The 288,358-nt window shown below is 41.3% G+C and overlaps 1 protein-coding gene and 1 pseudogene across 1 annotated transcript; both read left to right on the top strand.

The window, feature by feature from the left end:
- Positions 1–96,744: 96,744 nt before the first annotated feature.
- On the top strand, positions 96,745–227,672 carry LOC124716681. Its single transcript, XM_047243220.1, has 6 exons — positions 96,745–96,957; positions 102,227–102,316; positions 123,972–124,066; positions 152,154–152,197; positions 192,942–193,107; positions 227,549–227,672. The coding sequence occupies exons 1-6, from the start codon at positions 96,745–96,747 to the stop codon at positions 227,670–227,672; spliced, it is 732 nt and encodes a 243-aa protein (XP_047099176.1).
- Positions 195,719–195,836, top strand: LOC124717397 (annotated as a pseudogene).
- Positions 227,673–288,358: the final 60,686 nt, after the last annotated feature.

Below are 288,358 nucleotides of genomic sequence, written 5' to 3'. Positions count from 1 at the left end.
ACGCCGGAGAAAGGAGCATTAAAGTATTATGGTCTGGGAAACGTTTGTGTGGCATTTCCTAAGTGATCTCGTCATTCTGAATGGCACAATGGACCAACACAGGCATCCATGTGTCTTTGGGGACCACGTCCACTTCTGCATCTAGATTGTTTTTCCTTGTCACTATGGCTTCTACCAACAGGGCAATTTTATTTTATTTTGATTTACACGTCAAGTTCCGTAGGACCAAATTGAGGAGCAAATCTTCCAAGGTCATGGAACGTGTCAGTACATGAAGTTACAACATAAAAATAATGTTGTTGTTGTGGTCTTCAGCCCTGAGACTGGTTTGATGCAGCTCTCCATGCTACTCTATCCCGTACAAGCTTCTTCATCTCCCAGTACTTACTGCAACCTACATCCTTCTGAATCTGCTTAGTGTATTCATCTCTTGGTCTCCCTCTACGATATTTACCCTTAACGCTGCCCTCCAATGCTAAATTTGTGATCCCTTGATGCCTCAGAACATGTCCTACCAGACGGTCCCTTCTTCTTGTCAAGTTGTGCCACAAACTCCTCTTCTTCCCAATTCTATTCAGTACCTCCTCATTAGTTATGTGATGTACCCATCTAATCTTCAGCATTCTTCTGTAGCACCACATTTCGAAAGCTTCTATTCTCTTCTTGTCCAAACTATTTATCGTCCATGTTTCACTTCCATACATGGCTACACTTCATACAAATACTTTCAGAAACGACTTCCTGACACTTAAATCTATACTCGATGTTAACAAATTTCTCTTCTTCAGAAACATTTTCCTTGCCATTGCCAGTCTACATTTTATATCCTCTCTACTTCGACCATCATCAGTTATTTTGCTCCCCAAATAGCAAAACTCCTTTACTACTTTAAGTGCCTCATTTCCTAATCTAATTCCCTCAGCATCACTCGACTTAATTCGACTACATTCCATTATCCTCGTTTTGCTTTTGTTGATGTTCATCTTATATCCTTCCTTCACGACACTCCATTCCATTCAGCTGCTCTTCCAAGTCCTTTGCTGTCTGACAGAATTACTGTGTCATCGGCGAACCTCAAAGTTTTTATTTCTTCTCCATGGATTTTAATACCTACTCCGAAATTTTTTTTTGTATCCTTTACTGTTTGCTCAATATACAGATTGAATAACATCGGGGAGAGGCTACAACCCTGTCTCACTCCCTTCCTAACCAGATAACAGATAAAAATAAATGTTTATGAACCTGAAAAATGACAGTCCATACGTTGAAGTAGACGCAATCAACGATACAAAAGAATCAGCTTAATTTTTCAAGGGACTCTTCGACAGAATAGAAGGAGTGACCTATGAGGAAACTCTTCAGTTTCGATTACTGTTAAGATTTTCGAATTCGAGTGGTAGCTTATTGAAAATGGATGCAGCAGCAAACTGCACACCTTTTTGCACAAGAGTTAAGGAAGTCCGATCCAAATGCAGGTTTGATTTATGCCGAGTATTAACCGAGTGAAAGCTGCTTATTCTTGGGAATAATCTGATATTGATAACAAGAAACAACAGTAAGGAATATATGTATAGAAAGGCCAACATGGACTAGTGAACAGGGGCCAACAACGGGTTCGCGAACTTACACCACTTACTGCCTGAGCTGCCCATTTCTGGGCCAAAAATATCCTTTTTGAATGGGAAGAGTTCCCCCAAAATATAATCCCTTACAACATAATCGAATGAAAATAAGCAAATAGACCAAGTTCGTGTCGAACGATCACTCACTTTTGATACCGTTCGAATAGTAAAAATGGCAGTTTAAGTCTTTGAACAATATCCTGAACGTGGGCTTTCCACGACAGCTTACTACCAATCTGAACACCTAGAAATTTGAACTGTTCAGTTTCACTAATCATATGCCTTTTCTGTGAAATTAGAAGGTCAGGTTTTGTTGAAGTGTGTGTTAGAAACTGTAGGTTAAAAACTGAGTCTTACTGTGATTTAGCGTTAATTTATTTTCTAAAGCCATGAACTTAAGTCATGTACTGCACTATTAGAATCCGAGCCAGTGTTGCACACAACTTCCTTTACTACCAAACTAGTGTAATCAGCAAACAGAAATATTTTAGAGTTACCAGTAATAGTAGAGGGCATATCATTCATATAAATAAGGAACAGGAGCGGCCCCAACACTGATCCCTGGGGCACCCCCCACTTGACAGTACCCCACTCAGACCACACATCACAGCCGTTATCAACATTATGAATAATGACCTTTTGCTGCCTGTTGCTAAAGTAGGAGGTGAACCACTTGCGAGCTACTCCCCGTATTCCCTAATGGTCCAACTTCTGGAGCAATATTTTGTGATCAACACAGTCAAATGCCTTAGTTAAATCAAAAAATATGCCAAGCGTTCGAAATCTTTTGTTTAGCCAGCCAGTACCTCACAGAGAAAAGAGAATATAGAATTTTCAGTTGTTCAACGACTTCCGAAGCCGAACTGTACATTCGATAGCAAATCGTGCGATATAAAATGATGAATTATACTTACATACACAGCCTTTTCAATAACTTTCGCAAATACCGATGCCATAGAAATAGGTCTAAAGGTATCTACATTATCCCTTTCTCCCTTTTTATAAATGGGCTTTACTGCTGAGTACTTTAATCGCTCAGGAAGCTGACCATTCCTAAAGTAAAAATTACAAACATGGCAAGTACAAGGCTACCATGTGTAGCACAGTACTTTAATATTCTGCTAGACACTCCATCATAAGCATGAGAGTCCTTAGTCTTCAATGATTTAATTACTGACTCAATCTCCCTCTTTCCTGTATCACACAGGAGTATTTCAGACATCAATCTCGGAAAGGCATTTGCCAGGAAAGTTATGATTTCCTGTAGAAACTAATTTTTTATTTAATTAACCAGCAATGCTCAGAAAATTATTGTTAAATACTGTACATATAACTGATCTATCAGTAACAGAAATATTTTTACTGCGAACGTGCCCCACAGCTTGCAGTGCACGCATTTGGTTTGAAGAGCAGCCGGCCGTTGTGGCCGAGCGGTTCTAGTCGCTTCAGTCCGGAACCGCGCTGCTGCTACGGTAGCAGGTTCGAATCCTGCCTCGGGCATGGATGTGTGTTATGTCCTTAGGTTAGTTACGTTTAAGTAGTTCTAAGTCTAGGGGACTGATGACCTCAAATGTTGAGTCCCATAGTGCTCAGAGCCATTTGAACCACTTCTTTGAAGAGCACCCGGGTGATTTTACCGTACTTCCACGGTCACCAGACTCACAGGATTTAAAGCCAGTCGAGAATCTGTGAACCACCTCGATCGGGCTGTTCGCATCATGGAACCTTAACCGCGAAACCTAGCGCAGTTGGCAACGATGCTGGGGCCGACACGGCTCCATCAAGTCCCTGTCGGCACTTTCCAGAACCTCACTGACTGTCTTCCTGCACGTTTTGCAGATGTCCGGGCAAAATGTGGCTATTCAGGTTTTTGACAGGTGGTCACGTCAATGTAACTGGACAGTGTAATAATAATCTGTAAAACTGTCCTGACTTGTCTGTTTGTCCGTCTGAAGACGCTTCTCGAATGCTATTAGACGAATTTTCGCGGCACTTTTGCAGGGAACTTGAGTATAGCTTAGGAGAGCGTACAGGCTTTATTTCATCGACATCGGGTCACAGGAAAAGAGAAATCGTGATTTAAAATTTTGTTCAAAGGTGTCGAATCTATCTCTAATTTGAATATGCTAATTTCCAAAACTTGTAGACGAATTTTCATGGGGTTTTCACTGGTAATTTGAACATAGCTTTGGGCACAGTATCTATCTGTATCCCTGTTTGAACACGCTAATCTCTTTCATGGAGTTTTCACAGGTAACTTGTTCACTGCTTGGGGCACCATACTGGCTTTATTTCATCAAAATCGGATCACAGAGAAAAAAAAAATATCGTAATTTAATTTTATCCGCACTAATATTATAAATGCGGAAGTAACTCTGTCCTTTACGTTTTCACGACTAACCTGCCGAACCGAACAACGCCTGTGAGGCCAATAGAGAATTTTCTTGATTGGGAAGTAGCGGCAAGTGTCACGAAAACTCACGACGGCCGGGAGAGCAGTGTGCTGACCATACGCCCCTCAGTATCCGCACCTGGTGATGACTGGGGTCTGAGGATGACACGGCGGCCAGTCGGTATCTTTTTCGTAGCGATGGACTCAAGATTCATCGGTTGTCCCAAACTGGAGCAAAAAGTATTGTTGGTTACTTTGAATACGGGTTAAACGTTAGTCGGACATTTCCATTCTGATGCATTGCTGATCCTGCGTTAAGAGTCTCTAATATACAAAAATATTTATTGTTTATCTAATTCTTTGGAATTTAACTGGCGTCATTTATTTAATGTTATCTGGAATTTAATGACAATATCAACAGTAACGTCCAAAGTGCCTAGGTAATGTTTTTATAGTCATGAGTTCGCTTCGTAAGTGCCCCAAACGTTGTTCTCTGAAACTCGGTGAAATCGTTCTTCTGCTGCCCGACGTCCCGCAAGCTATAGCTCCAAAGCAAATTACATTCCTCGCAGTAGAATGTTTGGAATTTGTCTACGTAGTAACACCACTTGATATTTGAATCTGGTAGTATAATCTGTCCAAGGACACCCTCAAAAAGAAGGAAAACTCTTTTGCAGGTTTGTGAATTTTCTACCAAAGCCCACCCGTCCGAACGTCTATTTCGATATGCAACACGTCGGGATACGCAGTATCTCTTGAAAAAAAAATACCGTAATTATCTTTTTAAATTAAACAATGATGTATTTTTTTCGTACTCTTTTTACACAATAGTAACAGGCTTTCATATTTAACTTATTCGGCTATCTCCTTTCGTTAACTTTCAGAATTTCAAAATTTCTCAAAATGGCTGACTTCCAGCAATAGTTTCCACTAGCATCATACAGAATTCAGTAAACGGACACCTAGTTGAATAATCAACGCCAGAGTGAGTTATTGGCTCTGAGCACTATGGGACTTAACATCTAAGGTCATCAGTCCCCTAGAACTTCGAACTACTTAAACCTAACTAAGGACATCACACACAGCCATGCCCGAGGCAGGATTCGAACCTGCGACCGTAGCGGTCACACGGTTTCAGACTGTAGCGCCTAGAACCGCTCGGCCAGAGTAAGTTATTCTACTTCTTTATATCTTATTTGCGAAGTTCAGAGAGAAGGGCTGCACGCCACAGAGCTCATATCTTTTCTCTCGCATTCATGAATTAAAAATTGTCCTTTACATAAAAATGCTTGTCGCATTGCTGCTTTGGACAACCATCACAGTGCTTCATTTCACTGTTAGGAGTAAACAATCAGCAATATTCTGCGATTCTTAAGTGCACCATTGGAATAGTTTGTAGACAAGTGACTAATTTTCGCTGACCGTTACGCAGATCATGAATCAAGCTGTCCTAACCAAACTAACATCCCATTGTCTACTTCGAAACTGTTGAGTTTGCAGATCATCATCCATGGGGATGAAACTCGATTGTCCACTTCGAAACCCTTGAGTATCCTTCGTTTTCATACATTAATTTACGAAGTACGCAATCACTGCTTGAATCTCGATTTTTCCAATTTTCACAAACCACTACAAGGGGACAACTGAGGCTCCGCACTATATATTTCTACCCAGAGCACTGACACGTCACGTTTTACTCTTAAAGGATGACCTATCAATATACGGGAACTTTTCAGACTACTCTCGTATTTTCAACTGACACCATTTCACTCGCTGTAATATCAGTTTAAATTAGTGCCGTCACCATGTCCAGCGCTGAAAAAAAAAGCGTGAACACGATGGAAGAGAATAATTAATTATATTTATGACATCAATAAAATGAGTAAAATCCCAAGAAAGGCAACTAATGTATCAGGACGATTCCCGGGGGGGGGGGGGGGGGGGGGGGGGGGGGGGGGGGGCAGCAAATGGTATAGTGCTTGCGAGAAAAAAATGTTCCCGACGTGTCTCTGACGTAAAATTGCACAGATTCGGGAGACCTGAATGTTAACCTCTATTCTCGAAGTAGTGCGGGGAACGGGATGTGCGGGCGAGAAGCATAAAATTTGGTTGTTTTGAAAATCAGTCTTACGCAAACACAGTTTGTTTATCTTTGTATTTACCCAGACATGTTTCGACATCTGTGTGTCACCTTCTGTGGGTCAAATTTTTATTTCTTAGAATTACATCGCTAAATGAACTGCACTATTATACACCAGTTTTTATGCTCGTTTTCGGCGGTTTTCGTTTTTTGTTTTTTTGACAGTATATCATCCGCAAATTTTTTTTTGTCCTATTGCGTGTCTGTTTGGTGTCTCGATCAATGGCTATTCAGTGTGCTGCTTCCTCACAATTTTTCACACAATTTTTGCTCACTAGTTCACTTCACATGCACTTACACAAAATGTGGCGATACGTGATCTGAGCAGACACTTCTGACTCCATTCTCACTGAGAATCACGTATCGCCACATTTTGTGTGAGTGCATGTGAAGTGAACTAGTGAGCAAAATTGTGTGAAGAACTGTGTGGAAACAGCATACTGAATAGCCATTGATCTAGACACCGACCAAACACGCAACAAGAAAAAAATTTTGCAGATGACATGCTGTCAAAAAAAAGGCGAAAAACGGCATAAAAACGGGTGTATAATAATGCAGACCATTTAGCGATGTAATTCTAAGAAATAAAAATTTGACCCACAGAAGTTAACACATAGGTGTCGAAATATGTCTGGGTAAATACAAAAACAAAGAAATTGTGTTTGCATTAGGCTGATTTTCAAAACAACCGTATTTTAAATCGCAAACACGGAAGAACATCAAGAGGAGCTTCAAACTTTAGTAAAAATGAGGAGTATAAACTCTGTTAGCTAAAAGTAAATTAACCGCAGATTTTGGGCTGGGTTAAGGTTATCGTGAAAATAAATTTTACGAGTAATCAGAAGTAACAACGGACTCGGACAAAAATCTACACCTGTTGTCTCACTGCATAATTGTGTTGTTTACTGTATCTGCGGTATGTGGTATTAACTGAGCCACGCGTTTTTCCTCGCCAGTATTTCAAAATTCCATGCCATTACTTCGTTTGAGAATTAAGGGAACAACATATGTTTTATTTACTAAACTGAACGCAACCCTTCCCTGCTGAAAGAACCTCAAATATATCTCCTGTTGAACATTTCGTGTTCCATGCTTCCACTGTTACATTATTTCCGCAATTCCTCCTTTCATTTAGCAAAAATAATGGTAAATATGCCTACCATAACTGAAAAACGCCGTCTCTCAACTTTTGTAATTGGATAGAACATGCCAACAATTTTTCTTCCCTGTCTGATGCGACAGTGCTTTTATAACAGATTGTATTATTCCACCCTCTCCCTTTATAGATCGTGTTCTATGTAAACAGGCCAACATTCACATACTAACTGGAAATACTGAAACGACAGTCTTATTAATGCTGAAAAGAAATAAACTTGTCTCGCGCCTAGAATCATTTCTATTGCTTTTAGTGTTAGGTATAGGTTTTTTTTAACCATCCAGATAGCAATTTTACCCCTGTTATGAAGAAAGTATCCCCCCGTTTCAGTCAGAATCAATATTATGGTGGAATTGCCTACAGGCTGTATGACTGATATTGAGTTTTAGGTACTAAAAAACAGACCAGTTTTCACGTAACTTTACCTTCAGAGATGACTATTCCACCAATGTATCATATGACTCTGGGCCCGCCCGGTTGGCCGTGCGGTCTATCGCACGGCTTTCCGGGAGGGAAGGAGCGCCGGTCCCTGGCACGAATCCGCCAGAAGGATTTGTGTCGAGGTCCGGTGAGCGGGCCAGTCTGTGGATGGTTTTCGGCGGTTTTCCATCTGCCTCGGCAAATGCGGACTGGTTCCCCTTATTCTGCCTCAGCTACACTATGTCGGCGATTGCTGGGCAAACTAGTTCTCCACGTACGCGTACACCACCATTATTCTACCACGCAAACATAGGGGTTACACTCGTCTGGTGTGGGACGTTCCCTGGGGGTCCACCGAGGGCCGAACAGCAAAATAACAGTGGGTTCGGTGTGGGACGGCGGAGGGGTGAAGTGGACTGCGGTAGTCGCCGTGGGGTTGCGGACCATTGCGGCTGCGGCGGGGACGGAGCCTCTCCGTCGTTTCTAGGTCCCCGCTAACTTAACATCATATGAGTCTGACTGTGAGATGTTTTTCTTCAGCAGATTTTCTTGTCTGTTGGAGAAAAAAATTGTTCAAATGGCTCTGAGCACTATGGGACTTAACATCTGAGGTCATTAGTCCCCTAGAGCTTAGAACTACTTAAACCTAACTAACCTAAGGACATCGCACACATCCATGCCTAGGGCAGGATTCGAACCTGCGACCGTAGCGGTCGCGCAGTTCCAGACTGAAGCGTCTAGAACCGCTCGGCTACACCGGCCGGCTCTGTTGGAGACTTCAGTGGTATTGACAAGGGGACAGGCAGACTACAAGCATCAAGGCGGAGCTAAGTGAATTCGAAAGTGGGCAAATTGTTAGTGCTCATATGGTTCGTGCTTCTGTAACCAAGAGAGCCGAAGTGTTTTGGAGTTTCAAGGGGCACCGTACCAAAGATCTATACAACATACAGAGAAAGGGCAAAAACAAAATCCGCAAAGCCACAACGCGGACGGTAGTGTGTGTTGCGTGATCATAAGAGAATTGTGACGAAAAATAAGAGGAAACAGCTGCGAAAGTCACTGTAGAACTGGATATAGCACTCGCGAACCGTGTATACATCTACATCTGCGTGATTACTCTGCTATTCACAATAAAGTGCCTGGCAGAGGGTTCAATGAACCACCATCAAGCTGTCTCTACCATTCCACTCTCGAACGGCACGCGGGAAAAACGAGCACTTAAATTTTTCTGTGCGAGCCCTGATTTCTCTTATTTTATCGTGATGATAATTTCTCCCTCTGTAGGTGAGTGCCAACAGAATGTTTTCGCAATCGGAGGAGAAAACTGGTGATTGAAATTTCATGAGAAGACCCTGTCGCAACGAAAAACGCCTTTGTTTTAATTCACGTATGATGTCTCTGACACTATCTCCCCTATTTCGCAATAATACAAAACGAGCTGCCCTTCTTTGTACTTTTTCGATGTCATCCGTCAGTCCAACCTGATGCGGATCCCACACCGCACAGCAGTACTCCAGAATAGGGCGGACAAGCGTGGTGTAAGCAATCTCTTTAGTAGACCTGTTGCACGCTCCAAGTGTTCTGCCAATGAATCGCAGTCTTTGGTTTGCTCTACCCACAATATTATCTACGTGATCGTTCCAATTTAGGTTATTTGTAATTGTAATCCCTAAGTATTTAGTTGAATTTACAGCCTTCAGATTTGTGTGACTTATCGCGTAATCGAAATTGACCTGATTTCTTTTAGTACTCATGTAAATAACTTTTCCTTATTCAGGGTCAATTGCCACTTTTCGCAACTTACAGATATCTTATCTAAATCATTTTGCAAGTCGTTTTGATCATCTGATGACTTCACAAGACGGAAAATGACTGAATCATCTGCAAACAATCTAAGACGGCTACTCAGATTGGCGCTGAAGACCTTGCTGTCGTGCGCCCACACACCCCTCTACTACTACTACTACTACTCAGATTGTCTCTTATGTCGTTAATGTAGATCAGGAACAATAGAGGGCCTATAACACTTCCTTGGGGAACGCTGGATATTACTTCTGTTTTACTCGATGACTTTTCGTCTATTACTACGAACTGTGCCCTTTCTGACAGGAAATCACGAATCCAGTCGCACTACTGAGGCGATATTCCGTAGGCACGAAGTTTGGTTAGAAGTACCAAAACAAAACAAAGGAGCTCCAGAAGTGAGGATTCCAGATAACAGAAATTCTAAAACCGCTCATCTCTGATGTAAATGCTCGTAAAGAGGAAACGCGGTGACAAAACCATTAAGCCTGGACTACGGAGTAATGACAGAAAGTCATTTGGTCGATTGAGTCTCGTTTCACACTGATTCGGACCTCTGACCGAGTTTATATCCTAGAAGTGAAACAGGGAGGGCGTTCGGTAACGGTATGGGCAGCCATGTCGTGGTATTATGGATACTCTGCAACGTTGTATGGATTATGTGACCATTTTGCGTTATCAGGTCTGTCCCAAACTACAATTTTCATTCTCCGATGGCGATGCTGTGTGCCAAGACGAGACTGCCGCTTGTTAATACAGCTTGCATCGTCCAGGAATGGCGCTGTGAGCATGAGGATAGATCGTCGCTTCCCTCCTGCACACCACATTCATCACATCTCAGTACTATCGAGTCTTTGTGGTCTGCTTTGGACAGAATGGTGCTCAATCGCTACCCACCAGCGTCAACATTACCTAAACTTGCCATTATTGTGCAGTAAGAATGGTACAAGATTCCCTTGAAAACTATACAGGGCCTGTATTTACCAATTCTGAGGCGAATGGGTGATGTTTTGACTGCCAACGGTATTTTTACGCCGTATTAGGCGTGATAATGCGTTGTGCCCGTGGTGTTTCCGAATTTTTTCCATGCCCTCACCCCTTGTATGCTCTCTCTCTCCTTTTTTTTTTTTACCAATATCTCTAATTTGCCAAACAGCATATTTCTGACTTTAAAATAAGAATATTGTGATACATGTACATTCCTTTCAAGCTTTATAAAATGTTTTTTTTTTAATAATGGAAATCTGCGTTTGGCGTCATTGACCGGAAGGCCCCTTGCGGGGCAGGGCCGGCCATATAATATAGCCATTAGATATGGCGATATCAAGTCTCTTGTTTTCCACTAAGTGCATGTCTGCGTACTCAAGAGCATAATTCTCAAATTTCAAATGTTTGACGTTTCCTCAGACGCTGGGAAATCGTTTAAATGTTGTAACTTTCGCGTGCAAAATACTACGGAGACTCAATTCGCGTTGACAACCAAACTCAATGGAAAAACTATTCCAGGAATAACTAACGGGGAAAGAAAATGCCGTCGTATAACGCACACTCGCAGTTACACTCCTGGAAAATGAAAAACGAACGCCACGAATTAGTCTACGCACCAGAGGGAAAATTTATTGACACACTCTTGGGGGCGTATACAACACACTATCACAAAGACAGAGCCATACCCATGTGAGTAAAGTCAACAGAGCGAGACCCTACGGTCGCAGGTTCGAATCCTGCCTCTGGCTTGGATGTGTGTGATGTCCTTAGGTTAGTTAGAACTAGTTAAGTTCTAAGTTCTAGGGGACTAATGACCTCAGAAGTTGAGTCCCATAGTGCTCAGAGCCATTTGAACCATTTTTTTCAACAGAGCGTGCGCAATTTCGGCAATAGTATTGTGTATACCCTCCTTTTGCAGCAATGCAGGCTGCAATTCTCCCACGAAGAAGATCGTCGAGGTGCCGAATGTAGTCCTGAGGAATGGCCTACCATGCAGTGTCCACATGGTGCCTCAGGGGGGGGGGGGGGGGGGGGGGGGAAGATTCCGTGCAGGTCGTGCAGACCCCACAACATGACGTTTCATCCGGTCCCAAACATGCTCAATGGGGGACAGATCTGGGGATCGTGCTGGCCAGGGAAGTTGGCGTACAGCTTGAAGAGCACGTTGGGTGGCACGGGAAACATGTGGACGTGCATTGTCCTGTTGGAAAAGCATGTCGTCTTGTTGGTGCACGAACGGCAGCAAGATCAGTTGAATAATGGTTTCAGTGTACTGTTCAACGTTCCCTCTACTGTCAACAGAGGAGAACAGCCAGTATAGGATATGATTTCGGGTGTTGCTCCTGTGTGTCTCTGTCGACTCCAGACGCCACAAACGCGTTCGACCGTCATTGGCACTAAGGCAGAAGCGACTCTCATCACTGAAGACGCCACGTCACCATTCGTCCTTCCATAAACGCCTATCGTGACATCATTGGAGGTGGGCTGAGCGATGTTGGGTCGTGAGCGGAAGACGCCCTAACAACACGCGGCATCGTAGCCCTGCTCTCCCGGAGCAACAGTGTCCCTAATTTGTTATGAAGTGACGATGCGGTCCTGTACGGCACTTCGTACGATTCGACAGTCTTGGCGTGCATCGCCACTGTCCGGACCGAGGTCGACGGGCATGTGCACCTTCTGCTGGTCACTGGAGACAACATCGATGCACTGTGGAGACCTCTCACCCCACGTGTTGCGCTGTTTTGCGGTATGTCCATCCGGCCTCCCGCAGGCCCACTATACGCCCCCCTCAGACTCCGTCAGTTGCACAAAAGGATTACGTACATGCTGTCGCGGCATGCTGACAATGTTGAAGACACACAAGGAGCTCCTCACACCACGGCTAACTGGCTGCCACTGGCTCTAGCGGTGATCAACCGCTGAGCAACATTCCACGGCTGATAACGCAGTTCCTGGTGTGTCCGCAGTGTGGCGCGTTTGATCATCGCATGCACTGCCCTCTCATAGTGCCCCGTGAAAGTATAACAGATCTTATTCACTTGCGTCAATGTGTTCTTTTTTTCATTTTCCAGGAGTTATAGTGCTCGAACAGCAATTCCTGTTTTTATCCCGTGATGGTACAACTGTAACGGAAATACTATATTACTAAATCATCGGGAAATACACGTGTTGTTACGTCTTGCAACTATCGATTAATATTTGAAATCTTTGGCACTACATCTCTGGAACCCGCGCTCATCAAACGGCACGTATAAAAGCAATTCGAACGTCGAAGCGCCGTCAGTGTTGACGCTGTCACGGGAGGTACAGGTGTTATGTCTGGTAAGCGCCGTATATTTCTATGTCTGCATTATATCCAGAGTGGGGCACTCTTGACGCTTTCTTAAATTTTATTTTGTATAAAATTGCTTCTCGTGTATCAATGATATTTGAAGTAATGAAACACGGAATTTTTTTCACATAAGTTTAGCGAAATAGTTTGAATGAAATAACAGAAACCAGCATGAAGCTCTTATTTTGCGATCCGTAGCTGTGGGATATTCTGTTAAAATCTCGCTTGTAGAGCGTAGCAAATTTTATACCTGCTAAACCTTTCTTTATGCGTAAAAACCGTGTTGAACTATAATCTCGTGAAGTATCTCAGTTTCGTTTAGGATGCGTGCTACACGTGGAGGCTAAGCACGTAATAAATCTCGCTCGTGACGCTGTGTTTTTGGAGCATGTGTTTTTTTTATCTCTGACTATTCTTACTTCCTTTAAGCGGAAGAATCAGGTTGAGCCGTGATCTTGAGAAGAACCGTATTTGAATACAATACTGTAGGTGACCATAAAGATATTATTTTGCGAAATATTATTTTCGATGGTCACATTTTGTTAGGGGTGTTAGCTGAATCACAAATGTTCTGAATTCGTAAAAGTCACATACAATGTGGTTAAGATAGCGCGTTAAATTTAGGTCCTTATATAACTAATTGGTTGACTCAGTATTTGAGTCAGAAGTAAGCGAGAAGGAATCCCTTCCACCTGGAGTACTGTCTAAAGTAGATAATTGTACCTCTTCCAGAAGCCTTTTTCAGGTTCTGGGTACTTTTACACTCACCTCCCAGTGCTGATTCGTTTACTACTTAACGGTTTTTGTTGATGACAATAAAAATAATTTTCATCCACTCTGTGATGTAGACAGTCGCAATACAAGACTCAAACATATTTTAATGTAGCTTCCCCTCCTTGTCTAGGATTCAGTGTGGAATCATTGTATTCGCTTCAGGCAAATCCCGGGATGGTTCCTTTGAAACGGCACGGCCAACTTCCCTCCAAACCCTTTCCCTTGCTGTTTGGTCCCCTTCCCCAAATCAACCATGCAACCAACTATTACAGTTCAACTTGGATTCACTTTATGCATTCCTTACAAATTACATCAAAGAGGAAATATTCTAGTGCATGCCTGTAAATGTATTGGTAAGTTTAAATTAGCTTTTGTGTATTGTTTAGTTATTGACGTGTACAATACAATTTCCAGAGTTAATATTTTATTGCTGCATGTCGCCTAGGAAATGCCCTCCAGCAAGTAGTCAAAATTTACAGAATGTGCAATACTGTTTAACTGTAGGTAAACGCAATAAAAGGTATACTAGCAGGAAATGGAAAAATGGACACACTGAGACTTAGCTATCATGTGAATAAAGTTCTTGTAACATACTATACATATTAAATACTACATGCAATTCCAAAATTAAGAAAATTATACATTCTCTCAAAAATAAAAGGTCATATTATTTTGATGATGCTTCCAGTAAGGTACTAAAGATCTGTTCCCATATAATAAGCCCTGTCTTAAATGAAATATGTAATGCATCACTAACACATCACATTTTTCTGGAGAGACTGAAATGCTTCATTGACTGACCACACTATAAGAAAGATAATAGGAGAGTTGCCAATAGCTACCAACCTGTTTCACTTTAGCCTTCATTTTCCAAAACTTTTGAGAAAGTGATGAATTATAGAACAGTATGTGACCTGAGCAACAATAACATCTTTAGCAAATCACAGTTTGATTTTACAAGTTTACTCACCATATTTTACAAGCATTAAAATAGTGAGAAAGTAGTGCCGGCTGGTATTCTCTGCGACCTAACTAAGGCTTTTGACTTTGCAGATCACAGCATCCTCCTAGATAAATTAAAGTTTTATGGGATTGATTGTACATCCAAGCAGTGGATAATGTAATGTCTAACCAGAACAGTGCAGAAAGTTGTACCTAGTAATTTAACCAATGTAGTCTGGGAATATTACTCTAACTAGGAAGAAATTCCATGTTATATTCCCCAAGGCTCAATTTTAGGTCTGCTATTGTTCTTCATAAATGTAAATGATCTTCCACCTAGTATACAGTAAGCAGGATTTGTTCCTTCTGCAGATGAAACTAGTACTGTATTCAGTCCAAGCATTCAAAAACAGAAGAAATAGTAAACAGTATTCTTAAAAGTATCATTGGTTTTCTGTTTGTGAATGGCCTCACCCTCAAGTTTAAAAAGACACAACATATACAGTTCTGCACATCTGCACTAATGATAAGTCTAACACATGGTGAGGAAATAATAATAATAATTTCTTAGGTGTTCATGTTGATGAGAATTTAAACTGGAAAGAGAACATTTTGGAACTCCCAAAACAACTTTGTTCAGACACACTTGCCCTTAGCCCATTGCAAATATTGAGGAAAGAGAAATCAGTTAGTTGACAATTTTGCATATTTTAATTCAATAATGATGTAACTCATCTTTAAGAAAGAAAGTTTTAATTTCTCAAAACATGTAGTTCATTCCTTTTTAAAGAGTTCTGACTGCTGCTTCACAGAATATTCATTCCCATATGATGTTTGTTGCGAATAATCCACTGCTGTTCAAAAGGAACAATGATGTACATAATTATAATAACAGAAGGAAAAATGAGACTCATTACCCACATTAAGGTTGTCTTTAGCACCAAAATGGATGCATAATGCTGCAATTTTTTTAAAAAATAATTTACCAAGTCATATAAAATGTCTGACAGACAGCAAAGGAAAATTTGGAAACAAATTTAAAAAAAATTCTCCTTAACAACTCCTTCTGTTCTGTAGAATAATTTCTGTTACTGTAATGTGTAAAAGGTGGTGGGTAGCGATCACTAACACACGTAAGAAAACTTCGTAAATGTTCATCACACAGGTATGTTTAAAAATTAAATTGCAATGTGAATCTAAAAGGACTCGTTCCACATCATTAAGATTTATTGTGCAAGTAACCTATGGAACATGAAACTAACTAACGAACTCATAATCACAGAGTCGCACATCCATGGACAGACTGTTTTGCTAAGAAATATTTGTAGCTGGTATAGCATTATCTATCTACAGTGCTGCCCTACACGCAGATATAAGACATGGACAATTGTAGAGGTGTAGGTCAGTACCTCAGCCACTAGTATTCCACATGTTTCAACCTATTGTCGCAGTTGGCCAAAGGTTGTTGCAGGTAATTCAACCTGGGCCAGAACTCTCTTATGTATCACACACCATCAGTAGAAAACATGTCTACTGATCATACTGATTGAACAAGCATATAAATGTTTTGAGATAGTGTTGCATAAAGGCACTGCCCTGTTGGAGGAGCACGTATCCCTTACGTGGTAACAGCCTAGAATGGGCTAGATCAAGGGTAGTCAACCTTTTTTACCTATCTCCCATTTTTGTACTTGTTAGCAGGAAATTTTCTAACCACCCACTAATTCGACAGTAAAGGGGATTTAGAAAGTAGGGAAGTAACTTTACATTATAAAATTTATAAATCAGAGTTGCAGCAAGTTAAAGCAAAAATGAAAATATCTGTAATCTCCAACGCCTGCCACACACCATCGAAGCTGGAAGGAATGCCCACTAATCAGTGGTACTGACCAGGTTGACTACCACTGGGCTATATGATGTTCTTGGATGTATTTCACATTTTTCAGTGTTCCTTAAAAAAAAGATGCATACAATCATCTACATTACTCCATGGTCCTAGTTGCATGTTGTCTACTGCATGGTTTGCAGGGAAAACAAAAATTTGATTTTCAATATTTCATATAATTATTCACAGAATTTAAAATGCTGGTGTAATCTCGTAATTAAGATGTATAATCGTATGTTCAAGATGTGTTGTTGTTGTGGTGGTCTTCAGTCCTGAGACTGGTTAGATGCAGCTCTCCATGCTACTCTATCCTGTGCAACCTTCTTCATCTCCCAGTATCTACTGCAGCCTACATCCTTCTGAATCTATTTAGTGTAATCATCTCTTGGTCTCCCTCTACGATTTTTACCCTCCATGCTGCCCTCCAGTACTAAATTGGTGATCCCTTGACCCCTCAAAACATGCCCTACCACCCAATCCCTTCTTCTAGTCAAGTTGTGTCACAAACTCCTCTTCTCCCCAATTCTATTCACTACCTCCTCATTAGTTAAGTGATCTATCCATCTAATCTTCAGCATTCTTCTGTAGCACCACATTTCGAAAGCTTCTATTCTCTTCTTGTCCAAACTAGTTACCGCCCATGTTTCACTTCCATACATGGCTACACTCCATACAAATATTTTCAGAAACGACTTCCTGACACTTAAACCTATACTCGATGTTAACAAATTTCTCTTCTTCAGAAACGCTTTCCTTGCCATTGCCAGTCTACATTTGATATCCTCGCTACTTCGACATTCATCAGTTATTTTGCTCCCCAAATGGCAAAACTGCTTTACTACTTTAAGTGTCTCATTTCCCAATCTAATTCCCTCAGCATCACCCGACTTAATTCGACTACATTCCACTATCCTCATTTTGCTTTTGTTGATGTTATACCATCCTTTCATGACACTGTCCATTCCGTTCAACTGCTCTTGCAAATCCTTTGCTGTCTCTGACAGAATTACAGTGTCATCGGCGAACCTCAAAGTTTTTATTTCTTCTCCATGGATTTTAATACCTACTCCATATTTTTCTTTTGTTTCCTTTAGTGCTTGCTCAATATACAGATTGAATAACATCGGGGATAGGCTACAACCCTGTCTCACTCACTTCCCAACCACTGCTTCTCTTTCATGCCCCTTGACCCTTATAACTGCCATATGGTTTCTGTACAAATTGTAAATAGTCTTTCGCTCCCTGTATTTTACTCCTGCCACCTTCAGAATCTGAAAGAGAGTATTCCAATCAACATTGTCAAAAGCTTTCTCTAAGTCTACAAATGCTAGAAACATAGGTTTGCCTTTCCTTAATCTACCTTCTAAGATAAGTCGTAGGGTCAGTAGTGCCTCACGAGTTCCAACATTTCTATGGAATCCAAACTGATCTTCCCCGAGGTCGGCTTCTACCAGTTTTTCCATTTGTCTGTAAAGAATTTGCGTTAGTATTTTGCAGCTGTGACTTATTAAACTGATAGTTCGGTAATTTACACATCTGTCTACACCTGCTTTCTTTGGGATTGGAATTATTATATTCTTCTTGAAGTCTGAGGGTATTTCACCTGTCTCATACATCTTGCTCACCAGATGGTAGAGTTTTGTCAGGACTGGCTCTCCCAAGGCCGTCAGTAGTTCTAATGGAATGTTGTCTACTCAGGGGGCCTTGTTTCGACTCAGGTCTTTCAGTGCTCTGTCAAACTCTTCACACAGTATCGTATCTCCCATTTCATCTTCATCTACATCCTCTTCCAGTTCCATAATATAGTCCTCAAGTACATTGCCCTTGTATAGACCCTCTATATATTCCTTCCACCTTTCTGCTTTCCCTTCTTTGCTTAGAACTGGGTTTCCATCTGAACTCTTGATATTCATATAAGTGGTTCTCTTTTCTCCAAAGGTCTCTTTAATTTTCCCGTAGGCAGTATCTATCTTACCTCTAGTGAGATAAGCCTCTATATCCTTACAATTGTCCTCTAGCCATCCCTGCTTAGCCATTTTGCACTTTCTGTTAATCTCACTTTTCAGACATTTGTATTCGTTTTTGCCTGCGCTCATTTACTGCATTTTTATATTTGCTCCTTTCATCAATCAAATTCAATATTTCTTCTGTTACCCAAGGATTTCTACTAGCCCTCGTCTTTTTACCTACTTGATCCTCTGCTGCCTTCGCTACTTCATCCCTCAGAGCTACCCATTCTTCTGCTACTGTATTTCTTTCCCCCATTCCTGTCAATTGTTCCCATATGCTCTTCCTGAAACTCTGTACAACCTCTGGTTTAGTCAGTGTATCCAGGTCCCATCTCCTGAAATTCCCACCTTTTTGCAGTTTCTTCAGTTTTAATCTACAGTTCATAACCAATAGATTGTGGTCAGAGTCCACATCTGCCCCTGGAAATGTCTTACAATTCAAAACCTGGTTCCTAAATCTTTGTCTTACCATTATATAATCTATCTGAAACCTGTCAGTATCTCCAGGCTTCTTCCATGTATACAACCTTCTTTTATGATTCTTGAACCAAGTGTTAGCTATGATTAAGTTGTGCTCTGTGCAAAATTCTATCAGGCGGCTTCCTCTTTCATTTCTTAGCCCCAATCCAAATTCATCTACTACGTTACCTTCTGTCCCTTTTCCTACTACCGAATTCCAGTCACCCATGACTATTAAGTTTTCGTCTCCCTTCACTATCTGAATAATTTCTTTTATCTCATCATACATTTCTTCAATTTCTTCGTCATCTGCAGAGCTAGTTGGCATATAAACTTTTGCTACTGTAGTAGGTGTAGGCTTCGTATCTGTCTTGGCCACAATAATGCGTTCACTATGGACAAGAAGAGAATAGAAGCTTTCGAAATGTGGTGCTACAGAAGAATGCTGAAGATTAGATGGGTAGATCACATAACTAATGAGGAGGTATTGAATAGAATTGGGGAGAAGAGAAGCTTGTGGCACAACTTGACTAGAAGAAGGGATCAGTTGGTAGGACATGTTCTGAGACATCGAGGGATCACCAATTTAGCATTGGAGGGGAGCGTGGAGGGTAAAAATCGTAGAGGGAGACCAAGAGATGAATACACTAAGCAGATTCAGAAGGATGTAGGCTGCAGTAAGTACTGGGAGATGAAGAAGCTTGCACAGGATAGAGTAGCATGGAGAGCTATATCAAACCAGACTCTGGACTGAAGACCACAACAACAACAATGCTGTTTGTAGTAGCTTACCCGCACTCCTATTTTTTTATTCATTATTAAACTGACTCCTGCATTACCCCTATTTGATTTTGTATTTATAACCCTGTATTCGCCAGACCAAAAGTCTTTTTCCTCCTGCCACCGAACTTCACTAATTCCTACTATATCTAACTTTAATCTGTCCATTCCCCTTTTTAATTTTTCCAACCTACCTGCTCGATTAAGGGATCTGACATTACATGCTCCGATCCGTAGAACACCAGCTTTCTTTCTCCTGATAATGACGTCCTCCTGAGTAGTCCCCGCCTGGAGATCTGAATGGGGGATTATTTTACCTCCAGAATATTTTATCCAAGAGGACGCCATCATCATTTAACCATACAGTAAAGCTGCATGCCCTCGGGAAAAATTACGGCTGTAGTTTCCCTTTGCTTTCAGCCGTTTGCAGTACCAGCACAGCAAGGCCGTTTTGGTTAGTGTTACAAGGCCAGATCAGTCAATCATCCAGACTGTTGCCCCTGGAACTACTGAAAAGGCTGCTGCCCCTCTTCAGGAACCGCACGTTTGTCTGGCCTCTCAACAGATACCCCTCCGCTTTGGTTGCACCTACGGTACGGCTATCTGTATCGCTGAGGCACGCAAGCCTCCCCACCAACGGCAAGGTCCATGGTTCTGGGGGGGATGTTCAAGATATAATACAATAAAACAAGTATTACAGCTAGAAACTGTGTATATGTCATGAGGCAGTGCAACTAATGGCAAACAAATTACTCAGACTTATATTCATTCAATATTTGAGAATGAGAAAGCATTTAGCAACTCAGAACAAACTTTACACATTCATGTATTTACAAAACAATTTAACTGACATATGGAAGGAAAAAAGTTCATCACTTCCTACATTTATGCTGTTCATTCAGTAAAACTTCACAGTCAAGCATGAGATTTTAATTCATAATTTCTTTACTACTAACTCAGTTCACAAGTTTTGCAGACCGTATCCATTTGTATCATTAGATGTATTTGGAAAATTATATCAATATATGACACCTAGTTCACAAATCAAACAATGGAAAGTCCAGGATGGAATGTAACACAGAGGAGCATTCCCCTCGTAACTCAGTACCATCCGGGGCTGGAGCAACTGAATTACATTCTCCACGAGGGTTTTGATTACCTCTTGTCTTGCCCTGAAATGAGAAATGTCTTGCCCACTATACTTCCCACTCTTCCTACCATAGTATTCCACCGTCCACTGAACCTACCCAATATACTCGTCCATCCTTACACAACTCCTGCCCCCAGTCCCTTACCTCAGGTCTCATACCCCTGTAATAGACCTAAATGCAAGACCTGTCCCATACATCCTCCTACCGCCACCTACTCCAGTTCAGTCACTAACATCACCCATCCCATCAAAGGCAGGGCTACCTGTGAAACCAGTCGTGTGATTTGCAAGCTAAGCTGCAACCACTGTTCTACATTCTATGTAGGCGTGACAACCGACAAGCTGTCTGTCCGCATGAATGGCGACCGACAAACTGTGACCAAAAAACAAGTGGACCACCCTGTTGCTGAACACGCTGCCAAACTTGATATCCCTCATCTCAATGACTGCTTCACAGCCTGTGCCATATGGATCCTTCCCACCAACACCAACTTTTCTGAATTGCGTAGGTGGGAACTTTCCCTGCAGTACAGCCTACGTTCCCATAACCCTTCTGGCCTCAACCTTTGTTAGTCACTGTCGTCAACCATCCAGCCCCCTCCCTGTTCCCATTCCAGCACTACACAGCCGTCATTTTACCACCACACCACATCTTTTAATTTCTTTTTATTTCTCTCCTTTCCACTGCTTACCACCTCCCCCCTCTGCACCTTCACTCCTGCCCTTTGTCTAAACTGCAACACTCTACTGCCTGCCACTCCCACCATACTATCCCTCCCCCTCCCCGCCCCAGCCTCCTCCTTACCACCACCCATTCACTACTCCCATCATGCACTGGTGCTGCTGCTCGCAGTGTGGTTTCAGTTCTCTGAGACTGCAGACGTGTGTGAAAGTTGCATTTGCGTGAGTGCGCATGTGTGTATGTGTGTGTCTACTGCTGACAAAGGCCTTAATGACCGAAAGCTATAATTGTGTGAATCTTTTTGTTGTGCCTATCGTGACTCAGCATCTCCGCTAACTAGTTCAGGAAATATGCCATAAACATTAATATGTGAGAAAAACTACCTTTTGCTTAAAACAGGCAAACTAAACAGGCTATACTCTTCCAGTGTTTTATAATGACAGCTCCTTATGAATTTCAGTAAATTTTAAACATAATTTCAAACTTTTTCAAAATTTTTTCTTGCTTACATCTGAATGTGAAATACTTGACACATTAATTCATTTGTAAAGTAAACCAAAGTCCAAAGCTAATTTGTAGCTGGGAATTTGATTCTTTAAATAATTGGGGTGCGATTCCCAGAAATGTTCCTGTAAGCCGCTGTAAGAACTGATCACATAACTGGTGCTCTGAATAAAATCTTCTCAGTTTTCAAACCACATCATTTTGAATAGAGTCCTCAAGATGTGGCAGCTGTCTCTGCCATCATCACCAGGAGTAATACTTCAGATCATTAAGCCATCCAGCCATGACTACCACTACATATTAAGAGGTGGTCTGCATTTGCATTTTGGTGATGAGTGAGAGGAAGCCTTGGGAGCAGTATTCTTACTACAACCCAGTTTCCAACTTCTAGTTTCCTAATGGTCTCTTTTATGTTTTTGTTTTGTTTTTAATGGGTGGCTGAGGAGGCAACCAGTCTTCTGATTGGTTTCATGCAGCCTGCCATGATTTAATTTCCCATACCAATCACACCTACACCTATTACGACCATCTCCTCCATTATCATGAAAAACAGCTAAATGTTCAAAGCTGAGAAATCATTGTAGATGTTGTTTAAGATGAGTGCACTTTTTAGTTATTGCTATGCTAATAGAAACAGTGGGAAGGGGAAGTAAGATCAAATAATAAACATTGTTTCAGTCGTACACTTCTTGTAGCTCCTTGTCAGAAACATGTCCAACTGAAGAACATGCCTTTCTGAAACAGCAGTTTCCATCTAGGAAGCTTGATCGAGGTAATAGCTTAAATCAAAACACTGTGTGTGTCAATTTTAGCTTTCTGTCTCTTTATTATGTTTTTTTCTCATATAGTAATTTGTAACATTTCATATTGTCCTCCTTTCCCCTCAGTTGATAAAACCACAACTTACTTCCAACAAGTATGAAGATAATAAAAGAATGACCAAAGATGCAAATCCTAGAGTTCAAAGATAATAATGTTTAAATATTGATTGTTCACATTCACAGGAATTTATAAATGATTAGTAATTAGCATTAACAAATGTTTTTTATCTTTCAAAACAATAACAGAAACATTGTATTAGTCATAAGTTATGTCATGACTAAATTTTTAAATAAGTGCAACTTATACATCAAATGTGAAATTACCACTTATGCTTTACTAGAACATTTTGTGAATTTCTTGTATGTATCAGATACCCCATACATCTCAAAAGAAGGTCCATTGACCAGTTCAATTACACACCCAATGTTGTAGATTATTAGTTTTGTTTATACAGGGTGATCCATTGATAAGTGACCAAGCCAAATATCTCGCAAAATAAGCATCAAACGAAAAAACTACAAAGAACGAAACTTGTCTAGGAGGAAACCAGATGGCGCTCTGGTTGGCCCACTAGATGGCGCTGCCATAGGTCAAACGGATATCAACTGCGTTTTTTAATATAGGAACTCCCATTTTTTATTACATATTCATGTAGTACATAAAGAAATATCAATGTTTTAGCTGGACCACTTTTTTCAATTTATGATAGATGGAGCTGTAATAGTCAAAAATGTATAAGTGTGTGGTATCATGTAACATTCTACCAGTGCGGGCGGTATTTGCTTCATGATACATTACCCGTGTTGAAATGGACCTTTTACCAATTGTGGAAAAGGTCGATATTATGTTGATGTATGGCTATTGTGATCAAAATGCCCAACAGGCATGTGCTATGTATACTACTCGGTATCCTGGATGACATCATCAAAGTGTCTGGACCGTTCGCCAGATAGTTACATTATTTAAGGAAGCAGAAAGTGTTCAGCCACATGTGAAACGTCAACCACGACCTGCAACAAACAATGATGCCCAAGTAGGTGTTTTAGCTGCTTTCGTGGCTAATCCGCACATCAGTAGCAAACAAACTGCGCTAGAATCGGGAATCTCCAAAACGATGGCGTTGAGAATGCTACATCAACATTGATTGCACCCATACCATATTTCTATGCACCAGCAATTGCATGGCAACGAGATTGAACCTCGTGTACAGTTCTGCCACTAGGCACAAGAGAAATTACGGGACAATGCACGCGTTCTATTTAGCGACGAAGCGTCATACACCAACAGCAGTAACCTGAATTGGCATAATATGCACTATTGCGCAACAGAAAATCCACGATGGCAGTGACAAGTGGAACATCAGCGACCTTGGCAGCTTAATGTATGGTGCGGCAGTATGGGAGGAAGGATAATTGACCCCCATTTTATCGATGGCAATCTAAATGGTGCAATGTATGCTGATTTCCTACATAATGTTCTACCGATGTTTCATTGCATGACAGAATGGCGATGTACTTCCAACATGATGGATGTCAGGCACATAGCTCACGTGCGGTTGAAGCGGTATTGAATAGCATATTTCATGACAGGTGGATTGGTCATTGAAGCACGTTCACCGGATCTGACGTCCCCGGATTTCTACCTGTGGGGAAAGCTGAAGGATATTTGCTATCGTGATGCACCGACAACGCTTGACAACATGCGTCAGCGCATTGTCAATGCATATGCGAACATTACAGAAGGCAAACTACTTGCTGTTGAGAGGAATGTCGTTACATGTATTGCCAAATGCATTGAGTTGATGGACATCAGTTTGAGCATTTATTGCATTAATGTGGTATTTACAGGTAAACACTGTAACAGCAGGCGTTCTCAGAAATGATAAGTTCACGAAGGTACTTGTATCACATTGGAACGACTGAAATAAAATGTTCAAACGTACCTACATTCTGTATTTTAATTTAAAAACACCTACCTGTTACCAACTGTTCGTCTAAAATTCTGAGCCATATGTTTGTGACTATTACAGTGCCATCTATCACAAACCAAAAAATGTGGTCCAACTAAAACATTCATATTTCTTTACTTACCACATGAATATGTAATAAAAAATGGGGGTTCCTATTTTAAAAAATGCAGTAGATATCCGTTTGACCTATGGCACCGCCATCTAGCGGACCAACCATAGCGCCATCTGGTTTATACCTTCAAGCTAGACAAGTTTTGTTCTTCGTAGTTTTTTCATTTGACGCTTATTCCGTGAGATATTTAGCCCAGTCACAATCAGTGGACCACCCTTTATTCCAGTCATCCTGTCCAGTTTTTATTCTTTTCAGCTCCCTCTAATATCTTAATACACGTCATATCAGACTGTCCTTTCTTCTAGGCAATGTCACCCACATTTTCTTGTTTTTACTTATTCTGTGGAAAACCTTCTCATTTATTATCAGACAAAATAGACCAAAACATACAACATGCTATTCATGTACTACAGCATCAAGGGTGGGAATGTCATTCTGCTGAGAATCATAACAAATAAGAATCGTGGGAAAGGAGCAAGCTGACTCAGCAACAAGAGACACACTCGAAGAAAGTAACTTTGCCATTTCCTGGAATGCTGTTATCTCATTGTTGGGGAGATGAGTTATATATGTGCAGGAGAATGTGTTGCTAGATGTACAAATTAAAAAATTAAAACCAGTGAAGCCCACAGTTTTGGCATGGTAAACGTAGTTCCAAACACGCAGAGGGAAGAAGTGGCCTTAACACAGCTGAGAATCGGGCACTCTCCTCTGATACGCAGGCACTTCCTCACATGTCTTTGCAGAGATCGTGGTGCACCAGTTTCAGTGTGCCACATCGTACGTGATTGCATTTTAGATTCTGACAAGGACACTTAAATTTTTTTTATAGTAATTTGCTCCGTGTGTTTGGTAACAGTGATTGTGAAAAAGGTCTGAAGATTTATGTATTGTCAAGAATCCCATCCAGATTATTGGGATGGTATTTTAATGTGTTTCAGAGTGACTTGTTCATTCACTTTTGGTCAATGGATCAAGCCAGCCACAACTATCTGAATCATAATTTTACAGTTCTGCTTGAATATTCATTTCTCGGTTAATACCTATTTTTAAACTCAGACTTGGCTTTTTATTTGAGTATTTTTAATACCCATGTATATTACTGTTCACTAAAATTTACTTGTTCTCACAGTGGTTGGCTCTTTGTGTATTCTCATTAGTGGTCATCCAGCAACTAGAGAATACTTTCAGAACTTTTTTCAGACAATTCTCACTTTATTTAGTATCCTGTAACTGCACTATTGTTTTATTTAAATGTGATCAAAAGGAATGAAGATGCATGTAGATGTGCATACTCTCATGTGTGATTCTGAATGCATTTTAGTACATCAAAAGGGAACCATTGCCTGTGTTTTCATTGCCAGACTGTCTCTGAAGTCTCTGATATGTGTCCATGGGTCATTTTTGCCAAGAAGATTGCTTATGGGAAAAGACTTTGCTTTCCCTAAATATTTAGTTCATATGCTGTGAGGATACTGAGAACCACATCATTCAGCATCTTGTGATTTTTATTTTCATCATTGTCACTATTGACTTATCGGCCCAGTCCAATATGTAAGCACAAACTCTATCACCTCTATGACTGCTTACTAAAACTCGACTCTGCCTGCTGTAATGCAAGTTTCTAAATTGTTGATGTTATTAAAATGGATGTTCCATTCTTACACTCAGTTTTTCTTTTGAAGCCTTATATAAATAATCTTTCAACGTTTCTTTTACTGCTACATAATTATGAATTATTATAAAAAATTCATTCTGATTTATTGGCTAGGACTGCAGACTATCTTTGGATTACAATTCCCCCTTATTATGTGGAAACATAATGAAAATTGCTTTGGGGAAAACTATCTGTTGATTTTACCCGTGAAGAAGATTAGTTTCAAAAGCAATCAAACACAGCTATTAAAATTGTGCTGCTGCTGGTGCTGCTGATGATCAGCAATTTTATATAAATATTTTTGAATTCATCTTTCCCAGGACCTGGGATAGAATGTAGGCCTAAATATTATTTCATACATATCTAAGACATTTATTTGTTTTAAACAATGGAAAACCCAGGATGGAATGCAACAATATTACGAAAAGGATAGTTGCTACTAACCATATAGCCCGCCTCCAGTAGATGAGTGGTCAGCATGACAATGTCAATCCTAAGGGCCCGGGTTCGATTCCTGGCTGGGTCTGACATTTTTTCCACTCAGGGACTGGGTGTTTTGTTGTCCTAACTATCATCATTTCATCCCCATTGATGCACAAGACACCGAAGTGGCGTCAAATCGAAAGACTTGCACCTGGAGAATGGTCTACCTGCTGGGAGGCCCTAGTCGCATGGCATTTACATTTTATTCACTAACCATATGGCGGAGATACTGAGTTGCAAATAGACACAGCAAAAAGACTGTCACAAAATGAGCTCTCCTCCGAGAAGGCCTCTGTCCAAAAAAAAAAAAAAAAAAAAAAAAAAAATTATATTAGTAAGTGCTGCTCATGGGAGCCTAGAGGGGTGAGATGGAGAGAGGGGTGTGAAGAAAGGTGCTGTTGGGAGGTTAGACAGAAGGGGGGAGCAGGGGATAGTGGTAAAGGAGAGTAGTGGAAAGACTGGGTGTGTTGGTAGAACAGAGGGCTGTGCTGTTCCGGAATGGGAACAGGAAATCGGTAAGGAGGTTGAAGGTGGGAGGTTATGGGAACATAGGATATATCTTAGGGAGAGTTCCCACCTGTGCAGTTCAGAAAAGCTGGTATTGGTGGGGAGGATCCAGATATCCAGATAGCACAGGCTATGAAGCAGTCACTGAGATGAAGAATGTTGTTGGGCGGCATGCTCAGCAACAGGGTGGTCACTTGTTTCTTGGCCACAGTTTGTCAGTGGCCATTCTTGTGGTGAGACAGCTTGTTGGTTGTTATGCCCGTGTAGAATGCAGCACAGTGGTTGCAGCTTAGCTTGTAGATCACATGACTGGTTTCATATGTAGCCTTGCCTTTGATGGGACAGGCGATTTTTGTGACTGGATTAGATGGTGGTGGGAGGACGTATGGGACAGGTCTTGCATCTAGGTCTATTACAGGGATACGAGCCTTGAGGCAAGGAAGGTGGAAGCAGAGGTTCTGTCAGAATGGATAAGGATATTGTGTAGGTTTGGTTGGAAGTGGGAAATGGTGCGTAGGACATTTCTCATTTTGGGCATGACAAGAAGTAGTTGAAATCCTGACAGAGAATGTAATTCATTGACTCAGTCCTGGGTGGTACTGAGTCATGAGGAAATACTCCTCTCTCTCTCTCTCTCTCTCTCTCTCTCTCTCTCTCTCTCTCTCTCTCTCTCTCTCTCTCTGTGTGTGTGTGTGTGTGTGTGTGTGTGTGTGTGTGTGTGTGTGTGTGTGTGTGTGTGTGTGTGTGTGTGTGTGTGTGTGTGTGTGTGTGTGATGCCTCATTTCTTCAAGAACTTAGTTTGATACTTTCATCAAAATGAAATGAAGAGAAGCAATAAGTAAAGTGTTACTGAATGTTTCAGGCACAAATCCTGAACATACGTATAGTATGGACTGGTCACAAGAACACCCTTCTCAACAGGAAACAAGATGCATCTATGACTGTGGAACCTACAACTACAATCAAGAACAGTGGAGGTGAGCTAACAGCCATATTTCTCAAGAGATAACACACAACTCCAGTTAGGATTTCACCCAAATCGGAAAACATTTTTGTGCTATTTCACAATATCATGCTCGACCAGAATCTTTGAACTGCTGTGCAAAGAATATTACATTTTGAAGTCACACAATGAAATAAGGATGACACAGTCAAAAATACATCTTAAAATTCCAGGAAAACTTCAATCATTCACTGAAATGCAATAATTAATATATTAACCATACAAAACCATTGTACTTTGTGAACGTATCTATTATAAAAACTCCCATTTGCATTGTTTGTGCAAATGCTACAGTAACATGGTAATTAAGAATATGACAAACCATGTGTTCATCAAGTAGTCCGAAAGTTTAATCAAGCTTTTGAAATTGGTATGACCACTATAACCGCAAATTACTACAGGCAAACACACCACACTAACAAAGTGCAATATACGATTGCCAGGACAGCTATGCAACACACAAGTTCCAATAGAGATCCTGCTAATTCTTTCAGAAGTTGTCTATTTTAGATCCTAATATCAATTTTTCTGAACTCTGGAAACAACAACTAGCATGACAATTTTATCTTGCCCTTCATCTGATTATGTGTCATAGTGCTTATGTTTCTAGTGCCTCCACTCCCCCAATCTATCCACAGAATTCTCTTGTTTTTGTCTTTCCTCTTTCATCTTAATGCTCATATGATTTGTAGCAATTTGACCTGTATGTGTCTATAGCTCTCGACTGCAATTAGTCATTTAAGCCATCATAAATTTGATCATTATATGTACAACTTGTACATATACAGTAAATTAGTTATGAGGAAGTATCCCATAATTGTGGAAAACTAAATAACTTACAGAAATGTTTGATACAGCACTGAATGCAGTATGTCTTCAAGTTTTATTTACAAATGTTCATTGTGGTTAACTTTTGTAACCTGATAAATGTCCCATATGTACTCACTTTCCCACCAAATCCTATGAAGCAAATCCTGATGTGTGGTGAGAACTCCTCATGTTATCCATTGTCGCAATTATCGATGTTCCCAGAAGCGGAGGCATGAAAATTCTGTCTTTAATATAGCCCCATGCACCAAGTGGGGTTAAATCAGGTTATCATGGTGGCCAGAATATTGTTCCACCAAGTCCAGTCCAAGTCGGCTCATTACTATAGACACATGTCACAGCTTGGTGATGATAATGTGGGGGCACACTATCTTCCAGAAAATAAAATCCTGCTGTAATTGAGGCATTAGATAATGTTCAAGCATGTCCAGGTGTGATATTCTAGAAAAGTTTACTCGGAAAAAACCATAAATTATATTCCATCATACTGCACAAGAAAAAATTTACCTTAAGTGAGTCCTGTACATGTTCCATTACATTCTGCTCAGCCCATATCCGAACATTATGCTGCTTCCCTGCAGTAACGGAAGCTGGCATTGCCACTGAACACAATTTTATTAAGAAAATCATCTTCAGTGTGCATTTTGTTAAACATTTCTACACAAAACTAATCTTGTCTTTCTTTGTAGTTTGCCTTAAAGCTTGCAACATTTCCAGTTTGTAGGATCTGAATGACAAGAATTCCCATAATACCTACTGCATTGTAAAACTAGGCATATTCAATTCTAAACTGGCATGCCTCTTTGATTTCCCCAGGCATTTAATGTAAGACTGCCAAACTTATTCAGTTGTTGTCAGGGACTGCTGGCTGACCCTGACATGGTATCCTGTGTGATGTAAAACCAGTTTCAGTAAAACAGTTTTACCAGTTAATAACAGTTTGCCATTGAAGTTGTGACTCATCACTACATAGTCCTCATTGATTCTGAACTATAATAGCAGATTTGGTTTCATAAAACCATAAACAACACTATCTGTGCTCTACTCCATTATACAACTCTATGATGACTGTTTGAATAACTCATGCATGCACGCCACCTTGGAGGAACATCAGAAACTACCAGTGTTGGGTAGAAATAAAACTTGAATATATGCTGCATTCAGTGCTGTTTCAAACATTTCTGTAAGTTGTTGACACTTTTCATAATTAAAGGTTACTTTTGTATAACTAATTTATAATCACTCTGTACTTCACCAGGGCTTCAGACTACTTTCATTCATGGGCTCAAAAAGAATTAACATCCTACCCACACTTCTTCCCATCTATCCCAAAGTGGTATACCCGTGCCCATCAAATCCTAACCCCTTGCCACATGGGTCATACCCCTGTGGGAGTCCTGTCTGATGCACCCACACAGCACATCCAACTTGAGTCCCATCACAGGTGTATCCTATCCTGTCAGAAGCAGGGCCACATGTGAAAGCTGTCATATCATATACTTGTTCTGCTGTAGCTTCACTATAGCAATATATGTGGGCACAACTATGAACAGGCAGACTACCTGTATGAATTACCATTGCCAAACTGCGACAGAGACCAGAGCTGACCAATCAGTGGTGAAAACACTGCCGTACACAACATGCTTGATTTCAGTGGCTATTTTCCAATCTTGCCATCTGGATCCTTATGGTCAACATCAGCTTTTCTAATGGGAATTGTCCTTCCAACACATCATTCAGTCCCTTAATCCTCCTGGGCCAGTTGCCTTTAGTCCCTACCCAATGCCCACCACTGTCTCTCCCCCAAGATCATAATCTCACTCATCTTGCACACAGCCTCTCTCATCCTCTGTTCTACCTCATCTCCTAAGCTCCTTTTCCAAGTTATTATGTGCTGAACACAACTTTCCTTGCCTTGGACCAGACAAACTCATCGATTCCGCATTCGTATCCCATGCCCTTATTGACACTCCCATCAGTCAAGCATCTTCCCCTAATCCCTCTCTCTTCTCCTGGACCCCTTGCCCAATCAACCTGACACAAGGCTTCAGCCCTGTCAGTCTGCAGTGCTGGCACAATTAGTCAGGCAGGACAATGTTGACAAGCACATGCATGCTTGTGCATGTACTTACGTGTATGTGTATTCTGTTGGTTCTGTAGATGTTCTTTGTGATTGAATGTGTATACTACACTGATGCTGCAAAACATTTTGAACCCTGCCAGCAACAAGAATGAATACTGCCTGCTGGTGTTGGAGCTGCCTGATTCAGAAAGGAAAGAAGCCATGTACAAGAAAGCGAGAAAACATTGTTGTAAGATTGATATGGGCTGTAAAAGGGGAAATCCACTGATATAAGTGAATTTGGACATCATTAATACAAACAGAAATGTCTGTATGTAAGGTCAACTCACTCAAAACACTGGTAGCAGCTGTCCAGCAGGACCTGATAAATATGAGAATATAATTAGAACATAATCGAATGTGCAGCAGTGTGCATGTAGAGACTTTAGGTTACATAGCACAGCAGTTTAATAAATTTTTAGTGTAATTTCCTTTGATAAACTAGATGGTTAGCTATATAATGAGTGACTTTACCGCTTTCTCTACCTCATTCCCGTGTTTATCAACAATTTTTACAGTCTCTGCCACTCCTTTCTTCCTAGTTGTGACAATTTCTCTTCTTCACAATACTAGAGTAGCAATCTATCTTTTCTGTATTTGTTAATATTCCAACCTGTGTTTTCCATTGCTCTGTTAAAGTAACTGTTAGCTTTGTGAACATTCTATCATCACTTTGATGACAGAAAGTTAATTTAAGAGCAGCTAAAACACATGCCTGTCAGTGTAGGGATGAGTCTTGATTCCACAAACAACCCAAATGTTGCACCAGGATCACTCTTAAATTACACAAAAGAGAGAGCAACCAAATGATATGATGCTCTTATCCATGTGTAAAGTACATTGAGTGAAACTGACTCCTGCCAAAATTAGTATGCTGCAGTTATCACCAGCTGGTGAATCCTATCTGTTAAAGCTGTAGCAGTCGGTCATGGGGCAGAGCACTGATCTTTAATTAACTTTCTGTCATCTAAGTGCTGATGGGATCTTCACAAACCTAACCATTAGTTTATTGAAACAATGGAAAATACAGGTTGGAATATTAACAATTACAGAAAAGATTGCTACTCTCTGTAAAGACAAATTGTTGAGTTGCAGATAGGTGCGACTAAAAGACTGCTACACATCAACAGTTCAATGGCAGCAGGTTCATTGCCCAGTAGGCTGAAGGTCTCACAAAGGCCTTCACAGACAGGGATTACCCGGACGTAGACAGCAAACAGATTTCCTGTGCCATATCTCTACACACACCATATCTTTCCACCGCTCCCAAGAACCTGCTAAAAAGAAGTGCCCCTTCCATCACTCAGTATCATCCTGGACTAAAACAATTGAACCACATCCCTCTTCAAGGCTTTGATAATCGACCATTGTTCTCTGATATGAGGGACACCCTACCCGAGATCCTTCCCACCCCTCCTAAAGTGGTGTTCCGTCTATGCCACTCCCAATCCCAATCCCTTGCTGCAGTGATCATATCTCTGTGGAGGACCTACATGCCCAATCAACCCACCCTGCACATCGTATTCCAGTCTTGTCACAGGCTTATCCTGCCCCATCAGAGGCTGGAACTCCTGTGAAAGCATCCATGTTTTGTGCTCAGCTCTTTGTATTGGTATGACTACCAACCAGCTATCAACCTGGATGAATGGCCAAACTGTGACCAAGAGCAAAGTGGACCACCCTGCAGCACAACATGCAGCTGAACACAAAACGCTTAATTTCAGTGGCTGCTTCACAATCTGAGCCATGTGGATTCTTCTCTCTTCCACCAGCTTTTCTGAACTGTGCAGATGGGAATTATTTTCATGAAATCATCCCAGCCTCAACCTATTGTAACATACTGTCCCGCCCCCAGGGGCTCAGCATTCAGGTGCCGGGTACGGGCTTGGCAACCCCAGGGTTCCTGAGCTGGGGACTGGTAAGCGCCACCAGTCCCCTGTCACTGTAAGCTCTGGGTATACTTCAGCGACCACCGTGTGGCACGGCGGTGGAATGTTGTGTGTTTCAGAGGATGGGGATCTTGGCTTGACCGCCCGGATCGCGAGGATGGAATAAACCTCTATAAACAACCCTTCAATCTCGAGGTGTGCTGCCCGCTGATGAGATGAATGGCTGTTGAGGTGGAACAGTCATTAGCGGGCAACCTCTGGGGAACCTGCCGCACCTCAGTTGTATAAGGCTTACCTAGGCACGCGGGGCTCTGTCTAGGTGGACTTCTAGTTCCCTAGGTGCTCGTGGGACCGAGATGGATCCTTCGAAATCCTCTTTTCTTCCTCCCAGCGGAAAGGGTGGGCCGCTGGAAGGTTCTAACACCCAGTCTCTCAAGAGGGCTCGTGCAGTCAGTCCCACTGACTTCGGCACTTCTTTGACAAGTCCAGTCTTAAGTAGCAGAATGCGTTCTGGTAACCCAAATGTGTTTCTCATTGTGAAACGGAAGGAGGGTGGTTTTGAGAAGGTTTTGCCCTTCTATATACAAAAGGGTTTGGAGGGAATCTGTGGCTCCTTAAAATCAGTGAAGCGCTTACCTTGCTAGTGGAAACTTCCACTTCCCAGCAAGCAACTAACCTCCAATCTGCTAAATGCCTTGGAGAGTATGCCATAGACACTGAACTGCACAGCACCTTGAACTACAGCAAAGGGTTGTGACATGCCGGGATCTAGTTGACATTCCCAAGGAAGGACTGCAACATGAGTGGGCTCCGGAAGGCATCGTTGATGTTCAACATATCATGAGGAGGGTTGATGCTAATCTTGTCAAATCCGACTCCTTTATTCTAACCTTCAGTAGCACGAAACTTCCTGAACATGTTAAAGCTGGCTTCCTTCGCCTTAGTGTGAGGCCTTATTTCCCGACCCCAATGCGCTGTTTCAAATGCCAGCGTTTTGGGCATACCACCTTAGGATGCAAAGGCAAAGTGACTTGTGGCAACTGTGGTAAGGCTGCTCATGAAGGAGTTGGTTGCTCCTCTCCAGCCAAATGTATCAATTGCTCTGGGAACCACCCTGTTTGGAATAGGGACTGCCGAATATTTTTAGAGGAACGCAAAGTCCAGGAAATAAAAACGACCAAGCGTATCCCCTGTGCCGAGGCCAAGAAGATCTATAAGTCAATACAACCTCCCACTTTTTCTACATCTTTTGCATCCCTGGTTAGAAGCCTACTCCAAAAGTCGATGCCTCAACACAGACAGAGGTGCTGAGTGTTGGCACTAATACCTGCAGCTGTCAGTGCACTTGCAACGCAGCCAGTGTTTCAGAGCCAGTAGCCCCTACTTGAATGGCAGACAAAGGTACAGTGGCAAACTTAGGCCAGCCCCTGGCGACTCCAACAGCTGAGGATGTTCTGAAGCCCAGTACAGCCATTACCACTCCCACATCGGCTTCCCCAAAGCCCACCAAACCGCAGAAAGCTCACCTACAGCAGCAACAGTGGGTCAAATCCCGTGGTAAACCGTCTGACCGTGCAGATGTTTTACGTGAGGCTTAATCTGACTCTTCCCCAGAGTTGATGGAATACGATGTATGTGTGGGGCAATCATCTCGCCCCACGCCTGCCCCTCCACCTGCTGTGGTCTCCCCGCCCCGTCAGAGAGACAGGATGAAGGTGCTACCCCTATCATAGATGGCTCCCATACTTCAGTGGAACTTGCAAGGGTTCAGGACGCATGTGGAGGAACTTCATCTACTATCTCTGGGTAGACCACTGTATCTATGTCTCCAGGAGACTTATTTCCATCCCTCTTACTCCCCTGAGCTACGAGGCTATACACTCCACAAAAAGGACGACCTGCGTGGAGAGAGAGCTAGAGGAGGCGTAGGTATTTTCGTCAGGACGGACTGCCACTCCTCGCCTTTCTCACTTATGATGACTTTACAGGCTGTCGCTGTGTCCATGCACGTGTGTCATCCATTGACTGTATGTTCGCTTTACTTGCCCCCACATGATGCACTTGAAGCGGCCCTCGCCGACCTTCTTACACAGCTCCCCCAGCCATTCATTATTTGTGGTGATTTTACTGCCACAATGTGCTTTGGGGCTCTGCAATTACCTGTCTTAGGGGTAGAGCAATTGAGAGGCTTCTCCTGTCATCCTGTGCCTACTTGCTCAATGGAGGACAGAGCACTCATTTCTGCTCAGTGACTGGGTCGTTCTCTGCGATTGATCTCTTGCTTTGCTCTCCAGCTCTTGCTGCTTGTGCTCATTGGGAAGTGGTCGCTGACTTGCATGGCAATGATCATTTCCCAATCTGGATTCACCTGCCAGATCGCAAGGGTCCCGAAAGGAGACCACCACGATGGGTGCTCCATGGAGCCGACTGGACATTTTATAGACAGTTGGCCCAGTTCGAACACTGTGCGAATGTTGAGGCGTGGGTTGATCATATTACCAAAACGGTCCACCACGCCGCTGCAGCATCCATTCCACAGTCCACAGTCCACAGGCCACCGGAAAAGGCCACCTGTCCCTTGGTGGAGTGCCAAATGCCGCTCTGCAATCAGGACCAGGCGTGCGGCTCTGCGTCGGTTCCAGTGTCGGCCGACTGCTGATAATCTTGCAGCCTTTCGGGTGGCGAGGGCAAGATGTCGCTGCATTATTCATGAGAGCAAGAAGAGGTCATGGCAAAAGTTCCTGAACACCATTAATCGTTCCACCAAAAGTTCCATTGTCTGAGAGACCACCAGGAGAATTTCTGGCAAAGGAGGGAGGTGCCCCATAGCTGCTGTAATGAATAATGGCACTCTCCACATGGATCCGTGAGACATTGCCCAGACTATGGCAGCGCATTTTGCCACACTTACTGCAACAACCAGTCAGGATCCACGTTTCCAGCGCCATAGAGCGGTTGCTGAGAGATGTAGTCTGGACTTCCAGTCCACCTCCCATGAAGTTTACAACTACCTATTTTCTATGTGGGAGCTGGATTCTGCGTTGTCTGGAGATCGTGACACATCCCCTGGTCACGACAGGATCCATTACAGTATGCTATGCGCAACAAAGAAATCCTCCTCGCACTTCTTAATGCCATTTGGGCATCGGGTGACTTTCCTGCCGCGTGGCGTGAGGCAGTTTTAATTCCTTTTTTAAAACCTGGGAAAGACCGCACGCACCCGAGTAGCTACCGTAGTGTTGCCCTCACTAGTTGCATGGGGAAGACCTTGGAGTGGATGGTCAACCGCCGCCTTGTCTGGATGTTAGAATCCTGGCAACTCCTTAGTCGCTTTCAGTGTGGGTTCAGGAGGTTTTGTTCCACCTTCAATAACCTTGCCCTCCTGGAGGCGGCTATACAACAAGCTTTCCTACACCATCATCACCTTCTAGGTGTATTTTTTGACATCGAGAAGGCCTACGATACCACTTGGAGATGTCTCATCCTGGAGCAGCTTCACAAATGGGGTTTTCGTGGTTGTCTTCCTCTTTTTATTCAGTTTTTCCTCTCGCCACGATATTTTAGATACCGAATTGGTGACGTCCTGTCTGATCGCTTTGAGCAGGAGAACGGTGTCCCTCAGGGTAGCGTTTTAAGTGTGACTCTCTTTGCCATCACTATTAATAGCATTACGTCCATAGTGAAAATTCCTGTCCAGTGTTCCTTGTTTGTGGATGATTTCTCTTTGTTTTGCTCTTCTTCAAGCCTTGCAACGACAACGCATCAGTTGCAACTTACTATTAGACATTTGGATGACTGGGCGCAGAAGAGTGGTTTTAAGTTTTCCACCGAGAAGTTTGTATGTGTTCTTTTTCACCGTTCTCGTTTGATTTTAACTTTTCCTGAGTTGAGGATGAGGGACACTATTCTTACTTTTAAAGACACGGTGAGATTTCTGGGGCTCATTTTTGACTCGAAGCTTATGTGGTTACCTCATCTTAAAGACCTGAAACGGTGGTCGCTTCAGGCATTAAGTATTTTAAAATGTCTTAGCCACAGTACATGGGGAGCTGACAGGACTTGTCTGCTCCAGTTTTACAGGGCATTTGTGCAATCTCGGCTCGATTATGGGTGCACGGTGTATGGGTCTGTGAGGCCTTCTTACTTAAAGATGTTGGACATTGTGCACCATAAAGGGCTTCGGTTGGCCACTGGGGCATTCCGAACTAGCCCCATACCAAGCCTCTGTGCAGAGGATGGTGAACCGCTGCTTCATATGCGGCAGCGGCTACTTACAGTGCGCCAGGCGTATAAAACTTTGTCCACACCATACACACCTGCATACCATACCATTGCTCAGCCTCCTCTGGCATGGTTATTTCATAACTAGCAACGTGCGACGCAGCCCTATGGGATTCACGCACAGGATTGCCTCGCTGCGATGTCTACGGCTGGTCTTCGTGTTTTACATCACGGTTGGAGCAGATCTCCACCTTGGCTCCTCCAGAGACCCAAACTTATTTTAGATTTGACTAATTTTAAGAAAGATGGCACACCAGATTTTACATTCCAGTCTCTGTTTTTTAACATTTTAGATGTGCATCACGGTTTCACTGTCGTTTACACTGATGGCTCCAAACAGGAGAATTTCCTTGGCTGTTCTGTGGTGTTCCCTGATCATGTTACCCAGATTTACCTCCCTGCTGAGTATACCGTTTTCGCAGCGGAGCTCCACGCGATCCTGAAGGCACTGGAGCAGATGACTCGTGTTCGGGGCGATCGATTTCTTCTCTGCTCCGATTCTCTTAGTGCTTTACAATCACTGCAGCACCTGTACCCAACTGAGGAGACGGTCCAGCTGATATACGACCAACTGTACTTGCTCCAACGGCGGGGTAAAGAGGTATCCTTCTCCTGGGTGCCTGGTTGTGTAGGAATATGGGGCAATGAACAGGTCGATCGGGCTGCCAAGGAGGCTTGCAGAGAGCAGGATGTGGTCCAGTGTCCTATCCCCTTGCAGTCTGTCATCTCTGCACTCCACAGGAAGTACATGGAGTTGTGGGAGGACGAATGGCTGGCGGTGACTGCCAATAAACTGCGGTCGGTAAAGTCAACCACTCGGCCATGGCGTTCCTCCTGCCGGTTGCTCAGGTGGGAAGAGGTGGCCCTCACACGTCTTTGGATTGGGCACTGTCCTCTCACACATAGCTTTTTATTATGGCGGGAGGATCCTCCATTTTGTGGTTGGTTGGTTGGTGGTTAGTGTTTAACGCCCCATCGACAACGAGATCATTAGAGACGGAGCGCAAGCTCGGGTTAGGGAAGGATTGGGAAGGAAATCGGCCGTGCCCTTTCAAAGGAACCATCCCGGCATTTGCCTGAAACGATTTAGGGAAATCACGGAAAACCTAAATCAGGATGGCCGGAGACGGGATTGAACCGTCGTCCTCCCGAATGCGAGTCCAGTGTGCTAACCACTGCGCCACCTCGCTCGGTCCTCCATTTTGTGATGCTTGTGGTGTGCACATCTCTGTCCGGCACATTTTAACAGACTGCATTTTATATCGTGATGCAAGGGCAGAAGCACAAGTTGATTGGGATCTGCCTCATGTTTTAGCTAACGATGAGATGTGTGTGTCTAGGGTTTTTAAGTTTTATGATGTGTCTGCACTCTGGCCTAAACTTTTAGGCTGGAGGTTTTAGTGTATTGCAGAGTGGCTGACTCCTCCATTTTTTCCTTGCGGTCAGCCAGCCACTTCCATCTGCTACATTGTTTTAGCTCCCTCTACCATTTTCTTTCTGTGTTGTCCATGTTTTACTGCTGACGCCCTGCTTCTTCCCACGCTTCGGTGTGGGTGAGCACATATTTTTCAACGATTGTTCCCCATGTTTTATGTTCCGTTTTATTTTACTGTTCTGAGTTTTTTTCTTGTCACCCGTCTCACTGTTACTAAACGGGCGCTGAAGACCTTGCTGTTGTGCGCCCAAAACCCCCTCTACTACTACTACTACTACTACTACTACATACCATCCCCACACCCTCCACCCAACAATTTCCAATAGAAGAGGGAAAGGGGGGGGGGGAAGTAAAGAGCCTCAGAGTTTGTCAGCAGAATACAGGGCTGTGAAGTGCGAGAATGGGCAGAGGAACTATCCTTTACATAATATTATTACATTCCATTCTGGATTTTCCATTGGGTTCTGGGAACATAGGATATATTGCAGGGAGAGTTCCCACCTGTGCAACTCAGAAAAGCTGGTGTTGTTGGGATGTATCCAGATGGCATAGGCTGTGAAGCAGTCACTGAAATGAAGAACTCTATTTTTGATAAAGGCCTTATTGGCAGAAAGTTCACTTCCTGACAGTCTTTTGTTGTGCCTATCTGTGACTCATCATCTCCTCTGTGTGATAAGTAGCAACTATCCTTCTCATACTGTTGCATCCCATTCTGGATTTTCTGTTGTTTAAATACTAGTGATTAAAGATTTCTGACATCATGAAACTTCTACATTTAGATCAACTATCAAAGCATGTGATGAACTGATTAGTGCTCTCAGATTCAGAGGAATAGGGTTCAAATCCCCATCCACCTATCCAGATTTATGTTTTATGTTGTTTTCTTAATTCATTTAAGATGACTACTGTGATGCTCCCTTTTTATTTTGTCTCCAGTCCAAGTCTGTACTTTATCTCTAATGAACTTCGGTTTCATTAAGTGCTAATCGTCCTTCCTTCAGGGTCACCAACACCATGCTTTAGTTTCAGAGTAAATATATAATGGAAGGAAAAGGCATAACTCACTGTACAGCTGAGATGCTGAGTTGTTGAGTCACATAAAGAAGTTGATAGTTTTATGATGAACTCTTCAGAGCCTAATAAACTGAACATTATGACAAATTGCCTAAGATCATGTTGTACCATCTTTTCAGTGCAATACTGTGGCAATTATGTATGGTTTGCAGTCAGCCAAGTCCACAGTAGGTTTCTGGTGGTATTGGCACCTGATGTCTATCCACAGGTCATGTAATTTCTATACACTATGGACTGGTGGTTAGTGGGTTTGGAGCTTGTACCTAATAGCATCCCAGCTGCGATTCATTGTGTTCTGAGAGACAAATTTGGTGACAGGGCCTTCAAGGTGAGATTACTATCTTGCTCTACGTAGCTTCACAAAGCTGCAACAAAGCTTCACAAAGAAGAATTGAAAGAAGTTGACATTACTAATAATATGCACTCACAGACTTCTGAAAATGTGTCTTACGATCAGAACTGTGTTTCCCATGCTGAAACTGACAGCAGAGAATTGTTCGGTAGCTCAGGTGGTGTTGTCACCAAAGTTGAATTAAGTGCAAGCCTTGAGGAATATGCTTTGTACAAGAAAAAGCAATGCATGCTGTGACTGTCAAACCTAAGCTCCAAACCAGGTATGAACAAAGTGGATGATGATGTTGGAAAAAATCAGATAGCCCTTTTTGGTAAAACTGTTTCAAGATATATTGTTGCTAGCATGCTGATTTAGGCACAGGGATGACTGTTGCTGCGAGAGAGGCACTCCCTGTTCCTGTTCCTTTAGCATTTAACAGTAGTTAAAGATGGGGAAGCTGCTGATGAAGTACAAGTAATTCTGTTGTAGGAGGAACTGGAAGTGAGGTTAGCGGAAGGAACATTTCCTGTTGCTTCTGAGGATAGCCTATCAGTGGACTAGCTGTGTGCTTACAAAGATGAACCCAACTATGGTAGCAGTAACAATGAAACAGGAGGAGCTGAATAAATCTGTGCAGTCACAGTATGGTATCCAACAAGTTGAGATGTCAAGCTTGAAGTACAATTGACATTGACACCAGAGGCTGTTACAACTACAGAACCTATGGTGACAAGCAGTGTATGTGTTTTGCCCAGAATGCATTTGTAGCTTTACCTGCTCCCACAGTGTCAAAGATTAACATCACAACTGTTTCACCACTGACTACAATTCTATGCCTTCCATCTGTGGTATCGGCATCAAATCTGATGCACCAGTGTACAAGCCAGCTGACTGGTTGTGTAAGTGTCCCATCAAATGGAATTATCATTTCTTACCTACCAAAGCCTGCTGCTGCGACAAGCTCAAGTGCTGTGCTGTGCCTCCCCTTCAGCAGCAGTACTCCTTCGTGAGCTCTGCCGATAGTTATACCAAAAAGCCAAATCGAAAGCAAACCAGTCTTAGAAACTTTTCAGGTATCTTTCAAGGTACGGTGGTGGAGGACAAAATTTTCAAGACTGTTCAAATGAGGCATCTCCTGCTGCAGTTAACCTAGAATAAAGTTACCAAACATCTCAAGCTATCATACAGAACAGCCCAAATCAGGACCAGTTATATTGTCAGTCAGCCACCTACATCTTTTGTAGCTGCTATCTCAAACACTACAGGTGTTCTCAAAAAAAGAAAAACCCTGGTAGTGCTTGAGCTGCTGCCCAGTATGGTGTGGTTACTTCTTCACAAACTGGAAATGAAACTACTAGTACCTCCACTAACACCAAGGCATTTACCATCAACTCCATGCCCCCCCCCCCCCCCGCCCCCCTCCCTCCGTACCCACAAACACCACCACCACCATGTTCTATCCTCTGGATATACTACTGTTGGTGGGGATATAGGCAGAGACTGCCCTACCAGTGTTGATGTGTACCAGCAGAACAGACCATCAGTGTATTTGGCTATCAATTACAGTGAACAACAATTTATGGTTAACTGTCTAAATCCAGTTACGCAACCAGTTACCAGAAGGGAGAGGATGCAAGATAATCCTAATTAGCTAATGGTAATGTAGCACCAGATGCTACATTACAGAGCTATAGTATCCAGCAATGGGGAAAATATGACATCATGTAGTTGGAGAATCTCAGATTTTGTTATGAAATGTGCACAACTTATTTGTTTTTATGAGGGGTGTGTTTTTTGTGATGGAGAAAAATTGCTATAGCCTACTGGCTTACTCCTGTGACCCACATATGAGAATGGGTTGAACATTTTTTTACAATTGATTTAAGTGTAAAGTTCTTAAGCCTTGTGAAGGAGTGAATATACACATTTGTATTGTTAATTCAGGGAAATAGCATTGTACTTTGTGTTTGGCTTCCATTTCTGTATTTCACTGTCATTCTCTGGTTGTCTATGATATCATTTTGTCTCACTTGCCAAATGGCTTTTAATGGCTAACTCTACATCTACATAGATACTCTGCAAGCCACCTTTCCTGTTCCACTCACAAATAGAGTGAGGGAAAGACCACTGTCCTTACGCCTCCATATGAGCTCTAATTTCTTGTATCTTCATGGTCCTTATGCACAAAATATATTGGCAGCAGTAGAATCATTTGTCGTTTAGCTTCAAATGCTGGTTCTCCAAATTTTCTTAAAATTGTTTCTTGAAAAGAATGTCGCCTTCCCTCTGGGGGATCCTCAGTTGAGTTCCCAAAGCAACTCCATAGCACTTACATGTTGTTCATGCCTACCTGCAACAAATCTAGCAGCCTGTCTATGGATATCATTCTTCGATCCAACCTGGTACAGATCCCAAACACTTGAGCAGTACTCAAGAATAGGTTGCACCAGTGTCCCATGTGCAAGCTCATGTACAGGTACCATCACTTCCTAAAATTCTCCCAATAAAATGAAGTCACCCATTCGCCTCCACTACAACAGTTCTCACATTAATGCTTTGCGACTTTATACCCGTAAATTTAAATGATGTGACTCTCAAGCAGGACACTACTGATGCTGTATCCAAAAACAAGTTTGTTCTTCCTACTCATCTGCATCAACTTATATTTTTCCACATTTAGAGCTAGCTGCCATTCATCACACCAACTGGAAAATTTGTTGTCTTTTCTTATTGTCTTGTATCTTCCTTCAGTCTCTCAACTTTGACATGCTTCTGGAGACCATAGCAGCATCAGCAAAGAACTACAGAATGCTGCCCAGTCTGTCTACCAAATCATTTATGTACACAGAGAATAACTGGTCCTATCACACTTCCCTGGGGGCACTCCTGACAATACCCTTGTCTCTGAACACTCACCGTCAAGAACAACATATTGGGTTCTATTATTTAAGAAGTGTTTCAGCCACTCGCATATCTGTGAACTTATTTCATATGCTTGTACCTTCACTAACAACCTGAAATGAGGCACCACATCAAATGCTTCTGAGAAATCTAGAACCTGCCTTTTGCCCTTCATCCATTGTTTGCAGTATATCATGTGAGAACAGGGCAAGCTGAGTTTTGTACGAGTGATGCTTTCTAAAACCTTGCTGATTCGTGGACATAAGCTTCTGTCTCAAGAAAGTTTATTATCTTGGAGCTGAGAATTTGTTCAAGGACTCTGCTGTAAACTGAAGTTAGCAATATTGGTCTGTAATTTTGCAGGTCCATTCTTTTACCCTTCTGATATACTGGAGTCACCTGCACTTTTTCCCAGTCACTTGGGACTTTGCACTGGGTGCCAGATACAAGATAAATGCAGGCTAGGTAAGGGGTACTGCCATAGAGTACTCTTTGTAAAATCAAACTGGGATCTGGTGATTTATTTGCTTTCAAATCTCTCAGTTGTTTCTCTACACCAGGGGTGATTTTTTACCATGTTGTCCATAAAGGAGTTCCTCCGGTGGTTAAATGACAGATTTTTGAATGATTATCCTGTGTGAATAATTTCTTGAACATGAAATTTAAAATTTTTGATTTCGTTTTGCTATGTTCAGCTGCCACACCAAATTGGTCAGCAAGGGGCTAAATGGAAGGCTTAGATCTGCTTTGCAATTCTATGTAAGAGCTTTAATGATGCTAAGATGGTAAATAAATTTTTATAATTTTTATAGTTAAACTGTTTTGTGTGTTTCATATTTGCATGCTGTGCTGCCAGCTAAAATAAAATTTTGATTGTAATTTAATTTTCTTTCTGAAATTGTAGCTGTTCACAGAAATTGATCTGTTTTAGCATTATATACTATTTTTATTTACCTCTCTGATCATTAATTCTTTTGCTAGGTTTATTGTAATATTTCCATTATACAGGGTGTTTCAAAAATGACCGGTATATTTGAAACGGCAATAAAAACTAAACGAGCAGCGATAGAAATACAGCGTTTGTTGCAATATGCTTGGGACAACAGTATATTTTCAGGCAGACAAACTTTCGAAATTACAGTAGTTACAATTTTCAACAACAGATGGCGCTGCAAGTGATGTGAAAGATATAGAAGACAACGCAGTCTGTGGGTGCGCCATTCTGTACGTCGTCTTTCTGCTGTAAGCGTGTGCTGTTCACAATGTGCAAGTGTGCTGTAGACAACATGGTTTATTCCTTAGAACAGAGGATTTTTCTGGTGTTGGAATTCCACCGCCTAGAACACAGTGTTGTTGCAACAAGACGAAGTTTTCAACGGAGGTTTAATGTAACCAAAGGACCGAAAAGCGATACAATAAAGGATCTGTTTGAAAAATTTCAACGGACTGGGAATGTGACGGATGAATGTGCTGGAAAGGTAGGGCGACCGCGTACGGCAACCACAGAGGGCAACGCGCAGCTAGTGCAGCAGGTGATCCAACAGCGGCCTCGGGTTTCTGTTCGCCGTGTTGCAGCTGCGGTCCAAATGACGCCAACGTCCACGTATCGTCTCGTGCGCCAGAGTTTACACCTCTATCCATACAAAATTCAAACGCGGCAACCCCTCAGCGCCGCTACCATTGCTGCACGAGAGACATTCGCTAACGATATAGTGCACAGGATTGATGACGGCGATATGCATGTGGGCAGCATTTGGTTTACTGACAAAGCTTATTTTTACCTGGACGGCTTCGTCAATAAACAGAACTGGCGCATATGGGGAACCGAAAAGCCCTATGTTGCAGTCCCATCGTCTCTGCATACTCAAAAAGTACTGGTCTGGGCCGCCATTTCTTCCAAAGGAATCATTGGCCCATTTTTCAGATCCGAAACGATTACTGCATCTCGCTATCTGGACATTCTTCGTGAATTTGTGGCGGTACAAACTGCCTTAGACGACACTGCGAACACCTCGTGGTTTATGCAAGATGGTGCCCGGCCACATCGCACGGCCGACGTCTTTAATTTCCTGAATGAATATTTCGATGATCGTGTGATTGCTTTGGGCTATCCGAAACATACAGGAGGCGGCGTGGATTGGCCTCCCTATTCGCCAGACATGAACCCCTGTGACTTCTTTCTGTGGGGACACTTGAAAGACCAGGTGTACCGCCAGAATCCAGAAACAATTGAACAGCTGAAGCAGTACATCTCATCTGCATGTGAAGCCATTCCGCCAGACACGTTGTCAAAGGTTTCGGGTAATTTCATTCAGAGACTACGCCATATTATTGCTACGCGTGGTGGATATGTGGAAAATATCCTACTATAGCGTTTCCCAGACCGCAGCGCCATCTGTTGTTGAAAATTGTAACTACTGTAATTTCGAAAGTTTGTCTGCCTGAAAATGTACTGTTGTCCCAAGCATATTGCAACAAACGGTGTATTTCTATCGCTGCTCGTTTAGTTTTTATTGCCGTTTCAAATATACCGGTCATTTTTGAAACACCCTGTATTTGCTGTCTGTTTGCATGATGGTGGCCTTGTGACACAGACAGTTATTCTAGTTGAAGATATTGTCCCCAGTGGAGAACACATTAACCATGAATGGATGCAGACAGTCCACAATAATGTTCACGTAGTCCACAGTGTTCGTGATACTTTCAGTTGCCATCGTAGGTCCCATGTAAGTTGAGGACAGTCTATCATATAGTGTAACACTGCCCCACTGGTCTGCATTCATGATGTGGTGGATGTTTTGTGCAGCCATTCACCTGGATGACAGCATATCCTGATACGACCATCAACCTGGTATAACAAGGAAAGTGGTTCATCCAGACAGATGAGATTTTCATTGATCCGTGACCAATAGTCCAATCTTGATAATAACATGCCCACTGCAATCTTAATTGACAATAACCTGGGATCAATATTGTCTGGTTGTCTGTTGCAGAACCCCATGTTCAGTAATGTTTGCTGAACAGTGCACTCCAAAATGCTTTTGGTGCAACAGCATTGTAGTCAGCCATCAGATCTGGCACAAATCGCACCTATCCTGCTTTACAGAGCAGGCAAGTCTCTGACTTCCACATTCTGTTCTGAGGTGCAGACACCTGACACCTTATGGATTACGCAAGCTTACACTAACCTTCACACTCTCTCCATAAATGGTTACAACAGTAGCATGCAATCAGCCAACCAGCTTTGTCATTTTTTTCAGGCACCATGCTGTAACAATATGCCCTTTGTCAAATTCACTTATGCTAGCAGATTTCTCCACTTCTGACTTGCATTGTTGCTAAATTGAAAATCACTCGTGGAAAGGTGTAGTGATTGTGGAAGTTGCAGAAAACATTTATATGTGTAATTCTTACAACTGGCACAGGCAATATAAGGTAAATCATATTTCAAAAAGACATCTGGCAGTAGCAACCCATGTTGGTTTCATTTGACTGCAGTCTGAAGATGACTTTTTATGCAGTCTGATTCATTTATTTATTCACACATGATCTTCCATAAATACCATCATTAAAGAGACCTTTTGGTGATATGGAACAAGCCAAGTCGTATGAAATATGATTTGCACACTTGCAATGCAAGAAACAAAAATAAAAATTAATTTTATTGGTGGAATGATGCACTTTGGTGCAAACTTACTCAAGTTTCAATCTAACATGAAGCAAGAAATTGGGAGTACCTACCAACTCAAAAGAAAATCATGAACATACCACACTAGCCACCCTTTCTACAAATTGTATGATTATTTAGGTTCATAGCAAGTAGAAATGTTACTTATAAACTTGCTTGATAAGTGGTAGATACTGTAAACAGTACTTTCTTTTTACCAATGGAGACATTTGAAAAGTGCCAATATCATCAAGTAAAAAATGAAACTACCATTAGAAAGTAAATAAGTGTCCAAGGAATAGAAAAGCAACTGGAATCACTCAATAGAGGAAAGTCCACTGGACCTGACGGGATACCAATTCGATTCTACACAGAGTACGCGAAAGAACTTGCCCCCCTTCTAACAGCCGTGTACCGCAAGTCTCTAGAGGAACGGAGGGTTCCAAATGATTGGAAAAGAGCACAGATAGTCCCAGTCTTCAAGAAGGGTCGTCGAGCAGATGCGCAAAACTATAGGCCTATATCTCTTACGTCGATCTCTTGTAGAATTTTAGAACATGTTTTTTGCTCGCGTATCATGTCATTTCTGGAAACCCAGAATCTACTATGTAGGAATCAACATGGATTCCGGAAACAGCGATCGTGTGAGACCCAACTCGCCTTATTTGTTCATGAGACCCAGAAAATATTAGATACAGGCTCCCAGGTAGATGCTATTTTTCTTGACTTCCGGAAGGCGTTCGATACAGTTCCGCACTGTCGCCTGATAAACAAAGTAAGAGCCTACGGAATATCAGACCAGCTGTGTGGCTGGATTGAAGAGTTTTTAGCAAACAGAACACAGCATGTTGTTATCAATGGAGAGACGTCTACAGACGTTAAAGTAACCTCTGGCGTGCCACAGGGGAGTGTTATGGGACCATTGCTTTTCACAATATATATAAATGACTTAGTAGATAGTGTCGGAAGTTCCATGCGGCTTTTCGCGGATGATGCTGTAGTATACAGAGAAGTTGCTGCATTAGAAAATTGTAGCGAAATACAGGAAGATCTGCAGCGGATAGGCACTTGGTGCAGGGAGTGGCAACTGACCCTTAACATAGACAAATGTAATGTATTGCGAATACATAGAAAGAAGGATCCTTTATTGTATGATTATATGATAGCGGAACAAACACTGGTAGCAGTTACTTCTGTAAAATATCTGGGAGTATGCGTACGGAACGATTTGAAGTGGAATGATCATATAAAACTAATTGTTGGTAAGGCGGGTACCAGGTTGAGATTCATTGGGAGAGTGCTTAGAAAATGTAGTCCATCAACAAAGGAGGTGGCTTACAAAACACTCGTTCGACCTATACTTGAGTATTGCTCGTCAGTGTGGGATCCGTACCAGGTCGGGTTGACGGAGGAGATAGAGAAGATCCAAAGAAGAGCGCCGCGTTTCGTCACTGGGTTATTTGGTAACCGTGATAGCGTTACGGAGATGTTTAATAAACTCAAGTGGCAGACTCTGCAAGAGAGGCGCTCTGCATCGCGGTGTAGCTTGCTCGCCAGGTTTCGAGAGGGTGCGTTTCTGGATGAGGTATCGAATATATTGCTTCCCCCTACTTATACTTCCCGAGGAGATCACGAATGTAAAATTAGAGAGATTAGAGCGCGCACGGAGGCTTTCAGACAGTCGTTCTTCCCGCGAACCATACGCGACTGGAACAGGAAAGGGAGGTAATGACAGTGGCACGTAAAGTGCCCTCCGCCACACACCGTTGGGTGGCTTGCGGAGTATCAATGTAGATGTAGATGTAGATGTAGATGTATTTCACATAACAGAGGTAGCAGCTACTTTTTCAAAGTACTGACTTTCCATCTAATTTACTAAACTATGTTTGGCTGTTATTAACACAAATGATATTAAGCACAGAACAACAGTTTTTTTATTAATATAGCAAACAAATTAAGCATCTGTACTTTGCTTAGTTTTTGTTGAAATACATCACGATTCTTTCAACATCCCTGATGGTTCTCCTTCTATCATGATCCATAAAACTAAATTCCATCCAAATAGGCCATGAAGGCCCAACAGTGCCGACCAGTTGCCGTGTCATCCTCAGCCGACAGGCGTCACTGGATGCGGATATGGAGGGGCGCAGCACACTTCTCTCCCAGCAGTATGTCAGTTTATGAAACCGGAGCCACTAGTTCTCAATCAAGTAGCTCTTCAGTTTGCCTCACAAGGACTGAATGCACCACGCTTGCCAACAGTGCTCGGCAGACCAGATGGTCACCCATCCGAGTGCTAGCTCAGCCCAGCAGCACTTAACTTCGACGATCTGACGGGAACCGGTGTTACCGCTGCAGCGAGGCTGTTCGTATGATCCATGGAAAATGAATAAGTGAAATAGCAAGCAGAAATGGTCACTGCATGCGCTTTCCCTGCTTCTGTGATGTACACTCTGAGACTAAAAAAAAAAAAAAAGAAATGGAAGCTCATTGGTTGGAGTTGAATTGTCTCCAGTGATGAATCCCACTTTGAACTGAGCATAATGACCAGTGAAGACATGTCTGGAGATTACCTGGACAGCAGTGGGATACCAGCCTGACTTTCATCTTCCATATGGTCTGACAACCAGGAATGATGGCCTGTGGTGCCATTTCTTTTCATAGAAGGACCCCTTTAGTTGTCATTCATGGTGCCCTTACTGCACAGAGGTACATCGATGATGTTCTATGCCCCATTTTATTGCCCATCGTGGCTGGCCATCCTGGGATTACACTTCAGCGAGATAATGCCCGTGTGCATGTGGTGACGGTTTCTACTACTTGACTTTCTTGCGAAGCCCTACCTTGGCCAGCAAGGTCACCAGATCTCTCACAAGGCACTCCAACCAGCTTGGGATTTTGACAATCTAACATGCTGATTGGATAGAATCTGGCACCACATCCCTCAGGAGGACATCAAACAGCTCTGTCAATCAGTGCCAGCCGGAAGAACTATGCGCGTAAGGGCCAGAGGTGGACCAACATGTTATTGTCTTGCTCAATTTTTGAAGCTCTTTTGCTTGAATAAATCATCCGTTTTTCTTGCTTGTCTTTACACATACATCACATTACATCTACCAATTTCCATCCCATTCAGATAATTCCCATTGTAGTGTGTCTTTTTTTCTGAGTTTATATCAACCACTAATTCCTGTAAGTTCTACTCACATCAGTAACCATGAGAATTACTTCTAGATTTCTTTATATCACAAAGAGAGATCAATAAAGAAACTCCTAGACTTTTTGTCCACCAATGTGATGCAATACTGATACATGTTCCTCGTGACACAGTGCTACAAATATAACAGGTTTTGTTGTAACAGAGGGTCAGCATAGACTGCATTGCTGTGGCTGAGTGTGTAACTACTTTCAGTTTCATTTATAAATAATTTAGAACTAAAGGAGACTACTCTCTGAGTATCAGAAGTGTTGAATCAATAACAGGCACATGACAAAAAGAAAACTTGCTTGCATTCAGATGAAATCCTTTGTCATGCTAGAGTACTGTTGCACAGAAAATTCAGTTCCTGGGTGTGGATATAAATTTTTAGAGTAAATATTTGGTGCAGACAGAATCAGGTCTGGGTCATATCATGTCACAGCTAATATTTGGGGATACAAAGAGTGCTGTGTGGCAGAAGGCAGATTGCCACTTATAATACATTGCTACAATGAGTTGAGCCATTATGCCAAAGCACAAACAACACAGTGTGGCAGCACCTAATGTATCATTTGGCGAGCCATGCACTACAGAGCCATAACATGTAACCACAATGCTCATCTGCTCCTTGATGCCCTAGCATGGGCGGAAGGTGTGAATGCAATGGGAATGGGCAATAATTGAGGTACCACTGTGGGGACAAGTTCACTGATACCTCTGGATAATGGGGGCAAATGATCACATCGCCAGCCATGATGATGTTGTCTCCAGCTTAATTACAACTGTTTCTGAAGCTTTAGTCTCAGTGTCTGGTCATCCTGTCTGTATCCATGATTCCAACAGAATGACAGTCTTGCTGATTGCAGAATAACCTGAACGGCAAATTGGGGATGTGCTGCCTACAGCTGAAAGGAGACTTGCCTCCAACACCACATCCAGTCAGCTGTAGTTTAACTTAGCTGCTGCGAACTGCCATTGCCATTTGATCACCATTCTGACTGAAGAAAATGTATGTGAGTCTGAGCCTGTTGAAGGGCCATAGCAAGTAAATGCTAACTTCCACTGACAACCTGGTAGGCATGAGATCTGAGTACTGGCTCCCTGGCTGCAGTACTATCTCTCAGGCTAAAGTTGTTGCCAGTCTGGGTCCTGGGCTTCTGTCTCAGTGACAACTGCCACCCATGATATGCTGTCAACACTTACTTAAGTGCATGCCCCTCTTTGAGAGCACTAGGGCAAGCTATACTATAGCTCAATTCTTTTATCTTGGCGGTTCGCGCGTGCCTGCCCAGACGCCGGAGATTGCTGCATTGCCAGTTGTACGCGCCAAGAGAAGCAGCGCCATAGTATAGTTCATAAACTTACGTTTAGGGGGGAGCGTGCAGTTTATGAAGTAAAGCCACCACGGCCGCATTAACCCTTTCGCTGCTACAGAGACGTGCTCCCCACATTCCGCGATGTGCGCCATTTTGTCATCATTGCACTGCTCACCTGTGCAGACACATGGTGTTTAGACTGCTTTGACACACTTTATCATTCGATTTCACAAAAACTATTTGGCCCAAAAGTTTGATTTTTACACATCTTCTTGACTGATACCTTCCCCCCATAAATGACTTAATTTTGTTTCGAATTTCAACGCAGTTATTGTGCAGCATTAGATGTAGTAAACCATTGCACGAAATTTTGAAGAGTTTGCAGAGGTAAAAGTCCATAGCATATACTTTCCGTATGGTCGACTTTAGTTGCCACTAGAAATTTCAAAAAATTACATTCAAACGAATAAAATTCATGAAGTAAGGCACTTCGATTTTGTTTTTAAATAAAGAAAATATTAAGTGTTGAACAAGGCCTGAACTCAGAACCTTTTGCTTAGCAGCCATACACTTTAACCATTACGCTAACGTAGCTCGTCATTCAATACATCTCCCGGAGGACTTTAAAATATCACGCAAAATACTGACAAACACTGTTGGTATGACTATGAATTAATCACGTTTTGTCGAAGTACAATAGGAAATAAACAATTACCGCTGTTCTTTATTGCAAAAAAGGGGTTAGTGAGAATGATACAAACACCTTTCCTTGCTATCGCCTGAATTAGGAGGCTTATTGCTTGTTTTGTTTAATTAATTAATAGAATATGTGTTGGTCAGACAGAAAACTCCAGGACTGCATTTTAACCGGTGAACTAGGGTGAAGTGAGGCTGTTGGGTGGGATGGGTAGAGGGGAAGAGAGGCAGGATGCAGGAAGAGAGGTTGAGAATGGGTAGCTAGCCCCGAGGGAGGCAGCAGGTTTACTGGCTGTGAATGATGAATGCTGAAGGAAGGGGTGATATGTGCAGCAGCTACTTATCTGATTAACAGATGTTGGAGCCAGTGGGGAGCAGTGCACTATGAAGGTGATGTAGTGCCATGAAGGGAATCAAAAGATGTAGGGAGGCAAACTGTTAATGGAGTGTGTGGGGACAGTAGGTTAATGGAGACTGAGGTCAGGATGGTTTTGGGAGTGAAGCATATGTTGCAGGCATAACTCCCATCTGCATAGTTCACCAAATCTGGTGGTGGGGATATGATCCTTGTGGAAAACCCAATGTGCCCACCCAGCACTTCCTATTCCAGTCCTATCACAGACTTATCCTACAGGTCTATCAGATGCAAGACCACCTGTGAAAGCAGCCATGTCATGTATCAGCTCTGCAGATATCATTGCACAGCCTTTTGTGTCATTGTGACAACCAACCAGCTGTCCACCAGAATGCAGGGCCACTTCCAAACTGTGACCAAGAATGAAGTAGTGAACATGCAGTTGAGGGCAGCATGCTTGATTTCAATGGCTGCTTCACGACCTGGACCATCTGGATCCTTCCCTGCACTTGCTTTGTTTATAAACTACACAGATGGGAATTAGCCTTGTAACACATCCTTCACTCCTGTAACCCTTATGGCCTCAGTCTCCAGTACCCCACAGTCCCTACACTATACACCCGATGGCTTCCACTTCCTCTGTCCCTTCACTGCTCCACACCTCCACATCACCTTCATCATGCACTGAATCCCACCAGCTCTGGTCCCTGTGCATCACGAGTCTAGTCCATGCACTGCCACCCCTCTCTCCTACTCAGTTAACCTACCTGCTGCCCTCTGAGACACTAGCTACCCATCACCAGTGCCACTTCATGCCTCCCACCACAATCTCACTCTACCTGCTCCACCTGGCATAACCCCATCCTATCTTAGTCCATCTGCCGAAATGCAATCCTGAAGTTTTCTTTCCATTCAACTCTCTCTCTCTCTCTCTCTCTCTCTCTCTCTCTCTCTCTCTCTCTCTCTCTCTCTCTCTCTCTCGTGTGTGTGTGTGTGTGTGTGTGTGTGTGTGTGTGTGTGTGTGTGTGTGTGTGTGTGTGTGTGTGTGTGTGTGTGTGTGTGTGTGTGTGTGTGTGTGTGTGTCTATATATATATATATATATATTTGTATTAGAGTCCAAGTCCTGAATGCATATCAATATTGGTGTTGATTTCATTGGCGCCAAATAGCCACCCCCCCCCTCCTGCGTGTAAAGAGTACTCCTGAGACACTGGGGGGGGGGGGGGGGGGTGACTATGGCGCCGGCAGGGTTGGTCCGGTCCGCGGGAGCTGAACCACGGTCAGCTCGACAGCATCGTCGGGGAGCTGTGTGGGTAGATGTCATGATGGAGGTTCGGCCACCGAACCTGGAAGTCGTTGAAGTGAGCCGGGTGTCATACTGGGCGTGCTGGTCAAGCGGCGACAGGTAGGCCGGCAGTTTGCAGGTGGAACGGAGCGACAATGATGATGTCTCCAGTGAGCGTGGTGAACACAGGAACCTTGTCCAGGTCGACGTCGGGCGGGAGGGGAACACATTTCACCAGGTGGCAGGGAATGGCGGAGGTTGTGTCATGAGCACTGGATGAAGAGAAACACACAACGAATAGTGTATAATCACGCAGTATTATTGAGATGTAATGGATTATGTCCAGGGGGACAGGCACAAACACCTCGAGCAAGGGTACATTCAAGATGGAGGGCGTGAGAAACATCGACAGGGTGAGGCAGGCGACAGTGGAGAGGTTGAGGGGACTGGTGAAGGGCCCGGCGGCGAGGGCATGATCGTAGGTAAGCTCGGCGTGGGGGGGGCATGTGGTCACTCGATGGAGTGCATGAGACCGGAGTAGAGGGCGAGGTCAGAGGAGAGCTTGACAATTGGAGCTGGAAGTCACTCGATCGAGTGTGTAAGTACGACGTGGAGGGAGTGGTCGGAGCATCGTGAGCCACGACAGTGAGTGGCGTGGTCGTGGCCTAAGGGGGGGGGGGGGGGGGGTAGAATAAGGCTTGACATGAGCAGGCTTAAGTCTGTTGAGAGAGACTGTAACCGGCTGAATATTTCATCTGGATGTCATAGGTGTTGGCTGAGCACCGGAGAACTTGGTACGGGCCGATATGTGGAGGTTGGAGGGGAGCACGGGCAGTGTCATCTCGGAGCATGACATACTCGCAATTGCCCAGAGATTTTGGGACGTGAACCTTAGGGTGAGAATGGCTGGCGGGCAGAGGGATATGGAGGTTGATGAAGTGGCATCTGACGTGGTCCACGAAGGAAGGTAAGTCAGACTGGGGGAGAGAAGCGGAAGGGCTCACAAGTTCGCCAGGGAGAACAATGTTCTGACCGTATACGAACTCGGCTATTGTGCCTTTGAGGTCTTCCTTATAGATCACATGAATGCCGAGTAGCACAAAGGGAAGGGCCTCCGTCCATAGAGAGTCGTGGCATCAAAGAGCCGCCTTGAAAGTGCAGTGCCAACACTCGACTAGCCCGTTACGCACGAACACCAGGGTGGGCTAAATTATGCAATGCGTTGAAGACAGCTCGACAGAGCGTGATTGGGATGAGGGGGCATAACGTGCCCGTACTGTCGTCGCACCAGATCTCACCAGAAATGCGAGGGAAGGTGGTGCAGATGAAGTGTAGTGAAGAAGTAGAGTCTGAAATCAGGTTTTGTGTTTCCTCGTCGGCGGGTTGGAGGTTAGGCAGTTCAGAGAGGTCTAACAGCAAATGGACGGCGTCGACTCGTGAAAGGAAATCAGCAACTATATTGTTAACACCCTTTATGTGTCTGACATCGCTGGTAAACTGAGATATGAAGTCCATATATCTGAAGCGGCGAGGAGGCGGGTCAGCTGGCGGGTTTGTAATGGACGCAGCCAGAGGTTTTTGGTCCATTAAAACATAGAAAGGACACCCCTCAATGTCAGTCTTAAAATGCTTGATCACTTCGTAGACCGCGAGCACCTCCCTGTCAAATACGGAATGTTTCCATTGTGCATTGGTGAGCTTGCGCGAGAAGAACTGCAGAGGCGAAGTTTGGCCATCGACTGTCTGGCTAAGGACAGCGCCAATGGCAGTATCGCTCACGTCTGTGGTGATGAAAAGCTGCGCATTGGGATGAGGATGCGCGATGGTGCAGGCCTCGGCAAGAAGATTTTTGAGGGCAGTGAAAGAGTCAGTTGTAGCAGGTGTCCATGGAATGGATCAAGATCCTCAAGTGTAGGTGCCTGCCAAGGTGCCCGTCAGTGGAGCCTGAATTTCCGCAGCCCAAGGTAGATGTCGGTGATAATAATTAACCATCGCCAGAAAGCACCGGACCTCTTTGAATGACGAAGGTCTGGGTATATTTAGTATTGTTTGTACTTTCTCATGAGGTGGTGAAATGCTGTCGGCAGAGACCTGAAAACCAAGAAAAGTGACGGCTGGTTGATGTAGCTTCAATTTGTCCTGGTTGGTCTCGGTGCCTGCTGCCGCGAGACTGTTCAAAACAGTTTGCATATGTCGAATGTTGTCCTCGATGGAGGAGCTGAACATAAGAATGTCATCAAGATATGCAAAGCAGAATTTTAGGTCGAATACCACTTCCTTGATGAAGCGTTGACAGGTCTGGGTTGCGTTTTTCAGACCAAAGGGCACGAATCTAACCCGATCAGGGTGGTGATTGCTGTCTTCTCAATGTCTTCAGGTGCCATGGGGATCTGGGGGTAGGCCCGTTTGCAATCGATGACAGAGAAAGTGGTTGCACCTGCGAGGGAACTGGTAAAGTCAGCAATGTTGGGTATGGGGTAGGTGTCCATAATTGTTCGTGCATTTAGTCAACGGTAGTCTCTGCACATGCGCCAGGACCCGTCTTTCTTGGGTGTCATATGTATGGTTGTAGACCAGCTACCGGCAGAGGGTTCAATGACGCCAGACCTTAGTAGTTCAGAAATCTGATTTTTAAGGTCAGAGAGGCGCTCAGGACAAAGTTGACGTGGTTTCCTGGAGATAGGGGGACCTGGCGTGAAGCGAAGCTTCTGAACTGTGCCATTGGTGACGATGGAAATGTTGCTGGCGCCACGGGAGGCAGTTTGTTTACAATGTGTGGCGGGCAGGGCAGGGGAGGCATGGTCGTGGTGTTCGGAGCCATTTGGCGAATCCGACGGGAGCCGAGGTGGCAAAGTGTCCCAGGAGTCAATGCGACAAGATGGCCGCTGGCCCGAAGCAGTGGCACCGTGATCGTGTGAGCTCGGTATAGCCTGTGAGCCGTTAGTGAGTCCATTGCGGCCTGCGGCAGCACAGCCACAGGTGAAACGCTTGGCATGAGTGCACTGATTGTGTTGTCAGTGGCGGTTGCACGGCGGCGTGCAGGAGCTGAAGTTGTATAGTTTGAGGAGCGGTCCACGAGGGGCGGGGTAGGAGCCGTCAGTTCGGGAACACGTGACGCTCATCGCTCATGCGCACTCGTGTCCGGCTGAGTGTTAAACGCTGCCGTGTTAGGAGGGTGTAGCCCTGCGGAACTGCCAGTACTTGTTATGGCAGTCTGGATAGCGCAGTTGCGATGGGTAGCGGGAGGTTAACACATAGAGGCTCAATTGCTAGGACTGCAAGCAGATTCAGAGCGCTTACTGACCTTGCTTTGTTGTTGCTGTAGTGTCTGTAATTCCTTTGCTGCATCGGAGAGCTGGAGCTGTGTTTCATGGAGCCAGAGGGAGAGCTCAAAGTTTTCCTTGCGTAGGCGAGCGACGTGTTCAAGCTTGACAAGGCACTTGTGCATGGTTTCTTGTAACGTTGTTGACAGAGATGAGGATGTACAGATGAGATGAGCCCAGACCGATGTGTCATGGGGGGGGGGGGGGGGGGGGGTTTGCTCGACGGAGCACTGGGGAAGTGAGTCTTGGACGGATGATGAAACACGGTGTTTTGCACTAGGTCCGGTGAAAGTTTGTGGTGTCGCAAGAAGTCAATGCCTAGTATAGGTTCGTCAATTTCACACACTAAAAAAGTCCACTTGATCTTGCAGTTTGCGATGTGGTAAGTTGAACCCAAGCATTGTAGTTTAGTTGAATTCATGGCTTGCAGTGAAGTATGATAAGCGCAGATGTTCGACGACGCTAAGGACGTAGGCAGCAGCAAAACATCGGCGCCTGTGTCCACAAGGAAAAGGTATCCTAACGAAATGTCTTTAATGTAACGTCGTCCGCAATTATCCGGTTGTTCCCGGACAGAATGGAGCACTGGGGGGGTCCCTGTCATGTTGTGTGCAGGAGGCGGCATCCGGACCTACCTGCGATTGGCATTTGGGAAGTAGCAGGGTGGTCTGCAGTTATGTGCCGCCTCACCAAACCATGTATGGAAGTAACAGTATGGGTAGTGTGGTTGCATTTCCTGCAGAACGTTTGTTGCCCGTGGCGGTGGCCGAGGTTCGGTGGCCACAGCAGGTTTGGTTGCAGGAGGGTGCGTGACCGTGGGCGGAGCCGATGACATCCCAGTTGCTTGTTTACTGCTTCCCGGAGTGAGCGGAACGGTCGGCACAGTACGTCCCCGACCACGTCCGGCCACAGGACGATGAGCCTTAACCTGAGACTTGTCAGGTAGGCAGTGGCTGGCGAAATAGAGCAGGGATGCATCGTGTAGCTTGTCAGCAATTGTCATCCTTTGCTTGACAGGTTCGGGAGATCTTTGAGCCAGAGCAAAGCGGATGTGAGGGGAGAGTTTATCTGACCAGATGGCAAGGAGAGCTGTGTCAGAGAGCAGATCGGCGCTGACCAGGGCACGTAGCCATCTACAGAGCTGGGAAGGTTTTTCGTTGCCTAGTTGCTTGATGTGGTGCACTTGCCGTATTGCTGCCTCAGTTGAGCGTGCAAGCCAACATAGAACTGTCTTTTTGGCTAGAGAGTACCGGGTAGATGAGTCCGGGCCATCGACCAGGTCAGCAATCAAGGCTACTGGTCGTGCAGGTGGGTAATGAGGCACAGAAACCTGGTTGACTTGTCGAGTTTGTAATGGTTGAACACTTCATCCACAATTTTGAACCATGTTGTAGCTCTGTTGGGATTAAACAGCGGCAGCGTTGGTAAGCATTGTAGAATGTTCAGAAGAACAGGTTGAGTTGAGTTCGTCGGGGCACTGCCCAAATTGAGCTGTTGTTTCTGTAGTATTCCAGGAGAGTGTGCCTCCAGGGGATGTGCCATTGACAGCTGTTCAGGTGGCAGCGTGAAAGTGACACGTTGTGATTGAGCGCGATCCGTCGCAATGCGGAAGGCCGACGCAGGTGAGACACCATAATGTGTCGATTGTGGTTGTGGAAGCTCAACACATTGCAGGTGTGTTCCGATTGACACGTCGCAGAAGACCGACGTGGGTGAGGCACCGAGATGTTCCGAGAACGGCAGCAGAAGCTTGATTGGAGCCAGCACGGGGGCGACACGTGAGAAAAAGTTCAAAGTTTGAGAACGCGTGTTAGTCCGCGGAGAGCTCGACGTATGATCAGAGCCGGGCCCACCTGTGTTGCGGGGAGGCTGCAGAGGTGTGGGCTGTCCAGAAGCACAGTGTGGGAAATGATGTCGAACGTGGGACGGAATGTGTGAATGTTCACTGTTCATAGTCACTCCACTCAAAACGGTGTGCGGATAAGGTGAATGTCGTGGCACAAAACACTGAGGCATAGCAGTGGGACAGAGGTGGAGGTCAGTCACAGATAACAAGTTATTGTTCCTGTTGCAGGCCGAGATATCGAAGTAGGAAGGCATGTGCAGATGCTGAACCAAAGCAGGCACGGGCATGGTCAGATGCTGAGGGGGTTGACCTGTGAACAAAGCAGTTCTGGCCACGTGGCAGGTATCCGCATGGTACTGCACAGATTTCGGCGTGGCAAATCATTGTCCTGGCGGTAGTAGGTTGTCCGACGAAGCATTTGCAGAAATCAGCATTGGTCCCGCCCTGCATGGAGATCCGTAAGAGGTAACTGCACAGTCGATGAGGGAGGGCACATGTGGCAGGAGCAAAGGCATTTGATAGCCGGAGTCATGCGCACTCCTAACCTCACTTATTGTTGCAGGCTCAAAAACGTCTGGCGAAATCGGCGGAATCATCGAGTGAGAGGCATTATGTTGCAGTCCTGGCGGGTGTACATCGCCCGCAACACAATGCATGTCGATCACAATATCCGGCATTAGGCACTGGGTCGAAGTCATTGTTCGAATGCGGTGTCGATGTAATACACGCGAAAATAACCGATGTGGAGGTCGCGGACACAGTGAAATGGCGAAAATGGAAGACATTACAACTCGGGGTCACCAGTGAGGAGGGTGTTCGGGTTGGTTGCACCATTAATCACACCCATTTAGCAGTAGTTCATTTATTAAAGTTAACACATACAAGGATCACAAAGAACTGACTGAACATGGCAGAACAGAGAAAGATAAGGCTTAGAGTCCAAAGATGAATGCATATCGATGTTGGTGTCGATTTCATCGGCACCACACTACCAAGTGCCTGTCGGCATCCCAGTGCTTCTGCTATTCAGCGAGTGGTCTCCTTTACTCCTAAATTATTTACATTCCACTGTATTTGGTTTTGCTCAGATGAAAAAGAATAGTTACATTCCATACTATTGTTTAAATTTCATATTATTTATTAATTCATGTATCTTCCAAAATTTACGTAACTAGAGGTTATCATGAATATTCTAAAACCTGTGAGACAGTAGGTATTGAAATGTTTGAAAAATGTAGATACATATTTCATTCCTGGTTGGTGTTGTGGGACCCTGAGGAAAATTATTGCATCACCTTTTCAGTTCTTTGACACACAAATGTTTTTCAATTCATGGTTTGCTTGCCAGATCTCAGGCACAATTTAGTAAATTGGAGTACATCATACAGTCTGATTTACTGAAGCTTGACTAGTGTTTCCAGGTGTTGAAATGTTGTCCACTGTTACTTGTAAGGTCCCCATTATGACAACATTTATATCTACGTACATACTTTGCGAACAACTGTGAAGTTTATGGCAGAGCATACATAATATGGTACCACTGGTTGATGTTTCTCCCTGTGCCAATTTCATGCAGTGCTCATGAAGAATGAAGAATGACTGCTTTAGTGCTTCCATGTGTGATGTAATTAGTCTAATCTTGTCTTCATGATCACTATGGGGGCAATAGACAGGGGCTGAAAAATTAACTGGATTCTACAAAATATAGTGTAGTTGGATAGATAAAAATCTACTTCGGCAAACAAATCTACTCACGAGGCAGCAGCAGCAGGAGAACAAACGTTCTGTGAAGGTTTTTGGATAGAGGGGCTTTCTTCTGTGTCAGAACAGTTGAAGAGGAAGGAAGAGAAATGTAGGAAAAGGTGTTGCCCAGAATCCTGGGTCAGGGGAGAGTTAGCGGACAGTATGAGAAGGAAAGATTGATTGGTGAGGACAGCACCAGATGAGATTTGAAAACTTGAGAGGTTAGTGATGAAAGATAGGGCAATAAGCAGTACAAAGATTACCAACAAAAAATTGTGCAGTAATTAACAAGAGCAGAAAGCCAGTGCATTGTGATCCCTTGAATCTTCATTAAATACTGGCTCTTGAAATTTTGTTAGTGGGCTTTCAAGAGATAAATTGTGTCTGATTTCAAGAGTCTGCCAGTTCAGTTTTTTCTGTGATTCTCTCTCATGACTCAAACAAACCTGTGACCATTCACACTGCTATTCTTTCTATGCATTCAATATCACCAGTTAGTCCTGTTTGCTGTGGGTCCCAACACACTTGACCAGTATTCTGAGATGGTCCACTTGTAAGTAGTCTCCTTGAGAGATCAACTGAATTTTCTGTATGTTCAGTCAGTGAACCAGTCTGCCCTATGCCTTAGTAATGACTGAGCCTTTGTGGTCATTCCATTTACATCCCTACAGATGATGTCACATGGGTGTTGTATTTATACGAGCAGACTGATGCTAACTGTAATAACTTACCGAGCGATGTGGCGCAGTGGTAGCACACTGGACTCGCATTCGGGAGGACGACGGTTCAATCCCGTCTCCGACTATCCTGATTTAGGTTTTCCGTGATTTCCCTAAATCGTTTCAGGCAAATGCCAGGATGGTTCCTTTGAAAGGGCACGGCCAATTTCCTTCCCAATCCTTCCCTAACCCGAGCTTGCGCTCGTCCCTAATGACCTCATTGTCAACGGGACGTTAAACACTAACTACCACCACCACTGTAATAACTGTATGGTTATTATAGCATACTATTAAATGTGGACAGACTATAATGTGAAAATACCTTCTAGTACATGTAAGTCAGTGGCATTTTGTTGTAAGTATTCAGTGAGAACTAAGATAGTAGTTCATGAAAAAAAAAAACAATTGAACAGTTCAAATATTTTAACTACCTTGGATGTGAAATATCATATAACTAAGAGGAATATCTGTAGATTAACTTGAATAGATTCGAATGTATTTATGGAACAATTAACAGAACTTCAAAGAAAAAAACACAGAAAGAAACACAACTGAAATTTGCCATACCCCATTATATCGAAGTGAACCCTTGAGTATTGATTAAAAGAAAATAAAAACAAATGCATGGAATAGAAATGAGATTTCTTAGAGCAGTGAAGGAATGTAAAAGACTTAAGGAGTTGAAAATTTGGGGTGTGAAGGAAAAACTGGATGAAAACAAAACCAAATGGAATGAACATCTACAAAGAATTTTTCCAGAGAGACTACCATGTCAGATAAAGTGCTTTAAACCAAAACAGAGAAGAGATCTTGATTGACTGAGAAAAAGACGAAATCCTAACAGAGCACAATTAGCCAAACGTGGAAAGTGCAGAAGGAGAAGGAGAAGGGTACTACTTTTTTTCATTTTGCGAAGTACATTTAAAGCAATTTGCCAATATTTACACTAATTTGAATGCTTATCAAGATCTGACTGAATATTTACACAGCTTTTCCTCAGACAGTACTTCACTACAGATAACTGAATCATCTGCAAAAATTACTATTAATATTGTCAGCCAGGTGATTAATACACACTATGAACAGAAAGGGTGCTAACATATTTCCCTGCGGCATGCCTGAAATAACTTCTATATCTTTCAATGACTCTCCATACAAGATAACATACTACATTCTCCCTGTCAAGAAATCCTCAACCAAGTGAGAAATATTGTTTTATACCCCATACAACCATACTTTTAATAACAAACATTGGCATGGTACTGAGTGAAACTCCTTTTGTAACTCAATAAATACCATATCTACTTGATTTGTTTGTTCCATGGCTTTCAGAATGAAATGTGACAAGTGCACATTTTGGATGCATGATCAGTGTGTCAGTGGCTGCAGAATTTTTTTGGAGTCACAAGGGGATTTTTCCCAACTATGATGAGGAGCATTGGTTATAGATGTAAGTGATTTTGCAAACTTTTGACCCTGTTTGAAGACTCCCAGTGGCAAAAATGCACTGCCATACTGGATCAACATTCTACAATGGCATCATACCGGATCAACAGTCTACTATGAGTTTCAAATGTAAATGTGTGTGAAAACCTAATAACCTCACTCCTGCATATTGCAAATGGTGCATGTGCTCAGTGCTGCCACTTAGTGAATCTCCAGCGCAATATTGTGAACATAGTTATCAAGTATTCGCATAACTTTTCACTTTTTGTTGCACATTAAGGTTTTCACTCCAGTAGTACGTTTTAAGAGCTCAGTGACTCCTGTCATCTAATTTCTTGGGCCTATCAGAGGGTGGCTTTAGGGCTATCCTGAGGTTTCCAGAGAGCAATGTCTATATTACTGACTAACCCAGTTCATGGTTGGTTCATGATTCATGATTCCAGTTGCACGTAGCCTGTCTAACAGCTTCCAAGGGCAACAAAAATCTGATTTTCAATATTTCATATTATTACTGACCAGTATTGGAGCAAACATCTTGCAGCATCAGTAACCTCCCCATCATTCATGTACTGCTTCCCATGGAGTGAATCCTCCATTGGGCCAAAAAGATGGAATTCAGAATGTATGAGATCTGGGCTGTAGGGTTGATAAGGAAGAACAATCCAATTAAGTTTCACAAGCTCCTTTCCAGTGCACAAACTTGCGTGAGGTTTTGTGTTGCTGTGGAGAAAGAGAAGTTTGTTTGGATTTTTGTGGTGATGAACTTGCTGAAGTCTCTTTGAATTTGCTGAGGATGACACAATACACTTATGAGTTGATCATTGCACCATGAGGGAGGACATCAAACAGAATAACCTCCTTCAGAGTCCCAGAAGATCGTTGCTATGTCTTTACCAGTTGAGGGTATGGCTTTCAACTTCTTCCATGGATTGCTGTTTTGCTTCTGATGAACCCATATTTCTTTACCTGTAATGATGTTTGACAAAAAGTTGTCATCATTGGCCTCGTAATGTGCTAGCAGCTCCACACAGATGACCCTTCATTGCTCTTTACGGTCTCCTTTTTGGGCAGCGAGGAAGCCAGCAGCTTATAGTATCCTACCTGGTGAAAGAGACTTCCAGTTATGTAGTGAGGTGTTTGATTTTGATCCAGCAATCATCTCAAATGAGAGAGTCCACATGTTCCAACATTGCAGGAGTTACAGCTTTGTGCAGCCGGCTGGCATGCAGGTCATCTGATAGGACCACTTGACCTCATTGCAGACACCTCACCCAACAAGTTACCATGCTTTTGTTCATTGTCAGGTCTCTGTAGACATTCTACAAGCGCCTATGAATGTCTGTGGTGGTCTGGTTTTCCACCTGAGTAAACTTAATGACATCTCTCTGCTTGGAATACACCTCCATTACAGATAGTGGTGCCACCTATCAGAACTTCATGAAAGTATTGGGGCTGAAGTGGGAATATTCCGTGATGCCCCACAACAAACTCTGAGGGTTTTTTTTTCCAACAGAAATTGGCTGAGAAAAAAAGTTATTGGATTTCTTAATGAACAGTCTGTGTATAATGTTGTGTTAAACCTTTAACACATACAGGTAGTGCAGTTAGAAGCCATGTATATGTCTTGAGACGGCATAGCTCAATAGATGCAAATTACCCTGATTATAATCATCCAGTATTTGAGAATGAGAGCCCTTACTATCCTCCAACAAATTTCAAACAGTTTCAATACTGACAGCTGCCGCAATACAGTGTGTATCGAAATGAATCGTCCAATTAAAAAAAATCATAACTGTTATGTTATTTGAGATATGAGCATGAACAGCACACTGTCAGAAAGAGAAAACTGTTTTACGTGGTTCCTGCTAGGTAGCAGCAGGATGTGCCCACTTCAGTTCTAGTAAAAATGGTTTTGGGACAACAGAATGTGTTTTGTGTTCTATGTTTTGCACATTGAGGGTCAGTAATAACTGTTCAGCATGAATTTCAGACTAGGTATGGTGTGTAGCCTCCTACAGCACAGAACATTAAATGATGATGGCATGAACAACTCCAAGAAACAGGTTGTTTGTGTAAAGACAAATCCCTGAGTGTCTGACACGGACATTGAACGCGTCTACCGTAGTTTCACGAGGAGTCCGCAGAAATCTGTTAGCCCTGCAGCTCGACTGCTCGACCTGCCGCCCCCCTCCCCCCCCCCCCCCCCCTCCCCCCCTCCCCCCATGTCCATCTGGTGTGTGTCGCATTGACGTTTCCACGTGAAACCGTACAAAATTCAGCTTCTGCAACCTCTTCGTGAAGGTGACAGACAACAACGTATGGAGTTTGTAATTTCGTTCTTGGCAAGATGGAGGATGACAGTTTTCTTCTGTACTTAGTGTTTAGTGACAAGGCAACATTCCATTTAAATGGAAAGGCGAACCATCATAATGTGAGAATGTGGCGTATGAAACAACCACGTTAAGCTGTACAACATGAGTTGTTTCACAATGAAAGGTGTACGAGCTATTTTGCTTTGTTGAGAACACTGTTACAGGAGTCTCGATATGCTTGAGAAATTCCTTCCTCCACAGTTGGAGACTGATTCAAATGACTTAATTTACCAACAGGATGTGACACCACTACATTGGCATCTGGGAGTGTGGGAATTTTTAATTCAAAGGATTACTGAACGATGGGCTGGTTGGACAGGACCAAATGATTCAGCCTTACATTACTGGCCTCCAAGGTCACCAGACCTGACTGTGTGTGATTATTTCTTGTGGGGGCTTATGAAAGACTCTGTTTATGTGCCTCTGTTAGCAACAATAATGAATGAACTGAGACATTGCGTAACAGCAGCTGTGGAAGCTGTAACTCAAGACATGCTCACTGCAGTATGGGAACAATTTGAATACCACATTGACATGTGCTGTGCATCTCAAGGAGGGGGGGGAGGGACATATTGAACACCTATGACAAGGTATGAAAGAAACATTTTGAGTTTCCTGTTCATCAAAAACCAATTTCATTGTGTATGATTATTAGTTTCTGAAATATAGACATGCCAAATCAGATGATTCGTTTTGATATACCCTGTACAATTAAACTTTTTTTATCACTTATTGAATTTCAGCTGATCATGCAGCAAAACTTCAGCATCAAGCATGGCATTTTAATTTATTTCTGTGCTACTACCTCTATTTACAACATACTTCACAAACAGTATCCACATATTTCCCTGATTGTATCAGCAAAATTATATCATTTTACAACACATGGGTTTAGCAAATATGACATTATGAACATTGAGATGCATGAAAAACAAGCTTTTGATTAAAATGGAATACAAATTACCCAGATCATATTCATCCAGTGATTCACAGTGATTCATAATGAGAGCACTTACTGGCTTCCAGCAACATTTAAACTTAATTTCAAACCTTTCCTAAACCTTTTCTTGCTTATATGCATAACATCAAATATTTAAAATATTCACTCATTTGTAATGTAATGAAGCGTTTGACGCTATTTTACTCACAGGAGTCTGGTTCATTAAAGACTCAGGAGGTTACTGGACATCACCTACATTGGTTGTTGGCTCATACACCTCCTCTTTAAGCTCTCTGCTCAGAATAGGGGGGCAGTGCAATCTCTCAATTGCTTCCATTATCTCTCTCTGACTTATAGATGAGTAACTTGATAAGTATCTGCATTTTTATCCTAATCATCTTTAGGGGCAGTACAAATAGTGTGATGGTGCTGATAACTTCACTATTGAGCACCAGTACACTCCAAAAACACCACCACCAACAACAACAATAAATAGTATGCTTGCCAGCTTCTAGAAGGCACTGTTTTCTTTGCTTCAGGTATCTTTCAGCACAGTCATATACGTCATTTGATGCTTTTACAAAATATTAATTGCTGCATGACTCTTCATTTGTGCAAATGAAGAACAGCAATCTACAATCAATTTTTTGTAGTCTGAAGTTGTACCATGAATTGAAATCCAAGCAAGACTGTCAGCACAGTACTGGGAAAAGTGTTACTATAATCCTGTATGCAATACTTCGGTATGTGCCACAGCACCAGGACACTGGTGTGCTATAGCCTGAATATTCTGCCAACAGTATCTGCATGGGCCAGCCATCAGAGGCCATCTGTGGAGGGTCACATGACTTGTGCACATGACGGGGCATCTGCCATGCTCTCTGCCAGAGCCCTCATTGTAAGCACAGTGTAACTGGCACTCATCCTCATATTGTGTACATATTTATTGTCAGCAACTGCTTGTATCAGCACCTGGATTATTTCTATGTTGTTTTCTTGTATTCTTGTATGTGGAAGAGGAATAAACTTTGGTTCATAGTGGGCATTCTGCTGTTTGTCCCTTACAGCACGATACAATTTGCAAAGGGTATGGTGTTCACTTCAGTGTGTTCACTCTATCTGGTTGTTCCTTCAGTTCTTCTGCCCATAGTGACAGTGCTCCAATCTCTCATTCAGGAGGAGCAGCAGCAGCAGGAGGAGGCTCTTACAGTTGCTGTCACAAACTTGTCAGCCACATATTCTACACTGGCTTCCACACCATTGGCGTACCTACTGCCCTTTCCCCATTACAACAATTCAGCTGATGACTCTTCCTCACTTTTGGTGTCACTGATGCAAACATGTGCAAGGCTTTGTTCGTTTCTTGAGTTTCTTCTCAGATGTGCCAATGGTTGTGAGAGTTAGTCCTGTTGAGGAATCAGTGTCACTTTTGTTCAGTGAAATGTGTAGGTTGTTGTCCAATTATCATTGTAATTGCACGCATCATTGTAGAGCATGTAGAGTTCCATCATTGTCATAAAATTGCCCTCCAGGCATACCACGCTCGGGCAGATGAACTTCACGACCTCAGTCGCAAATGTTAGTTTCTTTACAATGATTCCTGTGTTATTGTATTGGCTGTGACACTGCCATTCGAGTGGATTTGGCACGGAGGTGTTTCATCGCACATTACAGTGCAAAATTCCATCTTTGGCTGAAGTGTTTAATATAGTTCATTCTTCTGAGGTATCTCATGCCGCTGGTGATTGGGTTGAGGCTCGTGTGACATTGCCATGGTGGCTGCTGTTTCTGGTCAGCAGGCGTCAGTCAGTTCTTGAGGAGAGCATGACGTGGCAGTCAGATAAATGTGGTCTCTGTGTCACACTGGACGGTGATGTGCCAAACGACCACCACAACAACAGCAGCACTTGACACTCCCATGTTGCCTGTACTGTTTAGTGCAACATGACAGGGCTGTGTGTCCTAAATGCTAGGTAACGTATGACAACTGTAGGAAAAAAGGGCATATAGCATCTGTGTATCATTACCACCCCTCTTACACATTGGACATGCATATTAACTTCATGTGTCCAATGCTTATGAACCATAACAAACTGTTTATCAAATTGCAAGTGCTGGACAAAGTGTTCAGACTACAAGTGCACATGAGTGCAGCCATGACTTTACTGAACACACAAAATTATGTGGATTTAGTATTTCCAGCATTGTCTCTGCTTACTCAGTGTTTGGTTAGTCATAAAAAGCATTATTATGGCAAAGTGTTTACCAGCCAAAAAAGCATGAAGGTTGGAACAATTCAAAAACAGCTGAATGAGCATGAAGAAAAAGAAAAGGATGGGATATACAGTTACATCCATTATGAAGCCAATGTTACATAAGTTTGTAATCTGATTTTGATTTTCCACTGTGTGACTATTGATGATGTTCCAAATCAAATGAATATAAGTCATGGTTTTGTATAGGAAATAATACATAACTAGATGAGGACCATCATACTAATGATGGTAAAATATTTCTGAAATAAATCGTCACTGGAGATGGAATTTCTCTCTTCAAACCAGAGAGCAAAGGCAAGTGCTTGGAATGGAAACAGCCCAGATAGCCAGCCAAAAAGCAATTCATGGAGCAATCCTCTGCAGGAAAAGTAAGATTATAGTTTTCTTGGGGTGTACAGGACAAATTCTGGAACATTGCATATAATAGGTAAACAGTAACCATTCAACAGTATAGTAGCAGCTTTGTAGCTAGTTGAAGCCAGCATGGAAGTTTTGTTTCCAAATGGTATGCTTTAATTTTGTGTGATAGTACATGTCCACATATTACTGCTTACACTGTTATAACTTTCTAGAATACACATTTAGATGTATTGGAGTGCCGTGCACATAATCCTAGTTTTGTCCTACAGGATTTTTGGATGTTTGACCCACTTAAAGATGGATTAAGAGATCGCTGAGGTGGAAGAAATACGGGCTACGTGACTTCTGCTCAACCAGAGAGCTTTTTTCTGAAAATATTGGAAAGCTTGTGCAATGATGATCCACATGCATTGAAGAGCATGGAGATTATGTCATTGTAAATTTTGTACTGTTGTTGTCATAAACTGAAAAAATATCATGCAGATACTTTCTGATCTACTGCTACAAGATGTTGATGCTCTCAGTCTGCACTATTCTCATGTGTCCAACAGGGGGCATTAACAGTGGAGTTTTGGGACTTTGTCACATATTGTATGTGTTAATAAGCCTGCATTATGCTGATCTCAAAATAAACATAAGCTATTAGTTAGTAAGTGACTCAAATTTCCTGTTCAGTACTTCTTGCCCAAGTCTAATTACTTAATTGTTAAAATCCATCATTGATTTGTGTAATTGTTTCCTTCTGCCCACAGAGAACCATTTGTATCTCAAATGGAGAAATCTACAAACACTGACAGATTTTGTGATGCCTTGACAGTGGATTGTGGAGGACCAGAAGAATGTGAAAGTGACATAGAAACTGAAGAGCACAAGGTATGCGCAATGATTGATGTAGTCTCACAAGTGGAAATAAAGGAAAAGGATGAAGATAAGGTGTGAATAAATTTCCATTTTTCCATTTCTCTGTGGCTAACATTCCTCACTGCCATTGATTAATGCATCCACATTTCTCTGTGACAGGACAACACACAAGACTTTCATGTTAAAAATGAGAATAAAGTAGCTTTGCAAGGGAATTATATGCCACTAGGAAAGTGTTTGTATCATGTGAGTAACAATTTGCATCATGCTACTTTTATGTCACTGACTATACCAGCAAAAAAAGTCATGATGGTATTCCAACACCATATCAAAAAGTGGTGAAGAACTTGAATCTAACTTTGGATCAGCATTTCAACTAGGCAGATAATACTGTTGCCACATGCAGAAAGACTTACTCTCCCTTAACGCCCTCAGAATGTTTTGTAACTTACTTCCACAAAATGCAGTGCATAAACCAGTGCAATCACTCATTCTCCTACAAACTTCCCCTCTTGTTACAGAATCCAGCATGGCAGTACTAGTGACAAAACTATATTCTTGGAACTAGCCATGAATATGTGTGTCCATTACATCTGCAATGACAACTTGACAATACCAGTTAGGTTGTCTGTGGCCAGACAAGTTACCTGACTACCATGCACTATGTGTACTTCATCAGCTCCTTTAGGCATGAAATACAATGCCTCATAAGACATTAAGCAGCTGTCAACTCATCATTTTTTTGAACACAAGGTCTCATTAATCTTGTATCCTACATGTGGCTATTCATAAAACAAAATCATTCACAAACTATTCCTCTGTTGGTACTGTCAACCTCAAAATGTGCTACTCTGCACTCCAAGTGCAACTCAATGCTGTGTTGCTTTTAAGAAGCTGAAGAACTTACTTCTGTTACCTTCACAAAATTTCCAACCAAGTAACATGAATGGTCAGTTTTCCTATTGTCATACAGTAAATGCTCCAGTCTCATCCCAGTCATACTTAAGTCTCTCCTCATTTCTCAGTTATGCCACTTTCTCCCCCCCCCTCCCCCCCCCCCCTCCACCTCTCTCCCATAATTAATTGTGTTTCATCATATTTCTCTTTCTCTACCTTTTCCATGATTAACTCTTGTCCATTGCTGCTGGTGTTCATAGTTTAAATATACTTTCTTGTCGTATGTCTCTATTGTTATACTTGTCATAAACGAATGTAAATTTTTTTTTTTTATTTTCTATAATAATTTCAAAATATTGTGATCTATTGTATTAACTGACAGAAACACATTTTTAGCCTTTTTTCACTAACTTTATTCTTACTTTATGACTTAAGTTTCGGGTTGTAAAGCTATTTTACAGTAATTTATTGACTCTTAAACTATAAACACAATTGCATATGAATTTACAAAATTCATTAGGACATCATTTGCAATAACTATGACTAAACAGGGAGCAAAAGGCAATTTACAACTTGGTGAGACAGCAGGTGGAAGAGTTGAGACGCATGAAAGAGAAGTAGTGGTTGAGAAGCGAGTGAGACAGGGTTGTAGCCTATCCTTGATGTTATTCAATCTGTACATTGAACAAGCAGTAAAGGAAACCAGGGAAAAAATTGGAGTAGGAATTAAAGGTCAGGGAGAAGAAATAAAAACTTTGAGGTTTGTCGATAACATTGTAATTCTATCAGAAACAAAAAATAAATTGGAAGAGCAGTTGCACTGAATGGGAAAGTGCCATGAAAGGAGAATGTAAGATGAACATTATGTCCGCATTATAACACAACAAATATTCCATGATAACCAAATTTATTTGACCTTCTGTCACTCAAAACAAAACTTAAGTTCGACTACACAACACTTCGCTGGCTGTAGCGCCAAGGAGAAATCAGAGTCACTGGTAGAGAATACAAGTCCAAACCACTGCCGGGTAGTAACAAAGTCATCGGCGAAGACTGAACTGGTTAAACAGGCTCAGGGAGCTCGCTTAAATCTGCAGGTCCAACCAATCAGTGTTGGTAGATGGCGCCCTTATATGTTTGCTAACTCTGGTGGCAAGGGCAGTGCCGCCAGGGTAATCCGTATTGATAGTTGTGTGTACGCTGCCGCTAACCCAACGATGGCATGTTCACTTGCGCCAGTTGTTGACATCGTGTGCGGTGCCAGCGGTACTCATTGTGTGCTATGCGTGTTGTAGCACACCGCGCTGAGTTGACGGCTGCTGTGCGGCAGCCGATACGACACTCCTCCCCCCTTGAGAAGCTGTAAAACAGCGAGAATGTATGAATGACACATCCATTGGTTCCTCATCAGAGCTATGTGGGCGGGTTGTGGAATACGGTCGGAAATGACCTTTTTTGTGTCGAGGGACTCGTGGTTGTCGGGGAGGAAGGAAGGAACAAGGTATGTAATGGCATTTCCTCGTCAGAGGATGGAAGAGACTTATGTGGAGGATCTTCCTGCTGTACGCGGCAGGTCCGGCGAGGGGCGGTGTAGGAGCCGGATCGACTGCAGGGGGATGTGGTGGCTGGCTGGCCTCGGCTTCCCCTGTCGCCGTGAGGCTGTGTTGGATGCGGTCGAGGCCACCCGAGCACTGCCAAAACGAGCCCGTCAATGGCGGTGGGTGTTTGCCGCGGAGACGTGCGGAGCGGCGGAGTGACGGATAGGGTGGGGGCTACGCAATGGATGTCCGCGACAGCCATTGACTCTCCGAGGTTGTCTGAAGGCTGCCCACTGGAACAAAGAGATCAGATATAGGTGGAGGTGGGCTAGGTGGCTGGGACACAGCCGTGTGGATTTCCCACTGATTGACGTCCGCGGTCTGTGAGCGCATGGACCGGAGGCGGAGTTGATTAGAGTGCCACAATACCTCCCGGTCCTGGAGTTGAACCTTGAAGACTTTCCTTCCACATTGTTGTAAGATGTGGCTCGGCACCCAGTTAGGTTGGTTGCCGAACCCCCGGGCCCAGACAGGTGTGCCGGGACGGAAGCGTGGCATCTGCGGTCGTGGCACAGGCTTCGGGGCAGGCAGCAGGAGATTCAGCAGTGTCCGAGGCTGCTGGCCATGGGGCAACTCCACTGGGCTCTTGTCACCCGTGGGTGTGGATCTATAAGAACAAAGAAACAGCGTTTGTGCAGTAGCGGTATTATGGTCTGTCACATACTTCTTCATCTGTTGCTTAAAGGTTCGCACCATGCGTTCCACCTCCCTGTTAGATCGAGGGTGAAACGGTGGTGTCGGGACATGGCGGATGCCATGATGGAGGCAAAAGTCAGAGAACTCATGGCTGCGGAATTGTGGGCCATTGTCTGTCACAAGTATTTCCGGCAGGCCTTCAATGGTGAAAATCTTCTCCATTGCCGCGAGAGTGACAGAGGTGGACATGGAGCTGCATCGGACCACGAATGGAAAGTGGAGTAAGCATCGACGAGTACCCAAAACATTTCGTTGGAAAAAGGTCCCACAAAATCGGCATGCACGCGTTCCCAAGGCCGGGAGCAGGGTGACCAAGAGGTGAACGTCTGCCGGGGTGCCGCCTGCTGGTCCTGGCAGGCGGGGCAAGTGCGTACCAAATCTTAGAGGGCAGTGGTTAGTCCCGGCCAGTAGACAAAACGATGAGCAAGGAGTTTGGTTGTTGTTATGCCCCAGTGGCCAACATAAAGTAATTTAAACACCTACAGGCAGAGGGATTGAGGAGCCACAACCCGCAGATGACGATCGTCTGATGCCAGCAAAATCACTCCATCAGTTAGGAGCAGCTGATGTTTCACAGAGAAAAATTGGTGGAAAGCAGGCGAAGAGTGTGGAGGTTGCCGCTCTGGGCAACCTCTGATGATCAAGCCACGGACTAGTTGAAGATACTCATCGGTGCCTGTGGTTGTTGCAACCATGGAACTGGTGATAGGAAAAGCATCCATTGCAGCCTGTGCCTCCTCATCGATCTGAAAGCAAAGTAATTATTCAGAGTCGAAATCCTGATCTGGGCCACAAGGAAGTCGCGACAGGGCATCGCTATTGGCATGTTCTGAGGTTTTGTGGTAGTGGATTGAATAATTGTAGCAAGCTAGAAACAGTGCCCACCATTGCAGGTGATGCGCAGTCCTGTCCGGAACTTTAGACGCCGGATTCAAAAGGGCTATTAAGGGTTTGGGGTCAGTAATTAGGTGGAACTTGATTCCACACAAGAAAACGTGAAACTTCTTGAGGGCGAAAATAATCGCCAATGCCTCTTTTTCAATTTGTGAATATCCGCGTTGAGTCTGTGAGAGTTTTCGAAGCACAGGCGACAGGACGCTTGCAACCGTCAGGATATCTGTGAGCCAAGACAGCACCAATGCCGACGTCCGATGCACCTGTTGCTAACACTACCTGTCTGCCCGGCTCAAACCATGCCAGACAAGAAGCTGTGAGAAGGTGACTTTTTAGAGACTGGAAGGCCCGCTCACAAGCGGGTGACGAGATAAATGGGACGTTCTTTTTGCATAGATGAGAGAGCGGTGCAGTTTTGGTTGCTGCATCTGGTATAAACTTCCTGTAGTACACAATTTTTCCTAAAAATGAGTGGAGTTGAGTGAGTGTTGACGGTCTTGGAAGCTGAAGGATAGCCTTGATGTGCTTGTCCAAAGGTTGGATGCCACCCTGGGAGATACGGTGTCAGAGGTATTCAATTTCCCACTGGAAAAAACAGCATTTCTCTTTACGGCAGTGAAGACCAGCATCGTATAATACTAGAAACAGGTGGCGGAGGTTGCGTAGGTGGTCTGCTGGTGTGCGTCCCGTCACAATGATATCGTCCAGACAGTTGACACAGCCATCAATGCCAGCGACCAGTTGTTCGAGGAACCGCTGGTAAAACCTGGGGCACTGGTGATACCATACAAGAGGCGTTTAAGTCGATACAGCCTATGAGGCGTGTTAATGACCATAAAATCCTGTGATGCTGAATCCAAAGGCAGTTGTAGATATGCTTCTGCCAAGTCAATTTTGGAAAAATATTCACCACCTTGGAGTTTGGTTAGCAATTCTTCTGGGCGAGGCAGGGGATATGTGTCAATCTCTGTCTGAGCATTTATGGTCACTTTGAAATCACCACACAATCTGATTTTCCCAGAAGGCTTCTTGATGACGACTAAGGGCTTCGCCCAGAACTGTATGAAATTGGTTCTAAAACCCCCATGGAAGTGAGACGGTCGAGTTCTTTCTGCACTTCAGTGCGTAGTGCCACAGGCACTGGGCGAGCGCGAATAAATCGGGGCCGTGCATTAGTTTTCAAGGTGATGTCAGCTTCAAAGTTCTTCACTGTTCCCAATTCCGGCTTGAATAATACCTGAAATTCTGTGCATAGGTCGTCCAATTCTGCGTAAGGTACTTCATCGGAGATCAAGTTAACTGAGTCTTTGATGGAGAATCCAAAAGCTCTGAACGCATCCAGTCCAAACAGGTTGGCAGTGGAATCGCAATGTACAATGAGAAAAGGTAGGGTGCGTGTCACACCACAATAGGTAGTTTGTAGATCGACTTGCAGGGTGTATACGACCCAGGACATCCGGGAAAAACCCGGGAATTTTTTCGTGCGGGAGAAAACCGGGAAAAACCCGGGAATTTTTTAGAATATAAGGAATTTTTCATTGTTTTAGTTACCAGTTAAATTTATGTGATTTTGACTGGTATGAACCAATACTCTCATGAAGGATATTTCTGTACCCCGCTTCTGCAGAATGATACTGCAGCAACAAAACATGAACAAGAGAGAGAAAAAAAATAAATAAATAAAACTTAAGTCGCAAAGGAAATGCGCCATATACAGCAACAAAGCACAGTGCTCATACAAGCGTCTGCCAACCAAACTGTGTCAAAGGCTTTAGGAAGAATATGCAATGCTTTCTAACAAGAAATTGCCTCAGATGAGTGTGACCTGACAGCTGTTTACATTAGATTCAGTTGCGGGCGGGTTGTTGCGCATCCGCAGTTGAGTCGTGTATGAGTAGTACCTTCTCCCGCTTCTGGCTACAGATGTTTGGCTGGCCGCCACTATCTAAATTTCCCCAGTTTGGAAATAATGTAGATCCGGGGCTGATGCACAGAGCAGACTGAGTTGTAGTGGGGAGGTGGGTAGTCTCCTCGTGACCTGTGGTTACGTTTAGTGAGTTTGCTGATTCCTCTTCGTTTATTGCTCTCACAGTAAATGAAAACAAAATGGATTTCTGTGGCCGGGAGCTACCAACTTAATTAAAATACGTTCGTATAATTACAGAAGGCTAAAATATGTTGTTAGTTTTAGGTTTTATTTCCACCTTTCTGACAGTCAAGCATCAATTGCCTTGCAGAACAATGAAGTTATTTTTGTCGGTTTGCTAAAGAGATTTGGCTTTTATTAATATTTTGCACAGAGGCAGTCAATTTATTTGAAACGAAGTGTTTAATTTCACACTGTTGGCTAGTTTCAACTGTTCGCTGCATTTCAAGTGCACTTTTTCCATCTTCTAGCTCGTATGGCATTGTGCCATAATAAAGAACCAAACATGAGATAATACAGTACTGGTACTTGAGAAAATTTACATCCGAATCTGGACATAATGATTGTGCAGCCGAATTATGCTTTTTAGTATGGTTCACCAAATTCTGATGCTCTTGAAGTATCCTTTGATGTCTTGTTTCTTTTATGACATAATGCAAGATCTTTTAACGTTTTACACGTACAAAGTTGCGGGCTTCCTGCATCATCGTAGCTGCGCAGGCGCAGTGACGCCTGTTATCTGGCGCTCTCTGGCAACTGCTGAAACGAACCAATTTCTGACAGGTCACGGGAAAATATTGCGAATGGTGGCTTGAAAAGTGTTACTTTCAAAGTAAATTTCCTTTTACGCAAGATGAACCATGTGCGAGCATGTATGATGAATTTCTTAAATCACACAGCATTTGACTCTCATTTAAAAATCAACTCTTTGAGGACAACCATCTGGAAGAATTTCGAGCCCAGATCAGACATTTATGTCGTTATTAAAAATTTTACTGGCGCATTTGTGTGATGTATCTTAAAGTGTAACACACGCAAAAAGATCAGCATTATATGTGGAAGCTTAGCTTCTCTTGCAGCGTATTAATCTTAGAGACCAATATTATTTGTGAAAGCTTTGTTTTTCTTGTAGCAACACTATGTTTATTAATGTAAACCATTAACTTTTCTTTTTTGTGCGTTTGCGCTACTAAGAGTGATCTCACTATTGGTTGACTACATCACGTGCCCTATGGTGTCATCGGCTGGCAAAAACCCGTGACGTGAGCCATGACTGGCTTACAAAAGCACATCGCAATCTCGATTTCATTGCTTCAGAAAGTAACATGCACTGTTTGGTGGAATTCGAATTTATACCTGCGCAACACGAAAAAATGCAGCGTGCATGTTGCTGCACATCAAAGATCTTTCCAAAATGTGTTTTTTCCCCCCTCGGTTTCGTTTTCTAAAGTGCTGCCAATTTCTACGTCTGTGTAGAAAACCATAAACATTCTAAGGATTCATAAGTTATACAGAGCTGAGGAAAAGTATACTGTCACTTAAAACAGAAAAAGTGTATTTTCACCCAGGAGAAAGTGTATTCTCAACAGGGAAATCCGGGAAAAATCCGGGAATTTTTTTTCCTTGTCCATGTATACACCCTGACTTGACCTCAAAGTGGAACGTTCATCTTATTATAAGCTACCAGCCGCCTGGTGGGTTCCTGGAGAGGTGGGGCGCCGAGGCGAACATACGTTTTTGAATTCAATAGACTAACGGCAGCCCCCGTATCCACTTGTAATTTTATCGGATGATTACTAATGCTGACGTCTATGTTCAGTTTGTTCGCTGGGTCTTGGAATTCAATGGAAGCTACCACGTTTACATCCATCGGTTGTTCCGCCATGTATCGGTTTTGCCGCTTATTTGCTGCCCGACAGACGGTGGCGAGATGGCCATTTAGTGAACAGTTTGTACAGTAGGCCCAACTGTCAGGCAGTCCTCTCTCTCGTGTCATTTGAAACAGTCAGGGCAGGAAGGCAGTTTCTGGTGTGGCCGCTTTTTTGTACCGTGCGACGTGATCGTGGAGAAGGTCGGCCTTTCTTAACAGCATCATCATCTATTGCGGCATCCGTGCAGAAATGGCGTTGCAGTTCCTCGGTCTCGCGGCTGCAAACCGGAGTATGTACTGCAGCGATATCGGTCCAAGTTTCTAACCGTTTTCCTGTGGCACTGGACACTTCAAACGTTTGGGCTAATTCTAGGACCTTATCGAGTGTCGGGTTTCCCAGTTGTAAAGCATTGTTTCGGAATTCCTTATCAGGGGCACCATGTATAATCGTGTCTTGAATCATTTCCTTGGCATAGGACTCCTTGTTCTGGGGAGTAACGAAACAACATTTCTGACTGAGGCCCTGTAGTTCCGCTGCCCACTCCCTATAAGACTGATTGGGCTGTTTCTTGCATTGGTAAAACTGAACTCAGGATGTAATGACATGAGAATAACATTGATAAAACTGCGTTAGCAAGTCACACATGTGCTTGAAGGAGAGTTCTGAAGGAGTCGTGAGCGGAGCTAACTTGCACAAGAGCCAGTATACTGTAGGTTTGGACCAAGACAGGAAAAGAGATTTCATTAACTTGGCGTCGCATATCTGAAATGCTCGGAAATGTTCCCGTAGTCTGGTTTAGTAGGAGTCCCATTCTTCCAGTGACTCGTCGAAAAATGGAAAAGCAGGGACCTGCTGCTTCTGCTGGTTGAGGGTGATACTGGTAGGTATTGGTTCCAACTTGCTCATCAGCTGTTGTTGATTTACGGCTTGTTGATTTATCAGTTGCACAATAAGCGCTTCCAATGTCGTTGGTTCAACCTCCGTCGTCGCCATTTCTGTTGTGTTATGTCCGCACTATAACACAACAAATGTTCTGTGATAACCAAATTTATTTGACCTTCTGTCACTTAAAACAAAACTTAAGTTCGACTACACAACACTTCGCTGGCTGTAGCACCAAGGAGAAATCGGAGTCACTAGTAGAGAATACAAGTCCAAACCACTGCCAACCAGTTGATACCAACGCGTCGCAAGTTTCCAGCCAAGGAGGCCACAGTACGGTACGGTCGTAGTGAATCCAGCAGCCGGGTAATAACACAGTCATCGGCGAAGATTGAACTGGTTAAACGGGCTCAGGGAGCTCGCTTAAATCTGCAGGTCTGACCAATCAGAGTGTCGGTAGATGGCGCCCTTATACAGTTGCTCACTCTGGTGGCAAGGGCAGCGCCGCCAGGGTAATCCGTATCGATAGTGATGTATGTGTACACTGCCGCTAACCCCACAGACGATGCATTCACTTGCGCCAGTTGTTGACATCGTGTGCGGCGCCTGCGGTACTCGCTGTATGCCGCGCGTGTTGTAGCACGCCGTGCTGAATTGACGGCTGCTGTGCGGCGGCCGATATGACAAACATCAACAGAAACAAAACAATGAAAACAGAATGTAGTCAAATTAAATCACATGATGCTGAGGGAATTTGACTAGGAAATGAGATATTAAAAATAGTAGGTGAGTTCTGCTATTTGGGCAGCAAAATAACTGATGTTGACCAAAGTAGAGAAGATATAAAATGTAAGACTGGCAATGGCAAGAATAGCATTTCTGAAGAAGAGAAGTTGTTTTAAAATCAAAATTATTTGTCTGGAGTGTAGCCATGTGTGGAAGTGAAACATGTACAATAAACAGTTTAGACAAGAAGAGAATAGATGCTTTTGAAAGTGGTGCTACAGAAGAATGCTGGAGATTTGATTGGTAGATCATGTAACTAATGAGGAGGTACTGAATAGAATTCAGGAGAAAAGGAATTTGTGGTGCAACTTGACAAAAAGAAGGCAATGGATGATTATAACATTTTGACATGAAGGGATCACCAATTTCATATTGGCTGAAAGTTTTAGGGGTGGGGGTGGGCTGGGGGGAGGGGTGGACCGGGGGGGGGGGGGGGGGGTACCGTAAAATGGAAACATTCCACGTGGGAAAAATCATTATAAAAACAAAGATGAGGTGACTTACCGAACGTAAGCGCTGGCAGGTCGATAGACACACAAACATACACACAAAATTCAAGCTTTTGCAACAAACTGTTGCCTCATCAGGAAAGAGGGATGGAGAGGGGACTCGCACACACACAAATATCCATCCGCACATACACAGACACAAGCAGACATTTGTAAAGGCAAAGAGTTTGGGCAGAGATGTCAGTTGAGGCGGAAGTACAGAGGCAAAGATGTTGTTGAAAGACAGGCGAGGTATGAGCAGTGGCAACTTGAAATTAGCAGAGGTTGAGGCCTGGCGGATAATGAGAAGAGAGGATATACTGAAGGGCAAGTTCCCATCTCCGCAGTTCTGACAAGTTGGTGTTAGTGGGAAGTGTCCAGATAACCCGGACTGTGTAACATTGTGCCAAGATGTGCTGGCCGTGCACCAAGGCATGTTTAGCCACAGGGTGATCCTCATTACCAACAAACACTGTCTGCCTGTGTCCATTCATGCGAATGGACAGTTTGTTGCTGGTCATTCCCACATAGAAAGCTTCACAGTGTGGGCAGGTCAGTTGGTAAATCACGTGGGTGCTTTCACACGTGGCTCTGCCTTTGATCGTGTACACCTTCCGGGTTACAGGACTGGAGTAGGTGGTGGTGGGAGGGTGCATTGGACGGGTTTTACACTGGGGGTGGTTACAAGGGTAGGAGCCAGAGGGTAAGGAAGGTGGTTTGGGGATATCATAGGAATGAACTAAGAGGTTACGAAGGTTAGGTGGACGGCGGAAAGACACTCTTGGTGGAGTGGGGAGGATTTCATGAAGGATGGATCTCATTTCAGGGCAGGATTTGAGGAAGTCGTATCCCTGCTGGAGAGCCACATTCAGAGTCTGATCCAGTCCCGGAAAGTATCCTGTCACAAGTGGGGCACTTTTGTGGTTCTTCTGTGGGAGGTTCTGGGTTTGAGGGGATGAGGAAGTGGCTCTGGTTATTTGCTTCTGTACCAGGTCGGGAGGGTAGTTGCGGGATGTGAAAGCTGTTTTCAGGTTGTTGGTGTAATGGTTCAGGGATTCTGGACTGGAGCAGATTCGTTTGCCACAAAGACCTGCCTGTAGGGAAGGGACCGTTTGATGTGGAATGGGTGGCAGCTGTCATAATGGAGGTACTGTTGCTTGTTGGTGGGTTTGATGTGGACGGACGTGTGAAGCTGGCCATTGGACAGATGGAGGTCAACGTCAAGGAAAGTGGCATGGGATTTGGAGTAGGACCATGTGAATCTGATGGAAACAAAGGAGTTGAGGTTGGAGAGGAAATTCTGGAGTTCTTCTTCACTGTGAGTCCAGATCATGAAGATGTCATCAATAAATCTGTACCAAACTTTGGGTTGGCAGGCCTGGGTAACCAAGAAGGCTTCCTCTAAGCGACCCATGAATAGGTTGGCGTACGAGGGGGCCATCCTGGTACCCATGGCTATTCCCTTTAATTGTTGGTATGTCTGGCCTTCAAAAATGAAGAAGTTTTGGGTCAGGATGAAGCTGGCTAAGGTAATGAGGAAAGAAGTTTTAGGTAGGGTGGCAGGTGATCGGCGTGAAAGGAAGTGCTCCATCGCAGTGAGGCCCTGGACGTGCGGAATATTTGTGTATGAGGAAGTGGCATCAATGGTTACAAGGATGGTTTCCGGGGGTAATAGATTGGGTAAGGATTCCAGGCGTTCGAGAAAGTGGTTGGTGTCTGTCATCAAGCATGGGAGACTGCATGTAATGGGTTGAAGGTGTTGATCTACGTAGGCAGAGATACGTTCTGTGGGGGCTTGGTAACCAGCTACAATGGGGCGGCTGGGATGATTGGGTTTGTGAATTTTAGGAAGAAGGTAGAAGGTAGGGGTGCGGGGTGTCGGTCGGGTCAGGAGGTTGATGGAGTCAGGTGAGAGGTTTTGTAGGGGGCCTAAGGTTCTGAGGATTCCTTGAAGCTCCGCCTGGGCATCAGGAATGGGATTACCTTGGCAAACTTGGTATGTGGTGTTGTCTGAAAGCTGACGCAGTCCCTCAGCCACATACTCCCGACGATCGAGTACCATGGTCGTTGAACCCTTGTCCGCCGGAAGAATGACGATGGATCGGTCAGCCTTCAGATCACAGATAGCTTGGGCTTCAGCAGTGGTGATGTTGGGAGTAGGATTAAGGGTTTTTAAGAAGGATTGAGAAGCAAGGCTGGAAGTCAGAAATTCCTGGAAGGTTTGGAGAGGGTGATTTTGAGGAAGAGGAGGTGGGTCCAGCTGTAACGGAGGATGGAACTGTTCCAGGCAGGGTTCAATTTGTATAGTGTCTTGGGGAGTTGGATCATTAGGAGTAGGATTAGGATCATTTTTCTTTGTGGCAAAGTGATATTTCCAGCAGAGAGTACGAGTGTAGGACAGTAAATCTTTGACGAGGGCTGTTTGGTTGAATCTGGGAGTGGGGCTGAAGGTGAGGCCTTTGGATAGGACAGAGGTTTCGGATTGGGAGAGAGGTTTGGAGGAAAGGATAGCTACTGATTTAGGGTGTTGTGGTTCCAGATTGTGTTGATTGGAATTTTGGGGTTTTGGAGGGAGTGGAGCTGGAAGTGGGAGATTGAGTAGATGGGAGAGACTGGGTTTGTGTGCAATGAGAGGAGGTTGAGGTTTGCTGGAATGGTTGTGAAGGGTGAGTGAGTTGCCTTCTCGGAGGTGGGAAACCAGGAGATTGGGTAGTTTTTTGAGGTGGAGGGTGGCATGCTGTTCTAATTTGCGGTTGGCCTGTAGGAGGATGCTTTGAACAGCCAGTGTGGATGCGACAGAGGAAAGATTGTGGACTTTTATTATTTGCCTCTTCGTGGCAAACGAATCTGATCCAGTCCGGAATCCCTGAACCATTACACATCTTACACATCCTGCAACTACCCTCCCGACCTGGTACAGAGGCAAATAACCAGAGCCACTTCCTCATCCCCTCAAACCCAGAACCTCCCACAGAAGAACCACAAAAGTGCCCCACTTGTGACAGGATACGTTCCGGGACTGGATCAGACTCTGAATGTGGCTCTCCAGCAGGGACACGACTTCCTCAAGTCCTGCCCTGAAATGAGATCCATCCTTCATGAAATCCTCCCCACTCCACCAAGAGTGTCTTTCCGCCGTCCACCTAACCTTCGCAACCTCTTAGTTCATCCCTATGAAATCCCCAAACCACCTTCCCTACCCTCTGGCTCCTACCCTTGTAACTGCCCCCGGTGTAAAACCTGTCCAATGCACCCTCCCACCACCACCTACTCCAGTCCTGTAACCCGAAGGTGTACACGATCAAAGGCAGAGCCACGTGTGAAAGCACCCATGTGATTTACCAACTGACCTGCCTACACTGTGAAGCTTTCTATGTGGGAATGACCAGCAACAAACTGTCCATTCGCATGACTGGACACAGGCAGACAGTGTTAGTTGGTAATGAGGATCACCCTGTGGCTAAACATGCCTTGGTGCACGGCCAGCACATATTGGTACAGTGTTACACCGTCCGGGTTATCTGGGTACTTCCCACTAACACCAACCTGTCAAAACTGTGGAGATGGGAACTTGCCCTTCAGTATATCCTCTCTTCTCGTTATCCGCCAGGCCTCAACCTCCGCTAATTTCAAGTTGCCGCTGCTCATACCTCATCTGTCTTTCAACAACATCTTTGCCTCTGTACTTCCGCCTCGACTGACATCTCTGCCCAAACACTTTGCCTTTACAAATGTCTGCTTGTGTCTGTGTATGTGCGGATTGATATTTGTGTGGGTGCGAGTGTATACCTGTCCTTTTTTTCCCCCTAAGGTAAGTCTTTACGCTCTCGGGATTGGAATGACTCCTTACCCTCTCCCTTAAAACCCAAATCCTTTCGTCTTTCCCTCTCCTTGCCTCTTTCCTGACAAGGCAACCGTTGGTTGCGAAAGCTAGAATTTTGTGTGCATGTTAGTGTGTGTATCGACGTGCCAGCGCTTTCGTTTGGTAAGTAAGGGGTATATATACACTCCTGGAAATGGAAAAAAGTACACATTGACACCGGTGTGTCAGACCCACCATACTTGCTCCGGACACTGCGAGAGGGCTGTACAAGCAATGATCACACGCACGCCACAGAGGACACACCAGGAACCGCGGTGTTGGCCGTCGAATGGCGCTAGCTGCGCAGCATTTGTGCACCGCCGCCGTCAGTGTCAGCCAGTTTGCCGTGGCATACGGAGCTCCATCGCAGTCTTTAACACTGGTAGCATGCCGCGACAGCGTGGACGTGAACCGTATGTGCAGTTGACGGACTTTGAGCGAGGGCGTATCGTGGGCATGGGGGAGGCCGGGTGGACGTACCGCCGAATTGCTCAACACGTGGGGCGTGAGGTCTCCACAGTACATCGATGTTGTCGCCAGTGGTCGGCGGAAGGTGCACGTGCCCGTCGACCTGGGACCGGACCGCAGCGACGCACGGATGCACGCCAAGACCGTAGGATCCTACGCAGTGCCGTAGGGGACCGCACCGCCACTTCCCAGCAAATTAGGGACACTGTTGCTCCTGGGGTATCGGCGAGGACCATTCGCAACCGTCTCCATGAAGCTGGGCTACGGTCCCGCACACCGTTAGGCCGTCTTCCGCTCACGCCCCAACATCGTGCAGCCCGCCTCCAGTGGTGTCGCAACAGGCGTGAATGGAGGGACGAATGGAGACGTGTCGTCTTCAGCGATGAGAGTCGCTTCTGCCTTGGTGCCAATGATGGTCGTATGCGTGTTTGGCGCCGTGCAGGTGAGCGCCACAATCAGGACTGCATACGACCGAGGCACACAGGGCCAACACCCGGCATCATGGTGTGGGGAGCGATCTCCTACACTGGCCGTACACCACTGGTGATCGTCGAGGGGACACTGAATAGTGCACGGTACATCCAAACCGTCATCGAACCCATCGTTCTACCATTCCTAGACCGGCAAGGGAACTTGCTGTTCCAGCAGGACAATGCACGTCCGCATGTATCCCGTGCCACCCAACGTGCTCTAGAAGGTGTAAGTCAACTACCCTGGCCAGCAAGATCTCCGGATCTGTCCCTCATTGAGCATGTTTGGGACTGGATGAAGCGTCGTCTCACGCGGTCTGCACGTCCAGCACGAACGCTGGTCCAACTGAGGCGCCAGGTGGAAATGGCATGGCAAGCCGTTCCACAGGACTACATCCAGCATCTCTACGATCGTCTCCATGGGAGAATAGCAGCCTGCATTGCTGCGAAAGGTGGATATACACTGTACTAGTGCCGACATTGTGCATGCTCTGTTGCCTGTGTCTATGTGCCTGTGGTTCTGTCAGTGTGATCATGTGATGTATCTGACCCCAGGAATGTGTCAATAAAGTTTCCCCTTCCTGGGACAATGAATTCACGGTGTTCTTATTTCAATTTCCAGGAGTGTGTGTGTGTGTGTGTGTGTGTGTGTGTGTGTGTGTGTGTGTGTGTGTGTGTGTGTGTGAGTGAGACACACAAACAAACACAAACATACACACAAAATTCTAGCTTTCGCAACCAATGGTTGCCTCGTCAGGAAAGAGGGAAGGAGAAGGAAAGGCAAAAGGATATGGGTTTTAAGGGAGAGGGTAAGGAGTCATTCCAATCCCGGGAGCGGAAAGACTTACCTTAGGGGGAAAAAAGGACAGGTATACACTCGCACACACACACATATCCATCCACACATACACAGACACAAGCAGACATTTGTAAAGGCAAAGAGTTTGGGCAGAGATGTCAGTCGGGGCAGATGTACAGAGGCAAAGATGAAGTTGAAAGACAGGTGAGGTATGAGCGGCGGCAAATTGAAATTAGAAATTAGCGGAGATTGAGGCCTGGCGGATAGCGAGAAGAAAGGATATGCTGAAGGGCAAGTTCCCATCTCCGGAGTTCTGACAGGTTGGTGTTAGTGGGAAGTATCCAGATAACCCGGACGGTGTAACACTGTGCCAAGATGTGCTGGCCGTGCACCAAGGCATGTTTAGCCACAGGGTGATCCTCATTACCAACAAACACTGTCTGCCTGTGTCCATTCATGCGAATGGACAGTTTGTTGCTGGTCATTCCCACATAGAACGCTTCACAGTGTAGGCAGGTCAGTTGGTAAATCACGTGGGTGCTTTCACACGTGGCTCTGCCTTTGATCGTGTACACCTTCCGGGTTACAGGACTGGAATAGGTGGTGGTGGGAGGGTGCATGGGACAGGTTTTACACCGGGGGCGGTTACAGGGGTAGGAGCCAGAGGGTAGGGAAGGTGGTTTGGGGATTTCATAGGGATGAACTAAGAGGTTGCGAAGGTTAGGTGGACGGCGGAAAGACACTCTTGGTGGAGTGGGGAGGATTTCATGAAGGATGGATCTCATTTCAGGGCAGGATTTGAGGAAGTCGTATCCCTGCTGGAGAGCCACATTCAGAATCTGATCCAGTCCCGGAAAGTATCCCGTCACAAGTGGGGCACTTTTGGGGTTCTTCTGTGGAAGGTTCCGGGTTTGAGGAGATGAGGATGTGGCTCTGGTTATTTGCTTCTGTACCAGGTCGGGAGGGTAGTTACGGGATGCAAAAGCTGTTTTCAGGTTGTTGGTGTAATGGTTCAAGGATTCCGGACTGGAGCAGATTCGTTTGCCACGAAGACCAAGGCTGTAGGGAAGGGACCGTTTGATGTGGAATGGGTGGCAGCTGTCATAATGGAGGTACTGTTGCTTGTTGGTGGGTTTAATGTGGACGGACGTGTGGAGCTGGCCATTGGACAGGTGGAGGTCAACGTCAAGGAAAGTGGCATGGGATTTGGAGTAGGACCAGGTGAATTTGATGGAACCAAAGGAGTTAAGGTTGGAGAGGAAATTCTGGAGTTCTTCTTCACTGTGAGTCCAGATCACGAAAATGTCATCAATAAATCTGTACCAAACTTCGGGTTGGCAGGCCTGGGTAACCAGGAAGGCTTCCTCTAAGCGACCCATGAATAGGTTGGCATACGAGGGGGCCATCCTGGTACCCATGGCTGTTCCCTTTAATTGTTGGTATGTCTGGCCTTCAAAAGTGAAGAAGTTGTGGGTCAGGATGAAGCTGGCTAAGGTAATGAGGAAAGAGGTTTTAGGTAGGGCGGCAGGTGATCGGCGTGAAAGGAAGTGCTCCATCGCAGCGAGGCCTTGGACATGCGGAATATTTGTGTATAAGGAAGTGGCATCAATGGTTACAAGGATGGTTTCCGGGGGTAACAGACTGGGTAGGGATTCCAGGCGTTTGAGAAAGTGGTTGGTGTCTTTGATGAAGGATGGGAGACTGCATGTAATGGGTTGAAGGTGTTGATCTACGTAGGCAGAGATGCGTTCGGTGGGGGCTTGGTAACCAGCTACAATGGGACGGCCGGGATGATTGGGTTTGTGAATTTTAGGAAGAAGGTAGAAGGTAGGGGTGCGGGGTGTTGGTGGGGTCAGGAGGTTGATGGAGTCGGGTCTTCCGGCGGACAAGGGTTCCACAACTGTGGTACTTGATCGTCGGGAGTATGTGGCTGAGGGACTGCGTCAGCTTTCAGACAACACTACTTACAAAGTTTGCCAAGGCAATCCCATTCCTGATGTCCAGGCGGAGCTTCAAGGAATCCTCAGAACCTTAGGCCCCCTACAAAACCTTACACCCGACTCCATCAACCTCCTGACCCCACCAACACCCCGCACCCCTACCTTCTACCTTCTTCCCAATATTCACAAACCCAATCATCCCGGCCGTCCCATTGTAGCTGGTTACCAAGCCCCCACCGAACGCATCTCTGCCTACGTAGATCAACACCTTCAACCCATTACATGCAGTCTCCCATCCTTCATCAAAGACACCAACCACTTTCTCAAACGCCTGGAATCCCTACCCAGTCTGTTACCCCCGGAAACCATCCTTGTAACCATTGATGCCACTTCCTTATACACAAATATTCCGCATGTCCAGGGCCTCGCTGCGATGGAGCACTTCCTTTCACGCCGATCACCTGCCGCCCTACCTAAAACCTCTTTCCTCATTACCTTAGCCAGCTTCATCCTGACCCACAACTTCTTCACTTTTGAAGGCCAGACATACCAACAATTAAAGGGAACAGCCATGGGTACCAGGATGGCCCCCTCGTATGCCAACCTATTCATGGGTCGCTTAGAGGAAGCCTTCCTGGTTACCCAGGCCTGCCAACCCGAAGTTTGGTACAGATTTATTGATGACATTTTCGTGATCTGGACTCACAGTGAAGAAGAACTCCAGAATTTCCTCTCCAACCTTAACTCCTTTGGTTCCATCAAATTCACCTGGTCCTACTCCAAATCCCATGCCACTTTCCTTGACGTTGACCTCCACCTGTCCAATGGCCAGCTCCACACGTCCGTCCACATTAAACCCACCAACAAGCAACAGTACCTCCATTATGACAGCTGCCACCCATTCCACATCAAACGGTCCCTTCCCTACAGCCTTGGTCTTCGTGGCAAACGAATCTGCTCCAGTCCGGAATCCTTGAACCATTACACCAACAACCTGAAAACAGCTTTTGCATCCCGTAACTACCCTCCCGACCTGGTACAGAAGCAAATAACCAGAGCCACATCCTCATCTCCTCAAACCCGGAACCTTCCACAGAAGAACCCCAAAAGTGCCCCACTTGTGACGGGATACTTTCCGGGACTGGATCAGATTCTGAATGTGGCTCTCCAGCAGGGATACGACTTCCTCAAATCCTGCCCTGAAATGAGATCCATCCTTCATGAAATCCTCCCCACTCCACCAAGAGTGTCTTTCCGCCGTCCACCTAACCTTCGCAACCTCTTAGTTCATCCCTATGAAATCCCCAAACCACCTTCCCTACCCTCTGGCTCCTACCCCTGTAACCGCCCCCGGTGTAAAACCTGTCCCATGCACCCTCCCACCACCACCTATTCCAGTCCTGTAACCCGGAAGGTGTACACGATCAAAGGCAGAGCCACGTGTGAAAGCACCCACGTGATTTACCAACTGACCTGCCTACACTGTGAAGCGTTCTATGTGGGAATGACCAGCAACAAACTGTCCATTCGCATGAATGGACACAGGCAGACAGTGTTTGTTGGTAATGAGGATCACCCTGTGGCTAAACATGCCTTGGTGCACGGCCAGCACATCTTGGCACAGTGTTACACCGTCCGGGTTATCTGGATACTTCCCACTAACACCAACCTGTCAGAACTCCGGAGATGGGAACTTGCCCTTCAGCATATCCTTTCTTCTCGCTATCCGCCAGGCCTCAATCTCCGCTAATTTCTAATTTCAATTTGCCGCCGCTCATACCTCACCTGTCTTTCAACTTCATCTTTGCCTCTGTACATCTGCCCCGACTGACATCTCTGCCCAAACTCTTTGCCTTTACAAATGTCTGCTTGTGTCTGTGTATGTGTGGATGGATATGTGTGTGTGTGCGAGTGTATACCTGTCCTTTTTTCCCCCTAAGGTAAGTCTTTCCGCTCCCGGGATTGGAATGACTCCTTACCCTCTCCCTTAAAACCCATATCCTTTTGTCTTTCCTTCTCCTTCCCTCTTTCCTGACGAGGCAACCATTGGTTGCGAAAGCTAGAATTTTGTGTGTATGTTTGTGTTTGTTTGTGTGTCTATCGACCTGCCAGCGCTTTTGTTTGGTAAGTTTCATCATCTTTCTTTTTAGATATATTTTTCCCACGTGGAATGTTTCCCTCTATTATATATATATATATATATATATATATATAAAAAAAAATACCTCTGAGTTTTTGCACCCTTTCCATCTATGTGTAGGACTTCTATATCTGTTACATATTTGTTGTTTTTGTTCAAGCAAAACTCCACAAAGGTCAAATGTTGCTGCTTTAATCTTCCAGCATCTGTGGTGTTCCCTGAGCCTTGTACAGATTGATATCCCCATCTAACCAACGTAGCAAGCAATAAATTAAGAACTTGACATGTTTATCTTTCCTTGGTCCTCATATTTGGTATCTGTTATCTACTAGAAAATGTGTTTATAACTCAAAACACAGATCATACAGTAATAATAAATTTCGTAAAACAAGTCTAGAAAAGTGTCTTCTTTAGTTATAATGATAGACAATGTTTTACCAAGAACCTACTATTGGATTAGTTAAAATATTGTGTTCTGCACTTGATATAACTTATGACACATTAATCCTGATGAATTTCATGTAAAATATGAGGTTTCTAGTATCAAAACTGGCCAAGTTGCTGAAGCCACATTTTTCATTAAGGATGAAAAACCTCTACAGGTAAAACAATGATGGTCACACATGGTTTCCTTTCATAGTTGCATCCTTAATGGTTTAATATTTAAGTTCTATTGTTTCATGAAATGTAATCATAATGAACCCATTTGTTTTTGTTAACTTAAGCTGGCCATTGTTGTTGCAGTTTTGCATAAAATATATATATATATATATATATATATATATATATATATATATATATATATATATATATATATATATATATATATATATACACACACACACACACACACACACAAAAATGTCCTCTTTTTAAATTCCAAAAGTTTCTGAAGAAAGCAGTTAAATTAAAATAAAGTGACACTGTAATTGCTTTTCTACACAGTAATAAAAACGAATTTCAACAAAAATTGAATAATAACTTGTCAAAAAGAACAGCTGAAAACTGAGAACACAAAATAGGAATTCTTGCGCTCTAATTTTGCAGTCTACTCAGACCTTGAACACTATGAAAGAAAATGACCTTCAAATAACCACGCACATTAACAGAATTAATATGATAGATACTGTTCACACAGACTGAGTAATATTGTTGTTTTAAGTCTTCAATCGTTCTCATTCAGGTAACAATATCAAGCATTTCACATCAACCATTGATGGACTATGTTGGAATTCTTATTACATGTGTGACCTGTTTCACTAGCTGATGTTACTGTTTTACAAAACTGCAATGACTTAACATCTTCCCATGTTGAGCCAAAGTACCATGATGAAAAGGACCACTTCAGCTGTGCGATAGATCTTTATTTATGATCCAACTAGTTTTGCAGTGTGAGCTACATCTTCAGTGATATCTATTTATTTCATAATTTATTACAGTGGGCCAAAGTGTTTCTGCAGTAGATTTTTATGTCTCTTGTTTTAGAGACAGGAAGAGTAATGCCTTTGATCATTGTGTGAGGTGTCATTTGAGCCAGCAGTTTTCCTCTTTTATGCAGACGTCAGTGCTTCCCAACGCCGGTATTGCAGTATACCACACAGTTTACATGGACAGAATTTTTTACCTTCTCTGTTTTCTCCGTAATAATTATTTTGGTGTTAGCTACTGCAGAATACCATTGAGAAAGATGTTTGAGTGTATCAGCAACCTGTGATTTCCAATCACGTATCTCACAAGCCATATCCAGATGAAAAACATTTCAATGATTTGATAACATCGGTTCATATTCATCAGGGTAAACACCCCTTAAAATCATTAGTTGATACAAGAGATTAGTGTTGCCAATGTAAAAATGAATATTATGACTCCAAAGAATATACACTATAAGGAATTATTTTTCCTGCTGACATAATAACACTGTCTGAGGTGTGTGCTGCTCAAGCTACACGCTACAGAAACCAAAATTGTAGTTTAACCAAAGCTACTCAAAGGGGATAGAAAGCTAGGGATCTTTGCTGATGGACAAACTTGTGGTTGGTACATAATTTTAATTTCAACCAAAGAACAAATTTCATTATTACAGAATTACAGAATCAGAATAACAATATAAAAATTTAATTCGGACCTTTGGCCTCTTAAGGAAACATACAACTGACTTCAACAGTCTTTAAATTTCGGACGCTTGTCTTTCACCAAACTTAGAAAAACTATGCGATTGGACCATGATTTAATATAACAAACAGTATTTTAAAGATAATAATTAGATCTGATTGCAAAAGGATCACAGACAGTCACCAACATAAGCGCACTGTTAAGCTCATTGCTTATGTAATCAAAATTTCCGGTTACTTATGAAAATATCTCATCTGTATATTTAACTAAAAGATGGGAGCGCAACATATACAAGGTGGTACTCGGAACAAACAAGTAAAAGCGACCGCTAAGTAATTTCGAAGATGATCAGGCTGCAAGCCAGGGCAGAAAGCATGCCGAACACAGACACGATCTCAGCCTGCCCGCCAAGGCGACAAACCCCATCTCCCCCACATACCAGACCATTTCTGCAACAGCAAATAATTTATCCGGCAGACAAATTCAACTCGTGATTCAGCGTTTTCAAGACAATTTAAGGCTTACTACGTGTGTGACTATCTGTAACATAACTGAAAACCAAACTCAGACATTTACCAAATACAAGAAAAATTAAAATTACACTGACTTAACATAGCTGTGCCCTTCATATTAAAAGAAAGTATAAAACTAAAACTGGGCGAAGAGCACACTTATTAACATACTACATCAAATTAACACTATTCCCTTTTGCATTTGCTGAAATAATTACTCTCTGCTCTGCAGAATCAACACTTTGAAGTCTTAGAAATCTTAAGTTCAGTATAACACTCTCTTATTCAGAACCATGCTTAACTGATCTCTGGCAGATACAACATGCCACCATAGGTTTCACTAATCTTCACAGGTTAACAGCAGGATATGAATCGTACATAACTCAATGCTTCCTGTTACACAATGAGAAGATGTCCAGCACGAGATGATGGACCCACCACAATTTGGACGCCAACTCGTCGACTAATCAGCACCGTACACCCGGCATGTGGCAAAATGGCAAGGACGGCAAGTATGGTGAGGCCCCAGGCACAGTGGATAGAGACATGGGCCTGCCTTCAAAACATATTGCCTCGTTGAACACTGACCGGAGAGAGCCTTCAGCCACACTCCAAGCTGGAAAAACAAAAGCGGAACAGTCAGAGATGCAAGACCAGACTAGTGTCGCTATCGGCGACACAAGTGGAGCATAACTAGCGCCAGTTGCCAATCTCACCCTCCTATTAGAGATCCACCCACCAGAGGAGCCAATGGTAAAAGACTATGATGCCAACTTAACCTGGCTCAAGGGGCACTCTTGAAACCCTACCCGAGCTAAGCTCCTTTACCTGGAAATTCACTGGACTATGAATCTTACAGTTTTGGCACAGCCCACGATATCTTGGCTTAAGCTTGCCCTTTACATCCTGATCCATGGGAGTGGCCAAATTGCGAACAAATACCTAATTGCCAAATTTCCTCGGAAAGGGTTTTCACCCTTAATTGTACCTCTTTGCCTGCCGCCTGTGCAATAAATGTATGTTATTCTGAGCCCGCTGCCAATTTTCTCTCAAATCTTCAGGAGTGATCGATGCTGGCAACAAATCACTGATACTTCACAAGTTCGAGAGGGGAGAATTAACAGAATACGTGAACATTAATGCATTGGGTGCAACACCAGTGGCCTCATGTCTCGCGGAATTAAATGCCTGATTAAGCCAGGGAAGACTCGAATCCCATCTACTTGGTGACTTAGAATGGTGTATAGTCAAGGCTGCCTTTAAATTCTGGTTGACCCTCTCCGCAAAGGACACCTTCTGATTATATGGAGTGGTGGTAATATGTTTGATCCCATGGTTGAAACAAAAGGCCTTAAAGATCTTCAATAAAAAGGCTGGGGAACTGTCACTCACCAAGGATTTAGGTGGTCCAAACCGTGAAATTACTCTAGCCAACCCCACGAGTTGGTAGCAACCACACAAAGCAAGAGAAGGCATCGGCTACAACCAATACATATTTGTTACCCCTTCTAGTGTGTGGCAATGGTTCTATGTAGTCAATAAAGACTCTATTGAGAGGGTAATAGCCCATGAGAAGTGCCTACATTGGGTTTCGGCCTTTTACATGCCTGACAACTTGCAACCAAATGACGCACTTCGTGATACAGTGAGTGCCAAACAAATCTTTCAAGGACCTTGGCTAAGGTCTTACACAGGCCTAAATGGCCACCAACTACAGACTCTCGGAAGTACTTAAGTACCATAGGTACCAAACACATCAGCAAGCAAATCTTTAACTGCTGGTCCTTGCCCACCTGCTTGCAAAGGATACCACGACTGAGACAATAACCCGGAGAAAACTCCCTTAGAATTAACTTCTCCGTAACCAGTCCCCAGACCAAGTCCTCCAACTGCTTTTCTTGCAGGTCACAAAATAGCTCAGGAATATCCGACAATGTATCTCCCACCACAAATTGCGGTTCAGATCTTTGGGCCTCGGAAGGCTCCTCAGCAAACATACGACTTAATCCATCAGCTACTGCATTATCAGAACCCTTAATATGTTTGATGTCAAAACAAAATGCTGAAATATGCACAGCCGAATGAGCAATTAAACTAATTTTTCATGACCTAGCCAGAACCCAGTTCAAATCCTGGTTATCTGTCTCTAGGAGCAATTGCTTATGATCAAGATAAAAGTTGAACTTCTCTAAGACAAGTATAACTGCTAGGGCCTCCAGTTCATAAACAGAATAATTAGACTCGGGACCAGATAAACGGCATGACGCATAGGCTAAGGGCCTTCTTTGTCCCTCCTCTTCCTGGAATAAGACAGCTGCAACACCCACATGGGAAGCATCAGTTTGTACGTCCCAGTTCTTATCAAAATTTGGTACAGCCAGTAAGGGTGGATTAGAAATGGCAGCCTGAAAGGCAATTTGCTGGACTTCACCCCAAATGGACTCCCTATCCTTCTTACAAAGATTGTTGAGGAGAGCAGCTAATTGGGCAAAATTCGTTACGAACTTGTGAAAGAAATTCACCATTTCCACAAAGCGGGCGATTTCCTTCTTACTTCGTGGAGGGGGGGAACTCACGCAAAACCTTAGTTCTTTCCTGATCAATGCTGACCCCCTTAGCCGAGACTAAGCGTCCCAAAAATGAAATCTGTGACCTACAAAGGGTAATTTTTGAGGAATTGATGTAAGCGGTCAAAAACTTGATCCAGATGATATGTGTGATCCTCTAGGGTCCGACTATAAACCACTATGTCATCAAGGTAATTATACACGCAGACAAATTTCAGCTCGCCCAGAATGGCATCTAGTAAATGAGATAATACTGCTGTACCCATGGTCGAACCAAAAGGAACTCGATTGAATTCGAAAAGGTTCCAGTCAGCGGAAAATACTGTGACCGGCTTTGATGCTTCCGATAGGGGATCTGGTAATACGCCTCATTTAAATCGAGGATGATAAACATAGTCGCGGCAGAAAACCAGGTGAAACAGTTGTGTAAATCTGGAAGCGGCACAGATTCCAGGACTACCTTCTTGTTAAGATGACGGTAGTCTATAACAACATGAAAATCTTTGCCTTGTGTTTTTGGAACCAAGAAAATGAGTGTAGCATACAGCGAGGTGGATGGCCTAATCCTGAAGCATTTTATTAATTTTTTGCTTTAATATCCCCATCTTTGGAGGTGAAGACCGAGCGAGGTGGCGCAGTGGTAGCACACTGGACTCGCATTCGGGAGGACGACGGTTCAATCCCGTCTCCAGCCATCCTGATTTAGGTTTTCCGTGATTTCCCTAAATCATTTCAGGCAAATGCTGGGATGGTTCCTTTGAAAGGGCACGGCCGATTTCCTTCCCAATCCTTCCCTAACCCGAGCTTGCGCTCCGTCTCTAATGACCTCGTTGTCGACGGGACGTTAAACACTAACCTAACCTAACCTAACCTAACCTTTGGAGGTGATAATCTATATGGTGCCTGGTGAACAGGAACACTTGTCAGTCAAGATTATCTCATACTCCAAAAGTTTCATCTCACCTGACCACTGGGACATCACCTGTGGGTACTGCTCCAGGCCCTCTCTCAAACCCCCTGCTTGCTCGATGGAAAGGTGACCTATCTCCACCTACACATTATCCAAATAGTCGTCACTAGTCCCCAGTGACAGATTACATGAACAAAGCGACATGACAGAATCAGGAGCAAATTTAAAATGGAAAGCACCATCTGCATAATAACCAACCTTACATCCCAATATCATGGGAATCTTCAAATTACTAGCAATGATAAACTTATGTGGCCAGGAAAACCCATTAATGTGCCCAAAGGCAACTCACACCTGTCTGCAACACGACATCTTTGACAGGAGGGACTGATAAGGAAAATTTACACAAATGTCGGAATTCTAGATACCATGTCTGGTCAATTAAAGATAACGAACTATTGGAATCAACTAAATTACAAACTGGCTCATCTCCAATATGAGCATAAACATATGGCAAGGGAGAATGACTCACACTCTTAATCGCCTTGCAGTTCAAAGGCCAGTTACGGTCTTTGCTGCCCTTACCTCACCTCTGGGGTCAGCTATTCGGCCTAGGGCTCCTGGACGCGGGACACTGCCGCATTAAGTGATCGGTAGCTTGGCAACGATAACATCATAACACACGAGGACTATAGGACCCCCTTTCTCTATCACCACCAGAAATTACCATGCAAGGTTGTTCAATTGGCATTTCAGACGTTGATCAACTAGGGAGACCTTTTCTATGTAATCAATTAGATGCTGGAACTGTGCCAATGAAGTTGGACACTGCACAAATGTTAAGCGTGAATGATCTTGAGGATGCATCCCCTCAAGCAGATGTTCAATATTATCTATTTCTGATACCAAAATGTCAAGAGCAGCAACTGAAGTATGCACTCGATCAAAATATTGGGCTAGCATCTTATCATCTGTTTGTATCCTCCAATAGAAATCACATTCCAACTCTACCCTGTATTCTATGCGGGAGCTTTCTCCATAAAATTTTCCAACAGAGTTCAAACCAATGTTCCTTGATTCTGCAAGTCCTCTGCTAAGATCTTACCAAAGCACCCTCGAGCGATCTGATACAATAAAGACAAAATTACTCAATGCTTCACCCCCAATGCATCAGCATGAACTTGTAACCAGACAAACAACCACAACAATTCCTGAATATGATCTAAGGTTTCAATATGTGATTCTGAAATCCCTTCAAACAATTTTACAACAGGATTCAGTAATTTCAAAAAACAATCAGAATACACAGTTTTACATTGCACTCCCAGACCTTTATCTTTCATCTGCACAACGAGCTCATCTCCCAAACCTCCCTCACCCAAAGCAAGTGTGACAGTAGAAGATTTTAAATCACGAATGTCGCAAACAAGTTGATTTCAGAGTTCCTGCATTGCGTCACTGAGATGGACAGTTTATAAATCTGTTAAACAGTTATTATAGTGACTTAGGTGAGCCAGCACACAGTAAATTTGCTTCTGCGTAACTTGAGAAGATCTTAAGAAGTCGAGTGTACGACCAATGTCATCCACTGACACTTTAATGTGTGCAAGCCACTCAGCCACATCAGCAAGGTAATCAACAGGAAGGGAGGCCGAAGTATCCGCCGCCGCCGCCTGGAGCCGCGCCGCCAACTCAACATTGCCCTCCACAGGCAAACCATGGGTGTAGCTCGTAAATTAAATGTTTGTGGCACAAATATGAAATTCCAGGGCAGGTCCATCCACTCATGCTGGGCAACTGTGCAACTTTCTGAAACAGCAAAACATATTAGCTAAATTTACCAGACACTATTATCAGAATCTTTGACCATCAATACTAAGGGTATGAAAGGAAACCCCCCCCCCCCCCCCCCTTTTATCAGCTATGTTACAAGTTGAGCTGTGTAATGCTCAAATTACATGCTAGAGAAACCAAAGTTGCAATTTAACCACATCTACTCAAAGGGAACAAGAAGCTAGGGATCTTTGATGATGGACAAACTTGTGGTTGGTACATAATTTGAATTTCAACCAAGGCACAAATTTCATTATTACAGAATCAGAATAACAATATAAAAATTTAATTTGCACCTTTGGCCTCTTAAGGAAATATACAACTGACTTCAACCGTCTTTAAATTTCGGACGTTTGTCCTTCAGCAAACTTAGAAAAACTATGTGATTGGATCATGAATTAATATAACAAACAGTATTTTAAAGATAATAATTAGATCTGATTGCAAAAGGATCACAGACAGTCACGACCATAAGCACACTGTTAATCCCATTGCTTATGTAATCAAAATTTACACAACACTAATGACTCACCTTGAGTTACTTATGAAAAGATCTCATCTGTCTTGGTGAACAGGCTGGATATTTAACTGAAAGATGGGAGCGTGACTTATACAAGATGGCACTCTGAACAAATAAATAAAAGCAACCGCCAAGTAATTTCGAAGATGATCAGGCTGCAAGCCAGGGTAGAAAACATGCCGAACACACACACAATCTCAGCCTGGCCGACAAGGCAACAAAACCCCATCTGCCCCACATACCAGACCATTTCTGCAACAGCAAATAATTTATCCGGCAGACAAATTCAACTCGTGATTCAGCGTTTTCAAGGCCATTTAAGGCTTACTATGTGACTATCTGTAACATAACTGAAAACCAAACTCAGACATTTACTAAATACAAGAAAAATTAAAATTACACTGACTTAACAAAGCTGTGCCCTTCATACTAAAAGAAAGTCTAAAACCAAAACTGGGTGAAGAGCACACTAATTAATATACTACATCAAATTAACACTGCAAGGAACATTTAAAACAATCGGTAAAACTCTATTCCCTTTTGCATCTGCTGAAATAATTAGTCTGCTCTGTGCCAACAACATTTCGAAGCCTTAGAATTATTAAGTTCAGTATAACACTCTCTTATTCAGAACCATGCTTAACTGATCTCCGGCAGATACAACATGCCACCATAAGTTTCACAAATCTTCACAGGTTAACAGTAGAATATGAATCATACATAACTTAATGCTTCCAGTTACACGATGAGAAGACTTCCAGCATGACATGATGGACCCGCCACCATTTTGCACGCAAACACGTTGACTAATCAGCACCATACACCCGGGACACGGCAAGGGTGGCGAGGCCCCAGGCACAGTGGATAGAGATGAGGGCCTGCCTTCAAAACATATTGCCTCATTGAACGTCAACTGGAGAGAGCCCTTGGCCACACTCCAAGCTGGAAAAACAAAGGCAGAACTGTCTGAGATACAAGACCAGACTATTGTTGATATCGGCGCCGCAAGTGGAGCATAACTAGTGCCAGTCGCCATGGCTCGCTGTTGGTAATCTAAAAATATAAGATTTGGAAAAAAAAAGTGCTGTGATACGGAGACTGTTTCTTGTTGCTTGACATGGCTGGTTATGCATTCACTGTCTGCAAGGCTTGGCCCATCCTGTTGCATGACTAAGAGTTGAATGCCCTGTAATACAAAGATTTTGATGCATATTGTTGTTTCACCTGACAGCAGTGGTGGATACAGAAAAGCCTCAAGAAGGGGGTGCTACGGATACTTTCAGCTACCTTTTCTTTTGCCATAATAAAAAATAATCAAGTCACATGCAAAGTTTAAGGAAGTTTAAATAAAACTTATTATACACATATACAAGACAATGCCATATTATGATATAAAAAAGTTACAATTGTGGTTCTTGTCCTTAAATAATGAATTCTATGGACCTATTCTTCCTGACAAATTGTTTAATTACGTTGTCAATAGAACAATCACTGTAAGGGTGAGTGTTCAACAGACCTAAGCCATTAAGTTGATCCTCCTTTGTAATGTATCGTGATCACTAGAATGGCTACAACTTTTCTTGTACGTATGTGTTAGGTATCTATATGCCAGACAGAAATGTATAAAATACGATGATGCGGGTGCATGTGCTACGTAGGAAAGTACATGATTTGATTTGATTTTGACAGGGAAGCTAAAACAGCTGAGGTCTAACCCGCCACTGCCCGCACCGAAGTTTAGTTTATTGTGCGATATCGCTCCCTGTATATCTAGTAAAGCCAACCAGTATCCTCAAATAGTGCAAGGAGTCCCTTCACCAGTTTTTTGTTAGACATAATTTCTTCAGGTTTAGTTGTCCCAAAGATTGTGTATCTTTTGCTCTCCATTGCCGTGCAATCAAAGATATGATGTGATGCAGTTTCTTCATCCTCATCACAGAGCCTACATTTTGCGTCTTTCTCCATTATACCCATTGTGTGTAGGAGGTTTTTGAAATTCCCATGGCTGGTCATCAGTCCAGTCATGAGTTTGATCTCTTTCCTGTTCGATCCCAGGATTACAGAGCTTCTTTTAAAGCATTGCTTGGGCATCATTACCTTACCATGTTTTTGTTTATGGGCCTTTGTACAGTATCCTATGTGCTCTTTCCTAAGCCAGTTCCATAGTTCTAGTTTGATCATAGCCTTGGTGATTGTCAGGACAGGTTCCCATCCAATATATGGAGTCACTGCCCCCATCCTGGCCAATCTGTCAGCTTGTTCATTGTCACAGATCCCTGAGTGGCCAGGGACCCACACTACATTTACCCTATTGCTTCCTCCTAGCTCTGCCAGCGCCCTGAGGCATTCTACAGGAGCTGCCAGTGATTTCAGTGCTGCCTGACTGTCTGAATAGATGTAGACACTGTGGTCCTTGTAGCACCTACGCGTATTCTCCTCCACACATGCCCTGATTGCAGTAATTTCAGCTTGTAATACTGAGGCCAGTTTTCCTAGGGATCTGATGCCCTCCAGTCTCGGCTGAACCCCGTACACCCCTGCCCCAACACCTTGGTCTGATTTCGACCCATCGGTGAACAATTGATACATTTGTAGTCTTAAGAAGCTCCGCTACTGTCTTGACCAGCAACTTTGCATCTTCCATGGGGGATGTCATGGGCATCTTGTTCTTAAGCTACTCCACTGTGTGCAGCCCCTCACAGACAAAAATGAGGACACCACAATCAAGGTAGACCCTCCTGAAGATGGGTCCAGGACCAGGGTCGGCCTCTCCACCCCCACCCCCACCCCCACCCCCACCCCACAGTCTTTTCAAATAGGGCCATCTGTACAAGTTCCTCTTGCTGTAAGATGATGGCTACAAGTGGAAGCCTTCCTGAATGACTGCCATCTTAAAAACCGAGACTGCAGTACAGTATGTCTGTTTCCTTATTTCTTGCCTCGGTTTTTTCTGGGCTCACTTCTGCAGGGAGGAGGGAGTCTTAGATTCCTCCCTTATCTTCTTGCTGCCAGTCTTCGACATTGTGGGGGTCTGCATATCCCCTTCAACCTGAGGCAGTTTTTTCTTGAGGGTCTTAGGTGCAAGCCCCTTTAATTCCCTCCTCTTGTCTTAAGGAAGCTATTCTTTCCCTTCCTTTTTTCTCTGTTCCTTGAGCAGTTTCCTCCTCTGGCCCCATGCAAGACTTTAATCTAGATCTGGTCCAACTTCTCGGTTACAGTTCCCACGTCTGGCTTAGGTCTAGACCCTGATTCAATAGTGTGAATGCCTTCCATCAGTACTAACCCCAATTTTTGTGTGTCTGAGGTCTCAGTTTGCCCCTCAGTTTGTTTTATTTTCTTTAATCGTGTCCATATTGGTCCCATGAGATTTGGGGATATGTATGGTTCACACCACGAATATCCCGCACGGTGTAAGGCTACTTACTCAGGGAGGTTGCCCAGTATCCCTGAGGCTCCATTTTTGACACATCCTCCCACATGCCACACCCCTCTGCATGGATTGCATCACACCTTGGGTTGGGAAATGGAATTGGGTAAGGACTAGGAGGGGATAGGGAAGATGGGATGTTATGGGACATTCTTAGTCTCATCCATCAGTTGAGGCCTTCCCAGCTGTAGGTCCTCTACCTTTGGCATAGCCCTCAGCTTCACGCAGATATGCAAGCATGGACAGTGCTTCATCAAGGTGGTGTCCCCCCAGAGAGGATACCCCTCATATGTATCCACCACTGCCTGAAAGTGGTGTACTTCTACTTCAAACTGATAATGTAACCCATTTTCATAAATTCTGTAACTTGGCCAGTTTTTATACAGGGCACCTCATATATAGAATGCCTGGTTGTATGTAAGACAAGACCTGATGGCTCTAAGCTTCCCAAGTTAAATAAATCAATAAATAAATTATTAAGAAATAAAAATGCATGTTCTTAAATCTCAAAGAAATAATGTGAACTTCCCTATGATTTATTTTTCTTATTATTTTGCATTTGACAAGTCATCTTAGACACCTCTCACTCAGTTCATGTATCACATTCATAACAATTATCATCATTCATTAAATGACTGTATAACTGACATCAAATTTGGCAGTTCTGTTTCTAAATGTCAAAGAGTGGAAGAGATTTACCATTCTATTTTTGTATGGTTAACTTCTGGTGTTATTACTGATTGATGTGTATATATTTTTCCTTAACAGGAAAGGATACTACCATACTACATTAAAGCTGAAATGGCTTCACCAGCAAGTTTTGTGTCACCAGGGTGCGAAGCAAAATATGACTTTGAAGTGAGTATTGCATTATGTCACCTCCATCTCACTATGTTTATCACTAATTAATGTGCACATGTTCTTAATTCTAACTGAAACATAATCTCCTTCTGTTTATTTTTTCCATTTCATCTCGTGTCTGGTTTTGATGGATCCTACTAGAATTCACTATTCAGTGCCAATGTCTTCAGCTCAGAGTAGAACTTAATTATTAATTTGTTACATTCCAAGGTCTGCCTCTACCTTCGGTTTTTGTTCTGTATAATTTCCACTAGTACACTACAGATGTTACTCACTGATTTTTTTAATGCATGCACTATCATTCCATCCCTTCTTGTTTTGTTTTCTATGTATCCCTTCCCTCAGTTGTCGTTTTGTCAGTTCATTTAATTTTCAGCATCTTAGATGCTGTAATTCTCTTTTTTTCCCTGTGTTTCCTTTGTTACAAACATAAGTTCTTAAAAATGTGTCTTTCTCAAATAAATGCCTGTGTTTGATAGTAGCTGACATCTTCCAGCAAGGAGTACTCTCTTTCACAGTGCTAACTTGATTCCTGTATGCCTTGTGCATCTCCTGTAATGTGTTAGTTGTATTTTGCTTCAAAGGTTGTTGTCAGTGCTAATCTGCTTCCTGTTTTCCCCATGCATCTCCTGTGAAGCATTTCTTTGTTCAAAGGTTGTATAATTCCTTCACTTCGTGTACTGTGTCGTTCCCAGTTTTGATATTAAGTTTGCCACTAATTTCATATCCACTACTACTCAGGACAAATGTAAGGATGTAGAGGCTTATCTCACTAGGGGAAAGATAGATACCGCCTACAGGAAAATTAATGAGACCTTTGGAGAAAAGAGAGCCACTTGTATGAATATCAAGAGCTCAGATGGAAACCCAATTCTAAGCAAAGAAGGGAAATCAGAAAGGGGGAAAGAGTATATAGAGGGTCTATACAAGGGCGAAGTACTTGAGGACAATATTATGGAAGTGGAAGAGGATGTAGATGAAGATGAAATGGGAGATATGATACTGCGTGAAGAGTTTGACAGAGCACTGAAAGACCTGAGTCGAAACAGGGCCCCGTGAGTAGACAACATTCCATTAGAACTACTGACGGCCTTGGGAGAGCCAGTCCTGACAAAACTCTACCATCTGGTGAGCAAGATGTATGAGACAGGAGAAATACCCTCAGACTTCAAGAAGAATATAATAACTCCAATCCCAAAGAAAGCAGGTATTGACAGATGTGAAAATTACCGAACTATCAGTTTAATAAGTCACAGCTGCAAAATACTAACGCGAATTCTTTACAGATGAATGGAAAAACTGGTAGAAGCCAACCTCGGGGAAGATCAGTTTGGATTCCATAGAAATTTTGGAACACGTGGGGCAATACTGACCTTACAACTTGTTGTTGTTGTTGTGGTCTTCAGTCCTGAGACTGGTTTGATGCAGCTCTCCATGCTAGTTTATCCTGTGCAAGCTTCTTCATCTCCCAGTACCTACTGCAACCTACATCCTCCTGAATCTGCTTAGTGTATTCACCTCTTGGTCTCCCTCTACGATTTTTACCCTCCACGCTGCCCTCCAATAGTAAATTGGTGATCCCTTGATGCCTCAGAACATGTCCTACCAACCAATCCCTTCTTCTGGTCAAGTTGTGCCACAAACTTCTCTTCTCCCCAATCCTATTCAATACTTCCTCATTAGCTATGTGATCTACCCATCTAATCTTTAGCATTCTTCTGTAGCACCACATTTCGAAAGCTTCTTTTCTCTTCTTGTCCAAACTATTTATTGTCCATGTTTCACTTCCATAGATTGTTACACTCCATACAAATACTTTCAGAAATGACTTCCTGACACTTAAATCTATACTCGATGTTAACAAATTTCTCTTCTTCAGAAACGCTTTCCTTGCCATTGCCAGTCTACATTTTATATCCTCTCTACTTCGACCATCAGCAGTTATTTTGCTCCCCAAATAGCAAAACTCCTTTACTACTTTAAGTGTCTCATTTCCTAATCTAATTCCCTCAGCATCACTCGACTTAATTCGACTAAATTCCATTATCCTCGTTTTGCTTTTATTGATGTTCATCTTATATCCTCTTTTCAAGACACTGTCCATTCCGTTCAACTGCTCTTCCAAGTCCTTTACTGTCTCTGACAGAATTACAATGTCATCGGCGAACCTCAAAGTTTTTATTTCTTCTCCATGGATTTTAATACCTACTCCGAATTTTTCTTTTGTTTCCTTTACTGCTTGCTCAATATACAGGTTGAACAACATCGGGGAGAGGCTACAACCCTGTCTTACTCCCTTCCCAACCACTGCTTCCCTTTCATGTCCCTCGACTCTTATAACTGCCATCTGGTTTCTGTACAAATTGTAAATAGCCTTTCGCTCCCTGTATTTTACCACTGCCACCTTCAGAATTTGAAAGAGAGTATTCCAGTCAACATTGTCAAAAGCTTTCTCTAAGTCTACAAATGCTAGAAACGTAGGTTTGCCTTTCCTTAATCTTTCTTCTAAGATAAGTCATAAGGTCAGTATTGCCTCACGTGTTCCAGTGTTTCTACGGAATCCAAACTGATCTTCCCCGAGGTTGGCTTCTACTAGTTTTTCCATTCGTCTGTAAAGAATTCGTGTTAGTATTTTGCAGCTATGACTTATTAAACTGATAGTTCGGTAATTTTCACATCTGTCAACACCTGCTTTCTTTGGGATTGGAATTATTATATTCATCTTGAAGTCTGAGGGTATTTCGCCTGTTTCATACATCTTGCTCACCAGATGGTAGAGTTTTGTCAGGACTGGCTCTCCCAGGGCCGTCAGAAGTTCCAATGGAATGTTGTCTACTCCCGGGGCCTCGTTTCAACTCAGGTCTTTCAGTGCTCTGTCAAACTCTTCACGCAGTATCGTATCTCCCATTTCATCTTCATCTACATCCTCTTCCATTTCCATAATATTGTCCTCAAGTACATCGCCCTTGTATAGACCCTCTATATACTCCTTCCACCTTTCTGCTTTCCCTTCTTTGCTTAGAACTGGGTTTCCATCTGCGCTCTTGATATTCATACAAGTCATTCTCTTTTCTCCAAAGGTCTCTTTAATTTTCCTGTAGGCAGTATCTATCTTATCCCTAGTGAGATAAGCCTCTACATCCATACATTTGTCCTCTAGCCATCCCTGCTTAGCCATTTTGCACTTCCTGTCGATCTCATTTTTGAGACATTTGTATTCCTTTTTGCCTGCTTCACTTACTGCATTTTTATATTTTCTCCTTTCATCAATTAAATTCAATATTTCTTCTGTTACCCAAGGATTTCTACTAGCCCTCGTCTTTTTACCTACTTGATCCTCTGCTGCCTTCATTACTTCATCCCTCAAAGCTACCCATTCTTCTTCTACTGTATTTCTTTGCCCCATTCCTGTCAATTGTTCCCTTATGCTCTCCCTGAAACTCTGTACAATCTCTGGTTCTTTCAGTTTATCCAGGTCCCATCTTCTTAAATTCCCACCTTTTTTCAGTTTCTTCAGTTTTAATCTACAGGTCATAACCAATAGATTGTGGTCAGAGCCCACATCTGCCCCTTGAAATGTCTTACAATTTAAAACCTGGTTCCTAAATCTCTGTCTTACCATTATATAATCTATCTGATACCTTTTAGTATCTCCAGGGTTCTTCCATGTATACAATCTTCTTTCATGATTCTTAAACCATGTGTTAGCTATGATTATGTTGTGCTCTGTGCAAAATTCTACCAGGCAGCTTCCTCTTTCATTTCTTAGCCCCAATCCATATTCACCTACTACGTTTCCTTCTCTCTCTTTTCCTACACTCGAATTCCAGTCACCCATGACTATCAAATTTTCGTCTCCCTTCACTATCTGAATAATTTCTTTTATTTCATCATACATTTCTTCAATTTCTTCGTCATCTGCAGAGCTAGTTGGCATATAAACTTGTACTACTGTAGTAGATGTGGGCTTCGTATCTATCTTGGCCACAATAATGCGTTCAGTATGCTGTTTGTAGTAGCTTACCCGCATACCTATTTTGCTATTCATTATTAAACCTACTCCTGTTTTACCCCTGTTTGATTTTGTGTTTATAACCCTGTAGTCACCTGACCAGAAGTCTTGTTCCTCCTGCCACTGAAAGTCACTAATTCCCACTATATCTAACTTTAACCTATCCATTTCCCTTTTTAAATTTTCTAACCTACCTGCCCGATTAAGGGATCTGACATTCCACGCTCCGATCCGTACAACGCCAGTTTTCTTTCTCCCGATAACGACATCCTCTTGAGTAGTCCCCGCCCAGAGATCCGAATGGGGGACTATTTTACCTCCGGAATATTTTACCCAAGAGGACGCCATCATTATTCAATCATACAGTAAAGCTGCATGCCCTCGGGAAAAATTACGGCTGTAGTTTCCCCTTGCTTTCAGCCGTTCGCAGTACCAGCACAGCAAGGCCGTTTTGGTTATTGTTACAAGGCCAGATCAGTCAATCATCCAGACTGTTGCCCTTGCAACTACTGAAAAGGCTGCTGCCCCTCTTCAGGAACCACACGTTTGTCTGGCCTCTCAACAGATACCCCTCCATTGTGGTTGCACCTACGGTACGGCTATCTGTATCGCTGAGGCACGCAAGCCTCCCCACCAACGGCAAGGTCCATGGTGCATGGGGGGGGCCTTACAACTTATCTTAGAGGAAAGATTAAGGAAAGGCAAACCTACATTTCTAGCATTTGTAGACTAAAAGAAAGCTTTTGACAATGTTGACTGGAATACTCTCTTTCAAATTCTGAAGGTGGCAGGAGTAAATTACAGGGAGCGAAAGGCTATTTACAATTTGTACACAAACCAGATGGCAGTTATAAGAGTCGAGGGGCATGAAAGAGGGAAGCAGTGGTTGGGAAGGAAGTGAGACAGGGTTGTAGCCTCTCCCTGATGTTATTCAATCTGTATATTGAGCAAGCAGTAAAGGAAACAAAAGAAAAATTCAGAGTAGGTATTAAAATCCATGAAGAAGGCATAAAAACTTTGAGGTTCACCGATGACATTGTAATTCTGTCAGAGACAGCAAAGGACTTGGAAGAGCAGTTGAGCAGAATGGACAGTGTCTTGAAAGGAGGATATATGATAAACATCAACAAAAACAAAACGAGGATAATGGAATGTAGTCGAATTAAGTCGGGTTATGCTGAGGGAATTAGATTAGGAAATGAGGCACTTAAAGTAGTAAAGGAGTTTTGCTATTTGGGGAGCAAAATAACTGCTGATGGTTGAAGTAGAGAGGATATAAAATGTAGACTGGCAACGGCAAGGAAAGCGTTTCTGAAGAAGAGAAATTTGTTAACATCGAGTATAGATTTAAGTGTCAGGAAGTCATTTCTGAAAGTATTTGTATGGAGTGTAGCCATGTATGGAAGTGAAATGTGGACAATAAATAGTCTGGACAAGAAGAGAATAGAAGCTTTCGAAATGTGGTGCTACAGAAGAATGCTGAAGATTAGATGGGTAGATCACATAAATAGTGAGGAGGTATTGAATAGAATTGGGGACAAGAGTAGTTTGTGGCACAACTTGACAAGAAGAAGTGATCGGTTGGTAGGACATGTTCTGAGGCATCAGGGGATCACAAATTTAGCATTGGAGGGCAGCGTGGAGGGTAAAAATCGTAGAGGGAGACCAAGAGATGAGTACACTAAGCAGATTCAGCAGGATGTAGGTTGCAGTATGTACTGGGAGATGAAAAAGCTTGCACAGGATAGAGCAGCATGGTGAGCTGCATCAAATCAGTCTCAGGACTGAAAACAACAGCAACAACAACTACTCAGTACTTTTGTCTTTGTTTTACTGCAAATACGTAGTATGTGCTCGATAGACTGCTCATTTCATTAAAGAATTATTGTAATTCTTAAAAGTGGTGTGATGAGCTAATCTTGTAATTTGATTTTCTTTCACCCTAAATTTTAATCCCACTCATGGACATTTCTTTTACTTTCTGCATTGCTTTTCAATGTACTGGTAAACAGTAGAGCAGAAAGACTGCACCCATAGCCTTACACCATTTTAATTAGAACCTTTCTCTCTTAATCTTCTATTCTCATTGTCCTCTCATGGTTCTTGAGCATTGCCCATTTTTCGCTACAGCTTATAGTAGTGTTTCTGAGGATTTAAAACACCTTACAGTGTTTTTCAGTGTTTAACACAGAACTGATTATTTTTTGACACTATTGACAGGTGTACATAAGAACTGCTTCTTTCCTGTTTTAACATTTCATAAAGCCAAATTGATTGTCATCTAATAAATCTAATAGACCCTCAAGTTCCTTTTCCATTATTTTGCGTATTATTCTTGTGATGTTAATGAGAAAAGAAATAGCTGAAGATAAGAAACCTCGTAATAAATCTGTAAAACCACTGTGTTTACTGTTGGTTTTTGAACTCTCTAATCTAAACTAGTGGACGAATTCTCATGGTTTTTTGCAAGTAATTTGATCATATTTTGAGGCACCATTTAGTGCTTAGTTCATGAAAATGTAACCAAGGAAAAAAAATCATGATTTAAAGTTTTACTAAAATTTTATTATGTGTGAGTCTGGGTACACTATTCTCCAAAACAACTAGATAGCTTTTCATGGAGTTTTCACTGGCAACTCCAGTATAGTTAGGGGCACCATATAGGCTATATGTCACCAGAATTGGATGATGGAAAATAAGCTATTCATTCATAATACAAAAATGTATGTATGTTTGTTATGTATGTATGTATGTATGTATGCATGCATGCATGCATGGTTGTATGTATGTATGTGTTTAACCAGTATTTGAGGACTAGAACACTTAGTGACTTGCAACTAACTTTAGACATAATTTCAAACCTTTACAAAACTTTTTTTCAGTGACACACTCTACATAATGCTGGAAGGAAAAAGGCTTATTGCTTACTAAGTTTTCCCTGTTCATTTTCACATCATGAATGACGTTTTCATTTATTACTCCTTTACTACTAACTGAATCCATGACAAATTTCCCTTAGTGTTGACATATACAACTGGATGTACCTGCAAAATTATATCATTGTATTACACATAGTTCAGAATATATGATGTCATAAACTTTGAGAACTAAACTGGAAGACTCTAAGAGATAGACATAAACTATCCTGAGAAAGTCTATTAACAAAGTTTCAAGAACTAGCTTTAAATGATTATTCTAGTGATATGCTACACACCCTTATGTATTGCTTTCATTGGGATTGTGAGGATAAGATTAGAATCATTACTGCACACACACAGGCATTCAAACCATCATTCTTCCCATGATCCGTGGGTGGATGGAACAGGAGGAGTCCCTAATAGCTTGTACAATGGGACATACCCTCTACCATGCACCTCACAGTGGTTTGCAGAGTATAGATGTAGGTGTAGATGTAGATGTCAAAATATGTGAAAAGCTCTTGCATCATGAATGATGTTTTAATTTATTATTACTAGCCTGCTGAACAGATTGTTATGAAATTTGGTAAGGAGATAGCCTGCATCCTGAGGAAGAGCTTAGGGCACTTTAAAAAGTGTGCAGTACAAGATACTTACTGATTTGAAGAATATTGTGGGAGTTAGGAGAAAATATTTACTCTTTGTAAAAGCTATTTACTTTTTCACTTTGGAATTTTTCATATTTGTGAAAATGCTTTCCTTGGTTGATATGTGCTACATCATATGATTCAAAGTAATGAATGTAATGCTTGTTCAGTCTCAGATGTGTTTAATCCTTGTTTCCATGCCGTGTGTTGCATGGTGAAAGCTACGCATTTTATACTGATGGAAAAAAAATCTTAACACCAAGAAGGAGTCATATGACATAAACAAAAGTTGGTAGGCATGTTTCTACAGCTGAAAGATGACGTCTATTCAAATTTCACACCAGTTGCATAAGAGTGGCACTAGTGGTGCCACTGTGAGGACGCAAATCAGATTTGCTTTAAATACACACTGTAATGGTCATGAACATTAGTTACCTTCGAGATTGGATTTGATGAGTTGATGTCAGTCAAGAATGACTTTAAGGTGACAAAGACACCATTATCAGCACCTCACTGAATTTGAACAAAGTCATGTAATAGCACTACAAGAAGCTGGATGTTCCTTCTGCAGTATTGCAGAAAGACTTAGCAGGGTTGTAGTCATTATATTTGATTGCTGGCAATAGTTGTCACCAGAATTTACAGTAACTAGAAGACTGGGCTCTGGACGGCCTCATAGCACTACAGGGAGGTAAGATCGTGATGTTAGGTATATGAAACTGGCGCTTCGTACTGCATCTGCAGCGTCAGCTTGAGCAGTAGTTGGCACCACAGTGACATAACTGTTAAAAATCAGTTACTACAAGGACAGCTCTGTGCCAAGTGCCTTGTAGTATGCATTTCACTGCCCCAAACCACCACTGATTGTGACTTCAGTGGTGTCAAGCACTAGCTCATTGGAGGGCAGAATGGAAGTCTGTTGTGTTTTCAGATGAAGGCTGGTTCTGCCTCAGTACCAGTTGTAGCGTCACCGCCATTTAGGATAGGGAAAGTTAGTTTTGTGCAATATTCTGGGCACAAGTTACAGCCAGGTGCGGGCCAGATTGCAGCGAGTTACGCGTACCGACAGTTGCGAAGTAGAATAGAGGCCACAGGGCTGTCAGATTGCTGGAAGAGTATACGTAGCGGTTTTGCATGTCGTAAATCATAGGCAGAAGGGGCCCACTGCATAGAGTAATTAGGCATTGTATTTTCATATGTTGTGCGTATCTTCGAATATGGCCTGCTGCGGACAGCAGTCCTTTTGAAGAGGGAGGAAGAGTGATGGTGATCCCTGTCCTCAGGTCACTGAAAAGGGGAGTGTTGGTGGTGAATCGGGGTGGACGCCTTATGCGTGCAGCACCTGCATGGGGGTGGGCTGTACTCAAGGCAGGAAGATGTAGTGGTGTTGAGTCACCAGTGGGCATTAAGGTTGGTATGGAATGTATGGGAAATGCAGAATGAAGTAAGGAGGCTTGAGGAAGTGTTCGAAGAGCTTAGGCAATGTGCAGAGGGCAAGGGAATGCTGAAGGAAGTTACAGGGGAGAATAAGAAATTGCATGAGGCTTATAAGATGCTATGGAAGCAGGTAGGATGGATGGAGGAAGCGGTGCCACGGTTAAGACGGAAACAAGGATGGCTGAATGCAGGGGGAAAAATTTTAAAGACAGTTTTTGGAACCGCAGACGAAAGCAATATGAAAGAACTGAACAACACGGTGGAAGCGGTGAGGCTACTTGCAGAGGAGAGTAGGGCAATGGAAGCTTGGCATGTAACTCAGATAGGGACATTGGAAGGGGAAGTCCTGAATAACACACAGTTGCTCCACATAACCTGGGAACCCTACAGGGGCATCTAGAAGTACTAGATAGCAGGATGTTAACCAGACTTTTGCAAGGAGTAGCTGACAGTTTGTGAGATCTGCGGGGAGTAATAACGTATCTGCAAGAACCGCTGCAGCATGCATTGCAAGGCCAAATAAGTACCAATTTGTTACCGCCGGACCAATATTTATGTGGGTTCTGCAAGGCGCAGAAGGAACTACAGTCAGGGTTATATTTAATAATGAAGCCCAGTGAGCAAAATTTGCCGTTTTTCTACCATGTCACAACAGTAAGGGTAACAACCGACCGCTCACGAGTATATATTTTGGTCCAATTCCTGGTTATGGGGAAGAACGCAAGGTTTCAGTGTTACACGGACCACCCATATCCAGTGATGTGGGGAGCACTGAGCAAGTTTGTGGAAGTGAAAACCAAAGAGGTATTGCTGATATCGGCAACTAGAAACCAGCACGCTGAGATGGCAAGGGAGGAATTACGAATCTGCCATTGAGGGAAGACAATGGTATGTCCAGCCACGGTGGTAAGTACCAATCAGGACACGTGCACAGTGCAGTTATTTTTAGCCAGGGGGAAAGGAATAGACTGTCCAAGGGACATCGTTGAGCCAAAATTGAGCTTGCAATGGCCCAGGATGCATTGGATCTTCTCCACCTACGAGAATTTGGTAGTAGTAGCAAGTTGTTTTGAGTGGAGAGTATTTGCAAAAGTGAAACATATAGAGCTTAAGGGAAATGGAATTTTAATCAATGGAATTGAGTGTAACATAATAGGACTAACCTTCCACCTGCCAGCATCAATTTCAGGAGTCGCGCAATTGAATGTTACGCAGCCACAGCTGTACTGGCCAGAAGCCACTTTAGAGTTTTTCTCAAGGCGGAATCTGACCTTGTTGAATCAAACTCTGGAGCCGGGTCTGTTGAGATCTGTAAACCAGTTCATTTTAGAGCACGAGGGGTTCATATCACCCGAACGGCTTGTGCAACATGTTGCTCAGTATAGGGAAAGGCAACGGCAAACAACGATAATATTGAGCACCACTATGCCAAGTGTCATTGCAGACTTAACTTTTTTATGTGTTGTTTTCTTTCTGATCAGGCGGAGAGCTAATTCCAAGAGGGAACCAAGGGTAGTCCAAGTCTCAGTGGATTGGATACCGAGGGTGTGAGACGAGTAGGTACGACGTTGATCAAGTAGTGATCGTCCAGTAAGGAATTTTTATGTTTTGTTTCATGTCACGGTTTTAAGGGGCATTAGACCACATTTAAGTTTTCTGATAGTAAGGAAATATGCCATAGGCACCAGCCCAAACAGGTTAAGAGCTAGTTAAGGGTCGACCCGGGGACCGAGTTTTTCTGAAGAGGTGAATAATAGGGAAAGTTAGTTTTGTGCAATATCCTGAGCACAAGTTACAGCTAGGTGTGGGCTGGATTGCAGTGAGTTATGTATACCAACAGTTGTGAAGTAGAATAGAGGCCACAGGGTTGTCAAGTTGCTGAAAGAGTATACGTAGCGGTTTTGCATGTCACAAACCACAGGCAGAAGGGGCCCAATGGCCAATCTAGCATGTTATGAGTACGTGGCACAAACCGGCGCTTATGGCAAAACAGAGGCCCACAGCTGCGTATAAATAGGTGTGGGTTTCTATTGAGATTCGTTCAAGTGTGGCAGCTCTTGTGAATGGTGTGGCATGTTAAACCACCAGCTACATGCAGCAGCAGATGGGGCACCAGCGTTCCGGTCCACGGCGTGTCACTGGTTCGACCCTCTGAGGCTGACACTGGGTTTGTAGCCAGCCAGTGGCGGGTCACTCCATGGCTCACTACTGCGAGCAGTCGTCCTTGCTTCCAGCACATGCAGGAGGCATCCCGAGGTGAGGGCCACAGATTCCAACTCCAGATCGCGGGCGCTTGTTGTCAGTGTAATCTTAGCCATGCCCGTGAGAAGCACACAGTTGGCCGCCTGCGGCTCACACAGAGTGGTGCTGAGTCGGCAGGGACACAGACCGCTGAGTCAACTGCCGGCATCCTGATGACACCGCAACTCCGCTGCCGTACAATGCCGACACACAGCAGTGTGTACACAGGTCACTGAGGCAGCCATTCTGTGCCAAGCTGTTTTGCAGACAGCGAAGTGGTGTCCTCAGTATTGTGGGACCCAGTGAAGCAGATCAAGAGGAACTGGGGCACTGCAGTTGGAAACAATAAATCACTTGGAAAGTTCGGACAAGTCTTAATACGGTGCCCTCTACTCCTTCCTGCTAAATTTGGTCATCCAGATACATTTGGTTGCAGAAGTTCCCACTACACAGTGATGGTCATTGGTTGGTTAAAAGGAGGCTGAGTAAGGGCAACCTGACTGCAAATTTGTACATCAGTTTGGTGATTCGACCTGTTACGCTGCCATTCATGAACGGCATTCCAGGAGGAAATCTCCTAGATAACACTTGTCCACATAATGCTATTGTAACCCAACGTGCTCTACAGTGTGTCGACACATTGCCTCAGCCAATTTGATCACCAGATCTGTATCTGATTGAGCACATATACCGTATTTACTCGAATCTAAGCCGCACTTTTTTTCCAGTTTTTGTAATCCAAAAAACCGCCTGCGGCTTAGAATCGAGTGCAAAGTAAGCGGAAGTTCTGAAAAATGTTGGTAGGTGCCGCCACAACTAACTTCTGCCATCGAATATATGTAGTGCAACAACAGGCATGTCTTGCAGGCACAAAGATAAATACTGGCGCCAAAACCTCTTGGTCAGTAAATAAATTAAAAAAAAAAAAAAAAAAAAAAGGTGGAAAACAAGCCTTTTTCTCCGTGCCGATTTTCGATCACTGCACTTTCATACATTATCCAACAAAGTAAATAGAAATTTCGTGTTGTTCATCTTCTAGCAGCATTTCAATGTACTACGAAAATCCGACTGGCAAGACTGTTTGGAGTGTTTGTCAATATGGGAAACTTTACGTCCTGAATTTTTTTCCTACCTGTGACAAGAGATGGTTGCTGCTAGGAACTTTTATGAATTGTGAATCACATGCAGTATTCTCTTCACCATAACAATAATACAAATATAAACATTTTGCCATGTATTCTTTCATGTTTGCTGCTGTCTCATTTAAATCCTGTCTGCCTAATAAACTACGAAACTAGAGCGAGAGCACAGCAAACGCGGAAGAATACACACATCATGTCATGTTTATATTCGTATTATTCTTATGCCTAATAGTGATACAGTCAGAAATGAAGCACGGCAATTAACTAGATTTTTAAATCTAAGATGACTCTAATTTCTGTGCAGAATATAATGTACTAAAGAGGCGTCTGGAAAGATTTTCAAACGGAGAAAAATGTTCGCTAAACTCTCGTTCAGAACATCTTCCATCATATGCAGTCTATTATTTGGTTCTTGTTGATCATTATCAAAGAAAGCAGCAGTGTAAGTAACCGCGCACAAGAGCAAGCCATTATCAGAATGCGACAAACAATGCATGACACAGTACAGTAATGCATTTTCAGCTTAGAGTGACGTAAACACATAACGGCACTTATCAGATCAAAGAAAAATAAGCAATCAATTCAAACCAGACGAAGCACATGAAAAAGGAAGGGTACCCGTGTAAATACGGACGGAGCGCCTGACACATAGCAATGGCTTCCTGGTAAAGCTTAACTGCTAAGCTTACGACTCGAACCAAACTACTGTAGCTGTATCGTCATTCGTTCGACCTCAATTGTGTCTCGTATCATAATGGACCAACTTAGATTCGATTTGGAGGTGCGGCCTAAAACTTTTCTCTCCCCTTGAATTTCGAGTCTCAAATTTCCAGTGCGGCTTAGAACCGGGAAAATTTTTTTCCTTGATTTCGAGTCTCATTTTTCAGGTGCGGCTTAGATTCGAGTGCGGCTTAGATTCGAGTAAATACGGTAAGACATCATTGGACGATAACTCCAGTATCAATCACAAACAGCATTGACTGATCAGAAGCAACAGAGATGGAACTTTTATCCCACAAATTGACATACAGCATCTTTATATCACAATGTATGCACATTTGCATGCTTGCAATCCACATTCTGCCTATTACATCAGTTATTACTCTATGAGGACGGTTTGAAAAGTTCTCGGAAGCACCACAAGAGGTCAGCGGCAGTGCAATGAGTTGTTCATGTGATATTCATTGGGCTGTTGCTTATAAACATGTGCCATATCAGTGCTCTTGGAAGAGATCTGTGGCAGTGAGGTGGCTCTGTTGCTGTTCCCATGTAGTGACTTGTGAAGATGAAGATGGAAAAAAATCAATATTCGAGCTGTGATTAAGTACCTCATAAAGAAAGGTATGAAAGCAAAGGACATTCATGTCAATTTCCAGAATACGCTGGGGGACTCTGCTCCTTCATATTCAACTGTTGCCAAGTGGACAAATGAATTTAAATTTGGTCGGGAGAACTTAGATGATGATCCGCGCAGTGGTCGGCCAAGATGTGTCACTACTCCATACATCATTGGAAAAGTGCATAAAATGGTCATGGAGAATCACCAATTGAAAGTGCATGAAATTGCTCATGCTTGTCAGATGTCATCTCTGAAAGGGTATATCACATATTAACTGAAGAATTAGAAATGAAAAAATTATCTGCAAGATGGGTGCCGCGACTCTTGATGCGCACCCGCACACATGTGCCGTTGCCATGGCAAAATCACGTGACCTGTGGTATGAATTGTTGCCGCACCTGCCTTATTCACCAGATATGTCCCTGTTAGACTTCCAACTCTTCCAAAACGGAAAATATTTCTTGGTGGACCAAGATCCACTTCGAACAAAGAGGTGACAGCTGGAACTGACAACTATTTTGCAGGCCTGGAGGACACTAATTTTTAAATGGAATCAAGACACTGGAACATTATTGGAGCAAATGCATTGCTTTACAAGAAGACTACACTGAAAAAGAAAAAAAAAAAAGTTTCAGTGATGTAAGTACTTTTTTTCTATTCCATTCCGAAAACTTTTCAAACCACCCTCATATCAGTATTTCACATCTGCAAAGGCTTCTCACTCTTGCATTAACATCTGATGTTGCAATGTTAATCACTTAAATATTTTACCTAGATAAATGTGTTTCTCCAATTTCATTATCCTACATGAATTATTTTTCGGTATTGCAATTTTTTCCATCGGTGTATAATGTGTAGCTGCCCATTAATTTGTAATGTGGACCTCCTGCTATCTCACATTCAGGTAGACCTAGTAGTAGCAATTTCAAAGTAATCACAAATTTAGATCCAGACACTTAGCTTAATATATTAACATCCTCCATGGTAAATGAAATAGTACAGATGGACCCTACTAAAATTATAAATTGTAAGTATCCTTTAAATGAGAACAGAAGAAAATTTTCAATTCATTTTTATATGAGAAATTTACCAAATGGAGTAAAACCAAACTGTAAATTGCTTGCATATTTGAAACATCATTACAAAGTTTTTTTGTTTTAGTTGTAAACTTTTTGGGTCTCCTTCAAACGAGCTGTCAAGTGATCGAGTTCATTTTGGAAATGGGCTTCAAGAGTACCAACAATCATTTAAGCACATAACCTGTACAAAAAATGGATAGAAGTGAGATTTTTTGAAACAAAAAAGTGGTATTGACCAAACTGACTTTGAACTACTGGAAAAAGAGAAGGAACATTTGCATCAGGTTCTAAAATGAATTATACTCACCATCAGGCACCTAACTCAACATGATATGGCCTTAAGGAGAGATAGCAAAAAGTTCTATCAAGAAATGTAATGGTAAGTTTCTTGGTTTGATCGAAATGATAGCAGAATCTGACTTCATTTTGGAGAGAGATTTAAGGTGGGTGAAAACTTGGGAAATGCATGACCATTTTCTTGGGAAAAACATTCAAAATGAGCTCATAAATTTGCTTGCCAATAAACTAAAAACAGCATTGTTAATTTTGTAAAAGAAAGTGAATATTTTTTGTTACACTGGATTGTACTCCTGATACAAGCCATAATGAACAAATAACATTGGTTGTTAGGCTTGTAAATTTATCAGAGGATACAGTGACTGTAGAAGAACATTTCCTCCACTTTCTGAACATCACTTCAATGGCAGGAGAAAGTTGGACTGAAACGATTTTCTCAAAACTAGATCAACTAGGACTCAATATTCACGACTGCAGAGGCCAAAGCTACAATAATCACACAAAGATGAAAGGTTATTTATGTGATCCAAGTACATTTTATTTGCCATGTGCCAGCCACAGTTTTAACCTTGTGTTATCAGATGTGACAAAACCTACAGCACACGCATTCACATTTTTTGGTGTAACTCAAAGAATATATGTTGTTTTTCAGTTCATCCATTCAGAAATGGAATATCTTATTAAATAGGATACCATCTTCAAATGTGAAGAATCTTTCTGATACTAGATGGGCTATTAGGGTGGAGAGTGCCAAAACTATGAGATAACACTCAAGAGAAGTCAGAGATGCCCTTCTTGAGGTGGGCAACAACACTGTTGAATTGAAAACAAAGAGTGAAGCACACTAGCTTGCTGTGAACAAATTAGAAAGCTTTGAGTTTCTTCTAGGTGTTGTCATATGGTGTGAATTTCTCTTTGCCATTTATGCAGCAGAAAACACAAACATGAAAGTAGCAACTAAATACCTCAAAAGTCTATGGAAGTTTATTGAGGATTACTGTGATGAAGGTTTCATTCATGTGGAGGTAACAGCAAAAGAGATAGCTGAAAATTTACAGATTGAACCAAAATTTGGAGAAAAGAGAATTGGCAAGAAGGTGAAGCAATTTCATTATGAAGGTGATGAAATGGTTTGCAGAGCTCAACAGTCAGAGGAGAAATACAAAGTCGATTTTTTTCTACCCTGTTGTTCAAACAGTGTTAAAGAGTTTCAAAGAAAGATTAGGCCAACTGGCTAAGTATTCCAAAATATTTGGCCTTTTGTTTTCTCCAGAAAGTTTAAAATAAATACAGGATGAAGAACTGAAAGTTCTATGTAAAAACCTTAAAGAGCTAAGTGTAAACATAAATGATGAATGTTCAAACGATGTTGCCTCACACCATTTGACAGAAATGAAAGTGTTCAGAGAATGATGCCGAAGGAAGTGAAAACTTCTATGATAATATTAAAATATTTGAATGGCATTAATTTCCCAACATTTATATTGCCCACTGAATATTGCTATCTGTTCCAACGACTGTCACCTCAACTGAAAGAATCTTTTCACATTTAACCCTTTTAGTGCCAAATACGATCTGATCGTGATCCAGATTTTCGGCGAAAAATGCCAGTAACGATCTGATCGTGATGCCTTTCTCATTCATTTTTTTCGCGCTTGAAGGCAAAGTTGTTAGTATTTCCTAGCGAATGAGAAAGGCATCACGATCAGATCGTTACTGGCATTTTTCGCCGAAAATCTGGATCACGATCAGATCGTATTTGGCACTAAAAGGGTTAAAGCTTATCAAGGATTATTTCAGAAGCAGCATCTTGCAAGAACACATGCCTTCTATTGCCATGCTGTCAGTGGAACACAACACAATTTCAAAATTGAATTTTGAAGATATTGTAGATGAATTTGCTCATTGAAAAGCAGGGAAAATATGTTTCATGTAAAGTGTATAAAGCAGAAACCCCTTAGTGTTTATGACCTACAACTCATTTAATTTCTTGTAAATACATAACACAGTCAAGTGATGAAAACATTTATTTGTATATCCCAAACACCACTTGTTAATCTTAATTGATTTTGAATTTCATTAAATTGGAAGGATTCCCATAACTAAGTTAGTTTTTATTATTAATATTTTAGTAATTACCATACCTATTAAGATTCCTTCTCTGATTAATTATTTTCCTATCACAACAGTAGGTCTGCTGTAGTAACAGTCTTTTGATATACTGGAAGTATGTCAATGATGAAACAGAATTCTTTTAAAAGTGTGTTAGGTGTATAACTTATGTTGTAGAAGTGGCGGCAAGGAGGAGGGATGTCAGAGAGCCCCACAAAGATTCGCATATGGCCCCATGCCTGTTGAGGCCAGCCCTGCACATCTCTTCCTCCCTCCTCTCTCTCTGCCCACCTCTTCCTCCCCTCATCTCTCTGTCCACCTCATGGAACCTCTGTCCATCTCCTCCTCCCTAAGTTCTCTATCTCTCTGTTTCCTTCTCCCGTCCCTCTTTGTTCCTTCCTCTGCCCTGCTCTTCCATCTCACCTGCTGACTATCCCTCTACACCTTCCCTATGCATTCTGCATCTCTCTCTCTCTCTCTCTCTCTCTCTCTCTCTCTCTCTCTCTCTGTCTCTCTCCTGTCCATTGCCTCCCCTCCCTCTGCCTATCCAGCTCCTCCTCCCCATTCTCTTTGTCTCCATATCTCCATGCTCCCCTTGCTCTATCTATCCCCTCCTCACCGCGTCTTGCTATTCATCTTCTCCTCCCCACATTTCCCTATTCATCTTTTCCTCCCCACCTCTTCCTATCCATCTCCTCTTGCCCCCACTCCCTATCTTGTCCTTCTCCAACTCTCTGTCTCCTTCCTTCCCATCTCTCTTTGTCCTTATTCTCCTGTACTTACTCTCTCTATCCATCCAATTCTAATCCCTCCCTCTGGCCATCTCATCCTCTATTTATCCCAACCTCCCATTAGCAGTATCCATCTACACATTTAGCCCTGCAAAATAGGTTGATGAAGCCAGCTGATACTACTGTTGCAATACATCTGTAACGCAGGAAAGCCTACATTTCAGGGGCTTAAAATTTTTTTTTTAACCCCTGAAGTATAAGTTGGCATTTGGCATTTAAGACAGATTTATATAGCAGTCCAATAGTAATCCAGCACAACGTGCCTGATGTGGAGGGCTGCCTACATGCTGGGGCTTGGAGAAATGTCCCCCCCCCCCCCCCTCATAATCCCCCTCCGTACCTCAACATGCAGGGTACCCTGTAAAGCAGGTTGATAAGGCTGGCTGGAACTGTTCTCACACAACATACGTGTTACACAGGGCAGACTATATGGCAGACACTGAAAAAAGAAAAATATAGTTTTTCCCTGCACCTCCATTCCTAGTGGAGCTATGAGATTATAAACTCCCCAGTGCTGATATTTGTGAAGCTTGCTGTTAGTGTGCCAAATCTGAATGAAATCAGTCAAGGGGTTTGGGAGGAGATCCCAGACATTCAAACATACATACAGTGTGCTTTTTATATTTATCAGTTAAGTCCCATAAGATTTCACACACACATTTCTTTTATATTTATATTTTTCCCCAAGGCTTTGCCCACATACTTGTTAAACACATACATTTCACACATCTTTCCGATGCCCACTCTATGCCTATCTCTTCCTGCCACCACTCTGCCCATCTCATACTGTCCCTTTCTCTAGCTCCTTGTTCCCCCATCTCTCTGCAATGCCTTTCTCCTCCCGCTGTCCATTTCCTCCTCACCTCTCGATCTGACCCATCTCCTCCACATCTCCTTGTCAGCCCATCTCCTTTTTGCACCCTCTTCCCATCTCCTCTTCCACCCTCTCTTGGCCCATCCCCTCCTGCCCCCTCTCCCTGCCCCCCTCTTTCTCCCCCCTCTCTGTCCATCCACTCCTGCCCCTCTGTCAGTTCCCTGCCCTTCTCTCTCTGTCTGTCCTTTCTGGCCCCTCTCTCCCTATCCATCTACTCCTGCCCCCTCTCTCTGTCCATCCCCTCTTCCATCCATCTGATATACTGGAAGTATGTCAATGATGAAACCATTTTTGTTTCACGTGTAGGGTGCCATGAAAACCAGATGAAAGAGACAGACCCATGCTGTTACCACCAGAACACACATGTTCTGTTGGGCAGCCCACATGTCGGGCCCTGACAAACCTTTTTGTGCCCCTGACAGATAGGCTTCCCTACAAAGCAGGGGGATAAGATGGGCTGATAGTATTACAACACAACAAGCCTATCATGCATTGCAGCCTATATGCCAGGGGCTGTAAAATGCATGTTAGGTGATATCTCCATACCTGTTGGAGCTAGGAGGTTATAACCCCACAGTGCTGATATTCCTGAAGCTTTCTGTTTGTGTGCCAGATTTGTCTGAAATAGATCTATGGGTTATAATAGCATTTTCCCTGTGGCTTCACATGCATACATGTATGTCACTTACAATGCATACATCTCTTGGTCCATCTCCTTCTCCTTTCTCTCTCTGCTCGTCACCTCCTCACTTTCCTATCTGTCCATCTCATCCTCCCACCTCTCAAGCCATCTTCTCTTCCATCCACTCTTTCTGTCAATCTCCTTCCCTCCCTCCCTATGCCCATCTCACCTGCCTCTCTCTTTGTCCACCTCTTCCTCCCCCTCTCCTACCACCTCTTGTCTCCATCTCCCCATCTACCCATCTCAATGTTCCCCTAGCAAGCCCATCCACATATGTAGCCCCTGAAAAAGAGATTTATAAATCACGTTGGCACTGGTGCCAAAACATGTGTCTTCTGCAGCATATCCTCTATGCCAGGGGCTTGGAACACCACATTTCCATGCCATGTAGGCTGCCATGCTAAGCAGGCCAATCAAGCAGACTGACATTACTCCAACACAACACAACTGCTGTGCTGGGCAGTTTACGTGTCTGGACTGGAAAACAATTTCTTGCCCTTGATGTGTTGGATGCCTTGCAAAGTAGATCAATAAGACAGATTAATACTACATGGTAGGGGCTTGCAAAATATGTATTTCTGTATCTCTGTAAATATTAGAGCTAGACCATTATAAACCACCAGAACTCCATTGCAGAGTGCAAATTTCATTCTGGAAACATCCTCCAAGCTGTGGCAAAGTCATGTCTCCAAAATATCCTTTCTTCCAGGAGTGCTAATTCTGCAGATTTCACAAGAGAGCTTCTGTGAGGTTTGGAATGTAGGAGAGAGGTGCAGGTGGAAGTAAAGCTGTGAAGATGGGTTGTGAGCCATGCTCGGGTAGCTCAGTTGGTAGAGCTCTTGCCATGAGAGGCAAAGGTCTCAAGTTTGTCTTGATCCAGCGCACAATTTTAATCTGCCAAGAAGGTTCATTATAAACCTCCCTATGTTGGTCCTCTTGGGACAAGGAGTTTGTTTGCCAATTTGGTCCACTTTGTTCCAGGGGAATGGGAGGAGTTCCTGGATCAACCGAGGGTTGGAACTTAAATAGTGGCAACTATTTATTCACAACCAATACAAAAGAGTTACAGGTTTTCACATGTTACTGTCCTTCAAAGTAGTCACCAGCATTGTGTAGAATCCGTTGCCAGTGATGTGGAAGGTGTAGTATACTGTTAGCAGAGCCTGTTGTGTTGATGGTGCGAATGGAGCCATCTGCTGCCTGTTGAATCTCTGGAGCAATTCTGAAGCGAATTCCACAAAGTGGTTCCTTCATCTTCAGAATCAAATCAAAGTCACGAGGACTTAAGTTGTATTACTGTTCATTTTTGGAGCATCACCTGTGACCAGCTTTGCAAAAGAAGCGGCGACACTTCCTGAGCAACCCACCCATCATTTTGCATGACAATGTGTGGGCGCATACTGCACAAGCTGTGGCTGCTCTGTTCGGTCGATGGGACTGGGAAGTACTGTACCATCCACCATACTCCCCAGACTTAAGTCCTTGTGACTTTGATTTGATTCCAAAGATTAAGGATCCACTTCATGGCATTCACTTCAGAACTGTTCCAGAGATTCAACTGGCAGTAGACCGCTCCATTTGCACCATCGACAAAACAGACTCTGCTAATGGTATACTACGCCTTCCATATCACTGGCAATGGGTTCTACAAAATGCTGGTGACTACTTTGAAGTACAGTAACAGGTGCAAACATGTGACTCTTTTGTATCAATTGTGAATAAACAGTTGCGACTATTTAAGTTCCAACCCTCATACATATTTCCAGCTGTATTCATATTAAGATAGAGAGTAAATTAGATTCTTAACATCAATACATAAGGCAACAAAGATTGATGTGGCTGAATGCTTCACACTTTTATATGAGACACCAAGACTCTCCATGACTTGCAGTTCACAGACTGAGTACATATATGTTTATCATTGATGTTCAGTGTAATTAATATACATATAACTTGTGTTTTTTTTTTTTTGGAAACAACAGGCCATTAAATGTGTTTTCTTTTTACTCAGTGCCTAGACAGGGGCATTCAATTACTCTCAACTAGCAACAGTGGTTTAAAGATTTATTTTATCCTTCCAGAATAATCATCTACCTCAACCAAGCACGTGTCCTTGTGCAATAAAGCGCATTTGCCCATATGAAGTTTGTAATGAACTCGGGATCTGCAGCACCTGGTGAGTAAATGAAATTTTCGAAAGCTCTGATTTTACAATGGGTAGTGGCTCACCAGTTTTGAATTTTTTTTAAAAATTAAGTTCTTCAGTTTATTCTTCTTTAACATTGATTTATTTGCTGTTAATTACAAAACACTGCTTTTGGTCACTGAAGTAAACATCATAACTGAGTCACAACCTCCAGCTCATAACACATGAAAAAACTCACAAAGATTTGTATTTGCTTAAATTTCTATAGGGGATTATCAAGGTTTTAGCTCAACAGATTAAAAGAAAAGAGTGTTTTTTTTTTTTTTTTTTTTCACTGCATTATAATACATTGCACCAGCCAAAATGCAGTTCCCCCCCTGTGAATGCTGTTCTTGAACATGGGATAAATTGGTTGACATTTATAAGTAGCTGGAAATCACCCTGACTAGTGCCAAATGATTGGCAGCTGCTGCAAATCGGTGTGTTGGAAGAGCTCTTCATATTCATGTATCTGTGATACCTGTAGCAGAGGTACATCAAGTACTATCATCTCCCCTAGTTTCTACCTCCTCTGCAGACAGTACAGACTCTGTCGTTACTTGTCCACTTGGCTGCAAGTGGCATGCCAGTGTTAGATCTAGGCAATCTAGATCTAGATCTGGTGTGGTCCAGAGAGGACTCAGGGTGTTGTACCAATCCCTCTAACCGACAAGTTATGAAGGTTAAGAAGACCAGCCTTGCACACAGAGTTTCAACAAAGTTCACAATTTTCAGCATTGTCACCAGAACTGATCATGGACCTTTGTTTCTGAGTCGAGTTGAAGGGCTGAACTAGAGGTTTTGAAAGTTCTGTGACAAGGTAGGCTATGACTTCCTGGACTTGAGCCATAGTGATGAGAAATGTAGGGTCCCCTTAAATGGATCAAATGTGCACTACACACAGATGCTGTTACTCAGGTAGTTGTCTGTGTGTGGGATGCACACAAGGGTGTTTTGGATTAAGTGACACTCTATGCAATCCAAATAGCAATAGCTGTAGGAAAACCAGAGATATCAGTGTAAGATCGAAAGAAATGCTTCCCACAGGTGAGAATATTAAAATCCTAGTGGTAAACTGCCAAAGCATTGACAACAAAGTGTCAGAGTTTGAAGTGCTCATGAAAAGCAGTGACAATCACAATACTAGGTACAGGAAGCTGGCTGAAACCTGAAATTAATAGCCATGTGATTTTTGGGGAAAATTTAAGTGGATGTGGAGTTGGTATATTTGTCACAGTAGACAAGAAACTCAAAGACACTAAGGCAGAAATTAAAGCTGCATGCGAGATTATTTGGGTACGACACAGTATCAGATATGGGGATAAAATAGTAACTGGATCCTTCTATCACCCATCAGACTCATATCCTGATGTAACCAGAAATTTTAGAGAAGACATGAGTTCAATTTTCGTAAGTTACCCAATCATACTGTAATCATTAGTAGAGACTTTAATCATCAAACAATTAATTGGGAAAATTGCAGTTTTGGTAGTGGTGGGTGTTATAAGACATCCTGTGAAACTTGACGAAATGCCTTCTCTGAAAAATACCTAGAACAGATAACTGGAAACGCCACTCATGATGGAAATGTATTGTATCTGATGGCAACAAACAGACCTCACCTCTTTGAGGATGTACACATTGAAATGGTATCAGTGACTATAATGCAGTTGTGGCAACAATTACTAATAAAGTACAAAGGATAACTAAAACATGCAGGAAGATGTATATGTTCAGTAAACTAGATAAAAAAATCAGTCATGTCATATCTCAGTGAGGAACTTGAAACTTTCGGCATAGGGCAGGAGCATGTAGAGGAACTCTGGCTTAACTTTAAAAGAATAGTTAGCCATGCACTGGATAGATATGCACCCAGTAGAACTGTTCATAATGGGATGGAACCTCTATGGTAGACAGTCACGTATAGCAACTTCTAAAGAAATAGAGATTACTGCATAATAGGTATGAAAACAAAACATAGAGCTATAGATTAGAGAGATGCCGAATGAAACACATTTGGCTGTGAAGAGAGCAATGTATGATGCCTTCCATGACTAATGTAGCAGAATATTGTCAATTGATCTTTCACAAAAACCAAAGAAATTCTGGTTGTACAGAGAATCCAAAGAAATTCTGGTCATATGCAAAGGCTTTCATTGACACAAAAGCTAGTGTCCAGTTCCTAGTGGATGAGACAAGAACAGAAATTGAGGGTAGCGAAGCAAAAGCTGAGATGCTTAACTCTGTCTTCAAATGTCCCTTACAATGGGAAACCCAGGAGAATTGTCCCAATTTAATCCTCATACCACTGAAAAGATGAATGAAATAAGTATTAGTGTCAGTGGTATTGAGAAACAGCTGAAATTTTTTAAACTGAACAAAGCTCCAGGGCCCAATGGAGCCCCTCTCAGATTCAGTACTGAATTTGTGGCTGAATCAGCCCCTCGTCTAACTATAATCTATCATAGATCCCTTGAACAAAAAACCATGCCCAGCTCTTGGAAAGAGGTACAGGTCACACCCACCTACAAGAAGGGTAGTAGAAGTGATGTAAAAAAACTACTTTCCAATATCCTTGACATCGATTTGTTGTAGAATCTTATAACATATTCTGAGCTCAAACATAAGGAGGTATTTTGAACAGAGTGGCCTCCTCAATGCCAACCAGCATGGATTTTGAAAACATCACTCATGTGAAATCCACCTCTCACTTTCCTCACATGACATACCGAAAGCTTTGGATCAAGGCAATCAGGTAGAGACCACATTTCTTGATTTACAAAAAGCTTTCATCTCATTATCAACCTACACCCTATGATCATATGGGTTATCAAGTGAAATTTGTGACTGGACTAAGGGCTTTTTGGTAGGGAGGATACAACATGTTCTCCTGGGTGGACAGTCATTGTCAGGTGTAGAAGTAACTTCAGGTGTGCACCAAGGAAGTTCGTTGGGACACTTGCTGTTTATATTGTATATTAATGACCTTGCAAACAATATTTATAATAAAATCAGGCTTTTTACAGATGATGCAGTTATCTACAATGAAGTACTATCTGAGAGAAGATGCGTAAATCTTCAGTCAGATCTTGATAAGATTTCAACATGGTGTGAAGATTGGCAACTTGCTCTAAATGTTCAGAAATGTAAAATTGTGCACTTCACAAAAAGAAAAAAAGTAGTATCCTGTGACTATAATATCATTCGTACAAATAGCTGGGTGAAACACTTTGTGGGGATTTGCATTGGAATGATCACATTGGTTCAGTCATGGGTGAAGTAGGTGCTAGACTTTGGTTTATTGGTAGAACACTGGGGAAGCGCAATAAGTCTACAAAGAACATTGCTTACAAATCACTCTTGTGACCAGTTCTAGAATATTACTCAAGTGTGTGGGACCCATATCAGATAGTACTAACAGGATATATTGAATGTATACAAAGAAGGGCAGCACCATGAGTCACAAGTCTGTTTAATCCATGAGAAAGTGTCACAGAGATACCAAATGAACTGAACTGGAAAACTCTTGAAGATAGACATAAACTATCCCAATAAAGTCTGTTAACAAAGTTTCAAGAACTGGCTTTAAATGGTTACTCTCAAAATATACTACAACCCCTTATGTATCACTCACATATGGTTGTTGAGGATAAGATTAGAATAATTACAGCATGCAGAGAGGCATTCAAACAATCATTCTTCCCATGCTCCATACGTGAATGGAAGAGGAAGAAACCCTAATAACTAGTACAATGAAACATACCCTCTGCCACACATCTTCTTGTGGTTTGCAGAGCACAGATGTAGATGTTGAAGTAGATGTAGAAAGATATATTGAACATTCAAAATTAGTAAGATACAATGATATATTTCAGTCTATGGCAGTCATGAAATCACCACAGCTTTCTTGCAACTGCTACTGCAGCATTGTCATGTAGCTGGAATGTATAAAACTACTGTGAATGGTTTGGCATTATATAACTGTGGAGTGTAGAAGCACAGTCAAAACACAAATTAGGACGTATTTCAAAGTTAACCACACCATTATAGAGTGTAGCAGAAATAAAAAAATCTCCAAGATTGTGGCAATTGTGCCTAGTTTCAAATGCAATTTTTGAAATCTGCAAAGAAACTCATGAAACAAACTGTGGTTGGTGCAAAGCAGCATTAAATTCCAAGCATACAGATATATTCGTAATCAGACCCTTTTGAACTTAAACACATCGGGCCAAAACGTATTTTCCATCTTAAACAAATTTCAGTGATATGATTACAACTCTGCTACTGTGAAATGTATATTTTACATTGCACTGAGATTTGGTTATTACATGTTGAAATTAATGGGAGACAGGATATTAATTTAAACACATTTTCCTTCTGGTATTGGAAAAGTAACAGCCAAATTAAGTGACTTGGAAATATGGACGTGAAACAATTAAAAATAGCAAGTTCTCCGTTTATAGTATTCCATTCTTCTGTTACCACACACAATATATTTGGAGCAATAGCACCATTTCAGCTGTCAAAATATTTGACAGCTGAAATGGCACTCGTGCTCTAATTAGCTGACGTGCATTAACTTGACTCAAAAGGTTGCATTTTTTTATCCTATAGAGTTTCACGACTGTTTGTCGTAGACTGTGGCTATATCTTGATTGATATAAAACATTGATTTACATTTTAAACTTTTGTATGCTTGATACACAGTTTGGATTTACAGAAATTATTTTTATAAAATGAATCATGTTTCAGAAAATAAACAACTCCAGAATATGATAGAGGAAAACATTAAAATTTATTACATCATTGGTCTGAATGTGACAGAAACACATGCACAAGCATTATCATCCAATTATTACATCAAGAGATGTGTAAACTAAAACAACTGACCCCACTTACAGAAATACCATAATGAATAGATGAGTGCTGCAGTGAGATGACAAATGATGAGACTGACACACGACAGAACAATTACTTGTTTGAAAATTCTATTTATTTTACCAAAAATGCTCCCATTCAATTTTACTCTTATTTTTGTTTATTTTGTTGTCCATTCAGTCATTATCTTCAGCTACCCAAAATATTCATCAACTCATTCTGTGGCTTCATTGGCAATTTATATCATTTTCTTCTTGATACTGGACTTGGCATGTGAGCTCACCAATCATCCACTTTGTGTTGTGAGAAATGAACAGTGGCTGCAATGAACTTCTACAGAGACAGCTGTTGACTGTTTGTCAAAGAAGTTAAGATGAAATTGCAACTCCTAGTGGAACCAGGTTTTAAATTGTAAGACATTTCCAGGGGCAGATGTGGACTCTGACAACAATCTATTGGTTATGAACTGTAGATTAAAACTGAAGAAACTGCAAAAAGGTGGGAATTTAAGGAGATGGGACCTGGATAAGCTGACTAAACCAAAGGTTGTACAGAGTTTCAGGGAGAGCACAAGGGAACAATTGACAGGAATGGGTGAAAGAAATACAGTAGAAGAAGAATGGGTAGCTCTGATGGATGAAGTATTGAAGGCAGCAGAGGATCAGGTAGGTAAAAAGACGGGGGCTAGTAGAAATCCTTGGGTCCTCGGGTAACAGAAGAGATACTGAATTTAATTGATGAAAGGACAAAATACAAAAATGCAGTAAGTGAAGCAGGCAAAAAGGAATACAAATGTCTCAAAAATGAGATAGACAGGAAGTGGAAAATGGCTAAAATGGAATGGCTAGAGGACAAATGTAAGGATGTAGAGGCTTACCTCACGAGGGGTAAGATAGATACTGCCTACAGGAAAATTAAAGAGACCTTCGGAGAAAAGAGAACGACTTGCATGAATATCAAGAGCTCAGATGGAAGCCCAGTTCTAAGCAAAGAAGGGAAAGCAGAAAGGTGGAAGGACTATATAGAGGGTCTATACAGGGCCGATGTTCTTGAGGAGAATATCATGGAAATGGAAGAGGATGTAGATGAAGATGAAATGGGAGATATGATACTGCGTGAAGAGTTTGAAAGAGCACTGAAAGACCTAAGTTGAAACAAGGCCCCGGGAGTAGACAACATTCCATTAGAACTACTGACAACCTTGGGAGCGCCATTCCTGACAAAACTCTACCATCTGGTGAGCAAGATGTATCAGGCAGGCGAAATACCCTCAGACTTCATGAAGAATATAATAATTCCAATCCCAAAGAAAGCAGGTGTTAACAGATGTGAAAATTATCAAACTATCAGTTTAATAAGTCACAGCTGCAAAATACTAACGGCAATTCTTTACAGGCGAATGGAAAAACTGGTAGAAGCCAACCTCAGTGAAGATCAGTTTGGATTCCATAGAAATGTTGGAACACGTGAGGCGATAATGTCCCTATGACTTATCTTAGAAGAAACATTAAGCAAAGGCAAACCTACGTTTCTAGCATTTGTAGGCTTAGAGAAAGCTTTTGACAATGTTGACTGGAATACCATCTTTCAAATTCTGAAGGTGGCACGGGTAAAATATAGGGAGCGAAAGGCTATTTACAATTTGTACAGAAACCAGATGGCAGTTATAAGAGTCGAGGGAAATGAAAGGGAAGCAGTGGTTGGGAAGGGAGTGAGACAGGGTTGTAGCCTCTCCCCGATGTTATTCAATCTGTATATTGAGCAAGCAATAAAGGAAACAAAAGAAAAATTTGGAGTAGGTATTAAAATCCATTGTGAAGAAATAAAAACTTTGATGTTCGCCGATGACATGGTAATTCTGTCAGAGACAGCAAAGGACTTGGAAGAGCAGTTGAACGGAATGGACAGTGTCGTGAAAGGAGGGTATAAGATGAACATCAACAAAAGCAAAACAAGGATAATGGAATGTAGTCGAATTAAGTTGGGTGATGCTGAGGGAACTAGGTTAGGAAATGAGACGCTTAAAGTAGTAAAGGAGTTTTGCTGTTTGGGGAGCAAAATAACTGATGATGGTTGAAGTAGAGAGGATATAAAATGTAGACTGGCAATGGCAAGGAAAGCGATTCTGAAGAAGCGAAATTTGTTGACATCGAGTATAGATTTAAGTGTCAGGAAGTCGTTTCTGAAAGTATTTGTATGGAGTGTAACCATGTATGGAAGTGAAATGTGGACGAAAAATAGTTTAGACAAGAAGAGAATAGAAGCTTTCGAAATGTGGTGCTACAGAAGAATGCTGAAGATTAGATGGATAGATCACATAACTAATGAGGAGGTATTGAATAGAATTGGGGAGAAGAGGAGTTTGTGGGACAACTTGACTAGAAGAAGTGGTAGGATATGTTCTGAGGCGTCAAGGGATCACCAATTTAGTACTGGAGGGCAGCATGGAGGGTAAAAATCGTAGAGGGAGACCAAGAGATGAGTACACTAAGCAGATTCAGAAGGATGTAGGCTGCAGTAGATACTGGGAGATGAAGAAGCTTGCACAGGATAGAGTAGCTTGGAGAGCTGCATCTAACAAGTCTCAGGACTGAAGACAACAACAACAACAACAACAACAACAACAACAGTGGAACTGAAATAGTATTCTAGTTCTTCCTTTCTAAAGGAACATTTGAATATGGAATTGAGCAATTCTTCTTCATTTCATTACCCTCAGTTTTATTTTCTGTGTTATCTATGAGTGATTGTACCCCAAATTCAGTACATATGACCAGAATTTCTTTTGGTTGTAAATGAGATCTTTCAATAATATTCTGCTTGCACTTCTGACAGCCAAATCCATTTTATTTAGCATCTCTCTTTGTACAGCTCTAAGCTTTGTTTCAAAGCTATTGTGCTCTAGCCACTGTTTCTTTGGAACTTTGTTTTTAGAGATTGTATATTGTAGAGGGGGTCAACTATTTATCAAAACTTCAGTCACAATTCCTCTAGAAGCTCCTGCCCAGAGCTAAAGATTTCTCATCGAGATATGGGACTATCACCTATTTACCTACCTTGTAGAAAATGTCAGTCTTTATACTTCTTTTAGCCGCTCTTTGTACTTTGGTAATTATTATTAAAACAATGGTCTCATGTTCTATGAACCAGTTTCAATGTGACTAGCTTGCAAGGTGGTCAGATCTTGTTGTCACCAGTGGATCCAGAAGACTGTCATCACGAATGGGCTAGCTGCCTGCTCTAAGTAATTTTCAGAGAAAGCATTTAGTATTCTTTCATGGGATGTCTTGTCATGCTCACCACTTGCAAAACTGGAATATTCCAATTGTTTGTTGGATGATTAAAGTTTCTTCCATGATGATAGTTTGACTCAAGAATGTATGTATTGGTGAACAAGTTTTTACTTATATTTTCGGTTACATATGGGAGTGAGCCTGGTGGTCAATAAAAAGATCAAATTAAATGTTTATGCTCACCATTGATCCTGAGTCTTACCCAAATGCAGTTTCAGTTTTTGTCTAAGTGGGGTTTGAGTTTTTTTTATTACTATGTCAAATACACTCCTTCCGTTTCACATTAGCCTGTTCTTTCAATGTACATTTAGATTTAAAAATCTCAGTTTGGGGTACTAGCCAGCTTTCTGTATCTATTATTGTGTCAGATCCCTTGTTGGATGACCACTTCAAACATCTGGAGTTCAATGCAAATGCTTCGGCAATTGATCACTTTTCTTTTCTTCTTCTTCTTCTTTTATTTTTTTTTATTTTTTTTATTTATTTTTTTTTTTTTTTGAAATAGTCTCATTAGTGAGGCTCATGTCTTTGGATCTTATATGAATATCTTAGTGTCTCATACATCTATCATTATCTGAGGGTCTATGTGCATTCTAATGCATCCCTGGCCCTGCTAGGGGGACACAAAGGTTCTCCATCCTATTGCACAAAACAAGAAACTAACAACCTAGTTTGTCACAGAATCTTCAATGCCTGTGGTGCAAACAGGTTTTTAATCTGCAGTAACCACAGAACATGGTGTCAAATATCCATTTAATTCAGTCTACCAAATACCTCTATGTGCATCACGATGTGATTGGTAATCACTCTTCATTATATGATAACCTCCTTAAGCTCTTCATACACTGTGACAAGAAATTTAGACATTGACCAGTACAACTTGCAAGCTTTCTATCTCTACATTTACAAACATGCTCAGCAAGCCACCATACAGAGCATGGTGGAGGGTAACTTGTGCCTCTACTAGTCACTTCGTTTCCACTTGCATATAGAGCAATTATGTCTATATGCCTCTGTATGACCCCAAACTTACCATATCTTCAGCATCCTTATCCTAAACGTGCATTGGCGGCAGTAGAATCATTGCGCAGTCAGCTTAAAATGCCAGTTCTCCAAATTTTCTCAATAGCGTTCCATAAAAGAATGTCATTCTCCATTCAGGTATTGCCGTTTCAATTGATGATCAAATCTACCAATAACAAGCACACTTCTGAACAGCTCTGATGTCTTCCTTTAATCCAATGTGGTGGCAATCCCAAACACTCAAGCAGTACTCGAGAATGGGTCAAAATAGTGTTCTATCCACTGCCTCCTTTGCAGATTATTATCCTTACATGCTTTCTCCATTCGTACCTCTTTGTAATGTTATGCCTAGATATTTAATTGACATGACTATGTGAAGCAGCACTCTACTAATGCTATATGGGACTGTCTTTCCTACTTATCTGCATTAACCTACAATTTTCTACCTTTAGAAGAAGCTGCCATTTATAACACCAACTAGAAATTCTTTCCAAGTTGTTTTGTATCCTCCTGTAGTCACTCAACAATGAAACCATCTCCCTTATCATACACTACATCATCTTTAGCAAACAGCCACAGATTGAGGCTCACACTGTCTGTCAGATCATTTTTGTAAACAGAGAACAGGAGTGATCCTCTCACAATTCTCTGGTGATACCCTTGTCTGCTGTGAACACTTGCTGTCAAGGACAGTGTACTGGGTTATATTACTCTGGGAGTCTTCGAGCCAGTCACGTGATCTGAGGACCTAATGCATATACTCGGACCTTCCTTAACAGTCTCAGAGGGGCACTGTATCAAACACAATCTGGAATTCTAGGAATATGCAATCTGCCTGTTGCCCTTCATTCATGGTTTGCAGGATATTATGAGGGAAAAGAACAAGGTGGTTTTCAGATGAGTTATACTTTCTAAATTCTTGATGATCTGTGAACTGGAGCTTTTCTGTCTCAAGAGAATTTATTATATTCAAACTCATAATATGTTCATCATTTCTGCAGCAGACTGAAGATAAGGATATTAGTCTGTAATTTTGTGGATCAGTGTTTCACCTTTCTTATATATAAGAGGCACCTGCTCTTTTTTGCAGTCACTTAGGACTTTGCACTGTGTGTGAGATTTGCAATAAAGCCAGCTATGTAAGGGACAAGGCCATAGAGTACTCTCTGTAAAACCAAACTGGGTTGCCATCAGGATCTGCCAACATCTTTGTTTTCACCCCTTTCAGATTCCTCTCTGTGCCAGTGATGCCTATTACTATGTCCCCCGTCTGTGCCAATGGTTAAACAACCCTCCTTTGTTAATGATTTCTTAAATGCAAAATTTAAAACTTCTTCTTTCATTTTGCTGTCTTCCATTGTCACACCAGACTGGTCAGTGAGTGACTGGATAGAAGCCTTTGACTTGCTGAATGATCTTACATAGGAATAGAATTTCCTTGGTTTCTCAGCAAGATCTTTCGTTAAGCTATGATGGTGGTGACTGTTGTATGCTTCACACACGAATATTTTTACATAAGTGCAAATTTCTAACTTTTTCCTTTGTCATTTGTGTGTTCTTTATTCAATGGTGAATGCAACAGTCCCTGTTTCCTCGGCATTTTATGAGTTTTGTTATTAAACTATCATGGGTCTTTTCCATCCTTAATCCACTTACTTGGCACATACGTTTTCAGAGTGTGATTTATAATACATTTAAATGTTGCCCAGAATTCTCTTCAGCCATCATATTAGAACTAAATGATGACCATTTATTTTCTAAGTGGGATGCTCTTCCTAGAAAAATTACTCTCCTATCCTTCTTCATTTGTTTATTAACTTAAGAACTATTGTTACTCTGATGGCATCATGATCTCTGTCTCTATACTGACACTGTCAATAATGTCTAAAATATTTCCATTGCACGTGAGCTACAGAACTAGCTGCTCAAGACAGATAAGTTAAAACTAATCTTTAACATGGTGGAACTGCGTGCCCACAAAATGTCACGCCACCTGTAACTGGCTCTATAAAGGTTCAGTACTATACATTTCTTCATCAGTGGCACGGGAGTTGTCCAGCCATGTGGTGACACTCTAGCAACCAGAATCGAGCAAGACCGGAGTGTACACGCCGATGGGTTGACAGCGCTAGGGGGAAATCGGCAGTACAAAGCAGACACACACAACAGGAACAGCACAGACCACACAGTGAAATACCAGGATCAGAGAGCAAAACCAAATCGGATACCAAGACATAGCAACTGTCAGTGAACAGAGCAACAATGAATAGGTAAACGATCATTAGCAGTGTCAGAACATGACTGCGGTCTGAGCCCCTGTGCTGCTATCTTTTTGGGTCCACCGTGAGTACAAATAGGCTGGCATGGTGGATGTGACCCACGCATGGTGCTGTGGCAGTGACAGCAGTGCTCACAGATTATAGGGGCATTGCCTAGTGGCTGTTGTCTACATCCATGCCTTCTGGCGGACTGTTGAAGTTGGCAGACTGGGAGGGATACCAGATCCCTTCTCCACTGAAATGGGTGCATAAGGACAATGTTTTGGGAGGTCAACAGGTGGTGTCCCATCAGTGAAAGCTACCAGATGGTCAAATGAAGGTGGAATATCAGACATTGGGCTGGGGAACTGCAATGTGGGGGATGACCCCATACTAGACGGAGACTGTGGTGATGTCTCAGCCTCGATCTCCATGCCCAATGGAGCTGCTGACCATGCCCTGAGCACAAATAGTACTCATGAGGTGGAGAGATGTGTGAGGGCAGGGACTCCAACTCAGAGCGATCCACCACTGGAGAAGTAGGCTGGAGGCTGGGAAGGAGTTGGTTCATGTGCCAATGCTCCAAACCTCTCGGGGTATCAACCATCGTAAGGCACCACCCGTGAGTGGCCACTTCTGTACCCGACATCTATGAGGGTTTTGCCCCATAAGAACATGCCCAAACAGTGGAACTTGGAAGGTTTTTTTTCAGCATGGCTGGAGTTCTGTGGGTTGGAGTGCCAGGAGATGGAGGAGGGCACATAGCTGCCGAGTATGGAGGAGTTCTGCTGGCCTGCGCTCATGGACAGGGCTGGACCTGTAGGTGCTCAGGAACATAAAGAGTGCCATTCTCATGGTAGATGCACCCATGGCCTTCAATATTTGTTGCTTAAATGTGTTCATCATCCACTCCACTTTGTCATTAGAGGAGGGATGAAAAGGAGAACTACACAGGTGTTTGATGCTATTGGCAGTGCAGAACAATTCAAAGGCTGTAGCCATGAATTGGGGCCCATTGCCAGTTACAGTGGTGTGGGGAAAGCACATCAGTGGTGAGAATATGCAGAAGGGCATTGAGTGTGGCAGCTGTAGTGGCAGATGCCATGCTGGCTGCTTAGTGGTAGTTTGGATAAGTGTCAATGACAATAAGCCACATAGAGCCAAAGAAGGAGCCAGTAAAGAGGAGATAAATGCAGTACCAAGTTCAATGGTGAGTAGGCCAGGTGGTGAAAGACAGAGGTGGAGCAGCCTGATGATAAGCACTTGCAGCATATCAGTGCACCATAGCCCCCATGTCCTTGTTCAGTCCTGGCCCATAAACATGTCCCCTGGCAAGGGCTTTCAATCATGACATACCCCAATGCCTGCGATGGAGGAGTTCAGAGAAATGAGTGCATAAAACAGTTGGGATGACAACACAGTGGGTACCTGCCTCCACATCCAGCAGGAGCGCATTGGAGATGATGGACAAATGATAATAGAGGTGAGCCCAGGGCAGGAGCTCGGGGTCAGCTGACTTCAAAAACTAAGTGGGCCCCTCTATGGAGTACACAGTGTATGACATGCCAAAAGATAAGACAGCAGTGTGTGTCCTTCGCAAAGTGAGTAACGGTAATGGGAAACTCATTCGAGATGTGTTGTCACTCCATATCGAAGTGAAAACAGGAAACCTCCAGTTGGTCAAATGTGCATCGGGTCCTGCGGATAAATGTGAGAGGGAATTTGCATTTGCACGTTGTGCAGTAGGCTTGTACTTGATGGTGTAATTGTGGGAGCTAAAGAAAAAAGCCCAGTGCTGGGGCCTTTGAGCCATCCACTCTAGAAGCTAAGAATATGGTCCAAAGAGTGCTATTAGTGGTGTATGGTCTGTAATGAGGGTAAACTGGGTCCCAAATAGATACACATGGAATTTCTTCACAACAAAGATGATTGCCATTGCCTCTTTCATGATCTGGGAGTAATTGCATTGGGCAGGCTTCATCATTTTGGATGCATAGGCGATCAGTTGCTCCACACCATCATCATTATGGTGTGCCACCACTGTTCCAATGCCATAGAGAGAAGCATCTGGTGCCAAAACAATGAGGATGGTGATGATGGGGGAAAGGGAGCTAGGCAGGCTGCAGAATGTAACATGTGCTTCAGGTGTGTGAAGGCCTGCCCACTGAAACAGAATGCTTTCCTTCCACAACTGGTTGAAGGGGTGCATAGTGTGTGCAGCCTGAAGAAGGAACGTAAAATAATAATTCACTTTCTCCAAGAAAGTCTGCAACTCCTGGAGGGTTTGGGTACATGGGGGAGAGTCAGTAGTGGAAACATTACTGCCAGAGGGTAGAAACCTGTCTTTGTTGAGCAAGAGTCCTAGATAGAGGCCCTGCACCACACAGCATAGTAAAGAGGATACATCGGTTACACAGGTGGTCTTAGTGTGTGGTACCCATAACAATTAAGTCATCAAGGTAACTGATACAAACTGTGATGGACATTGTTAACTGTTCCAGGTATCTCTGGAAGATTGCTGGAATAGAAGAAATCCCTAAAGCCAAAAGCTTGTCTTTGTATAAGCCGAAAGGCATGTTGATGACAACAATGCATTATTATTCCTCATCTAGTGGAATCTGTAAATACACATCAGCAAGGTCTAGTTTAGAAAATTTGCCTCCAACAAGCGTTGAGAGGAGATACTCTTGATGCGGTATGGGTTAGGTTTCCACCTGAGCTAGTGCACTGATTGTCAACTTAAAATCTCCACAAAGCTGGAGGGAGCCATTTGGCTTCTGGATCATGACCAGGGATGTAGCACAAGCACTAATGTTGACTGTTGTGAAGGCGATGGAGCTAGAGTTCATGCACCCTCCTGTGATGCAAATTAGGAGTCTGGTTTGACTACCTGATGCCTGACAGCAGACAGTTCAGAAATGTTCATCCATTCCACAAGTGCAGTGTGCCCAGTGATGATGGAAGTTGGCATGTTGGAGTATCAAAAACAGTCAGGACAAGAAGTCATACCCTGCTGTTTGCACCAGTCCAGCTGGACTGGCTGTTAAGACATCATTGACACATCCAAAAGTGATGAAACATGATGCTGCCATTGGGAAAAAGACTTCCGAGAATTCCGTCACGGTGGTGGTGGTGGTGGTGGTGGTTGAACTGCTGCAACCTGGAGGTAAGCCATTAGATGTTCATTTGCTGCCTGTGCAATCTCAAAACAGTGCATGATTTTCAGTATGTCATCTGAGGAAGGATTGTCCAGCTTGAGGGCTGTAGTGTGAACTTCTCGATTGGGATCTAATTGGACATTACATCACAAATCAGGGAATTGGCAAGTGATGTTTTGCAAGACAGATTGGCACAGGTGAAATCACAAAAATGACTCAGACCTGGCAAATCCATCAACCGTGAGTGATAAGACTGGCTCGAAGGCTTGTGGTACTGATGGAATTTGAGGCACAATCTGAAAACTTGGAACCATTGTGAATAATAGTGTGACAGCAATGAACACATTTCCTGGGAAGTGAGTGCAACTGGGTTTGAGAGAGGAGCCAATTTCTTAATTAAAGAAAAGGTCTCTGACAAAGCCCAAGAATGGAAGAATGACCGTTGGAGAATGTCATCAGAAACCCAAAAAGCAGCAAAGTGCTGTTTCAGCCACTACAAATATTAGTCCCAATCTCCCTTTGTATCATTAAATGGTGGAAATGTGGATGGACAGGACTCTCTTTGGGAGGTGACCACAGTCTGGATGGGTTATGAGTCTTGTACCTTTAATCATTTGGACAGAAGCTGAATTTACTGATGCAAAAGGTCTGTTTGCTGCTAGGACTGCTGTTGCAATTGCTGTTGCTGTTGTTGTCGTTGCTGTTGCTGCCCCGTGAGGTGTACCAGTTCTGTGTCCATAATGCACTGTTAACCTTTCATCCTGTTACCAATTCTAGTAACTGGAATCGAGAGAGACCGGAGTGCTCTGGTCAACAGCATCAACGGGAAATTGCTGGTACAATGCAGACGCACACAACAGGGATGACTGACAACACAGACCACATGGTGAAATACCAAGACCAGAGAGCAAAACTAAATCAGATACCAAGACATAGCAACTATCAGAGACCAGAGCAACAGTGAATATATAAACAATCATGAGCGCTGTCGGAACATGACTGCGGTCGGAGCCTCTGCTAGCTTTATAGGACCGCTGTGAGCACCGATAGACCAGCACAGCGGACATGGCCCATGCATAGTGCTGTAGTGATGTCAGTGGCACTTGTAGATTATAGGGACATGGCCTATTGGCTGTCATCTACATCCATGCCTTCTTGCAGGCTGTCAAAATTGTTGGACCGGGATAACAGACACCCAGTATGGTTGACTCTCAAATTTAATTGGTTATAAATGAAACCTAACATTGCTTTTATTCTACAGCTGTGAACATTAATTGCATTGTTTACAGTAAATTAATGTTTAAACTCGACAGTATATTGACTGCACATTACGTCAGTGTTATTGTTGTTTATTTTGGAGGCTACTTTCAAACTTGCTTTATTGAGCTCTTTAATTTGTTTGTGATGTTTTCTTCATTAGAGGCAGACAGTACAGCATCAGATGAAATGTAACTACAAATAGCTATGACCAGTCACTTTTGAAATATTACTGTATTTTTAAAAACTAGTTCTTGAGCTTTTTCAGGCCCATCTTCACATGTAGGATGTGGAAGTACACATAATCCTACTAGTAGCATGATGCTTGACACCGAGTTGCTTCACTGTGAAAGCAAAATAGGAAGTACTTTATTGTACTGCTGTATGTGGTAGTTGTTTGATAGTTGAATATGTTTACTTACTGTAACAGCATGGCAGAAATGGTGTTGACATCCAATTGGCAACTTCTTTTACTATTGCCTCTACTTTGCAGGTCTTCATGCCCATTGTATTTCTTCTCCAAAATTCATCCCAAAATGGATTTTTCATCCCTCTACTGGTATCTTTCTCAGGAATCATTTGGTGTCACTCAGTGGCTGAAGACCAAAACGCGTCAACCTCACTTCCACTTATAAAAGGATGTTTTCCCCACTGTTTTGATGAGGAATTTTGCCAATAACATTTCCTGAGTAAGATCACAGCAGAAGGGTCAAAATGTCATGTTTTGGAGAATGTGTTTGAAGAAGATTTACCTCTTCCTTTTTCCACTTGACTGCAACCTGTCACTGGCCTATCAACTGAAAGTGGCTATTCAAGGAATCTGTAGTTCAACTCCAATAATTTTCCTTTTGCAAAAGCATATTTGTATTCAGGTCTGTTGTCTTCATTTTGGTGTTTCTTTTTCTTTTCAATTTTTCTCACTTACGAACTACATTTCTTTTTGAATTTAAAGGTTATTAGTATTTCTTTTTGAATTTAAAAGTTATTAGTATTTTGCATTTCTGCTGGTGCTGTTGGAGACTACAGCCATGCTGTAGAATATTCACAGCACTGGTAGATACAGTTGGTCTACTCACACTCTGTTGTAGAAGGAGCTAATTAAATAAATATTAGTTTACATTTTGTAACAAATTAAAGTGACATTTTGTATTTATTACATTTAATTAAGATCTCTCTTACTCTCCCTCTCTCTTGATCTCACTCCTTTTTTACTTTTATGTTTTTTTTGCAGTATTGGAATTTGTAATGTGTCCTGAATTTTGGTCTAAAAAATATGGCCACCTTCAGTCAGCTTCAATCTGTTATCTGTAAGCCACAAGCTAATATTATCCAGTTCCTGTTACCTAAGACATTGCATCCCAAATCTTTCAAAATGACCCTAGTCTCAACTGCAAGTAGAAAATGATTTGAATCACATGCATTGTTCAGTGGGGGGTCATTGACACATATTAAGAAAAACAGTGGACCCAGAACAGAATCTGGTGGTATCATCTGCTTTACAGTACCTCAGTCAGATTCAAAACTGTTCTGTATTTGTCAACACTGGTGGTCTACATTTCTAGATATGAAGTGAACCACAGTTCAGGTATTTCTCTATTCTATAAAGTTCTAACAACTGCCAAAACATAGCATGCTAGACTCAATCAAACAGTAATCTTGGCTCATAAGCTTTTAAAATATCTACTTTCTTGCATGTGCCAACAAAGTTTTATTTAACTTGCCAGCTGTTGACTGTTGTTATTTTAATCTAGTTGTTTATGAACAGCTTCTGAAACAATGCTACTTAAGGAAGTATCACTGCTTTTCTGGCAGACTTATGTTCACAAATGGAATACAGATACTGTTATTATTCTCAGGCATAATAAGTGTATGATATCTCTACAGTGCAACTGCTCATCATATACAGCTACTAACTCTAATAAAGGTAGTTGTTAAGAGAACCATTATATATGCTAGTGTAATAGAATATCTTAGGCACACAGAGAAGTTAAGGAGCAATGATGCTATGTAGAGTGAGAAGGGATCCAGAGTCCCTGCTGGAGGACAACAACAAATACAATAATAACAAAAGTTTAGAATAAAAGTGTTGCAGGTAGAAGGATTACAAGAAACAGGGAACAGGAAAGCTGGCTCATACAATATGAGATATGTTGAACACCATAACCTCCTCCATGTGAATGAACATCATTTCAGGAAACAATGGTCATTTGAAACCCAACTTACACTTCTCTCAAATGGCATACTGAAAACCATTTATCACGGCAGTAAGGTGACTCCTGGAAAGCATTTGGCTCTGTAGTGCCCCAACACTTAACTAATAAAACTGTAACGATATGGGGTATGAAACAAAATTTGTGACTAGATTGGGGATTTCTTGCTGTAGAGGATGCTCCATGTTACCTTGGATGCAGAGTCACCAAAAGGTGTAAAAGCATATGAAATGTATTCACACTTCAGAAAGCAAACAACCATCAGCTGTATAAGGGGATGACAATAATGAAAATTTGTACCAGACCAGGACTCAAACCATATTAGCAGTCACCTTTAATTTTGTATCTGCACACAACTCGTGGCCAGACCCAATCTTCTGTATGACACCATTCCTGCATTACAACCTGTACTCGTAGCCACATTATGTAATTCCCATGCAGGTGAGGATATTTTAATTGAAAGTTGCTGCCTGGTAGCTGCAATGTTAAGCAGAATTGTGCAATGTTGCTCCAGACATGCATGCATGTCTGAAGGAACATTGCATTGTTCTTCTCAGCACCTCAGGCACTGCAGTGTTGTATTGGTGTAAATGTAAAATTAGTTTGAAGTGTACCCTATGCAAGTAAATTAGGATCCATGCTGTTCAGCTTGTGTGTTAGTTACCCGGCAGGCAGTATTAATAGTAACTTAAGACTTTTGTAGAACATACAGTTATCTGTAAGGAAGAGCTGCCTGAAAAAATGTTCCATTCGTATTCAGTTAGATCTTAATAAGGTTACATAGGGTGCAAAGACTGACAAGTGGCTTTAAATGCTCAGAAATTTAAAACTCTGCAGTCCACAAAAGCAGCAGTTTTAATTAGACATTCTTGGAATAAGTCAGCTCACACAAATACCTGGGAATATCAGTACGTGAGTATGCGAAGCAGGTTAAGCCCATAGGCTCAGTTATAAGTAAAACAAGTCATAGACTTTAATTTAATGGGATAGATAATTGGATAATTTTGTCAATAATTGATTGTTTTCATTGTTATATTAAGTCACAGACTTTGGATCATTAGTAAGATACTGAAAGAAATGCTGTCAGTCTACAAAGTAGATAGGTTACAAAGCTCTTATGTGACCTGTACAAGAATACTGTTCAGGTGTGTGAGACCTATACCAGAACTAACAAATAATACTGAAAGTATAGAAAGAATGGCAGCCTATATGGGTTGTTAGACTTATGAAAGAGTGTCAGAGAAATGCTGAAAAACCGGAAGTGGTAGATCTTTGAAGATAGATGCCAATTACCCCAACAAAATTTACTTTCAAAGATTCAAGTGTATGTATCAGTTCAGTATGGGCTGTGAAGACAAGATCGTAGCACACCACAAGGCATCTGAGTCATTTTTCCCAACTCCATATATTAATGGAAACCAGAGAAATCCTAACACATGGGAGAATGGGAAGTACACTCTGTCATGCACTCCACTGTAGCTTTCAGAGTGTGGATATGGAGGTAGATGCAGGTTAGAAATGTTCTTCAGGCTATCTATAAATTTGTTTGAGATTCTATCTCTATACACTGGTAATTAAAATTTATTTCAGACCTGCAAACTCCCTCCACAGAGTATACATTGCAGTATAGAGCCAGTGGTTCATTCTTATTTCTTCTTTAATTGGATTTATCTAGAGGTGCCTTAACAAAAAAGTACACATTCAGGAACCAGCTTCTAAAAAAATATGTACTTATTGCTCATCAGCATTTTACTCTTTCTTATCTGCTTCTCTCTCCATCTTTTGCATGTGTGTTGAACGTCACTCACTTAACATTTTGCTCCTGTGTCCAATTACTTCTTTACATTTTATTTTGTACCTACCTTTTCATAATCTTTTTGTCATATGTCTGTCACATACAGCTTCTATTTCCAATTAGAACTTGTGAACAGCATCGCTTGATTTCTTTATTAAAATTTCTGGATTTTAACCAACTGACTGCCACCTGCTTCTTATCAGATAACTTCATGTTAATGCTTTCTAAATTCATTTTCAAGCAACAATAGAGAATGATTTAAATTGTGGATCTATGTCAGACCTCCATTCATCAACAGATGCGCATAAAGAAGTTTGATGCGAAGGAAGAACAGGGCTCGCCATAGCTTGGCCCTGAGGTATAGCGTAGATGCACTTAGTACAGAACCTAAGGATAGTGATACATCTACATCTACATTTATACTCCGCAAGCCACCAAACGGTGTGTGGCGGAGGGCACTTTACGTGCCACTGTCATTACCTCCCTTTCCTGTTCCAGTCGCGTATGGTTCGCGGGAAGAACGACTGTCTGAAAGCCTCCGTGCACGCTCTAATCTCTCTAATTTTACATTCGTGATCTCCTCGGGGGGTATAAGTAGGGGGAAGCAATATATTCGATACCTCATCCAGAAACGCACCCTCTCGAAACCTGGCGAGCAAGCTACACCGCGATGCAGAGCGCCTCTCTTACAGAGTCTGCCACTTGAGTTTATTAAACATCTCCGTAACGCTATCACGGTTACCAAATAACCCTGTGACAAAACGCGCCGCTCTTCTTTGGATCTTCTCTATCTCCTCCGTCAGACCGATCTGGTATGGATCCCACACTGATGAGCAATACTCAAGTATAGGTCGAACGAGTGTTTTGTAAGCCACCTCCTTTGTTGATGGACTACATTTTCTAAGCACTCTCCCAATGAATCTCAACCTGGTACCCGCCTTACCAACAATTAATTTTATATGATTTTATATGATCATTCCACTTCAAATCGTTCCGCAAATGCACGAAATGTGATGTGTGGTTTCAAAACCCAAATTCTGCTATCTCAGCAGATATCTATACTGAGAAGATATGGTTACTAACACTGACACCAGTTAGCACACTAAGCAGCAGATACAGAAATGCATATCCACCTCCTCACATTATTTGATTTCAAAAGCTAGTAAAATAAAGAATGAGAGAGATATTTGTCCATGCCCAGACTCTTACTGTGGGCATCTGTTGTAAGATGATACGCTTACTGTTGCTCTGGAATATTACCTAAGTGATGGCAAAGATTTCAGCCGGTGAAGTCCTAACCAGACTGATGTTCTCTCTTTTAGTGAAAATAACGAACAAGTTAAAAAGGTAAAAAGATATATGACAAGATCAATAATAGAAGCATATCTCCTAATAAAAAAGGCAAACCTGGATTTAAAAACTGGTCTCACAAAATTCTACTCCTTATTACCAAATTGGGTAAAATACCAGCCAGTGAAGGAAGTATGCAGATGTATTTGCTGCACAAATTTTAAGCTTGTTTGTTACACCATAAACAGCATCACAGGAAAGAAGTGTGCAGAGCCGGACCTGATACTTTTGTGTATATGTCAAGAACCACAAGATAAATATTGGTTGCAAGGGTGGGCAATGTGACCTGGTGCTGAAGTGATGACTGTCAAAGCATTACACCTTAAGGATATTGACAATGACGTAACCTTTGCATTGTGGGATGGAGGAAAGTTGGTGAAAAAGGCAGTAGAGCCAGAGAAGTTTGTTACAGAGGTTAGACAATGGGTCATGAAAGGAATAGCTCAGCATCATATCTGGAGGATTCAGAGACGTCACAGCAGAATTAAAATTGGGCACATCCCAAAATACTGGTACATTTGTTCTTCATTTCGATTTTGCTGTGAACTGGTCTTTTGCTTTGTAGAATGAAATTCAAAGTCACCATTGGCATACATCACAGGTATCCATATTCACACGTGTTGCTCACTTCCTTGGAACATCACACTGTTTTGCTATTGTCTGTGATGATCTCATTCATGACAGTACACATGCATGCTATGCTGTCAGCATTATAATTGATGACATAGCATCTAGAGGTCATGCATTTCCTAAACATGTGTGTGTGACTGATGGTGCGGCACCTCATTTTAAAAGCCACTTACAGCTTTATGTGCTTGGTGAACACTGCAGTACAGGAATTAAGACAAAGAAATGGATATTTTCAGCAACAGGTCATGGAAAAAGTGCATGTGATTGGGTAATAGATCTCTGCAAAAATCTTGCAACAAGAATTAATTTCCAGAATGAAGCTGTTGATGCTATAAGAGATGCTGCTGGATTTGTACACACCATATCAATATTAGTAACAAACATGAAACTCTTAATTCTAAATGAAAGTACATTAAAGTAATTCTGTTTAAATAAGATGGAAGAGTGGTCTTTTACGAAGCCTGTGGTAGGAATTCAATCAAGTCGCTACTGAGTTGCATCTCAGAGTGGCATATATATTGCAAGAACAGTTCTCCCAGAAGTGCAGCCTGTTACTGTGTGTGAAATGCAGGGATCACAGTACACATTAAAAGACTTTTTAGTGAGCCACATCACTTCTTGTGTATGATAATCAGTGGTGGGTGGGATATATAATAAGTCTCTCTCATGAGCTGTGAGATACAACTGTCTCCTTGATGACACATCAAGGTCCTGCTAATGCTTTCAAATGGCCATTACCAAAATATTACTATGCAGTTCCCATTTCCCAAGTACTGCTCTTGTTGGATCATCCTTGTCTGTGTGCAAATTCAACTCAGCTATACAAGTTCAATGAGAAGCAGATGAAAACAACAAATGAACACTTCTCAACAGTGCAGTGTCAATTGTTACATTGCAGGCAATTTTAATTCACAGTAAGTCATGGATAAGTAAAATCATGACTGAAGACAACAGTAATTTGTGAATAATATTGTAAAAAGAAAAATGGGTATAAGTATTCTGTATCTCATTTTTGTTATAAAAGGTTTTTGAACAAAATTATGAAATGTCTGCCCTTCACTTATAATGTTGCAAAGTAATTATTATGATTCAGAAATACAGTTTTGGATGGCATTTACTTAAAATCAGTGATCAGTTTAAGTATTTAAGCATCAGTGATGTTTTGACCTTAAGATTAGAGCTATGTCTATCTAAGAAATTTCCCACATTTTGTACTGATGAGTACTGTCCACTCTGATTGTACATTCCCTAAGAATCATGAAATTTTTAGAACATTTAGGATGGAGGTTTTGGAGAAAATAATTTCTGAATAACCAAACAATTTCAGATTCTTTCATCTTTAAGCACAAACATTTTGGCAATTTAAGATTTTCGTGCATTAATGTCATAGCTGACAGTTAGCAGTCCTTCCACTTTATCATTTCTCAAGACAGTTAACATTCTGTGACTATTCATATTTTCAAACCATAATTTTGAAATTAACAAAAAGTTACAAATTTTCATAGTTTATTTTTCCAAAAAAAGAAAAGAAAAGAATGAAAAAAAAGGTGAGAAGTGTGTGTGTATTAATCATGTCTCATAGTATTGGGAACAAAGCATTTATTGAAAATAAATTCAGATCGCTATCATTATGGTTTATTTATTTACTTACTTACTTAATCCATGTCACTATGGGCCTCTGAGGACCTTGGCCTCCTCAATCACAGATTTCCAATTGCCTCGCCCTTCAGCATGCCTGCACCACCTCCTCACTCCCACTGCTCTCAGGTCGGCTTCCACATCTTCCACGGGGTCGTCCTCTCCTCCTCCTACCACCAGGATGTCCCATCATCATCATCTTCTTCGGGAGCCTGTCATACGCTGAACATGTCCTAACCATTTTAGCCTTCCCATTTTGATTAGCTTACCAAATCAGGTTCTTTCTACAGAGCCCTTATTTCTTCATTAGTCCTAATTCTCCATATCTCAAGTTCTTTTATAGGACCAAAAATCTTCTTCAGCACTTTCCTTTCCCATATTTTTAGCTTCTTCTCCAAAGCCTCTGTCAGCACAAATGCCTCACTGCCATATATAAGAACTGGTTTGATCACTGTTTTGTAAAGTGTCAGCTTTAGTTTCCTACTTCAGACACTTTTGAGCATGGTATATAGTGCTCTATATGATCTGTTGGCAGCCTTTCTTTGGTTTGTTATATCTTCCTTCACTTTGGTTTCTTACGTTACTACTCAGCCAAGATAAATGAAGCTATCTACTCTTTCAAAGTTGTACCCTTCTAACTGAAGATCATCTGTGTTCTTTCTAACTATCTGTTACCATATACTTAGATTTTGTCTCACTTATTTCTAAACAAAGGTTCCTGGCAGCGGCTTCAAACTCTTTGGAGACTGACGTGTGTGCCTTCGTACTTCTAGCACTTATTACTACATCAGCTGCATAGGCTAAGATTTGCAGAAGTTTATTGTAAATATTACCTTTTGGGTTTGTGGTTACTGATCTTACTGCATTCTCTAGCACAGGTTGAATAGTGCTGCGGCTAATGGGCCTCCCTGTCTTAGGCCTCCTCCTGTTGGGAATGATCTCGACAGACATCCCTGAACTTTAACGTGGCTTTTGCTGTTTTCCAGGGTCATCTCAGTTAATTTTATTAGCTTCTTAGGAAAATTGAATGCCTGCATTGTTTCCCACAGTCCTGATCTTTTAACTCTGTTATAGGCCTGTTTAAAGTCTATAAAGAGATGTTCTAACCTTATGTTATATTCGTAAGTCTTCTCCAGCATCATACGTACAGTAAAGATATGGTCACTTGTAGACCTCCCAGATCTAAAACGTGCCTGGTACTTTCCTAGAACCTTTCCTGCTCTCTTACTTACTCTCCTTGTTATAGCCATAGAAACGATTTTGTAGAAGATATTAAGCAGAGATACTCCTCGGTAGTTCTTACACTGCATGCACGATCCTTTCTTATGTATAGGGGCAGATGGTTGCTAATGTCCAGTCCTCTGGCATTTTCTCTATTTCCCAGGCAATTGTAATTATTTTATGTATCCTCCATACTAATATTTCACCTCCATGTATTATCAGTTCTGCCATTACCACGTCTTGTCCAGGGGCTTTGTTATTCCATAGATGTTTCAAAATTTCTATTAGCTCTTTTATCGATGGTGGTTCTGTGTCCACTGCATCATACTCTCCATCCACCTCCTGTTGTTCTTCAGTTTCTGGTCTAGCCCCTCCATTTCTCTCTTCACTTACGATGTGTCTGTTTGACAGTAACACTTAAAAATGTTGTGCCAATGTTTCTATTATTTTTTTCCTTTCCAACTATCAAACTCCCTGTCTCATCTTTCAGCATGTCCATCCTTCTCTGGTATCCTCTCTTTATTTGTCCCATCCCATAAAAGAATTTCCTCCCCTGCTTATTTTCAAAGTTATTCTGTATTTCATCCATTCTTTCCCTTTCCTCTACTCTCTTTTTAATCCGTGCTAAATTCTTAGCTATCATTCTCTTCTCTTTAAACATAGCCACATTATTTTGTGTGGGTCTCTGTAACATTCTTTGTCTAGCTTGATTTCTGTCATCTATCACCTTCGACCTCTTCTCATCAAACCATCCATTTCTTTTCTGTTTTCCTCTTTCTCCAAGTACCTCTTGAGCTGTTGTGTTTAAAACTATCTTAGTTTGCTCCCATAGTATGTTGATATCCTATCGCTCCACCCCACTGATCTTTTGCAACTTCTCTTGCACTTTGTTCCTATACTCTTTCTTTTTCTTCTGACCTTTGAGCATCTCCACATTGTAGACCATACTTTTCTCCAATCCAGCCCTTCTGGCTTTAACTTCAATCCTTTCCTAGGTTTTGATTCTTACCAAAAGATGGTCTGAGTCAATATCCACTCCTTGGTGGCTAATCACATCCAAAATATCTGAGGCGTGCCGTCCATCTACCAGTATATGATCTATTTGATTTCTTATCAACCCGTCAGGTGATCTCCAATTCTCTTATGAATGTCTTTCTGTGGGAAACACATGCTTTTAATCACTAGTCCTTTGCTACAAACAAATTAAATGTTTCCAACCATTGTTATTTGATTCCAGATGTTTACTATAAAGACCTGCCACCTGCTGGTTCTCTTTGTCTTTACCTACTTTAGCATTACAATCCCCCAGGATAATTTTGACATCATACATTGGCAGCTTATTATACACTTGCTTCAATTTCTCATAAAATTCTTCTTTCTCTTCTTCAGCTTCATCTTCCATTGGGGCATGCACACTAATCAATGACAAGTTGGAGAATTTTCCCTTCAGCCTCAGTCAACATAATCTGGGATTTATTGTTTCATATTCCACCATGGCATGACTGGTGGACTTCTTTACCATAAAACCTGTCCCTAATCTATTTTCTTCTTCCCCACTATTGATCAAGGTTTAATGCTGAAGACCAACCACCTCTGTTTGTTTCCACCTTATCTCTTGCAATGCTGCAACATCAATTCGGTACCTCAATAATTCCTCCTCGAGCTTCCTACTGGTTCCCACCTGAAAGATACTTTTTTCATTCCATGTTCCGATATACCAAAATTGCTGCCATTTGACATGCCTCGGTTGTCGTAAGTTTGAGACAGTCTGGTTCTCGCTGTGAATTGGTTGCTGAACAACGAGTTTTTCCTGATATGGGGTTGTTAGCCCCAGGATCAACCCCCAATTGAGAGGACATGGATTTGTATCATGTTTACTCCCTCAGGGAAACTGGCTTCATCATGCCTCAAGAGCCCTCCGTGCCCAATGTTGTAGGGAATTGGAAATGACAAGGAAAAAGGATAGGATAGGACAGGAGACAGGATTGATAGGTTATTATGGGACACACTTCGTCTGGATCCTCCCCTTTTTCCTGTCCGGCATGGGTGACCCTGCTGGTAGCTACGTTACCCCGGCATAACCCTCCGCATCCAAGGCACACGAACCTCCTCACCTGCACTGATAGTGCTACATTAAGGCAGTGTCCCCTGAGGAGGGGTTTCTTTATTACAATTTCTCGATTTTCTGTTTTGTTACAACATTTTCACAAGTACAGCAGAGTCCCTGAACCCTGGTAATCTGAATGTTTGGTTAATCCAAAACTGTTTTCATACTCGCACTGCTCCCAAATCCTTGTCACAGGGATCATAACCCTGTGGAAGCCCTGGTGCAACATGTGATCAGTCCACTCACCAAGCACTTCCTGGCACAAGTTTATCCTACCCCATAAGAGCTGGGCCACCTGCGTCAGCAGCCATGTCCTGTACCATCTCTGCTGAAATCATTGCACAGCTCTTTATATTGGAATGGCTACTAATTGGCTATTTACAAGGATGAATGGTAACAGCCAAACTGTGGCCAAGAGCAAAGTGGTCTGCCCTGTGGCACAACATGCATGAGTTACCCTTACAACACATCCTCTGCTCCCAAAATTATCCCAGCTTCAAACTGCGGTAACCTACTGGTCCCTCATCATTCCACCCAACAGTTCCCACGCTATCTGTCCTATGACCTCCTCTCACTACACAATCTCTCACCCCCCATTTTGCATGCTATCTGCCAACACACTCATTGGCCCTTTCCCCTTCTCTGCTCCTCTCCTTTTCTGCTTCCTGTCCCCTGCCCCCTCCCTCACAGCCTCCCACAGCTGCTCCTGCAGCTGTCTAGACCTCACACACTGTACCAGATAACTCTCTTCTCTCGCCACACAAGAAACTGTGCTATCCCTCCCCCTTTCCCACTCCCCCTGGCTTACTGCTTTTGTCCAGTGCAACAGTTGCATTGTCGCTGTAGCAGCCAGAGATAGTGGTCATGTGTGCATGATATGTGCACGCTTGTGTTAACTGTGTGTTTTCTTTTCTGAAAAAAGCTTTGGCTGAAAGTGTAACAGTGTTTTTGTTTTGCCTGTCATTCAACTCAACATGTCATCTTTACAGTCAGTAGCAATCTATCATTTTAATGACATTGTTGATTTTCTGAGAAGGAGAAAGAAGTAGTATCCTTCTTTGTTCTACTTCCTTTTGGTGAAACTAAAGTCAGTCTCATTTGTCTTTGTATGATTGCAAAAGTTAACAATATGTTTTCATGTTAATCTGTCTCTGTCCAAGTTATTTATTTCACTCTCATTAATTTATAATCTTGCAATAATACATGTGTCACATATACTTGTCTTGTTTTTTGAACTGTATTAGGATTTAAATTTTCCAGGGCTGAAACAAGAATGCATGTAGATGCTGATATCCAGGCTGATTGTAAGTTGCATAAAAAATAGTTAAATTAATTTAATCTTGTGTGCTCTGTAAGATATAGTTTCTGGTGTGTATTTGGTGTATTAAGAGAGTAATATAATACACAAAAAATGTATTTGCAGCTGTGAATACAAGCAACCATCAACTGTATAAGGGAGTAATGACAATGAAAATTTGTGCTGGACCCAGATTTCCCACTTTGTGTGAGTGGTCATCTCAACTGCTTTGGCTAGCTATGCATAACTCATGGACAGACCCATACTTTCATATGTCCTCATTGCTACATCACAGGTTGCACTTGTGCACATATTATATAACATGCATGCATATCCAAAGAAAGATTGCTTCATTCTTCTTAACAGCACAGGCACCAATACCAGACAGCGACTTTCAATTGAAATGTCCTCTCCTATAAGGGAGGACATAGTGTGTGTACAAATACAGTTTGTAATGCAGGAATGATGATATGTGGAAGTTTGGGTCTAGCCATGAGTCACGCGTGGGTAGCCACAATGGTTAAGGTGACAGCTCGTGTAAAGTGGTAAATCTGTGTTTGAGTCCCAGAACGGCACAAATTTTCAATGTCATTATTCCTTTATACACTGCAATACTGTAAGTGTAATATAAGTTTTACTGTTTATCTTCCATGATACCCCAAATGGTGATGTCATTATCGTCAACGAATTTTTGTAAAAAATAATAGGATTGCATTAGATCTCTTGTATATAAAAATAAACAGACATAATTTGCTTAAATTTATGTAAAATATGGGCCTACAATACAACTGCATAAATTAATTGAAGTTGTGTGCAAATATAGCCTCTAAAGGACACACCTTTAAGATAAGAAATTGTTATACTTCTAATAGAATTAACAGACCTGTGAGACCTGTGTGTGTGTGTGTGTGTGTGTGTGTGTGTGTGTGTGTGTGTGTGTTGAGAGAGAGAGAGAGAGAGAGAGAGAGAGAGAGAGAGAGAGAGAGAGAGAGAGAGAGAGATACAACAAATTTAGGTCACTTACTCATTAACATTATCCGTTGTGGGCAATCCATGAGGAAGGAGGAATGCAAAGATGACAGTTTCGAGAAATATGATAGAACTGATAAAGTATCTGAACTGGTCCACTAAAATAATATCATCAAAAATTATTTTTCTGCAAGAGTGATTGATTTTTATTTGGTCCCACATGATTACATTTTGTAAAGAGTGTGTACTTCTAATGTAGGGCAGATCTTAAAATATTTAGAATACAAGTTATAATGTGATAGTAATTTTGTAGCTACATATACTCTACATTTATATTTCTTAAGAAGCCTTTAACTACTTTTTAAATCAAATGACAACAACACAGACCTAAAAGAAAACATTAGATATAATCATTTTATATTTAGCAGTATGTTTATATTCAGGTATAAATGTTATCTCCAAACACTATTTTGCACAAGTAAATACAAACAATTACTTAATGACAATAAAACATTTCCTGTTATTTACATTAACACTGCTCTACTCTGTGAATTTTTTTTTGCTCGAAATAACCCGTAAGACATTTCTCAAACTTCCTTTCAGCTTTTGTATCCCATATATCCTTAGGTAGACACTTTTACATATGTGTAGCTGACAACTATCAGTCTGTGTAGTATACTTCTCAGCCATTCTTTATTTATACATAGACTGAAACATTAATATCTTTAAATTTTGGAGGGCAGTTTTCGTGAATCTCCTTTCTGTTCAGAATGATCCTAAAATGAGAAGAGCCTTGCCCCCACCCCCAGTGATGCGACCCTCCATGCATTCCTCTCCTGTGACAACCTTTCGATTTTGGAGTAGCACTTTTTGTTGCAAGCTATGTCCTCAATTACTTGCTGGATGTATACAAATCTCTGCTGCCTTCCCCTACAGTTTTTGCATTCCACATCTCCCTCTAGTACCATGGAAGTTATTCCTTTCCCTACCAGTCTTGCTGAGAACCTCCTCATTTCTTACCTTGTCAGTTCACCAATTCAGCATCTTTGTGAAGCACCACATCTCAGATCCTTTAATTCCCTTCTGTTCCAGCTTTCCCACAGTCCATATTTCACTACCATACAATGCTCTGCTCTGAATGTACATTGTCATAAATTTATTCCTCAAATTGAAGCATATATATACTAGTAGACTACTCTTGGCTAGGAATAAAAAGTCCATTAAATGCTAATAATTGATGCTAACTAGAGAATCAGACCATTAGCAAGAGAATGTGAGAAAAATCAGACCATTAGCAAGAGAATGTGAGAAAGGGAACCAAAGGAAAACATTATTTTAGAAGGTCTGCCTGAATAAAATTTCTGTATTACATTTATTTCTACCTTGTGCCCTAGAAAGTAATGCAGAAACTATACACCATTTATGGTATGGCTGCGGAAAACTTAGTTAATAGTAAACCAACTTTTACTTTAGCTGTAATTTATGTGGGGGAGGTTTGAATAGAAGGGTGTCAAAGTCTTTGAAGATACCTCTTGAAAGCATACTGTTACAAAATCTAAATTTTTTGTTATCTTTTGTTTTAGAGTGACAGATACTTTATTGCCCACAAGGTATTTTTAGGGTGCATAAACTGTGGTGACAGTAATCAGTTGTATTTGGAATATAGTATCATAAATACACACACTTTTGAAAATAAGTGTAATAAAAAAGGAATACATCAGCAAAAATCTGTGAGGTTTGTATGTAGCTTAATAACTTGTCACACAATTCAGTTAAATGAAACTACATGGTTCCAGAGACATTTTCAAGTCTCAGGCATCTACGATGTATATATGCAGAATGAATAAACAAATGAAAATTGTTATCGAGACTGAACACACGACTCCTGCTCGTTCCTGCCTTCGTGCAAGTTTATATTCATTGATTCAGTCTGCATATATACATCATAGATGCCCGAGACTTGAAAAGGTCTCTGGAACCATATAGTTTCATGTAATTAAATCACCTACACATGGGTTTCAGGCAGGACCCCTGTTTCATTTGATTCTGAGCCTCTGCAATGCTGCTCGTGTTTAGGGGAATAGCTAGTGGGCTGAAGTAGTGTGTTTACATTTTACAGCATGTGGTTGTAGCTGTAGCGGTTATAAAGCTAAGTACTGACAAAGTTGTTTGTGCACTGTTATACAGATATTAAATTTAATAGTTTTCAGTGGTGTTTCATGCTGTTTGTGGCAAAATAATGATTTAAAAAACTTTTGTAAACGTTTGCTCGCTATGTTTTTTAGAGTTTTCTGTGCATTGAAGTTGATTAGTAAATTTTGTGCGGTAGTTTTCAGCTGATGATTCTTATTGTTTGTAGCAAAATATTTTAGTAAAATTTTCATTCACTGTTTTAACTTTGAGTGTTTCAGTGGCCACTTGAATTTTCAGGTTTAGCTAGTAAATTTTGTGAAGTTTTGTTGGTGTTGGTATTGGTTTTGGTTTAGTAGTATTAATAAAAGTTGTTGCTTTCCTAGTAGAGAGAGAATTTTGAGATCAATATTCTTAGTTCTACAAATAGTTCTACTAGTGTAACTGAACTTAGGTAACGTAGGTGCTCAGTTTCATTCAGTAATTGTAAAATTTCAGCACGAGTGACCTCTGTCATAGATTTGTGAGTAGTGGGTTATGGTGTGGGATTTGTTCAAAGTATTTTCATTGGGGGGAATGCAGTGGGGAAGCCAGTGGGCATTCTAGCGAGACCCTCTCCTGGCTATGTAGAATCTGTAATAGAAATAAGTTGATAGAGGAGCAGAAGCATAAAATCTGTGGCATTCAGGTGCAGTTACAGTACACAAAAGTGGAACTGGATGGGTTGAAGAGAGTAAATGGCGCTGGGGAATGGGAACTGGCAGTTGCCAAGAAGACAGCTAGCAGGAGGAGGTATACAGACAATTGTACTTTGCATATATACGATGTGCGATTTGACCAACTGTCAGAGTTGAGAGGAGTCTCTTGTAGCTGTAGGTGTAAGAAACGTGAAACAATCCTCAGCAGTTAGGAGGCCTAAGGCAGCTGCAAAGTCTAGCAGAAAGAAGAAGGTTCTGCTGTTAGGTAGTTCACATGGTAGAGCTGTGGGCCAGCAGTTGCAGCAAATGTTGGGGAGTGAGTACCATATCACCAGCATTGTGAAGCCTAGTGCAAGGTTGGCTCACATGCCTGACAGCATAGGGGAGTTATATAGGAATTTTACAAAGGAGGATCAGGTAGTGATAGTGGGTGGAGCAGGGAAAAGTCTTGATAGGAACAGGTAATATGATGTAGGTGGTGACCTAGTAAAGATAGATACTCAAATTGGTGGCACTAATGTGCATTTGGAGCAGCTGTTTCAGCGTCATGATCGGCCTCATCTCAATGTGGCTCTTAGGTTGTTAATATGGGGCTGGAGAAGGCACTGGTTGCAGAGGGCATGAGTCACAATCCATTGATGCCAGTTGAGTCTATCAGTAGATCGGGTTTCACTAGGCATGGCCTGCACCTCAATAGGTATGAGAAGGGGAGGCTGACAAAGCTTATAGGTGACAGTGTAGGTCATGGAAAAATTCATGTGGTAGTTGGTGTTAGAGCTGCACCTTTTTTAGATTGAAGTCAGCTGATACGAGGGGAAGGCCTCAGAGACGCCCAACCGATTCGGCTCAGATTTGGCAGGTCGCTTGTGTACAACCTAAAACGAAGGAATCTAAGATATTTTGGGTCAACACCTCCATGTTTTTGAGAAAATCACCCTAAAGGTTATGATGAGCGATTGACTCAAAATTGGCGGGATCGATAGATAATTGTAAATAGAGCATTTTTCATCATCGGGTATGGGATCCGGAAACGCATACTTTTCCAGAAATCGGGGTAAGAAACTTTTAAAACTGCCGCATTTGTACCCACATGGTTAACGCCTGTCGCCGACGGCGCCGATAGCGCAATGGCCAAGGTAACTGGCTAGGAATCGGAAAACCCGGGTTAGAATCTCGAAGAAACCTAGCGGATGTTATTCTTCTCGTTTGTATTTTTCCATATCTCAATTGATAGGGATAGGAGGGTTAACAAGGTAAGTAAATCAATAAGGAATGTTAATAATAAGGTAGGCAAACTAACTTCCCAAACACTGTGAGTTAGTAAAGTATTAAACTTTTAAGCCTTGTCACATGAAAACAACTCTGAGTAAAAGTGCTGTGACTTCCTCACAAGGGATCATAGATAGCCAACAGTGCGACACTTGTATACAGCGAGGCATGGGATAGAATGCATGTGGTGAGAGTTATGTTGTCCCGGTTGCCTCTTCGTCATATCATAGGGAAGGAACAGTGTAGCTGTCGAAAGATTGCATTCGTTAGATGCTCCTGGTGCCGTAAGTATATTTGTTTGGAATGTTTATATGACAAGTATCATCCATCTAGTTGTTCGAAGAAAAGTGAGGACACGTAACAGTAACTGGAAGAGCCATTGTAAAGTGACCTGGAGTAGCATTTTAGTTGTTTACTATCCCAAGAGGTTTGAGAAATTTATTTGCCTACCTTATTATCATTCCTTGTTGATTTACTTACGTTATTAACCCTCTTATCCCTATCAATTGAGATATTGAAGAATACAAACGAAAAGAATAACATCCACTACGTTTCTTCGAGATTCGCAACCAGTTACCTTGGCCGATGCGCTATCGGTGCTGTCGGCAAAAAGCGTTGACCATGTGGGTACAGACGCGGCAGTTGTAAAAGTGTCTTACCTTGATTTCTGGAAAAGTATGCATTTTCGGACCCCATACCTGGTGATGAAAAATGCTCTATTTACAATTATCTATTGATCCCGCCAACTTTGAGTCGATCGCTCGTCATAGCCTTTAGGGGTGATTTTCTCAAAAATGCGGGGTTGTTGACCCAAAATATCTTAGATTCCTTCGTTTTAGGTTGTACACAAGTGACCTACCAAATCTGAGCCGAATCGATTTGCCGTGTCTGAGGCCTTCCCCTTGTTAGAGGGACTTCCTTTAAAAAGATATACCTAAGGAATCACCTTCAGAGGACGTCATGTTTCCAAGTAGAGAAGGAATTAGCATATTTCATCAAAATATAAGAGGTATTAGAGACTGAAGTTAGTGAAACACATATAGATGTTGACTGAAATTATTGGTATATCAGAGCACCACTTAAATAATTTGACAATTCAGAGCCTTCCTTTACCAGGATACAGATTAGCTGTCTGTTTTTTAAGGAGTTCCTTGGGAAGTGGGGGAGTGGTCATGTATGTAAAAAAAACAGTATCCGTTAGCCCACACACATACCACGGCACTGCACTGAACAGGTATTTGAATGTTGTGTGGGGGCAGTTGAGTTTAGTGAAACTAAACTTCTAATTGTTGTTGTTTATAGAGCCCCTAACTCTGACTTCAGATCATTTCTGCTCAACCTAGAGGGGGTTCTTGATTCATTTTAAAGGAAGTACCATAAATTAGTTATATGTGGTGACTTCAGTATTACTTTTGTGTATGATTGTGCAAGAAAAAGGATGTGGGTAGATCACTTAAACTCATATGATCTGATGCAAACTGTGTTTTTTCCAGCTAGGGTGGAGGGAAGCAGTAGCATAGCCATAGACAATATTTTTATTAATTCTTCATTACTACATGGACATTCTGTTAGTAAAAGGGTGAATGGCCTTTCAGACCATGATGTACAAATTTTAATACTAAAAGGCTTTTGTTCTCAAACAAATGTCACATATAATTACAAACTATGTAGGAAAGCTAACCCCATGGCAATAGAGTTTTTTAAACCTCATCAAGGAACAAGAGTGGCAGGATGTTTATAGTGCCAATAACAGAGATGACAAATATAATGCTTTCTTTACCTCATTTCTCATGCTCTTTGAGAGTTGCTTTCCATTAGAACGTTCTAAATGGGGTATTAGCAGTAAAAGGCAGTCTGGTTGGCTGACTTTTGGGATAATGATATCACGTAGAACAAAGTGTGAATTATATCAAAATGTTAGAAGTAATCACAGTCAAGCTACAGTAGCCCATTACAAACAGTATTGTAAGGTGCTTAAAAATGTTATGAGGAAGGCAACGAGTAAGTATATGGTATGCAAATAGAAAAGCTAATTTACAGGATGAAATTAAAACCATATGGTCTGTTGTGAAGGAAGTGTTTGGCCAGGAGCACAAAGTTGACGATATAAAGTCAGTTCATAGTAAAAATATTTCTGTTACTGTTAAATCAGATATGTGTACAGTTTTTAACAATCATTTTCTGATCATTGCTGGTGAATTAAATAAAAATTTAGTTTCTACAGGGAATCATAAAACTCTCTTAGCAAATGCCTTTCTGAGACTAATGTCTGAAATATTCCTCTGTGATACTGACAAGGGGGAGATTGAGTCAATAATTAAATCACTGAAGACTTAAAGACTCTCATGGATATGATGGGGTGCCTAGCAGAGTATTAAAGTACTGTGCTGCACATGTTATCCCTGTATTTAGCCATATTTGTAATTTTTCCTTTAGGAATGGTCAGTTTCCTGAACAATTAAAGTACTCAGTAGTAAAGCCTATTTATAAAAGGGAGAAAGGGATAATGTAGACAATTTTAGACCTGTTTCTATGCCATCAGTGTTTGCTAAAGTTATTGAAATGGCTTTGTATGTAAGGATAATTGATCATTTTATATCCACAATTTGCTATCAAATGTACAGTTTGGCTTTAGAAGTCGTTTAACAACTGAAAATGCTATATTCTCTTTTCTCTGTTAGGTACTGGATGCGTTAAATAAAAGGTTTCAAACACTAGGCATATTTTTTGATTTAAGTTAGGCATTTGATTGCGTTCATCACAAAATATTGTTCCAGAAGTTGGACCATTATGGAATACGGGGAGTAGCTCACAATTGGTTCACCTCTTACTTTAACAGCAGACAGCAAAAGGTCATTATTCAAAGTGTTGAGAATGGCTGTGATGTGGGGTCTGTGTGGGGTACAGTCAAATGGGGGGTGCCCCAGGGATAAGTGTTGGGCCATTCCTGCTCCTTATTTTTTATTTAACTTGGTATTTAACTTGGTATGCCCTCTAGTATTACGGGTAATTTTAAAATATTTCTGTTTACTGATGACACTGCCTTGGTAGTAAAGGATGTTGTGTACAGCACTGGCTCAGTTTAAAATAGTGCAGTTCATGACATAAGTTCATGGCTTCTAGAAAATAAACCACCATTAAATCACAGTAAGATTAAGTTTTTACAGTTTCTAACACACAATTCAACAAAACCCGACCTTTTAATTTCACAGAATGGGCATATGATTAGTGAAACTGAACAGTTCAAATTTCTAGGTGTTCAGATAGATGGTAAACTGTTGTGGGAAGCCCACGTTCAGGATCTTGTTCAAAGACTTAATGCTGCCATTTTTACTATTCGAATGGTATCTGAAGTAAGTGATTGTTTGACATGAAAATTAGTCTGCTTTGCTTATTTTCATTTGCTTATGTTGTAAGGTATTATACGAGGGCCGTTCAGAAAGTAACCTCCGGTTGATTTAAAAAAATACACCAAGTTAAATAAAAATATTTTAATATATACATCTTACAACTACATCTTTGCACTATTTTTCTACATAGTCTCCATAGCGATTGAGGCACTTATCGTATCTCTTCACAAGCTTTGAAATTCCTTCTGCATAAAAATCACCCGCTTGTGCCTGGAGCCAGCCTGTGACCGCATCTTTGAGCTCTTCGTCGTCATCAAACCGCTGTGACCCGAGCCATTTCTTCAAATGCATGAAGAGGTGATAATCACTTGGCGCCAGGTCTGGGCTGTAAGGTGGATGGTTGATAACGTCCCACTTGAAGGACTCAAGAAGGGCCGTTGTTCTGCGAGCAGAGTGAGGACGGGCGTTATCGTGCAAAAAAACGATACCGGAAGTCAGCATACCACGGCGTTTGTTCTGTATAGCCCGTCGTAACTTTTTTATTGTTTCACAGTACACGTCTTGATTAATGGTCGTACCACGTTCCATGAATTCAACCAACAACACCCCTTTGGCATCCCAAAACACCGTTGCCATCAGTTTTCTGGCAGAAAAATCTTGCGAGGCTTTTCTTGGTTTGGTAGGCGAATTTGAATGTGCCCACATCTTTGATTGTTCTTTTGTCTCAGGGTTCACGTACTTAATCCAGGTTTCGTCACCGGTCACAATTCTGTTTAACAATGGTTCTCCTTCGTCCTCATAACGTGACAGAAAGTCTAATGCAGAGGCCATTCTTTGAGTTTTGTGGTGGTCGGTAAGAATTTTGGGCACCCATCGTGCACAGAACTTATGGTAACCCAATCTTGCTGTCACTATCTCGTACAAGAGAGTCTTAGAAATCTGTGGAAAACCAGTAGACAACTCCGACATTGAGAAACGTCGATTTTCACGAACTTTTGCATCAACTGTCTGAACGAGTTCGTCAGTCACCAATGATGGTCTACCACTCCTCTCTTCATCATGAACGTTTTCTCATCCACTTTTAAATAAACGTACCCATTCACGGACAACTCCTTCACTCATAACTCTTGGTCCGTACATGGCACAAAGCTCACGATGAATAGCTGCTGCAGAATATCCTTTGGCTGTAAAAAACCTTATGACAGCACACACTTCACATTTGGCGGGGTTTTCTATTGCAGCACACATTTCAAACTGCCACAAAAACTAAACTAGCGCAGGTACGACGTTCACTCGACCACGGCTTGATGCCGACTGACCTGTTGAGTGCGTGAATGCACAGATGGCGTCGCTACTCCCCCCACAACCCGCACTGTGACCAATCGGAGGTTACTTTCTGAACTGCCCTCGTATTTTGGAGGAAGTCTTCCCATTCAAAAAGGATATTTTTCACTCCGTAATTGGCAGCTCAGGCAGTAAGTGGTGTAAGTTCACGAACCTGTTATTGGCCCCTGTTCATTAGTCCATATTGGCCTCTCTATACATATATTCTTTACTGTTGTTTATTGTTAACAATATCAGATTATTCCCAAGAATAAGCAGCTTTCACTCAGTTAATACTCGGCACAAATCCAACCTGCATTTGGATCAGACTTCCTTAACTATTGTGTAGAAAGGCATGCAATATACTGCTGCATCCATTTACCATAAGCTACCACAAGAATTCAAAAATCTTACCAGTAATCCACACGCTTTCAAATTGAAACTGAAGAGTTTCTTCATGAGTTACTTCTTCTATTCTGTTGAGGAGTTCCTTGAAAAATCAAGCTGATACTTATGTTATATTGTTGATTGCTTTTACTTAAACTTATGGCTTTACTTTTTTGGGTTCATAAACATTTTATTTTTATCTGTTTATTACTTTTACGTTGTAATTTCATGTACTGACACGTTCCATGACCTTGGAGATTTGCTCCTCAATTTGGTCCTTAAAAAAAAAGTGAGAATGGGAGTTTGTATTGAGGAAAGACACGCCAGATAGCTCATTGTGGTTGTGCAAAGCCAATGTGCCAGGGTGGCATAGTGGTTAGGGCATCTAGTGAGCCAGAGACCTGTGTTCGAAACCTGGCTTTGGTACAAATTTTCATTCATTGCTTCAGTTTGCATATGTACACAGTTGAAATAATGAAAATACCACAGAAATGCCAGGTAGGAATATCAACAGTGTAGGAATAGCCAGATTGCTAGTCTTAGTTATCTAACTTTTTAAAAAAGCTATTGCAATAGTCGTGACCTAACTGCACTGTCTGCTTTAGGTAAATATTTGAGTCATCACATACAAATGGCTCTGAGCACTGTGGGACTTAACATCTGTGGTCATCTGTCCCCATCACATACATTTTTCTGTGAGATCACCATAAAGAAATTAACATAACTTAATATGTTGACTGCCACAAGAACACTGCCAGAGGCAGCAGAGCCTCACACTTGATGTCCTGTGCCCTGCTGTTCCCACAAGCTCCATTCATTTAGCACAGTATATCTTTGGCTGGCATGTTTTTAACACAATCACAGCCACATGCAGCTTTTTGATTAACCATATAATGTGGATGAACAAGTCCTATAAATGTGATTTTGGATTGACAACGTATTGTCAATTTAGCCTTACAGTTATGACTGCTTACAGTTCTACTTGACGTAAATTTCTTGCAGTACTGTGCATAGATTTGTATTTTTTGATTGAGTTGATTCAAGCATACTTGAAATCAGGTACAATACAACATTCTCTAGGATCAAACAAAGCAAGCACAGTGTCAGGAAATATAACTGGATACTGTCTGAAAAGAAAAGAAAAGACAACTGACATAGAAAAAGTCCAAGCGAGATGCCAGGAATGTTGCTTGAAGATTTCTGAAACCTGTGGAAGGTCTGAAACTTTGGAATGAGTGAAGGAGGTAACCACTCTCTATGAAAACTGCAATACATGGCTCTGTCCATCTTGATATCCACAGATGCACTATTGCTATGTTCCTGCATCCTCAGTTCTACATGCCTAGCTAACTGTGTATTGAATACATAATCATTTTATTTCTTTTTGTTTATAATTTATTTATTGTTTACAACTAGTTTTTGTTTGTAATTCTCATCAACAGATAACTAACATGCAGTATTCAGTGCCCCCATTGTGTGTTGAGTTCACTTATTTACACTGAGAGGTGACATATCTACAGGCACCCTAGTTTCTTTATTTCTTTCAAACTTTTGACATATAAGTGACACCTATGCTAAGAATAAACCTGTAAAACTGGTGTGTCTGTGTGGTTGTCTATTTGAAAAAGATTCTCCAAAACTACTTTACAAATTTTCATTGGGTTTTCACAGGTAACTTGAGCATAGCTTGGGACACCAAATAGGCTTTATTTCATCAAAATTGGATCATGGGAAAAATATATGGTAATTGAAAGTTTTATCTGTACTAATACTATAAATACGAAAGTAACTCTATGGGTTGTGTTTCATGACTAATGTGGAGAAGTGATTTTGATAAAATTTGGTATAGAGATAGCTTGAACCCTGAAAATTAACATATACTACTTTAGAATGTGTGTAGTACAGTATACTTATTAATTGGAAGAATATTATGTGATTCAGAGAAAAATATGTACTCTTTGAAAAAGTTATTTGCTGTTTGACTTTTGATGTTTATTACACTTGTAAAAATGCTTTTATTGATTTATATGTGCTACATAATATGATTCAAAGTAACGAATCCAGTGCTTATACAATCTGAAATGTGTTAAATCCATTCTCACACATAATGTACACATTTGTATAACTAGCTTAGCGCCAGTTTCTTTGCGGGTGTGCACTGTATGGTCTACACAATTTTTTTCTATTGTTGTTTGTTTGTTTGTTATTCTTTGATCAGATTTTTATGTTGTTCACAAATTGCAGCACCTTCTGAACTTTTCATGTTAATTAAGGCCATAGAAGCACAGTCCTTTCCAAATGTACTTCTGACCAGAAAGCAGTTATGTATCTGGAGTCGAAGTTTTTGTTAATCATGCCTTTTGCATTCTTGTGGTGCTATTTCCATAGAAACCTTTGTCCTCTAACACATATTTCTTGATAACTAACTGAGAAATGAAATGCAAATTTTGTAGATGTAGCTTTAAAAATACTTTAGTAGTTCTTGTCCCATCATGGTGCCAGTTTCATTATGCCTTGTACAAAGAAGTCCTTTTGGTTGGAGTAAAACTGTCTGCTTATTTCACTTCCATATCTGTTGCCAGGCCAGGAATTTCTTCATGAGACCAAACAGATGAAAGCCCAGATTGTATGGCTGGTGCTGGAACACCTCTCACCCATATTTGACAATTTTCTCACAAACAGAAGCAGCAACATGGAAACGAAGTGGTTGTCTGTCAGGTTATTAGGCACCCAGCGACCACTAACTTTACAAAATTTCAATGTATCATGAACAGTACTGTACACCACACCATAGAAAATGTGGGACTGCTGTGATAAGGGTCACAGTTGCACATACCACTCGTTCAGAATTACTGCCTCAATGGTTCTGACATTCTGCAGGGTTGCAGAGATTACTGCCCACCTGGAGCATGGTGGATCACTAACGTTCACACAGCCCTCTTGGAAGAATGCACACCACCTTGAGACATTGTACAGTCCATACAGTTCCCCATACACACCACACATGTTCCTGTGAGTTTAACTTGGTTTATGCCCTTTGGGCCACAAATATCAAAATACACTTTACTGCTCTTCACAAGTTAATGACAGTACCATGCACACTATGTTTGTTTCATAGTTCAGACTTCTCTTGCTAGAACTGCACATGAAACCAAACACCATGTATAGTGCAACCTTAAAACCACATTGCTGTGAAATTTCAACATTCCAGCTGCAATATCAGAGGGGAAATAATTATTGTGCATTACTGTCTGATCCTCCCTCACATTTCTTTATTTCTGACTGAGAGCACAAAACCAATGTTTGTAGGTATAGGCTTCAAAATTGTCTTACTAGCAATACATTTTCAAAAAACCTTTCATCCCCTGTTTCACCCACTTAGGGGAGGAATTTCAAAAAATAGCTTCTTAAATGATGCCTACAGTATAAGATTGACACTCTCTCAAAATTTCAAGTTTTATGCCTTAGCAGTTTGGGCTGGGCGATGAGGAGTCAGTACGCCAGGACATTGCCTTTTATATACTTAGATTTTCAGCTACTGCAGTCACACCATGCATAGATACGTACTCCTGCTCATGCGCCTCCTTATGCACTGATCAGCAGTGATGCTGTGTTTGCCGATGCATCTTGTGTTGGGATAGCTTGGGAGGATGAGAGTGGAGAGCATAATATGAGCAATGCCTACCCAGACAGACACACATGTGAAAGCAGTTGATGATACTGAATGTACAGTGGCTTACTTACTCAACACCACTCATTATAACGAAGCTACTGATATGCAAGTGCAGCTGCAGGTGACAGCTAATGTATAAATATGGATAGGGTAAAATAATGTAATTGTATGTGAATTCCAATATACTGGCCTCATCTGGAAGTGTGGCCACCAGTGGGCACTTTGTGACATATGTCAGGTTCTGCTATGTTGCTGGTGAGCTAGTGGTGGTCATTTTGTTAATAGAGGAACATATTTTAACGTATCTTCAATTTATGCTTTGAACTTTCCTATGCGACAGTGACTCTGCTTCAACAGGTAACACATTAAGCTTACTCAGCTCTGGAAATCTATGCTGTGTTTTGAACTCTTGATAACTTAGTTTGTTTAGTTTCTCTTTTCTGAATGATAAAGAGAGGTCTACAGTGATCCAGTTTTTAGTTTGTTGTAATTGCAACAACTTTCTTGTATCATATTAATACACTTTTTCCCTTCTGCTTACTTGCTTTACATCTATAATTCTTAACAGATGTGGAATGTTTTGCTCTTAGCAGCATTTCTCATTGTGTTGACCTGAAGACAAGAATATTGGCTTATTTTGCATTCTTTTATTCCTTGTTGACTAAGGAATTATCTACTAGATTGGTGCCCCTGAACAGTTATTCACCAACCAACCATACATATTACAGAAGCCTTTATGAGGTTCTTGAAGCTCTTGCACTCACTTTGCAATACATTTACTCCTTAATGGTTTTTTTTCTGACAGTAGAAACCAGTTTCAGGTCAACTGTGATCTGCAGAATCACAATAAAAGATGCCAAAATACACTGCCTGGATAAAAAAAGGAAATCTGAAGCACCCAGAAGACCTTGTCAGCTGTCAGGACAATTTTATACGTGTACCAACCATTAGTTGGAATGTAAATGATAAGTTGCTATTCTCTGTGAAAGGTAGAATAGCCACCTGTGTGTTTTTTTGTTTCCTGTGTTAGTGTTCTTACCAGGCCTAGTAGTGTCTGTAGAGGGTGTGAACAGCATCAGATGTTGAGTGATCACTGTGAAGGAGTTCGATATTGAATTGTTCCCAGTGCTGTATATGACCACTTTATTCATTAGCGAAAACTTTTGGATATTAATTGGTCCACCTTTTATTTCTTCATGACCACCGATTTTGAAAAGCTCAGACTTTGTTTTCCAAATTCTGCTGTTGTCACTGGAAGTATCTAGTTTGCCATAATATATAGTTCTTTAAATGAATATGATCACTCTCCAAATAATGTGCTGTATGTTCTTGGTTCCAAATACATTAATTCTTCACATTAACATATGTTTTTTCAGGAACACTACAATAATCTTTCACTCTCATTGTGAAATATCAAAACTGACAACTCAAAATACAACAGAATGAATACACATTTTAAATTCATTCGTTCAGTCTAGTCCCTTTTCCTGCTGTCATCTGTGCCTCTTGCTCCAGGACTAATGAGCCTCTCTGACGCAGGACAGTGATTCATTGATCAGGTATAAACATCACTGCCAGGTACTGCCACTTGCTTAGTTAATGCTATTGTCGTGCCACTTCAAAGACACACATCATCCCTGCAGATCTCTTGCAATGTGTAAATATACACCAAAAACATGCACAACAGTTGCACTCTTCTACACATCAAAGTACTATGTTGTCTTGTAGTTCACGATCTCATTCATCGACAAGGTAGATTTTATGTCTGCCTGGAGTGGCAACATAAGTCGGAATTGGTAGCAGGATGTGACCGAGGTGTGATGCAAGATCTGATGGCCGAGAAAAGATTAGTCTCAAAGTAAGGTGCCAGCAATCAGAAAGATTACTTATCTTTATTCTCCACACTGAAAACAGGCACCGTGTATTGCTCTCATAGGAAGTAGTTACGTAATTAAGTTCACAATACAATTCACAAATCCACAGTGCAATCCAAATCGTAACTAAGTTCTAAACCCAAGGTTGTCATATAAGAGCTATACAATAACACTTCAATAGTAACACAGCTAGCGAGCAAGAGTGAAATGCCCTGGCATCAGGTCTGTGCTCCCATTATATCTTGTGGCCATAGAGGGAGCTGCAGGCAAAAACTATTGAGTGGCACGACGTCTTCAGCCAGAGATAATGCCACGAACCTCCAGAGGTCGCGGCGTGAAGCTAAGGCCGACCACGGCGTACGTGCGGCCGTGCCGAGCGATGGCAAGGCGCGCGTGATTTGGTTAGGTCCGCAGACTTAGCATTAGACATAAGAATACATATCACTTTTCCAAAGTGATATGTAAGCCATAAGATGCTGCATACTCGTGTAAGACAGTGATGGAGTTTGAAAGAGGCTTCATTACGGGTCTCCGTTTAGGCAGCTGGTTGAGTAGTGCAATAACAAAATATGTGGTGCAGTTGGATGTGACAGTGGCCCAATGTTGGACTGCAGGGGAACATGAGGGCAGACATACTCATCGTCCAGGTTCTGGTAAACCATGTCTGACCAGCACAAGGGGCCAGTGTCACACTGTGCACTAAGGACATCATTAACCCTTCACATTTGCGTCTGCCATCTGAGAAAAGTTAATTCTATAACATTCTGTGTCATCCCACACTATGGTCACAGACTAGTAGCAGCCAGACTACAGATTTACCATTCCACACTTAGGCTCCTGTTACAGCACAATTCAAATGGCTACATTTGGATTGGTGCCATGAATTGGAAGCATGGGCCATTGGTAAATGATGTCACTTTGTGTTCAGCGAGGAATCACAGTTATGTACTAATTTGGGTGACCATTGGCAGCAACTTTGGGAGAGATCACAATCCTCCTTTGTTTTGGAGAGACATATGTTACTGCTGGTGATGTTACTCCTAGTATCATGATATGGGTAGCAATTGGGTATGATTTCAGGTCACTACTGATAGTGACTCTCCTGATGGCACAACTGTATGTCATACACACACTCTGTCCTCATGTGTTACCTGTCATGTGACAATATTGTGTAGCCATTTTTCAGCAGGACAATGCTCATCAATACATGGTATATGTGTCTATGAACTGTATGATTTCAGGTCACTACTGATAGTGACTCTCCTGATGGCACAACTGTATGTCATGCACACACTCTGTCCTCATGTGTTACCTGTCATGTGACAATATTGTGTAGCCATTTTTCAGCAGGACAATGCTCATCAATACATGGTATATGTGTCTATGAACTGTCTGCACGATGATGATGTACTTCGTCCCAGTGCCAGTATCTGGTATATGGAGATAAGTTATAACAGCTGTGGTTCAGCTTGTCTCAGTAGAGGATGCAATGGGTTTATGACATCTTTTCCTACAGATTGTGTTGCATCCAGGCCAGAATGTGTAACATCATACTGATGAGTGAAATTATACTGCCAGGTTCTTTGTAAATTTGGTTCAATTTTGTAATCACCAAAACAGCATCACACACCCTCTTAACCAGTGAAACTTCATTTCCTTCCCTTCTTGAATTCTGGGTGCTTCACGTTTTTGCTGTGCAGTGTAATTTGCTTGTAGACTTGGCTTCCTTGCCTAGTTATGAGTGGAGCTATGTACTCTGCTGCATCTAACATTAGGCAAGAAATTTAAAATACCTAACAATTATGAAGGAAATAAAAGAACATAACTCATTAGCCTCTCCTTTTATACTTTATCTGAATACCTAGATTCAAGAAGTGATAGTTTTATTAGCTACATGGCATGCGGTTGTGTTCAGTATAAATATGCATGACAATTAATGTTTTACAATATGCAGGACTCATTATTTAGAAATGTAGATAACTATTTTCTTGGGCCACTGTAATCAAATAAATATGCTACCACTAGGAGATTAACAGGAACTATTTAGTATTACTTGAGAGGAAGCAGCTCTTTTTTAGTGAAGCTTTCTGTTTAATTTAGCTGACTTATGAATCAGTAGTATTAAGCAATAGAGATGGCTTATTGTTAATGTGGCACACAGGTTTTCTACAATTTCATTGTCTTTTATTAATGTTCACCTTGGCTAAATCCATTACCCTGCAGGTTCTCCTGCTTGCTAGGATCTACAGAGCAAGATGACTGAATGAGTGATAGCAAATATCTTCATTGCACTCCTTGTATGTCTCCATGCTAGGTGATCATGCAGTGAATTATGGTACATATACATTTCACAGAACCCATATTGTCCAAGAAATCGCTGTCACTGAGAGATATACATTTTCTATGCATTTCATCTATTTTCATGCTGTTTATGGAAAACCATTTCTTGACCATACTGAGTAATCCATCTGTTTCATGCATTCTTTCAGTAGGGTCTTTCCCACAAGAGAAGTAGGTTTTATCATCTGCAAAGTCATTGGATCCCAAGCTGGTTTGTGAATTCACTTAGCAGAACAACAGTATACAGGCTTCAAATACAGACTACTGCTAGTTTCTGTGGCTGATTTAATGTCTTATGGCTAAGAGCATTCCAATGTAAATGGATAGATAAAAAGTCTACTTGCCAAGTGGCGGCAGGAGAACACGCACACAAAATGGTTTAATTGTCACCCGCTTTTGGAGCCTGTGGCTGCTTTTTCTGGCAGAAGAGTTGAAGGGGAAGGTAGAGGGGTGAAAGAAAAGGACTGGAGAAGTTTAGGGAATGGGATACTGTTCAGAAAACAGAACCCTGAATCAGGGGACGCTTACCAGACAGGATGAGAAGAAGAAATTGATTGTTGGGAACTGCACCAGACAAGATTTGAAAACCTGAGAACTTAAAGGTGGAAGACAGGGTAATATGCAACACAAAGATTACTACTAAAACATCATGCATACGTTAATAAGAGTGAAAAGGTAAGTGCATTTTATGTAACAGAGGTGGGAGGGGGAACGGCAAAAAATAGACAGGTCAGAAAATGAAAGACATAGAAAACTAAAATGGACTGGAGAAAGGAGTAGTTACTGTGAAGAAATCTGAGATGGAAGGAATTAATGTCAATTAAGGCAACCATTTCTTCACCGTAACTATTCGTTTCTTCACTGTATTTTAGTTTTCTGCACCCTTCATTTTCTGGCCCCTCTGTTTTTTACTGTCGACCTTCCCACCTCTGTTACAATGCACTTAGCTTTTCATTCTTAACTTGTGCATGATGTTTTAGAAGTCATCTACGTCTTGCATATTACCCTGTCTTCCATGTTTAAGCTCTCAGGTTTTCAAATCTCATCCGGTGGAGCTTTCCAAGATATTTCTGCTCGGGACATTCTTTGATCAGATGTTCCGTAATGTATTAGTTGCACAATCGCAGACAGAACAGTAACAAAGTTTGTAATGACACCTCTCCTTGGCAGCACAAGGTTTGGTCACCTTATGTCTAGATGGCTGCAGGTTATTGTTTGATCAAGAATGTACAGGACACTATAATCTGAATTCCACTACACACATTAATTTCTTGCAAAGTTTGCGTAGTAATATGAGTGACCATTTTATTGACTGTGACAATTTATTAGCTCACTGAGCCAGAACAGCACCTACAATACTGTGGGAAAGATAACATTGGTTTACGAAATTAAATTTTGTAAAAGTTTTGAGCACCAAAATAGGTTATCCCCATGCATTTAAACCTTCTGAACATGAATCTGGCACTGATTTTTCCACAGCACCCATAGTTTTTGTATAAATTGTACTAGTTACTATCTAATTGTATTTGGTTTTTGTGTTACTTAAACAAAATTATTTCATCTGTAAATGATAATTTATCAATACAAAGATCTCAAAATACTAACGAAATATGTTTTCATATATATCTAAATTATTTTTTGATATTTGCTGGGCCTCATACGTGAGACACTACTATCCTGCAGTAGTGTCAAACAGCAGTCAAACTTCATACTTGTTGCACATTGCTGCTGATAGTGTAGAATTTGTGAACTGTGATTTATTCGTCTCATAATGTACCTAATCTAAATCATTTGCTTCAGGTACCAGACACACATCAAAATTATGGTGAAATTTCACCATAAACATAGAACAGCTGGTGTTAACAAACAGTGTCGCAATAATAATAATACAATTTGGTTATATATACATACAATAAAATCTAACACTTAATTGCTCATTGCTCAAACTGCCGTTTCATTCTCTATGAATTCTTTTATTGAATAGTAGCATTTCTCTCACAGAATCTGCTGTAGTCTTGTTTTCAGAATTTCTGGCTTCATGTTAAATATGTGTCTGTTCAGTAACTTGTTATATATTGTCATCACCACATACTGTGGAGTACATGTATATAATTTCAACTAGTCTGTTCGTAGCATAAAATTATTTTTATTATTCATGTTACATATGTGGCTGAAATGATTTTTCTCAAATAATTTTTGGGTGCTGTATAGGAAGATTATAATTCTGTAAATGTTTATGGAGGGAACAGTTAGCATTTGTAGTTTCCAAGTTAATGGGGAACAAGAGACTGTTTGCTGTGCAGTACACATATATCTGTCAATTTGCTTTTGCAGTTTAGTATTCAAGATATACTACTTGTGCTGCCACAGAAAATTATACCATATCTAATAACAGATTCAAAATAACTATGGTAAGCAATTTTTCATGTACTCAAGTAAGTGTAATTTGCTAGTACATGCATTGCAAATGCAGGACTGCATAGTTTTTTGATAGGGAGTCAGTATGTGTACTTCAGCTTAAGTTCTTGTCCACATTAAGTCCTAGCAATTTGACCATATCAGCTTCTTCCATAAGTTGATTGTTATGTTGTCTTTTAAGTTCTACACATTTTGAATGATTGGTTTTAAAATGTACTATATGGGGTTTGCAAAAAATGTACTATGTGGGTTTTGCAATGTCAGTTTCAACTCATTTAACTGGAACCAGTTTTCTAAGGTATCCAGTGTGCTTATGATGGAGCTTGAAATTTTTTCTGCATTGTCATCTTCAATTAAAACAGAAGTATCATCTGCAAACAGAGCTGATGGGGAATTTATATTTATGGGTAAATCATTTACATAGACTAGGTCCCAAAATGGAGCCTTGAGGCACCCCAAGTGATATTGTACTCCATTTAGAATAATAATTCAATGCACTTCAAGTGATGGTTACCCTTTGTTCTCTGTTGTGTAAGTATGATGTGGACCAATTTAAAGCATTGCCCTTAATCCCATGTTTATCTAGTTTACAGATAAGCAAGTTATGGTTCACAGAGTCAAATGGGTTTGTGAGATCACAGAAGATACCTGCAGCTTTACTTCTCTCATTCAGTTATTTGCATATCCTTTCAACATAGTTATTCACTGCTTCCAGAGTATCACTGTAGATATGGTCTGCAGGAATCTTTCCCTATGTTAATTGGAGACTTCTCCAAGAGCACCAGCAGGAAAAGATTCAAAGTGTGAGTGAAGAACATGCTGTTTTAATGATACGTTATAGCCAAGGTTATGGTAAGACAGTAGTAGTTCATTGACCAGCACATCCCTATTGTCTGCTCTGTCATTTCCAAAGAAATCAGAACACAGTTTTATGAAAGAATTCAAGCAGTCCAGACCAAGAGGACTCAAAGATGTGACAAAATCAGGATTGTGAATAAGCTGTTTAATTTGAGGGCCAACAAATACACTTGCTTTCACTTTGGTTCATGCAACACAGGCAATTTCTGACGTAAGTACATAAAGCCAAGTCCACCTTTGTCCATTACAACAACAGATGACTTGATAAGTCTAAGTTTTATGTGAAGTGGTGGTAATAAAATGTCTTTCAAATTCACCATTGGAACATTAGCTACGCTCTTCCAGCCAGGTTTCATTATGTGCTGGCAGACCTAATCCATCTATTGATCACGGCTATCCCTTTTGCAAAGAAAACAGCAATACTTTGCATACCGAGATTGTAATCCTCTAAGTATCCCAGTTACTTTGAAGTCAGCACAGATTTGCCACCTGTGGCTGCTATTTTAAATTTCATTCAACAAAAGTTCCATGCTTCTGTGTCTTTCCTTCAAAATACTGGCATTAACTATGGAAACAGGAGGATGTACATTGCTGTTGTGAAGGAGTACCATGTCGAAGCTAGTTTTGGAGCCATCGGTGAGTAGTCACCATTTCATTGGTACACGTTTCATTCTCATAGCATTAAACAGACCATTCACATCATTGCAGAAACAGAGTGAATTTTCCATATCAAAGAATGGTGTGAAGGCAGCCTGACTGTCAAAAGAAACAAACCCTAGCATTTTTGTCTAGCAAATTCCACTGTTTCAGATGTGAAACCAAAAGTTCAGCTTGTGCCTTAGAAAGATTCAGGTCCCTAACAAAGTCATTTGAATAATTTTGTGTCAGGAGATGTGGTGTCATTTGTTTGTAATTGAAATAAGAGCTATGTCTGTACTAGATTCAATCAGGGTTTCAACTTCCAGTGACCATGTTTATGGAGAGATGGGGGCAGGTAAGGAAGAACTGTGTTACCTGGATTGAATAGCTGACTTGCTGGATGGCTGCTTGATCACCTTTCTATCCTTGCCAATCGTCCCTGCTATTTTAACCATGCAGGAACAGCAATCATCTATGTGATTGGTCGGGGAATAGGAAAAGACATTGCAACTTTACCTTTGTTTCTTCACCCAACAATTAAGACAAGATGTAGAAAAGACAGATGTAGAAAAAGCTGTTTGGGTGGTTTAAACATACCCATGGCATTGTGCACACACTAACTCAAATGCACCAGTAAAACAAAATGAAACATTCAGCACAGGGTGTATTTATATTGCGCTACTCACCTTGTGAATGCACAGCCAAACAAAGGAAGTATTTCCTCATGACTGATAATAGCATGGTGTACAGGATCAACAGACAATCATATGCGCTCTCGTCATGTTGTAAAAGATTGATTATACGTAAACTTTCTGGTAGTTGGTCATAAGGGCTGCCTTATAAGTTGCATTTCTTAAGAAATCTACTTATTTGTTTTTTGTAACAATTTTTATACAATGAATTATTTTTAAAACAGAGGGTGTTATGAAAAAAGCAAATAACACATTCATGCTTGGGGATTAAAATACGTAAGAAGCACTCATTATATACCTTGAAAAATTTTTCATTGTTGACAAGTTTAAATGTGACACATAATAAAATTCACATTTATGCAAAAGCATCACGGTTTGCTCTTGGTGTTTTCATGTAGGAAATTACCAGAGAAAAATATGCTGAGGTAATTCAATTAAATCAGTCCATAATGAGCAGCATCCAATTCAGGAATCACCTGTTTCAATGACAGTGCCATTTCAGAGCCTCGCTAATGGCAGGGAAGTTAAATTGAAATGTTCATCAGTTTCATGTATTGTAATCACTCAAAAGTCTTTTCACATTAAAGTTCTTGAGTTTCATGAATGTCAGTGTGTGGAATGAATGTGAATGACTGTGGCGTGAGTCAACATCGGGAGTGCAATCAATGTAAGTCTTACTCGTAGGCTTTCTAACCATTAAGTGCCAGTTTTGGATGATGTCTTACTACGGCACTTTAGGATAGGCACAAGAACATACTGTTATTTTGTGAACTACATTATACTTTGAAAAATGGCAAGGTTGGGATTTACTGTTTTTGTTGCACTACAGGAACTAAACATGATTTTGGCTTATAGAAAATGTTGTTCGTTAGCAATTTAGAAAAATATATGGATACTATTATTCTTATGTGATGTGGATCCCCTTCTTTACATGTATGTGTGTCATATTGCAAATTAGTGTAAATTATGTTAAAATATTAATTAATCACATTAATTAGTCAATGCTATATATTATATTGTACAGAAAAAAGTCAGAATATAACAGTGGTTATGACAAAATCTCCAGTGAAAATTAATAGTGGCTGAGAACTTTAAGTTTAATTATTTCAGAAGGTAATTAGTTTTAGGTAATTAAAATATGTTACTGAGAAGCCAAAACTGTTAGCTTACAAACATGTAGGTCATGTTTCTCAAATATGCATATAAGCTTGTATGGTGTTGACTGTTGTGGATGGTAGTACTGTCACATCAGTTAATTATATTTTGTAATTATGACTCTCCCAGTTAGATCAATGTAAACATAACAACCAAACTGATAACCTGAACAATAGACTCAAGTGAAATTAAGTTTAAAGAAGACCTTGAGATTTTGATTTAAGTGTTAAATGCCGATAAATAAATGTATTGGAAACAAGGTAAAACTTCACAGAAACAATTTGGTTTTTATGAGGAAAAAAAAATGCATGGGAAGAATTGACCTGCTATGTCACAACTCCTCATTGCTGCACTGGGGCATTGCAACTGGCTCAGCTCTCCCAATTCCTTTTAAAAGGCCCCTCAGGTTGAATTGAGGGGTCTATGATACCCCAATACTTAATTTTAGTTGAGCTCCCTTCATGAAGATTATTCTTTATACCTTGCCATTCAGGGGTTCCTGGAATTATGCCAATACGAAGGAATGTTACATATGACCTAATGGAGGAACAAGCACTGTGGAAGGTTGATTTGATGTAACTTTTCACTGTTCTTGTTTTATTACTTCCTGACACCTAAACTGCAGAGACAAGACATGGTCGAGGGTGGATAACAATCATGTAGGAAGTGGTTTTGTTGTTTATATAAAAATGATAAAGCATTAATGAAGGTTAATGTCAGAACCGTTAATTTGTTTCCAGATTAGAAAATGATGTTCAGAAATTGGTTACACAAAGGATATAGCTATGGTATGGAGATTAGTTGCTTCAGTTCCTGTGACATACTAGCTTATTTCTTCATGATGCTGTTACATATTTTGAGTTTCATGTTGATGTTTTCCTGGTATGTTTTGTAAATTAGGGACTGGTTCAAAGGTATTCCAAGCTTTTTATGGTTAAACATTCTACTTTTCCTGACAGTAGTTCACAATGAAGTGTTCTCTTGCTATTCTATTGTTTGAGTAGAATGCACTTCCTTATGTCTTATATGGATTTTGATAGGATCTCCATTTCTTGTAATATAAATTCAGTCTCTAGGTCCTTGGATGTTCCTTCCTTCTCATGACTTAGTAGTCTGAACAGTTGATGCTAGATCATCATCAAAGCAGAAAGTTATGCTAGTCGTATTCTTTTAGATGGAGTATATCGGAACCAATATCAAACCCTGAGGTAACCTGTCAATGCTGTGCTTGTGCGAAACCCAAACCAGACCTTTGTTTGAGTTGTTTTCTGTCATTCATTGATTCACATACTGTGCTACGTAAATCCCACTGTGATGGAGAAACTTCAAGGATGTGATACAGAGATGTGTGGAGTACATTCCAAGCCATTTATAAGTATTACAAATGGGACAGAAGCCATCTTTCACTTTTCTGCTTGCAAGAAATTGTTCCTAACTGGATAAAATCTACTCTAGATCTACATCTATAATGTTCAAATCACCATGAGGTGCACGGCAGAGGGTATGTCCCATAGTACCAGTTATTAGTGTTTCTTCTTGTTCCATTCATGTATGGAGCATGAGAAGAATGATTGTTTCAATGCCTCAGTGCATGCAGTAATCATTCTGTTCTTATCCTCATTATTCCTCTGTGAGTGATATGTAGGGAATTGTGGTATATTTCTAAAGTCATCATTTAAAGCCAACTCTTGAAACTTTGTTAGTAGTCTTTCTTGGGATAGTTTACATCAATCTTCAAGAGTCTTCCATTTCAGTTCCTTCAAAATTTCTGTGACGTTCTCCTATGGATTCATGCTGTCCTTCTCTATATATGTTCAAATTCCCTGTTCGACCTATCTGGCATGGATCCCGTACACTTGAGCAATATTCTAGAATGGGTTGCATGAGTGATTTTTAAGCAATGTCATTTGTAGACTGACTGCCACTCCCACAGCATTCTATCAATAATCTGAAGTCTACCACTTTCTTTACCCTAATATGGTCATACCATTTCATAACCTACAAAGTGCTACACCTAGGTATTTGTATGAGGTGGCTGATTCCAACAGTGACTCAGTGATGTTATAGTCATAGGATACTACATTTTTTTCATTTTGTGAAGTGCAAATTTTTACATTTCTGAACATTTAAAGCAAGTTGCCAGTCTTTGCACGATTTGAAATCTTATCAAGATCTGACTGAATTTTTATGCAGCTTCCTTCAGATAGTACTTCATTTTAGATAATTGCATCATCTGCAAAAAAGCCTTATTTTACTATTAATATTGTCTGCAAGATCATTAATATACAACATGAAGAGTGAGGGTCCTAACACAGTTCCCTGGGATACACCCAAAGTTACTCCTACATCTGACGATGACTGTCCATGCAAGAAACATGCTGCATCCTCCCTGTCAAAAAGTCCTCAAAGTCCTCAATCCAGTCTCAAATTTCACTTGGTACTCCATATGATCCCCCTCCCCATGAACCATGGACCTTGCCATTGGTGGGGATGCTTGCGTGCCTCAGCGATACAGATAGCCGTTCCATAGGTGCAACCACAATGGAGGGGTATCTGTGGAGAGGCCAGACAAACATGTGGTTCCTGAAGAGGGGCAGCAGCCTTTTCAGTAGTTGCAGGGGCAACAGTCTGGATGATTGACTAATCTGGCGCTGTAACTCTAACCAAAACGGCCTTGCTGTTTTGGTACTGCGAACGGCTGAAATCAAGGGGAAACTACAGCCGTAATTTTTCCCGAGGGCATGCAGCTTTACTGTATGGTTAAATGATGATGGCGTCCTCTTGGGTAAAATATTCCGGAGGTAAAATATTACCCCATTCGGATCTCCGGGCAGGGACTACTCAAGAGGACATTGTTATCAGGAGAAAGAAAACTGGTGTTCTATGGATCAGAGCGTGGAATGTCAGATCCCTTAATCGGGCAGGTAGGATAGAAAATTTAAAAAGGGAAATGGATAGGTTAAAGTTAGATATAGTGGGAATTAGTGAAGTTCGGTGGCAGGAGGAACAAGACTTTTGGCCAGGTGAATACAGGGTTATAAATACAAAATCAAATAGGTGTAATGCAGGAGTAGGTTTAATAATTAATAAAAATATAGGAGTACGGGTAAGCTACTACAAACAGCATAGTGAACGCATTATTGTGGCCAAGATAGATATGAAGCCCACGCCTACCACAGTAGTACAAGTTTATTTGCCAACTAGCTCTGCAGATGATGGAGAAATTTAAGAAATGTATGATGAAATAAAAGAAATTATTCAGATAGTGAAGGGAGACAAAAATTTAATAGTCATGGGTGACTGGAATTCGTTAGTAGAAAAAGGGAGAGAAGGAAACGTAGTAGGTGAATATGGATTGGGGGTAAGAAACGAAAGAGGAAGCTGCCTGGTAGAATTTTGCACAGAGCACAACTTAATCATAGCTAACACTTGGTTTAAGAATCATGAAAGAAGATTGTATACATGGAAGAACCCTGGAGATACTAAAAGGTATCAGATAGATTATATAATGGTAAGACAGAGATTTAGGAACCAGGTTTTAAATTGTAAGACATTTCCAGGGGCAGATGTGGACTCTGACCACAATTTATTGGTTATGAACTGTAGATTAAAACTGAAGAAAGGGTCAACAGAAGTGTCCGATCCCACGCGTCGGCTTTGACCTGTGACGTAAGGGTGTTGTCGTGTGTGACGTCATGACGGCGCGGAGTTTGGTTTGAGTGTGGCTGTCTCCAGTTCTGTTTTATCTTATTTTATTTACTTTTCTGATCTGTTCGTTCTGTCTCGTGGGATTTTTTTTAAAATTTAAAAACACTTATTACTTATTTTAATTATCTGTTTCCTCCAATTTCTGTTTTAGTTTATTATATTTATCTTTCTGATCTGTTCATTCTATCCCGTGAGATTTTTTTTTTTAAAAGACAAAAAACACTAATCAGCTAATGAAGCATCTTTATCTTCTATAGGTTGCAGGGCTTACGACCCCTGGGGAGGTGGGTGGGTATTCATGCATGGCTGTCTTCACTTACACGTTGTAGCTACGCAAGGCATCTAAATTTGTTTATATTTAGTTTGCCCCCACCCAAAACACCCCATTTCCCACGCTTGTCCCGTTAGTGTCATTAGGCTTCTTGTGGAAAGTGTGTGTGTTTGTTTTTGTTTCCGCCATATTTGTGACGTCATGGGTCAAAGCAGACGGGCGGGATCGGTCGCTTCCGTATTTCCTGAAGAAACTGCAAAAAGGTGGGAATTTAAGGAGATCGGACCTGGATAAACTGACTAAACCAGAGGTTGTACAGAGTTTCAGGGAGAGCATTAGGGAACAATTGACGAGAATGGGGAAAGAAATACAGTAGAAGAAGAATGGGTAGCTTTGAGGGATGAAGTAGTGAAGCCACCAGAGGATCCAGTAGGTAAAAAGACGAGGGCTAGTAGAAATCCTTGGGTAACAGAAGAAATATTGAATTTAATTGATGAAGGGAGAAAATATAAAAATGCAGTAAATGAAGTAGGCAAAAAAGAATACAAAAGTCTCAAAAATGAGATCAACAGGAAGTGCAAAATGGCTAAGCAGGGATGGCTAGAGGACAAGTGTAAGGATGTAGAGGCTTATCTCACTAGGGATAAGATAGATACTGCCTAGAGGAAAATTAAAGAGACCTTTGGAGAAAGAGAACCACTTGCAAGAATATCAAGAGCTCAAATGGAAAACCAGTTCTAAGCAAAGAAGGGAAAGCAGAAAGGTGGAAGGAGTATATAAAAGGACTATACAAGGGCGATGTACTTGAGGACAATATTATGGAAATGGAAGAGGATGTAGATGAAGATGAAATGGGAGATATGATACTGCAAGAAGAGTTTGACAGAGCACTGAAAGACCTGAGTCGAAACAATGCTCCGGAAGTAGACAACATTCCATTAGAGCTACTGACAGCCTTGGGAGAGCCTGTCCCGACAAAATTCTACCATCTGGTGAGCAAGATGTATGAGTCAGGTGAAATACCCTCAGACTTCAAGAAGAATATAATAATTCCAATCCCAAAGAAAGCAGGTGTTGACTGATGTGAAAATTACCGAACTGTCAGTTTAATAAGTCACGGCTGCAAAATACTAACGTGAATTCTTTACAGGCGAATGGAAAAACTAGTAGAAGCCGACCTTGGGGAAGATTAGTTTGGATTCCGTAGAAATATCGGAACACGTGAGGCAATACTGCCCCTACGACTTATCTTAGAAGCTAGATTAAGGAAAGGCAAACCTATGTTTCTAGTATTTGTAGACTTGGAGAAAGCTTTTGACAATGTTGACTCAAATACTCTCTTTCAAATTCTGATGGTGGCAGGGGTAAAATACAGGGAGTGAAAGGCTATTTACAATTTGTACAGAAACCGGATGGCAGTTATAAGGGTCGAGGGGCATGAAAGGGAAGCAGCAGTTGTGAAGGGAGTAAGACAGGGTTGTAGCCTGTCCCTGATGTTATTCAATCTGTATATTGAGCCAGCAGTGAAGGAAACAAAATAAAAATTCGGAGTAGGTATTAAAATCCATGGAGAAGAAATAAAAACTTTGAGGTTCGCCGATGACATTGTAATTCTGTCAGAGACAGCAAAGGACCTGGAAGAGCAGTTGAACGGAATGGATAGTGTCTTGAAAGGAGGATATAAGATGAACATCAACAAAAGCAAAATGAGGATAATGGAATTTAGTCGAATTAAGTCGGCTGATGCTGAGGGAATTAGATTAGGAAATGAGTAGTAAAGGAGTTTTGCTGTTTGGGGAGCAAAATAACTGATGATGGTCGAAGCAGAGAGGATATAAAATGGCAATGGCAAGGAAAGCGTTTCTGAAGAAGAGAAATTTGTTAAAATCGAGTATAGATTTAAGTGTCAGGAAGTCTTTTCTGAAAGTATTTGTATGGAGTGTAGCCATGTTTGGAAGTGAAACATGGATGATAAATAGTTTGGACAAGAAGAGAATAGAAGCTTTCTAAATGTGGTGCTACAGAAGAATGCTGAAGATTAGATGGGTAGATCACATAACTAATGAGAATGTATTGAATAGAATTGGGGAGAAGAGGAGTTTGTGACACAATTTGACAAGAAGAAGGGATCGGTTGGTAGGACATGTTCTGAGGCATCAAGGGATCACCAGTTTAGTATTGGAGGGCAGCGTGGAGGGTAAAAATCGTAGAGGGAGACCAAGAGATGAATACACTAAGCAGATTCAGAAGGATGTAGGTTGCAGTAGGTACTGGCAGATGAAGAAGCTTGCACAGGATAGAGTAGCATGGAGAGCTGCATCAAACCAGTCTCAGGACTGAAGACAACAACAACAACAACAACAACAACAACAACAAGAACTCCGTATGATCATAATTTGCAATAAATGTTGGTGTGGCACTGAGTCAAGTGCTTTTTAGAAATGAAGAAATACTTCATCTATGTGATTGCCTTAACGTAAACCATTCAGTACATCATTTGAGAATAGTGAGAGTTGGGTCTCATACGCTCAATATTTTCAGAATCCATGCTGGTTGTCCTTGAGGAGGTCATTCTGTTCAAAATACCTCATTATGTTTGAGCTCAGAATATGTTCTCAGATTCGACGAAAAATCTCCCACACAATTTGTACCTAGAACTGTGAAGTTTTCAAAGGTTTCTGTGAGAATGTAGTCAGATTGGAGGTTTACTAAGTTCATAAAGAGTCAATGGCATGGATTCCTTTTCTTCATATACCTCCTATTTACTTTCTTACCAGAACAGACAACTTTTATCTTCGGAGTAACGTATATGTTGAATTTTGTTTATAGATGGTATCTCTACAGCCAGTACAAGAATTTTAATTTGCCTGCAGATTGCATTCAAACTGGATCCCATGGTGATTTCATTATGATCACTCACATAATGACACCACACAAAATGACCTTAATCTCTTGAGTGCATTGAGGTTTGGTACTGGAAATCTATTCTGTTGTACAAAACAGTTGTGAGGGAACAGAAGCAAGCCCCACTCACACACCTCAGCTGTTATCTAGCTGTGGGATGAGTGAGTTGTGGGATGGGTGAGCTGTGGTAAAGGAGTAGCTGTGCTATTTATAATGAGAATGCCTCTGCCCCTTTTTTTTCGAGTGCCTGATAATACTTATTGGTTGTTGTATATAATGTGTGGAAGTGAGTGAAAGCTTTGGAACTGAAAGAACTGAGATTAACAAGTTTATCTTTTGAAAGATATGTTGAGGTTAAAGAGATTGGCAGATCAGCATCTCACTTTAATGCAGGTAACTAAACCTAAAAACAGAAGTTAAAGTCTGACACATACAAAAAGAACACTTATATTTATGAATGTGAGGAAAGAAAAAGATCTTATCTTATCATTTTCCTGCCTTCTTTTTGTTTAAAAATCACAATGCAGAAGGGACCAATGACCGTGCAGTTTGGTCGCTTTAAACTTCAAACCCACCCACCCCACAATGCAGATTAGATGAAGCACATTAGTAATGTTCTCCATAGAAAATGACATGATTCACAAAATACCTAATTCAATGAAATGTTTACTGAGCTCTTTACATGAAAAAGATGCAAGAATGAGCTTTGTGTCAAAGAATTGCCTATAGTTCTGTTTTTCTTCCTTGCACATTATTTTTATCTAATTGTATGGAACAAAATTGTCTTCAGGGATGGGTCCCACTTCGAACTGAGCCCTGATGACCTGCAGTGACATGTCTGAAGATGCTCTGAACAGCAGTGGTATACCAGTGTGACTGTCATCTGCTGTACAGCCAAACAGCCACGAGTAATGGTCTCGGATGCCATTTAATTTTGTAGCAGGACCCCTGTGGTTGTCATCTGCAGTACCCTGCCCTTCACGGCAAGCCAACCTGGGCTTACATTTCAGCAGGGATAACGACCGCCCACATGTGGTGAGAATTTGTGCTGCTTGTCTCCATGCTGGCTACACTTTATCTTGGCCAGAAATGTTGCCAGACCTCTCCCCAATTGAGAACGTTCGAAGTGTTATGGGCAGGGTCCTCCAACCAGCTTGAGAATTTGACAATCTAACACACCAATTGAATAGACTATGGCATGATATCCCTCAGGAGGACACCCATCAACTCTATCAATCAATGGCAAGTCAAAGAACTGCTTGCATAAGGGCCAAACGTGAATCAACACAGTATCAATGTGTGAAGTCCTTTCTTTTGAATAAATCATCCAGTTTTTCTGAAATTGTAGTCTACTGATATTCAGGTAATTCCTTCAAAGTGCATGTTTCTTTCTTTCCATTTTTTTTCTTCTTGTTCTTGTTCTTGCTCTTCTTCGTCTTCCTAGAATGTATTACAGGTCGCGCTAAAATGAATTTTGCACTATAGAGTGGAGTGTATACTGATTTGAAACTTCCTGGTGGATTAAAATTGTGTTACACTGGGACACAGACCCAAAATGTTTGTCTTTCATGGGCAGGTGCTGTGCCTTCAAGCATGACCTCATGACTTGCCCTCACAGTTTCACTTTCTGCCAGTATCTCTTCCACTACCTTCCAAACTTCTCCGAAGTTCTCCTGCATAGCTTGTGGGACTAATATTCCAGGTTGCTGGTCCCACATAGTATACAGGAGAACTTCTGAGAAGTTACAAAGATAGGAGACAAGTTACTGGCGGAAGTGAATTGTGAGGGCAGGCTGTGAGTTGTGCTATGACACCTCAATCGGTAAAGCACTTGCCCACAAAAGGCAAAGTTTCTTGTTTTGAGTCTTGATCCAGCACTTAATCTCTCAGGAGGTTACATATATTTTTTTGTAGGTTTCTTTATTTCATTTGCAGCTTTATTTTACAGAGAAAGTGTGTGTGTTCCAAAGAAACATTTTGATGATCTTCATATCATTTGATGATTTTGAACTTCTATAAATCCCCAGCTGTATAAGCCACACCTTTTTTGTAGACAATGTAGCTTTACTGATGTGGTTCTTGTAGTCTTTCCTCAGTACCACCAATCTCAATCACCTCAAAACTGAAAGTCTAAATGAGTGTTATGACACCCTTGACTTGCTTAAGGCAATAACAAATTTGTGTTTATAATTCACATTGACGTCACATAAAATCATTTACTTTTTAGCAAGCAATGTATATTTAAGTGCAAGGAAGGTGACATCAAATAAATGTAAAAAAGTTCGCTTAGCTTTTTAAGATGAAGTTAGTAGCCAGAGACAAATATAAAACATCACACTTGAGGTCCAGGATGTTAAATGACATGGCATGGAGTTAATAGTTATTATGTCTGAAAAGTGTGGTTTATTTATTATTCCACACAGTTTCACATTGCCACATGAAAATTTGAACATATAAAACACAGAATGCTTTTCGCTTTCTGTATACCACACATACTGGAAAGAGCTTTATGGGAATTAATTTAATCCACGTCAAAAATAGACACATTTAGCATCTGCAAACAGTAGTAATATGATAAACTGCATTTTCCCAAAGCTTCTAGAACTTTCAGTGAGTCAGCGCTATGTTAGTGTGATTATCATTTTTAGATTATTCATCATAAAATTTAATTCCCTGAACAGTTCTTGAGGACATGTATTTATTTGAAGATTTTTAGTAATAACAGCTGATAACAAATGTGAAAACATTTGCACATATTAAAACTGAACACTTCTTGTTATGTTGAAACCTCAATTAATTACATATTGATATAAGAAATATAAAAATGTAAATGGTGACATAAATTTTATCTGCAGTTGAAATAATGTGTTAAAATTAAATTATGTATTTTTGTTTAAGTGGATTTGCTGTTGAATGTTTGTAAACTAATCTTCAGATTGCATCATAAATGAGAACAAGACCAAATCTGTCCAGAATTTAGTTGGTTTCAGATACTCACTAGTTGGGAAAAAGCTTTCATCAGACCTCACTTTTTACAGTGTGAAATAGCACTTTCTCAAAGATTTACACAACACCTCCATTTAGTTTGTACTAATGCACATGTATATTCTTCACTAAGTTCAATAATTAAATATGGTGACCAGTTTCTCTACTACAAAAGTTAGGGAAGTGTATTGAACCAGACACAACACCTACACCTAACACTACTGAAGTACATTGTGCTATGTTTATGTATACTTGAAAAAGCTGCAGTGCACACTTAACACTATTCTGTAGTAATTTATTGAAGAGGTTCACACTTTAGTAGCACAGTTAAGCCAGTCCATAATGAGTTTCACTGATCCAACAAACTCTAGTTTTGATGGCAATGATGTTCCACACTTCTCATCTGTCGTGACAATTCAGTTAAAATATTCCTTAATGTGAAGTACTGTAATCACTCTAAAGCCCTAAAATATTAAAAGTTATCAAGTTTTATGAATGTCAGTGTGCATTTTTTCACATAAAGAAAATGCACAGTTGTGGCATGAATCAACACAGGAAGTATGCACCTGTATTAGGTTTTACTCATGAGCTTTCAGATGGCAGACTGTCAATTTTGGTGGTGTCTGAGTACTTATAGATCGGTGTAAGAGTAAACTGTTATTTTGTAAATTATATTATGCTTTGAAAATCAGCTGGGCTGAAGTTTACTGTTTTGGATGAACTTTAAGATCTAATGTGATGCTGTCTTGTAGAAAATACTGCGGTTTGGAAGTTTAGGAAATTACATGGACACTATTCTCCTTATGCAGTATGAGTTCCCTTTTTTACATGTATAAGCACCATTTTGCAAATTATAATAAATTAAATGAAATTATTAATTGGTGTGTTAATCAATGAATGCCATACATAACCTTGTATAGAAAAACTAAAGTAACAAAAGTATATAGTCAAAGTTTGGAATTTAACAATTGTTATGACAAAATCTTCAACGATAAATGACAGTGGCTCTGATCATCAAGTTGAATTATTTCAGAAATTAATTAGTTTCTGATAATTTGAAGAGTTTTGCATGAAAGCCAGAATGCATAGCTTTGTGTTGGTGTGGATCATTATATGGAATTACACTGATCACCTCACAAAGGTTTTCGCATATAGTACTATGGTGTTAACTTTAATTAACTGCAACTTCTATTCAACCTGCTGAACTAATATCAGTGGAACCAGTACACTCAAAATAGGAATTTGAATAATATATTCAAGTGAAATATAGTCTAAATAATAACTTGGGATTTTAAAGTAAGTGTTGCAAGCCAATAGGTAAATGTATCCAAAATAAGGTAAAATTTAATGAAGGAAAAAAATATGGGGATGTGGTTGATTATGGGAATAGAAAAACATAACAGATGGGAAGAATCCACCTTGTTGTGTCACTACTATTGATGTTCATGCTAGTCTGGGAATACACCAGAGGGTATTTGTTTATTTTGGTAGCTATTCACTATGCAACACAAAAAAATAATTTTCTTCAGGTCAGCAGATTTCCTCCACACTCTCACAAGAGAACAACCGTCAACTAGAAAATAACCATCACCCATTACAACACTTACAGGATATCCACTTTTGATGGAGCTATACTTGTCGAGAGAAGAGCTCCGACAGCTGGCAGCACAGTTGCCAGTATTCGACACAGACGGGCAGCGAGCCAGCAGCGGTCATCCAGCACTACGGCAACACTAGGCCACGGTAATGTAAACAAAAGCTCATCATCTGATTGGATGTCGTGGCTGCACGAAGCACGGGCGCCAAGCCACGTTAACTGTCAGAGCTCTTCTCTCGCCGTACGCACTGTAGGGCATTCAGAGTTACTGGTACTGTCAAAGGAGTTATGTTTTATTTTGCTGGGATCTGTGTTAGTCACATCTATAGTTGTTGTCCAGTACTGACTTCTTCAAATAACAGAACTTCAAATATTAAACATTAATTTCATGAATGTGGTAGACCTACGTTGGACTGAGTTGTGAATTATCTGCCTATCCTTCATCCTGCTTCCTAGTTCCTTTTTGCTGTTGATTAAAAATAAAACTGTGTAATTAAGTATCAGTGTTCATTATTCCTGTAGGGATTTATTATGCTCTTACTGTAACATTACACTTTGTGATCACTATAGTTGCATATTTTAGAACGATCATTTAATGTTCACAGCGTTTGTTATGATTTCCATTTCATAGATTTTTTTGATCTGTTGCACTACATTTTTGACAGCTGTTACATTATCCACATAGAATCCTCCCTTTCCTACAGCCTAAGCATTCATGATACCATATCTATTCCACCAATGAAACCATCACCACCAACAACCTCCACAAGGCTTCCTTCCCATAGCTATTCCACAGATCTGGCTCACAAACAATCTCAAAAACAATATCCTGCTTCAGCCTCTGACTAATGCAGTTCCCACTTCCAAAATACTCAGAAGGCACCCTTCTTGTCACCCTGAACCACCTAGGCCTTGAATGCCTTAAGACATTACTCCACTACAGGTATGACTTTCTTAAGTTGAACATTGCATTAACATCCTCTCTCCCTAATATTTGCCCCACAGAGTGTAATGTTATCTTCTGTCACTCTTATAACCTCTTAAATCTCCTGGCCAAACCTTTGGGTTACATAACATACTAGCAGGCTTTAAAGATTAAATATAGAAATGCTTCCAAAAATGAAAGTTTCACTCTATAGTGGAGTGTACGCTTTCTGGCAGATTAAAATTGTGTGGCAGACCAAGACTCAAACTAAGGACATTTGCCTTTCATGGGCAAGTGTTCTACTGTCGAGCTACCCAAGCACAACGCCTGACTTGGTTGGTTGGTTGGTTGGTTTTGGGGAAGGAGACGAGACAGCTTGGTCATCGGTCTCTTCGGATTAGGGAAGGACGGGGAAGGAAGTCGGCCATGCCCTTTGAAAGGAACCATCCCGGCATTTGCTTGGAGCGATTGAGGGAAATCACGGAAAACCTAAATCAGGATGGCCGGACGCGGGATTGAACCGTTGTCCTCCCGAATGCGAGCCTGACTTGGTCTCCAGCTTTAGTTCTACTAGTACCTTGCCTCTTATCTTCCAGACTTCACAGAAACTCTCCCACAAATCTTGTAAGATTAGTACTTCTGGAAGTGAGGCTATATTGGAGACATGACTTAGCCACAGCCTGGGGTATTTTCGAGGATAAATTTTCAGTCTGCGGCAGAGTATGCACTGATCTGAAACTTCCTGGCAGATTAAAATTGTGTGTTGAATTGACACACGAACTCAGAACCTTTGCCTTTCACGGGCAAGTGCTCTGCTGATTTAGCTATCCAAGCATGGCCCATGAGCCATCTTCGCAACTTTACTTTCACCAGTACCTCATCTCCTACTTCCAGACAGAAGTTCTGGCGGAAGTAAAACTGTGAGGCAGGGTCGTGAGTCTTGCTTGGGTAACTCGGTCAGTTAGAGCACGTGCCTGTGAAAGGCAGAGGCCCGAGGTTTGAGTCTTGGTCTGACACACAGTTTTAACCTGCTGGGAAGTTTTACAGTAATGCTGTTTAACATCCATAAAATTCAAAACAATATGAAAAAATAAATATATCATTCAGCAGAAGAGGAGTTACTGCAAATCTATACCTATTATTTCTACTAATTTTGTAATGATGAAATAAGTGTATGAACTTTAGAATTAAGAACTGGATACACAAGCAAATTATTTAAGTTTGAAACATAGTGAAATTGCACATATTCAATTTTTTTCTTTTGTATTCTGTTTATGATTCAGAATTTTTGTAACTAAACCACCAAACCATTCTCTTAACCTAGTACTCTTGTAAATTATTTTCAGAATATTAAATTATTATTTAAGATATACTTGGTAACTCACGTTGTGTCCCCTTAATTGAAAAACACACACACACACACACACACACACACACACACACACACACACACACACACACACACACACACAGTTTTCTAGCTAGGAATGCAGGACAGAGGAGTGGCAGGTATATGGGCTCAAAACATGATGTATGATTGTAGGACCCAGTGGGTAGTGGCATACGCTAAATAAGTCGGGAGGGGTTACAGAATGGAGGAGGGGGAAACTGTTGGATGGAGTGTGCAGGAATAGTGGATTACCTGAGATTGAGGTCAGGATGCTTATGGGAGCAGTTGATGTGTTGTAAGGATAACTCCCTTAGTTCGGAGCAGCTGGTGGTGGATGGAAGGATCCAGATGTGCGAGTTGTGGAACAGCCATTGAAATTGTGCATGATGTGCACAGCTGCAATTTGTGCCACAGGGTGTTCAACTTTGATCTTCGTAATACTTTGATGGTCACCTTTCATCTTGATGGACAGTTGTTGGATGGTCATACCAACATAAAGAGCTATGCAGCAGTGTTGGTATGGCCCTGCCTCTGATGGGACAGGACAAGCCGGTCACAAGGCTAGAGTACTAGGTGCTGGCTGGGTGGGTTTGGTTGGTCTTGCAGCTTGGTCTGCTATGGCAAGGGGTCAGGAGTGCGAGTAGCATAGAGATGGGCTAGGATGTTGTGTACATTGGGTGGGTGACAGAACACTACTTTAGGAGGGGTGTGAAGGATCTTGGGTAGGATGTCTCTCATTTCAGGGCATGATGATCGATACCTTAGCAAAGGATATGGCTCAGTTGTTCCAGTACAAGGGGGTATTGGGTGATGACGGTGGTGCTTCTATTATTTTTTGGGGTAGTAGGAAGACTAGGGGTGTGTGAGGGTGTGGTATGGGAAATCTGTTTGTGGACAGGATCTGGGTGGTACTGCCTGCCTGTAAAGGCATTTGTGAGGCCTTCAGCATAATGGACAAGAGAGCTCTTGTCACTACAGATACATTATCCTTCGGTGGCTAGGCTGTGTGAGAACAAATTTTTGTCTGTGGAATGGATGGCATATTTCCTCTCTTCTGTAAAAAAAGAAGATTTTCAGAGTTAATGGGTCACATAATTACCGATGGCAGCTGGATCACTTAGATCACATCCCATGTGCTTTCCATTCCCAGCAATAACAGCCTTTCTGAATTGTGCAGATGGGAGCTCTCCCTACAACTTATCATCTGTTCCTTTAACCCTTGTGGCCTCAACATTTGCTAGTACTGGCCCTCTACCTGCCTCTATTCCCTTCCCTGCTCCCACTTCAGCCTCTCAGCACACCTGTAAGGCTCTTTACCCTCCCCCCCATCTCCCTGCCACAGCCGGAACACCTTCGTAGTGCTGCATCTAGTGACCTACCTCCCTGTCCGTGCCATATTCCTGCACACTCTCACAGGAAGAACTACAGCATTTTCCCCATCCCATAGCCTGTTACTCTCCCACTCTGCAACCTGGGCCTTTTCTGTACCCTTACTACCCACTCCAGCTGAGAATGCTGCTAACTGAATTTGGGCTTCATTGTGCAGAGATGACATTGGTCCTGTGTGTGTGTGTGTGTGTGTGTGTGTGTGTGTGTGTGTGTGTGTGTGTGTGTGTGAAGGAGACCTTTAATAATTTAGTCTACGTTTAAATGCAATTTTCAATGTGTCTGTCTGCTGCTGATCGCCTCCAGCATGTAAGGAATAGCAGAAAATGAAAACATAAATCCAAACTTAAGAGAACTTTTCAAGTAAGAAACACAAACCAAGAAATAAGTTTTTGTATACATAGGAGTACAGTATATCATATGTTCACTGAAAATAATTAGCCACAGTTTGAAATTGGTGGTCAGCAATACAAAAATTAGAGGTAATGACAGCTCCTTCTATCAATAGCTATGAATTGCAGTAGGTAACTAGGCTGTCATCACTTGGGATAAAAATAACATCTCATTTGGCATGTGTGGCACGTTAAGAGCCAAGAGAATGACAACTATTACTATCATGCTTGAACAAAAATGGTTCAAATGGCTCTGAGCACTTAACATCTATGGTCATCTGTCCCCTAACCAACCTAAGGACATCATGCCTGAACAGCTGCAGCACATTGAATGCAATGCAAAATAAAAGCAATGAAACACAATACAGAATTTTAACAATGGAAAATCCAGGAAGGAATGTAACAATATTAGAGTGGGAAAGTTGCTACTCGTCATATAGCAGAGATGCTGAGTCGCAGAAGGACACAACAAAAAGCACACACACACACACACACACACACACACACACACACACACACACACACACACACACACACAAACATGACTGCAGTCTCAGGCAACTGAAACCACAAAGACAAAGACTTAAATGGCTGAAATATATTATTGTGAGAATTTTTTGTTTTGCGTATCTGTAACTCAGCATCTCCGCTATATGGTGTGTAGCAACTTTCCTTCTCTAATACAGAATATGAATACATATAGCATTGAGAATAAATGTGATTGAATCAGCCAGACAACAAACAAACTGCTGAAATGAAATGAAATGGATATGACTAGGATAAAAGTTAATACTGTTAAAAAAAGATAAAAAAGACTTTAGCAGATGTGAACAAGTTGTTTGTTCTTGCTGTGCTGCATGTGAAAAAGTTGTGCATAAAATGCATAAATATTTACTATTACTGTTTCCACTTATAGACAAATGATGTCTCAGTTGTACTTGGCGTCCATTTTAAAAATAATTTGTCTAGAAGCAAAACGGCTGATACTGAAAATATCTAAACCAAGATTTACTTTAGGTTTTCAGATATGATGACAACTTTGTTTGTTATGCAGAATATTTTGACAATCTGGCTAGATATTTTTATGTGGTTATGCAATTACAATATGAGGATGACTATGACAGCTGTGGAAATATTGAAATATTGAAATATTGAGTAAAGGTGGAATCATCAGCCCGTCTGCACACAGGAAAATATATTTCCTAACAAGATACCATTAAAAGTAACTGTCTGTATTGTTTGCCAGCAACTAAATTTCAGTAAAACACTTTAATTCACTGAAAATCTTTCACTGATTAAATAATAAGTATGTGGTATCAGTACATTACATGAATCAACAGTGATTAAGAACAAATAACTTATTCAATATATGTGCTTGTTGGTATGTTTTTCTAAAGTACTTTGTATGTCCTTTTCAGCATTTGAGTGTGGTTTCCCAATAAAATGTATAAAATGTGGAAAAGCTATACAGGACCGGAGCTCTTGTCAACAGCGTTATTTAATACCCATTTATGAGTGTAATTCATGTATTGCACATGGCACAACAGGACCTGATATGACTTCATACCTTGAATCCATTGCTGGGTAAGTCGAAGGATTTCCCACCACCTTCTTTACTCTTGTACAATTCTTGAATTTAGTAGTTAGGATTTTGTTATTGAAGTGTGTTGGAGTTGCTGTTATTGATTTTACATTTTTAGTAGCTCTGATATTATCATTTTGCTTTGACATGCATGTCAAGATAGGTGATTTCAATCCTAATGTATTAATTATTGTTGAATGGAACTGTCATTTGTAAATGGTGAAAAGAAGAATAGAAGATTACAATTGAATATGTTTAAAATTAAACTACTCAATGTTAACTACTCAATGAAAAAGTGTTGAGGTGAGTTATAAAAAGACCCACACAATAAAGAGACTGTAAACTTTTCTAGCACATCCTTTGATGAGCTAGCAAAGTTTTCATTGTCCCTTTTATTTTTTTGGATCTGTTGACAATGCGACACTCCTGCTACTTGATGAATGGTTTTCTTTACTTTTAAATAATTTGTACTGCCAAAACATCCTTTCCTGCATATAAATTTATAATTAAATGTAAACAGAAATACCTCTGAATATGATGGTGTTTTTTGCATAATTTTAAAATAATAATTAGTCAGTGATTTGGCAAATATGAAAGGGTACCCAAAGAAAGCAAAATTATTTTTTAAAAGCTCTGTATTTTCAAAATGTTTGCAAAACAACTTTATCCCCCTCAAAATACTCTCCATTAAAATTAACGAATTTGTCCCACTTGTTCTTCCAATGTTCAAAACATTTTTTGTAGACATCTTTAGAAATGGCTGACAACCACTCCCTCATTTTCTTCCTAACTTCTTCAGTGTTGTCAAATCAGTGTTCACCCATGCCCTTTTTCATGCACGGAAATAAGAAAGTCACACAGAAACAGGTCTTGTGAATAAGGCGCATTGTGCAGTGGAACCATGCTGTTTTTAGCCAAAAACTGTCTGACAGAGATGGCTGTGTGTGTAGGTGCATTGTCGTGGTGGAAAAACCAGTCTCCTGTCTGCCATAAATCTGGTCTTTTTTTATGAACACTGTTGTGCAATTTTCTCAAAACTTCCAAATAAAAAATGTGACTGATGGTCTGACCTGGGGAACAAACTCTAAATGAACCTCATCCTTGGCATCAGAAAAGCAAATCAGCATTGTTTTGATGTTTGATTTGACTTGAAGTTTTTTTGGACAGAGTGATGATGTTGCCTTCCATTGGTTTGACTGTTGTTTTGTTTATTGGTCATAACCATAGCACGATGATTCATCAATAGTAATGATCTTTGACAGAAAATCTGGATCAGTTTCAAGCTGTTGTTTCAAAACACGACATGTTTCAACTCGATGTTCCTTTCGATTGTCAGTCAGAACCCAAGGAACAAACTTGGCATCAACTCTTTTCATTCCCAAATCTTCCATTAAATTCACTGAACCATTTTTCACTGAAACTTGCCATCATAAAAAATGAAACATGAACAAAACAGCATGAACAAAAACAATCACTGCAGAGGAACAGAACAAGCCACATCAACAACACAGGTAGCGCTGAACTGGCAATGAGTTGCACTATGAGCACCTAGTCACAGAAATGAATACTACACAAACTCTGCCTATGGCAATGTTATTCTGTTTTTTGGTACCCTCTCATATTCCCTGATAGACAAGAAGAAAATGCACCATTTACACAATCTTAAAAATGCAAGAAAGTAAATTATCTCTAACTGCAAACACTGTTTACTACTTCCATTCTTCTTGAAAAATTGGAAAAAATGACAGCCTATTTGCAGGGATGGTGACTGATTCATTATATCATTTTTTTGACTCAAGCATGTTTTTTATACAATCATAACCAGTTTTGACCTTTAAAGGCCATATTCAGGTGCTACAACAGAGAACAGAAAAGCTTAAATTAAGACCTGAAATAAGTGTAATTATTTTCAGTAGATTTACTTCTGAGCTTACTAAACTGCTATTACAATGTGTGTGGGTCATACTTGTGGACAGCATTTAATAGATAAGTGTTCATGCATTGTCAATTAAGCATAAAATCAGAAATCAATAAGTTCTGCATATACAGCCAAGGGTACTTCTCCATCCCTACTCATTCCACAAGATGCACAAATCCTTAATAAGACAACACATATAAAAACCATAAAACAAGACATTTATTGAAATAATAGTTCAGTCAGTTACTCATCAAATACGAAAATAAACACAGGTCATTACAACAATAAAATCTATTTAGAACAAATTGAGCCCTTTACAATAAAGACAGAGTATCAATCTTTATGGTATATTTTTCAGTGTCTTTAGGCACTGCACTTCAGGCTGTTAGATGTTTACACTACAACAGCATAGTGCAGCTTGCTGGCTCTCTTCTTCTAGCTTCAAGCTGTATGCATTAGCTGGGTAGATATTGGGAAATGCAGATGTTGCCCAGACTGTACAGTGCTGCACTCATTCACAAGGTGGCCTCTGGTCAGCTGGAGCGTGTATACAGGAAGCAGCATCTAACTCAGCCAAGTCATAAATATTGAAGTATACATTAGTTGCAAACTTATTTTGTTCCTTGTGGGGTCTATCTGATACTTTGTGTTTCATGCCATAAATCTCCAGATTTTCTACACTGTCTAACTGTCCAGGCAACAGCCTTGCCGCAGTGGATACACCGGTTCCCATGAGATCACCAAAGTTAAGCACTGTCGGGCGTGGTCAGTGCTTGGTTGGGTGACCATCCAGGTCGCCATGCGCTGTTGCCATTTTTTGGGGTGCAGTCAGCCTCGTGATGCCAATTGAGTAGCTACTCGACCAAATAGTTGTGGCTTCGGTCAAGAATACCATCATTACGACCGGGAGAGCAGTGTGCTGACCCAATGTCCCTCCTATCCTCATCCTCCACTGAGGATGACACGGCGGTCGGATGGTCCCGGTAGGCCACTCGTTCCTCCTTTTGCATTTGAAAACCTAATGCTGTTTTATTGCTGGTGCAGGTATGTTCTTCGAATCTCAAGTCAAAGGACCTGCCTGTCTAGACAATGTAGCAGTTATCACAATCATGGCATGATGTTTTGTAGACCTCAGATTTCCCATATTTATTACTTATATATGGCAAAATGTGCCACACTCATGTTTTTATGTTATCTGCTGTGCTGAATGCAATTTTAACTCTTTTTTTTAATTTTTATTTTATTTTATTTTTTTTTAATATGTACTCAGTTATCTGATGTTTTGTCTACGTATTTCGTGGTGGCACACTTGCATACTTGGCCTGATCAGATGCTGTCTGAACATACCATGGACATGATATTGGTAACATTGATCAACAACTAAAAATTTTACATGTCAAAAAATGTAGACAGTTTAACATTTATAAGAACTGGAGATTTATGATACAAAATACAAAGAACACGTTAAAATGCATATTTTAATTTGTGTACCGGGCTGGGTCTGTGTTTTCTAACATCTTTGCGGCTAACTTAAATGTTTCACAGCTGGAAGAAGAGTGCCAGTGAAGGAACTGCCCTGATTATTCATTCTGTGTCATCTCTCCTAAGCCTAAGTGCAGTGGCATAAACATCTAGCAGCCTGAAGTAAAAAATAAATCATTAAGAATGCTACTATGGCTCTTTTATTATAAAAACTTTACATTGTCCTATCAGATTTTACTGTTTTAGCAACCTGTATTTACTTTAATATTTGATGAATAACTGACTGAACTATAACATGCACCTAGTGCAAAGATTAAGGAAGGGAAAGAATGTATGTAATTCCCTGATGTCTGATTTTATGTTTAGCTGACAATGCGTAAACACTCGTTCATCAAATGCTGCCCATAGGTACAAAACATATGCATTGTAATAGCACTTAAGTACTCCAGGTATAATGAAAATAATTACACTCATTTCAGGTCTTAATTTAAGCTTTTCTGTTCTCTGGGGATCTGAAGATGGCCTTTCAAGGCTGAAGCTGTTTATGATTGCATCATAAAAAAGTGATTGAGTGAAAATACAAAAAATAATACATTTACAAGAAATTTTGAGAAAGTGTCCTACAATGAAATGTGATTCCCTTGTAACTTTCAGCTTGCTTTCAAAGAGATAAACAACCATTTGCATATATCCCATAGATGTACCCACTGAATTGATTGTGTAAACTTTGAGTAACTAAAATTTTATAGTATTAAAGACATCCCTCTCGCACAGGATGTCCTGCCTCCATATCAAAATGCAACTGGTCACATTGAGAAACTGCACTGCAGAAATAAAATTAAACACACATTGGGATAACATAAATTGTAAAGTATCAAAAGGTTTGGTATCAAGTCCATTCCTACTCATAATTTAAATAAACAACATTTAATTTTGTGTTGAAAGATAATGTCCTGTGCTGACAGCAGTAGAGCTTGAACTAAGCCTCACTAGAGAGCCTGCACTGCAGCTGACAAGGTCTGCAACAAACACATAAGAAACAGTTCAAGGCTTAGTCTCATACACATTCCTTTTAAAGAATTTCAGATACGAAACTGATTATCTGATGGTATCATAAACAGACACAGACAGCCTTTAGTTATATGAACCTGCGCACATTACACGTGTCTGTCCTCTCTTCGGGTATTCCTGTGTGGTATGGGATTTTTACCAGATAATATATTGAGAATTTGTTCCTCATTGAATATGATATGTCAATTAAGTAATACTACAAGGTAAGCAGTGTAAAAGGGAATGGTAAATCATGAAAACATGCTATGAAAGAAAATCCAAATTAGAACAGTTATTTTTTGCTAGAACGTTAACAAGTCAAAATCAAAGGCATAGCTGTGTGCCAGTACAGGATTGACAGATGAACTGAAAAAATTCAAACAAGGGAGCTCATTTTGTATTATAACAAAAAGTGGAAGATGGGATCACGGATATGATACGTGAGTTGGGGTGGCAGTCATTAAAACAAAGGCATTTCTTGCTGTAGTAAGATCTGGCCTCATAACTTTCTCTTCTGAACGCAAAAATATATTTCACCTACATGGGGAGAAATGACAAAATCAATAAAAGAAGAGAAATAAGAGCTCACAAAGATTTATGTCTTCATTTTCCCCTTGTGCTATCAAGAGTATGATGACAAAACAAAGAAATAGTTCGAAAATGATTTGTTGAACCCTCTGCCAAGCACTTAAGTGTTATATATATATCTAAAAACAAAGATGATGTGACTTACCAAACGAAGCGCTGGCAGGTCGATAGACACACAAACTAACACACAAAAACACACAAAATTCAAGCTTTCGCAACAAACTGTTGCCTCATCAGGAAAGAGGGATGGAGAGGGAAAGACGAAAGGATGTGGGTTTTAAGGGAGAGGGTAAGGAGTCATTCCAATCCCGGGAGCGGAAAGACTTACCTTAGGGGGAAAAAAGGACGGGTATACACTCGCCCACACACACACATATCCATCCACACATATACAGACACAAGCAGACATATTTAAAGACAAAGAGTTTGGGCAGAGATGTCAGTCGAGGCGGAAGTGCAGAGGCAAAGATGTTGTTGAATGACAGGTGAGGTATGAGTGGCGGCAACTTGAAATTAGCAGAGATTGAGGCCTGGTGGGTAACGGGAAGAGAGGATATATTGAAGAGCAAGTTCCCATCTCCGGAGTTCGGATAGGTTGGTGTTAGTGGGAAGTATCCAGATAACCCGGACAGTGTAACACTGTGCCAAGATGTGCTGGCCGTGCACCAAGGCATGTTTAGCCACAGGGTGATCCTCATTACCAACAAACACTGTCTGCCTGTGTCCATTCATGCGAATGGACAGTTTGTTGCTGGTCATTCCCACATAGAATGCGTCACAGTGTAGGCAGGTCAGTTGGTAAATCACGTGGGTGCTTTCACACGTGGCTCTGCCTTTGATCGTGTACACCTTCCGGGTTACAGGACTGGAGTAGGTGGTGGTGGGAGGGTGCATGGGACAGGTTTTACACTGGGGGCGGTTACAAGGGTAGGAGCCAGAGGGTAGGGTAGGGGGTTTGGGGATTTCATAGGGATGAACTAACAGGTTACGAAGGTTAGGTGGATGGCGGAAAGACACTCTTGGTGGAGTGGGGAGGATTTCATGAAGGATGGATCTCATTTCAGGGCAGGATTTGAGGAAGTCGTATCCCTGCTGGAGAGCCACATTCAGAGTCTGGTCCAGTCCCGGAAAGTATCCTGTCACAAGTGGGGCACTTTTGTGGTTCTTCTGTGGGAGGTTCTGGGTTTGAAGGGATGAGGAAGTGGCTCTGGTTATTTGCTTCTGTACCAGGTCGGGAGGGTAGTTGCGGGATGCGAAAGCTGTTGTCAGGTTGTTGGTGTATTGGTTCAGGGATTCCGGACTGGAGCAGATTCGTTTGCCACGAAGACCTAGGCTGTAGGGAAGGGACCGTTTGATGTGGAATGGGTGGCAGCTGTCATAATGGAGGTACTGTTGCTTGTTGGTGGGTTTGATGTGGACGGACGTGTGAAGCTGGCCATTGGACAGATGGAGGTCAACGTCAAGGAAAGTGGCGTGGGATTTGGAGTAGGACCACGTGAATCTGATGGAACCAAAGGAGTTGAGGTTGGAGAGGAAATTCTGGAGTTCTTCTTCACTGTGAGTCCAGATCATGAAGATGTCATCAATAAATCTGTACCAAACTTTGGGTTGGCAGACCTGGGTAACCAAGAAGGCTTTCTCTAAGTGACCCATGAATAGGTTGGCGTACGAGGGGGCCATCCTGGTATCCATGGCTGTTCCCTTTAATTGTTGGTATGTCTGGCCTTCAAAAGTGAAGAAGTTGTGGGTCAGGATGAAGCTGGCTAAGGTAATGAGGAAAGAGGTTTTAGGTAGGGTGGCAGGTGATCGGCGTGAAAGGAAGTGCTCCATCGCAGCGAGGCCCTGGACGTGCGGAATATTTGTGTATAAGGAAGTGGCATCAATGGTAACAAGGATGGTTTCCGGGGGTAACAGATTGGGTAAGGATTCCAGGCGTTCGAGAAAATGGTTGTTGTCTTTGATGAAGGATGGGAGACTGTATGTAATGGGTTGAAGGTGCACACACACACATATATATACCCGTCCTTTTTTCCCCCTAAGGTAAGTCTTTCTGCTCTCGGGATTGGAATGACTCCTTACCCTCACCCTTAAAACCCACATCCTTTCGTCTTTCCCTCTCCTTCCCTCTTTGCTGATGAGGCAACATTTTGTTGCGAAAGCTTGAATTTTGTGTGTATGTTTGTGTTCGTTTTTGTGTCTGTCGACCTGCCAGCACTTTCATTTGGTAAGTCACATTATCTTTGTTTTTAAATATATTTTTCCTACGTGGAATGTTTCCCTCTATTATAACCATATCATTAATTTGAACCCAACAATTACCTTTGTTATTGTCGCTGTTGCTTTTCGAAATCTTTCCTGTCGTCTTTTTCTCTTTATTTTCTCTTTCTGTTTTTACCAGTAGTCTCACTTTGTATTCACCTTCCCCATTTTACCGTAATCTACTATACAATTTTATCCCGCCTATATATACTCAACAATACGTAACCCACTTCCAAACCATATATATATATATATATATATAGACACACACAAAGATGATGTGACGTACCAAACGAATGCGCTGGCACGTCGATAGACACACAAACAAACAAACATACACACAAAATTCTAGCTTTCGCTTTCGCTTTAGCTCTTTGCCTCTGTATATGTCTGCTTGTGTCTGTATATGTGTGGATGGATATGTGTGTGTGTGTGCGAGTGTATACCCGTCCTTTTTTCCCCCTAAAGTAAGTCTTTCCGCTCCCGGGATTGGAATGACTCCTTACCCTCTCCCTTAAAACCCAAATCCTTTCATCTTTCCCTCTCCTTCCCTCTTCCCTGACGAGGCAACCGTTGGTTGCGAAAGCTAGAATTTTGTGTGTATGTTTGTTTGTTTGTGTGTCTATCAACGTGCCAGTGCTTTCGTTTGGTAAGTCACATCATCTTTGTTTTTAGATATATTTTTTCCCACGTGGAATGTTTCCTTCTATTATATGTGTGTGTTATATATATATATATATAGAGAGAGAGAGAGAGAGAGAGAGGGAAACATTCCATGTGGGAAAAATATATCTAAAAACAAAGATGATGTAACTTACCAAACGAAAGCACTGGCATGTTGATAGACACACAAATATACACACAAAATTCAAGCTTTCGCAACCAATGGTTGCTTCATTAGGAAAGAGGGATGGAGAGGGAAAGACGAAAGGATGTGGGTTTTAAGGGAGAGGGTAAGGAGACACACACACACACACATATATATCCATCCGCACATACACAGACACAAGCTGCTTGTATGTGCGGATGGATATGTGTGTGTGAGTGTGTGTGTGTGTGTGTGTGTGTGTGTGTGTGTGTGTGTGTGTGTGTGTGTGTGTGTGTGGTGTGTGGGTGTGTGTGTACGAGTGTATACTTGTCCTTTTTTCCCCCTAAGGTAAGTCTTTTCGCTCCCGAGATTGGAATGACTCCTTACCCTCTCCCTTAAAACCCACATCCTGTCATCTTTCCCTCTCTTTCCTGATGAAGCAACTGTGGGTTGCGAAAGCTTGAAATTTGTGTGTGTGTTTTTTATTGTGTCTATCTACCAGCGCTTTCTCGTTTGGTAAGTCACAGCATCTTTTTTAATATGTTTTTTCCATGTGGAATATATAGATGTGTGTGTGTGGGGGGGGGGGGGGGGGGGAGGGGGGGGGGAGGGGGGGGGAATTTGTAAGATTTTAGATGGATAACAAGTTAGACTGGAATCAGTGCAAGGATGAATTAATACTGATGCCAAGAGCAGCATATTTTGCACATACAGTTATCTCTGTGTTTGCCTAAAGACAAGATTAATGATCTGTTCTGCTTATTTTCATTACTAGTCATGTTATTGAAATACATGGCCAAGTGACATTTATGTGACTATTGCCTGCATTAGATGTCAATGAGCAATTACCACTGAGAGACAGCAGTTGGCAGCGCCAGCAGTGGATGGTATATAACGTGCTTCAGGAGGAAGTGGACACTGTGCAGTCATTTTCATAATGTGAAAATGGAATGATTTATCCGACGTGCAAAAGGGCATGGTCATTAGCTTTTGGGCCAATGAAGGAAGCATTTTACAATGTAAAATAAAATAATAAGTATCTGTTTGGATTCTGGTCATGTTAGTTAGTCCAGTTTAGTTTGGTAACATGTGGTACGCTTTCACTTGCATCCTGTAGTGTGCATCACAATGCTCTGTTAAAGGATTACCTCTTTTCTGATGAATCTGGATAGTATGTAATTCCAGTTGCTCTGTAGAAGTTTGTGGAGCAGCTATGCTGTGCCAAACCTATGAAGACTCCTCCAAAGTATCTTCTCTGCTGCAGAAATTCCTAAAGCCTTCTGACTAACAATTTATACCAAGTCATCAAATGATAGCTGAACATGTATTTTCACTTTGTGATCTGTTTCCAAATGTTTATTGCATAACTACATTTACAATTCAGTCAATTAATGTGACACTAATACATTCTTTTCCTATGAAAACTCAAACAATAGCACCATCACTCTAACCATAATACAAAACTTTCTTACATTACAATCAAAGAACATCATTTGTTTTTCTCCTAAGAGATTCCACGATCCTGTCTATTTTGTATGCATCTTGTGGGTCCATGGACTGCATACCAGATGCCGAGCAAATAGTCAGCATTCTCCTGGCTTCCACGCACTGTGGCTGTATCTTTCCTCATATGCCCTCTCTGTAGGAACAGATGTGATATCCACAAAAGGTCTGTTGATATTTGGCCTCCTATTTTATGTAAATATCTTTAGCTGATGTGACAATTCTTCATATAGCAGAACTGGCTTGATCCACAGTGTCTTGTTAAACTACAACTTCCAAAATGGTTAAGTTGGTAAACTGTTAGCATGCCACTGTGGTTAAAGTATACTGTGCTTGGCAAAATGTTGCTAGCCCAAATCAGCATTGAGGCAACTGTGGTTCACCACAACCCATAGATGACGGTATTGAATCATGGCTGCAGAGATCTGTATGGGTGATAGATGTGCAACTATTGAGCAACTGACAGCCCAGGTGAATCAAGGGACTGCCAACATTGTCTTCTAAATGACTGTTCGGTGAAAGTTGCTGTGTATGGGCATCTGCGTAAAGCACCTGGTTCATACACCCATACTGACTGCTCTTCATTGGTGACAGAAGTTGGAATTAACATGTCAGTACTGCAACTGAATATCCACTGAATGGGTACACAAGGCCTTTTCATGATAATCATGTTTTATGCTACATTGGACAGATTGCTGTTGGTGTGTACAGTATGAAATACGTGCAACAATCATCGGAAGGGTCCAGACTGGAGGAGGGAGACTATGATCTGTGTGATCTCATCTTTCTGGTAGGCACAATGGACCAAAACAAGTATGTATCCATCCCTGGGGACTACATCCACTCCAACGTGCAATTTGTTTATCCTTGTCCAGCAGGACAGTGCAATATGTCACACAGCTTGCAGTGTATGTGCATCGTTCAGGGTGCGCCAGGATGCATTTACCATCCTCTCAGACATGGCCACCAAACTCCCTGGATTTAAGCCCAGCTGAGAATCTGTGGAACCACCTCTGTTTGGCTTTACATTATGTGGATCCTCAACCAAGAAACCAAGCACAGGTGGCCATGGCACTGGATTCAGCATAGCACCAAATCCCTGTCAGTATCTTCCAGAACCTCACTGACTCTCTTTCTGCATGGCTCCCAACAGCTGACACTACAAAATGTGGTTATTCAGGCTTTTGACAGGTGGTCACATTAATATGACTGTACAATGTAGCTTTTGGAGGTTTTCACCCAATTCAAATATAGTTTTGATTCAGCAGAAATGGCTGGTAAGAATACAGGGTTATTCATAAGTATCTCTGCTGGTTCAGAAGACAACTGCATGAAAACTGCAAGATGTAACTGAATTGTGACTTACTTAATAATAATACAAGATAAGAAAATAATCTTCATGTACTCTTTGCCTCTTTGGCAAGGGTTCAGTGCAGGATTCTATATCCTGGTATGTAGGTCTTCAGTAATTTCCCACCTGACACACAAGAAATTGAGAATCTCTGTAAATTTAAAAGAAATTTAAAAATGTACTTTATTAATCATTCCTTCCACAGACATTCATTTTCTCAGTTTATGAATTGAAGATACCTGTTATCAAATAACTGTTGCCCTTAAAAAACCTTGTTGTATTAATGTAGAAGTTTAGCTAGCAATAGGAGATGAACAACTATTTGATGACTGGAGAAGTGGCACGGTTGTCAATTTTTGACATGTTATGTACAGCTTGGTTAAACACATTTGTGGAAATGCAATGAAAGTTAAATAGAAATGGAGTTTCAACACCTGTTAATGTATATTCAACATAGTCCATATCCTTGAAAGTTCTCCTTCATGGTGACATCCACAGAATGAACTAAATGAATCAGTTAATGAACTATGTTAACGATGAGGTCATTAGATATGCAAGACTAGTTCAGATAAGTAAATAATGAGAAAGAAGATTAGCCAAGTCCCTTTGAAAGGATCCATTCTGGCAGTGGCCTTAAATGACTCAGGGTAGCTGTGGAAAAATGAAATCTCTTTGACCAAATGGGAAGTTCAAACTTACTCCTCATGAATAAAAGTCCAGCAGTTTAACCACTGTGTCCTGTCAGTTAGTGTTAATGAGAAAAAAATTGCCAAGGATAAGAAATAGTCCAAAATGAATAGCAAACCAACATCCTGGCCATGGAAAACCTATTTTAGTTTCTCGCATGGAAGTAAGTGATGTAGAGGCCTTGCAGTGCTATACAATCATTTCTGAATGAATAGAAAATCTTTCTGTGAATGGGTTTTCATGTGGCTGATCAGTTTTGTGCACACATTCCTTCACAGTTCTAATAAGCAAAGTAAGGAGAACAGCCAGTGATGTGGCATTCCCCCACAGTTTCATTCTGGGGCAGTTTTTCTACTACTCTGCTCTTCTAAGTCTTCTATAACTGATGGACAGTTCTCTTTGAACTTGGGTGGTTGAGGGTGTATCTTGACAGTTGTGATGTAGTGCTGCTTCAGGTTAACTTTGGGGCTCTCTTTGAATTTCTTCTTTCGACATCTTGATGTGGACCAGTCACATCAAAGCTGAACACACACTTTAAGATGGGATGGATGGGTATACTGACCACATATCTGATGAGAGTTTATATTGTTCTAGAATAGTGTTGGTATTTCCACATCCAGCATCAACCACAACATTGGTATTTGTGTATTTGTCAAATAATTTGCAAGACATTTTGGAGGCACTGTTGCTCGATACGTGTGACATCTTGCTGTGAAACATGCATAGAAGATCAGAAGTTGCTTGTGTAGGACATTTTCTTATGGCAGATGGCCTACAGATCAGCAAACTAAGGTGCAAACTGTGTCAATAATGGTGCAACACAACTTAAAAAGACTGTTTTATTCTACTGCAGGAGGGAAAAGTGCATATATATTTACCTATATCACTTTAGGTTATTGGCTCAGATTATTGTTTTAAAGTTGTAAGTCTTAACAAAGCTAATACTGAAATTATTTAGAAGAGTCTTTCAGTGTGTATCAGGGAAACTTGTTTGACAATGTTGTGTTCATTGAGCCACTTCTCACATGTTATGGATAATGTATACAGTCCTTGATAAAAAAAATTGAAACACTTAGATGACATGATTGGATGTCAATGTAAGTTTGTATACATGTAGACCATTCTTTGTGACAGGTAAAACACCCACCATAGTACATTAGTGTTGTTTGTGGGCCTATTTAGTGTCGTTGCAAGGCCCGATAGGATATATAACGGCTGTAAACGACATCAAATGTTGAGTGATCACTGTGAAGAACATGAAGATGCCATGTAGTGTTGTGGGACATCGTTATCAGCAGATGAGAGAGCTTGAAAGGGGCTTTGTTGTGGGTCTTCATTTGACCAGCTGGCCAGGTTGTGAAATATCCATTTTTAAGGGCATTAGGATGTGACAGTGGCCTGATGTCAGACTGTATGGGAACATGAGGATGATCATACTCTTCATCAGGTTCCAGTTGACTACATCCGACCATCACAAGGGAGGATTGCCATACTGTGCACGAAGCACATTGGGACCCTTGGCATCTGCACCTGCCATCAGAGAGCAAATAATAGACTCCCTGTAACAGTCTGTGTCACCTTGCACATTGGCTGTAGACTAGCAGCAGCCAGGCTAGAGAATTAACATCCCACGTGTGGGCTGCGACTAACAACAAAACACCAATGACTGTTTGGATTTGTGTGGTGACAAGGATGCATGGTCTGCTGATGTGTGGCATCACATTGTGTTAATTGATGAGCCACAGTTCTGCATTCCCCAGGATGACCATCGTCAGCGAGTATGGTGGTGACCTCTTCTTAACAATATCTCTCATTCAATAATCAAACAATGGAAAATCCAGGATGGGATGTAACAATATTCTGAAAAGGATAGTTGCTACTCGCCATATAGTGGAGCCCCCCCATGAACCATGGACCTTGCCGTTGGTGGGGAGGCTTGCGTGCCTCAGCGATACAGATAGCCGTACCGTAGGTGCAACCACAACGGAGGGGTATCTGTTGAGAGGCCAGACAAACGTGTGGTTCCTGAAGAGGGGCAGCAGCCTTTTCAGTAGTTGCAAGGGCAACAGTCTGGATGATTGATTGATCTGGCCTTGTAACAATAACCAAAATGGCCTTGCTGTGCTGGTACTGCGAACGGATGAAAGCAAGGGGAAACTACAGCCGTAATTTTTCCCGAGGGCATGCAGCTTTACTGTATGTTTACATGATGATGGCGTCCTCTTGGGTAAAATATTCCGGAGGTAAAATAGTCCCTCATTCGGATCTCCGGGCGGGAACTACTCAAGAGGATGTCGTTACCAGGAGAAAGAAAACTGGCGTTCTACGGATCGGAGCGTGGAATGTCAGATCCCTTAATCGGGCAGGTAGGTTAGAAAATTTAAAAAGGCAAATGGATAGGTTGAAGTTAGATATAGTGGGAATTAGTGAAGTTCGGTGGCAGGAGGAACAAGACTACTGGTCAGGTGACTACAGGGTTATAAACACAAAATCAGATAGGGGTAATGCAGGAGTAGGTTTAATAATGAATAGGAAAATAGGAATGCGGGTAAGCTACTACAAACAGCATAGTGAACGCATTATTGTGGCCAAGATAGATAGGAAGCCGACACCTATTACAGTAGTCGAAGTGGCCGTGCGGTTAAAGGTGCTGCAGTCTGGAACCGCAAGACCGCTACGGTCGCAGGTTCGAATCCTGCCTCGGGCATGGATGTTTGTGATGTCCTTAGGTTAGTTAGGTTTAACTAGTTCTAAGTTCTAGGGGACTAATGACCTCAGCAGTTGAGTCCCATAGTGCTCAGAGCCATTTGAACCATTTTTATTACAGTAGTACAAGTTTATATGCCAACTAGCTCTGCAGATGACGAAGAAATTGAAGAAATGTATGATGAAATAAAAGAAATTATTCAGATTGTGAAGGGAGACGAAAATTTAATAGTCATGGGTGACTGGAATTCGAGTGTAGGAAAAGGGAGAGAAGGAAACATAGTAGGTGAATATGGATTGGGGGACAGAAATGAAAGAGGAAGCCGCCTGGTAGAATTTTGCACAGAGCACAACATAATCATAACTAACACTTGGTTTAAGAATCATGAAAGAAGGTTGTATACACGGAAGAACCCTGGAGATACTAAAAGGTATCAGATAGATTATATAATGGTAAGACAGAGATTTAGGAACCAGGTTTTAAATTGTAAGACATTTCCAGGGGCAGATGTGGACTCTGACCACAATCTATTGGTTATGACCTGTAGGTTAAAACTGAAGAAACTGCAAAAAGGTGGGAATTTAAGGAGATGGGACCTGGATAAACTAAAAGAACCAGAGGTTGTACAGAGATTCAGGGAGAGCATAAGGGAGCTATTGACAGGAATGGGGGAAATAAATACAGTAGAAGAAGAATGGGTAGCTTTGAGGGATGAAGTAGTGAAGGCAGCAGAGGATCAAGTAGGTAAAAAGACGAGGGCTAGTAGAAATCCTTGGGTAACAGAAGAAATATTGAATTTAATTGATGAAAGGAGAAAATATAAAAATGCAGTAAGTGAAGCAGGCAAAAAGGAATACAAACGTCTCAAAAATGAGATCGACAGGAAGTGCAAAATGGCTAAGCAGGGATGGCTAGAGGACAAATGTGAGGATGTAGAGGCCTATCTCACTAGGGGTAAGATAGATACCACCTACAGGAAAATTAAAGAGACCTTTGGAGATAAGAGAACCACTTGTATGAATATCAAGAGCTCAGATGGAAACCCAGTTCTAAGCAAAGAAGGGAAAGCAGAAAGGTGGAAGGAGTATATAGAGGGTCTATACAAGGGCGATGTACTTGAGGACAATATTATGGAAATGGAAGAGGATGTAGACGAAGATGAAATGGGAGATATGATACTGCGTGAAGAGTTTGACAGAGCACTGAAAGACCTGAGTCAAAACAAGGCCCCCGGAGTAGACAATATTCCATTGGAACTACTGACGGCCGTGGGAGAGCCAGTCCTGACAAAACTCTACCATCTGCTGAGCAAGATGTATGAAACAGGCGAAATACCCTCAGACTTCAGGAAGAATATAATAATTCCAATCCCAAAGAAAGCAAGTGTTGACAGATGTGAAAATTACCGAACTATCAGTTTAATAAGTCACAGCTGCAAAATACTAACACGAATTCTTTACAGACGAATAGAAAAACTAGTAGAAGCCAACCTCGGGGAAGATCAGTTTGGGTTCCGTAGAAACACTGGAACACGTGGGGCAATACTGACCTTATGACTTATCTTAGAAGAAAGATTAAGGTAAGGCAAACCTACGTTTCTAGCATTTGTAGACTTAGAGAAAGCTTTTGACAATGTTGACTGGAATACTCTCTTTCAAATTCTAAAGGTGGCAGGGGTAAAATACAGGGAGCGAAAGGCTATTTACAATTTGTACAGAAACCACATGGCAGTTATAAGAGTCGAGGGATATGAAAGGGAAGCAGTGGTTGGGAAGGGAGTAAGACAGGGTTGTAGCCTCTCCCCGACGTTGTTCAATCTGTATATTGAGCAAGCAGTAAAGGAAACAAGAGAAAAATTCGGAGTAGGTATTAAAATTCATGGAGAAGAAATAAAAACTTTGAGGTTCGCCGATGACATTGTAATTCTATCAGAGACAGCAAAGGACTTGGAAGAGCAGTTGAATGGAATGGACAGTGTCTTGAAAGGAGGATATAAGATGAACATCAACAAAAGCAAAACAAGGATAATGGAATGTAGTCTAATTAAGTCGGGTGATTCTGAGGGAATTAGATTAGGAAATGAGGCACTTAAAGTAGTAAGGGAGTTTTGCTATTTGGGGAGTAAAATAACTGATGATGGTCGTAGTAGAGAGGGTATAAAACGTAGGCTGGCAATGGCAAGGAAAGCGTTTCTGAAGAAGAGAAATTTGTTAACATCCAGTATTGATTGAAGTGTCAGGAAGTCATTTCTGAAAGTATTTGTATGGAGTGTAGCCATGTATGGAAGTGAAACATGGACGATAAATAGTTAGGACAAGAAGAGAATAGAAGCTTTCGAAATGTGGTGCTACAGGAGAATGCTGAAGATTAGATGGGTAGATCACATAACTAATGAGGAAGTATTGAATAGGATTGGGGAGAAGAGAAGTTTGTGGCACAACTTTACCAGAAGAAGGGATCGGTTGGTAGGACATGTTCTGAGGCATCAAGGGATCACCAATTTAGTATTGGAGGGCAGCGTGGAGGGTAAAAATCGTAGAGGGAGACCAAGATATGAATACACTAAGCAGATTCAGAAGGATGTAGGTTGCAGTAGGTATTGGGAGATGAAAAAGCTTGCACAGGATAGAGTAGCATGGAGAGCTGCATGAAACCAGTCTCAGGACTGAAGACCTCAACAACAACAACATATAGTGGAGATGCTGAGTTGCAGATAGGCACAACAGAAAGAATGTGAGATTTTGGTCAACATTTGCCACCCACACACACACACGCGCGTCTCTGTGGTGAGTTGTATATGGTGACTGATCTCAATGATTTACTAATCAGAGTTAGCAGTTCTCCCTACTGCTCTTCAGTTTATTACCACTATTTTTTCTAGAAGAATTTTTCCATGAACTTTGTTTTCAGTCAAGATGTTATATACAGTAGCTCCAGAATCTGTAGTAGATTTGATAATGTTGCTGTATCAGCATATTGCATGGAATTCAGGAAACAAGATCTGGGTATGAAATTTTTATACCAGGTTTGTTGTTGTTGTTGTTGTTGTTGTTACTGTTGCTGCTGCTGCTGTTATTATTGTTGTGGTCTTTATTCTGAAGACTTTTCATACTAGTCTGCCATTACAAATCTTCACGTAACTATCACGAGCTGTAACAGTTTGAATTTCCTGACTGTAGTTAAGTCTTGGTCTTCCTGTGCTATTTTTATCACACACAATTTTCATCTATTCATAAAACAATTAGTCCTTGTCCCTCAGGACCTGTCCTACCCTTTTATCCTTTGTTTTATTCAAGTACTGCTTTAAAGCTCTGCCCACTTCACTTCAGTACCCATCTAATCTTCTGTAGCACATTCCCAGGTGTAATTTGAAACTTAGCAAGACTGTAGGGGGGGAGGGGGGGGGGGTGTCAAAGTAATGCAGGACTTTTTCTTTCGTTTTGCCTAATTTCAATTTTAAGGGCTTAAACACGCCCTGAAAGGTAATTTGGCATATTAGATTTAGAAAGAATATCTTTGAAACCATGAAAATAACAAATGTGTTTCATATAAAAACTGTAAACTCAGCTTTTGTAAAAATATGTGATGGTACAATATAACCCCACAACCATTAATTAATTTTAAGAAATGAAAACTTTTGCTACAACACACACAAGATTTCACACCACATCCATCCATGAGTAATGAAGCTGGTTTCTCAAATACCAATTTTGGAAAATAAGCTGTACACAATGTGCCCGTCAGTGTATTTTCAACATAACTAATTAAAAAATCAAAACATTAATTATTATTCTAATTATTTGTTTAATTATTTTTGTTTTGTGATTTAAATTGTTGTTTTATGTTTTAAATTCATGTTTTTTTAGTTTAGTGTTTCACATACATGTATTTTGTTAACTGAAAATTATAAGTAATTTTTTATTATGATTGAGCGTCAGTAATGATAATTTTAAATGAAATGCTTAAAATGTGGTAGTTTTTACACCATGCATTTTGAATGAATGAAATTTCTTCACAGAGTACATGCAGCGGACAATATGATATGAAACAAAATTCAGTTGAATTTCAAATCCTGGCGGGTGATTCTCTAAATATCCTGATTTGTCATATTTCAGTACATTGGAAATCCTTGGCAAAGAGAACTGATTCTGTGCTGTTGATAGCTGCTTAATTACATTGGTTCTTGAGTGACTCACACCATAATCATTCTGTAGAACTAGATTTTAAAATCTCACAATGGCTGTACCTGTCCTCTGCAGCCTTGTGGGGTCACCAGAAGAACAAGTTGTTTGTCTTCTGATATGATGCTGAAAACAGTTCTTTCACAATGACCAGTTCACTTTTCATAGTTTTAAAAGAAACTAATGGAGACTTTGGACTGAGAAACTGAGAACCTCTTTTTGAAGCTCCGTATATTCTTATGATGGCATCAATATCAGGAAACCTAACATCTGACCATGTCAAAAGATATTTGACTGAAGTTTTTTTTCCTAGTGTGGAAGAGAAGTCTGTGTATCATTGTAAAATTTTTGGAGAGGTCCATGTAAAAGAACCATTGGAAGACAAGGAAGTTGCTCAGCTGTTGATCTAAAAAGGCTTGATATAACAGGTGTAGCCATTGGACATAAATGGTTTTTGATGTTGGAGGACCTTGTGAGATTTTCAGATCTAATTCTGCTGAATGATTATGATGTCAGTCTCCACATGAGAAATAACATAATCAGGCTGCAGTCACTAGTACATAGTCAATTCTTTTTGCCAAAGTTTTCATTGTACTGAAATATGACTGGTACAAATTAGGATAGCCAGAGAATCACCTGCCATGTTTTGAAATTCTGTTGAATTTTGTTTTATACTGTGTTGTCCATTGCATGTATTCTGTGACGAAATTGTATTCATTCAGTGTGCAAGGCATGAAAATGCTATGTTCTAAAAATTTCTTTACTGATTATCATTATTGACTTGGAACCATAATAAAGAATTTCTTATAATTTTCAATTAACAAAATACACATATGTGAAACTGTAAACAAAAAAACTTTAATTGGAAACATGAAACAACTATTTAAAATATAAGACAAAAATAAGTGAAACAAATAATTACAATAATAATGAATGTTTTGATATTTTAAAATCTAAACCTGATATACCAAATTAACTTCCAGGGTGTGTTTACCCATTTACAAGTGAAATTGGGCAATAATGAAAAAATATATAGCGCTTTACTTTGACTCCCCCCCCCCCCTTACATATGTACCAAATTTAATCGAGATCATCTATTTCACTTGGCAATGTTTCCTTGAGAGTGAGGTGGCATAATGCACTCACATTCAAGAGGATGACAGAAAAATCTGCACCAGCCATCCAGATTTATGTTTTTCACAATTATCCTAAATCACTTCAGGTGATTGCCAGGATGGTTCCTTCGAAATGGCACAGCTGTCTTCATGCCCATCCTTCAAACAATCTAAGCTTGTGGTCTGTCTGTAATGACCTTTATGTCAACACAACATTAAACATTTTCTTTCTTCCTTTGTTTTCCATAGCAGCTTCTATTCTCTTCTTGTATGTACAATTCATCATCTACATTTTGCTTCTATATAAGATTACAGTCGACACAAATGCAAATAAAATATTTACAAACTCTTTAAGTGTGTGTTGTATGTAAATATATTCGTCTTTTCTTACTTTTGCCAATTTTCAGTTCATATCATCTCAACTTCTACAATTGTCAACAATTTTGGTGCTCAAATAGGAAAAGCCATTTACTACTTTCAGTGCATAAATTCCTGATCTAATTTCATTTGTGTTATGTAAATGAGTTCTAGTACATTACCCGTATTTCATTTTTATTGATGTTCACCTTGTAACCTCTTTTCAAGGCATTATTCATTCATTCTCAGTCCTTTTCATCTCTGACAGATCAATCACATCTTCAGCAAACCTTAAAGTTTTTATATCTTCTCACTCAACAGTAGGAGTGTAGAAGAAATCGAAAGTGTGTGTTCATTCAAAAGCTTTCTCTAAATCTTCGAATGGTGCAAATGTGGGTTTGCCTTTCTTCAATTTATCTTAAAAGATAGATCAGAGGTTCAACACACGAATGCATGGCCTCATGATGATATGCATTACTAAAATCTTCTTGGGCTTCCAGTTATATCAGGTGGTTCAAATCCATAAAAGAAAGCACTATAATTTTTTTGAGAATTCCAACATTATAGACTAAAATAATGTTTACCTCCCAGAACAGACACTCTCGTGCAACACTAAGTACACTAAAATAAAGCCATAACTGTATTTGCAAGGAACTGAGGTGTCAAATATCAAATAGAGCACATACACTGCTGTTGGATGTGTATGTATTATAACCAGCTCCGTACTGCTGAAAAGCTGGCAAATGAACTACATAATACTACAGAGCCTCACCAGGTGGCAGCAGTCTTGGCAAAACATGTAATGTAGAAACAACATTAAGTTACATACAAAGTATATCAATTTGTTTACATCAAAACCTTGCTTACAAAATTTTTGCAACATTATTGAGCATGGCAGTAATTTTTGCAACCATATTGATCAAGAAATATTTAGAGAAAATAATTTACATTTTCTGTTACATTTGGAAAGATGTGCCACATTAAGGAATAATACAATTTGAAGAGAAAATACAGTGATATCAATATACATGTATACACTTTTTTTTTACACAATTACAGTTTTACTGTTTTTTTGTATATATAATACAGAAATAAAGAATGTTATGACACATGATATCACATAGTTACAAAATTTTCTAGAGGACAGCAGAACAGCATGAAGAGTATGACAGTGTGTATTACAATACGCAGAGAGGCAAGACCCATTATTATTTTCATTGGTCAACATTTTATGCTAGCTGCAGCAAGATAGTAATTGTGATGACAGACCAACATCAGAAATAATTATAGCATAAGCAGTGGTATACAGTGTAATAACCATTTTGTACTCAGCATTTTAGATAAATTTGCACATTAGCATAGCCCAGTTAAGACTTTTATTATGTATATCCGGCTTTACCACAGCTTATGTTAAATTATGTTAGCTTACATTATAATTATGTTAACAACCTTTATACATTTTTTGACAGTCTTTCACTTTATGTAATGTTGGTTTGTCATCACTATTACTATCTTGCTGTGTCTGATATAGAATGTACACTACTGATAATCATGGCCTTTGCCTCTGTGCCTATTGTCAATATTGCAATGTACATGGCTATATTCCTCACTGTTCTGCTATCATCTTGAAGATTTTATAACTATATGATGTCATATGTCTTATCACGCTTTATCTCACAAAATAAGCGTCAAACAAAAAAACTACAAAGAACAACACTTGTCTAGCTTGCAGGGGGAAACCAGATGTCGCAGTGGTTGGCCTGCTAGATGGCGCTGCCATAGGTCAAACAGATATCAACTGCATTTTTTAAAATAGGAACCCCCATTTTTGTTACATATTCGTGTAGTACATAAAGAAATATGAATGTTTTAGTTGGACCACTTTTTTCGCTTTGTGATAGATGGCACTGTAACAGTCACAAACATATGGCTCTCAATTTTAGACAAACAGTTGGTAACAGGTAGGTTTTTTAAATTAAAATACAGAACATAGGTACGTTTGAACAGTTTAATTCGGTTGTTCCAATGTGATACATGTACCTTTGTGAACTTATCATTTCTGAGAATGCATCCTGTTACAGTGTGATTACATGTAAAAACCACATCAATGCAATAAATGCTCCAAATGATGTCCATCAACCTCAATGCATTTGGCAATATATGTAACGACATTCCTCTCAACAGTGAGTAGTTCGCCTTCCGTAATGTTCGCACATACATCGACAATGCGCTGACTCATGTTGCCAGGTGTTGTCAGTGGAGCATGATAGCAAATATCCTTCAACTTTCCCCACAGAAAGAAGTCTGGGGATGTCAGATCCGGTGAACATTCGGGCCATGGTATGGTGCTTCGCCGACCAATCCACCTGTCATGAAATATGCTATTCAATACCGCTTCAACCGCACGCGAGCTATGTGCCGCATATCCATCATGTTGGAAGTACATAGCTATTCTGTCATGCAGTGAAACATCTTGCAGTAACAGCGGTAGAACATTACTTAGGAAATCGGCATAAATTGCACCATTTAGATTGCCATCGATAAAATGGGGGACAATTATCCTTCCTCCCGTTATGCTGCACCGTACATTAACCTGCCAAGGTTGCTGATGTTCCACTTGTCACTGCCATTGTGGATTTTCCATTGCCCAATAGTGCGTATTATGCCGGTTTACGTTACTGCTGTTGGTGAATGATGCTTCGTCGCTAAATAGAATGCATACAAAAAATCTGTCATTGTCCCGCAATTTCTCTTGTGCCCAGTGGCAGAACTGTACATAACGTTCAAAGTTGACGCCATGCAAGTCCTGGTGCATAGAAATATGGTACGGGTGCAATCAATGTCGATTTGGCATTCTCAGCACTGAGGTTTTTGAGATTCCCGATTCTCACGCAATTTGTCTGCTACTGATGTGCGGATTAGCTGCAACAGCAGCTAAAACACCTGCTTCGGCATCATCATTTGTTGCAGGTCATGGTTGACGTTTCACATGTGGCTGAACACTTCCTGTTTCCTTAAATAATGTAACTCTCTGGCGAACAGTCCGGACATTTGGATGATGTCATCCAGGATACCGAGCAGCATACATAGCACACGCCCGTTGGGCATTTTGATCACAATAGCGATACATGAACACGATATCGACCTTTTCCGCAATTGGTAAATGGTCCATTTTAACATGGGTAATGTATCATGCAGCAAATACCGTCCGCAATGGCGGAATGTTACATGATACCAAAGTGAAAACAGTGGTCCAAATAAAACATTAATATTTCTTTATGTACTACACGAATATGTAATAAAAAATGGGGGTTCCTATTTTAAAAAACGCAGTTGATATCTGTTTGAGCTATGGCAGCGCCATGTAGTGGGCCAACCGTAGCGTCATCTGGTTTCCCCCTTCAAGCTAGACGAGTTTTGCTCTTTGTAGTTTTTTCGTTTGACGTTTATTTTGTGAGATATTTGGCCCGGTCACTATCAATGGACCACCCTGTATAAAATCATGAAAATGTAAAAAAAGTTTATATATACATACTGCTATCATGATATTTTATCTTCAGATTGTATTATTCCTTGTCGCTGCTGCACCTTTTCAAATGTACACTATTTTCTCTAAATATTTTCCAGTCAGTATGATTGCAAAAATTTCTGTATGCTCTGTAATGATGCAATAACTTTGTAGACTGAGTTTGTATGTAGGTTAACATTGTTCCTACATTATACGTTTCGTCAAGACTACTGCTACCTGGCAGGGCTTTTTAGTATTATGAAGTTTGCTTCTCAATTTTTCAGCAATGTGGAGTTGGTTATCAGTATCTAAACATCCAATAGCAATGTACAAATATGTGCTCTATTTGGTATATATGACACATCAGTGCCTTGCCGATTCAGTTATGGTTTTTATTTTAGTGTACTTAGCATTGTACAGAAGCATCTGTTCTGCGAGGTAAACATTATTTTAGTCTATGATATTGGAATCACCATTTTTAGCACTTTCTTGTATGTAATATTTTTAATTTCACAATTTACCTCCATGTTTTCAATGGCCAGATGGCAGTATACCCCATGTACTGTATTTATAAATTTCATTTCCAGTCATATGTAAAACTGAATTAATGTTTTGTTCAAAATTATGTATGATAATTATAAACAGTGTAACATATTTGTAACACTTACAGATCTGAATTTGACAATATAACTGTGCCAAAGCTAGTAATCAGTATATGTATTAACTGTGATCTGGGCAATAAAACTTCTTTTTTGGAAGCTTTTTTTTTACACTGATATACAGATTGCTCTCCCTATGATGCTGTCAGGTAATTACAACTTCCATTTTATTACATGTGTTCATGTATCTGTCATTTTTGATCATTCTGGCTCTTTTTATGACCTTCTCGAGTTTTGTTTTATAGGTTTTGAAATATTTATCAAATTCAGGTGTTGTGGGACACATTTAATAATTGAGCTGCTTGGGGGAACACAATGGTAAGTGCCATCGCCGTGTATTTTGCGGTAGATGGCTAATGACACCACATGTGGGATGCACAATGCAGTAAACTTACTAGTAGTTCCAAATTCACTCAACAGATGTCAGGGCCGAGCTTAATGGTAAGCGCCACTGTCCTTCTGTTGCGGAAACATAATGGTAAGTGACAGAGAGAATGGCGGCAAGTAAAAATATCTCCGAGATTATGGCAACAGTGAACATGGCAGAAGACGAGAAATATACTTCCAATGAGACTAATATCTTCGAGAGGGATCCAGAATACAATCCTAACGATTCACACGACTCAGAGGTATGTTATTTTGTAAATATACTGTCTTTAGTACGTTTCACAAACATAATGGTAAGTGCATGTACATACCATTACGTTCCTGAAGTACATTAATTTTGAGGTTATTTTGGAATGGCTACATTTTTTTGGCTAAGTGGTGTGTGAATGCGCATTTCTCATTTATATTGTTACATGTAATAATAATAATGGTAACAGTACTTTACATTGTTATACATGTTAATAGCGAATCAGATCATATTGCCCAAAACAACGAACAGTGTATCGCTCCTGCAGAAACCATTCAGGAACAGACAAAGAGGTCGTCTCGGAAAAGGTGCTGCTGTGGCTAAAATAAGAACTGGAACATGGTACTGTTTTGGAAATATCTAATTTCAACTGGTAGATTTCGTGTGATTGAACACCACTTCCCCGTGAGTGGGCACACAATGTTACCGTCCGATAGAGATTTCGCGACAATTGAAAATTACGTTCGCCGAGAAGTACAAGATTGTAAAGTTCAGATCAGTGGTGCGAGATCATCAAGAAGTCGGCTAAGAAGAATCCATTGCTTGTATATAATATGAAAAGAGAGGATTTCTATCAAATATGATACTCTAAAGAAGTGTTTGTCTCCAGAAAAAAGACAGTTGATGGTCGATATGTCAACCTAAGGAAAGTATGTAGGTGGAAGGTGACGTCAGAATATCCATCATCTTTATTCATCAGCGAGACATTTTGTCATGACATTTGGCATGAAATAAGCTTCAGGAAACATGAAAGGCAAGGACCATTTCCTATGCTTCGACTTAAATACAATGGGCCAAGGCTTATTGAAAAGAAGAAAGTTGCTGACGTCCTGTCGCTCCTAAATTACATACCTCCTGTCAACCATGGATTTATCCTGACACTAAAGCCAACAGTTTTGGATGAAAAAGACATTAGTAATGAGAGTGATGAATGATTTTGCAGCTTCAGTAAAGTGTTGAACACTTACTGTAAAATTTTATATGTAATGTTCTATCATTATGTGTTGTTTATGGTGTATGGTAATGTAATAATTTTTGTACATTTCATTTGTTTTAGTCAGTTCTGAGTTTCATTTATGTCTGTATAGTAGAAGATAGATGATAGAATCACTGCAGAACAAAAGGACTGTTCAAAAAAAATTATTCAGATTTGCAGATCAATTGAAACTTTAGATACGCTGTATCTCAAAACTGTGATTTTGGCGCTTACCATTTTGTTCCCCCGAGCAGCTCAATTCTCCAAAGTAATTGTTTCTGTGCACATGCTTTTGTAATACCCATAATAATACATTTGTTTGTGCCACCTATTTTTGACCACATAGCTTTTAATTGGAAGTGCTATATTAAAATGGTATTTAAATGTATCTATAAAGATTTTAAATTTGTTAAGCAGCAGTGGGAGAACACACACACATAAAAGGTAAGGAAATCTGCAAGCTGTTGGAGTCAGTTGCTCCTTCTCCTGGCAGAAGAGTGGAAGGGGAACATATAGGGACAAAGAAAGAGGACTGGTTGGGTTTAGGAAATGGGGAGGGTTGTGAAAAGTTGCCTAGAAACGAGGGTCAGGGAAGACTTTGTGAACAGGACATCTTCTGCCAAAAGAAGGAGCCACTGGCTCCAAAAGCTTGCACATTTCCTTATCTTTTATATGCGTGTGTTCACTTCCCTCACTTGGTGTATAGATTTTTTATTTTCAAAATTGATTATTTTCACAGTAATTTAAATTTGTCAGATATCTTTCCAATACCATAAATTTTCTCCCATGGTTTGATTTTTAAATAATTTATAAATATTTTGAGTTTCTGATCATTGTTAAGTTTTCTTGTCATATATGTTTGTTAGTTTGTTGACCTTTTCACTTTCAGTATTGTAACTTATGATTTGTGCATAGTGGTTTCCAAGTTGAGTCTTTACTGTTTCTGATTTGTGATGTTGTTGGTTAGAGTTGATTATTATTTGATCTATAGTGGATCTTGTATGGCTAGTTTCTTTTGTGGGTGAATGTATTGTGATTTTCAAGTTACTAGAGATTAAGGGTTTAAATAGTTTTGTTCTCATTTTATGGGGCTTGCTAAAGTCTGTATTGAAATCACCACAGATAAGAGTGATTTGCCTATTTTTTACAGTTTGAATGAATGTGTCTTCCATGAGTTGTACGTAGTTTTTTACGTCTTCATCAGGAGATCTGCAAAGGCATATTACAGTTGTTTTGAGTGATGATATCTGGCTAATATTTCAAAATCTTTTCCACAACGTATCATTTTTAGTTGTTCTAGATGTTTGTCAGCTCTTCCTTTTTTTGACAAAGTGGTGGAAACGTTTTCTACAAGTGCAGGCTTCCAAGATTAGATTAAATCAGATGTACTCTTCATTCCAATTGATCCCTATAAGGAGATGTCCAGAATGTAGAATACCTCAGAAGAATAAGAACATGCAATAAATATTTACAATGTAAAATAAATATGCTAATGTACTTTCCACATATCCCATGTGGAGGTGTAACGAGTCAAAAATTTTTTAAACATATTTTCACCTACTATCAAGCTGTAATCCCAAGAATTTAATACTGTCCACTTTTATATAAGTTTGGCATATATTTTAGGCATATACTGGTGGGAAAACCTCTTACAGGTTCTGAATTGCATGTAAGGTGTTTTTTCAAATTTTAATGATAACAAATTAACCAATCTAAGACCACACTTAATTTTTCTATTTATTTCAATGTTTATATCCTCCGGGGGGGGGGGAAAAAAAAAAAAAAACAACGAACTTGGCATCTGGTAATATTACTGATGAAAAGTCATTGATATACACATGAAAATCAATGGCCCAAAGATGGAACATTGTGGGACAACAAATGTAACTAGTTTTGAATTGGATGATGGCTGATAGCTTAATTCTTTCTCTTTCCTAATGACATCTCTCATTTACCGTTAGATATACAGGAACTGAACAATTTTGCAGCATTTCCTGTTACACTGTAATATTCTAATTTACTTGAAAGGGTACTGTGATTTGCACATTCAAATGCTTTTGTCATGTCGCAAAATATCCCAGTAGCCAGTAATATATTGAAATCTTCTTCTTCTCCTCCCAGGGGGAAGGGTGTAGTGCCTGGGAGTTCTCACATCCATTCATCAAAAAGAATGAGGGAGGCTAGTCGTCCTGATAATCAACTTGTTGTCAGTAACGGGGGTCAAGGAGTCATGAAACGTAATGTCTTTGTAGTGATTAAGAGGAAGGAGGGGACATTTGAAAAAGTGTCCCCCATCTATATCCAAAAAAGGCTTAGAAGGGCTGGCTGGTACCCTAAAGTCTATGAAGTGGTTGCGCAATGGTTCCTTGCTTGTTGAGACTAACCAGGCAAAGCAGGTGGAACTCCTTAAGAAGTCATAGAAATTGCGTGAGTACAACATCATTGTTGAGTTGCATAACTCCCTTAATTCCAGCAATGGTGTGGTAACCTGCCATGATATTGTGGATATAGACGTTGCTGGACTCAAACAAGAATGGGCACCGCAGGGGATCATAGATGTGGAACAAAGGATATGGAAGAACAATGGAGAGACTGAGAAGACTGCCACTTTTATTGTGATCTTCAGTTCTCCAACCCTACCTGAACATATCATGGCAGGTTTCCTCCAATTAAGGTTCGGCCCTACGTACCTAACCCTATGCGATACTTCAAATGCCAGCATTTTGCCATACAATGCTGAGTTGCAGAGGCAAAGCGATTTGTGGGAAGTGTGGAAAGGCAGCCCATGAAGCTGGAATGGACTGTCCATCTCCAGCAGTCTGTATGAACTGCTCTGGAAGCCACCCGGTCTGGAGCCAAGCCTGCCCTGTTTTTGCAGAGGAATGCAAAATACAGTAAATCAAAGTGACTAAGCGGATCCCATATGTAGAAGCCAAAAAGGACTATCAGGTTACGAAACCCCATCTTTGCCGTTTCTTATGCTTTGTTGGTGCAGAAACCTGTTACTAAGGTCGATGCTTTGACGACATCCAATGTTCCATTATCCACCTCTAGCACCTGTACTTGCACTAGCACCTGTACTTGCACCTGTATGTGCCAAAGTAAAGTGAAAGACATAGAGACTCAAACAGCTACAATGGAAGAGATCAGTTATGCTTCCACAGTGCACAGCTTGAAGGAACCCCAAAAGCAGTGTGTCCCTCAATGCCAAGTTTCTTTGAAGAAAAGGGGCTCTGACCACCCACTTTCCCTCTCATCCTTGCTGGGAAAGTGAAGAGGGAAAGGATCCCAACATACGGGTCGAAAGCTGACCTGGGCACCATCAGACGTCATTTTGGCACGTGTGACTGATGAGGACATCATGGATTTTGATGCCTCATCACCAGACACAGTCAGCCCCAAAAACCCCGCCTCATTCTACAAGCACCTCGCCACCGTGGCACAAAGACAGGGGTAAATCAAGACCACATTGACGAAATGGCTCCCATACTTCAGTGGAATATAAATGGATACAGGACTCATCTGGCAGAACTGAGACTCCTTGTAGAGGACAGACCCTTTTGCCTCTACCTACAAGAGACTCATTTTAAAGAGACTGACACACCTGTACTTGGAGGATATCACCTTTATAGAAACGACGACCTTCCTGGTGACAGGGCAAAAGGTTGGGCTGCAGTGTCAGTAGAGGACACTTTTCACTCCTCACCTATTCTCTTAACAACAACACTACGTGTGGTTGCTGTTCAGATAGTGGACCATGTTGACATCACAGTGTGATCTGTGTACTTACCACCCCATGAGCCTCACAAATCTTCTTGATGAACTGCCCTGACCCTTTCCCCTTTTGGGGGACTTCAGTGCACACAGTGTACTATGGAGCTCTAACACCATATGCCCTAAGGGTCGGGTACTTGAGGATATGCTACACACAGCAGATCTTATAGTGCTGAACATGGATCAAGCCACACATTTTAGCACCGCTACAGGTTCGTCTACTGCCATAGACCTCTCCTTCTGCTCACCTGCTCTTGGGGACACTGCTCAGTGGGCAGTGGACGATGACCTTCATGGCAGTGACCATTTCCCAATCTGGATCCATCTGCCTGATGGAGCAAGTCCTGAAAGAAAGCCACCGAGATGGTTATTCAAGAAGGCTAACTGGATGCTTTAAGGCACTTAGCTGTTTTTGAGCAATGTTATGGCATCCAGGACTGGGTGGCTCACATTAAGGCTGTGATTCACCATGCTGCTGATGCATCCATCCCAAAGTCTGTGGAAGTGCCTAGGAGCTGACCTGTCCCTTGGTGGAATGATGAGTGTCACTTTGCAATCAGGAACAGGAGGGCAGCAATGTGCAGATTCAATCACTGCCTTACAGATGAGAATCTTGCAAATAATTCGGGAGAGTAAGCAGAGGTCTTGGCAAGAGTTCCTGAACTCCATCAATAGGTCCGCAGCCGCATGCAAAGTACGGGAAGCCATTAGGAGGATCTCAGTTCACAACTGTCGACTGCCAAAAGCAGCTGTACGAATACAGGGGTCTCTTTTAACATCGACAATGGATATAGCTCAGACAATGACTCAGTCGTATAAATCCATTATGGCCAATTCCAGCCAGGATCCCGCCTTCCTTCAATATCGGGGGGCACAGGAGAAGGCTGATCTTGATTTCCGTTCCACCAACATGGAAGAATACAACCAGCCTTTCTCTCTGTGGGAGCTGGATTCTGCATTGTCAGTTGCTTGTGATACGAACCCTGGAAATGACCAGACAACCTACAGCATGTTACAACAGTTGGACCAACAGTTGAAGGAAGTCCTCCTTCAGCTCTTCAATAAAATTTGGATAACTGGTGACTTTCCCAACTCGTGGATGGAATCGATTTAAATCCCAATTTTAAAACTAGGAAAGGATCAGACAGACCCTGGTAGTTATCGTAGTATTAGCCTGACAATCTGTGTTGGAAAGACACTAGAGTGTATGGTCAATCAGTGTCTAGTGTGGGTCCTGGAAGCCAGGTCCCTACTCAGTCCCTCCCAGGGTGGATTCAGGAGCCTCGATAACCTGACCCTGCTCGAAGCTGCAATTCAATAACCTTTCCTTCATAAGCAACACTGATAAACTGTTTTCTTAAATTTTTAAAAGGCCTATGATACTACCTGGAGGCATAATATTTTGTCACAGCTCAATCAGTGGGGATTTCATGGACGTCTACCAACCTTCATACGGTCCTTTCTCTTGGACAGTTATTTTAGATACAAGGTTGGGAATGTCTTGTCTGACTGTTTTAAGCAGGAGAATGGTGTCCCTCAAGGGACTGTTTTAAGTGTCATGGCTTTTGCCATTGCAATCAATAGTATTAAAACCACAGTGCAATGTCCAGTACTATGTTCCTTATTTGTGGACAACTTCTCCATCTTCTGTGCATCCTCCAGCCTCACCACAGCTACTTGGCAATTGCAACTGATGCACAGACGAGTGGAGGAATGGTCTTGCACCACAGGTTTTAAATTCTCTTTAGAGAAAACAGTTTGTGTTGCTTTTAATTGTTTCCACTCTGTTTAATTTGCCCGTTTTAAAACTGGGGGCCCCGATCTCACTTTTAAGGAAAAGGTGAAGTATCTGGGTCTTATCTTTGATGAGAAGTTAACATGGTTGCCACACCTTAAAGAACTGAAACTGAGATGTCTCAAGGTCATAAACATCCTTAAATGTGTTAGTCATAGGTCTTGGTGCGCCGACAGTACATGTCTGCTCCAACTTTATAAGACCTTGAATACGGATGCCAGATTTATGGGTCAGCAAGGCCTTCATACCTTAAAATGCTGGATGCAGTTCACCACTAGGGTATTAGGCTGTCAACAAGGGCCTATCACATGAGCCCTGTTGTTAGTTTGTGTGCAGAGGCTGGTGAGCCTCTGCTGTCTATTCGACATCTTCTTCGCGTGGTATGCCAAGCATATAGGGCTCTGTACATTCCTACATCACCAGCATTTAGTTATGTTGTTCAGTCGCCACTGGAACGGCTGTTCGATCATTGACCACAAGCAACACGGCCATTTGGGATCCGTGCAAGGGAGAGCTTTGAATCATTACAGGTGGGTGGCATTAAGGTCCAAAGCCAGGGGTGGAGTAGGGCATCCCCCTGCTACTATGTATTCCAGACCATGTTTGTAAAATTAAATTTAACAAAATTTTATGTAGCCATCCAGATTTATTACCGTCTACACGGATGGTTCTAAGCAGGGACATGTTTTTGGTTGTTCTGTTGTGTTCCCCGACACTGTACTCGGTACATGGCTCCCAGAGCAGTTTTCAGTTTATTACGCAGAATTGTTTGCTATCCTGAGGGCAATGGAGCAGATGAGACAGCGCCATGACAAAAAGTTTATCATCTTCCCTGATTCTCAGTGCCCTTCTTGCTGTTGGACAGACGTACCCAGCAGATCGAATGGTGCAGCAAGTGCAGAATGCTCTCCTTCTCTTGCACAGGCAAAACAAGGAAATCATTTTTTGCTGGGTTACAGGGCGCATAGGCATCCAGGGAAACGAACTCGCTGATGCAATGCTAAGGAGTCTTGCTCCCTTCCTCCTCCTGCCAGCTGTTCAGTCCCTCTGCGGGCTGTCACTTCATTTGTGACCAGGAAGGCTATATGTTGGTGGGAGTCCCAGTGGCTGGAAGTGAGGAACAATAAACTACACTCCATCAAAAACTTCAGTGCGACCTCGGATCACCTCCTTCCACCCGCGATCGCCACCTTCCGCCCGTGACGGTGTGAAGAAGTAGCCTTTACTTGGGTTAGAGTGGGACATTGCCCACTGACACATGGCTTCCTCTTATATCTGGAGGAGACCCCAGTATGTCAGAGATGTGGGACACAGCTGTCAGTATGACATCTTTTAATGCAGTGTGTTCTATATGATGACCTGAGGGTTGAACTGGGTCTCCCACAGGAACTTCCCTCTATTTTAACTGATAACGAGGTGAGTGTCGTTCGTGTCTTAAAATTTTGTGCGGTGTTGGGAATTCTTCCCAAAATACTTGGTGTGCAACCTTAATGTGTCACAGAATGGCTGGGTCACGTATTATTTCTAAGTCATCATCCACCCATGCTTATTTGTCCCTTTCTTAACGACATCTTTACAGGTATTTTCTCCATGATTTTGATTAGTTATGTCTCTCTGTCTTGCTGGGGTTTTATTATGGGCTTTTCTGAACCTCACCTTCCTGGTGTTGCTTTATGTTTCCTGTGGTGGGATCAAATGTAGTTTTCCAGTTTATTTATCTCCTTTCATAGATTATGAAAATCTTCTTCGGTATAATATTAATGCAAGGGCACTGATAACCTAGCTGTTTAGCGCCCTCCACCATAAATCATTATCATCACCACCATCTGTAATATATTGCCTAATGAATGAAGCACATTTTCATTGTGTGTGTAGATAGCTTCCTCAATATCAGACGTCATTAAAAGTCCAAACTGAGACTTGGACAATATATTATTGAAGGCATAAAGGAATTACAGATATTGACTGTGAGTGGAAATTAATTTAAGTCAATGGTGAAAGTAAAAAATTTGTGCTGGTGTGGCATTTGAACCTTAGGTATACTGCTTACTAGGCAGATGCACTGACCACTGCTTCACACCTTGGTCATCACAAGTGCATGGAATACTCTAGCATGCCTCCTTTCAGACCAAATTCTCGACTTAGGTAGCCACACACTACTAATGTAGTGCCCATTGTCCATTATTCTCATTATTTGTGGCAATTCACTGAGTCCTGTAAGAGTTCAGGTCTGGTGTACGTCCAAACAGAAGACGTTAATGGTTGTTCTCACCTAAAGTATATATATGTGGTGCCTGTTCTTGCAGACATGTCTTTATTATCTGTTGTCAGATGGTTAGAGCCCGACTGTATATTACCTTTTCTAAAATTTTTGAGATTGCTGGCAAAAGTGAAACTGTATTTCTTTATCTCCTTCCTTAAACAGAGGCTTAACTTCATCGTATTTCAACCATTCAAGAAATGTTCCAATGATAATTGATTGGGTACACTTTTACTAAACTCAGAAGGACATTCTTTAATTTACTTTGTTGGTATTTGACCATATTTTTGATTTTAAAGCTTTTATAATGAATATTACTTGCTTGGATAGTGAGGATTATATTCATGTTAAGGATGTTAGGTGTACTATCTGGTCTGAGGTACTCCCTGGCAGCATCTACTGAACCTTACAAGCCCATCTTTTCAGTAACAGTCATGAAGCATTTGTTAAAAAGTTTTGTAACACTGCACACATCTTTACCAACGTATCATTTACTCTTAATGCTGTTTTGCCCTTCTTCATGTATGGTTCTGCAAGTTTCCTCCTTTGCTTTAGGGCGTATTGTCTTTATTTTGTTATCAGACATTATTATCTTTTTCTTGTAATGTATTTGTTTTGGAATCCCTATTACTATCTTTAATATTTTACAGTATGTCTTGTAATGTGCAGGGCTATTTATTGTTAACAGGTACAGTTTCCTTTTGATTTTACACAATAATTTTGTTCCTTGTGTAATCCATTGATTCTTTTATACATTTTAATGAGCATGGTAATTTGATAAACTAAAAATCATACAGTTATGTCCCTCAACTGTTAATAACTTTCTTTCAGGCACAATACAGCAGCTGATCCAAGAATTGTTCCCTGTGAGTACTGTAAGAAAAAATTCGAGACGGTCCGGGGCATGAGGATACATGTGGGGCATGTCCACAAAGGAGCCAGAGCTAAGCATTAATACGAGCTGCACAAAATGTTCTTTGTAGAAAAGATTGTGCTCTGTGCAAGCATGATTTGAAATGGAATGCGAAGAAAAGAAAAATATTCAGTGCAGAGCAAATCTTCAAGCATTTTTAAGGTTTTTTTTTACCATATATACCACATTTTGAGATATTTAAAAAATATCTTTTGTAATATTTACTGTATATAATTAGAAGTGTTTACTGTTTGATAGACTTTTAATAAAGTATTAATTAATTTATTCAATGTTCCTTTAGTAATATGATTATATCCTTATGATCATAATACAAATGTGTTGTTGTAATAATCAGTTTTCATTCATTCATACATTGTATTCCATCAGTCTTAGTGTGAAGGATAGCCTTTAGGGATGCAGAATAAATCAGATTATCACTAACAATAAAAAGCAGCCACTGTGTGAAGTATACAACAACAGACACTGTAAACGTCCTGCTTTCCTCTTACACATTTATTTGTCTCTATCTACTAATTCATACTAAGCATTTATTTAACTTCATTGATTTCAAAGCATGCCATCAGCTGTCTTTATACTGGAAAAGTTACAGACATATGTAATATGAGTCCCAAGAGTCCAAACATTCTGAAAAATCCATCCTAATATTATGAATGTAGAAATAACTCTGTCTGTTACATTTTCATAGCTAAATCTCTGAACATGTTTTGATGAAATTTGGTATTGAGATAACTTGAACCCTGAGGCTACTTTAGAAAGCAAAAAAGTATTTAAGTATCACTGTATTTTTAAGCATGATATACATGGGGATGGGGGGGGGAATGATTGGTGGAAGAGACCAAACAGCGAGGTCATCGGTCTCATCAGATTAGGAAAGGATGGGGAAAGAAATTGGCTGTGTCCTGTCAGAGAAACCATCCTAGCATTTGCATGAAGCGATTTAGGGAAATCCTGAAAATCCAAAATCAGGATGGCCGAACGCAGGATTGAACCGTTGTCCTCCCGAATGTGAGTCCAGTGTGCTAACCGTTGCACTACCTTGCTTGGTGATATACATGAATGGGCTGCAGATAATGCTTGCACAGAGGTCAACGACTTGGAATGTTTACAGATTTTTCTATGGTAGTGTGAATCTAATGTTTAGTCATGCATACTGTTTCTAAATTTTAAAAAGAAATGATACACCACCTGACAAAGCTGATTTTTTACTGTGAAATATTGTGCAGGTACAGTACTAAGATCCGACGATAAGCCCTATGACCTTGTTTAAAACTATCAAGTTGGGCCAGCTTTAAGTTACATATTATTAATATTGTGTATTTTACAATAAGCCTCACAAACATAAATCTGATTTAACACATAGTTCTACAAGAACTTGAGGTGGGAAAGTTACTCAAACCCATCAAATATGGGAGAAGTCTTGTAACTTCTGTTACTTAGATGCAGAATATCATGCAGCCTTAAGAACTACAGAGACATAAGAATAGCCACAATCCTGTCACATTTTAGATGCTGATCACAATGCATCTCTTACAGCTTCTGAGGTCCTTAAAGAATCATGATGATTTTGGCACTTAAATCCTTTATGACAAAAATACACACATTGTGCCTTTACATAAAGAAAGTGGGAGCCTTTTAGTGAGGCTGCATATGATTATGATCCATTATCTGCTTATGTTAGTCATCAACTTGTCATCTAAGGAACATTCAAATAGAGTCAGTGTTGTAGGGTACGTGTTAAACAAAACCATGCACACAGTAGAGTGAATGTACAAATACTGTCCCAATACTGCAACAAATGGCAGCTCACAGAAACTGTAGTGCACATGGTCCTGTGTGAAAATAAAATCAGAAGTTGGAACTGGACTAGGAAAAACTTTGCAGCTATAAACAGAACCACAGAAAGTCACTTACCAATAACTGAAGTTTTACTGTGTAACTGGAAATGTTACCCATCCAGTAGCTTATGGGACACTTCGTGTTTTATGTGCTAGCAAACAAAATGTTGGACTCAGAAGAGTACATGTTTTACTTGCAAAAGTGCTTTTTAAATTGCAAAATAATAATAATATAATAGTAATAATCATTTGATTTGGTTTCAAAACTTTGCATCTGTTGTCCTATGTGGGGTACTATAAAGAATAGTTTTGCTTTTTGGAGCTGGTATACTTATTCTTTTCTCATCCCTTGCTCAAGAAATTCTCTTATGCTGGTACTACAATTAAAACTGTACTAATGCAGTAAAAATCCTCTGGTGACGAATTTTGTTTCATTTGCCAAAAGATATATGGCTTCCTTACAAGTATTTCATTGCATCCAATGCATAGTATCTGAAGTTGCGGAAATATTTTCAAATGAATAATTGTTTAATAACTTATTTGTCACTATTTTGATGGTTTTGAGTTTTGTCAGTAGAAAGAACAGTTGCCATTGCAAGTGGCGATCTGTTATTTGTTTCTCCTTAATTTACTGCTTCAGTTCGGTTTTGCAATTTGCTTTTCCTGTGAGTGAGGTGTTTGAGTCTCAGGCTGGCATGAATTTTCCCTTTTTACCATTGGATTTATTTTAATATCTGATTGTGGCTGATGCCAAAATTTCTCTTGCATCAGTCTTTTCTGTGTTTGGTCCAAGTTCCACTGGGTTTTGTTACTTGTAAGTGACACATAATGTGAAAGTTACATTTATCTGTAAGCACTGCACACCAGCATAAATTACCAAATGACTATCTCTGGCCATTGTTCTAGTTGGGGGCTGCTTATTTAATGGCTTCCAGGGACAGCAAAAATTTTATTTTCAGTATTTCATATACTCATTGGTCAAATTTAAAAATTAAAAATGGTATCATAATCTACCCATTATCAGCTATAATCTTATGCTAGAGATTTAACACAGTAAGTCAAGTATTACACTTGGTAAACTGTGTATACATCTTGAGGTAGTGTAATTCATAGTGTGCTAGTAACCCAGCTATATTCAACTGGTATTGTAGGTTAAGAACATGTAATGACTTCAAGAGAGGTTTACCCTTTATTTCAAACCTTTACATATCTTTTTCTCACTATCACCCTTACAAAATGATGAAAGGAAACAAGTTTATAGTTTTTTCTCTGTTCATGAAGTAAAATAGCACCAGCAGGCATGATGTTTTAGTTTTATTACTTCTTCACACTATTCAAAATACATTTTTCAGCTGCATGCACATTTTACACATAATTGGTTTATCATTACCAACAGCACTGTAAGACTGCTCTGATGATGATGCTGCTGTATAAAGGAAAATATTGTTGTAGGATGATTGTATGGAACTATAGAAAGACTTTGACAGAAATTCTTCTTGGTGTAATGAAGGACAGCTCTTTTCAAATTTATGTAAATGTAAGAGAATGCCTACAATAATGAGAAAGAAACCAGTGGTAACCAGTCACAAGATTAATGGTGAACATTTTGAGTACACCACATTGCATATTTAGCAATAAAAGTAAAGAGTGTTACAAGGTGGAATGAATATGTAAAATAAGTGAAGGCTAGTGGAAGCAGTATCAACAGGTTATCATGTGCTAATGCACTGCAGTGAATTGCAAATATCTCCCTAAAATTAAACCATTTCTCTTTGGAATGCAAGCCAAAAATCACACTAAAATTGCACCATTTCCATTCTGCAAAGAAAATGAACAGAAACACATTTTGTAATTCTTTTTCTCACTTGCTGCCCTTATTTTACGACCCACCACCTAATTGCTTACTCAGCTATATTCAACTATTATTGACCTCTTAGCTGCTATGACCAGTGTACGTGCCCTGATGCGGATTGTAACTTTCCCCCTTCTGGTTGCACCATTGCCTGTGTCCCGCTACATGGAGGCAGGTCCTATTTTGATCTTATTTTATTTGTTTTTCTTTTTATTATTTTGATTTTCTTTTCTTTTTTCTTTTGTTTCTTTTGTTTTTCTTTTATTTTCTTTCTTTGACCAGCTTATCCAAAAACCAGTTAACAAAAATTTAACAAGTGTTTTGAAAATTTGAAGAGAAATACAAATAAATAGTCATGAATGAAAAAGAAGAAAGAAGATAGGAAAGGAAGAAGTCTGAAGTCTCTCCACTGTGGGGTACTGAGAATGAAAGCCTCGGAATTGATCATCAAGCTGTTGATCCTCAGGCTCCAGTATCTTTTCCTTTAATCCTTAATCCATGAAGATCTATGTTATACTAGAGCCACTTCTAAGCTAATTACACTATTTACAGGTTTAAAGTGCCGTGTTTGCCTGTGGCAACTGCGACGGTGCGCCGACACAGTTTACGTTTATGTACACGTTTGGATCTAGTCTAGTATTATGCACTATCTTGGCAATGACTGTGTTAGATCTAGGACATTAATTCTAGGGTAAGGATATTTCTGTTGGGTCATTTGTTCTGTTTTAGTCCTCACCCTCCACACTATGGTGTCTGTCTAGGTGTTGCATATAGGTTTGTTGTCTGTTTTGTAATGCTGTATCCATGATATTAGGAAACCAGTGTCGGGTGCTGAAATAATGGTCGCCTACACTACCGTCCAGTTGGAGAAGGGATGGAGCCATCTGTTTTCGACTGTACGTGCTCTGGTGTGATGCCATCTCTTCGGCATTGAGTGCTATATTGCTTACAGCACCAGATCAGTATTTTTCTTTGATATTGTGTGTAATGTACCGTGCAAGTGTGGAATATTTAGTGATTTTTGAAGGGTAGTTATTGTAATGGCACCATGAGTGAGTGGTCAAGCACACAGACTCCTAATTCATTATCTTGGGTTTGTTTCCCACAGCCACCAACACTTTCTTTTCATTTTATTTCGTTTCTTACAGTGTTAAATTATAACTTATAGAATTTGAATATATTTAAACATTTCAATTATATGAATATAATAGAGGGAAACATTCCACGTGGGAAAAATATATCTAAAAAGAAAGATGATGAGACTTACCAAACAAAAGCGCTGGCAGGTCGATAGACACACAAACAAACACAAACATACACACAAAATTCTAGCTTTCGCAACCAATGGTTGCCTCGTCAGGAAAGAGGGAAGGAGAAGGAAAGACAAAAGGATACGGGTTTTAAGGGAGAGGGTAAGGAGTCATTCCAATCCCGGGAGCGGAAAGACTTACCTTAGGGGGAAAAAAGGACAGGTATACACTCGCACACACACACATATCCATCCACACATACACAGACACAAGCTTGTGTCTGTGTATGTGTGGATGGATATGTGTGTGTGTGCGAGTGTATACCTGTCCTTTTTTCCCCCTAAGGTAAGTCTTTCCGCTCCCGGGATTGGAATGACTCCTTACCCTCTCCCTTAAAACCCGTATCCTTTTGTCTTTCCTTCTCCTTCCCTCTTTCCTGACGAGGCAACCATTGGTTGCGAAAGCTAGAATTTTGTGTGTATGTTTGTGTTTGTTTGTGTGTCTATCGACCTGCCAGCGCTTTTGTTTGGTTAAGTCTCATCATCTTTCTTTTTAGATATAAACATTTCAATTTATATACATGAAATTAATATAGTCAACTTAGTTACAATTTCTGCCCTTGTAAGTCAAAAGGCTGTAGATGGTTGTAAGAAAAGCAAGTATATGAGGAGATTTATCATGAAAAGGTTTTCTGTAGAAGGTCTGCTAAAGAAGTTGTTTCCCATAAGATCTCTGAATGTGAAGGTGAGATTTAAAGAGTTGGGGAGATCTATTCAAAATGTTAATCTAGCAACAGCAGCACGTGGGATGAAATTCATCGATTTTGCCCAAACTATCTGACTAGAAGCAGGCAGATGCCCCTTTCAAGTTCCTAGAATATTTCACCTGAGTGGTCTGTAGGAAAAGCTAAAACACTTTCCAAAGATTTACACACAGAGTTTGATGGACTTTTGAGCAGTAGCTCTCATAATGGCATGCAGTCAAATGCACAGACTGGCAGTTCATCAGCTCAGGTTCAATTCCTGCTGGTACCATCAATTTCTTCCATTTTATTTTATTTCTCGCACTGTTAAATGATTGATTATAAAATTTAAATATATTTAAACAGTACAATTTCTATACATAAAATGGATATATTCAGTTTAGTTATGATTACTTCTCTTGTAAATCAGAAGGCCACTACATTGTAGTACTTTGGCAAAATTTTACACAAGGGTCACTGAGTGGAAGAAAAGTTTGTTCAAAGAGCTCTGGAAAGCGTGTTGACATGTGAAGGAAATTGCCACAAGATATTATTGTGACCAGCTCTAGGATATTGTTCCAGTGAGCGTGACAATAAAGATCACATGATTTCAGAGGCGCACTGCTGTGGCCATACCAGGCCAGTATAGGGCACACAAAAACATACCGGAAATACCCGGAGAACTTAAATTGGTGCCCCTTGAAGGAAGACGACATAGTTCTCATGAACCCTGTTGGATACATTTAAGGAGTGTGTATTTGAAGTAGTCTTTGCAAGCAGTATGCTGCCAACACTGTTTATCTTACGAGGGGATTATGAGAACTGCATTATCATTCAAAGATTGCAGTGTCACACCAGAGTTGGCAATGCATATCGATTCCTCAGACATTTGGGATGTCTCACTGTAATCTGCAGAGATGAATGTGAGAGGCTGAAGAAGACATCCCCTCTCTCTCAGGTCAGCAGCACCCTCATCTGGAGGTCAATTTAGAGCCCAGCTCAGAAGAGCTCTGTTGCAGTTAATAATATAAGCTGAAGTAGACAACATCACTGAAAAGGGCCAAAATTTATTCAAGTGTTACACGGAAATGTAATTTTATGCATGTTGGACATTGTACTTCAGGAGACCAGTTTGTTAATTAGTGCATCAGGTGATGCTTCAATAGTCAATGACACTTGTAAATGATCAACCATTACTGTGGCAAAGGATTCTGTCAAGTTGAATAAATATTTTTATCATTCACATAATAAAGTGAACTAATGTTTCGTACGCTGTAGTTCCAGTGAGAAACCTCTCAGAGCAATCAAAGAACACATAGTTACGGCCAAATGACTGTTGTTTCGTCTGGTCATAGCAAGAATAAGATAAGAGAGATGAGATTGCATTCATAGACATACAATCATTTTCCTTCGCTCAGTAAGGCAAAGGAATGAGAAAAAAGCTTATGAGATCTGTAAAATGTAACCTTCGCCTTGCACTGTACAGTGAATTGTGGAGTATGTATCTATATGTAGATTGCCCCATTTTCTGCAGCTTGATAAGGGTAGATAACATGGTCATGGCAGAGAAAATGTTGGATAGTCTATCTTTACACTGTTATATCCAGTAACAAGACAGCTTAATAAATATTTTGACTACATTGACTTAGAAGCTTGAAATTTTTACACTGCCGAGGGCCCACAGACTTCAGTACGTGATAAGAATCTGAATACGTCAGCTTGTTCTGGAGAAAAAGGTGTCTTAATCCTTTGAAGGACAGGTGTCATTGTAACCTACCAGATACATTTGGTGAGCCAAAACATTATGGCCACTGTCCACCATGAGGTTATATGCTGCCTGGTGACACTGAGGGTATGTGACATGGTAAGAGAAGTACAGGGTGTCCCACTCAGACCTCCCAGATTTCAAGGAGCCAGGAGAGAAAAACCATACTTATACGACAACGAAAAATGCACCACATTGCAGAGCATCTCAAAGAATTTATATTCCCCGTGTCAGAAGTACCAAGTATCGGCGCCAGAGTGCAGCATGGTCGCATGAAGTGAAAATGGCGACTCCACAATAGTGTGTAAGCATTAGTGTGGTTTGCAGAAACAAAATCGCCGATTATTGTGCAAAGAAATTATCGTCGTGTGTATGAATGTGGTCCACCTGATGAAAAACAATTAAGGAATGGTATAGGGAGTTTCTAGCAACAGGAAATGTTCTGAAACATCCTGGCAGTACACGTTATGGAGTTTCAGAAGAGACAGTGGAGGACATCAAACGTTTCTCAGAAACGCAAGTAAGTCAATTCGTCAAGCATCTAGCTAACTTGATGTACCTTGATCAACATTGCATCGTGTAGTTCACCAACGTCTTCGTATGTGTGCTTACAAAGTTCAAATTACGCAACATGTGACGCCAAATGGCAAACCACGTCGACAACAATTTGCTGCGGGTATGCTGCAGCGTATTGGTATGGATGCCACCTTCCTGGAAAGATGTTTATTCTCAGATGAGGCAACCTTTCATGTATCAGGAAGGGTTAATAGGCATTATGTTCGGATTTGGGGTTCGCAAAATCCGCTCGTTGTCATTGAACATGTACGTGACAGCCCTAAACTAAATGTCTGTGCAGGCTAATGCACGACAGGATTGTTGGACCGTTCTTCTTCGCGGAACAAACAGTGAATTGCACAGTGTATCTGGACATGTTGGAGCAGTTTGTGTACCCTCATGTACAAGACTTGCAACCCAACATCATTTTTCAACAAAACGGAGCTCCACCGCATTGGTCAACGGCTGTTCACAACTTTCTAGATAGGAAATTTCCCAATCGTTGGATCGGACGTGGAGGACCTATTGCCTGGCCACCACATTCACCCGACATTACACCGCTTGATTTCTTCATGTGGGGATTCGTGAAGGACTGTGTGTATGCGACCAAAGCGGACGATATTTCTACGTTGCAACATCGTATCACCAATGCGATTGCAACAATAAGAGAGGAAATGTTTCAAAGACCTTTAATATAGACTCGACATTCTTCATGCTACAAATGGTTCACAAGTAGAGGTGTATTGATGATAAATAATCAAATTATTTGAGATGCTCTAAACGTGGTACATTTTTAAGTGACGTATCTACTGTGGTTTTTTTCCTTGGGTCTATGAAATCCGGGAGGTTTCAGTGGGACACCCTTTTGTGAGTGGAGCAGAGTCTAATGGGGAATTATTCTAGAAACGCTAAGTGGCCCAAATGCGGAAATCCGGCGACTTGAAGCAGCTTTTACAAAAGTAGAATTTTTGTGGCCCAATTCCTGCGAGCGAGCATTTCGGAAATGGCGCAGCTCATCAGCTGTCGGCGCGCTATAGTCATGACTATCTATGGAAAGTACACTACTGGCCATTAAAATTGCTACATCACGAAGATGACGTGCTACAGACTCAAAATTTAACCGACAGGGAGAAGATGCTGTGATATGGAAATGATTAACTTTTCAAAGCATCCACACAAGGCTGGCGCCAGTGGCGACACCTACAACGTGTTGACATGAGGAAAGTTTCCAATCGATTTCTCATACACAAACAGCAGTTGACCGGCGTTGTCTGGTGAAACGTTGTTGTGATGCCTCGTGTAAGGAGGAAAAATATGTACCATCACGTTTCCGACTTTGATAAAGGTCAGATTGTAGCCTATCGCGATTGCGGTTTATCATATCGCGACATTGCTGCTCGCGTTGGTTGAGATCCAATGACTGTTAGCACGATATGGAATTGGTGGGTTCAGGAGGGTAATACGGAACGCCGTGCTGGATCCCAACGGCCTCGTATCACTAGCAGTTGAGATGACAGGCATCGTATCCGCATGGCTGTAACGGAACTTGCAGCCACCTCTCGATCGCTGAGTCAACAGATGGGGACATTTGCAAGATAACAACCATCTGCACGAACAGTTCGACAACGTTTCCAGCAGCATGAACTATCAGCTCGGAGACCATGGCTGCAGTTACCATTGACGCTGCATCGCTGACAGGAGCGCCTGTGATGGTGTACTCAACGACGAACCTCGGTGCACGAATGGCAAAACGTCATTTTTCCGGATGAATCCAGGTTCTGTTTAGAGCATCATGATAGTCGCATCCGTGTTTGGCGACATCGCGGTGAACGCACACTGGAAGCGTGTATTCATCATCGCCATACTCGCGTATCACCCAGCGTGATGGTATGGGGTGCCGTTGGTTACACGTCTCGGTCACCTCTTGTTCTTATTGACGGCTCTTGAACAATAGACGCTACATTTCTGATGTGTTACGACCCGTGGCTCTACCCTTCATTCGATCCCTGCAAATCCCTCCAATTCAGCAGGATAATGCACGACCGCATGTTGCAGGTCCTGTACGGGCCTTTCTGGATACAGAAAATGTTCGACTGCTGCCCTGGCCAGCACATTGTCCAGATCTCTCACCAATTGAAAACGTCTGGTCAATGGTGGCCGAGCAACTGGCTCATCACAATACGCCAGTCGCTACTCTTGATGAACTGTGGTATCGTGTTGAAGCTGCATGGGCAGCTGTACCTGTACACGCCATCCAAGCTCTGTTTGACTCAATGCCCAGGCGTATCACGGCCGTTATTACGGCCAGAGGTGGTTGTTCTGGGTACTGATTTCTCAGGATCTATGCACCCAAATTGCGTGAAAACGTAATCAAATGTCAGTTCTAGTATAATATATTTGTCCAATGAATATCCGTTTATCATCTGCATTTCTTCTTGGTGTAGCAATTTTAATGGCCAGAATGCAAAAACTACAGGTAGGCGACAAGAAGCTGGACGTCCATGCCTCATCACAGAACATAGGAATTGTTGGCTTGTCCTCTCTCTAAAGCAGATCTGATGATGGAGAAAAATGCTGGCGTAGGCACAAGTATTTTGGAGCACGCCATTCAGTGCACAGTATTGAACATGGTGTTCTGCAGTAGAGGATCCCTTAGTATTCCCATGTTGACCGAACATGAGTTATGATTACAGATGGCAGGAGACCGTCGAGATTCCACCAAGAATCAATGGAATCTTATTGCCTGGTCGAACGAATCCCGTTTATTGTTAAACCAAGTCAATGGTTGTGTCAAGATCGCCGTCATCCAGGCCTGTGGGAGCAGTGTTATTTTATGGGGGACATTCATTTGGGCTTCCATGAGAAGGCACCAGGACAGCTGTGGACTACGTGAACATGATTAGGGACCACCTGTAACGCCTTGTGCTTGATGTCTTCCCCACCAATAGTGGTATCTTCCAGCAGCATAGCTATCTGTATCACAAGTCCAGAATCGTCCTGCAGTGGTTTGAGGAGAGTGAACTCACGCTGATGTCTTGCCCAACAAATTCAGCTTATCTGAATCCAATGAAACCCAGATGGAACATTATCGGGCACCAGCTCCCCGCCCACAAACCAACAGCCCGTAAACTACGGGAAGTTTGTGACCAGTGTGTGCCGGCCGCTGTGACCGAGCGGTTCTAGGCGCTTCAGACTGGCACCGCGCGACTGCTACGGCCGCATGATCGAGTCCTACCTCGGGAATGGATGTGTGTGATGTCCTTTGGTTAGTAGGTTTAAGTAGTTCTAGGTCTAGGGGACTAATGACCTCATATGTTAAGTCCCGTAGTGCTTAGAGCCATTTGAACCATTTTGACCTGTGTCAAGTACTTATCGAATCCATGGCACACAGAATCACTGCTGAATTGTATTCCGGAAGTAGACCAACACGCTTTTAAGTAGATGGTCATAATGTTTCTGCTCATTAGTGCATGTAGAGTCTCTGACAGGGCGGTGGTCACTGTGGCTTACCACACATATTTCTCAGTTTACCTTCCAGGGGCGGTAGTTCCGTCAAATAACCAACGAAATTGTTTCACTGATGGCAGGAAAATCACAGTGCAGTACTATTACCGCGTATTTAAGACACGAGCTGATATTTCATGCATCATTGGTGGTGATCGTGGAAGTGTCGTGCATTTCTCTCTGGAGCTCTTCTTTATGCGTAACTATTTGTAAGTAACTATTTACGTGTTGAACTTCCCATAAATCTACAAGTAGTATTACATTTTATTCGAATAGAACATTCTATACTTCACAGTAGGATTTCTGTGTGGTTAGTGACGCTAACAGCCGCCCTTCTTTTCCATTAAATATGTATCTCCAAAATAACAATAACAGAGGAAGAATGATAGCGAATAATATTTGATGAAGATTGAAATGGAGCAGTTCTCCAATAAAGACTTTCGTCAAGAGGTATACAAAAGTTGTTTAGCACCAAAAATAGTTTCAGAGGCTGCTGCCTCATTATTTGTACACAAAAATAATTTATCATCTCAGCTCAGGACACACAAGCCATACGTAGACGAAAGTATTCGCCATGAAAGCAGGAAACATCAATTGTTTCAAGAAATATTAAGAAAATTAAAAGAAGCTATCGAATTTGTATACCGCAGTGTCGTGATGATTAGTTGTGGCGACCATATTTAATACCGATATTGTGTTGTTAGTATGAATCTTTACAAACCTACTATCGGAGACATATCATAATAATAAAACTAGTGTTACAAATGGATCAAATCTGAAATAGGTATGTAATGTATTGTTCATGCCCCTCTAGGTTAAATTTTTATGGCGCTTACCTGCCCTCAAAAAGTTAACAGACGGGTAAAAAATGACGAAAAAATATTTTTCGTGTTATATAGTTATATGTTAACAATTTTCGAATCTTTTCCTTTGCTTGTGCTGTGATATTTTGCTTCTTTCCAAATTTCATGATTCTACTCTATAGGTTTTGATGAGTGAATTTTCGAACATCAGAATATGTGACATAAATGGTCGGATCTTTTATATTTTTTTTTTTTACATTGCAAGGTACGCAACATAAATTTTAACTTCATACGTCTACCCGTTCCTCAGTAACGGTGTTCTTAACAGTCGGACAGCCGGCCGGAGTGGCCGTGCGGTTCTAGGTGCTACAGTCTGGAACCGAGCGACCGCTACGGTCGCAGGTTCGAATCCTGCCTCGGTCATGAATGTGTGTGATGTCCTTAGGTTAGTTAGGTTTAAGTAGTTCTAAGTTATAGGGGACTGATGACTTCAGATGTTAAGTCGCATAGTGCTCAGAGCCATTTGAACCATTTTGAACAGGCGGACAGACAGACGGACAACAGTGATCCTCCAAGGCTTGAAAGTCTCTTTGGGTTTGCTGTCGGATCCTAAAATCAACTCGATTCAATATTTCGGCCATTCAACTGTTCGCCATCTTCAGGAGAACGCTGCTTTTGCTGATGAGTCCCACTGATAAGTTATGCCAGGCTGCCCTCCAAGACTGGGCAGATGGCGCGGCCCTTAAGCTGCGTTTCCTAACTCCGTCCCGCACGTCGCAACGATTTACTTGGCCGGAGGAGCGGGGGTAGTCGAACTGGGCACCAGCGAGACGACAGCTGTACTGTTCGTTCCGCGCACACGGGCAACAGACAGTTTTTAACAGAGTTGTTATAGAAACAACCACCAGAAATGTCGGCTGACCGCTTCTCTGCCTCAGAGAATGACCAACTGATCGAACTGGTTTCCGAAAAGCAAATTCTGGGGAACATGGCCGACGCCGAGTGGAAAATCAAATGAAAAAAAAGACTTAATTTGGTCAGAAATCAGAAGAAAACTGAATAAAACTATTTGCGAGTGGAACGGGGTTGGAGGAATCAGATAGTGGTGTCGAAAGTACCCTCCGCCACACACCATTAGGTGGTTTGTGGAGTATGATGTAGATGTCTTTTATTATGTCCAATGTAATACATTTTGCCACTCGGTTACAGGAATTACTTCCGCACGAAACTGCTCTCGCCTAGGAGAAAGTATAGCACCCACCGACTTCCAACAAAGTGTATAAATATTATTTCGTACCTTTCCGAAACTTTTTCTCGCCTTCACCCTCCACGAAAATGTAACGGGAAAAAGTTTGTTGCTTACTATATTTTGGACGTTGGTTTGGTAAAAGTTCCACGTCAGACGTTACACTTTAATTTATTACTCCGCTATTACCGACTCTATTGGCGAGAATTTTTGCATATGTTATCGACATATACTACTGAAGGCAACTGTAAAGGTATGTTGTTGTACGACGCTTAGTTTAGGAGATATGGCGTGATAAATATCGCGTAGCGCGAAAAATCAACTTCACTTAAAGCACAAAATTTTCATTGAGTTAAAGAAAAGGTATCAGGAGGTAGTTCTCGTATCACTCTATCACGTGCAGTTGACAAATTCTAAAAAAAAAATGTTTCATTTTTTTAGATTCTGACGCGCGCCGCGCCTAGGAAAACATTTCCGGTAGCTCCCTGCGACCCGCATCGCACAGTGGAAGGCGCAAGCGTATTCCGCAGCACGCTTTAGTAGTACACCGGCGGGAACAAATTGTGGCACTCAGGTACAATTTTCGAATACTCGGGCTGACCGCACCGAAGAGCTTTCTGTTTTGATGCGGGACACTACAGGATTCCAAAAATGGCTCTGAGCACTATGGGACTTAACTTCTGAGGTCATCAGTCCCCTAGAACTTAGAACTACTTAAACCTAACTAACCTAAGGACATCATACACGTCCATGCCCGAGGCAGGATTCGAACCTGCGATCGTGCGGTTCCAGACTGTAGCGCCTAGAACCGCTCGACCACACCGGCAGGCACAGGATTCCACTTCGTGCCAGGAGGAAATCCATTGTCTCTATTAATTAAATTATCCGCCAAAATAATTTTAGTTGCCTTTTTATAGACACTGTTCCAAAAACCGGAAGTGTTGGCAACTATCACAGTTTCGTCAATTGTCATACCGTGTCCCTCGTTTAAGCAGTGTTCTGCTACCGCCGATTTTTCCAGGTGTTGTAGCCTCGTTTGACGGCGATGTTGCACGCACCTTTCATGAACTGTGCGAATCGAAAGGCCGATGTAAGCCTTCCCACACTGACACAGAATTTTATATATACCGGGATTCCTAAGCCCCAAATCATCTTTCATATATCCGAGTAGTGCCCTAATTTGGAAGACGGACGGAACACACTCTTGATGTTAAAATTCTTCCGATCTATGAAGTTTCGCCTTCTACAGATTGAGGCACAGAACACTAAAAACCGCTACCGTGTGAAGAAGACCGCATAACTTCGGGTGGAGAGCTTGATAACATAAAGCTAAGCTTTGTAACGATAGTTAAAGCCACGGTACGTCCCGTAGCATTCGGCAACGTTAGATCTGCAGTTCGTTAGAAACGCAGACAATCACTTTTCCAAATCAGTTTTATCTGTGTGGCAGCAGTGTTCGGCAACTTTTTTTAAAAACCTTTTCCGGAGAACATAAAGTTCAGCCTGTCATGTAGGAAACAAATAGAAAAGTGTTAGCGTATGGGTGTGTTCCACTTTGTGGTGCAAATGTTATTGCAGTATAACCGGAACAAATAAGTAAAGAAGAAAGATTACGGTTTAACGTCCCGTCGACATCAAGGACATTAGACACGGAGCACAAGCTCGGATTGTTTCAATGACCTCTCCTTTCAAGCCAATAGTGATTTAGGAAACTACGGAAAATCTAAATAAGATTGCTGGACACTTATATGAGCTATAGTCCTCTCGGATGCGAGTCTTCTGGACCACCTCTTTCGATTACTCGGAAGAGTGTAAATCAAAAGGTAATAGAAGCCCCGTGGGATGCCATTGCAGCAGTCCTCAGATCAACAGCTAAGCTCTTTCACACTCAGTCTCAGAATACTGCTGTTTCAGCTGGCTACGCCACGAACAATTGCAACGAAAAAAAAGAGCCACCGCTTCAGATTTTAATAGAAATCATCAGCAATGGCGGCCGAACTCTTACAGTATAAGAAGACATCGTCGTACTGTCAAAGGTCTTGTCAAAAAGGGAGTGAGTGTTGACAGACATTCAGGAAACTCTCTTTGCCTCGGGACGTTAAAAGGCGGATGAATCAGCGATAATCAACGGCGTGATCATGCAGAAAGTAACTGAATTCACTGCATTAAAAACACATGAGCATCCACAGGGCAAGTGACCTTTAATTGAAAAATATGTCAGGATGATCTTTCTATAGGCCAAAGATTCTGGGCTCGTCTCCATTCGGATCTCCAGATGGGGACTGCCAAGGAGGAGTTGGCCACGAGGAAAAGGTGGAATGATCGGAGACGTGATAACATTCTACAAATCGGAGCACAGAATGTCAGAAATTTGAAAGTGATAAGAAAGCTAGAAAATCTGAAATGGGAAATGCAAAGGCTCAGTCCAGATAAATGGGGGGCGGGGGGGGGGGGGGGTCAGTGAATAAAATGGAAAGAAGGTAAGGATTTTTAGTCGAAAGAATGTAACGTAATGTGAACGGCAGGAGAAAATGCTATTCATTACGAATAACAAAGTAAGTCAGTGATTGAGTTATCACGAGCAGTTCATTGGAAGGGTTCTCATCATCACATTCTACAGCAAGCAAACTCCGACAACAATAGTTATGGTCTACATTTTAGCGTCGCGAACAATCGGTGATTGGAAAAAGTACATGAGGGTACTGAATTGGTAATTCAGTGTGTAAAAGGAGATGATAACCCAATAATCACGAGGGATTGGTATGCAGTTGTAGGAAAAAGAGTAGAAGAAAGAGTTAGGGGAGAATATGGACTCAGTAGTAGGAATTAGAGGGGAGAAATAAAAACAGCAATGCCATAAGTTTCACCTAGAAAAATAGCGAATACTTTTTTCAAGAATCACAGGAGAAATAGGTATACAGTATGTGGAAAAGTCCCGAAGACACTGGAAGGCTCCATATGGATTACATCACAATCAGACAGAGATTATGAAGTCAGATATTGGAATATAAGGCGTACCCAGGAGCAGCTATAGTCTCAGATCACAATTTAGTGACTATGAAGAGTAAATTGAAGTTTAAGAGAATCATTTGGAAGAACTAGTGTAGAAGGAAGCGGTATATTCAAGCAATGAGGTATGACGAGACGCCTTTGAAGTTCGCTAAAGAAGTGGCTACTACCATAAAGAGTACCACACGAACACTTCAGTTGAAGAGGAGTAGAAATCTCTTAGAAGAGCAATCACATATGTTGGACAGACAAACGTAGGTTCACGGAAGATAACTGCTAAGACACGTTGGGTAACGGGAGTAATAATTCAACAGATAAATGAAAGGAGAGTGTACAAATTGTTTATGGAAAGACAAGAATTAAAAAAAAATACAAATCGCTTAGGAATGAAGGTAAAACGAAGTGCAGGGAAGTCAAGAAAAATGTCTGAAGGAAAGGTTTGAAGAAACTGAAGAAACTGATTCAGAATAATAAAATTATAAACAACCGACCAGTTGCAATGGATAAAGAAATTCTTTACCTAGGTTTCGACAAATATAAATTTGTCTTCTTCAGAAGGTAACAATTTTACATTAGTAACGACTAATGTACCATCGGCATAGATCCATGTGTCAAAAATAAAATATAGTCCTAGAATTAGGGTTTGTCACGTTAATATAAAATAGCTCATAGATCTTGCAGAGCTCGCAACCGAGTCGTCGTAAAATTGTTCTGAAGAAGACAAATTTATATTTGTCGAAACCTAGGCAAAGCGTTTCTTTATCCATTGCAACTGGTCGGCTGTTTATAATTTTATTACGTGAAACCGTTGCTGTTGTGCAGCTATGTTTAAAATATTGATTCAGAATATAGAAAAGTGAAATGAAATGGTAAGGGTGACATAATCGTGAGCGCAACAGGAATCCATCTGTTAAATGCTGAGGAGAGAATGGGTAGGTGGAAAGAATATATTGAAGGGCTGTGTGAGGGGGAGGAATTGTTTGATGACGTTGTAGAAGAAAGAATTGGAGTTGATATGGAAGGTATAGTTGATCCAGTATTAGAAACAGAATTTAAAAGGACAAATAAAGCAGAGGGGATGTATAACAGTCCTTTGGTTTACTAAGATGGTATCTGTTCTTTCGGACATGTCCGAGGGAACAGATACCATCTTAGTAAAGATGTAGTTAAGGCTCACCGGCCACTTGACCATCTTCTTCTTTTGTGCGAATGCACAAACAGTGCCCGAACTCTTACGGGAATGGGCAACGCGCCGCCAGTAATGAGTATAATGGGCGGGGGCACTACGAATGTAGTTCGGGACAATACGTTGAGAATGTGGGTTTCGCGGGAGGCGTGCCAGAGATAAATCCCTGCAGTCGCGCTATCCTCTGTGTCCTCGGTGGCTCAGATGGATCACCGAGCCTGGTGGGTGAGTGGTAACGCTCGGACCTGGCATTCGGGAGGACCTGGGTTCAATTGCCAGTCCGGCAGTCTTGACTAAGGTTTCCGTGGTTTCCTTAGTCTCTCCAGGCAAATGCCGGGACTGTACCCTTTCGATGGTCACGGCCAACATTCCCGCCCAATCACTTCCCCCCCCCCCCCCTACCCCCCCCCCCCCTATAAAATTGCCGGCACGGTAACTCAGCGTGTTCGGTCAGAGGGTTAGCTGCCCTCTGTAATAAAAAAAACTGAGTTAATGGATCAACAAAGAACTGAAACGGGCATCTTGCGACGTCCGTACCGAACAGATGAAACGAACGAAAACGAACAAAATGAGATAAAAAAAATTATGGATAGAGCGTCTGCCATGTAAGAAGGAGATCCCGGGTTCGAGTCCCGGTCGGGGCGCACATTTTCATCTGTCCCCATTGACGTATGTCAACGCCGGTAAGCAGCTAAGGGTGTTCATTTCATTGTAATTATATTCCTTTGGGATTTCTAAAATCACTGTGGGAAGTAGCAACCAAACTACTATTCAGGGTAAAGTCTATAGGACAGGCGACATAACAACAGACTTTCAGAAAAATATCATCCACACAATTCTGAAGATAGCAAGACCATACTACTGTGTAGCAAAATCCGCTTAGCAGCTCAAGCATGCAAGCTGCTGACAAGATTATATACAGACGAAAGGAAAAGATGTTGAGCATCTGTCGCATAACAGCCATTCTGACTTTAAGAAAAGTAAGGGCACTAGATAGTTATGGGAACACACGAAAGAAAACAATTGAGTCAGTCGGCTATTGGAGAACAATCGATTCATTTGGTTGCAAATTTATGTATTGTTTGATTTATTCATTCATTCTTTTGAGTGAAACCAGCAACCGAATTGAAATAATTGAATGTGTCAGTTGTTGTTTTATGTATCGTTTGGATTATTATTAATTCATTTTTTCTCATGATACCAGACTCTGGGAGCGACCTAATGAAAACAGTAGACGCAGTCAGGTGGTGTGCTGACCTAGTTACGCAGTCTTTCTTTTCAAATGGAACAACTCGTCAGTTGAAGGATGTACTCATTCGTGAAATCACTGTTTTTGGCTTGTGTTGTATGTTATGTTAACCGGGGGCCCAGGAACGACGGAGAGGCTCCATCCCCGCCGCAGCCGTAGTGGTTCACAGTCCCACGGCGACTACCGCAGTCCACTTCACCTCTCCGCCGCCCCACACCGAACCCAGGGTTACTGTACCTGTACACGCCACCCAAGCTCTGTTTGACTCAATGCCCAGGCGTATCAAGGCCGTTATTATGGCCAGAGGTGGTTGTTCTTGGTACTGATTTCTCAGGATCTATGCACCCAAACTGCGTGAAAATGTAATCACATGTCAGTTCTAGTATAATATATTTGTCCAATAAATACCCGTTTATTATCTGCATTTCTTCTTGGTGTAGCAATTTTAATGGCCAGTAGTGTATAAGAGAGTACCTCCAGCAATATAAGAGAAAACATCTACGTGGCTGTACCAAACTTAAAATAAGAAATTTACATTTTCATTTAATTTTCTGATGAAAGGTTAATTATTCTTCTCACCATTTAAGAGTGATGAATAGATTACTGTGCATTGTTGCATTGTGTGTGCATTGTTCAAGTTGCTATGCAATGAAACTTGTCCCACGTCACTGTCGTGCTGTTGTCAGGGCCGGTGTGATATCGTACCCATCACCTTCCAGTTCGCCAGAAGACGATGGGTACGAAACTCATTGAAACGTTGCGACAAGACGACGCCGCCACTCGGCTGATAATTATCGGGTTATAACCCGAGAAGAATTCATCAGTGGAATACCCCGAGAAAGACTGCAGTCGCATATTTGTTTAACTGACGTAACCGACTGATACTTGTGTCAGTCGATTGTCTCACATTTAGCGAAACCACACAAACCTGGAGAGTGACATCAATTGTTTCATTGGACAGAAAAAACCAACGAAAAAAAAAACTTCTGACCAATCGATTGTTGAAAACAGTCAATTGCCCCATCACTAGCACCAGAGAGGCAGTTCTGACGTTGCACTTGGTAATGGAAGCAGTGCTGAATAAAAATCAAGACACAGTCATAGGATTTGTTGACTTGAAAAAAGCGTTTGGCAAACTAAAATGGTGCAGTATGATCGAAATTCTGAGAAATATAGGAGTAAGCCTCAGGGAAAGAGGGGTAATATACAATATGTACAGAAACGAAAGAGTGGGCAATGAAGTTGGAAAATCTACAATGAAGTGCTCGAATTAAAATGGGTGTAGCATAGGTGCACGGTCTTCAGCTACTGTAAACTATACACAGAAGAAGCAATGACGGAAATAAAATAGAGGTCGAAGAGTGCGATTGAAAGTTCAGGGTGGAAGGATATCAATGTTTAGACTGATTAATGACATTGCTATCCTTAGTGAAGGTGAAGAAGAATTACGGAATCTGTTGTCTAATGTGTCTCTAGGTCTACTCTGAGACGTTCAGCTTGCATAGGAGAAGATACTGGTGCATAAGTTTAGTGTTCGATGTCGAAACTATCATTGAAACTCCTTAGACCTAACGTTCCTAAAACGGATGTTCCACCTATCTAATCGTCTGGCATCAGCATAGATCAGCGCACAGTTTGGTCCATCTGGCATCATTAAATACAACGATAAGCCTATTAGACAGAACGCTGGTATATCATAAAAGTCTTCCCAACACAACTAACAAGGGGAACTTCCGGTCTCGTAAATTAAGTTCGGGATGAGACTTCGCAGGTTAGTGGTATACCTCAAGGGTGCCCACTCATAGAAGCCTTAAAGCGCACTATGCAGAAAATGCCGAAAAAAAACGCTTTAAAGTTTTCAACGTACTTCGCTGCTAGTACACTTTCATTTCGTATTTTTAAATTGTTTTAAAAATTATAACAACTTTTAAATAAAATTAATGACCAATTAAATCATAAATAACTTTATTTTCATTATGGAACGGCTGTCACAGTTACTTAACATGTGAGTTATCAATAATGTCTTTTTAAAAAGTTGAATAATCTCAAATGCATTTTTAACGGAGGTAAATTAATTACCATTGTCACAAAATTCTAGGTGGAGTTTCCACCATATAAATTCTTTTACAATATCATGTTCAGTTGTCAATTTTGTATTTTATGTGCAAGTACCAGAATGATAATTGTCATGAAAACATTGAAAACTAAAAATTTTTTGGCATCTTGCACAGTTTATAAAGAACGTTGTTTACAGGAACAACGATTTAAAAAAAAGATCTATTGAAAAAAATACTTCGTTGACATTTCTGAAAACTTTTCTTTAATCAGAAAGCTCATAAGCATACCAAGCATATCGGATCATTTTGTATTTTGTAGTCTCCACGAAAATTTATTTATCTGTTTTCAGATAAGATAAGCTCAATTTTCTATATGCTTTATCAGATTTTTTAGTTTAAAGTTTAGGTCCGCCGCTCGTGATCTCGCGATAGCGTTCTCGCTTCCCGAGCACTAGGACCCGGGCTCGATTCCCGGCGGGGTCAGGGATTTTGACCAGCCCCAAGATCACTGGGTGTTGTTTTGTCGGCTTCATCATCATCATCATCATTCATCCCCATCACGGTCGGAGGAAGGCAAAGGCAAACCACCTCCATTAGGACCTTGCCTAGTACGGCGGTGCGAGTCTCCCGTGACGTTCCCCTATGCTCTGCCAAGAAGTATGGGACGTAATTTCCGTTCCATAAAAACAGACGTCACGTGGTTGAACAAGTTGAGTACATTTCGGAGTTATCACTTTAATTGTAGTTGGTGATTTCTCGTCAACCTGAAAGGCTTTGGTTGTCCACACCAAGAGTCAATAATTACCAAAATTGTTCAAATGGCTCTGAGCACTATGGGCCTTAACATCTGAGGTCATCAGCCCCTAGAACTTAGAACTACTTAAACCTAACTAATCTAAGGACATCACACACATCCATGCCCGAGGCAGGATTCTAACCTGCGACCGTAGCAGTGGCGCGGTTCCGGACTTAAGCGTCTAGAACCGCTCGGCCACAGAGGCCGGCCAATAACTAACAAAAATCGTTCTTGACCCCACAAGATTTCAAACACCGGTTGAGAAAGTAAGTATACAGTCCTGTCGTTAGATTTGGAAAACGTTATTACAACGTTTTTATAATTTTGCTCATATAATTTTACTGTTTTTCGGACTCAGGGACCAAAGTTACCGGTTGCCTCTTGTAAACAAGCAAACACTTGAGGTAGGATGTTTCCAAACAGAGTGAGAACATATTGAGCGGTGTATGTATGCGTCACTTTATTCATATCGTGCCTTTGGACGAAATTAGTTTTGCTTTCTTTGACAGCCATAGTCATGAAGAACCCCGACTGATTCTGACATGTTGGAAAGAAAGGAAAAAAAAAAAAAAAAACGAAATCGAAGTATTTTGTGAGAGAATCGTAAAAATATAAAAATGAATTTTTAAATACCCTGCAATAAATACCTGTCTGGTCAGTGTTAATAATAACTTCTTTCTTGAAATCCTGTATCAAATTTAACGTCTGGATTCGAAAAGTGTGTGCGGCTGCCAAGGTTTCTTCTATCGTCGCTGTTTCTTTTCTTGAAACAAATCTTGTCACTTTCCGCTGACGAGTTCCGTGCTAATTTTTGAATCTATGAACCCAGCTGTCAGAAGCATTAAATTTAAAGTCTGAAACCCGTTGCGCTGCTGCTGAGACCTACCATTCTAAATTTCACTTATTCGCTTACTGATAATTATCTCGGTCTTCAACAAAACGATCGTACGTCCAGGAACTGATTGCTGCGTACTTATCTAATTGATTGCCTCCTTTTTTCATAACCGAGCGCATCTTTTTTTTTTGTAATGTATTTAAGTTTCCACGTGGGGTGAGCCTTTGCGATATTAACAACGTTAATTTTGTAATCCAAAGACAAACAGTCTACCTCTCTTGCCTTTTTTTCTTCTAGTTCATATTCATCCGATGAGCTGTGGTCTTCGTACTTTTCTAAAGGTTCACCTTCACAATTTTCATTTTCGTGAGCAAGTTCATCTTGAGTTACAAGTATTTTTTCGGCCAACATGTGCATACTATGCCAGCAAATTTCTTCACTCATCAAAGTTGTTTCGCGATAAATTGTCGCTGAAGATTCCGAAGCAATCAAATTATTTGCAGCAAGCAAGTTTTGCAATAAACAACCGCATATTTTAACATGACCTTCGACATTTCACTGTATAACGAATCTTCAGCTTCTGATACTTTCGCAATGTCTTCATTGGCAGACATTTTTAATTCACAATAATGGAAAAATTCCGATCATATATCACAGTATAGAACTCTCCTATCTCTGCGAAACTGTAGTTCGCTTAGTTCTGTGCGGGCCTTACCACTTCCTGGTCGTTTGCCTGTTTATATACAAAAAAGGGCAACAGCTATCCTCTGCCTTTCCACGAAGACACCGGTTCCTCAAATTTACAACGAATATTTATAACCTTTCCACAGCTTATAATATCGCCCAATTTTATAATAACATTGTAATGACAGTTATTAACACTGTAATTTACTTCCATTAAAATGCATTTGAAATTATTCAGCTTTTTAAAATGAAAGTATTCACGAGTGTAATTCACATTTTAAGAACGCTGTGACAGCTATTTCATTAACAAAATAAAATTATTTACGATTCAGTTGATGATACTTGAGGTCATTAACTTAATTTAAAAGTTTTTATAATTTTTAAAACAATTAAGAAAAACAAAATAAAATCGAGCCCATATGTAGGATCGATTCCGGAGCTTCTGTGTGAGCTATTTCACCTGTGCGCAATAATGCTTCTTCTGACGGTAGATGAGATGTGTATCAGCTACGCTTAAAATTTTAGAGCCTTTTTCTCGTAATTTTCTGGATGGAGCGCTTTAAGACTCGTGTGAGAGGATATCCGTGAGGTATACTACCAATTTGCGAAGTCTCATCCCGAACTGAACTTCCGATACCGATAGGTCCCCATGTAAGAAGGTACAAACACGAGTGAATATAGTGAGAAAGCTAGTAGTTAGTACATGGGGAGCGAATACGTTAGTACTCCGTCGAGCTTCCCTTGCGTTGGCACACTCAGCAGCAGAATTATGTGCTCCAATTTGTCCCTGCAGTGCTCACGTGATGAAAGCCGATGTTCATTTGAACGTAACTACGAGAACCATTACTAGCACACTCAGATCTACTCCTACATGCTGGCTGGCAATATTACGAAGGAATGAAATGCCTTTGTACCGATTCATGTAAGGTGCGCATAAATTTGGGCAAGGAGATTGTCATCTTGATTATTCAGGCAATATATCGAGATTCATGAATTATACAGGGTGAAAAATATTTAAACCGACAAACTCTAGGAGGTTGTGAAATGAAATGGAAATGAAGTCCCATGCTTCTTTACAGAGCGTAGGGGAACGATGGGGGAGACCCGCACCGCCTTACTAGGCAAGGTCCTAATGGAGGTGGTTTGCCGTTGCCTTCCTCCGACCGTAATGGGGATGAATGATGATGATGAAGACGACACAACAACACCCAGTCATCTCGAGGCAGGGAAAATCCCTGACCCCCCTGGGAATCGAACCCAGGACCCCGTGCTTGGGAAGCGAGTACGCTACCGCGAGACCACGAGGGTCGGACCTGGGAGGTTGTAGGGGACATCAAAACAAATATTTTCCCCTAATGTCATTTTTTCCTATGAGGCTTATTTAAACCTGTGGAGCCCGTATTACGCTCTTCAGTTGTTACAGGCGGTATTACGATCTTCAGATGTTAGAGGGCGTATTACGATCTTCAGTTGTAGGCAACTGCTGTACACCAGTGTAGTAGTTCATTGTTTCTGTTTACAAATGGAACGATACACCTGGAGTGAGTACACTGATATGGTTGGTGCGTACTACGGACGAGCTGCACAGCGGGTTTATCAGCAACAATATCCTAATCGCCGTATCCCGCATCATACGACCTTTGCTGCTGTGTACCAACGTCTGCGTGAGACCGGGTCATTTAGCAGATTACCTGGACAGGGACGCCGTCGCACGGTAAGAACGCTGCAAGTTGAGGAAGCTGTCTTGCAGCACGTGGAGCGGGATCCTTCAATCAGCAATTGCACGTAACATGGGAACGAATCAGACGAATGTAAGAACGGTCCATCGAGAGCAATTGTTACATTCATTTCACTTACAGCGTGTCCACAACCTGGAACCAGTTGATTATCCACCCAGAGCACAGTTTTCGCAATGGTATTCGGAACAGTGTGAAATGCATCCTACATTTCCATCCTCTGTGTTTACCGATGAAGCAACGCTCGGGCTTGGTGGAGTCTTCAACATGCACAATTCGCATGTTTGGAGTGAGGATAACCCACATGCCGCAGTTACTAGCGCTCATCAAGAGCGGTTCTTCGTTAATGTATGGGTCGGTGTCGTTGGGGACTGTTTCATTTGCCGTATCTGCTGCCTAGTTGTTGTCTCTTGGTCATAAAAATGGAAAAGCGTTTGTTGGTTTAATTAATTTGCCGCCAGCGAAATCTTCCTCTACCGGTTTAAATAGTCCTCATAGGAAAAAATGACTTTAGGGGAAAATATTTGTTTTGATGTCTCCTACAACCTCCCAGAGTTTGTCGGTTTAAATACTTTTCACCCTGTATAGAAGACACTAATAAATATCTACACTGGGTTGTTGATTAAAATTTTGGGGTCTAGTTCGTACTGGTAGTTAATGGTGCGGCGATGTCGAGAACCTGCAGTCTGTGACTAGTTTACTCTTATTATTCGTTCTACATATTTCAATATTTTTTTCCACAGCAACAACTACCTTCACGATTGAGCGAGCTGCTCCTGGGTACGCCTTATATTCCAATATCTGACTTCATAATCTCTGTCTCCCGGCCTCTGGTGGCCGTGCGGTTCTAGGCGCTTCAGTCTGGAACCGCGCGATCGCTACGGTCGCAGGTTCGAATCTTGCATAGATGTGTGTGATGTCCTTAGGTTAGTTAGGTTTAAGTAGTTCTAAGTTCTAGGGGACTGATGACCTGACATGTTAAGTCCCATAGTGCTCAGAGCCATTTGAACCATTTTGAACAACTGAGCGAGCGCTGCACCACGCTCTGCTATTGGCTACTCAAAGGAGAGTTCATTTAAATGCGTTTCAAACCAATGTTCTTCACCAGCTCGCTACTTTCACATGTAGATTTTTTTGGGCTACAAAGGAATATGTCTCGGAAACTTTTTACTGCTTCAGCTGCAACGTCTGTTCATCCGCAGCTTCTCCCTTTACAGACGCAACCTGTGTCCTTGAACTGTTGGTACCTCTGCAAAATGCTTTGTTGGGTTGAAAGTTGGACGTCTATGATTTTACTGTGTGCATACACAAACTCTGAGATATTATTAGCGCGAGCAGTCGCCGAGGGGAGTCGGAAGTGGTCGGAGGCAGGGTGCGGCGGAGAGAAGCCGCGAGACATGAGAGACATGCCAAGTTCGTGCTAATAGCGTCGGGGGAAAGAACTTTTTTAATAATTTGCATTTTCGCTGCAGGTAGTTATTTGTTGCTTGCACACTGTAGGGATTCTGTCAGATTTATGTATGCAGCCGCTCTATACCGTGGCCAGAAGCGTGTTTAATGAGTACAGCCATTATGAAACAATTCAAAGTTTGTGGACCGATTGTCACCATTTAAATCATCTATTTTTCACATGTAGTAACTTAAAAGTTACAGTATCACTCCATAACGGGTAATGCAAACTGTGACATGAATCTAAATGCTGAGTGCTGCGGCGGCTGAACAAATATTTTGAAATAGTAATATTCATTCCGAGATACCGATCCATCTGAATGATCGCTTTCACCTGCGAGAGAGCAGCATTGTAAATAACATCGTTGGCTTGTTAGCATTCCATGATTTTTAACGAACTTGTGTATTCCGTTACTTTACTAATGATTTTTTTTCTGATAGTAGACTTGACTACGGATGGACATATTTTCAAGGGTGGGGTAGTTCCAGTGTTAAAAAAAAGAAACGATAGGCGCCATTGATGCGAGATATCAGAAAATATTAATTTTTGTCAATATACGCTCTTGTAAAAAGCTGAATGTATACTGTAGTAGTGCGCTCTTGTATGAAGCTGAATATACACTGTAATAGTTGAGCACTGAGAAGAACGTTTTTATGAAATAATGATTATCTTAAAAGGTTAAATTTTTCTCATTTCTGAAGTGAATGTCATGCTCATATTTCCGCTCCTAGGAATAACGACACTAAGTGCAAGCAAGCAGAAGATTCAGGATTCTGAATGCTAGGTAGTACTGTGCGATTCCCTGTTTAATAACACGGTCTTTTGGAATGAATAGATTCTCTTTTGTGAAAAGCGAAAATTTGTGGAGCTTTCCCTACCGACACAGACTATCATAATTGTTCAGAGTCGTATCCGTCTGACTTGCTCTTCAATAGCAGCGTCAAGAAATGTTCGGAGCTACATTACGATGCAGATCTTGAAAAGCTTTTTCTTACCCTGGCTGCTACGAAGAACTTTAACCTTGGGTGCCCTCGATTGCACTCCATAGACCCCACGCATTGCTACAAAATTAATAATTTACTCTTTTTCGGCCAAGAAGACAGTAATTAAGATCCACAGCACTAAATATTTTATTTTTGACCAGAAAGTCAATTTCAAGTTTCATGTTCTAAAATAACACCAAAGGACATTTTTATTTAAATCATTTAATACTAGGAAGGAAAGAGGACCTGGTAAGAGTAGGGAACAGTACTTACAATTAATTTTGCAGCGGAAAGTTTCGAGGCTGCCTGTGTTTGTTCTTTTCGCTCTTATCAGGAATACTTAATAATTTTTCTAGTGGCCAAGAGAGGGTCATTAGAAAGTTTTTATTGGTTTCTTCCATTTTTCTTTACATCGATTAAGGTTAGTAGACCAAACCCCTCCTGATCATTCAGTTTTTTTAAATTTTTTTATTTGGCCTTTGAGTGTGTACTCAATTTAGCCATCGGCAACACATAGTGACAATGTACACATAATTGAATAAACAAATACAGAAATGCATATTTACAAGAATAAAAAGCTTAACTGTTACAGTTTTGTACATAATGTTTTAAAAATTGAATTGAATTGAATTGGAAAATAATTAAAAGTGTCTTGGCTTACAATTCACACCAATTCTGAAATATCTTCATCAGCAAGACATATTTATAATTTATGTACACCATTAAAACCTACAGATTGTGACCAGTACTCTTGATGAAGTTAACTGTCACTCTATATAGACGAACGTCTTTAGTACACAGGAAGATGGTAGCCCATACTCAGTAATGTCTGCAGACGTACACATTTTTCCCAACGCTGACGCCATGATTCCATGGCAGCGGCGAAGGCTTCTTTAGGAGTCTGTTTTGACCACTGGAAAATCACTGAGGCAATAGCAGCACTGCTGGTGAATGTGCGGCCACAGAGAGTGTCTTTCATTGTTGGAAAAAGCCAAAAGTCACTAGGAGCCAGGTCAGGTGAGTAGGGAGCATGAGGAATCACTTCAAAGTTGTTATCACGAAGAAACTGTTGCGTAACGTTAGCTCGATGTGCGGGTGCATTGTCTTGGTGAAACAGCACACGCGCAGCCCTTCCTGGACGTTTTTGTTGCAGTGCAGGAAGGAATTTGTTCTTCAAAACATTTTCGTAGGATGCACCTGTTACCGTAGTGCCCTTTTGAACGCAATGGGTAAGGATTACGCCCTCGCTGTCCCAGAACATGGACACCATCATTTTTTCAGCACTGGCGGTTACCCGAAATTTTTTTGGTGGCGGTGAATCTGTGTGCTTCCATTGGGCTGACTGGCGCTTTGTTTCTGGATTGAAAAATTTGTTCTTCAAAACAATTTCGTAGGATGCACCTGTTATCGTAGTGCCCTTTTGAACGCAATGGGTAAGGATTACGGCCTCGCTGTCCCAGAACATGGACACCATCATTTTTTCAGCACTGGCGGTTACCCGAAATTTTTTGGTGGCGGTGAATCTGTGTGCTGACTGACGCTTTGTTTCTGGATTGAAAAATGGCATCCACGTCTCATCCATTGTCACAACTAACGAAAAGAAAGTCCCATTCATGCTGTCGTTGCACGTCAACATTGCTTGGCAACATGCCACACGGGCAGCCGTGTGGTTGTCCGTCAGCATTCGTGGCACCCACCTGGATGATACTTTTCGCATTTTCTGGTCGTCATGCAGGATTGTGTGCACAGAACCCACAGAAATGCCAACTCTGGAGGCGATCTGTTCAACAGTCATTCGGCGTCCCCCAAAACAATTCTCTCCACTTTCTACATCTACATCTACATTGATACTCCGCAAGCCACCCAACGGTGTGTGGCGGAGGGCACTTTACGTGCCACTGTCATTACCTCCCTTTCCTGTTCCAGTCGCGTATGGTTCGCGGGAAGAACGACTGTCTGAAAGCCTCCGTGCGCGCTCTAATCTCTCTAATTTTACATTCGTGATCTCCTCGGGAAGTATAAGTAGGGGGAAGCAATATATTCGATACCTCATCCAGAAACGCACCCTCTCGAAACCTGGCGAGCAAGCTACACCGCGATGCAGAGCGCCTCTCTTGCAGAGTCTGCCACTTGAGTTTATTAAAAATCTCCGTAACGCTATCACGGTTACCAAATAACCCAGTGACGAAACGCGCCGCTCTTCTTTGGATCTTCTCTATCTCCTCCGTCAACCCGACCTGGTACGGATCCCACACTGATGAGCAATACTCAAGTATAGGTCGAACGAGTGTTTTGTAAGCCACCTCCTTTGTTGATGGACTACATTTTCTAAGCACTCTCCCAATGAATCTCAACCTGGTACCTGCCTTACCAACAATTAGTTTTCTCGATCATTTCGTCAGACTGGCTTGTGCGAGCCCGAGGTTGTTTCGGTTTGTTGTCACACGATGTTCTGCCTTCATTAAACTTTCGTACCCATGAACACACTTTCGACACATCCATAACTCCATCACCACATGTCTTCTTCAACTGTCGATGAATTTAAATTGGTTTCACACCACGAAAATTCAGAAAACGAATGGTTGCACACTGTTCAAGTAAGGAAAACGTCGCCATTTTAAGTATTTAAAACAGTTCTCATTCTTGCCGCTGGCGGTAAAATTCCATCTGCCGTGCGGTGCTGCCATCTCTGGGACGTATTGACAATGAACGCGGCCTCATTTTAAAACAATGCGCATGTTTCTATCTCTTTCCAGTCCGGAGAAAAAAAATTGGAGGCCTTAGAACTTGAATTCACCTCGTATTAATAACCGCTTAGCAAGACGAAACAATTAGAATGACGGATCAAACAAAAGTTGGCGCAATCATAGAAATTCAAATTCTGAGCGTTATGCAGCTTTAGATAATCAGACCTCCGAACCCAGGCAACAACTCCATGCAAAAGGAACCGACACAACAATGACTAGCAGCCACGCCAGCAAACGAACCATTTGCAGTTACCGACAGTCTGCACGCTAACCATATTAATTTTAAGGTTTTGGTGACATTAGGGACACACTGTTACAAGAAAATGATGACTGTGAAAATACATTTGTACATCCTACTGTAAAAATTCCCATAGGAAATGTTTCACTCTCTGTTGTACTTGACTTTGGTAGCCCAGTTAATGTATTAGTGACACAGTGTTCAGTAAATGTGGTCAATCACCCGTTTGTCTAATTTTGCCTCTATTAAGAACCAAACTGAAGGGAGTGAGTCACGGAAGGAGTGCAGATGTACGTAATCAAAGGTTGCTAGTCTTCATGTGTCAGGGACACAAGCTTTCTGTGAATTTTCTGATAGTCCCTCTTTTGTCAACAGAAGCAATTTTGGGTGTAGAGTTTCTAGGAGAACGGGCCGGCCGGTGTGGCCGTGCGGTTCTAAGCGCTACAGTTTGGAACCGCGTGACCGCTACGGTCGCAGGTTCGAATCCTGCCTCGGGCATGGATGTGTGTGATGTCCTTAGGTTAGTTAGGTTTAAGTAGTTCTAAGTTCTAGGGGACTGATGACCTCAGATGTTAAGTCCCATAGTGCTCAGAGCCATTTTCTAAGTGAATGTAAAACGATGCTAAACTTCTGCGATGCTGAAGTAATGTTACGAGTAAATTAGGTACCTGTAACGCTTAAGTTTCAAGGTTGGTTAAGAAAGGAAGATGAAGATGTGAACTGTGTGCTATTTTCTCTTTCCGTTCGAGGTACAACCTCACTGAATTTGTCTGACAACTGCATGAACGACGTAACAACATTTCATTGTGAAGCTGAACAATCTATTACCACAGAAAAGTTAATTAGAAAGGAAGTACTCAGAGATGAAGTAGATTCCGATGCAGACACACATGAATTATTCAGAGTTATACAGTACTTTCTGAAGTTTTTTCTCAGAAGACAGGAACCATACGAAATTGTCTTTACTAATTCTGTGTTAAGGAACACAATAAATTTTTTGTAGCACCTTATGTTATTCCGTTGACATACAGAGAAAAGGTTAAGCAGGAAATACAATCGATGCTACATTAGGGAATGATTGAGCATGCTGTGAGTTCATACAACAGTCTGTTACGCACTGTTAAGAAGAAAGACGATTCTATTAGATTTGCTTTCGATTCCAAACAGATGAACACTATAATGCAACCAGAAAACAGATCGACTACAAACACTAGACGAATTATTTCAGAAATTCCATGGTGTAAAGGTAATGTCTTCTCTTTTTGGCAAATCTAATTGGGTCCTCAATGTAGGAAATACAAAGCCTTTCTCTGTTTTGGAAACTGCTACCAATTTAGAAAATTACCATTTGGTCTCAACGTTTCATCTGCTGCATTTATCTGAGGTCTGAATATTATCTTACCAAAGCATTTAACAGACAGAATCACAACCTACGTTGACGACACTTTGGTTGCGGAAAATTCGTGGACAGAATACAATCAGGTACCGAACGAACTATTATAGACATTTCATGAGTATGGCATGACAATCAATTTAGAAAAACCAGGATTTTGTAAAATGTAAATTAAATTTCTTGGCCACATTGTCTCTACGAAAGAAATATCGCCCGTTCCAGGAAAACTGAAAGCAATTTAAGAAATGCCTGTACCTATGAACAAACGACAACTTAGAGGATTCTTAGACATTGTGAATTTTATCGACGTTTCATCATCTCAGAGAGCTTATCTACGCCTAGACTACGTCAACTCACAGTTAAGAACACGGTTTGGGACTGGGATGATGTCAACCAAACCGAATACGATGATTTCAAAACCGCATTGCTTGTGCACCCATATTATCACATTCTGATTTATTCCTTGACTTTTGCCTTTCGATGGATAGTTCAAAATCTGGTATTGGTGTACACTTGTTTCAAGAAATTGTAGAAAATAGAATTATTACAGAGAAAAGTATAACCTTTTCCAGTCAAGTCTTAATTAAAGCCGAACGTAACTATTCAGACACTGAGCCCGAAGCAATAGCCATAGTTCGGGCATTTGATAAATTTCATTACTTTCTTCAAGGTAAACACACTAAGATATATACCGATCATCGGGCACTTCAGTTTCTTTGACGGCTAAACTGAATTATGATCGTTTAAGACGTTGAACTTTGTTTCTGCAGGAACTTAGTTTCACTGTGAATTACATTCCGGGTTCAGAAAACGTTATTACATGCACTTTCACGCGCACCTGTTGGTTTAGTCTAAAGAAATGAAGAAGATTGAAAGGAAAATAATTTTAGTTGTACATGCCGTAAGTGGCTTTTGAAAACTTTATTTGAACCTCATTATGTGATACTGCTCATGAACAGGAGAAAGATCCAATCTGTAAAATAATAAAGGAGAAATGGCAAAATAAAAAAAAACTGTTATAAGACAATTTTGCCTTTTATGTAACAAAATTTGATTCAGACGTATATGTCCTAACAGTCCTATTTGGATGTTTTGCATCCCAGACGAACTCGTTAACAAACTCATTTGGTACACACATCTTAGTTACGCACACTTTGGTGCTAAGAAATGTTCTCAGAAATTACGGGATACATGTTACTTCAACAATATGGTAAAGCGAATTCATATCGTCTTAGAAAAATGCGAACTGTGCCAAAAGGGGAAACCGTCTACCATTACGCACAGAACACCAATGTTTCCGATCATTCCTGTGAAACTAGAAGAATTAGCTGCTGTTGACATTTTCGGTCCTTTTATAAGAGCTAAACATGGCCATTCGTTCGTTTTTGTAGCGGTTGAGCATATCTTGTATCATTTACAACTTTACGGACAGCTACTGCAAAATCTGTTTCTATAGCATTCGTAAGGAATATTCTGAAAGAAGTGGGGCATACTGACAAAATAAGTTCCGATAGTGGTCCATAATTTCGTTCTAGCGTATGGCTAAAAACTTTCAGACGTAGAAGAATCAGACCAAAACTTATATCACGTTTTATGCCATCTTGTCACCCCTCAGAACGCATTATGAAAGAATTAGGTAAACTTTGCAGATTGTGTTGCTATCGTCAACACAGAAATTGGGATTCATATCCATCTGATTTTTAAAATATCATTAACGAATACCAAATGATTCAACAACTTTACCTCCATTCCTTATGCTGAAAAGAAACTAGCACCAGTAATCTTCCCGAAAAATCGACGTTAAATGTGAAATAATGAAATAATTAATCTAGCATGGAAAAACATCAAGAAAGCCGCAGAGAAAAGGCAGAAGCTACAGGATCCACGACTGAACATCAAGAGTTTACAGGTAAGTCAGGAAGCGTTGTTCAAATCGCTTCGTTTATCTCATAAAGGAAAGTCTTTAAGTAGTAAGTTCTTCTTGGTGTATGAAGGTCTTTTCACATACGGGGAATCGCACATTCAGATACATGTATAACCACACATAAATCAAGATGTCTGCATCACGTATCGAACATCAAAATGTACAAAGAATAGTTACCCTAGGTGGCTTAGTGTACTTAGGAAAACATATGCAGAGGCGAGAGTAGGTGCCCCAGCTGTTACAGTGCATTTTCTTACTTTAGCTTTCAGCACTGTTTCATACTCTTCAACTAATCTGTGCATGTGGTAACGTATCTCTTACTGTCAATTACTTAATAAGGAATTTATAGAATAATGATAATCTATGATTCGTGTTGTGTGAAGAAAAGTACCTTGAATTTGCTGAGCATAGGCTGACAAGCTGATAAGAGAGTGGAAACGGACTTTTTTGGCATCTGTATTTGCACTGTGACTATAGGGAGTGGTAAGTCATCTGTGAACAGTTTGAATTCAGCCGGGATTATTCGGAATTCACTGGCGAAGTATCTGATTGAAATGTTATTCTGTTATGTCATTTCTTTTGAGATCTTGGTATAGCAGAGTAGACTGGGTTTTGATGTTCTAAGATACTCATTTTTTTCTTCAGGAAGATGGTGTGCACATGTAATGAAGTTTTTGTGGCTTGTGGTAACTTGTGATGTACATTTTGCTTTACCTTTACCAGACGGAGTACTGTGTTATTTTTGGCGAAAGTGCAGGAGATGACTTTTTCTGTAGGTACATACACTACTGGCCATTAAAATTGCTACACCACGAAGATGGTGTGCTACAGACGCGAAATTTAACCGACAGGAAGATATGCAAATGATTAGCCTTACAGAGCATTCACACAAGGTTGGCGCCGGTGGCGACACCTACGACGTGCTGACATGAGGAACGTTTCCAACCGATTTCTCATACACAAACAGCAGTTGACCGGGGTTGCCTGGTGAAACGTTGCTGTGATGCCTCGTGTAAGGAGCGTTCCATCACGTTTCCGACTTTGGTAAAGATCGGATTGCAGCCTATCGCGATTGCGGTTTGTCGTATCGCGACATTACTGCTCGCGTTGGTCGAGATCCAATGACTGTTAGCAGAATATGGAATCGGTAGGTTAAGGAGGGTAATACGGAACGCCGTGCTGGATCCCAACGGCCTCGTATCACTTGCAGTCGAGATGACAGGCATCTTATCCGCATGGCTGTAACGGATCGTGCAGCCACGTCTCAATCCCTGAGTCAACAGATGGGGACGTTTGCAAGACAACAACCATCTGCACGAACAGTTCGACGACGTTTCCAGCAGCATGGACTATCAGCTCGGAGACCATGGCTGTCGTTACCCTTGACGCTGCATCACAGACAGGAGCGCCTGCGATACTGTACTCAACGACGAACCTGAGTGCACGAATGGCAAAACGTCATTTATTCGGATGAATCCAGGTTCTGTTTACAGCATCATGATGGTCGCATCCGTGTTTGGCGACATCTCTGTGAACGCTCTTTGGAAGCGTGTATACGCCCACACTGGCGTATCACCCGGCGTGATGGTATGGGGTGCCATTGGTTACACGCCTCGGACACCTCTTGTTCGCACTGACGGCACTTTGAACAGTGGACGTTACATTTCATATGTGTTACGACCCGTGGCTCTACTCTTCATTCGATCCCTGCGAAACCCTACATTTCAGCAGGATGTTACACGACCGCATGTTGCAGGTCCTGTACGGGCCTTTCTGGATACAGAAAATGTTCTACTGCTGCCCTGGCCAGCACATTCTTCAGATCTCTCACCAATTGAAAACGTCTGGTCAATGGTGGCCGAGTAACTGGTTCGTCACAATACGCCAATCATTACCCTTGATGAACTGTGGTATCGTGTTGAAGCTACGTGTATATGTACACGCCATCCGATTCCCGGCGGGGTCAGGGATTTTCTCTGCCTCGTGATGACTGGGTGTTGTGTGCTGTCCTTAGGTTAGTTAGGTTTAAGTAGTTCTAAGTTCTAGGGGACTGATGACCATAGATGTTAAGTCCCATAGTGCTCAGAGCCATTTGAACCATTTGAACCATACACGCCATCCAAGTTCTGTTTGACTCAATGCCCAGACGTATCAAGGCCGTTATTACGGCCAGAGATGGTTGTTCTGGGTACTGGTTTCTCAGGATCTATGCACCCAAATTGCGTGAAAATGTAATCACATGTCAGTTCTAGTGTAATATATTTTGCAATAAATACCCGTTTATCATCTGCATTTCTTCTTGGTGTAGCAATTTTAATGGCCAGTAGTGTATTTTGTGAAGTAGATCATGAATTGTTGTGGTATAACTGGTGACTTTATTTTGAATGAGACGCCGTGTAGGAGTGGTTATGAACTGTGGAAGGTTTTTCTGATGGGCAGTAGTTTAACTGGGAACATTTGTAACTCATGCTTGTTCTGCTATTTTTGAAGAGTGGTAATTTCAGAGATGTATGCATACGCATGATGAGTCTAGGGAATACTGTGCGATATAGATATGGAATATGAAGACTTTTGCTTTAGGTTTTCCATGTGAGGCTTATGATGTTATTATGGTGCAATTATTGCATCTATTTGATACAGTTTTGGTATATTATGTGATGTGGACTATGAATCGCAGGTTAGCGAAATATGTAGTTCTGAGAAAGACAGACGAGGGATTATATACTATTTAGTGTGGAAGCATATTTTTGCAACTATTAATGGAACAAGACAAGATAAGGAAAGTACACTCTTTAAACGAAGCAACCCACAGCTGTGCTTGATACATGGAGGTTCTGTTTATGTACACTTTATTCGAAGGTAGAGTCACAGTGATATCTTCATAAGAGATTTATTTCGTCATGAAAGGATTTCTGAGAGGACAGTGCTACTGAAGTTTTGTTGCTGCTTACGAGATGTATTATGACGTTAAGAGTTATCGATTATGGGAAGAAACCGAATTATAGTTTGAGATACCAATCATACCTGCTATAAACACTGTAAACTCTAGAAAACACGAAACTTCTACCTAAATAAAACACCAGCGCTTGCAAATGTCACTTTTCTTTTCACCTATTTGGAGATAACAGTGTATGTGTGGATGTATCTATCAAGTAATGAGCGTGGATAATTTTACAAAGAATTTTTTGGTCTGTTGCCGAATTATATGAGGTATGCGTGAAATGAATTTTCTAGCTCTGCGAAGTTGTGGAATGAAATTGTCTCAGTAAAAACATTTTGTTCTTCTACTTATTACTGTTTACACTCACTGTACTTTCTTTTTGTGTGAGACAGGACCATAATTGAATTTTTCTTTATTGCAGAAGTAATAAAAAGAACACAGAACTCTATGCATTTGTAGGAACTAAAGACTGCTTTTCAGATCGGAATATATCGTACGTAGCGAGCGAGCTACGTTCTAACAACACGGCTGTTGCAGTGGTCTGTTATGGAGAACTAGAGATTCCAGAAGTACCCAGTCCTGTTAAAAATATTGATCCATGACATGTATATAAGTATGTTATGCGTTTCGACAACCTTTTCTTTTCACCGTGTATCATTTTTACGCCTTGATGCAAGCTGATCGGCTACATTTTTATGGATGATGTAAATAACTGCGTAAAATAAGTTACTTACTTCAGTATCTTAGTGTCTTTCTAGTTAAATAATTTTACTTCAGACTTTATGTTTGTGCTACAGCAGTGATGCAGTGCCGATTCTCTCATGCTAAGTTAATGATTGTAAGATGATTAATTTTTCTTCTCTTGCCATTAAGCAATACTGAAGCTCAAGAGAAATTATTTGATTCATTTTCAGTTAGTAAACCATGTCTTTCAGCTACTACTGAACAGTTCGAGGGATATGTCTTTTGAATGTCGTATTTATTTTGCTGTTGTGACTATAGTTCAATTCATTTATCTTGGCGGCTCGCGCATGCCCACCCAGACGCGGGAGATTGCAGCGTTGCCAGTTGTACGCGCCAAGAGAAGCAGCACCGTAGCAGTGTAGTTCTCAAACTTACGTTTAGGGGGGAGCGCGCAGTTTATGAAGTAAAGCCACCACGGCCGCATAAACCTTTCGCTGCTAGAGAGACGTGCTCCCCGCATTCCACGCCGTGCGCGATTTTGTAACCACTGTACTGCTCGCCTGTGCAGACACATAGTGTTCCGACTGCTTTGACACACTTATCATTCGATTTCACAAAAACTATTTGGCCCAAAAATTTGATTTTGACACATCTTCTTGACTAATACCTTCCCCCCATAAATGACTTAATTTTGTTTCGATTTTCAACGCAGTTATACTGCAGCATTAAATGTAGTAAACCATTGCACGAAATTTTGAAGAGTTTGCAGAGGTAAAGTTCATAGCGTATACTTTCCGTATGTTCGATTGTAGTTACCACAATGTTGAGAATGAAATGTGGACAAGTTACCTAAATTTCATATAAAATTTACTGTATAACAACATCTCATTTAATTTAAGTACCAGATTGGTGTCGTATGTAATATTGAGAAATATTCCGTCTTTCGCGACTGTAATAAAAGTTTTATTTACACCGGGCGCGTTTGACTTTATTTTAAAGCACTTCAATCAATCACAAGGAAGTACACAAAATACGTTAAACAAAACTGTGGACTTACAAAAACATTAGGACTTGAATATACTGTGTATCAGTGCTCTGAGCTATGTCAAATATAATTTTTGTGTGTGGCACACACAAAAAGCATTTATTTGCTAAAACACTGATCGGCCGACACAAACCTTGAATATTGTGTTACCTCAGCACAAAACTACGAAAGGTGACTTGGCAATGGAGGAGACAAAATGCTGTCCAATGAAGATGCTTCAAAAGAGAAAAACGCGTCTGGTCTAAATAAGACGCTTATTACAGTTGCAGAAGAGGAATATATTTCAATACCATTGGTAAAATTGCAACTGTGGAACAAAAACAAGAAAGAGAACATGAGTATTATTGTGTATGTGCCTTACCCTTCATTGTTGTCAATCGCTGCGATAGTCTTCTGCATCGCTGCAGTCAGTGTCGCAGTCCGAATCATCAGGTCTTAGAGTTATGACGATGGGTTCAAGCAGATTGTCAATTACAATTTCCCTGTCCATGTCCTCCTCCTGTAGCCTTTGTGCATGCCGAACACATTCAGCCCATGCTGAAGAAGTAATTCTGTCAAGTGCTTCGTGCAGAAGCCTTTCTGTATCGGCAATTTTAAATGTCACGTTTCGTTCTGCGACATACCCTTTCATTTGTGCCCAAATTAGCTCTATCGGATTGTATTGGCAATGGTACGGTGGCAAACGCAAAACTGTGTGTCCATGTTCCTGTGCAATACAATCGATTTCATAAACTTTTGTGCGAGGCTTATGAAGCACTACAAGATTCAACATTTCAGCACGAGTTTGGTTGGCAGTATGTGGAATATTTTTACTTGCAAGCCATAACATGATATCGGCTTTTTTTGTACTTGTTGTGGGTGTCTTGTCAACAACAACAGAGTGATAACTCGCATTGTCCATTACAATCACCGAGTTTGCAGGCAAGTAAGGGAGAAACTTATTCGTAAACCACAATTTAAATGTCTCAGAGTTCATTTCAGAATGATAATCCCCTGAATTTCTCTTTTTTGCCCGGAACACTAATTTGCTTTCTGGAATGAATCCAGAAGCAGAACCAGCGTGAAGCACAATTATTCGTCCACCTTTACCAACTGGTACTTTAAACCCACCCGAACCATCACTCATTTTCCAACACGCTTTCCTTGTGTGATTTTGGTTCACCCATGTTTCGTCCAAGAAAAAAATGTTCTTATTCCCGGATTTTCTTACTTCAATAATACGTCTTAAAAACTGTGCCCTTGAAGCAGCGATATCACTACGTTCCATTAAAAACTTTCTTCCGTCATTTGTATGTACATATTTGAATCCAATGTTTTTAAGTATTCTATTCATTGAAGTCATGCTACCTTTAAAATTTATGGTTTCACGCATTTTCACAGTGATTTTTTTTACAGTAGGAAATTCGCCTGTGTTGTACATGTTGAGCACTTCTCGTCTTAGAACATCTTTGTCGAAATTATCTAAATTAGTTACAGTCCCCTCACGAGTGCGATATTTCCCTGGCGATCTGAAAAGTGGGCTTCCATAGGTCTCCGTAGATAACTTTCCTTCATTGGCAATCCGCTGAACGGTTCTCAAGCTAACGCCTGTCGCTTCTGCAGTGCGTTCCTGAGATCTGGCGACATCCGTGATAGGTCCACCGTTTTCTGCTTCGCGCTTGAAAAAAGCGTGAGTCCGGTAAATTATGTCCCTCGCCTGTTTATGGGAGTTTGTCGCTTACCACCATTATCAGCCATGACAACTTGCAACAAATGCGATAAAAATTCACCAAAGAATAACTACAATCACATTTAACACTCGCACTCGCCAAGACATTCCCAGCAGACCGTTCAGAAAACTACTGAACACTCATTGGCTGTCAGCGGATGCGTGACGTCAGGTGCGTAGAACGAGCCTTAAATCGACCGCAGTCGTTCATGGTTCCAACTATACAGAGTGTTCATTTTAATTGGAGACATTGAAATATCCGCAAATCTACACATCGGATCAAACAAATTTATAACTAAATTTTTTTTGTCTCAGAGGGGACATCCAATGATACCAAATTCGACGAATTTGTAGTCAAATTTGTTATAATTGGATGTCCCCTTCCGGGAGGAACTAATTTTCATTAGGATTTCTTTTGGCTCTGTGTGTCGTTTTCAAGAGATTTCAATGTCCCCATAAAATGAACACCCTTTATAACATAAACAGTGTTTATAAATTGGGAAATATTCTATCTTTAGCAACTGTAACAAAACTTTCTTTATACCAGAGTCATTTCGCTTTTTTCTAAAACGTTCTGATTAAAACGAAGTTGGCGAAGTACACAAAACTGAATTTTGGACGTAATAAAACATAAAACTAAAATATATCGCCAGTGAGGCACAGTGCGCAAACATTTTGTTTTTGTCACAACGGACAGCAAATACTTGCGAAAACATAGATCAGTCGACGAAACCATTGAATATGATGTTGCCAAAGCAGCGAAGCAAAGAATTCCGTCAGACAATCAAATAGCTCGGCAACGTACGAGCCGAAATTCTGCTCTAAATAATACTTTTAATACTGCCGCAAAAGAATATATCTCAATATGAATAGTAAAACAGCGACTGCGGAAGAGGCGATATACAAACAAAACGGATAACATGAATATTGTATGTGTGCCTTTTCGTTGTTTTTAATTGCTGTGAAAAGAAATATTGGAGGAGAAAATTACAAAAACTGAAAACTTATTATGATTATAATGAAGCACAGGAAATTTCAAAACATTACATTCAAACGAATAAAATTCATTAAGTAAGACACTTCGCTATTGTTTTTAAATAAATAAAATATTTAGTATGCAACAAGCCTTGAACTCAGAATCTTCCGAATAGCAGCCCAACACCTTAACCATTACGCGAACGCAGCTACTCATTTCTGGCATCTCCTGGAGCACTCTAAACGTTTGCAAAATACCGACAATCACTGTTGGGATGACTATGAATTACTCACGTTGCGTCGAAGTACAATAGGAAATAAACAATTACCGCTGTTCTTTATTGCGAAAAAGCGGTTCGTGAGACTGATACAAACACCTTTCCTTGCTATCGCCTCAATTAGGAGGCTTATTGTTTGTTTGGTTTAATTAATTAATAGAATATGAAGCAATTGGTGTAAAGAATGCTTTTTCCAAACTTTCTATAAAAGAAAGTCTGCTATCAAGACATTGCTTTTGTTCAATTACTTCATTTATGACTGGACGTTTCTAAAATTGAAGACACTCGTCCGTGCTCTGCACTGCAGTCGAGATCTGGCAACGTCGTTCTCTGTTCATTGGCTGACTGTGATTTGTGACGTCAAATGCGCAGAACGAACCTAAACTCGGCCGCCAAGATATATGACGCGCACCTTAACTACAGATGGCGGTACAATTCTGTCTCTACACACAGACAAGTTGACATTTGACATCTAACGATATTCACCTTGTGTTGTTACCTGCAATTTTTTGTTTGACGATCATACATACATTCACACATTCATTAATCCTTGTTCCATAGATCATGAATACGACATTTCCTAATGATGTGAAACGTGTCACTCTAATAGAAATTTTTTTAGACAAAATAATTAATTAATTCTTATTTTTTTAGAGTTACTACTTCATATCTAAGAATTCATCTATTGAGTAGAAGGAGATGTTATTCAGAAATTCTTTTAATTTGCTTTTAAATGTTGGTTGGCTATCTGTCAGACTTTTAATACTATTTGGCATGACCAAAGGTTTTTGTGGCAGCATAATTCATCCCTTTCTGTGCCAAAGCGAGATTTAATCCAGAATAATGAATATCATTATGCAAACATTAGTATGATTTTTGAAAAATGAAATAATTATGTCGTAATAAGAAGTACTTGTGATAATCACAGGCCCATTACTCAATGTTTGAATGTATAATAAGTTATGAGAACTAAACTGAATATGCTGTCGTAAGAAATAGCATTCTGTACTAACTTATGTTGACTGGAGCTCAATTCATTTATACTGTATAAGAAGGAATTGATTATATACCCACATATATATCTTTCCTTAAATATCTCCGTTAGAAATTGGATGATATGAACTTCATATTTTGATTGTTTATCTGTAATATTACTGTATATGTAAATGTATCATTGAACAATGCTAATTTTCTATTGTATGTTAAATTAGATGATATTTTACTATATGTGTAAACTCTGGGCTCTCCAATTTATTGTAATGCTTTTGTTAGATTGTCACCATTAATGTATCTCGACGCATCTGTATGACATTCAATGGTGATATGAGTCATGTATTTTGTATGTTCTGGGTCAAGACGTCTACTTTGTGATATGCTGTGTCTGTACTTAGGAAATGAATTTATAAAGAACTAGTATGCCACTGTGTGATTGACCCAAATGTCATACTTACAACTGTACTTAAAGGAACTTGACACACTTATGTAATTATCTGTGGTCATGCATATTTGAGTCATTTACTGAGCGCTCAGCTTATGTGCCTATTCACGTAATGTTGACTTTTATATTCAAGTGCATATAACTTATTATTATTATTCATTTATTCAATATGATTTGTTTCTGTTACTATGTCATATATGAGGCTTTTGGTCTCCTATGTACATTATGTGTAATTGTTTTCTCAGACAGATAGAACGTCAATGCTTCTGTGATCATCATAAATTTTTTAGTACTCAACAAGGTATACTTGTGCCTCATACTATTACTACAGATTCTGTATTGCATCTTTATCTGAATATGAAAAGGAGTGACACATTGAAACATTTTGGTGCGGTTGTCAGTGGACGTAATGGATGTAATGAGTCCCTGAGACCGCTTACAACTGAAACTTGTGTGTTGTCAAATGAAAATATTAACATTTCTGGTGTGGTTGTCCATAGACATGATGTACGTAGTGAGTCCCTGAGTCTGCTTACACCCCAAAAATGTGTCATCAAATGAAAATATAAATATTTTAGTGTGGTTGTCAGTGGACATAGTGTATGTGTTGGGTTCCTGAGGGTGCTTACACCTGGAACTTTTGTGAAGTCAAATGAAAATATTAATATTTTGGTGTGGTTGTCAATGGGTATAATGTGTGTTGTCCCTGAGTCTGCTGCACCTAAAACCTGTGTTTCTTTACTTGGTTTCCTGTTGCCAGATGATTTTTATTCTGTTGAAGAACTGTATATAACGTTTTGTTGTCATGTCAAACGAACTACCATGTCAGGTAGACTTGTCACGTGGTTGTGAGTGCTTACGCGCAGAAGACGACACTTGTTTATTATTTTTCCTTGACTATACTGTACAGCTTATCAATTTCCTGTTATGTACACAACATGTAATTTTATGCTTATATTTATGTATTCTACCGCTTTTGTAAAACATCTGATGTTATTCTTGTCAAGTTTGTTATGCAGGAATTTTGCGTTTGCTCCTTGCCAACATGTTAGGGAAGAATCAACCCACAAAATTCTTTAAAGTAAGGATGGGGGTTATGAGTGTTGGAGGTCTATGATTTTGCTGAGTGCATACACAAACTCTGAGTCTGAGATAATATTATCGCGAGTAGTAGCGTGAGGGGAGTTGTCGAGGGGAGTCGTAAGTGGTCAAACACGGGGTGCGGTGGAGAGAAGCCGGGGTACATGAGAGGTCGCAAGGCTACCGTGATCGTGCTAGTAGTGCCGGAGGATTTTTTTGGTGATTTACCTTTTCGCTCCACGTAGCTGTCGATTCCTTGCCCACTGCAGGGATTTTATCAGATTTATGTATGCATACACACAGTCGTATTTGTATCTTTGCTGCGACCAGAAACGTGTTTATTGAGTATAGTCATTAAGGAATAATTACAAATCTGTGTGAAGTTTGACAGCATTTAAATCGTCAATTTTCTGAATATAGTAAATTAAAATTATTTATTGGCTTCCTTCATTTTTCTTTACATAATTTAAGATTAGTTGACCAAACCCCTCCTGATCATTCAATTTCTACGTATAAAAGTATGGCAGTAATTGTAGCAATTAGTCAATGCATTTCACTCTGCATGGATCACAGTATTGCTTTTTGAAATATGTTAGCATGTTGCTTATCACGCAGTTGCAGCGGCAAGACGAGGTAAGCTGTCTGTTTCGTTGAGAAGCATTGCAGAACAGTTGTCAGGAGACATTATAGGATACTTTAAAACTCGCAGTTAGATGGTTGAGAATTTATTTCTTTATAATTCGTGGGATGAGTAATTAATTATTTGTCACAATTTTTTTTCTCTTTGTATGCTCCCAATTCCGATTGTATATTTGTCAAGAGACTGAACTTCACACATTTCCGTATGTCTTTAAAAATAAATACCGGCTACGTTTCAGGGTTTGTTGCTGTATGCTGTACTCTCTTGGTAACGCACACTGCGCCATAGTGACTAATTCAATCTTGTCGTATTGCAACACACAAAATCGCTTTCTGTTGACAAACTTCTATCATCCCGGCGCCTGGCGAATCACAGTGGAATCTGTAATGACATTAACAAAATTTTAATATGCGTTCTCCTCATTATTACTATATATCGGTTGCATATACAATTCATGGCGATATTTACACAATGTAATACAAACGGAATATACAAGAGCCCTGATCTTAATGAGCGTTGGAGGTTGATGTCAAGAGAGTCTATCCATTCGAGCGTTGTTGCAGAGGTGATATCCTTCCAAAAACGTTCAAAACCCAAGGTCGTACACATATTTCATTATTTAAAACAACCAGTTTCGACAGACTTTGCTGTCATTTTGAGGTGAACAATCGAGCGTGATTCCGCGATACTTAAGGTCAGGGTTGATCTTAACCTTTTTGTTACAGATGACATTTAGCGGATGGTTTTGCTAAGCGGTTGTTGAGGTGGAAAGCTGTCACGTCAGTTTTCTTAGAGTTAGCGCACACTCTCCAATTACTGTAATTCGAGGTCGCCAGCCGCTGTGACCGAGCGGTTCTAGGCTCTTCAGTCTGGAACCGCGCTGCTACTACGGTCACATGTTCGAATCCTGCCTCGGGCATGGAAGTGTGTGATGTCCTTAGGTTAGTTAGGTTTACGTAGTTCTAAGTCCAGGGGACTGATGACCTCAGATGATAAGTCCGATAGTGCTTAGAGCGATTTCAAATGGTTCAAATGGCTCTGAGCACTATCCGACTGAACTTCCGAGGTCATCAGTCGCCTAGAACTTAGAACTACGTAAACCTAACTAACCTAAGGACATCACACACATCCATGCCCGAGGCAGGATTCGAACCTGCGACCGTAGCGGTCGCTCGGCTCCAGACTGTAGCGCCTAGAACCGCACGGCCACTCCGGCCGGCTTAGAGCGATTTGAACCATTTGTAATACAAGGGGAGTTCAACAAGTAATGCAACAATTTTTTTTCCGGGGGCAGGTCGGTTTCATTCAGGATTCCAATACACCACATTATTCTCCAATTCTTTTCACTACAAAACTCTGGTTTTCAACATAATCTGCTTTACGCTTACTCACTGAGACAGTCCATATGCACGCATTGTACGACTCTATTGGTCGATGTCAGAGACGACGTCTTGTTGCAACAGTACCAGCCCCATCATCAAAGTACTGCTTCGTGCAGAGTGCATCCGTCTTTCGGCCAAGCAGATCGAGGTTGGAAGATGCGAGGTCCTGGGTGCAGGACAGATGAGCAAGAACAGTTCAGTGACGATTTGTCAGCTGCTCTCGGGTGCAAAGAATTGTGTGAGGCCCCGCGTTGTCACAGAGAAGTTGGTTTGTATTTTTGTGACGACAAACTCGCTGAAGTCGTTTCTTCAGTTTTCTGAGGGTAGCAGAATACACTTCAGAGTTGACCGTTGCTCCATGAGGGAGGACAAACAGAGTAACCCTTTCAGAGCTCTAGAAGACCTTCGCCATGACTCTGCCGTGTGGCTTTGAACTTTTTCTACGGAGGAGAAGTGATGTGACGCCACTTCATGGATTACCGTTTTGTTTGATGTAACGATGTTCGACAAGTAACTGTTACGATCAGCCTCGTAACTCGCAAGCAATTTCGCACAAATTGTCCTTGGTTGCAGTTTACAGTTTTCTGTTAGGCGGCAAGGAGCCAGCGGTCACAGTCCTTTGAGTTACCCAACTGGTGGATGAGTGTCACCTCTACCAACAGAGACGTCCAGTTGTTCAGCGAGGTGTTTTATTGTATCTGTCGATCACCTCGAATGAGAGTGTCCTCACGTACCGAGATTGTAAGTGTTCCAGCTCTGTGAGGGAAATTCGACAGTTTTGTGTGATTTTGTTGCGATGATGAAGACGCCCCACCCAATAACTCACCGTGCTATTGCTCATTACCAGGCGTCCGTAGACATTCTGGAAGCCCCAATGAATATCTGTGATGCTTTCGTTTCTGAAACTCACATTATCACGGTTACAATAATATTTTTGCAAGGTGATAATTAAAAATTTACTATTACCTCTTCGTAGGGAATTCCATCATAATGCGGAAAAGCCTGAAGATTTAGTGTTCACTTCCACGGACATTCATCCAGTTACTCGATCTAATAGTCGTCGGCGCCGTGTAGCCTTCCCCGGTGCAGATCGTAAATAGCTTTCCGTACAGGGGCAGCGAGCGTGCGATGTTACCTAATAGCTCCAGTTGCTCGCGTAGCGTTTCCTAGACAACGGGTGCGGCCGGAGTACACGCGCCGGGAGAAATGCGGCGATTTCGCCGGCCGCGGCTCGTCCCTTAATGCGACGGCTTCTCGCTGCCTGCTCTTCCTTAACTGGCGCCTGCGTGACGCCATCATTGTTGTCGCGAGCCTTTGGCAGCCGTTCGGCGTACTCCGAGCGCGGCCGAGCGCGCGTATAAAAGCGAACGCCCGCCACCTGCAGGACATCCAGTTCTCAGCCGAGCCCTACTGTGCTACCACAGACGTACGCCGCACTCCACAACCATGAAGATCACCGTAAGTACTCTCCCCGAAATTAAACGCGCTGTTAGTGTTGCTGTTAATGTGCAAACACCGAGGCGAATCGTAAACCACTGTCGTAACCGGGGTTTACAGCGAGGTGCGCCACAATTCTGGGTGTTTTATCTGCACAAAACAAGGGCGTAGCGAAATCTGAGGAAGGATATCTTCTAAGAAGATCTGTTCTCTAAAATTCGTGGCTTTCCTCAGATGGAATACTGGTCTGATGCATCTCTCCATGCCAGTCTATCAACAGAAATACTCTTCATCTTTCGTGTATATACAGGGTGTTACAAAAAGGTACGGCCAAACTTTCAGGAAACATTCCTCACACACAAAGAAAGAAAATATGTTATGTGGACATGTGTCCGGAAACGCTTACTTTCCGTGTTAGAGCTCATTTTATTACTTCTCTTCAAATCACATTAATCATGGAATGGAAACACACAGCAACAGAACGTACCAGCGTGACTTCAAACACTTTGTTACAGGAAATGTTCAAAATGTCCTCCGTTAGCGAGGATACGTGCATCCACCCCCCGTTGCATGGAATCCCTGATGCGCTGATGCAGCCCTGGAGAATGCCGTCCACAATACTAGCACGAAGAGTCTCTACATTTGGTACCGGGGTTGCGTAGACAAGAGCTTTCAAATGCCCTCATAAATTAAAGTCAAGAGGCTTGAGGTCAGGAGAGGGTGGAGGCCATGGAATTGGTCCTCCTCTACCAATCCATCGGTCACCGAATCTGTTGTTGAGAAGCGTACGAACGCTTCGACTGAAATGTGCAGGAGCTCCATCGTGCATGAACCACATGTTGTGTCGTACTTGTAAAGGCACATGTTCTAGCAGCACAGGTAGAGTATTCCGTATGAAATCATGATAACGTGCTCCATTGAGCGTAGGTTGCCCAATCAAGACATCACCAACAATGCCTGCCCAACGTTCACAGAAAATCTGTGTTGATGACGTGACTGCACAATTGCGTGCGGATTCTCGTCAGCCCACATATGTCGATTGTGAAAATTTAAAATTTGATCACGGTGGAATGAAGCCTCATCCGTAAAGAGAACATTTGCACTGAAATGAGGATTGACACATTGTTTGATGAACCATTCGCAGAAGTGTACCCGTGGAGGCCAATCAGCTGCTGATAGTGCCTGCACACGCTGTACATAGTACGGAAACAACTGGTTCTCCCGTAGCACTCTCCATACAGTGACGTGGTCAACGTTACCATGTACAGCAGCAACTTCTTTGACGCTGACATTAGGGTTATCGTCAACTGCACGAAGAATTGCCTCGTCCATTGCAGGTGTCCTCGTCGTTCTAAGTCTTCCCCAGTTGCGAGTCATAGGCTGGAATGTTCCGTGCTCCCTAAGACGCCGATCAATTGCTTCGAACGTCTTCCTGTCGGGACACCTTCGTTCTGGAAATCAGTCTCGATACAAACGTACCGCGCCACGGCCATTGCTCCGTGCTAATCCATACATCAAATGGACATCTGCCAACTCCGCATTTGTAAACATTGCACTGACTGCAAAACCACGTTCGAGATGAACACTAACTTGTTGATGCTACGTACTGATGTGCTTGATGCTAGTACTGTAGAGCAATGAGTCGCATGTCAACACAAGCACCGAAGTCAACAGCACGCAGCTCGTGGTCGTGCGGTAGCGTTCTCGCTTCCCACGCCCGGGTTCCCGGGTTCAATTCACGGCGGGGTCAGGGATTTTTCTCTGCCTCCTGATGGCTGGGTGTTGTGTGGTGTCCTTAGGTTAGTTAGGTTTAAGTAGTTCTACGTCCTATGGGACTGATGACCATAGATGTTAAGTCCCATAGTGCTCGGAGCCATTTGAACCGAAGTCAACATTTCCTTCCTTCAATTTGGCCAACTGGCGGTGAATCGAGGAAGTACAGTACATACTGACGAAACTAAAATGAGCTCTAACATGGAAATTAAGCGTTTCCGGAAACATGTCCACGTAACATCTTTTCTTTATTTGTGTGTGAGGAATGTTTCCTGAAAGTTTGGCCGTACCTTTTCGTAACACCCTGTATACAGACTGAAGCGACGAATGAAAATACGAACCAAGGCCAAGGGTCGAAACCGAGCTCTGTTACAAATTTTCATTAGTAAATTGAAAAGGTCGCTGGGACCATGTAGTTTCATTTGATTAAAGCACCTACGCCTGGGTTTTCGTACGATGGTGAGGTGCTGATCCAATACTGTTGGAGATCCTTTGCAATGCTGTTCAGTTTTAGTGGGACTATCCAAGTGGGCTGAGCGCATGAATGAGAATTTGGATTGAGAAAGGAGGTCCATGTATTGGTACAAAAGCCACTGTGCTGGGATGATGTTATTGCATCAGCCTAGTGAGGAGGAGACCTGGGTTCGAATGCGAGTATGGTTGGAAAAAACATAGTCTGCATCAGATGATATGAGTTTAGGAGTCCTTCCAACATTCTTTTTCTTGCACAATCACATACAAAATTAATACTGAAGTCACCACATATAACTCGCAGGTTCGAATCCTGCTTCGGGCATGGATGTGTGTGATGTCCTTAGGTTCGTTAGGTTTAAGTAGTTCTAAGTTGTAGGGGACTGATGACCACAGATGTTAAGTCCCATAGTGCTCAGAGTCATTTGAACCAATCACCACATATAACTAATTTTTGGTACTTCTTATAAAGTGGATGAAGAACGCTTTCTAGCTTGAGCAGAAATGCTCTGAAGTCAGAGTTAGAGGCCTATAAACAACAATAATTAGAAGTTAAGTTTCACTAAATTCAACTGCCCCTGCACAACATTCAAATACTTGTTCAGTGCAGTGCCGTGATTCGTGTGTGGACTCAGATGGAATATTGTTTTTTAGGTACATGGCCAGTCCCCGACTCCGCAAAGAACTGCTTGAAAAACAGCCAGCTAATCTGTATCCTGATAAAGGAAGCCTCTGAAAAGCGTTCGATAATATAAAAAGGTGCAAAATGTGCTATATTCTAAGAAAAATAGGGGTAAGCTGTGTCGATAGACGGGTAATATACAATATGTACAAGAGCCAGAGGGAATAATAGGAGTTGACGACCAAGAACGAAGTTCTCGGATTAGAAAGGGTGTAAGACAGGGATGTAGTTTTTCACCTCTCCTCTTCAATCTTTGCATCGAAGAAGCAATGATGGAAACGAAAGAAAGGTTCAGGAGGGGGATTAAAATCCAAGGTGAAAGGACATCAATGATGACTTTGCTATCCTCAGTGAAAGTGAAGGAGATTACAGGATCTCCTGAATGGAATCAACAGTTCATTGAGTACAGAATATGGATCGACGGTAAAACGAAGGAAGACGGAAGTAATGAGAGGTATCGGAAATGAGTACAGTTGAAACTTAACATCAGGACTGATGGTCACGAATTAGATGAAGTTAAGGAATTCTGTCCGCAGCTCGTGGTCTCGCGGTAGCGTTCTCGTTTCCCGAGCACGGCGTCCCGGGCTCGATTCCCGGCGGGGTCTGGGATTTTCATCTGCCCCGTACTGACTGGGTGTTGTTGTGGGTTCTTCATCATTATCATTCATCCCCATTACGGTCGGGGGAAGGCAACGGCAAACCACCTCCACTAGGACCTTGCCTAGTACGGCGGTGCGGGTCTCCCGTAACGTTCCCCTACGCTCTGTCAAGGAGTATGGGACTACATCATCATCATAAGAAATTCTTCTAACTAGGTAGCAAAATAACCAGTGACGAACGGAGTAAGGAGGACTTGAAACATGGACTGTGGGAAAACTGGAACAGAAGAGAATCGACGCATTTCTGGTGTGGTGCTCCAGACAAATGTTGAAAATTATGTGGGCTGATAAGGTAAGGAATGAGGAGGTTCTCCGCAGAATCGGAGAGGAATTGAACACTATGTGGAAAACACTGACAAGAAGAAGGAACAGGATGATAGGACATCTGTTAAGACAACAGGGAATGACCTCCACGGTCTAGAGGGAGTTGTAGAGGGCAGAAACTGTAGAGGAAGACAGAGATTGGAATACATCCGGCAAATAATTGAGGACATAGATTGCGTGTGCTACTCTGGGATGAAGACGTTGGCACAGGAGAGGAAATCGTGGCGGTCCACATCAAATCGGTCAGATGACTGGTGACTCAAAAAGAAGAAAAAGAGGTCTGTACAATACAGCGAGACGAGCCGTTGAGGCTTTAAGCCAAGGTGACGTCGACCGGCATAAGAAGACACCCTCATTCTGCCAACGGCCTTATCAAAGAGGGTGGAGGAGTGGACAGAGGTTCAGGGCACTCTCTTGTCCTCGGGGTGGGAAATTGCCCCTGAAGGCGGAAGAATCAGCAATGATCAACGGCATGAGGATGCAGAATGGAAACCACTGCATTAAAAACACGTAACGTGTATCCACAGGACATGTGGCCTGTAATTGAAGAAGTGTCATAATGATCTCTCCTTTAGCGAAAGATTACAGAATAGTCCCTCATTGGGATCTCCTGGAGGGGACTGCCAAAGGGGAGATTACCATGGGTAAAAGATTGAATTATCAACGGAAGGATAAAGTTCTACGAATCGGGGCGTGGAATGTCAGAAGATTGAGCGTGGTAGGGAAACTAGAAAATCTGAAAAGGGAAATGCAAAGGCTCAGTCTAGATATAGTGAGGGTCAGTGAAGTGAAGTGGAAAGAAGACAAGGATTTCAGGTCAGATGAGTATAGGGTAATATCACAGCAGCAGAAAATGGTATGACAGATGTAGGATTCGTTATGAATAGGAAGGTAGGGCAGAGGGTGTGTTACCGTGAACAGTTCAGTGACCGGGTTGTTCTAATCAGAATCGACAGCAGACCAACACCGACAACAATAGTTCAGGTATACATGCCGACGTCGCAAGCTGAAGATGAACAGATAGAGAAACTGTACGAGGATATTGAAAGGGTAATGCAGTATGTAAAGGGGGACGAAAATCTAATAGTCATGGGCGACTGGAATGCAGTTGTAGGGGAAGGAGTAGAAGAAAAGGTTACAGGAGAATATGGGCTTGGGACAAGGAATGAGAGAGAAGAAAGATTAATTCAGCTCTGTAATAAGTAAGGAGGACATGAAACATGCTAGTAATAGCTCGTAATAGCAAATACGCTGTTCAGGAATCAAAAGAGGAGGAAGTATATTTGGAAAAGGCCGGGTGATACGGGAAAATTTCAGTTAGATTACATCATGGTCAAACAGAGATTCCAAAAACAATTACCGGATTATAAGGTGTGTCCAGGAACAGATGTAGACTCGGATAACAACGTAGTAGTGATGAAGAGTAGGCTGAAGTTCAAGACATTAGTCAGGAAAAATCAATACGCAAAGAAGTTTGATACCGAAGTGCTAAGGAATGACGAGATACGCTTGAAGTTCCGTAAGGCTGTAGATACAGCAATAGGGAATAACTCAGTAGGCAGTACAGTTGAAGAGGAATGGACAACCATAAAAAAAGCGATAACAGACGTTGGGAAGAAAAACATAGGTACAAAGAAGATAACTGTGAAGAAACCATGGGTAACAGAAGGAATACTTCAATTGAACAATGAAAGGAGAAAATACAAAAATGTTCCGGGAGACTCAGGAATACAGAAATACAAGTCTCTGAGGAATAAAATAAATAGCCAGTGCAGGGAACCTAAGAGGAAATGGCTGCATGAAAAATGTGAAGAAATCGAAGAAGAAATGATTGTCGGAAGGACTTACTCAGCCTACAGGAAAGTCAAAACAACCTTCGGTGACATTAAAACCAAAGGTGATAACATTAAGGGTGTAACGGAAATTCCGCTGTTAAATGCAGGCGAGAGAGCGGATAGGTGGAAAGAATACATTGAAAGACTCTATGAGTGGGAAGATTGGTCTGATGTGCTAGAAGAAGAAACAGGAGTCGATTTACAAGAGATGAGGAACCTGGTAATAGATTTGGAATTTAAAAGAGCTTTGGAGGTCTTACGATCAAATAAGGCAGAAGTGGTAGATAACATTCCATCAGAATTTCTAAAATCGTTTGGGGAAGTGGCAACAAAACAACTATTCACGTTGGTGGGTAAAATGTGTGAATATGGCGACATATCACCTGACTTTCGGAAAAATATCATCCACTCAATTCTGAAGATGGCAGGAGCTGACAAATGCGAGAAATATCGCACAATCAGCTTAGCAGCTCATGCATCCAAGTTGCTTACAAGAATAATATACAGAAGAATGGAAAAGTGAACTGAGGATGCGCTAGGTGACGATCAGTTTGGCTGTAGGAGAGGTAAAGGCACGCGAGAGGCAATTCTGAGGTTACGGTTAATAATGGAAGACTAAAGAAAAATCAAGACACGGTCATAGGATTTGTCGACCTGGAAAAAGCGTTCGACAGTGTAAAATGGTGGAAGATGTTCGAAATTCTGAGAAAAATAGGGGTGAGCTATAGGGAGAGTATACTGTGTTCGTCTCACGTCATTAGGAATGCTAAAAGACAACCTGAGATGGCAATTTCGCACCATACCTAGTGATATGCCGTAAATCCCTTTTCACAACACTGTCCCTCGGCTACAGGTGTTGTTGATGAATGACGGCAGACATGCTGAGGATTTGTTATAAAGAATATCGTCTTTGCTAAAATGTCATTTGTAATGCTAATTATTGCATCTGTGTCATATGAAGCATCAGCTATTGGTCATTCTGTATATATATATATATATATATATTTGTTTCTATAAAACCCCATGTGATTTAGAACACTTGTGTCAATTTGCACCACTCTATCTGCAGGATTCGATGAAGTACTGAATTTTGAAATGTTAACGGACTTTTGGGTCACCCTGTACATTCCCCATTAGACATGCTCAGTATGACTTGACTGGCTGGACTTGTGTCGGCAGGTGTACCTCATTCTGGCACTGGCCGCAGCCTGCCACGCCATGCCCCAGAACCCAGCGACGTACGATGCACAGCAGTCCGAGGTCCAACCAGAGGACAGCCAGAAGGCGAAGCGAGGCCTGCCCATCTTCCACACTCCCATAGCGCCGCTCCCGCTGTCCATCTACCACGCCCCCATCCTGGCGCCAGCACCCTTAATCGCACCCAGGTAAGTCTGACTGCACCTTCTCTTGCCACTTGCTGCTGTTGTTATTATTGTTGTTGTTGTTGTTGACTTCAGTCCGACGGCCGGTTTGATTTTGAGCGGACTACGGTAGAACTTTGTTGCATTCAGCCAAATATTCCAGTAGACTGCGAGTGAGGCAGAGCTGCACCCAATTGGGAATAATTTTGAGGGGAATTCCAACTCTGGCAGACACCAAGTGAGCAAACGAAACGTCCCTAAAACTTGATCGGAACTAAGTGACTGGACTTTGTTTGGAACAATCTGCGTCTGTGTGTCTCTGTGCGCTGCAACCTTTTGTCCTGGTCTAGCCTGTTCATCTCTGCATAGTGATTACTCTCAACATCCACGTGAACTTGCTGGCTGGAATCAATCATTTGTCTCCAGTTTTTACCTCTCCACACTTTCCTTCATTACCATACTGACTATTCCTGTGTGCTAAATGATGTGTCTTAACAGCCTAAGCCACTCTGAACTGCACGGCAGAGAGAAGTGACCACTGTACTAATAGTAGGTTTCGTCTCATTCCACTTGCGTATGGCGCGCAGCAAGAATGACTGCTTAGACGCCTCTGTGCATTTTGTAATATTAATCCTGTGGTCATCACGCCTACGTGAGCGATACGTAGGGCGATATAGCGTATTCGTAGATTCCGCACTTAACACGGATTCTTCAAATTTTCATCTTCTGCGGGACTGAAGGCGTCTGTATTCAAGACTGTCAGTTCAGATTATTCGGTACTTCCGTGGCGCTCTCTTGTCCTTCTCTGCGTACGTTCAACATCCCCTTTGAGTTTTATTTGTAATGGGCATTGCACAATTTCAGTAATGTTTTAAAATACATATATCAGCAATCAAGTGTATTGCAACCGTGGTTGAGCTAAGCCGCTTCTTTAGGCACTGGGTTTTCCCATTTAGCCGGCCGTAGTGGCCGAGCGGTTCTAGGCGCTTCAGTCCGGAACCGCGCTGCTGCTACGGTCGCTGGTTCGAATCCTGCCTCGTGCATGGATATGTGTGACGTCCTTTGGTTAGTTAGGTTTAAGTAGTTCTAAGTCTAGCGGACTGATGACCTCAGATGTTAAGTCCCATAGTGCTTACAGCCATTTGAACCACTTCTTTTCACATTTAGCTTGTGACGTATCTGTTGTTGTTATTTTGGTCTACAGTCCAAAGACTAGTTCGATGCAGCTCACCACGCTACTCTATCCTGTGCAAGCCTCTTCATCTCCGAATAACTACTGCAAATTACATCCTGAATCGGCCTACCGAATTCATCTCTTGGTCTCCCTCTACAACTTTTACTCCCATACTTCCAAGCAGTACTAATTTGGTGGTCTCTTCATGACTCACAATGTGTCCTAACAATCGATCCCTTCTTCTAGTCAAGGTGTACCACAAATTTCTTTTCTCGTCAATTCTATTCAGTACCTCCTCACTAGATTAACTGATCTACCCATTTAATCTTCAGCATTCTTTTGTTGTATGACATTTCAAAAGTTTCTCTTCTTTTCTTGTCTCAACTGTATCATGCACGTTTAACTTCCACACGTATCTATAGCTTCAAAAATTTAACTGTTTGTATTTTTCCGCATTTCTTCTTGTTCTTTTGCTTCTCCACATTATTTCGGTTCTTCTGTTCTTGTATCATTGTTTGAGAAACAAATTTTTATAATTTGTTTTCTTTGGGAAATATTATACAAAATGGAATAACACGTTTATCTTGACCTGTAATTTGATTTTTTCGAATACTTCGTTATCTGCCTTCTTATTAACGGAACTGATATAACTTTTTGTTCCTGTACTTGTATCATTTGCAGAATTTGCAAGTTGCAGGTCATTTGCTTACAGCGTGAAGTCAAACTCCGCTGATAAAATTTCGGAGGCAATTTTGGTATATTTTTCTGAGCATTCTGCTGTAAGGGACTCGTGTTCTCCTACGGATTTTTATAGATTAATAATACAGTTATGATTTACCCGGTTTATTGCTCCTGTTACCTGTTATTGCTCCTGTTACCTGTGATCAGATTATATTTCGTTGTAGATATGTGCGTCATCTGCGAAAAGTCTGAGGCTGCTATTAATATGGTCCGCAAGATGATCAATATACAGCGTGAAAGGCAAGGACTTAACACACTTCCGTGGATATCACCTAAGTAACATCTACATCTGATGATTACTCTCCAACCAAGACAACATGCTGTATCCTCCCTACCAAGAAATTCTTAATCCAGTCACAAATTTCGTGTAATATCCCGAACGTATGTACTTTTGATAATAAGCATTGGTGTGGTACTGAGTCTTTCGGAAGTCGAGATCTATTGCATCTATCTAACTGCCTTGATTCACTTCTTTCAGTGGGTCATGTGAGAAAAGTGCGAGTTTGGTTTCACATAATCTGTGTTTTCGGAATCCATGCTGGTTGGCGTGAAGGAGGGCGTTCTGTTCGAGGTACCTTATTACGTTTGAGCTCGGAATATGTTCTAAGATTCGACAATAAAACGATATCAAAGATATTGGACGATGTTTTTGTGGAACACTTCTGCTATCCTTCTTGTAGACATGTGTGACCTATGGTTTCTTCTACCTACTGGGCTCGGTTTTTTGTTCGAGGGATCTACGATAGATTACAGCCAAAGGGGCGCTAGCTCAGGCGCAAACTGGATGTAGAATCTGGTTGGGATTCCATCACACCTTCTGTCTTTGTTCAGTTTTAAAGAATTGAGCTGGTTCTCGTCGCCGCTGACACTAATATCTGCTTCACTCTTCATTCTAGTGATACGAGAATATTTCCAATGTTGTGGATATATTTTCAAATGGCTCTGAGCACTATGGGACTTGACATCTGAGGTCATCAGTCCCCTAGACTTAGAACTACGTAAACCTAACTAACCTAAGGACATCACACACATTCGTGCCAGAGGCAGGTTTCGAACCTGCGACCGTAGCAGCAGCGCCGTCCCGGACTGAAGCGCGTAGAACCGCTCGGTCACAGCGGCCGGCGATATATTTTCAATGGACTACAAATGCATCGATAACTGAGGGTAAAAACTGATTTCCTTCCGACCCGGCGTGTGAAGACCCTAACGGTACTGACCGACTACCGCGTCATCCTGATCCCACGGGTGTCATCGGATGCGGATGTGGAGGGGCATTGGTCAACACACCGTTCTCCCGACCGTATGTCAGTTTAGGAGACCGGAGCCGCTACTTCTCAGACAAGTAGCTCCTCAATTTGCCTCACATGGGCTGAGTGCACCCCGCTTGCCGACAGCGCTCTGCAGATAGGATGGTGAATCATCCAAGGGCTAACCAAACCCGACAGCGCTTAACTCTGGTAACCTGACAGGAACCGGTGGTAACACTGCGGCTAGGCCGCTGGTTGGTAAGAAATCAAACGAAATACAATTACCCTGTAACGAGTCACTGGTGATCACTGGTCCCTTATACCAAAATACTCAGAAAATATTCCAATGCAGGTGGATTCACCATGTATATTAGAAAAAAAAATGTCATGGACGGTTCCAAATACGCCTAAAATGTTGCATCATGTTGCTAAAAGTAAGGAAAACTATAGTACAGCACAGATAAACCTCAAAAAATTTAAAATATAATTGTTTACAATGTGATCAGTTACACTGTCTCATTACTGTATCGTATCGTTTCTTGTAAGTGACTATATAGCGTGATTCAGCTACCACTACCAATTAGTTTTATGCAGTCCGCAGTACATCTGTATAAGGAACGGTATTCAGACATGCAGACAGAGCTTTGAGCGGCTGTTAGCAAATGGAATTATGTGCTTTTGAGCCAAGATATACCTTACTTCTGCTATTCTTAACTAAATATCTCCAATCTTTCTTTGTGAAATTAGCGGCGTAGCCATACAGTTTTCGATGTCTTTGTGAGTGTATTCCGTTTGTTGAACTTTTTCTTTCGTAAGAGTTTCGGATATTGTATGCTGAAAAGTTGTTACTTCCCAGCTTCCTATTTTGATACCTCCTGTTAATTTCGTTTCTTCTAATGGTGAAGCTAGGCAACGGTCTGAGCCCAAAGCTCTCAGACGGAACTTATACCGATTACGTGGCTATCGCGTGTTTGGGTACCGTTCCTGATACAGACGTAGTGCGGGTTGCATAAAACGTCGCTGGTAGGGGCAGGTGAACGACGTTGCTCGTGTGACTAAGTTTATAATTCCTGCCATTGTTTGTTTTTCACAGATTCATCGCAGCTCATGCGCCCATCTTCCACGCCCCCATCATCCACCACCCACCAATCATCGCTATTCACCACTAGATGCGAAGCGACCTACACAGTCCACACTGGGTGTACTGCTCAGCCATAGATTGCGACGTAATCATAGATGTAGTTCACACACAGTAGCCGCATCATATTACATTACCTCACGACGTCCTTACTGGAGGAATTAAAAGGTGCAGAAGTGTGGAACTTTCATAGAATCGCCAGCAACGATTTGATGAAATGTTCGTTTATGTTCAGAGTTGAAGCAGCCTGGTCCTTCAAGTAAAATGCTCTACACGTCTTGAAGATGTAGAACAGTGCCTTGAGCTTCATTGTAATAAATCTGAACTGTGGGACAGTAGTATCACTCTCAAACAATTACGGATTCCAAATATGGTTTTTATTGGAAGCAGCAGAGTATCGCTTAGTTGGCACTAAGCAAGTTTTGTGCCATAGCTATCCCTCTGCTTCTGTATTGATGTTGATACTACAACCAATCTTTTATTATAACTCCAGTATGTATGTCTGAAAGTAACTCAGAATAATGAAAGTGAATTACTTTTGTTTTGAGTTGTGCTCAAGCCATTCTGTGCGACTCCAGTAAGGACAACCTAAATTTAATTGCATTAGTAACAAGAAAAAGGAACAAATAATGTATGTTACCATTCCTTGTGTCCCATACATTTACTGTGCTTTATTACGTACAACATATACGTATCATTGCTGTAAAAAAACTAATCGCCAAATTAATATCAACCGGTTGATATCTTAATCGTTGACATTTAGTAATGCTACATTGTCCCTAACGTTTACAATACCTGTGTGCTATAACTGACTTATACTGTAATCACTAACAACTAATTTTAAGGAGAAGCGCATATTAAATCAGTTCTGTGCCGCTTTTGTGCATTTGATGTCCTGTTGAATTAGTATGAAGCATTTGCGCTTACGCTCATGTATTACCTCATAAAATGTCTCTTGTATCGTATGTTAAGATGGGAGATGTTTTATATAGTCACATATGCTCAATAAAGTTTATCATTTATCAACAATTCGTTTTCTTTTCGTTGCCTTTTCTTCGTTTGCCGTGACCTGTTTGCTCGATGTTGAGACTATAGTTCTTCTAATTCCGATACTGCATTTATAATAGGCACAAACGTTGTACTTCGTACTACTGTTCCAATTTTTTTTTCACATATCCGATTATTTCTAACATAGCAGCTTCTATGTTATTTGATATTCAGTTTATCTGATGGTGCCAAGATGAAGTGGCTTGGAAACACTAAGAAAATGATACTTTTTTCTGACAAGGTACACATTACCGTGTAAAAAAAACTTACTGGTAAAATAGTTTAATAATACTTACAAGTATCTCGCTGTACGAAGATAAACTTGGTAAATAATATGCCCTCTCTTCCTACTGAAGCTGTGGAGACATAATGTGTGCGCAACTAAGGTGTTTTGATATCAGTATAAAGGGCTGTATTACTCTGTTTTTAGAACCTATTGTTCTCTGGGAAGAATGTCGACGTCTCGTTCGCAAACTGCTGGTAGTATCGGGAGAGGAAGTGACCAGCTAGGCTGAAAAACTGTTTACGGCGCTGCACGCGACTTGTCGGGAACACTCCGTGATATGAAACAAGTTTAACTAGGTCAGGGACAGGGCGGCGAGTGCCACAACCAAATTTCCCACAAACTTCGCTCAGTGGAAGAGGGGTCAAAGTAGGGGAATACGTGTCTTGGCTTATCCGCAGACATTTGACCGTTTCCGAGAAAACGAAGGTAAACGTTTCCGTGGTACTTCATGTGCCTTTTAGCGAATAACTACTTCAACTGAGAAGTTGGCGCAGTGGCTAGCATTACAACTTCCCACTTTTG

Source organism: Schistocerca piceifrons, chromosome 9, assembly GCF_021461385.2.
Source record: "Schistocerca piceifrons isolate TAMUIC-IGC-003096 chromosome 9, iqSchPice1.1, whole genome shotgun sequence".
NCBI lineage: Eukaryota > Metazoa > Arthropoda > Insecta > Orthoptera > Acrididae > Schistocerca > Schistocerca piceifrons.
Note: the sequence above shows the minus strand (reverse complement) of the source record. Positions and strands in the feature narration are given on the sequence as shown.

Excerpts from the sequence above, each read along its gene's own strand:
- LOC124716681 (XM_047243220.1), top strand. The coding sequence starts at position 96,745 with ATGTTCCTTGATTCTGCAAGTCCTCTGCTAAGATCTTACCAAAGCACC. Across the intron at positions 102,317-123,971 it reads AAGCAAAATATGACTTTGAA|AATAATCATCTACCTCAACC; the intron begins GTGAGTATTGCA and ends TTATCCTTCCAG. Across the intron at positions 124,067-152,153 it reads CTCGGGATCTGCAGCACCTG|GGCTGAAACAAGAATGCATG; the intron begins GTGAGTAAATGA and ends TAAATTTTCCAG.